Genomic DNA, 210,000 nt, shown 5'->3' with positions numbered 1-210,000 from the left:
ACTGATAATTCTTATAAATTTATTTTTGTTGTTTGTTTGTTTCTCCAAAAAAGGAAACTTCTCTGCTAGCCTTTTCTTTCCTTTTCTCCCAAGGATGCAAAAACTGCATATAAACTGTTGAAAAGTTTTGGGCAGCTGCACGAGTAAAGTAAAAACTTACTCTTGCACTCTGTCTTAAATCATTTAGTTTCATGAAATATCTCCCAGATAAGAGAAACATACATCACATGGTTAGCCAGAAATTATTCTAGAAGTTCATTAAATCTCATCTGGGGAATTTAAATGAACTCAAGTAAGTAAATTAAGTGCTGAGTTAATTAAGTTGTTAATTAGTTAATTAACTGTTATGTTTTTAAGTGATGCCATTATCAAACTGACATAAATTTCGGTTTAATTTCCTATACATAGAAAGTCTTTATGAAACTGTAAAAGCTTGGGGGCTTAATTCTTTCTACAGAGTTTTGCACCAAATGCTAACATATTCATAATAGGGCTTTTATTATTTAGTAGTGAAGGCAGTTTTAAAAATCATTTAACTAATTGCTTTTTAAAACAAATCCTTTTTTCTATCATTTTATCCTGGAATAAAACTTCAGACATGCATAAAAATGAAATAAGATGGTGGAAATTTCATAATGAACAGATGTGTCTAGAAAAATTGCCCTCTTAAAGGATGGCATCTCTGTAGATCGCTACAGAATGTTACACTTCTATGTGTTGACAGCGTGTGGTAGTCTAGTATTTTAAGGGCTACCACTTCGTCATTATTGTTGCAGAAGATTGAAAAGTCCTGAATGTGTCTTATTAAGTCTGGGTACTGTTACTCACTGACAGTTCCCCAGGTGTATGCATCTAAACTTGTTTTGTGCACATACCTTGTGATGGTGGGTATTTGTTTCGCAAATAAGTGATGAGGAAGACTGGATCAGAAAGGAAAAAGAAAAAGACCTTGTTTTGCCTTAAGCTACTCCTGTAGGAAACTGTTGTTACCTGGTTGTAGTTGTGTGCCCAGTTTTCATTAACAAGGGGAAAGGTGAAGCTGAGAAACATAGAGCTAGATAAGGCTGACTTTCTCTCCTCACTTTAGAATACAGAATGAAGGACTAGTCCACAGGTGTCACTGTTGTAGCTAGGCCTGGGATGTTGTGGAGGCCTTGAAGGTTTCTTTTCTGTTAAAAACACACTGCAGTCAGTAATTTTAGTATGAAGAACACGGATTTAACCTCTGTGTTGGAAGTCTCACTTGTTTTTTTCTCATGTGCCTCTACACAGGGCCATTTATAAGTAATTCAAAGGTTGTTCCTAAGTGTTGGAAATACAGCAAAGGATTTGAATTTGACAAGTATATGAATAAGGTTTTAAAGTCACCATCCTGCACAAATCCTCAGTCCTGCCAGTATATTCTATTTTCAATTTATTTTATATCTGGTGATTCTACATTAAGAGATTTTTAAACCCAATGCATTGACAGGAATACATGCCTCTCCATAGCTTAGCATTAGCGTTACACCAGTTCATCAGCTTGCCCGTGTTGCACCATATGGTACTAGCTTGATCAAAAACAATAGTTACATGAACTCTTGACTTGAGTTCCCATGTGTTTTATGTCCAAAACCAGGAAATCATACAAATTATAGCTGGGAAGACATAATAGGTTTATTGCCAAACCAATGCAGATCGTTCCCTAAAGGGTATTTCCGTGTGCTTTCTGCATTCTAATTTAAATGACTCGAGCAACAGATCTCCCTGTTTTGAAGGCTGTTTCAGTTTTGTATAAATTTCACGGTCAAGAAGCTTTTCCCACTTTGCTCACGGTAATCCTACTATCCTTAAATATGCTCCATGTGTAATACTAAATAATTCTTTGAATTTTGACATTTATGGCCTTCATATATTTGGAGATATTTATTATGTCCTAAGCTAGGATAGTAAAATGTATAAACACATAGTATCTTTTTTATGCACTTTCAGTATGCTGCTGATAAGTTGATTATTTCTTCCCCTTCCTCCCCCCCCTTTTTTTTCTTTTTGAATTGCAATTCTGTTAACTGATTGTAATTCTGAAGCTATAGAATTGAATAAATGACCTTACATATCTGAATTGTTTCTAGAAAAACAATTTCTCTCTTTTTGTATGAAGAATCTTCTGCCAATATGATCAAAATACCATATCAGGTTCTGTTTCATTGCATTAAATCACACTTACTGCATTTGATATTGGGTTGAGAACAGGTTTAGGAGGGGCTAGCTTGTCATTACTGCTAACGTTTGTTTGTTTGCTTGTTTGTTTGCTTGTTTGTTTGTTTTGTGGAAACGCAGCAATTTGTGTTGGAGGCTGTGTTTAAAAATAAACATTAAATAAATTTAAAAACTCTTTAAAATATTTTTTGTGATAAGAGTAGCCTGACTAATTAAAGAAAGATGCTTTCGATGATCCAGTATTTTTTACGAAGAAGATAAGATTTATCTTACCTCTCCAAAAATTCTTGGTTATTTTGCGTGATGGTTCTTTCTGGGACAGCTGATAGTCTTGATGCATAAAGTAGAGGAAGTAGAGATCAGATAGCACTCATTCTTCCTGTGGATTCACTCCAGACAACAACACATAATACAACTGTTGTGACTGTGGTCCTGTTTTCAAGTTTGGCAGTAGGTTGACTGGTAAACTCTTGATTCTTTGTTCAGAAAAGTTGTACATACATACACATATAGATGGGTGTACATGCACATATTTGCATGTGTGATACCTATTCCTTGTAGGCAAGTGCACATGGTTCTATATTCTCAGAAAGCAAAAGTTATTTGATGCTGTGTTCTATTTGGGACAGCATTTTTAAGAGTTTTTTTAATAATGTAAACATGCAGCTTTTCTTCACAAGAAAGGTAAAAATGCAAATTGTTAACTTCATGGAATCTTGCGAGTACTTCTAGTTTTGAAAATTTGCAAACTGTGGCACATACATTGCTATTAGTATGAAAGCTATCCAGCTGTTATGCATGCATGTTTGTACTGGAAGCTATTGGGAAAAGACAAATTGCGACAAGATAGCTTTGGCTGCTGTCACTGCAGTCATTCTCATTGTGATGGCTTCTGCTGCACAGGTTCAGAGAAGTGGCTCCATGAAACTGGCGGGTCAGTTCACAGCCAGGTGGTGCCATTGCTGGTTGAAAATGAATAATGTGGAATTAGTCCAAAATCAAATGTCAATATGATTATTAACTTTATATAAGCACTGTAATAACCTTGGTCAGATGTGTTATGTAGGCCTTGTGTAGTAAGCAGTCTTTTATTCTCAAAAGAATGTTGTTCTCTAACCAGGCAGGCTGGGGAATTCCTGAGATCACAATAAATAGGTTGTCCTTTTTTGACATTCTCTTGCATAAAATTGGGAGATTTCATGTTGTCAGGTGAAAAAGGAATAAGCTTTTGTGTATTAATTTTGTGTATTACCAGATTAGGTATCTCTGCCATTCTAAAAAAAGAAAAAAATATCACTTCTGTTTAATTTTTCAGCTGTAGGAATAAGCAGTTTCTTCTCATAGAAATTGTGTCTTCATTGGCAAAGATCTGAAAATGCTAGTGTTTTCAGAATGCTGAGACATAACCGATATGCTGAAAATCTGTTTTCCGTGTTTTCTGTTACAGAATATGTTGTCAGTTTCTCTCAGCTAATGTATATCTAAGTGATTTGATACCCTGTTTTTTTATCTGGCTTTCTCTGTGTTTCTCCAGATTAAAAAGTAGTATATTCTGTCCAGACCATATGTTTCTCTAGATACTGCATTGTAACATTAGGAAAATTCAACTTAAAAAGATTATATTAAGATAATAAAGATATTATATATAATTATATTAAAAGATTATATTAATTCAACAAAAAAAAATATATGAAGACTAGAAATCTGTTTCCTTTCCTGTAGCTGGGCCCAGCTCAGGTGCAGCTTTATTCTCAGAAATTTTCACTGGGCAGGCAATCAATCTTTCTGGCATTAACTTCTTGCATTCCCAGTGTCTGTAGCTCATACTACAAATGTTAAGTACAATGTTAAGACAATGTTAAGTACTGTCAAGAACAGAAGGAAAGACAGAAAGACAAAAGGAACTTATAATTTCTGTACTTTTGAGCAGTCAACATGCTGGTTATCTGTGAGTTCATACAAATTTTTAGGTGCTGTACAACCATCAGTTAATGGGAGGAATGACTGAGTTTTATTTCAAGTGAATACAGTGCTTCAGCACTCTGGGTGTCTTACAATTTTATGACCTGACAGAAATCCATTCTCCAGCTTTCTTAAAGAATAATGTAATTCTCTGTAAATTTTAAATTGCTGCTTAAAGAACATTATAATTGTTTCTGTACTATGTATCTTTTCCCCTAAAAGCTGCCATTTCTGAATCATAAATTAGCCTGCCATGAATATCCGTAGGCTCTCTGTCAACTTATTTGGACAGCCAGATAAGTAGGTGAAAAAATGACAGGAAAAAGATGAGTACCTGCTGCTGGATGTACAAATTAGTGACTGTTTAAAACTGACTTCAGAAAATTCTCTTTAAGCAACATACAGGGTTTCCTTAGAAACAAATCTGGTATAGAACAGGATGTGATCTGAGCTAAGCTTTCTAGAGTAGCATGTGTGTGTCTCTTTTTTTTTCTTTGTTGATATAAAATAAATCAGCATGTGTAAATCTCTGCCGATTTTTGATGATGCTTTACTGTGCTTCTGTGGCATGCAGCAAAATTGCCTGCTGTAAATGTAGCTTCTAGAGATGTAATAAGCCTGGGTGACTGTTTTCCAAGGTAAACGACTGCAGACAAATGATATACACACATTGGTGTAGGAGTCTAAGGTCAGGGGTGGGGGAAGAGGAAGAATAAAATTTGTAGAATGGCAGCATATATAATATATATAAAGTTAAAAAATTGCCAAAACAATTTCAAAAAGTAATAACATTGTCCTTTTAAACATCAAAGTGTTAAGCATCCAAAATATTGAGAATAAAATAAACCATTGATTTTATGTATTTGTTTAAACTGAGACATTTGGTACCATGTTGTTTATGTGTATCAGAAAAGATAAGTAGTAGAGCAGATAGAAGTGCAGCTTTTAAAGAACATTTGGTTTTATATGTGTCATTTCACATCTCCTAATAGCTCTGAGAGAAAATCCACGCACACACACACACAAAAGTTGTTATTGTTGTTATTATTGTTGTTGTTACTGGTATTGTTATTATTTTATCTATTTATTCATCTGTTTCTCAAAGGCTTCAGTCCACATCACATCTACTTCTGAGTAACTTTCTTTTGCTACGGTGCAGCTCTGTAACCAAGCAGTAGAGGGCATTCCTTCTTCAGGAGATGGCATTAGTTTCTTCAAAAGACTAGTGTTTTATTTAGCAGGTCCTCGGGTCCTTTTTGTTTTTAGAAGTAGCCCATTCACATGTAGATGATGGAGACAGGATAAAAGGATAAAGTCTTTCCTGAAATTTGCAATATGCTCCTTACGGTTGAAAAAACAGTTGCTAAAATGGTAAATATTTTTATTACTTCATAGAGTATTTTTGAATATATGAGTTTATATAACAAATTCACACAGCAAAATTTTTAATAAACATAATTATCTTAATGCATTGTTGGATATAGATCTAAAACTGAGTTGTTTCAGTTGGGTATGGTTAGTCAATAACCATAAACAAAGCATTTTAATAGTACTTACAGCACAGTGTTCATGTTGACAGAAGCACCTGCCTCATAGTATGAGCATGTTCAGAAGGAATTTGTGGGGCCTATATTAAAATTCCAGAAGGTATATCTATATTTTTACAGTCTTAATCCATCCCTGTTATTAAATTAAATGAAATTTAGTGTGATACCCATGCCCTCTTCCTCTTCCATCTGGAAAATGCCTTCTCCTATAGGGAAAATGAATACTGGGGGCTGACTCACTGATAACTCACTAACTTTAACACCCAGTTCCCTATCTCCTTTCCAATGTTAGGACATTCTCTCCTTTGTTCTGCTTTCCCCTGAAGACTGTGCAGTCAGATCCCCACCTTGATGAGCTGTAGGGCTGCACCTCCAGAGAGACAGGGTGATTGGCAGTAGCTGTGGATGGCCTTTCTGGCTCTGCTGCGTGCTGCTCTCACTGAAGAGCTGACTACACATTGGCTACTTCGGGAGTTCTTAAAATGTTCCTTTGTTATGGGACAATTGAAAGATATATATATATTTCCTTTTTAAATTGTGGTGACAATGGCTTCTGAATGTGGGTATTTGGTGTAGGTAGATCTGCCACAGGCATGGATAGAGGCAGGTCTGTTGTATTCCATATTTCATTTAAGATGTCTGTCATAGTGAGTGTAGCACCATCTATGTTGCTGGTTTGTGCAAAATTGCAGGTGAGGCATGGAATGATACAGACAACAAATACCTTCCTATGTATGTGCTTAGCATCATAAAGAAAAATACATTTGCTGTCAGAGTTTATAATATTTACACTTCTAAATTAGGGCTGTATATTGTAACTTTATTTGCAATGTTGCATCTGAACATGTGAAAATAGAACTCATTCCGATGACATTGACCTACTGATTCACACCTTCTATTTTATAATCAACATCAACAGTGGTCATCAGCAGTGCATAGCCTAACCATATATTAAAAAGAAATGCTAGGGTTGAGTTATATTTGAGAAATTTGTAGGAGGAAGCCTGAAGAGACAAACAACAGAACAGGATCTGATAAACTGTTCCTTGGTTTGATGATTTCATTTGATGGTTGGTGAGTTATCTTTTTATTTTTTCACCAATTTCTATTTGGAAACAAACCAATGGTTACAATTTTGTGTAATAATCTTATTACAGTCTTCTGAGAATGACATTTTCAGGCTGTATTTCAGGATTTTTTTCTAACTGTGGTAGAAGAAGTTTTTTTGTTGGTATCTGTTTGCCTCCTCCCTCCTCCCTGCCCCTTCACCCTCCCTACTCTGGAGACATTAAACATTAATAAGTACAAAATAGCAATCAGCTATGAATGAGAGAAAAAGCTTTTGTTTCCTGGAAAAGGGAGAGCCCAACAGGTGGTGTCTCTGCAGCTGGCTATTACAAACCTTCAGAATAGTTACTGAAGATGGAAAACTCCTTTCTGTGTCACCAACCAACTGATTCACATAACATTTTCTGGCTGCTTTCTTATTAAATAAACTGTTCTTCCTTGTGTAACCTTGAAGCATTCAGGAATCTGATTGTGCAGAACAACACTTCTTATCTCTAAGGATGGCTGTGGGCAGAAGTGAATTTGGGCACATCCAGACTACAATTTTGTGTGAAAGAACAAAATAATACTAAAAGGGATACATCATGACTGTCTGCAACTGAGGAACTGTAAAGATGGCTTTGGGGATAGAAACTTTATTATCTGCTACTTTGCAGGAATGGGTTTGCAAAGAGAATATCAAAGAATTTCTACTTCACCGTGACAGTACAGTAGTGGGAATGAAGGTTATTTCCAGCTGAAAACTGGTGTTTGTGGAGAAGGCTTATTGGTTTTGAGCTGGAAAAGCACTTTCTGGTCACCTGTGGTAAGCCAGTCTAATGTTTACTGCTTTCCCCTCTGTTCTTCTTTCCCATTTCTCTGTGCTGGCTTTGAGGGTGTTGAGCTCTGTGCTGAGCAGGATCCAAACCAGCAAATACTAAGGTATTAGTCTTTAGCAAAGCAAACAAACACACAAACACTTGTTTGTTTCTTTGTTTTTAATGAGGAGGGGTAATTGTGATTAAAGTTGTTTCAATGAAGAGTGCAATAAGCAGTTCCGGTGCAAAGGAAGGCGATAGGAGTGCAGAATGAGTGTTGGTGAGATGGGAGAGAGCAGGACCTCTGTGTAAAGTGAAGAGCTAGCGGACAGGTCATCTGTCACGGGCAACTTTCCCCCTCTGACTCGCCGTCTGGAGTACGGATTGTTAGGCTCCTTCCTGTGTCTTCTATCCCAGATAGTAAAGCGGGAAAAGCTGAAGTAGCATGGAAAGGTCGTTAGACCAGCTACTGCATTTGATGAGCTACAGGTGAATTAGATGAAGGAATACAAATATTTATGGATCTTGGCAAGTTCTGGTGCCCTGTTGCTCAGCACTAGCAGTTTTGTACTTGAATGAAAACAATTTGCAGATAGCTTTCCCTGTGGAAGGACTCCTAGGTCAATATGATATTAAGTAATAAATCACTGGGATTTTTAAGTACTTGCACTTTTGGATTTGTGCACAGAAGGGAGAATTTAATTTGAAGATTGGTCCGTGAAAGCTAGTGGATTGCACTTGTTAAGCTCAAAAGCCAGAAAAGCAGTCTGGGATGAGGAGGTAATTTAATGCAAGTGTCTTGGGTTCTGCGTGTTCTGCTTCAAACACTGACCTGTCTTCAGTCTCAATTGCAACATACTGCTTTTTCCTTTGAAGTAGGAAGATTGAAACCTTAACTGTACGTTTGGTTGCTTCACCAGTAACCTTAGCACTTCGTAGAATCAAACGTTTAGGTGGAAAATATTTAACAGAATTAATAATGAAATGGAAAATTCTCTGAATAAAATACTCCCAAGTCTGCTGTTAATGGTTTATCTTTTTGATTAGGAATGTTCTTTTATGACAGTAGGTCTCAGCAGAAATGGAAAAGAATGGAAATCAGATTGCATACACCACAAAATACATAGAGTGGTTGTCTTTGGACTCAAAAGGCAGTAGGATCTTGAACCTGGAAAAAAAAAAAAAAAAAAAAGTGCTATGCTGAAATAATGTTAACTCTCCTGAATGTTAACCCACAAGAAAATCTCTGTTGTTGTCATAAGTAGTGTATTCTACATTATATATATATATATATTATTTATTTATTTATTTATTAAAAGAAAAAATGGTGCTGGCAAGCTTAGAACATTTGGTTTAAATATTAAACATCAAAGTGCACCATGAATTTTTAATAAGTCAATTAACAAAGAAATATCTCCATTTGTTTCTGTGCAAATGTGAGGGTAGTGCAAGGAGTTCAGTAGGCAGAATGTCAGTTGCAGTGAAAACGGACAGTGTTATAAAGCAAATCTGTAGCTCTCATAAACATTATTAAATCCAAATAATACTTTGAAGAAAAGAAAGGCGTGGGCTTTTTAAAACATAATTTTAGGAAATGCTTGGAAGATACAAGCTTTAAGGTTTTAAAAGTTCAGTAAAGGAAATTAGTGTGACAACTTAATCAAAATTTGAAACAGTCTTATTTCTCTTATTTCTGGGCACAACCTACCTCACTGAGTTGCAGGACAGTGTATGAACGTGACATTCCAGGAATCAGCGGTTTCAGACTTGTGGTACTGTGGCAGGTGAAGGCAATCAAAAGGCCTTAAAATGTAAGAACACATCTCTTTCTCTTGTAAACATAGAACATGTCAAGAAAAATAACAAATTCCTCTTCCTTCCTTCCTTCCTTCCTTCCTTCCTTCCTTCCTTCCTTCCTTCCTTCCTTCCTTCCTTCCTTCCTTCCTTCCTTCCTTCCTTCCTTCCTTCCTTCCTTCCTTCCTTCCTTCCTTCCTTCCTTCCTTCCCTTCCAAACTGTGAAATTCAAGAGGTAGGAATGCATTCCATCTCATCCATAGAATGATTATTTGTTTCAGCAGTCCATGTCACAGCTTCAACTGAATCCCCTGCTGCTTTTCAGCATCTGAGATGAAATGTGGGACTAATGCAGTTTAGGTTTCCCCATTCTTTCTGTTGGTGGTTTTCTGCTACAGAGGCAGGAAAGACTTATCCCATCACTAAATCCCAGCTCAAAATGAACTGTTACATTCACTGTTTTTGTATGTACTCTGAACATGAGACTACCTTATTCCTACTGTCAAAACATGTTTGTGGTGGTTTATAACCATTTTTCTGGTGTCTTCTAGTCTTAGCTTTGAACCCTTTTGTTCCCACTTTGTCTCAAGTACATACATGTATGTATACTCTCCACCTGTCCCAATGCCCTCTGAAAGCATCCCTCAAAATAAAAAGAACAATATGACTTTTAGGCTTAACTTTTTGGAGGCAATGGGACATTAACAACATTAATCAGCATAGCAGAATGATGCTGGAGTGTTTCCCTTCGTGAACACCCTGCATGAAATAGCCCTGAGAACAAGCTGTTCCATTTTGCTATTAGAGCACTGCTTTTTCTGGCACTTAATACCTCACTGAACTTCATTGTTATTTTACAAGACTAAAATTGCCATGGTTCTGCTATATTAAAGCCATAAACTTAAGTGGAGGTCTTTGCGCTGTTCTTTTCTCCCCAAAGCAGTCAGTCTCTGACTTATTTCTCTCTGCACTCCTATCAGTCTGCTATTCATTATTTATGTAGCACTTCCATTTACACAGGAGGTCTACAGTGTTTACAATAAGATCTCAACAGATGCAGAGACAAGATCTTTCAAGTTTTCACGTTTTAATCAAGTTAGCTTAAAGCACGCAAGAATTGCTGCTGTGGCCTCCTGTTGTAAATCTGTGTAAAGTTTGCAGAACCTAACTAGATGATTTTTGTGTGTTTGTGTGTGTGTGTGTTTGTGGTGTCTATGCGAAGAAAAGGCTTTCCATTTCTTGTTCCTTCCTTTCAGTTCCTGCTATTGAAATACAAATGAAACTAAGTGCCTGGCTAAAATGTTCTAAAAAAGTCACCGTGATTTAAATGGCTGATCATTTCCTGTTATGTTCATAGTCATGGCTGGAAGAGATTCTGGCAGAAATCAGTAGCATACCTCCTGTTAGTGTCCAATTGTATATCATAGCTGAAACTACAACATGCTACTAATATAACCAATGAAACACAGAAGTGGAATGCAAATAAAGGCATTCTGTAATCAGGTAAATACTCTTAATGTAGCTTTCTATCCATGTAAAATTATCCATGAGCTGGCTGCTGTTTTCTCAGATTTCTGCAGCTGACTTTATTTAATACCATAGTTTTTTATTGTATTTTCTTTTACCCTAGCTGTTCACAAAATAGGCTTTCTGTTACAATTTATTTGGAGAAGTTGCTGAGCGTCAAACTCAGAAACTGATTTTTTTTCTATCAGAGGTTACTAGATACAGTGATATCAATAACCATGCAAGTTCTTTCTCTGAACATGTAAGTATTCTTCAAAGAAAATGCTAGAGTGCATATTCCTCTGCCTGTGTGGGGAGCTCTTGATGTACATCTTTAATTCGAATTCATTCTTACAGCATTTTGTCCCTGGTAAATCAGGTCTCCCTATATGAACAACTCTTACTGGCCTAACTTTCCTGGATGTTTGTCTGTGTTTTTCTTAACCTCTGGAAATCTGTCAGTACCTATTTTTTGTAGGTTTGTCCTGGCTTTCTGGTTGAAAAGTATCTTTAATATCCAATTCGTCTGACTATATCTCAGGTCTGTAAATCTCAGCTATGTATCAGCTGTAGACACATTTGATAATTTCACATGCAAGTTTTTGAAAATTTGCTGCAAGTTCAGGTACAAAGAGGTCAAAGTGAATTAATTCCAGAAATTTAAATTAATATGGGGGACATTTTTTTTTTCCTCCTCCATCACAATCTTTGTCATTTGAAACCTTGGATCAGAATTTAACTTTGATCACTTTTATTAATTAATCCACGGGTATTCACGGGAGAATCCCATCAAGCTGTCTGTATGTTTTAAACCGCCATGTGGGGTCTGCTGCAGTGGGAAGCAATAGAGAAACAGCATGTCCTTTAGCAGAGGAGGTGATGATTCCTTCAGGCTTCTTCTCCTAGTGCATTCCCTGAACAAATTCTTTTACTGGTATCAGTTGCTAGATAACTGAAATGAATGTGTTTGTCATCTATTTTACATGGTCTTGGATCATTTGTATGTATATGTGTGGCATATAGATGTATGTATGGATCATATGAACACACATAAATGTACATGTATATATGTGGCATTACTAGTTCTACAGACTTTTGAGATCTTGAGGACAAAACCATGAATATAGTATAGTATGAATAGTATGAATATAGTATAGTATGAATATAGTATTGAATCATTCCAAAATACCAACATTGCTATTTTTCTTATATTTGAAAGGGTGGAGGAGCTCAGCCAAGTAGCTTACAAAACTCAGATAAGAAGTACTATATGATTTTACAGTGGAAATTCTAGTTATTGCTGTTATTACTGTTATTATTATATTATATTAAAAATATATATATTAGATGGGTATTCTGACATCATTTCCCTGACTGGATGAGTCTTTTTAAATAAAAGGCAAAAGGTAACATTGTTAAACAGAATATTGGATATCAAGGCCCTGGTTCAACTAACGTATGAAGATGTTCCCAACTTAATGTGTAATGTGTTAATGTGTATGCTTACTTAAATGTTAGTGTATTTGTACACTTGTGAGATTTGGGCCCTAGAAGGGATTTCAAATAATACTGGTTCTCATGTATTAAAGTTAATGTAACGAGGGGAAATAAACTTTTCTCACAGTTCAATACAGGGTAAAAAGGGCTAACATGTTAGACTTTTTATTTATTTATTTATTTATTTTCTTTCTTTTTTTTTTTTTTTCCAGACTACTGCTATCTATGATACCAGTTGGAGAGACAAATTAAAATATGTTAAATTAAGATTGATGCTTGGCGGTTAAGTCAGAAATATTTCTGAATAGCTACAATTTACAGAAATAACACCTGTAAGCTAAGATATTATTGTAGAGTATAAAAAAAAAAAAAAAAAAAAAGAATTAAAACACGGAATAAGACATTAGCTTTGGAGTTCTAAAGGTGCTTCAAAGCCCTAGGCAATTTATTTTTAATTGGCTCTCCAAGGTAGAAAACAATACTATATAGAGACATCCCTTAACATATTGTCCTTCATCCCTACCTTGGACTTACTATCTGAAGGAGAGCTAGAGGAGAAGTAGAAATACAGTCTAGCTAAGAAAGTGGAAGATCAGTTGCCCAGCAAGCAAATAATTGCTGGGTGTCTTGAGAATTTGCTGTAAAAATCAATACTGTATTCTTTGTTCCATACTATGTCCTATTTGAAGCAAATAATGTTAATTCAGAAATTGTTCTTAGAAATCAGAAATACTTGCTGATATTGTTGCAAATAAGAACAGTTTCAGAGAGGGTCTGCCCTTCATAAAATTATTAATATGACTAATAGTTTGCTATCTTTCAGATTACGGTTACTTTCCTGTAAGAAGTTTCTGTACTCTAAGCAATCAGGAAGCATGAAGGTGAGTCTATAGATGTTCAACTCCCTGAAAGCCATGTTCTAAGAGTTATGTTACAGTGGTTCTGCTTGCAGAAGCTCTGGGCTGTAAAACAAAATCCCATTTTTCTGCCTGTAATAACACAGTTCAAATATCTGTGCCCCACAGTGTTCCCATACATTCTGGAGAGACAGAGTCTTTTTAAGAACCATAGCAACTATACCAATGTATAACTGGATGAACTAAGTTATGCTACTTACTGCCAAAAGAACGGATTCCAAAGGGAAGCCTACAAGTTGCATACAGAGAGATAGAATCACAATACAAATACGGGAGGCAAATTTTAGTACTAAATAGTGTCATGCAAATATAAACCTACAGATACAAGTGGTAGAACACTGCTAACAGGTAAAACTGTATGAGTAACTGTAAATTTGGGGACACCGTGAAAAAGATACCATATGAACTAGAAAGCCATTCTGAAGTATACTTATGACTAGTACCCAATAGTAAGTTTTAGGTTAATTCCAAATGCAAGAAGAGTGGCTGCCATGAAGCACTGTGATGCATGTGATCTCAGTTGAAAATGAGTGTTCAGTTATTCCCTTCCTCATAGCTCTATAGAATAGAGCTATGTACTGGTGGATTAGATCATTTTTAAGGTTGAAGAAGAAATGAAGACAAGGAGGAAATCTTGATCCAGCTGATTGTGATGAGTTACCTTGTTGACTTTAGAAGACACAGTTCTTAATTTTTATATAAAAAAATAGAATAAAGGAATCAGCACCGAGGAAGCACTGCTATTCTGCACAGTGACTTAATTCACCTTCAGGTGGTATAGTATAATTATTTTCTTATCAGGATGAAAGAAATATGATATTGAAAATCAGTTTTCCTCTTTAAAGAAAAAAAAAAAAAGGATATCCATACAGAAATTAATTGACTATCAGATTCAAGAAGTCACAATAAGAGTATATGTATTCGCTCTGCGTATGCTACTTATTCCAAAGATTCCTAGTCCTAACATCCTCATTCCTTGATTAGTCCATTTCTCCCATGCATCTCAATCTGAGAGGTTATTGTTATACAACAGTGCAATTTACCAACAAGATTCTGTTTAGGTTCAGTGTTTTTTTTTTGTTTGTTTGTTTGTTTTTTTCTTTTCTCTCTCTATTTATGACAAGTATTCCCTTTTTAATGCACTTTACTTCTTTTTAATAGTTTTCTCCAGGTTGTAAAGCTTTCTCACATTCCTGATAAAGTGAATGGAGCTGCTCCCTAAGTAAGCAGACTAAGATCACCATTCAGAAATGCCTATTCAGACATATATTTAATAGTTCTGCATATTAAAAATTGTGATTATATTGTGATTATATTGTGATTATGAAGTTATAATCTGTTTATATAAAGTTAGCAAATGAGAACTGCACAATTCTACTCTGTTCTTTCTCTGTAGTTTTGTTATACATAATGGGAGTGATAAACTGGGATGCTGGGAGTAAAGAGGATGCCAAGTACTGTTTTATTCCTTCATAAAATCCCAGAATACATGAGTGCTCATCTCATTCCATTTCCTTTCTTCCTTTAAAAATGTTTCCTCTGAAGTAGGAGGGCAATCTTATCCCATCATAGATGTATACTGACTTTGTAAGCAAATTTTAGTCCTTTTTCTTGTATGTCTGAAATAATATTCTGATAACAACATGTCTGAGTTTTTATTGCTTAGAAGGGGAGATTAAACATAATAAGAGCATCCTGGAGTCTCTACCTCTCTCCTGTAGCAAGTGAGAACCAAAACACAAAGATTATCCAGCAGTCACTTAGGAAGAGAATGAATCGAGGAAAACATGTGAGCAGGAGAGTGCATATAGAAGCACACAGTGATGTTGCTAATAAAGCAAAATTCTGTCCGTGGGAAAATAGCATTAACCACAACTCCATTCATAGCTACAAATTCCTCTTAGACCTGGTGTCTAGATAAAATTTTATATATTTTAAACATTTTATGGTATTTAAAATGTTAATCTTCTCAAACAAGCAATACTTTAGTTTACATATCAGGGTATTAATGATCTCTTTCAACTGTGTAGTTTTCTTTGGAATTCTTGTAGAAAAGAGAATCCAAATTTTAGAATTAGAATTGTGTTTTCTAGAAAAAAAAAAGTAGATACCCATATTAGGTTTTAGTTGATGAAAATTATCATTCTTAATTTGAGAATAGTGGGCTTCATCTACAACGGGCAGAATGATATCCTCTTGTCTTAGCATCTCTGCTTTACAAGTTTTGAAAGTGGCAGTATTGGTTTAATAAATCATGGAATAGATTGTGTTGGAAGGGTTTTTAAAGATATTTAGTTCCAACCCCCTGCCATGGGCAGGGATGCCACGCACTAGATGCCCAGGGTCCCATCTAAACTGGTCCTGAACACCTCCAGGGATGAGGCATTTCTGGGCAACCTATTCCAGTGCCTCACCACCATCTGAGTGAAGAATTTCCCACTAACCTCTAATCCAAATCTCCCCTGTTTTAATTTAAAACCATTCCCCCTTTTTCTGTCATTATCTGACTGAGCAAAATGTTTCTTGTCCATAACACAACATCATGCATCCAAAATCCAAAAAGTGCAAAGATTCACATTTATTCTGTTCGTTCCCTTTGAGACTAGGGATGCTCTTCATTGAAAAAAAAAAAAAAAAAAAGTCATTTCTAGAGCTGCACAGGGAAGCTTCTACAACAGCTGCCTGCACTGTATTTGTACTGTGGGTAAGTATGGGAGTTTGAATAAATATTGTAATTAGGAACATAATAGCACATTTTGATTGCTTTAATAAATAACACCAACATGAATTTTTTCTTACTGGTGACACTAATGATCATTAATGACCAATGCTGTTATCTTTACAGTATGAATTCTTAGCTGAAAAGTGCAAGTTTTTGAATACAACACATGCCATTATTGAAACAGAAAATAAATGCCAAACTTTTGGCATTTATCTCATTATTTTATTATCATAAACTAAGTATGAAATACAAACAGGAATAACAGGAATGGCTCTAAACCTTTTGTTTGCTCGTGTTTTTTTCAAGCAAAAATAATAGGAAGCCACATGCTTCCACACAGATGGATGTCTTACAACAACATCTACTAATTATATGCAGACCTGCTACCTTTGTGTTCCAGGTATCTCAGATATCTAAAGCACACAGAGCAAGTACCAGGAGAGCTTTCTCACCTTCCAGAAGGTATGGTATCCAGTGCTGGTACTACAGGCCTGACATAGCGCAAGAAATACAGGCAGCATGGCAGGGGACTTGTATTAAATGCTGTCTTTAGCTATCTCATTTATATAAAGGGCCATGTGTTCCTTTGGGCTTGGCTTTGAAAGCTATAATGATGGTAGACAATATTTTCCCCTGAATTGTGTGCTACTTTTTGAAGCACCTGCAGACCTTAACAACAGTTTTGGAGGAACAATGTCTATTTTAGATAGTTTTCCTTTGGAAATGGTTACTTGCATGTCTGTTACTTTTTTCCAGCAGGAACTTTTGAAAATATTGAATCAATTTCAACCATATTTGAAATAATTTTTCCATAGATTTAACTTGTGGAGAATAACTGATTAAAGGCTGAAGGTGCGTTTATCTCAATTAAATCCATCCAGAGGACCCTGAGCAGATCATATCAGACATCAAAAGACCTCAAAGACCTCCAGTTTAGACACAAAAATACTGTCCAGAGGCAATAAAGTGGTTCTTGGAAGACACTTTGTTGGTCTGCTGTTCTGTGCTGCTCATGGAGCTATTTGCTTTTTGTGGTATTCCTCCTCTTGAATTTAAAAAGACGTTTGAAACACTAAAATGCATTGTTGTCATTAAATATGCAACATTCTACAAATGAAGTCTTATGGATTCTCTTTGGATAATGCTTTACAGATAGTTTATAAAAGCATGTGGAATGATGTGCATTCTGGCTTCTTTTCATCAGCAAAATCATCCAGCTGTGGACTACTGGAATCACACTTGAAATGTCTGATAGGAATAGAGCACACTGGTGTTAGTCTGTGTCATTGGCTGTGCACTGTTTCTCAGATGGCATGAATAATTAATGGTTTCTTGTAGAACCTGTGTTTGGAAACTTTCTTGCAGCTTTGCCAGAATGTATTGCTCTCCCTTATCTCATCATGTATGGACAATCATAGACTCGTGAAGCAACATCAGCATCTCCAGTTTTCTGCTGTCTTTTGTCAGGTTATCAGTTCATCAGTGAGACAGCTATAATCAATTTGTATGGAGACATTCAGCTCTAGTGTATAAAACAATTCTGTCAGATTACAGGAAGACAGTATATTTGCAATTATATGTTGTAGTCTCTATTAATTAGTCATAATTTCAAATGCTTGCTGGAACACATGAATAAATTTTTCCACTGGTGCATTTGTTGCAGGGTGGAGGCTGATGGAGCATATTTGACACCATTTCTCTTTGTAAACAATTGAAATTCTTCAGATATTGACTGAAGTCCATGTTGACTTGAAAATTTTTCAGGATCTCCATTCTTCTGTAATTGTAGTCGCAATTTTCAATGTCTACACTGAGTTAGTCATATAGAATACATCAACCAATTTAGAATGGGCTTCTGTGGATTCAAAATAATCTGTGGCACTATCTTCAGAAAATGACGACCATGCTTTTTGAATGATCTGCATATTTTCTGTATGTGCTTTGATTGTTATTTCTTTTGTTTGTTTCAGGTAAGAGGCATAGGTATTGTGAGGAAAACAGTATTTAGGTGTTGCCAATGTCTTCTGTTTAACTTTCTGTTTATATGATAATATTGAAAATTACTGAGATTTTTAGCAAAACTTGCTGTTGATATGATGATGTTCAGTACCAGTTTTAGGGCTAAATTAAACTTACTATGACTGTCTTATTTTGCATGCCACACAGTAGTTATTCCTCTAAACTCTTCCAAGCTGACAATATTTGAATTTTACTTAATTTAGTAACAGAGAAACAGTTCATGGCTGAGTGAAATGAGAACACTTGGCTACACACTACTATTTAGGAAGGCCTTTTTATAATAGGATTGGAGGCTATTCTACTAAGAAAGTAGTTTCTAGCTTAAGGGTTATTTTACCTGATACATGACCGACAGCTGTATACTTAGATCAGCTTACTAAGTGACAAGTACTTTTATTCCACTTTGGATTTCAAATAGTAATTAGAATAATATTTAGTGAAATAAGATTCAGAATTAGATTTATTGTCACAGAGCCAAAGTTCTGCTACATTTATGTTCTCTAATTTGAAAATTGGGGAGCATTTTTATTTTTATTTTTATTTTTTTCTGTATTCAAACTAACATTTGCAAGAATGTTCATTTGTGTACTTTTGCTGAGCAAGTCAAAAGTAAGTAATACTGAATCTGCTATATACAATTGATTAACAATAGTCTATAAAGCAGCTGACGTTTTAGTCACTGTTTACACTGCTTTTCTTATAGTTAACTTGGAAATACCTTGTGCTCACTACAGCATAGAATCTGATTCTCAAAGGCCATGATACTTGACTTTAAGTAAATGCTGCTGGGGAGATCTCTCTCTAAGGACTTTGACCCCTGTGCAGAGAAGCAACGAGTATTAATTATTTAAGTCAAGTGTTTTTTGCCCTTTCACCCTATGTTGACAGATAACAGAATTGGAAACGTACTTTCTGCCCAGTTTAAAGAGAACCAATGAATGCCAGTGTAAGGGGAATAAATTTCCTTCTATAAGCTTCCAGTTGAGGAGTAGATAGACAGGAGATTTTGATAAGTGCCTTAACCTGCAAAGCTGAGCACATCTATCAGAATTACTTTTTAAATTTCTTTAACTTGTATTATTAATTTAATACAAGTAGTCTGTATTCAGACTGCACAAGTCAAGCAAAACATTCTGGCTCTAAATAGGTTGATCAGGTAAGGTAAGCAGTTAGGGTTTTATTCACACGGATCATGTTAAGTTGCCTAAAAGGCAACCCCATAGCAGGTTAACTATATAATAACCTGTCTTAGTACTCACTTGGACTGAAATTTGATGAACAACCTAGCAACTCAGTTTCCTCCTAATGGGAGATGATACTGGCTTCCGGCTTCTCACACTCTCTATTTCATGTGTTTTGGTACAAGCTGGACTTCGGGAGGTGACTAAACCTGCAGTGCTATTGTCTGGGCCTGTCAGCATGTACTTTCCCACAATGCAAGCCATTCAATAAGACCTTTTCTGGGATACTTCCAAGTACTTTTTGGGTATTGATTCAGTGGTGCTTTTTTTTTCTTCCCTTTTTTTTTTCTTTGATTTAGTAGTCTGCCTTGGCTCAAAAACATACACTCTAATACCTTACTCTGTTTTCCATGGAGAAACAGAAGAGACAATTATTGTAACACAAGAATTATGTGCTCTTCACAGCTCAGATGAGATTAATGTACTCAGGTTTTGAAAACCTCAGCAAATATTCCTATTAGATCTTTAGGGGTCATATCTTAGTCAGGCATGGCTTCTCCTTTCCCTTTCTCTGTTCTTCAGGAGAAGCAACAGCACTTTTATTTCTATCATAGCATAACAGCAATAGGGACTGCTATAAAGCTTTCACCTTAAAATTTATGATTGGGAATGAAGTAATCAAATAAACAACAGTGATCCCTTGGAGAACATAATTTCCGATTAGTACTTTGTTTACACTGGGCAAACCAACAATCCAACAGGGACACGAGTTCATTCACTCCATTTTCATGTCCAACTTCTCTAAAGAAAAATGAGGCACTCGCAGTTTAGAAGTTTTACACATTGTAGGACTGATGTTCTTCATGTCTGGCAGAGAAGAGTCTTTTGATATTTGCAGTGGTTTCTTTCCATCTTTCTTTACAGGTTAATCAATGTAGCTGAAACAAGTATAACAGTGAAGTATATGTGACACAGGAAAGCATTGTTCCCTTAGGAAGTGAAGATGATTGATACAGATGACTGGATTTCTGGTAACTGAGTACATGCTCTAGTACTAAAAACCATAGGTTAAAAAAAAAAAAAAAAAAAAAAGGAAAAAAAAAAGAGCTTTTAAGGATTTAAATGGAATCATAAGGAAACCCTGAATATAATAAGGCTTGAGTGCCACTGTCAGTGCTTGACAATCTGCTGCTTCTACAAGCAGCTTTGGTCTTTTGGTCTTTTTTTTTTTTTTTAAACATTGGAGAATTATTCCTTCAGTAATTCCTTCATTTTTTATCCGTGCAAGTTATTTTATAATATCCTGTTCTAACTGCATGCTTACAATAGCTAATGGTTGTGTACTGTGCACTTTTTTTTCTCTTCTTTTAAAATGATTACGTAACATTTTAATTCTGAGGGACAGAAACTGTTTATTCCTGTGATCATATAGCAACTCTTGTAATAGGAACCACAAACTTATTTGTCATGAAAATTATTGTTAATATGCTATTCAAATGTTTATCATAAATAGTACTTATCACAGAATCAGAGAATGGATGCGTTTGGAAGGAACCTCTGAAGATCACCTAGTCCAACCCCGCTGCCGAGCAGGATCACCCAGAGCGTGTCACACAGGATGGCATCTAGGTGGGTTTTGAGTATCTCCAGAGAATGAGATTCCATAACCTCTCTGGGCAACCTGTGCTAGCGCTCTGTCACCCTCACAGTAAAGAAGTGCCCCCTTGTATTCATCTGGAACATCCTGTGCTTCAGTTTGTGCCCCTTGCCTCTCATCCTGTCATTGGGCACAACTGAAAAGAGACTGGCTCCATCCTTTCCATCCCCTCCCCTCAGATATTTTATATGCAGTGATGATAGCTCCCCTCACTCCTCTCTTTTCCATGCTAAACAGGCCCAGCTCTCTCAGCCTGTCCTCACATGAGAGGTACTCCATTCCTCTCATCATCTTCATAGCTCTCCTCTTACTCCTTCCAGTAGCTCCATGTCCCTCTTGTACTGGGGAGCCCAGACCTGGACACAACACCCCAGCTGTGGCCTCACCAGGGCTGAGCAGAGGGGGAGGATCACTCCCTTGACCTGCTGGCAACACTCTTCCGAATGCAGCCCAGGATACCGCTGGCCTTCTTGGCCACAAGGGCACATTGCTGAGCCATGGTCAGCCTGCTCTCCACCAGGATCCCCAGTTCCCTCTCTGCAGAGCTGCTCTCCAGCAGGTCAACCCCCCCCCCGTACTGGTGTTTGGGGTTACTCCTCCCTAGGTGCAGGACTCTGCACTTGCCTTTCTCGACCTTCATGAGGTTTGTCTAGGCCGATCCCTGCAGCCTTCCCTCTGAATGGCAGCACGACCCTCTGGGGTACCAGCCACTCCTCCCAGCTTTGTGTCATCAGCAAACACGCTGTGGGTGCACTCCATTCCATTGTCCAGGCTGTTGACAAGTTGAGCAAGACCGGACCCAGTACTGACCCCTAGAGGACACTGATAGCTTCCGACCTCCAACTAGACTCAGAACCACTGAGTACAACCCTCTTGAGTTCCATCAGCCAGCCAATTGTCAATCCACCTCACTGTCCACTCATATAGGCTGCACTTCCTGAACTTATCTATCAGGATGTTTTGGGAGACTGTCAAAAACCTTGCTGAAGCCAAGGTAGACCACATCCACTGCTCTCCTCTCATCTACCCAGCTAGTCCTCCCATCATGGGAGGCTATCAGATTGGTCAAACATGATTTCCCCTTGGTTAATCCATGCTGACTACTCCTGATCACTTTCTTATCCTTTGCATGATTCCAGGATGAGCTGCTCCATCACCCTTCCAGGGATGGAGGTGAGGCTGACTGGCCTGTAGTTGCCTGGGTCCTCCTTCTTGCCATTTTTGAAGACTGGCGTGACACTGGCTTTCTTCCAGTCTTCAGACATCTCTCAACCTGTCAAACATGACGAAGAGTGGTCTAGCAATAATATCATTCAGCTTCCTCAGCACCCATCGATGCATTCCATCAAGGCCATGGACTTGTGGATGTCAAGTTTCCTTAAATGATCTCTGACATGATCCTCCTTGACCAGGGGGAAGTCCTCCTTTCTCTGCACTTTCTCTCTTGTCTCCAGGCTCTGAGATTCCTGAGGGCTTGTCTTACCAGTCAAGACAGAAGCAAAAAGAACTCTACGTTCTATGTATCCTTTGTCACCAGGGCACCCACCCCATTCAGCAGTTAAACCACTGGATAGCTGTGTCATGACAGCTCTCCCAAATTCTTGCTAAATTGTAAGGATGAGCTGTAAAGTTCAGATCTGACTTTTTCTGAGACATGGGTAATTTCTGGTTTTGCTCCTCTCTCTTATGGAGTGAAATCCATCTCTGTTGTATGCTGGGAGAATAAATAAAATGGATATAAACCATAGAAACTATGTAAGACCATAAAAGCCTAAGTGAAACAACCATATGGTTTGGTATTGTATAGTACTTATGAGGGTGTAAGGTTTTACTAAGGTCCTTTTTATGTGATACAAGTTACTTGATTATATGTTACAGATTATCACAGTTTTAGAAGACCCCTTTGCCTAAGGCACTCTCTTTCTTTGTAATCACTGGAGCTACAGGTTTTTTTAGGACACAAAAAATGATACTTCAAAGACATTATGTGTTCCTGCATGCTTCAATAATGGCTGAAATTAAAAACTGAACTTTTTCTTTGCTATGTGAATGGCAAAAGATGCACTTCCAGACCGTGATCTCTCTCAGACGATGTTATTTGTGTTTACATATTCAGAAGCACAAAAAAGGACAAAGCAGAACCCATTGTTCCCAGTCTATCTTCAGCATGTGAAGAGGTATTGTAAATGTGCTAATGAACAAATAGAAATTCAGCATTGTTCAACAAGACTATTTTCTAATAATTCAAATCTCTGAATGAGATATGGAGTAAATTCTCACTTTGGCACATGTACATGATTCCCACTGATTTCAAACGGAATTGTGTTACACACCTCAGGAGAGGAGCACCCCTTAGGAAGAGCTTCTGAAAGACTGTGAATTGATTCTTGGTTAGCTATTCCAGAAAGATGAATGGATAAAATAATTTAGGTCCCAATTCATCTCTAATTTAAGCTTTGGTAAAGCAGAAGTAATTTAGTGGCTGCTAGTGGGGTAGAAAAGTGGAGAATCAGACAGAGGAATTTCTAATTATGAAGCAGATAAAAACACTAGTTCTCTGCTCACGGTTTTGTACAATAGGATGTGAATAATTAATTATACAACACTAAATTCATATAATAATTACTGAGGTAGTTAAGTCATTTAAAATACAGTTGCAAAACACAGATTTTACAGATACTTTCATTTTCCTTTCTCTTACTGACACTAACTGGCAAACACAGTGCTCAGACACATTATGTTTTATTTCAACACAACTGTACGGGGGATATCTTTGGGTTGCCAGCATGTGGATCACAAAGAATCCACAGGGCTCTTCTAAATCTAGTGAAAGACCACTCTATTAGAGAATAAGTATAGATTTACTGACTATGCCCATAATCATATACAGAGACACGCTCAGTGTTGATATGATGCATTAAAATACAAGTTTGCTACCTGTTTAGCAAATTCAGCTTCTTATTCTCCAGTTAGTTGATGTCCAAAGTTTGCCTTCTGTAATCATATTTGTTTTAAATATGTACGCAGCAAAAATGACTAAGGATTATTTCCCCAAACTTCATTTTCCTGCTGTAGTAAACTGGATATTTAAAAAAACAAAACAAAAAAAAGAAAAAAACAAACAAACAAACAAACAAAAACAAACAAACAAACAAAAAAAACACTTCTTTTGCATACTTTCCTGAAGAGAAGTACATATTTGATTCCATTTTCACAGGATCATATTGATTTTTTACTTGGCAAAACATTTTTAGTCAACACCAACTCTGCATCTCAAGTACACTGCAATTCCTGTATTGCAATCTCATTTTTTTTTTTTATTTTATATTTTTCCCAATTTTCAATTGCATTTTCAATTTTACATGACAAATATTGCAAGACTAGTAATCTGTCAGGAGACCTACTCTTCTATAGAGTAATGAGAAAATCCAAATTCAGATAGACTCACTAAGCAATGTGTCTCAGAAAAAAAAAATGTTCCAGTAAATACAGCAAATTATTTTTTTCCCTGTAGAAAACTGTCATTTACAATATTTTGTTTCATGTCATTTACAGAGAGCGTCAGTCCACTCAAATATTTTAATGAAGATTTACCATTCTGTTTTAAATGATGATGATACAGATTAGTTTTTTTCCTACTCTCCAGAACACTTTGCAACAGGAGCATATGACTAGGCAGAGTGGATTGACCATGACAGGCAACTCAGTAATAGGATCTGCAACATATCATGAAAGAATTAACAAATCAAATGGAAGTGAATTACACTCATAAGAAAGAGTTTCTTAATAAGGAAGCAAGAGCTTTTAGCATTTGCGGTAATATCTGCAATGAGGTGTAAAATAATACATGAGAGAAAAAAATCCCAAGTCTTATTCTACTGAATTTATTAATAATTAGCCATTGCTAACTCCACAGTGAGGCACAACTTGATAGGAATAATAAATCAGCATTGTTTGGGGTTTGTCATTTGTGGTTTGTAAAGCAGACACACCATTGAACACTAGCGGTGCGAGAGCTTTGGAGGAAGCTGTGAATCCTGGAATCACTCAGGTTGGAAAAGACCTCTAAGACCACCTGGTCCAGCCTTTAACCTAGCACTGCCAAGTCCACCACTAAATCACATCCCTAAGCACCACACCTACACGTGTGTTGAAGATCTCCAGGGATGGTGACTCCACCACCTCCCTGGGCAGCCTGTTCCGATGCCTCACAGCCCTTTCAGTGAAGAAATTCTTCCTAATGCCCAACCTAGACCTCCCCTGGTGCAACTTGAGGCTGTTTCCCACTTGTTGCTTGGGAGGAGGCTCGTTCCCATCCGCTGCAGCCTCCTTTGAGGTGCATGTGGAGAAAGATGAGGTCTCCCCCGGTCCTTTGCGACTCGACTCGGCTCGGCTCGGCCGGGAGCCGAGACCGGCCGCCAGGTCTACCCAGTAAACTGCACCTCACCCCCCCCCACCCCCCCCCGCTTCCCAAATCGTGGCGCGGCCTGACGTCACCACCCTCGGGGGCGTGGCCTCGGTGGGCGTGGCGGGGTGGGCGTGGCGGCGGGCGTGGCGCCGGCGGGATCGCATCGCATCGCGGCGCGGTGCTGCGGGGCGCGGTGCGGTGCGGTGCGGAGCGGGGCTGCGGGGCTCTGCCCGCCCGCACCATGGAGGAGTTCCTGCAGCGCGCCCGCTGCCAGCTGGTGAGCAGCGGCTACGGGAGACCCCCGGCCTCCCGGTCCGGGTGGGTGGGTGGGTGGGAGGGTGGGCGGGCAGGAGGCTCGCGACCTCAGCGCCGTGCGGGGCGCGTGTTGGGGATGGGGGGCGTCCTGGTCGCTGCTGGCACTGTGATTATTGCTGAATAATGCCGGGGTGCTGCGCTGGGATTGCATGCTTGTTTGCAGGGACTTTGGGACGCATCAAGTTGCGTGGTTGTACGGGGGAAGAATTATTCCAGAAGGCACTGCAACACTGATGTTTCCGTGGTCTGGATGTACAGGACGAGTTTGGATAGCAAGACTTAACGGGAATCCGCAAGGGTGCTTAAAGACCGACTCCATAATTGAGTTTAAGCAGCTGTAGGTAGTTAGTATCGTGTTAGCAGGCGCACAGGTTTATGTGTCCTGTTGTCGGATGACTCTTGGTGGGGCTGTGTGAAGCTGCAGCACGTTTATGCTGTTTGCAGTACCTGATAGTCTGGCCCCAAGGAGCAGGAGCTATTCTCCCCTCTATATGCAGTGCAAAAGTGGTATGTTTTAAAGTCTGGTGTGGTCTCATGCCAGCTTGTTTCTAATTGTGAGGACTGGTACCCGTGCAAAACTCAGTTTCACGGTTGTTACCTTTCATGGGCTGCCTTTACTTCTGCCAGCCATCGCATTTCTAGTAAGTGTACAATTACAGGACAAATTACAGGCTAGTAAGGAAACTCCCCTTGCTGCTAGTCTTACCTTGTAGTTCTTGGGGCCTGGGCCTCCTGTGTTTGCAGAGGTGGGTCCCATCCTCCGTAGAACTTATTGTACGTAACAAAATATACGTAACTAAACTTCATTGTAGATAAGTAGAATATCAGGGCCTTCCCTACTTTATAGCCCTGTTACGCATCTTTGGAGACTGAGCAATTGTAAAACAAAAATCCCATTCTACTATAGCCATCATGCTCTCTATTCAATGTCATGTAAAAGAAAGTTTATTATACCATCTCTGGTTATCATATATATATATATATATATATATATTAAAAGTATTAGAGAATGAAGGCAATTTTTAGAGGAATGATAAAGTAGAAGATAAAATCCCGTGGTGGATCCATTAATATTTAACTATGTTGACATGTGTAAAGGATAAGCATGAACTGTTTATACTTGATCATATGTTGATTGCACGCCAGCTAAATTGTTTTACCATGTCTTTTTAGGAACTTGCAAAGAAAGCGTTTCCCGTACATTTTTATCTAAGCAGCATAAGCCTCAGTAGCCCTGTTAAGAGATACTACATAATGCAGTTATAAATACTTAATACATTTTCCCATTGGTATTTTGTATAATGCAACCTTTGAACTGAAGTTTTGGTTTTGACAAGTTTTCTGCTTGAGTATAATGAAGGTGGCCTCACTTAATATTATTAATAAAAATTGTTTTTCTTATGATAGTAGTCCTCTCTGCACCACAAGTAAACAGCAAGCGCTAAGAACAACTACAAGTATGTACTGCATTAATCTTTCTGAATAGCTGTTGATAATCAGAAAGGAGTTGTATAGAAAACTATAATCAGAAGAAGTCCATAGACAGTAAAAAGTGTTATTTATTTAATTCAGATGGGATGTAGAGAACAATAATTAAATAGCAGCACATCTTATTCCTGCAATGTGCGGCTTTCCAAAGAAATGTAAACATCTCTTTGTATCTCCTGAATTTTGGGAGAAGAATGCCTGTTTTGGAGTAGTCTTCTCTACAGGATGAGCAGTGGGGGGGGTCTTTCTGACCATACTGTCTTCTTGTATGTGTCTGTGCCAAGTGTGGCTGGAATGAAGAAGAGGGATCTGGACATGAGAATGTTCGGTTCAGAAAAAATTTATAAATCTTACAGGTCAATTTCAACTCACTGATTTAGTTTGAATTGCATCCTTCATGCTCCTGTGGTACAGAGTAGCATTCTGCTGCAGAGAAGACTGATGACACTTTTTCCACCCTTTCTTGGTCAAGGCTTTTGTGGGAAATCTTTCTCTGCTGATAGAAGCTAGCAGTAGGCTGGGGCAAAGAAAGGGCTATGTCTAATTTGCTACCAATGTAAGGTAATGCTGCGTGGGTAAATGAGTGGATGGATCAGAACTGATGAGCTGCTGCTGTGTGTCACCCTGCTACTGCAGCCCTACCTGTGGAAGACACTAAAGCCCTGCAATTGTATCTCAGTGGCTGGATGATGCCAGATTTACAAGATTAGTATTTCACACCATGGATAGTCTTATTGGGTTAAACTGATTGCAGTATTCTGACTACATGAGTACTACTCAGCATGAATACAAGAAATTTTTCTTTACTCATAAACAATAGCTACAGACTATGCCAGAAGAAGAAATGCTCCAGACTATGCAGGGGAACCTATTACTGCAAGTGCTTCATCATTCATTTGGCTCTGGCTCCAGCCACAACATTAATCAAGGCTGTTTTTCTACATGGAGCAAATTCTAGCCTAGGAATATGCAACAGAAAGGACTTAAACATTTGTTGTTGTTGTTTTCTAACTTTTCCTCTTAATAGAGAGGAAAATTCTCTACATATTATAAAGTGAAGTCTCCAGTAGGCTTTTCCTTCTCTAAGAGCAATTCATTTTGCTTTTATGACTTTCCATGAAATCACAGAATGTTTTTAGTAATTTTCAATATAGATATTTAAGCTTGCTATGTATAGTCTATGTAAACTCAAGGAGAGAAAAGGTTGGAGAGCAGAACGTGGCAGAATATAAATAGTTGCTGCATTGATGTTTCCAGGTATTTATGGTTCAGTCCTACAAGTTTCTTTGCAGTCTTTCCCAAGTATGGTAGAAATGTGAGAACAACAGAAGCTAAGAGACAACAGGTCCTTCGCAACCAATGTTTTGTCTTGGCTAAAGGAAGATTATGAGCAATAGAATATACGTATATCTGCAGTTCAGGCTTTAAAAGCTAGCTCAAAATTTGTGTCTGAAATAATATGTTAGTCACAGCTACAGCCAGTTGTCTAGGTTTGCTATTTGTTTTTAAAGTCCATTTATGCTTTGGCTTCTCACAGAATCCAAGACAGTGAGTTTTACCTTTTTATCACGTGCCCTGTGTGATAAGGCAAACCCCCTTTTGTTTGTTACACACCATCTGCCTGACAGTTTTAATGGGTGTTCTGTGGTTCTTATGCCTTGAATAAGTACAACTATTTTTTGTTCACTTTCTCTATGACATTTAGTTAAGTATTACCATACCTCTCTTTTCTTCTCCCCAAACATTTCCAAGCTAATGTTTTCTATTGTCTCTTCTTGTGCAAGCACTGACCTACTGCTCTGATCATCCTTGTGGCCTCTCTCTGAAGATTTTGCAATTTTATTAACCCTTTGAAAGTTGTGGAGCCCAGAATTACCTGCAGTATGTAAGGCACAGTAGTATATACATATATACAGTAGCATAATGATGTTTCAGGCTTTTTCCCTTTTCTTAAGAGTTCTTGATAGTCTACTTATTTATTTTACTGTCAGAAAGCAGTTTTCTGATTCTTTCAGAGTATTATCTGCAATGGAGGTGTGATGCCTTTTCTGCTTAGTAATACCTAACTTAAAGCCCATCTGGCTGTGTACCTAAATAAGTTAAAACACAGAGGTGGCTTTGTTTCCTTACATTCTTTATAGTCTGCGCTTTTCAGATGTCATTTTCATTTACTATCTCATTGCCTACTCCCTCAGTGTCATGAGTCCTTTTTGCAGCTCTTGTAAGCAGCTTTAGATTTGACTTTCCTGAATAATGTGGTATAGTGTGCAGCTTTTGTCACCTCATTATTTGTCTGCCTGACCTACTGGAAGTAATATTATTTATTATTTATGGATACAAAGAGCGGCATATCCCATCATACATCCTTGTAGAGAGTCCTTCACAGACATTTTACAGACATTTTCCTTCATTATGGAGAATTGACCTTTCCTGTTTCTGTCCTTTTTTTCTATAACTTTTAGTTCTTTATTAATGCATGGGAGAATCTAACCTCCTCCTCTCCCCCCACCCCCCCGCCTTCTTTGGGGATTTAGTTTCTTTACCAGCCTCTAGGAAGCTTGTCAATAGCATTTCCGTAGAGCTAAGTACAATGCATTGACTACCCTGTTCTTATTTCATGCCTGTTGACTTATTCAAAGAACTTTAAAAGATTTTGTAGAAAAACGTCATGCTTCACAAAATCTTGTTGTCTCTTTCCCAGGATATTATGTTGTTGATCTGTTTGATGGAAGATCAGTCTGTCTCTCTCTGGGTTAGACTGTTTCAGGCACAGCTAATCTCTCAAGTGGGAGAAGAGTGGCTGGTTGTTCAATACATCATTTTGTATAATTCAGTTACAAAAACAAATCAAAAGCCTAAGGTTTCAATGATGTAACTTCACAGTAATTATCAGAATGTTTATCAGAATGTTAAAGGCAATTAAATAGAGAAGTAAAAATTCAGAAATTCTTTCAATAGTAGTTATCTGATGTCAAATACTGTGTGCTGCATGAGTTAGCAAAGTGTGATTGTTTACAAGTATTTCCACATTCCTCAGACAGTTTGCAGTGAAGCTGAACAACTGTGAGAAGCTAAATCAAAGGAGTCTGTCAAGAAAGAAACTGTAAGAATTAAAAACAAAACATACAAACAATAACAACAACAAAACCAGAATTCCCCTTGGAAGATGCTAAAACAATGGCAGGCAGCCAGTGCTTATTCCCTGGCCTTAGGTCTGTGCTCATTGGAGAGCCTAATGCTTCATATGGTGGCTTCAGGGAATCAAAGAGGACAGAAAGAGCCCTGGAAAGGGCTTAATGTGCAGATGATACTGATATACCCACATACTGCAGCAAACTGCTTCAAACTAGCAATTGAAAGATGGCCCTTCCTCTGCAGAGAATAGTAGATTAGCTGGGGAAATAATCTTTCCAAATGCTGTGTCATCTTCAGCAGTTAGCAGTACTTGGATAAAAAAAAAAAAAAAGAGCCAAACAAACTTTAAGTTCTTTTAATCCCTTGCTGCTGTAAGAAAAGAGGCTATAATACCAAACCAATGTTATAGCTGGCAGAATAATACATGGTGCAAACAGAGAATTATGCTCCCAGAAATACTTGCCCAGAAAAAAATTTACTGTGACTGGACATTTTCCAAAGTGAGGGCCAGATCCGTGACCGGGGAGTTGCCCTTCAGAATTCACTAGAAGTCTTCTATGGTACTGCTTTGATGGCTATGAAAAATGAATTCTGTGTTTCTAAGTCAAAGAAGTTAAAAGAACAGTTACTGATGATGGCATGACTTGAACAGATTTATGTGACCGCAGTTTGAAAACAAGCTGAGTCACTTACATGTTTATTCATATTGCCTTTTATCTGCCAATCTGGGGTTTTGTTATCAATGATAGCTAATGCTTGCTTTGAAAATTTTTTTTTTAATTTTTACTGGAATGAAGTGGTGGCTTTATGGGAAGGGAATAACATTATAGAAGTGAATTGGAAGTTATTTTCATAGAAATTGTTAAATCCATCTAAACAAAGACATTTTTTTTAAAAAAAGGCTTTCACGTATTAACTGAAGGAATCAAGTCTAACCCTCTCATGTATCTTCTTTGCATTAGTCCAGCAGCACACAGAGGATTTGACTCCATTTAGCAGGACACTGAATTAAAGATGAATTAAAAAAAAAAAAATTCAAAAAGCTTGATAGAAGCTTAATAACAAGAAAATATTTCCTGAAAATCAGGTATTCTAGCTACAAGAGCAGTCTTCCAAAGAAAGAATAGGAAGCCACTTCTTAAAAGCAAACCAAAATAAACCTTGATTTAGATGAAAACTACTTTAAAATACAGCCTACAGTTGTATGGAAAATAAACTGGATGATTTAATAGCTTTTTACAGTTCTCGTAAAGTCATGCAGACTACAAATACACAGCAGAAATTTTAGAGATGAAAATGCTTTTCCTCATGGATTTTTTTTTTTTGGCATTTGGAGGACAGAAATAATATATATTACTTTTAAACAACATCCTATTTTTCTCAGCTTTTATCCTTTCCTGGTGTAGTAATATCCTCTCATTTGTTACAAACACACATACACAGACATTGGAAGTGGAAGAATAAAGCACATCTTAGTGAATTTTCATTGAAAGTGCTGAAGTACATCAGAACAATCAAGACAAGGCAAAATTCTACCCTGAATAACTTTCTGGGTGTTGAATCATTTGTATAGCTGACATATTATGCTCACTGTTCTGCACAGAGCTAAATCCCAAAGTCATCCAGTGCTCTAAAAGTCAATTTACTAAAGTATTGTGCTACACATATCTGTGTTGCTGTGGTATTAACCAGGATCCAATTTTGCTAGAAGCTAAACAGATACTTTGTAAACATTCAATCTCTCTTTTAAAGAGTCCCTAAAGTTAAGTTGGAAAGCCTGAAGGAGGAAGCAGAGAAATCTGGCAGTAACATGTTGGTAATACGTAGGTGTGATAATGTTCACATATCCTAACCTGTTTGTTAATGTTTTGTCCAACAGCATCTTTGAGTGAGAGTTTGAAAAAGGAAGATGGTAGGGAAATGTGTCTTTTCAGTGTGGGGACAGCATGGGAGGAAGCAAGGTCTGATTCTTCGTTGTTATTGACCAACCGGAGATAGAAATTAAGATTTCATTGTTGAATGGGAGATGGTAGGCGAAGCAAAGGAAGGTTTGTAAAGGTTAGAAAATGTTGGTTAGAGAGTCTACTTAAAGTGGCAGACCTAGGAGAGCTGGGTGGAGAGGCATGCATAGTCAGGGACAATATGGTGGCTCTGGGGAAAGGTGTTTCACAGCAGGTTACTGGGAGCTGCCAGAGTGTCTTTAGTAGAGCAGAAGAGCACTTCTGTGATTAAACCACCAGGTATAGACAGCCTGACTGTCAGCTCTGAGGGGAGACAGGAGAGGTAGATCGGAAAGAAAACCTGCAGGATGTGGCAATAGGCAGGATGGGAGCCAGGGTATGTGTGTGTCTAAACTGATCGTGGCACCAAGGTGGTGGGCCTGGGTGAAGGGCACCACAGTTTTGTTTCTCCCTATATGTTTATGTACATCCTTGTGAGAGAGTGATGGAGAAAAGGGGGAAGGGGTGAAAGCTCTGCTTGAGCCATGCCAAGTTTGAGTTTATGGTGAGGTTCTGGTGTGGACTAAGCGTGGGATTTTGAAAGGGTCAGTCCCTGGTCTGAACCAAAACCCTGCTTGTCATCCTGCAGTTCTGGGGGTGGTCAGATTCAGTGCTTCAGTGACTCGGAAACATTCCGGTTTTGTTCTTTTTCTCCAAAGAAGATGGCCTGGTGCCAGCAGGTCCTTAACAACTGGAATGATATCACTTGCTCTAATGAGATGCTAATAGATTGCAGCATGGTGAGGACGGCGGACTGGCAGTGAGAAGGTTAGGAACAAATCAGAGACAAGTGACATCTTGATGATGTCAGATGGTTCTCCTTCCTTGTCTGTTGTGTCATTTGACAATAAGGGAACACAGTGTAATCGACCTAATAGATCTAATGTGCTGGCCCAGTTCCATTTTGTGCAGTCATAACCTGCTTCTGTAAAATCCCCTCAAGCCTTAATTTATCAGTCATAGGCCTCCTTACGTCAACTACTGTCTAGGGTACAGTGTAATTTTGCAGAATAATTGTTTGATATGACTTACCTGTTTTTTACTCTTTGGAAATTCTGCTAGATCTTGGTAGCAATAATTATATTTATCCCTTTTCATAATTGACACAGTTCTAAATCTGTTTTTAGTCTTCTGTGCAGAAGTGGCTACATGTACAGCACATGACACAGACTAGCCAAGTTAGCTGTTGAACCAGCCTTTGACTGAGTGACAGACCATCACACTGGAGTGACCTTTTCCCTAATGGTTAATCTTATTGTACAATGATTACATTGTGATACAGAACATATGAATTATTGTAGTTAATAAATACTTGTTTGCTTTTTTTTTTTTTTTTTACAAAGTCATGAGCAAAGTTGAGATCTTTCAAGGAAGAAGAAACATCTGAAATGTTTCTTCAGATTCTACCATGACTCACAGAAATTAGTGGAGACACAGAGTCTAGGTGGTGTGGTGGCAGAGAAGGGAGATTCTGCATGGTAAACCTTGTATGCTGTTCAGCAGTCATTGGGTTAGCAGGAAGAGAACTCTTCTTTTTTTAAATTTTTTTTTTTTTTTTTTTTTTGGTGAGAAGCATAATTACTCTGTTTGGAGTGTATTTGACTTTTCAGAGAAGCAGCAACAAATGGTAAACTTTAGAACACTTGGAGGCCTAAATATAGACAGTTGGCAAGTGATCAGTTGACTGCTTCAGCAGACTTTACTTAACAAAGGTTTTAACACTCAAAGTCATTTGCAGGCATGGCAGGATTACAGCTGAGTCAGAAGGAACACAATGATAGGTTAACTTGTTAGAAAAGTACACTTCTGTTTTTTGGTAGTGCGTGTATGCTGTCCACAGAAACTTTGTGTTTATTTAACTAGTTTTCTCACACGTAAATCTATTTGAGACTTTATCTTGAGCGTTTTTATACCCAGAAGACCAAATGGCCTTATGTGGTTTCAGAGTGTGTTGTGCATTTGAGGTTTATGTCTGTATGAAATTTGGAAAGGTTAGCCTGATAGGTTTCTATATGTTATTCTTATACATTTGAGATAGATAGTCCTACCAAGTTGAAAGAACATGAATGATTTTTAAAAACACTGTTTCACTTCTGACGTGTCTGTTTTGGTATTAGTTTTTCTGTTGCCTCGAGTTTTTTGATCTTCTAGTGCACCAAGCATAAAAATGAAAAATATCCATCCAGTTGAAAGAAATGTAGTGAAGAAAACAAAGCAAATTCCTTATTTTCTCTTCCTTGTCTCCCCTCCCCCCCCTCTTTTTTTTTTTTTTCTTTTTGGTACAGATTGACTTAGCTATCCTTTTTTAACTTTGTTGGAGCAATAGCTGAAATAGTAGTTACGGTAATGTTTTCATTAGCAAAAATATTGTAATTCAAGTTTACCACATTCACAGACTTTTTTTTTTTTTTTTTTTTTCCCTGAGGGTCTAGACACACAAACTCATAAAACCAGTTAGATTCCAGAGAGTTGCACAAAACTGTTCCATCCTTTGAGAATTTGATGTACTAGAACTTCAGCATTGGCAGTTTTAGGAAGAAAAAGAAAAGGCAGTGGCATCATTTGTTTTTTGGAAGTTTGACATAACTATGGAAACAGCACTAAAGCATTCATTCCAGATATGAGAGAGTAGTGCAGCTTGGAGTTCTAGTCTTTCATCTCCAGAGACATGGACTCATATCCTGTTTTAGATCACATGTGAAAATGAGTTAAGTGATCTAATCTTAGAAGCTATTTGTTCACCTCTCAAAATCACTGCACAGTTTTCAATTGACAACTCTTTTTGCAGCTTGTAATGCAAGTGGTAGCATTTCTAAGCTCAAGTCTGAAGTATTTTGGTTGATCTGTTTTACAAAGTTTGCAGAACAGCTATTAGAGCCTGTCTCAGTTGTTGAACCTTTCCTTAAAACAAAACAAAAACCCCATCAACTTAACAGCTCCTCCTGCTTTGTGAGAATCGGGCCAGTTACAGTCTCATCATTTGAAAAAAAAAAAATACAGTTTCTAAATAAAATACAAATTACGGTTAATAAAGAAAATGAATTGTTCTAAAGAAATATTTTTAGTGAAGCTTAGGTAAGTATGAAGACTGAAGTTGGCTTGACTGAAAATGCTGAGATCTTGATTTTTGGAAATAGAAGTTAAAGTATGTGACTTACTTGTTATGGAAATAGTTTATATGTTATTTCTGTATTCTATATCTGTGTCCATATAAAATAATTCAAATGTTTCTCTTTACCAAAATGTCTGTGGTGGCACAAACCATTGTTTAAGAAAACTTTGGGGCTTTTTATTGAATTTCTTCTTTTGGTTTGTTTTCTTGTAGAACTTGCGGAACTTATTTGAGACTATATTCTGGCCTTGCAACTTTTCTTTTAGGGTGGGAATTTAAATTCTTTTCTGTGTTAAAGTGGTCAAAATAAGGAGTAATTGCAATTTTGATAGCATTTAGTTTATACCATAAAAGCAAGAGAGGCTGTTTTCAGTATGCCAAAATCAAACACTGTATTTAAAAATGCTCTATTTTCTTGCTCATGTTTATAGCTGATGAGTTTAAATTGTGCTTTCCTTTTCTCCTCAACTTTGTACCTTTTAGAGACGGAAAAGGAATGAAATACATGTAGTTACTTTTTATTCCCTTTTCCCTCTATTTCCTCTGTTCTTCTCTTTTCTGTCTTATCAGTAGAATATTCAATGGTCAGAACCATAATATTGCAATATGGCCTTGAGGGGTAGGGGCATACATACCAATGTATGTGAAACTAAATTTCACAGTAAATTTCAATAGTGTCACTATGTTGTAGTACAAGTACTTTGTGATTTTCCATAACTGCTTGTAATATTGCACATTGAACATTTGTAATATTGCACATTCCATGCCAACAAATGAAGTAGATCGGTTCTTCTGAGCATTTTACAATGTTTAGGATAGATTGGCCTTTTGGCATATGAACCGTCGGTTTCTCTTCGACCTTACAACTTGCTGTCCGTTGTGAGATAACCAGACAGCTCTTCTTGTCTGCCTGTGAGGTTATTTCTCTTTGCATCTCATTGTGCTGGAAAATAAGCAGGATTCTAAACAAGATGTGAAATGATATTCTAAATTTTTTAGCCCTGCTTAATTACATGTCCTCCACTGTTAACTAAGTGTTTAATCATTTACCTTCTAAGCTAGTTAAATATACATTTCAATTCTTTGCACATCTGTTTTTCACAGCTTAAATTGGTGCTGTTTGATACTGTGGAAAAAGCAACCTAGTTAGTGGCTGTATTAAATAATGATTAAAATCTAGCTTCTTTCCTCCTAAACAGATGATTATTGATATTGAATTAACATTTGTCTAAAAGAGCAACAATGACTCTTTGCTTCCATAAATCAGAAGTGGTTATACAAATAAAGCTCACAGGTTGTCTAGAAACAAGTAATTCTGCTAAAGAAATGCTGGGTTTATGGCAGAAAGCAGGAGGAACCCAGGACTATTTCACAGCATTATTTTGAGCTGTAGCAGCAACCCTGTGGTACAGTAACACAAGTTACAGTTGGAGTTCTTTCCAGTGTTTGTTCTGCCCAATTTGAAATGTTAAAAGGTGATAGAGTAGACAGCATTCAAGACATTGTAAGGTGAAAACACCTCTTAGGCACATAAAAATACCTGTTACTGATTTATTGCATTGTGAGGGCAATGGATGCTCTAAAGAACAGGCTTAAATTTTAATGTTTCCAGTGAAAGTGACTTCATAGATCCTTCAGGTAGGATCCACCAGCAAAAGAAAAGAAGCTGAGATAGAGGAAACTTGAAGGAAGGTGAAGTGACTGAATATGGCTGTACCATCGTATAATCAATCTGTACCATTTTTCACTTAGCCCATATTGTTAAAATAGCACTTTCATCTAGCTTGTGCTCTCACGCTGTCACTTGTGTGCTCAGAGAAGAACAAGCACTCTTTCTCTGTAAGTGGGTTAATGGACGAGGGAGCCCCTGGACAGTGTTCTATGCCTTCAATGCCTAAACCCAGCCACAGTGCAAGGCTGGAGATTTTTTCCTGAAATCCCATTGAACCAGTAGGGGATAACATTGTGTGTGTCCATGCTGATGCATGCGTGTGCTCATATGAATGTTGTTGTGCAGCTTCCAGCAAGTGCAACTGATGTCAAAGTTGGGTGATGCACAAGGATTTAGCATGGTGTATTTTCCACTCATCTCTAGGAAGGCTTCTTCTAAAACATGTTGAGGTGTGCAGCAAAGTTCCTGAGGGGCCAGAGAAGATCTTACAGAATAAGGCTGGTCTGGATGACATCTTTCATAAATATGAGAAATACTGTCCTCTTAGAGAAGTTCACACATCTAAATAAAGGGGGAACTTGACATTCCTTATGCCCTCATTGTCTGCAATAGCTTTTACATTTCTGACAAAACCTGTTTAAGATGTAAGGTACTCTTAACGCTCTATTTTCACTTTGATTTGAAGGAAATTTGAAGGAGAACTTCCAACTCTTCCTTTGAAACTAAATAAATCTGGGAACATAAGTAAGCATATTTTTGCAAGCTTTTTATAAAAATCTTAAATAGGCCTGTTCTTTGATGCAGCCATAATTTGATGTACTCTTACTAGTATTCAGCCTTGAAAATACACATCAGTATGTCATTAACAGATATAATCAGAACATCACAGATTCTTGAGAATGTATTAAAAGTAAACAGACTGTCGTTTTTAACAGGAAACAGAGGCTAAGCTTTGTTCCCCAGAGATGCTGGCAGAATCCACAGCTGCAGTAAACAGAACAGGTGACTGGATGTCACCGACACTGTGCACAGCTATAGCAGAAAGATCATTCATCTTCCAGTTAAAAAGATTTAGCCCTCACAATAAGCTATTCATCTACGACAATCTAGAGAAGCTAAGGAGTGGCATGCTTTCTAATTCAAGCATGCTTGTTTTTTTTCTTTGAGCAACAAGTCATTGTGCTTGTTTTGAGAACCCCTTAACACATTTCTGAATGTTTAGAAAGTAACCCATTATTGTGATAATTGGGTGTGAGTTAGATTGATAGGTGAAAGAGGGAAGAGCATGTTGTGTACACTGAGAGTTAGAAACCACTGCTCTAGTAAGAAGAATAACCAAAAGTGTGAGTAAGAGTAGTTAACACACAGTGCATGGGAATTTTCTAGGGGTTTCTGCATCTTTACAGAATATTTCGGTACTCAGAAGCCTTGTTGTATCCCTGTGCATTAACACCAAATACTGTTTTGAATATGGTTGTGGTCTGACACTTTCAAGCATGGAATAGGTTGGGAGAAATCGTGGAACTTTATTTGGAATAGTTGGTAAGTTAGCAACACAGGCCAAAGCCAAGGACTGAAAACCACAAAAAGGAAAAAGGAGAAGAGTGAGAATTGGAATGATAATATGAAGGATTTATTTACTGAATGCAGAAATATCCTATTTGATTTTTGTTCCTCTCAAGAATCTAAATAACCTGTGAAAGGCTGCCTTGAAAATTTCCTTCTTTCCCTATGCTTGCACACTCTGTCTATAATTTTTAGTTTCTATTGTTAGAGAGAGATTAATTTCAGGATCCCAGCTTTATATAATTGCCAACATTTCTGAGGGCATTTAATTAACGTAAATCAACATGCATAAAGTTTAAAATAGCTCAAACCCACTGAGCTTTAGTAAGTAGGTCTTTTTTCTGGTGAGCCTTTACAAATGCACCTATGGATAGCTGTGCTGGGAGGCCAGAGAGAAATACAAATAAAAGGAGCAAAATGTCATTTGGAAAAATGAGGGTGTTTCCAGGCACAAAGACAGGTGTTTTCCCCTTCTTCTCCTCTTTGTTGGTGGTAGCTTCTGCCACTGCACTGCCTGTAAGAGGAGGGGTTTTCTATTTGTTATGAAGAAGGCTATGCTGAGACACAATGTTATTTCTAATTTTGACAGGTTGTTCTGTCATCCAACACCTAATGCTAAAGTGATCTAGTCTCTGTCATAAAACACCTCTCTTGTAAGTACATCTTTTGAAGCGTCTCTGGAGTACAGGTATCAGCAAGTCTGATTTTAGCTCTTTATCATCTGCTCTTTAATTGCAGAGATTAGAACCAAATCCTTGAATTGGTGTTGCTATCAGTGGGGAGAAAAAAGAAGAGACAGAACAGATATGGGATGTATTCTTTTTATTTACAGCTGGTAGTTTAAATGTGCTCAGTAAGTCAAATGTGATGTCTTCTGTTCCTGTTGTCAGGCCTGCATACCTGTATACCAGGAGAAGGGTGGGAATTGAGTTGTCTTTAGTTAGTTCTGGTTTTACGGTGCTGGTAATGAGGACAACCAGAGCAAACATAGAGGGACTGACCATAGACCTTGCAATCCTTGGGGTGAGAATGGAAAACAGGATCCCTTGCTGTTTGTACACAGCTTCAGTGGGGAATGTTAATTCCTAAGCAATTATGCCTCTTATTGAAAGCTTTATAAACTTATAGGCCAGTAATTCTCTTATATTCTGGAATATTAAATAGTGTCTTGAGGATACACAGACACTCTGTTTCTCTGAGCTTAACCACCTTATGTACCTGAGAATGTCAGAGGTCATACCTCTGGGCACATCTGCATCCATAATTTAACAGTCTTTGCCTTTTGACTTCACAGTAAAACCACTCTTCGTAGAGGTTACAGTAACATCATGTCATCACAAATATGTTAGGTTTGTTTCTTTTCCTCACAGTAATCTATATATCCTCAAAACCACAAAATGTGGGAATATTTTAAAATAGTGAGGGACATTTAGAAATTTAAAGTTAAGTCAATATTTTCAATAATCTGGAGATGGGAGCTTGGCTAAATAATTGTTCATATAGTAAAGTTCAAAGAAAGGACAAAGTATTACTTTTTTTTTTAACCAAGAGCAATAATAAAAAATTAAGTAAATCGCCTTATTTCCACTAACACACCTTAGTGCTCTCTGACACAAGCAAAAATGTTTTGAAGGAAATAGGAGAAACATAGTAACACTCTTCGAGAAAGCTGCTAAACTTCATGCTGTTTCTGCAACTTTGCTTTTATTTGGGGTTCAGGTTGAGCTGTAATTGGTATTAGCATCAGGTCTGTGGTGTTTGGAGAATCAGTTGCACTTAAGTTATATTAAAAAAAAAAAAAAAAAAAAAAAAAGCACTTACAATGCCTGGGAAATCCTTACCATTACAGTTATGCTTAGTTCAGACAGAATTTCTGAAATGTGTTGCTTTCCCCTTCCAGCATTTTCCTCCCTTGTCTTTCAGAGAATATATGTGGAGTCTCTGCTAATTTAATTTTTGGCTACTGGCTGTCATTAGTATCGTTTAGCCAGGATGGATGAAGGACAGGAGTTATATCTGTCTTCTGTGTCCTGAAATTTAGAAAGTATTCAGCATCCCCCGCCCCCCCCCCCCGATCTGATTCTTTTTTTTTTTTTTTTTTTTCCTCTGGGAGTTTCATATTAGTTAAGAGATTGTCATTGAGATTGTCATTTCAATATTTTCTACTATGTTTTTTGAATTTTTTGCTTGTTTGTTTGTTTTTTTATGCTGAAGCATACCTGAAAAGAGAACACCATTCATGAGGAGCAGCTTGGTGTAGACTTATAAACTTTCCCCTTGTCATTACTCATGCTGCTAATATTAAGCACTACTATCACTTTGTATATTAACTGACTTCACTTAACTGCCGGAAATCAAAGTAAAAAGTATCAGTTTCTCTTGCTAATGTTAACTTAAGCATGGTAAGTAGCCCAAATCCTTCACAATATACACTTCATAGCAGAACAGGTATTTTATGCCATGCTTGTGTTAAAGCATGAGTTTCTGTTGCTGTGTGTATATCTTACACACTATTTTTAATGAAACAAATATAAATCAAACTTTCTAATTTTATTTTAATTGGAACATTAAGATACAGTAATTGTTAGCATCATGGTTCCTCAAAGTAACAGCAGTTATTACGATGTATTTTTGTAATGCTGGCTTTAAAATCTCAGGAACGCTGCATTCACATGACTTCAGCATGGGGATGTAGATCTCCTTCGATAGCCTTAATAGACTATTTTTGTCAGTAGACCTCATTGTCAAAATTTGATTCTCATGTATTTCTTTGCCAGTAATAGATGACTCAAATCACAAGGCCTCTGCAGTTTGGTCCTTATATAAATGTAAACAGTTGACTGATCTGTTTGAGTGATCAGATAGTGGGATATCTCAAATCTTTTCTAAGTCAGTATGTTTGTTCAAGATCTGATGTTCTTTTTTAATTCTGAAGTGGAAAGTATATGTTGGTATTTATATGTATGAACTCCATCTAAAGCCAGAGATGAAATGTTCTTATAAGACTGTATAAAAATATTTTGCTGCTATAGCTTATGAGCTCCTCTTTGACTGATCTGGAGAAAAAATACAGTTCTTACTGAGCTGTTAAAAGAAAGGAAAGAATTATGCCCTGCTTCTTTTTAATAGACTTTCCTAATTCCATTAATGCTGAACAGATATCCTTTCAACAGCAATACATGCCCTGCACATGCTTCCCATATAAGGATAGGAAAGCTACTCATAGTTACTCCTCTTGTTTCAGTTTAAAATACTTAGTCTATGTAAAATGCTGCGTAATGGTGTTCCGATCTGCCGAGTTTTATGTAATTAACTAAGCAGAAATCATGAGCTAAAGAAATAGTAGATTGAGAACGAAGAGTGACCTTCCAATGTACTGCCATGAAATCATCAGCAGTTTCTAATTTAAAGTGTATTACCACTGTTCCTGTTCTGACAAGTGTCTGACTGGATGCTTGTCAATACTTCCAAGGGTGACGGATGTTTATTTTTTTAACACCTTGAACACCTGGAGTACAAAAGAATTCTGGTTCAGTTGTTGCAGCATTTTCATAACTAGGAGCACAGAAATTATCTTACTGGTACATACTGAATGCCCATTTGATGGAGTATGTTGTGTTGCTGGTTACTGATGTATGGTTTAATTATGAGCATGCTCTAAATGCCCCATCAGTGCTCTTACACTACGCAAGTAGTAAATGGGTCTGGCTGCTGCATCAGATATTTTGGCTTGCATTGGTCTCTTTCATATACCTATTTTTTTGTCTGTTTTTGTCTATTACTTTAAATTTTATTTATTCATTTAGTTAGATTTAAGAACTTCTTTCTGTGCAAGATGTGGCCTATGACAGTTGTTCTGCTCTCTGATGTTTTTATTATTATTATTTTTTTTTTTGCTTAAGAGTCACTTTGCAAATTTAGAGCTCCATGATTTTATGGATTTAAGATATAAGCCTGAGAGGAAGCAGATTGTTTTTTGATAGCTTACATTTCTCTCGTTACCTTTGAACCCTTTGTTCTCAACTACAGCAGACAGAGAAATCAATGGATGCTGCTTTTTCTAACAGTATCTTCTTCAGTTGAAAACCTAGAGCTTGAAGGTTCAGGAAAATCAAGCAAATCCTTGTGTGGGCTGAAGCTATCAGTATTCTCCATAAATGAAAAGTACATCATACGTACAGTACATCATACATCATCTTTGGAAACTGTCAATTAAAAATTACAGTTGAAATATCAATGTAGTTATTTTGTTTGTCATAATCATATATTTTTCCAAAATATTTGTTGTCTTTTGAATTAGCTAGGGCACATATAGGGTGAATGATGACTTGTTCACCTTGCTGTTAACTGAGAGGATTCTTTTGTACATTCAGCAAAACTGTAAATGAAGAAGTAGAGTCTTGCTTAATCTGTCATTAGTGTCTCTTCACATGTTAGTTTGTCTACTTATTTCTATTATTTCTTCCTTAATAAAATTCTGAAATAATCCATTGTGAAAAGCTTAATCAAAATGGGTGAAATTGAGCCAAACCATAAACAAAATATATCTGTCACAGGTGGGTTCCTTGTTCTTGTATTTTGTTTATGCTTACCCAACTTTTTCAACAGAAATGAATGGTATAACATATCTTAAAAAAAAAAAAAATAAAAAAATAAAAAAATAAAATTTTATAGCTTTGTAATACAGACAAGGCTTCAATTGACTTTTAAATTAGACTTTAAATGATTTTGTCTATTATATTCCATACTTTAAAGCAATAGTTGACATGTTTACCATGAAGATTATCTGTAATAATATTTACTCTCTACTTCTATAGCGTATTTCTATTCTTCGCTATGCAAAATACTTTTTACAAGACAAAATTGAATTGTACCAAATAGTCTTGTCTTTAGTCAATATACTGTTTGCCATTATAGAAGCTCTTGCCTCTGTTTAGGTAGTGTATGGGGTTGATAGATGCAATGACAATCAGCCTATTACTCTATGTGAGAAAGTTTGTTTATTATGTTGCAGTTCTTGACAGCTCTTGGCAGTGCTAGATCATTTACATGATGACCAGTAAAATTAATATCACTTGTTCCTTTGGTTCTGTACTAACTGTCCTAGCTGCTTAGACACACGCATACTCTATGTGAAGGCAGACCAATGTGAAATGGAGCTGAGGTTCAGAGAGGCTGTGATAATCATCACCATACATATTATTTGCAGTGTCATCTGTAAGTTAGTTCAAGATGTCACTGGCACTGTACAAGAGTAGTAAGACATGATCTTCACTTAAAATATGCAATCTCTAGGTTCTTACGTTTTTTAATAAAAAAAAAAAAAAAAGCTTTTTAGTGGGCACTGTGGTGCTCTGTGGAACCTGGGAGTTATTCTGCAGTACAAGAAAGAAGGCAAATGCAGATTTGAGCATCCTCCCTCCTGTAGATATTTCCAGGCTTGCCCCATGCCTGGGAGGCAATGGTGATTCCACTTTCTCATAACTTTTTATTTCCTCTGGAGAATATTTTTCAAAGCTATAGTTATTTCTTCCATTTTTTTTTTACAATTGTCAATTTCATTGTCTAATGCAAGGATTAGATTCAATGGTTCCCTTGATGTACTGTCTTACACTGTACCTTGATGTACTTGTGGAAAGACATTTAAGAGATAAGTGCTTTTGGTTCTTTTTTTTCTTTCCTGAAAATTATTTTATACTTAGCAGTATTTAAATTATTTCCCTGAAATCCAAACATCTCTTTTCAGTTTTTGTCTTTTTCTCATTGAATGCTAGTAGAAGAAAATTGTCAATAAATTAATGCTAGTGTTATATTTCTTCAAATGTGAACATTTGTGGATTTTTTTTTTTTTTGTACAGGAGTGTATTTTTTCTCTTCTGTCTCATTAGCACAAAAACTAACATCAGCACAGCAAAAACGAATGTTTTAGATTGCTACTGTTTATTGCCTTTCAGCACACTTTAATTAAAGTGGCGTTTGTTTGTCCTATATCACCATTCCCTAATCGATGTACTGAGCAAGCACCATGGTGACAAGATAAGTTGCTTTGTTTTGTTCCATATGTCTGTGTTCCAATTTTTCCATAGTTTTAATTGGTTCCCTGCAGAATAACATTTACAAGCATATGGTATGGAAAATGCTGACTGCATTTGTTATCGTATATTTTAGTACATTGGTGGCACTAGATCACTAAGCCTTTAAATGTGATTATGAGGTTATTTAATGCATTCAATAGTGTGCTTAAAATACAGCAAAAATCTGCAATGAGCCAAATGGTATCAAGGAAATATGTTTGAAGTACTTCTTAATGCTTCAAGGATAGATGGGGAAGTCTGAATCAGAAAATACATAGTGTAACATCTATGCTGAAACATACTTTGTCATCTAAGAGCAATTTGAAAAGCTCTGTAGAGGCTTCTTACCATCACAAGAAGAATGTGCAAAGGAATGTGGAATGCAGAAAAGGCAAAATACATGATATGTCAAAGATTATTGACTTCTGAAGAAGTGCACTTGCATTAGCTGATGAAATGAAATGCAGCATTGGCACATGAATCTGATGTGTTTGACTTTGGAGATACCAGCACTACATTTTTACACTGATTCTTCTCTGGCTGAAGACTGTCAATCCAAAAGAGAGCGTGTTGGCAGAGAACCCTGTCTCCTCAGCATGTGTGGAGGTCTAAGATCAACCTGTGCTGGGTTAAGCCTTTTTGGTTGTGCCATGGGGAACACTTGAACGGGTTTGCTTGCTGAAACAAATCCATCAAGCTGTTTTCAGACTGCTCCAAGTAGTTCTCAGTGAGTCACTCTGTTAATGAGCTCTTTGGATTTCATGAGCAGACTGGAAAGTCAGACACAGCCCAAACAATCACAGAAAGAGGAGTGGTCATGGAGTTTTCTGATGTATGAGTTACATTATTTGCATATGGCTACAAAAGACACCATATCCCTTCTGTCCCAAGCCTGAACTCAGCCTAACTTACTTTTATCTAGGATTCTAAACAAATGACTTACCCATTTCTTGTGTTTTTGTGTCATCCATATATGGTGGATGAATCCATGTTCTAAATTTGTTAGCGACTAGGCATGTGCTGAAAAGTGGAAGAATATTAAAATTAATGTGAGAATATGATTATGCATTTTCTGTTGCTCATATGCAAGTTATCTATGGATCTGGTACTAGTACTCTGAGGGTGATTCAAGGATCTATACAGTATGGATATAACCAATTGCTGTGTGAGCATAAAGGTAGTGGTGTCTCAGAATGGGCCGTATGCTTTTTTTTTTTTTTTGTAACATTCCAAGTGAGAAAATAGATTGTTTTGTAAAATCAAGTGAGTTTTATTTTGAACATTGATTTCTTAGCACGTTGTTACTTCGTTAATAAGCACAATGTTGCAAAATAATTTGTAATCTGTGCTCAACTTCTGCAGCAAACCCACCTGACATCTCTCTCACAAAGACACCTGGAATCAAGCTTATTATAATGAGAGAATTCTGTCATGGAAAGAGAAACTGCCAGTGATAAGACTTTTTGAAAAATTATTTTGGGGAATGGTGTTTGCAGCAGGCATAAAGGACAGTAGAGGGGTGCAGTTGACTTGTTTCTGACTTTTAATGGGGAAAAAGAAATAACAACTAAAACAGTAGTGATGTTTAAAAAAAAATAAAGGAACAAAAAAAATGTTTCTTTCTGAGGCAGTCTTCTCAGATAGTGGAGAAAAAGGTGAAAAAATTTTAGAATTATGGCATGTTAAAAATCCATTGAACTATTGAATCTAAAAGCAAAATTGATTGTTACTTTGACCTCCTGATCATCTCTTCCATCTATGATTTTTCTCTCCCAGCTGAATGTGTGCAATGTATCTTAGTAGTCACTGATGAGAAAATGGTCTATGATATTGCTATTAATGTGATCTACCTGAATTACTTAAAATGAAGTTCATGAGGAAGAGAAGAAACAAATTTACACAGATGGCCTAAAACACAATGAAGATGTGAAAATATAACTGCATAATGTTTGTGTGTTAAAGTGCAATACAGTCACAAATCTTATCTATACCACACTGATGAAAATTGAGAAGAAACAGAGGTTGCAAAGTGTTACAAATAAAAACAAACAAACAAAAAAAAAACCTGAAAAGAACAAAGGAAAAACTGTTTGTGTTATTCATATAAACACACAAAATTCAGTCTCATATGTTCACCTATTCAATTTATGCAGGCTGTTGTCTCAGTTCAGGATGTGGTCTTCTCTGTTCAGTTTGGTGCTTGTCACCTGAGTGTTACACTGACCAAGAAAAATGAAGTTCAGCTCCAAAGGCTGTGTGCAGCACGGTGTTCAAGTGCTTCCTAATTTTTGGTAAATATATTGTCATTTTGAAAGTTACATACCTATTGCAGAGAAGTAGCTAAGACTCTTTGTCACTATGAGGTTCAGATGTCAAGTCCATCAGAGGCAGGTGAATGAACTGCATTATTTGAGTTTGAGATCTCATGCCTTTTTTCTCCAGCAGACTTTCTCTTTGCTTCCTACAATTCATTCAACTTCTGCAGGGCATGGCATAGGAAATTATTGCTGCCAGTCACCTTCTGGCACACCACAGAGCGAAGTAAATTAATGTGACAGGAGTACTCATCTCAGGTGAATGTGCTCCTTACTTCTTCACTTCTTTTTGCTGTCTCAGGGGGCACTTTATCCCAAAAGCTCCTGAAGGGGATGAGTGCCATCTAGTTTTGTAAAGTGATAGGCAACTCAATCTCACCTTTGCATGTTAAGTTGGGAAAGAGCAGGAAGAGGAATCATGTAACTTGACCTGAAACTTTAAAGGCATGCTGTGACTGGCTTTAGAAATTAAAGATAACCTGGAATATGATCGGAGTACGTTCTTTTGCAAAGCTGAATTGTGGTATGCTGTGTTGCTGATATGCAGTCACTAGGTAAAAAAACCAATCTTGTGTAGAACACAACTCATTTGCTGTTCAAATTAGCGTAGCATAAAAGGAAGAGGAGAACTTTGATTTTTACTTAAGTAAGCTCTTTGGTAGGGAATCTTATTGACAGGCTGTTGAAGTGCTGCTGAATCAGGCTTAAATAATCATTCTGCTGGAAACATGTTCCCTTCCCATACTAGAGTATATCCTGTTTTTTCTTGGCAGGAAAGGCAATGTGATACCTTTATTGAGTCTAAGGTCATTTGAATAAGTTTTTCCCCTCCTCACCTTGTTAATCTTATAAAACTGTAGGTATCTTTAATTCCCTAAGACAAAGTATATTTAATATCTGTCTGACTTGATGGTGCTTGTTTTATCTTCATATAACAGCAAAACTAGGATCAAAACATGTGCTGGCAAAGTTGTTTCCAAAATGTGTTTGATCATGGGCTTTCCAGTTTGAAAGCCAGGTACTATTGGGTACTACTGTAATTCAGTACAAATGATGTCTTGAAAGCTGTTCCTAAAAATAAAAACTTAAGAAGCAAGAGAATGTGGACATGTAAAGCTTAGAAAACATGACCTTGTTAAACTTCATACCATCAAGTGCTGGATTCTGCACCTGGGATGGAGCAACCGTGGCTGTATTCACAGACTGGGGGATGAGATGCTGGAGAGCAGCCCTGCAGAGAGGGATCTGGGGGTTTTGGTTGACAGCAAGTTGAACGTGAGCCAGCAGCATGCCCTGGCAGCTAAAAGGGACAGCTATACCCTGGGTTGCATCAGGTACTAGGGTCTAGAGGGCAACACATATGAGGAGCAGCTGAGGCCCCTTGGTTTGCTCAGCCCCGAGCAGAGCAGGCTGAGGGGAGGCCTCATGGCGGCCTGCAGCTCCCTCACAAGGGGAGCGGAGGGGCAGGCGCTGAGCTCTGCTCTCTGGGGACAGCGACAGGACCCGAGGGGACGGCATGGAGCTGGGACAGGGGAGGGTCAGGATGGGGGTTAGGGAAAGGGTCTGCACCCAGAGGGGGGGCAGGCACTGGGACAGGCTGCCCAGGGCAGTGGTCACAGCAGTGAGACCACCAGAGTTCAAGAAGTGTTTAGACAATGCTCTCAGACACATGGTCTGATTTTTGGATGGTCGAGTGTGAGGCCAGGAGTTACATCCTTGTGGGTCCCTTCCAATGCAGAATATTTTGTGATTCTATAATGTGTGTTAAGTAAGTCTGAAGATATTTCAAGAAGAGGCAGCGCAGACTTGCAAGCGGACATCTTCATTTTGAATTAGCTTTACAGAATATGGTAGATATTTCCTCTTGGTAGGAATTTGTTGTTTTACAGTGTGGAGTTTGTCTGCAGAATACTAAATCAGAGCTTGTTGGTGATGCAGCAATATTGAGCTGAATTCTCAGCAGCAATAGCTGTCTGTGCCAATTCTTGATTAGAAATGACTGGAAAAGGGCACTCATGTCTTGTGGAGATTCCAGGAATGATTTAGGGTCAGGACTTTCTTCCCTGGCTGGTATACCAGGTAGTTATCCTGCCTCATGTCCATTATAAATTTTGAAGGATTAGTTCCTATGGAATGGTTTGATTCTGGGATACGACACTTTTTAAAATAAACCTATTTAGAGAGTCCTTGACTCTTAAATATGGCATTTAAAGTATTAACTTCAAAAGACCAGAAATGATTGTTTACCAAGGCTACGTTCAACTTCTGTGTATAGTGTAGTTGCCATCAGAGATAGCAGTGCAGGCAAGATGTGGTAAGTTTTGTGTGTCTAGGCTTCAGGTAAGTTGTACATGCAGGAAAACTAAGGTGTGAAGACCTTTTGCTAGTCATTATTCATTGTCTTTAATTATAATTTAAATATCTTTATCTTATTAAATACCAATATCATAACTGACCATCCTTTCCTGAGGGTAGCATTGAATTTTTATGACCCTTCCACTTATTTTTCTCTAAGTCAGTATCTCCCCCACAAAAGAAGATAGTCTAGATTTATACAATTGCCCTTTTGTTTTATTATATTTTATTCTGCCAGTGGGATTGATGTTTCTTGTGAAATCTATTTTTTACATCCATAAGTAAAGCAATGTTATACAATACTGATTCAACAGGTAATGATTAAAATATGGCATGCTTGGTATTTATCTTTTAAATCATGTTCCTTAAGGAAGAATCAATTATATAAATATTACAGTAAGTTGTACACTGTAGTTGATAAGTGTTATTGCAGGGGTAAAGAAATATAATAGTTTTTCTTCTGTTCTCAAAAATAAGAGACAGCAAAAGACTTAAAGGGATGACAGACTTTTTTTTTTTTTCCAGGCCTGTATAAAGCTTTCTTGTGAAGAGGCTTATGAAATATTAAAGTAACTTGAACTTGGCATAAAATACTAAATTGACTTTGTCTAGGCTTAAAGCCATTTCTTTGACAACAGAGAAGGACAATCAACTTAAAAACCCTCAGGCCAATGGAGGTATAATACTGCCTGATATTATGAGGCAAATGCAGGATGTACTCTGAAATGGCTAATGTACCTCTCAGTTGAAGGTACAATTCCGAAGCTACCAAATAGGTACAGATATCCTCTTGTGTAAGCAAAAGAGCCCAACTCTCAGTTGGAATATTGGTCCTTGTATCTGGGCTTTTCCCCATGCATCTCCAGGAAAGCTCAGTATGTTTCTGCAGTATTAGTGCTTTAGCAAAAGGGCTGAAGCAGTTTTCAGAGTTGTGCTTGATACTATACTAGCAGTATAATGCTAGCTGCACTAGACTGTACAGCTTCTTCTTTATTTATATGCTTCTGTTGAGCATCCTTTCAAAGAAATGCTATCCTTGACAGTTACTGCACCATCATCCCATGCAGCAAAATGCAGTGATCTTAGTGCAGTTGAAGGACAGAAGATCCAGTGAGATTTGAGGCAAAAAGAAAATAGTGGCTCAGAAAGCAAAGCTGTGTGTGTGTGAAGAGGAAGGAAAAGAAGAAACTTTTTTTTTTTATATAATTGCCTCGACACAGCAAGCCTGTTTTAGGGGTTCCTGGTAATTCCATAAAAAAATTCCAGGATTTCTTAACTTGCAAGATGGTTTCACCTTCTGTTTTAACCATTTTAACACAGATAAACAGAAGGTAATGTTTTTTTGACTGAGGTAGCGTAATTTGATGAATCACTGTACCAATATATACTAGCCAAAGTTTTTGCAAACCTGATCGCCAACATATGCAGCAGTTTTGAATGAGTCAGCAGTCTGGTGCAGGTAAAAGCCAAAAAGTGATATTTTTGACTACAAATACATAAGGATAGAGTTGCCATGCTGATGTTTGTATGTGATTAAAGACAAAACTGGGGAGGTGCCAGACTTTCTTCACTGTAACAAAGTATCAGAAGTGATCTCTTACAGATTACAGAAATAGCTTAATGCTTGTAAATCACATTTTTTTGAGCATAAGTGAATGTTGATCTGTGCGTGTCTGATTGGAGTGTAGTTATCCTGACTGATACCATCTGAGAATGACACATCATTTCTTTAATTCAGTGTATCCTAGACAGATGATGTTTATGCCTTTTAAAATTTACCTTTAAAAAAAAATGAAGAAAAACCCAGCGATGTTAAGAGATCAGAGGTGTCCTTTATAGTTTAATTTATGAGTTCGCGTTTATCGTTGACCTCTTAAACATTTGAATTCTTAGAGAGGTTGAATGTTCATGGTTCCACTCTGTGGTAGCTGCAGGAATCGCTTCGATCACTTTCCACAGTCTTATTGCAGCTAAGCCTCAGAGTTTACGAATCTAAAGCTTCTCCTGCCTGATTGTGCGCTTCTCTGCTAGTGTCTTTTCTTGGCAAGACAGATCATGTCAGAAATTTTGCTGACCTGGAAGAGGAAGCATTCCATCCATGTGCCTGTGTTTCTCCTAGATGGTTGACGAACAGCAGGCTATGCAAACTAATTATGGCTAAGATGACAGAACAGGAAGCAGTCTTAGAAGCTGAGAGGGTGTACTTTCTGTTATTTAAAAAAAGCATACTGGGATTGTCAAAAGAAGTATGTTATTCCTTGATTTCTTAGGGGGAAAACAAACAAACAAAACCACAACAGTAAATCATGTCACAACAGACATAAGCTTTTGCTAGTTTCGTGTTTGTACCTGAACCATGACCAGCTGTGGAAACTGAGGATACAGCCTCAGAAGAGAGGCTACCAACTTAACAGAGCAAACTTTCCAACACATCTGTCGGAATTGAAGATGTCACCTGAGCTACATAAGGCCATTTCTTGTATATGTTCTTTGAAAACTATCATTTGATGTGAGAGTTGAGGGGGATAGTACATTTTTGTTCCTATTATACAAAGAAGGCAGAATATCTTAGAGAAGAATTGTTTTGTGCAGTATTCTGCTTGTATTATTTCGGATAATTTCATATTTAAGACATGAAGGATGAAAAAGATTTGTTTTGTTTTACCCATAGATGGTGATGTCTTTTTGCAAATAAGAATTAGCTGAGGAAGCAGTGACTTCTACAACTTGGAAGATTCTGAAAATCAAACCGAGGGTTAAAAAAAATTGCTTTCATGGTCCTATGTGCAGAATTGGTAGACAGCACCCATTTATACTAAGATAAATGTCTGCAGTAGTGTTGACTTTTATATCAGTTGCAGTTTGACCAAGCTGATCTTTTACCTGATGTACAGATCTGAGATTGTCCAGTACTGGTTATAACAGTATTAAACCTGCTCTAGCATAACCCTGCAGTTGTCACTAGGCTCTTGATAAAGTATCTGTGCAGTTAGTACAAGAAGGTTTCTTATGTTGAAATAATAGGATGGGGAAGATGCTATCTAGCTATCTGCATAATCTAATAGGATGTGAAAACATTGCCTGTGATTCTGGCATTGGAGGAATACCCAGTTCAAATAATGGAGATACTTGGAGTAGGAAATGTTATCCATGTGAATAGGTTATGTGTGATATGGATGATGCGTGATCTTTTTCTATCACTGAATTATTTTAGTGGTAATCACAGGGGAACAGGGAGGTAGGTAATTCAATATTAATGTGCTGACAGTGGTAAGGGAGAGCATGCACCTGCTTATGTGCTTCCCCATAGGCCTGGTCAGTTTTGCATGTGGCAGCTCTCAAACGCTATGCTCCACTTATGTATTACCTGAACTCCAGGTAGAACTAAGTGGCCAAACTTATTCTAAAATTTCATTAATATCAATTTATTTTATTATTTCTCTTTTATCAATGTGTCTGTCCTACATCATCAGAATATGAAGTACTGACTTTCTTTCATGTTTTGCTCTGGCCAATTTAACCTTAAAATCTGTGAAATACAAATTTGAATGAGCTTCCTTTAATAAGAACACATTTTTATCAAATATGATAAGAATATAAGTTTACTGAGAACAGCTGCTTGATGAACAAAGAGCAAATGATTACTGAGGCTTCTCTTGCCCGCCGTCTAGCAGAAAAAAATAAAAAAATCAAATCCAAATAAGATCATTCACTCATCATAACACAATAGCTGCAGTATTTTAAAGCATGAAAAAAAAGAAGTTAGTATCTAGAAATTAAATTTCCGTTTGTGAAAGGAGAGGGGAAAGTACACACATACACAAATGTGTATATATATTTTTTTCAGTAATTTGGGATAATTTAAGAAATAAAGGAGGGATTTTTATTCTGTATTTAATATAAAACAGCTTGCAGGTTGACTTTGTATTTTAACATTAGTGGAATAGGTTTCCTATTCTATTAGAAAAAGCCCATTTCAGAAACAGTTTGCTGAAAGCCACAAATGAGAGATTAGGGAGTGAAGTAGTGTAGTTTTGTTTAAGTGAACAGATCCTTTCTTAGGGAAAGGTAATGTCATTAAAATAACTGACTGTAACTGATGAAACAAAAAAATATCCTCTCTAGAGAGACGTAAGAAAGCTGATGTGCAACAGAACCCCCTGAACTCCGTCAGAAATTTGTTTTTTCATTCCTTTACCTTTGGGAAAGAGTTTGCAGTAGCTTGTAAGATATCTCTACTGCATACCTGAGTGTTTAAGGCAGAAGTATTCTGGAAGCCAATGGTTGTTCAGAGATGCAGTGTGTTAACAGCCTGTCCAACAAATGCACCCTCTTGCTATTGTCTTACTACTGTCGTATTAAAATCCGAGCTCAAAGGCTGTATCTCAGAGTTCTTGCAAAGCTCTTGAAAACAGGTTGAAGAAATGGCCTGTACTTCTACTGTTTGTTCTGGTTCATTTGTGTTGATGAAATATTGGTTTGCTGGAGTGAAAATATAAAAATCAGTCATTGGATGACGATTTGACCTGTTTGGGTCATAGAGGAGAGGTGGTCTCCAGAGCTTTCTTGCTCTACTATGCTCTCTTCAGAGCAGTGCTTTCCTCATTTCTTCAGATGTAGGCTTCACAAATATTAGTTATTTATTTATTTATGTGAAAGCTTCTTTAATCAGCTGTGAAGACAAAGAAATTTTCCATCTTTGACAGTTCTCACACAACTTTCTGCTGTTCTAGAACTGCAGTGTACCACTATAACAAAGCTACTGCTAACCTGGGAGATGTAAAAATGTGTGCAGATTTCAGTGCTTGGGTGTGCTACATCACGAATCCTAAAGACAACACCAAATTTTTTTTTAATTTTTCAAAACGAAACAGTAATGTGCCTGAAGAATAGGGCTGATTTTCACCACTGAAACTCAGATTGCTGTTGAGTGTCCTTGGCAGTTGTATATGAGATAGTATTTTGTGGAATATGAGCAACAGGAAGCAAATCATTTTATAGGTAGAGAATACGTAGATATAAAAATTTTCAACACATATGATACTGTTCTGTGTTGTTTACACTCACTCCTAGAGGTGAGTGATTTTTTAGATTTAATAATCAATTCGTCAGTTCATTTCCTACTTCATCTAGCCTATATTGTTTGTTTTGAGGAAGCTGAAGAAAAAGACTTCTTCACAGAATGAAAGACTTGTATACACTGAATAATACTTAAAGAAAAAAAAAAAGCTTGAATTCATGAACTTGATTTTCGTTCTTTAGGGTGACAGATTAGTGAGAAATGTATGCTGACAAAGACAGTGTGACAATAAGCACATGAAAGAAAGAAGGAAACAGAGTTTACTGCTGGTGAAGGCATACAGCTTAAATGAACATACCTATTCCAAACACTGTCCTCTCCAGAAAGCTGTCTGTCTTATGTAGTTTATTTCCCAATGAGGAATGGAGAATAGTTGTCCTGGTTTTATTATCCGTAGATATTTTGATGGCAGTGTTCCATACAGTGAAAAGAGAACAGAGTCTCTTCCTTAGATTCAACTAAAGGTAGGATATGACAAAGAGAAGAAAGGTTGGTTTTTAAAAAAAATTGCATGGTTGTAGTTATTGGGGATAATATATTAATTATATCCTTCTATTGAAAGATTAAAATTTAGCTTAATAAAATGCTGAATCCTAATTCAAAATAACAAAAAGTACATCAGCCTTCAGAAAATAACACAAGCAATGTTTGATTACATATATTTGGCTCCAAGCTATCTACTTTAGTGTCAGTCAGATAGGTTTCTTAAATTAAGAAGCATAACTTTGAAATTAACTTTTATTTTAAAATTATAAAAAATACCATGTTTCTGTGCAGCTAGATTGGCATTGTGATGTGTACAAGAGAAAAACATCTTTCACTTTGTGTATTTGTTTACAAAGAAGATAGACACTTCCTTGCAATATTTTTTCTTTTCTGCAGTTGTTGTTTTTCTCTTCCTTGTGTTTGGAAAGCTCCTAATGTTATTAAATGCTGAACAGACTCAGTTCCTGTTGACAGTGAGAACTGGAAGACCTCAGTGATTCATATAGCCTGTCTAGCTTCTGAAGAGTCAACATGAGAGCCTGACTCTTTAGAACTGACTGATCAGTAACTTTGTCTAGTTACTTATTTCAGACAAGCAAAATAGGGGAAGAAAATAGACCTTGATGTGCACAGGGAAAGAAATAGAACTTGATATGTATAGCTTTCTGTATGTATTTCCACTCTTTTTGCGACTGCTTTTCTTATGAGATGTCAGTTGTTTTCAAGGGATTTTTCCACATATACATGATGCTGCTTATCTGCTACTTTGCTGCTAACTGGAGATCTATCAGGTTACTCCTCAGGTTCTGACTTAGGTTTCTTACAAGACCCAAATTTCTTTGGCTTTCTTGGGAGCAATGAAGCCAAGGAAACATGTCTGATCTCACAGTAAGTGCATTCCTTGAGCAAATTGTGGAAAGTGTTCCAACTAAGGACACCAGCTGGATATTTAATGCGTCTTTTGAAGTGTGTTGGTGACTGGGCTTTGTTTTTTCTTTTCATTGTTACTCATTGCAAATGTCTTCTGTTGTGTTACAGAACAGGAGCAAGCACCTGGAGAAAGTCCATGTTGTTCTTGGAAATAAATCCTGTGATTTGGACTCTCTTATTTCTGCTCTGGCCTATGCCTACTTCCTAGACAAGGTAATGGGAAAAACAGAGGGATCTTAACTCACTTGCTACAGCTTACAGATTTCACACTGTTAAGTCGATTAAAACATATCATAAAGACCTTATTCTGGACAATGGCTTTGTCATAATCAGAGGTGAGATGTTTAAAGAGAATCTAAATTTATTTCCATACAAAAATTAATGAGACAATATTAGGTGGTTTATTCAATAGCAGCAAAATATCACCCCTGTGCAATTGCCATCACTTGGTCTAGGTATCAGTTACATTTGATTTAAGCAGTGCACAGATTTTCTGCAGATATTTTCTGTGCTGGAATGGATTACATCCACAAATCTGCAATATAAATTAGAGAGCTTTAGCTGACTGCTTTTATTAGGTTGTTGATTCGTAGGAGTAAAGAGGGATTTTTTTTATTATTTTTTTTACTATTTGTTTTGAAAGTTGCTCTTGTAAGTCCATACTCATTGTGATCATGTTATGCTTAGCATTGTATGTGCATGTTGTAAAGTACAGTTTTAGGAAATGACCTGAAGAATTTGATACCTTAACAATCACAGTCAAATGATATTATATTTAAGATCTCCTCCCCATTTTGTGAGAAGCCTTATTAAATGAAGGGGATGACTTCCAGGCTCTGATTGAACAGGTGATATCCTGCTGAATTCCATACAATCAGGAGTTTATTTAGAGAAGTAAATCATCTTGCCTGAATGTGGATTTTGATAGCTATTCATCCCAACCCCATGTCACAAATGCAAAATCAGTCAAGTTTGAAAGGCAGAGTTAGATTAGATTTATCAAGGCTTTAAGCTGGGCTTCCATGACTTAAAACAGTGTCAATTTGCATTTACAGTATTTTAAGAATGCATTTTTTTTCCTGAAACACTTGTGAGATTTTTAAAAGTGTACATCTTTTTTTTTTTCCTTTCTAGTTTGCAAAACAATTCTGCAGGAGAATTAATTCTGCAGAATTAACAATTCTGCACATAAGAATTAATAATTAAAAAAAAGTGATTTATAAAGAATGAAGTAAAAGGACAAAAAATAAACAGAAAATTTCAAATTGTTTCTAAATGCTCAGTCTGTTAAAACATATCTCTAATAAAAATCAAGTCTCATTTTATTCAGCTCTGACAAATGCACGTATATGTTACAGGTCAGTCCTCCTGACGTTCTTTGCCTACCGGTGTTGAACATACCAAGAAAAGACTTCAGCTACTTCACAGAGACAAGATTTATATTGGAAGAGCTGAATATCCCGGAGTCATTCCACATCTTCCGAGATGAAATCAATTTGCACCAGCTGAATGCTGAAGGGAAATTGTCTTTAACACTTATAAACAGCAACATGCTGACAAGGTATTGCATTTTAGATACAACAAGATGTCTTACTTGGGTTAGAGCTGTTTTGAAAGTTATATTTTACATTTTTTTTCCCGAATTCATATTTACATCACTATGTTAGCACAGAAAAAGAAGGAATTTAAAATACATTTTCTCTCCCATTATGCCCAATACATGTGACGACATAGTTGTTTTTTATTTTTCCATCACTATTGATTTATTTATTTTTTTAATACCTTGTATTTTCACACAGCTTAGACTAGATATTTTAATTTTGTTTAAATAGTCCTGAGGTTTCCTGTGACCGGCAAATAAGAGATGAGATTTTTATCTTTTTCTTAGTTAGCTTTCACTGTGGGAATTAAAGCCCTCATATTGATATGGGGATGGACACAACAATTGCCCATGTTAAGATCCTACTGAAGATAGACAGAAGTTTGAGACATTTACTCTACAGGCAGCATTAGCTTCACGTAAAGCTAAGCACGGAATAGTAGCTGTTACAAATACTACTAGGAACAGATCAGATTCTGCTTTTACATCATCAATAATTTCACAGCCATACAGAGATCATGGAATTCCTTCACAGCTTTTTTCTTAAAATTTCCTCACTGCCAGAGGCTCAGAGTTGCTCTGTGGGAGACCGTATTCTATATACCCGTCCTTAAGAGAGAAACTTTATAAGCCCGTGGTGAGCATAGAGAGCTGCTTTATAGTGGTCTGCCTGTCTTGCCCACAGTGAAGAATGTTATTTGCTTCTAACTCCATTTAGAACCTCATTTAAGATAAATAACATGCTTCCTGTGTGCTATAGCAGAACTATTTGGGAAACAAAAATAAAACAGCCCCATCCTACTCTGAGGTGTTTGTAGACTAGAATAAAAGTATGGCAAATCTGAAATGAGAAATATGTATAAATCTCATATCGATTCTCTAAAAACTGCAGGCAACTTGGTACATTGCTGACTTTCTCAAAGAAGATTATCCATAATATTTGCTTTTTGCTACTGTCCCCTCCTGTGTTTCTTTCTTCTACAGAATTATGACTATTATTTTGTGTTAATAAATGTAGTTTAGCTTTTTTATTACTACTAAAAGCCAGAACACAAAGTGTTTAAATCTAAAATAAAGATCTTTTGCAAATTGCCAAATTATTCAGTGGTGAAATTCCCAAATCTCCCCTTCATAAGGAGTGATATTTTCAATACATGTAGGAATATTTTTTCCAGATTTACCAGATTTAAAGATTTTGATAATAGAAATGTAAACAGTGAAGTCTTACTGATATATCAAGTAATAATACCACTGTGAGCTCTTCATTTTTGAAATTACAGTTTTAGGACTTGATTGTGGCATTTCTTGGCTCCATAGCAGACTTAGGGCAGTGACAGCAGTGTTACAGTCCAGAGGTTTTTTTTAAAGTTTTTGCACTGTTTTGTTGGGTTGTCTCAGTGGCTAGAAAGAAAAATAAACATTTTATTTTTTTTAAATTTGCATGGTAGCGAGGACAAAAGTTTGGAATCAGCTATTGTCAAAGTCATCACTCCAGATGAGCAATGTGATGGCAGCCTGGATTTACAAACGTCTTCTTCCTCTTTAGTAGTAAAAGAGATTCTTCAAGAGGCACCAGAGTTAATCACTCAGCAACTGGCTTATCTCCTCAGAGGTGAGAGATTACTCTTTATATTAAATACTGAAAGGTTTAATGGAGTGTTTCTGAATCTGCTCATGCAGAAAGAGTGTGATCCATTCTTTGGTTAACAATCCCTTTAAAGACCACGGGAAGCTTCATAAAAGAAGCAGGGAGTAAAGAGTTTGTTAAAGAGTAACATTATATTGAATATTAAAAATGTGCATTTAAAAATAGGCATGAGAGGTCTTTGCTGTATCACTAGACAAGAATATTAAATGGAGCTGTCGACACACCAGCTGGGTAGCTGGAAAAGCTGTGCAGTTCTTCAGTTCCAGGGGCTGTGCAGTGCTGGCAGCTCAGAGCTGCCTGTCTGTGGACAGTAATGTGGGTTGGAATCTAATATTTACATGTTAAAGCTTCTCCCGATGGTGGTACCTCTTTGTAAAATAATGTTTTAATGGTATGATGCAAAACTTCTGCTGCTTAAAGGTGCCATAACCAAATCTTCATTACACTCTCCTTATCTTTAGTATCATGTGCCCAGTAGAGTACGGAGGATGGGAATTGAATAATCAGAAGTATTTTCATTTCTGTCTTCATAGTTATCATTTGCATTAGTTTCCTCAGTTTATTTGCTGCAGCAGGATTCTTTCGTATAAAATAAAGCTGGAGTTGGAAAGAACTGAATTCTGTTCTTAAGTTAAGCAATTTTAATGTTATTTAATATTTTTTTAAGATTTTAGGTTTTAATTGACATTTGAATGTTAAATGCCCTTTAAGGAATCAAAGGGAATGTTTAATGAGGATTATGAAATCTTGCCTATACTTTCAGAAGCTAGTGAGGTCTTCCCTTGTCATTGTACTGATCCCTATGATAGCAAATATAACGAACGTGTTCTGAAAAATTACAAAATGTAATCTTGTTTTATGTTTCTGTGAAAGAAGTTCTAACAGGAACACTAAATTTAGCCAGCTTTTAGAGAACCAGCTTTTGGGTAGACCTGTGCGGTGTCAAGAGTTGGACTTGATGATCCTTAAGGGTCCCTTCCAACTCAGGATATTCTATGATTCTATGATAACCTTTCCATGTTAATCAGCTCTAGTAAACCTGCCATGAATTTTTTTTTTAAGATCCAAAATTCTGTTGAGTAGCTGTCCAGGAAATCTAGGCAAATCACCAAGTATAATAATTGATTCTGGAGGCAGAAACAGAAATAGGCTTTTGGGAGTCTCTCAGACTACCTGTTTGGTGGTGGAAAGAGTCAGGAGAGCAGTGCTCTGAATAATCAACAAGAACACGTAAGTAATACATGACTGTAAGCATCCATGTGTTTTGGCTCTCATGTTTGCATCCAAATTAAAATAAAGTGCATTTATCAGACAAATATTGAAAGTGTTTGCATTAGAGGTAACACTTCCAGTTTTAAGGGATATAGTAGCTTTTTGTTTCTTTTGTTTCTCTGTTTTTTAAATCAGAAAGTAAATTTTAATTATTTTATTCAGTAGTGAGTATTTGCAGAATTTGGTGGATAGAGGGGGGCCAGTGTACCTTCTTTTAAACAGAATAACAAGTGATTGGCAAAGCCTAAGTAACTACAGGTCTTCTTACGACTTTGTGCTTTTCTGTTTCTCCCAGTAATACAGTTTGTGTATAGCACACTAAGCAATACAGCAAGTCCTTTTGTGACTCTCCGAAAATAGAAAATGGCTTTGGTACTTAAGGACCTTTCATTCCAAATTTATAAAAGTTACTGAATCCCATTACTGGTTTTGACAGTAAAAAAAAAAAAAAAAAAAAAAAAAAAAAAAAAAAAAAAAAACCATAAAAAATCAATGTATGTAGATGGTAGATGAAACTACAAACTCTGAAAATAAGAGATCAAGTATGACCTGCCCAGGTCCTCTGTATATATTATGTCCTTTTGTCAAAGTCCATGTCCATGAAGTATACCTTTTTGATATTCAGCTTACCTGTGAGCATAGGAAACATCAGGACCATATATCATAGTCTGTAAGGATGGGTGGCTGTTTTAGTACTGATGAATGCATGTGTAGAGGCCGGATGCCTTTCGGTTTAACAGGCAGCCACAATTTCTGTTGGCACTGCATGGGCGTAGAGTCAATGGAGAGGGTCCTGCACTGTTTTTCTGACTTTGTTATGTTACTTCCAAGGGAAATCCATATGATGCTTGTATGTATCAGTTTTGGGGGACTTCTAGAAACAGAGTACCAAAATGGAAGTCAGAGTGGTAAGAATTAGGATTTTGTTTTCTCCAAACAGCTGAGAGATCCCTGACTCTGTGTCTGAGTTGGGATCTCATCTTTCATTTTCTGGCTTTCCAGTGGGTATTTTGCTAGAAGACTTGCAAGATAATACATATATCTCATGTCTCAATAATTACTGTATGGTGGCTGTAACAGTTTCATTTTTTGCCTCTTTTTGGAGGGGGTTTCTTTGTCACAGGCTGTTAGCAATTTGTTGATTTTAGTAATAAAAGCAGACATTAATAGCCTGCATATTTCAACTTTGAACAAACTTCACCTATTCTGTTTAAACAGAAAAATAACAACAGCAATCAAGAAGAAGGGTGTCCATGTGAAACTGAGCATTATTGATCTGGGCAGTTTAATATTAAAGAACTTTTTTTTTTTTTTAGCTGAGTGGTTTCCTGGTATCTTTTTCTCCTCATCAGACATGCTATGAGTTGGTTCTACCCTTGGGCTTTGAATAGAACCTGCTTTGAGAGTCAGAGCATTGTACAGCCATATTTGCCTTAAGTTAGAGCTTGCTCTGTCCCTGGATTTGTGCCAGAAGCAAACAATTATGGAACCTGCCAGAGTCTTGAGCCTGTGTTATTTTATTTCCCCAGAGATGTTTACAAGGGGACTGTTGCCAAACTCCAGATCCATTAAACTGCTGAATCATTACATTTTTTGTAGCAGCCAGCTGGCAAGGATGTGATTCCAAGCACTCACTGTCAGGTACCTTGGGTCAGTGTACTCTAAAAAATGCCTCCTTATGTTTATTTGTATAAAGCCTTGAAGGATGCCACAAGGTACAGACTGCAACATGTAAACAGAGACATTTATGGAAAGAGCATCAGCAATTTTTTTTATAGTGAGTCTCCTTTTGCTAGTAATGAGCTGCATAGTTGAGGTCTTTTTGTGCTCTGTTGGGGCAGTCTGACTTTCAGTAGAGAAGATTAGTTTGTTGTTCTAGCCACCCAGGCTAATGTTAAGAAATGTCCTTTTAAGGACTTCAGAAATGATGCCAATATTTTTTTTTTTTGATGTTATTCTGTCTTGTACGTCAGTCAGATGATTCACATGTTCCCTAATTGGTTCATCCTTAATATACATGTGAGAAACAAGGGAACGTTTTAAACTGCAACAAACACTGCAGTTGTTTGGATAGATATTTTCATGTACAGAAACAGTTGTCTCAAAGGCAACGCTACCCCACTCTGCCCCCAAAATTACATTTCATTCCAGCTTTGTGGCTTTGCTGTTAATTACAATGAAAAGTGCTTGCTTTGGTCTGTTTTATAGCTTTGGTTTAATCTGCAGTGGTTGTTTTTTCATTATTGCGTTTGGTGTTTTTTTTTTTGAGGGCACAGGGGGTGTCAAAGTATACTTTCCATGAGGGACTGTTGCTTTTCCCTGTCTTAAATTTTTCCAGGTCATGGAACAAAACCTCAACAGGCGAAATGCCTATATTTTCATTGTACTGTTTCTTTCAGCCACAAACTTATAATTCAGGAGATGCTTGTGCTGTTCTTAATGTTTTCCCAAAACGACTTCTGCCTTCATTAGACCATGTTTAATATTAATGCACAGCAATTGCTTTTGGCAAAACTAGTGCTTCACTTCCAAACTGCTTTGCAAAAAGAATAAAATGCATATAGTTTTTTAAGAGGGCTAGCCTATTTTCTAGTGACCTCTCCCTAGGAAAAAAAAACATCTGTAATGTAGTATGATGTACGCAAGAAATAATATTGAATCTTGTGTTGCCTATTATATATTTCTTTTTTTTTTCCTGTGCTTGTCAGCAGACAGAGCAGCCTCCATTATGCTTTCAGAAACCCTGAGGGAGTTGCACCAGCACTCAGTAAAGTCTGCAGGAGGTTTCTGAGCCCATGTATCTCTTTTACAGCAGGTACTCACAAGGGACCACATGACTAAATGGACTGACCTTTGGACAAGCAAAAGTACCTCAAGTTAACTGTTTCATTTTTTTTTTAAACTACCTGAAATCTTAACACTCCAAGGGATGCTGAGGATATCTGTGAGAAGTGTGCGCCTTTCTTTCCTGCTGATGAACATAGTATTAAAGAATGAAGAATAAGTGTTGAGCATAGGAATTGCTGACATCTGTGAATTTGAGAAGTCTCCTTTCTGTCCTTTTAGAAAACTTCCTATTAGAAATGTTAACAATTGCAAGTACTACAGTATTGCTGGGATAAACAGCCGGGGAAAAAAAAAAAAGATGATTAAGAACCTTTTTAAGATATCTGCTTATTTTGAGGCATTATTTCAGGCTGACTACATTTCATTCTTGTTTTAAGTGATAAATCCCCAAATTTCTAGGTTTGCTTTGCTATTTGAAGGTGTTGTCCCTGATCAAAATGTGTAAAGAGGTCAACAATGAGATGAGCAGGGAAGGGTCCAGGCTTCCAGGTAGATGCAGAGCACTTCTAAACACATTCTGCTTTTACATCTGTACTGTAATGGTTGTGTCCTGCCAAACCTGAGACCAAATATGAGGCTTTGCCTTACTTTTGAAGAAATGCAGAATTTGTCACAAGTGAAAACAAGAAAAAAAAAGACACAGTTACCTGTAGAAATGCATGATAGCCTGCCCTACCATGTCATAGGGCGTCTTTCCATCTGTTTTGATTGTGAAGTAGATTAAAAAACAATTAAAAATATCCTTTCGTGTGTGTGTGTGTAAGAGAATGAAACTAGTTTTATTGTCATGAGCAACACTCCTGCAACACTATTGCTCCAATGGGAGTGCAGGTAGTTTTTTCATCAGTCTTCCCTCTCAAAGTGAAGGGGTATCAAAGGGCCTGTTGACTATGGCAAATCAACAGATGGTTATAGGGCTGGTGCCATAGACAGGGGTTTGTCTACTTAGACCATGGGACTTGCCTTGAGAAACCTGGTATTGTGGGAGCTACTGGGGACCTGTCATGGGATAATCCACCTGTCATGGGATTGCCAAGCTGGTGAAGAGGGCTTTAAACTAGAGTTGCCAGGGGAGGAGAACCTCAGTCCATCCCACTCCTCCCAGTTTGATGCGAGTGCCAGGGATAGATGCCCAGAGCCTGGGGAAGGGCCATGGGTCAGCAGGAGAGCACCTGAAGGGCAGCACAAGGGAATTCCAGCCAGTGCAGCCAGTGAGTCAGCTTCCTCAGGGGCCCAACTTAAATGTCTCTATGCTGACACAAGTAGCACGGGGAATAAAGAAGAGGAGTTCGAGATGTACGCATGCCTGCAGGGCTTTGTTCTCATTGGCATTACAGAGACGTGGTGGGACAGATGTCTCCCATGACTGGAGTGTTGGAAGGATGCAGGCTGTTTAGGGAGGCCAGGCGAGGGAAGCAAGGAGGGGGGCATCACCCCGTGTGTGAGTGAGCAGCTGGGGTGCATGGAGCTCTGCCTGGGGATGGGTGAGGAGCTGAGAGAGAGCTTGTGGGTCAGGATTCGAGGGAGGGCAGGGACAGGGGACCTTAGAATGAGGGGAGTGTGCTACAGGCCACTTGATCAGGAAGACCAAGCAGACGAGGCCCTCTATAGACAGACAGCAGCAGCCTCATGTTTGCAAGCCTTGGTCCTCAGAGGGGACTTCAGGCACCCTGATAGCTGTTGGAGGGACAGCACAGCAGGGCACAGGCAGTCCAGGAGGGCCCTGGAATGCACTGATGACAACTTCCTTCTGCAAGTGATAGAGGAGCCCACAAGGAGAGGTGCTATGCCAGACCTCATTCTTGCCAATAAGGTGGGTGTGGTGGGGAATGAGAAGCTGAAGGGCAGCCTTGGCTGCAGTGATCATGAAATGGTGCAGTTTTGCATTCAGAGGGCAGCGAGGAGGGGACACAGCAAGCTTGCTGACCTCGACTTCTGGAGAGCAGACTTTGGCCTCTTGAGGGATCTGTGTGGTAGAAGAGTGCCATGGGCCAAAGCCCTGGAGGGAAGAGGGGCCCGAGAAAGCTGGCTAATATTCAAGGATCAGCTCCTCCAAATTTAGGAGCAATGGTTCCCCACAGAGAGGAAGTTGGGCAGAAACACCAGGAGACCTGCATGAGTGAACATGGAGCTCCTGGGCAAACTCAAACAGAAAAAGGAGGCCTGCAGAGAGTGGAAGCAAGGGCAAGAAGCCTGATGGGAATACAGAGAAAATGTCTGAGCAGCCAGGAATCTAGTTAGGAAAGCCAAAGTCCTGTTGCAATAAATTTGGTCAGGAACGTCAAAGGCAACAAGAAAAGCTTCTATTACGTATGTAAGTGATAAAAGGAAGACTGAGAAAATGGTGGTCTCCCTCCAGAAGGAAATGCGAGACCTGGTTACCCAGGATATGGAGAAAGCTGAGGTACTTTTTTTCCTCAGTCTTCACCAGCAAGAGCTCTAGCCACATAGCCCAGATCCCAGAAGGCAAAGGCAAGGACTGGTAGAATGAAGAACCACCCAGTGTAGGAGACCAGGTCTGAGACCATCTAATGAACTTAAAGGTACGCAAATCCGTGGGACTTGATGAGATGCATCCACAGATCCTGAGGGAACTGGTGGATGTAGTTGCTAAGCCACTCTACATTATACTTGAGAAGTTGTGGCAGTCTCATGGAGTTCCCAGTGACTGGGAAAGGGGAAACATAACCTCCATTTTTTAAAAGGGAATAAAGGAAGATCTGGGGAACTACAGACCACTCAGTCTCAGCTCTGTGCCTGGCAAGATCATGGAACAAATCCTCCTGGAATCTGTGCTAAGGCACATGGAAATTAAGCCAACTGGGCTTCACTAAGGGCAGATCGTGCCTGACAGGCACACAGAAAAGTGGTGTAACATTGACTTCAAAAGTTTTGAGCTTGATTTGATGTAGAACTTGCACCTCTCATTTTACTGCATTTTTTTTGGTAAAGGTTTGAAAACACTGTGACTGAAGCGTTGTTAAAAGAGCAGTGCGCAGAAGGTGGTGACTGTGCCCCTCTACTTGGCCCTTGGGAGGCCCCACTTGGAGTACTGTGTCCAGGTTTGGGGCCCTCAGGACAAGAAGGATGTGGATCTGTTAGAGTGGGTCCAGGAGAGGGCCAAAAAGATTATCCAAGGGGCTGGAGCACCTCTCCTATAATGTATGGCTGAGAGAACTGGGGCTGTTCAGCCCACAGAAGAGAAGGCTCCAGGATGACCTCACCACAGCCTATCAATACTTAAAGGGGTCTTCTAAAAAGGAAGGAGAAGGACTCTTTACTTGGGTAAGTAATGATAGGACAAGGGGTTTTAAAGTAAAAGAGGTGAGATTTAGATTAGAGGTTAGAAGGAAAATTTTCACTCAGAGGGTGGTGAGGCACTGGAACAGGTTGCCCAGAGAGGCTGTGGAAGTCCCATCCCTGGAGGTGTTCAAGGCCAGGTTAGATGTGGCCCTGGACAACCTGATCTAATGGGAGGTGTCCCCAGGCCCCCCCTGGCAGGGGGATTAGAACTATATGATTGTTGAGGTCTCTTCCAAACCAGGCCATTCTGTGATTCTGTGAAGCTACATGCAGGTGGACAAGACTGCCCAGTCATGATTATGCTGCTGGGAAGCTGTCCGTGATGTGCTACAGCCTCTCCCTGGCAAGTCGTTGCACAGTGAATTTGAGCATGTGCTGTTGGACAAATACTTTCTGATGGAGTCTTAATTTCCTGCGTGTATTCATGGGCACCCTGCCGTCTGCTCCCAGAGGTTAAAAAAAAAAAAAAAGTGCTTAAAAATCAGAAGATTGTTTTTATTAAAATAATTCATGGAACCTGGTACCTAAGCTGCTATTTATGCAGGTACAGCTCTGTGCTGACTGGGAGTATGCTGTGGGCCATATAACTTGTTTATTGCTCTTCTGAAAATATGGACAAGAATATGTAGCACATGCATTGTTTTCTGATTAGAAGTAGGAACAATGAAGGAATACTGCTACTGAGTAACAGTATTAATATATTAATACAATATTATTAACAATAATACTGAATCATTCAGGGGGTTGCAGATTGGGAAACTTGTTTCTTGTTAAAGGGACAGAAAATTGAGGCTTGCAACTATGTTTAAATTCCTTGGGAGTTTTATATCACTAATATATAATGTATACGTCTATATATCCTGGGCACAAAGTATCAGTTAATTGCCTGGAGACATCTGAAATCTGTTTTCTCTGGAGCCTTGTTATGAGTACCTAAATATACAAATAAAAATAAAACAGTTCTGAAAATCTGTGTTAGTATATTTGATTTTCATTTGGTCTGTATTTATTTAATATTTTTAATGCTATCAAACAGGGCAGAAACATTGTCTTGAACATTTGCTTTTAATACGATTAATTAAAAAGCAAATTATTTTGTAGATATATTTTTTGACTTTTACATAATTAAAAACTAGCTCAAAGGATTTTTAAGTTTAATAGGTGTTGATCCATTTTAAGTTTTTTTTTTTTTTTATGTTCTAGTTCGTGCCTATTTACCAGGAAAACTGTGATTTCAGTAATGTCTGATGTTAGAATCATATCTTTGATATGTATATTTTACTCTCACATGTCCTTTAACACATCATGTCAAATGTATTCCTTAGATTAATATGACAAATAAATATAGCATATTTGAATTATAGGTTTCGTAGGTAAGATACTTAATCCATACAGGATTTGTCTAATAAGTAGTGTGTACTTAGCATAGGAAAACTCTTCTGTGTTGCATGTGCTTCTAGACATTTTGAAGAAATACTTTTCATTATTTTCTATGGTAGTAGTGTAGGAGAAAACCAGATTCATACTGGGTGTTTGGAGAGAACAGAAAAGAGAACAGAAAATATTCGTCTTCTGTTCAAGAACCCTGACCACTGGTGCATTATCGCATGTCAGCTAATGTACATAGATCTATATTTCCTAGTCAGCCTAGTGAGATTGAGGATGGCTATGTCCAAGTTTTTCTTTTTCTCACTTAGCTCTTTTTAAAAACATAAACATTTTGGCTTATAAAAACTATCATATTGTTGTACTGATTTGCTCATTGACCTGGCATGATGCAATGTAATCATACTCTTGTTTGAAATCAATCCCTGTGCACAATACAGTAATAAATAATTTCAATGCTGAATTGTAAGACTTTATTGTCCTTAATTTAGTGTGAGTAATTGGGTGCGAAGGCTGCCCTTGAATTTATTAATAAATGGAATCCCAGTCTTCAGGTAATGAAAATGACTTGAGACCTTCAACTGTGTCAGAAATCGTTCACATTCAGGATGCAGAACATAGTGGTCTGAAAAGACATCAAGCTCACCTTTGTGTTGTAAGAGCATACCAATTTTGAAGAAGTTATGCATTGAACTATGTTTCTCTTAACCTTAAAGGTTAGATAGAGTTAAATAGAGTGCATCATTTTGTTTGGCTGATTGTAGTGTGCTTTTTGTTATATGTTCTTTGACAGGGGTTCAGCTAGTGTCAAATATACTGAAATAACTAAAGTCATGCATGTACCTTGTTGTATTTTGTAGCATACCCTTCTAATGTACTTTTGAAGTTTTATTTGCTATACTCAAGTATGTTTTTAAAATTCTAGGTATAGTTGCCTTTGGAAGCCATCATTTGATACAAACAATGTAGAAGAAGCCATTGTTTTCTAAAAAGCATAATTTTAATATAAACAGTTTTATTTTTGTGTTCAGGTGATAGTATATCTAATTATTTTGGCATTTTGCTTGTGCATTTTATCAGTTCATTGAACTCATCAGTGGGAACAAGTTCCAAAGAAGAAAGGGACGGTGATGGGGTAAACATCCTGGTTTAGGTAGTCCCTCTTCACAGTTTAGAGGAGGCATTGATTTTACTTTTCAACATTTCAGGAAGCATACTCTTCAAGTGCATGTCTTCGGAGTTTGACGGAATCACAGAGCAGCAGGAGAAGGTGCTATCAGTTCTAGAGGAGAAGTTCCCAGGTCTTCCTCCACGAGAGGAAATTATCTCTGTTCTCCAGGAGACTCAGCTTAACCCTCAAGGTAATCCAATTTCCATTTTCAGACACTTTACAAATGCAGTTACCTAACTGTATTTGAATAGTTTGGCTCATTGTGTGTGGTGAGAGTATAGCTTCAGGATGATATGTATCTTCATTGACAGTTACATGTAGTTATATTTAATTTTAAAATAACTAGATTAAAATTCTAATAATGGAATTGCAATTTTTGCTGAGGAACTACAGAACTTCTAAATGATCTTATATTGCTTTTATGGATGACAGAATACTGGCATAGGTAGTCCAGAGAGGCTGTGAAGTCTTCTTCATTGGAGGTCTGTGAAAGCTACCTAGACACGGTCCCAGGCAGCCTGCTCTAGGTGGCTCTGCCTGAGTGTGGGGCTTGGACCAGATGGCCCCCAGAAGTCCCTTCCCACCTCAGCCATTCTGTGACTTACAGATAAAGTAGAAGTTAATTTATTTCACATATTTGCTTTAACAAGCATGTGCTAATCAAGTATTTGTGTTACTGAAGTGGAACGCAGGATAGAGGTATAATCAATGTTTCAGGCCACATGCAGAAACTGTGTTGCAATCCCCTTAGCGTCACGGGAGTGGATTTTATTTTCTGAACCTTCCCAAATTTATCAAGGTTTCAGCTATTAGGGCTAGGGCTCTGTACAGGTGAAGTGACTTTGACTAAGATTAAGGAAACGAGGGAAAACTTTAACTCTTTTATTTTCTTCTGCTAGAAATAACTGAAGATATTTTGATGTTATTTCAGTGATCAAAACTCAGAATGTGTGAAGTTGGTATTTGATCACAGGCTTGTGAAGGGATGCTGAAAGTTGTTGCAATCAGTCAATTTTTTTACTGTCTTTATTAAATGGCATCCACTACCAAGTTGTTTCCAAAGAGCGAGCATTGAATTATGGAGATACTTTCATGTTAGGTATATCAGGCATGAACAGGGTCCCTTTAGACTTGTAGTCTTTATTCGTTCAGGTCAGACCTTCAGCCTGAAATGGGTTCCCAAACTGGTAATTAAGGGCAGAACTTGAGGTGCTATTCCCTTTACTTTTTCTTTCAGTGAGGCTGCAAAATAAGTAATTCAGGGCCGTAAGTCTTTGGATAGTTCCCTGACGTTTCTTGTGACATTAGTCAAGAATTCACAGTTCAGAAGTGAACTATGTGGCCTGGATTGGAGAGGCAGTGAATGTGGCTTTTACTGAACTCTGCTCTCAGTACTGCCAATTTTTGTGGAAGATGATTTAGTAGTGTCATGTACTTGTTTGTACACAAGAAACTAGAGGGTTTATAACTGATGTAGTTTACCCTGCTCATGTGGCATATAAAAACTATTGGCAAGGAGTGTCATGCAGACTGAATCTGTTATGCCTACTTCTCCAAGTTTTGTATTAGGGTAATGTCATGCTTTTTTGTTTCATAGCTGCTGTTTTCTATATACTCTAAGGTACATATTTAACATTGCATACACTTATATGGTGTTTATTAATAAAGTACCGAAGAGTTTCTGAAGTCCATTGAAGACACTGACCTCTGCTGAACATTGTGCCTTACATACCTGTTATTTTAGACCATATTAGGAAAATTTGGCAAAAACGTTCTCAGCTTCATGCAGAAATAATGATTTGTTGGCCTGAGTTCATGAATTCACTTGTTATTTGAGACACACTGGTCTGTAGTCAAACAGAAAGTCTACAGGCTACATAAATATTTTTAAAAGGACAGATTCAAAAACAAAATAAATATATGAACATAAGCCAGTTCATCTTGTCATTGGATTGAATGCAGTACCTGGACTCTATACAAGAACGGTAATGAGATGATTCATTTCTTTGGCTTTAAGTGGGTATTTGGCTTCCTCTGAAAAATCGCTCATGCAAACACATTGTGGATGTTATGCAGCTAAGTTTTATAAGTCTGTGGACACTTTATTTACCACTCGACACTGAAGTAAATAGCTCACATCTTTCTTTGTATAGGTATTTGGCTACTTTCTCAGTTCTCCGGATGGTGTGATACAACTGTGTATCTATACATGAGATACATTTATTATAACAATCTTTAAAGTATTTAAGTCAAATGTCTCCTATTGAAGAAATTTAGTCATATGGATTTTAAATACGTTGTACTTAAATTTATCAACATGTCTGGTTATAGTGTTAAGCAATTCCAATTTTACTCTGTTTTCAGATGATAATGTGCATTTCTGTTTCTGTGGTACATACACATCCCGTTGGTTCATTTACTGTTTGATGTACATAAACCATTGTTGGTATCGATTTGTCAGGAAAACCAGAAAGGCTGAATGATTTTATCTTTACAGAATGTCTTAAAGATTTGCCTCTGAATATTTTAGAAATGCCATAATAATCTACACGTGCTTTTCAGTGTGCTATTTATTCCAGAAATATTTCATATTAGTGGCATAAGGATGGTCTAGGTATATTTTGTCATCAACTAGAATTCAGTTGACCTAGAAAGTAGAAGCGTTCACGCAATTTCACTTCATTGCAGGAGACTTAATTAATTCTTCATCCTTTGTTGTTGCTTTTTAATTCTTCCTTGCTTAAAGAAAACCTCTGGAAATATTATGCATTGAATTATTAATGTTGGTTTTAATGTTCTTATAGGGTGTCCTAAAATATAGAAGGCTCAACATTAAGGCTCAAACTGTATTTTTAATTTGAGTTGCTATATCTGTTCATCTGTGGATACTTGAATGTATTGAAATTCCCTTCTCTTCTAAAACAGGTATAAGCATTGAGGAAGTTATGCTGAAGGATCTCAAGGAAATTTCAGATGGAGAAATCAAAGTAGCAATTAGCACTGTGTACATGACACTGGAGGTAAGAGGAAGCTTAAATAATGTAGCTGGTAAACAGCCCTATTGCATAAAGAAAGAGTTCTTTAAGATTTTGAACCTCATATTTTCTTGTTAGCGAAACTTCTGCTCATATATAATGTAATTACTTTTGAGAGAACCAGTAGCTGTTTGTGATCTCACAATCATTTGTATGCACCTGATTATTACTTGCTGTTGATCTGTTTGGTGTATAAAAACAATGGCACTAGCCAACTGCAGCATTTATGCCAACTGAAGTTGTGAGCGTTCAGTTATACTTAGTAGATAGTTATTACTTTTCACTTAGGTTATGGCATATGGGCATATGATTTATGTATCTGGTCTAATGCTTTCTCAGCTCTTTGACAGGAGAGGGTGTTCTTCATTCCTTCCATGTCTATCTTGAAGTTATGTAATGAATTTTGTCCATTGCTGAATGCATGTGTGGACTGACCTAATCTAAATGAAAATGCTGGTCCAAACAAAGGACCTTGACAGGGCAGAAGTTTGTAGAATTTTGGTTGTTTGGATTAAAACCATAGATTTGTCCTAATGAATTTTCCTGAAATAGCCCAAAATTTTCCTTCTTGACCAATTACAGACATTTTGTAATTGCTACAAGAAAACCTCTGTGGTATGTTCTGCACCATTATTTCAAGATAATTGGTATTATAGATATTAGTGCTAATATACCTGGACCTGAAGTAGACATAAATATTACTGTATGTGACATGCAAATGAAGTTCTCATCGTTTACTTTTTACTTTTAGATTTTAAAAGTTTTTGTTAAAGGATATTTAAAAAATCACGTGAATAGTACTTAATAGTGTATATCCTATGAGGTTTCTTACAGAATGCGTTTTAAGGCATTTTATAAAAAAAATAAGGTGCTTCTGTGGATGAAGAAGTTTCTGGCATAATCCCACTAATTATCCAGAAAATTTTGCTTTTTTATTAAGCTTTCATAGTAAAATATATAAATCAATCTTGCTATCTAAGTAGTGAGATATCCTTAATATGTGATTACGTACTGAAATAAAAATAATTTAATTTTAAAAAATGAAAAAAGTAATCTTATAATACCTCGTGCAGTTCTGCAGCTACTCTGGTGTATTTGTTTCTTAGGGGGTGGGACAAAGCAGTATTTTTGGCCTGGTCATCTTTATTACAAAGACATTTTACAAGTCTCTTTTAAGAGCTTGTTTATGGCACTGAATTTTTTGGCCTTTACTACAGTTAGAGCTGTTTTATAGAGGGTAAGCAGAATCTGTTCTGAAATTCTGAAAGCAGAATCTGTTAGCTTCTCATTGGTAAGCAGGCTTTACCAGCCATGAAGTACACTACTTTGTTAACCATAACTTTGCTCTTCAAAATTATGCTGAGGCTGGGAGGAATGGGGAGGGGGAAGAGTATTGCAGGATAAATCCTAAAAAGAAGAAATTGGATTTTTTTTCACATCCTTAACAATTTATTATTATTATTACTTTTTATTTTACTTTTAATTTTGTTTCATAGACTATGTAGAATACAGACATTGTGCCCCACAAATCTAATGTTTAGCTTTGGCTAAACATGATTGAAGTCATCTTCGCTACTTTACGTACTCGAAGTGATCATAACCTGAAGCTTCTCTTCCATGTGGCAAATTGAATTTGGCAACAATAGGTTTTCATAGTCCTAAAAGCAGGCAAATCTTTCAAAAAACATTCAATGCTGGCTTGCTTTGTTCAAGGAGCTGCAAGATCCAGTGGTCAAGCAAAAAAAGTTTCACAGTTGTCTTTCTTGAGGTGCATCCAACAGCCATTGAAAGGTAGAAACATAGATTTAGTTGCAAGTAAAAAGAACATAGTGATTAGGGTCTTACTGAAGTTAGATGATTTTTAGTCATAACTTGTTAAGCAATTTTATTACTTAATGTTATTTAGCATTTCTGATAGGATTTTTTTCTGGAAGTTATGGGCATCTCTCTTTACATTTTGCTCTCTGTTTTTCTGCTGTGAATATTTTCATCAAAAATATTTATTTATTTATTATTTTTTTTTTTTTAGGTGTAACTGTTTTGTTTTGTTTTTGTTTTTTCCCTAACATTTACAAACTCATACTTGGTTAAAAACAACTGCTAAGTTCATGGTTGGGCTGGAGATCAGTTTTGCATTTATTACGTTACTGCATTTTGTTCAAATGTTATCTAAACTCTCTAATTTACAGCATTTGACTAGCACAAGACTTGCTGTCTGGAAGCCAGGGACAATGTTGTCTGCATCATGGTAAAGAGGTGGCTTGTAAAAACATTCTGCACAAGTTACTTCATCTTATATCTGCAATACACTATGCATAACAGAATTACAAACAAAACTGTCCAGACCCATGTCTCTATTCAGTTTAGATTTCTGTTCTGATATGACCTGAGAATACACAAACTTCAGTGACTTCTGGATTTTCTCAGCAATTATGATGATAATTTGTTTTTTCTCCTCAAAGTGCTCTGCAGACATTACCTGATTAAACACAAAAGAACATGCAGTATAGGCTAGGCTTTGCAGCAGGTATATGTCTGATGTATTTGTTTCTTCAGAAATCTCACATTGTTTTTTAAACCAACAGATCAGTAAAAGCATTTTTCATGAAAGTACTTTCTGTAGGCTCAATTATTTGCTATGATTCAGTGCTCTATCATGTAGCTGATGCTGCTAAGGCCAAGGATGATGATTATATGATTATACTTGGGTAGAGTAAGCTGTTCACAAGTGCACATCTCCTGCTGCATTGGCTATGTATCATGAAGAATGAAAGAGTTATAGCTCAACACTCAAGCTATGATTTCAGTCAGCATGTCACAATAGTAAAGACAGTCAGAGATCAGTTAGTCAGATATTCTAACAAATGTCACACCTGGGTAGCACATTATCAAATGATTTTATGTTTTTCTTATATCAACTTTTCTGGCAAGTTTTACAGATTTTTGTTGAGAGTAAACTGAAAAAAAAATCCCCGTTCTTGGTAGAATGAATGTTCTTTCCAGTCAAATCTTGACCTGAAGCTAAGTCTCTTTTCCTTCTTTTCCACTGATTTTCCTGTATGAGAAAAACAGTATTAGAAAAATGTATTTCCTCAGTTTCCCCACTGTAATTGAAAATCTTAAAATTTATTTCATTAATGTGCCATGTGGCTAAATTATTAATTAAAGCCTGTGTTAGAAATGTTGTGATAAACCCTACTTTTATTAGTAAAGATACACATTTCATATTACCTGTGGGAATGTTTTCTAGGTTCTGTATTTTATAAGGAAGGAAAAGACGGTAACTAATAAATCATCAATTGCAAGTTAATACTTACTAATTACTTAGTGTTATTGCATGTAGGACACATGGAGGCACACTGCTGCACTCAACAGTTTCTCATGAAGGAAGACATAAATGCAAAAATAACAATGCAATTGATCTCAAAGCTTTATTTGTATGTAAATATTAATGAACATTCTGTGATTTAGATCCATTCTTTGTTGGCTCACTAGTTGTCAACTGTATGATTTTTGAGTGTCCTGAAAGGAGAGTCTTTCAACTGTTGAAGGAATAGAAAGTGTTGATGTAAGTAATAAAGTCAGGGAAAGCATTTCATGCAGGGGAGTTTAGTTTTTTATGAGAATCTATGTGAAGCTTTGCATTTTTTTGAGACAACTACTTTTCTATCTGTGCTACCAGGATTTAGGTGGCATTAAAGTCGTAAGTTGAAATCAGACCTGTGTCTCCAGTGACTGGCTGCCAGAGTGTGTATCACTTGGATTTCATATGTATTGTGGATTTTTTTTTTAGATGTGTGACAAAAGACTCAGAGACCAGATCACAGCCATTTTTGTTGCCTTTGCCAGAAAGTTTCCACAAGTCATAATAACGATTACTCATAGGATACTGTAGCAAAATTCAATGCATGCATTACAGTTAATTTCTATTACATTATGTTATACCCTGAGAGTATATTTTGCTTGATCTCTGCTGGAATTCTCTAGGAAATGAGAAATATCATCTCAATGTGACTTTCTGTGAAAGTCATTTTTTTCCTGAGAAATGAATACTTACTTCATAAACTGAACTCTATCCTCTGCTTTCTTAAGTCTACTGCACCAGAATGATGTTCAGGTTTCATGAACATTCGTTTTAGTCGAAATGGCTCACGATGTTGAAGCTTAATAATGCATTTGTTGGACTAGCCCAACCAATAGTCCTTAATCTTCTGCTTCATGAACATTTATTCTAACTACTCACAGAACTTGGAATAAGTTAGGATGATAGAAAAATCAAAATTCCTCCTGGGAGAAGCAAGGCAGGCAGTTGAGAACAGGGCGAAAAGATACCACTTAGTAGTACAAATGATTTGGGAATAGTGTCAAGGGAAAACAAGCTCATGCAACAAGTTTCCTCTTTGTGGTTTTGTCTTTGAGAAACACACAGCAACTGGAACTTGGGAGATTTTTAAATGTTTGGGAGCACAATGGAGCACTTCCCAATAGATAAATAGTCTGATGTCAGAGAGACAATCTGATTTTCAGACTGTTTTGTAGTAGTAGGATGGCTTGCAACAATGCTTCTAATTTGGAGAAGTTTATATGTGTATTACGAAAAGTGATGCTTTTAATACTTCTGTAAAGCAAAGCAAGGATCTCTGTCATAGGTGGTGCATGTCAAACAAGTACTAGGTAGGCTACTGCACCCAGTTAAGCGAGTCTTTAAGATTTGTTTGAAGGTTTGAACCTTTGTTGTCTATCTGTAATGACTGGGCCATAGTTACGTACTTGGAACTTTTTTCTTGTGGTATAAATATAAACATATTTCAAATGAGATCAGATTGGTCCATGAATTTGTTTTTAATGCTAAAAACAAAACAAGAAGAAAACCCCAAGTAAACATGTTAACATTTAATCTTCCAATAATGGAATTGGAAACAAAATTCACAGTAACTTACAATAGCAATGCTGTTTAGAGATATTTTTCTGATGCCTGTTGTGAGAAGTTAGGGTATGTAAAATAAATGATGTATGGAGCTGTAGGAATGCGACTTTTGCAGACTACCTTATGTCTAAGGAACATTAAACATAGGGTTCTCGTTTAGCAAATAAATAACCATTCATTTCAATGGCTGCATAGTCTGGACTTCTGTGCATATTTTTGCAAAGATGAGAAGAGGCCATTAGGGATTTAATATAAAATAAATCGCCAAGGGGTCTTCTTGTAGTCCTAGTCTTTCTGCCACATGGTGTGTCACTAATGTGCATAAATGGGCTTAAATGAATTTGTTATCTGTATTACATTTGCAGTATGTATATATTTATATATTATTTTTTAATTGTGTTTAAAAATAAAACATTAAATACATCATTTCTGAGAGTTGAAAACATACCATTTGTAAATAAATCAACCTTAATTAAGGTCTTAAAATGTCAGTGTGTGAGATCTGCCTGTAGGAAAATGTATAACATACATAGTACACAAGGCTTAAGTATAATTCCATTTGCTTTTTTAGAAGTATTAGGAAGGTTAAGTCATCCCCTTATGGGACTGCATAAAGCAGTCAAACATGCATTACTGTAAATACCACACTCACGTTTAAGCATCAGAATGCATGTTCTGGAGGATGGTGACTCTTGTGTTGATGCCTCAGGTCAGACTAAATACCTCAACTGCAATGAGTATGATCCAAGGTGGGGAGAGTGGAGGCAGACCTGCTGAATTCTCCGTTGCAGTTATTTATTCATTTCAAAAAGTATGAGAGGAAGCTGGTGGGGAAAACCCTAGATTGTTTAAGTGCTTCTTAACTAACTACATGAAATCAAATGACAGCAAAACCAATGTTCATTATCATGATTTCTAGCATTGCTTGTAGTTTTAAAGTCAAGACCAGGAGATGATATGAGGGCGATATGGGATGAAGTTCACCTGCTCAGTGAAATAGTTCTAAACAAAGTAACATAGGCTGTCAGAGAATCAGGCAAGGTGTTTATTGTGGTCCGTCTTGGTGTATGTGTGGGGGGAAAAAGTAAATTTGTAAGATTGGCCAAGACAATTAGATTTATCAGTAAGTCCAACTCAGTCCACGCTTAAAACATTCAATAATAATTTATTCAATAGTCATTTTTGGAAGGTGCGTTTGATTTTCTTCTATACTGCTGTCATAAATCATGTAGTAAAGCAGAAGCATCAGAAGCATTGTTCTTGCAGTAACTTTTAAGAATGTTTGAAGTATACAGTGATATCCATTCTGCAATGATGTGTATGTTGATTTTGAGTTTATTTCAGTGTCTGAAGAAATTGGATAGACTTCATCTGTTAAATTTTGTGTGAATTCTGGTGTAAATTTGGCCTCTGCAATTGTTTATAGCTTTTCCTTTAGTGGCTTTGTTCAATCTTAATTCAGAAGCTAATAAAATAAAATAACTGTGAGAATTATTAAACGGCTAAACATACATGTTAGATTAAAATACTAACATTTACAATGAAATTGTGATTATATTTACAACTGTGTTATTCAAGAAGATAAACTCTATTTTCTTTTACAAATACATTTATGAAATGTATTTTGCTGCATAAGCATAAACTCTTTTATTATACATACTGAATATCTTTATGAAATACAGCTCTAGAATATGCAGTATGTCTCAGCTAAATAAAACAATATCTACAATACCATTATTGGGCTGCATTCCTGACTTCTACAAAGCTGACTAATTTATCATTTGTGTACTCTCCTAGTTCTTGTCAGTAGCATCTCAGCTCAGCTGTTCATGGGGCATAGACATTGACAGCGGGAGGTGCTGTTTTGAGAAATGTTCAGCATAAAATAGTTTTTTGTATGAAATACAATACAGTTTTTCTTATGTTAATTTAAAACGTAACTTAAACATTTAATATTTTGAGATCTGGCCATAATGCGTGAAAATAGGGATTGATAATAGCTAGGGATAACAACAATATACATGTTACAGAAAAGTTAGGTTTGTTTTTCTGCTATCTAGTTTATGATTTTTCTTTGCTTATTGTGTAAGAAAAACTTAATGTAGGAAATTCAACTGTTGATCCAAGATTACAAAATAATTTAAGTTTTAAGTAAAATGACATCTTTTGTGTTTGCTGGTGTTAGTATTACTGCAGAAGGCAGCAGTTATGTCCACAGGATGTCCACAGGAAGTGACGGATCAATAACCAAATGTCTTTCTTGGTGACTGCTTTTGTATTTTTCATTATAAAATTAAAACAAATAAACAAACAAAAACCCTTTAAATCCAGCAATATTTACTGAGAATAGTGACATTTTCGTGCAGAAAAAACAACAGGTTATCTGCTGTCTTAAAATACTCATTTTGTCCCATCTGTTTGGCAAAGCATGTGCATGAACACCTTTTGAACAGGCATTTAAGTGACTATTATCACTCTAAACATTACGATAGCCTGTGTTATTAGCACACGCTGTTGAATTTTGTACCTTCTGCTACGTACCATGAGCCTAATCCTGCAGCAATCGGTCATTTTAAAATGTAGGAACGTTCTGGAATTTTGATTTAGTTAAATCAAGTGCTGTGTAAGTTTATTCAGCTTTTATGTGCTCTGGTTAGATGGTAGCAGGGAAGATCCTTCTTATAACTGTGTGCAGCTGGGTATGCTCTGAAGCTTGCTTGAACTCAAGTGTCTGACTAAAAACTTCAGAATTTATTTATACGGAGATCAAAATGCAGAACATGATTCAAGCTGAAACCCTTCAGTCACTGTCTGAGTACTCAAATTTAGAGTAACTTAAAACACCAGCTGTAATGCTACTGAAGAATGGAAATTTTCTTTCTCTTTAGGGACAGATAAATTTTACTCAGAAAGATCACTGCTTCTGTATACAGAATTATTAATGGCTTCCATGACTCTCTGAATGTATTTTTTATTGTAAAGCTGTTCCATAAATGTTTCTCACCAAAAAATATCCTGTCTCCTGCAACTCTATAGATAGAGTATTGTATAAATTTTATTTTCTCTATTCAAGTGAACACAAAAAATGTGTAACCTACAGGCTCTTTGATGCTAGAAAAGCTGACATTCGTAACTCCTATGTATATCGCAACTATTGCGATGTCTTACTTCTTGAACATTTTTTTTCTATTCTGTGTAGACTATATAAATAGTGTACCAAGTAAAAAAAATGCCTTTGAGGTAATTTTACCCTGCTATGTGGGTAGAGACTTGTATTATGTTTGTCCATAAGAGATTCTTTTTAAGTATAAATGTACTATTTTTTTTTAGTCCTGAAACCAGCCCATTTATGAAATAATTATAATAAGTTAAAGTTGCTAAGCACAATGAATGGAAATTCCAAAAGATGGAATTTATTGACTATGATAATTCTATCCGAGGTCTTAGATTTCTAGGATATTTTTCCTGAAAAGTATCCAGTTTATTTTTTTAATTATTTTTTTCTGAAGAATGATTCTTAGTAATTTGAATCTCAAGATTTTATTTCTCCGTGTTTGTGAACTATGTTTATACGATAACATCATGCTTTGAAAACTTAGCTATGGAGAGAGATTCCTTTCTCATACTAGTATAATTCTAGTGATTTTTTTTTCTTTTATACTAAGCCACAAAGCTCTCATTACTGTTCAGGTTAAAAAAAAAAATAAAAATAGTGGTAGGACTGAATACTTGCTTCCTCTGTGATCAACCCACTCTTAATGGATTAAAATTTCCTACATGTATCTGATAGCTACCCTCCAGGATTCTTTCTGGAACCAATATGAACACAACATTTATGCTGATATAAAACAGGAACAAGTTTATTGAGGCCACTATGCTTATACTAAATGAAAACTATAACAGCTGATAATTTTATCTTCTAAATGAAACCACATTATTTGCATTGTAGAGATGGGGCATTCAGGCATTTAAACAACCCTTTTGTGTTTGGGAGAATGTTACCTTCCATCTTTACGAAAGAAATAATGAATTTGGTACTGGTTTGCGGTTTGTTTGGCTCAAGTCTACCAGGATGATACAGCTAGTACTAGAATCTGGCAGAATTCTGTCTTCCTTGCAGGATAATGTTTCTTCTTTTGCATTAACAACTAAAGCAGTTGAAGAAAAATCTGTCCTACATGGATTATAGCTTTGCCAGCAAAAGCTTAAAGTTAGTATCTATTTATTGCCAGTTTGGGTTCTTTTTGCAGAAGGACAGACCTCACTACTAGGTGTTCTTTAATCTGATTGTTACCTTTTTCTTAGTCACATTTCCAATAAATTTTCAGAAAACTTGCCTCTCCCCTGCCAACAAACAAAACAAACAAACAAAAAACACAGAAAAACACAATGTTATAGACCTAGAAAGGTAAGCATTCCACAGGGAGGCTTCCTGCAGTCTTTACCCCTTTCTTTTCACTACTGCAAGCTCACCAGAATGATCTGCATTCTGGGTCTGGATTGCATGTCCAGAATTGGATTATTTATTTATAGGTTTCATGGATGCCATACATCTACATATGCTGATTATGTTTGTAATTCCAAGTTTTTGTCCTAGACTAGAAATGAAAAAGGTTAGAATAGACTAATTTAGTTCCTGAAATGAGGAACTGTTAGGTCGGCTCTTTGACTCTTAGAACACCATGGATTTAAACTACCTGTGGATTGTTTAATCTAAAGAAGGGTTCAGGGATTAATTTGAATAAATGGCAATTGTACAAATACTGACCGGTAAACTCCTGCAATTGTACTTTAAAACAAAAAATCATAACTGAGCACTAAGTGCTGTCTTTTGTCTGATTTCATCAGGAACAGAATCCTATTCTACTGAAAATGTATTGTTTTGGCCTTAAAAGTTTATCATCTATATATAAATAGCACTAGCATGGTTGTTTCTCAGCATTTGCTATTAAACAAGACTTTCTAAATAAAGGGACTAGAAATAATTCAGAAACGAAAAAGTGATTTTCCTCTCACATCTCTCCGTTGAGTATTTGCCATATGGGTTGCTCAGCATCACACTCTCAGCAGGTCTAATTTATGGTAAACACACAGTGAGTGAACAGAAAAAAAAAGGCAATGAAAATATTAATATTCTCCCCACACCCCCATTTTTGTTTTTTGTTGTTGTGTTGTGTGTTGTTTGTGTTTTTTGTTTGTTTGTTTGTTTTTTGTTTTGTTTTGTAAACTGAGTCGAAACACATTCAGCTTCAGCACGTACAACTGTGGAGTTCCATCTCGTATACGTGTATTTGCCCCTTGGCTGGGAATTTGTGAAGACAGAAATGCTGAGTTTGTCTTGCCATGAGGCTGACTTGTTGGAGCAGCATGTGAGTGATGCCCCTGGCTCCAGCCGGGCCTGCTGCCAGGCCCCCTGGGCCCAGCTCTCTCCATGATGGGCCGCTGGTGAAAGCTTGGCTGCTCTCGCAGTAGCATGAGGCATCCCAGCTTTTTCCTGGGCCTCCGCAGGAGGATCACCAGCTGAGTGAATGAGTGAATGAGTTGATGCTCTGGTCCATTGCTAGAATTTGGAACAGACAATGATGGAGATACACAAAAAAAAAATAATAGTATGGATTTTTTTTTTATTTTATCTTATTTTCTGAGACTTAAAACTGTGGAAATCCCTGGTATCAATATTTTGATGTTCTCATCTCCCAAGATCTCCCAGGATCTTGGGAGATGAGAATATCTCTTGCTGTTGGCATATGTGCTTGCTTTCTCTCTGAGGTTTACCTTCTCTCTCTTGGCACTTTCCTGCCCTAACTTGAACCTCTTAAAACTATGGGAGGAGGAACCTCAGGACCTCTTTGGAACTATGTCAGCCTCACTCCTGAGCATATCAGCCTCACTTCTGAGCATGTCTGAGGTCAGCCAGTCTCCACAAGTAGGCATATATAAGATCTCCAGGCTGCATATTTAAATTTTATATTGTTTCTTGCAGTAGTGTATGATTTCTCTTTGTTCAGACTTTTGAACAGGAGTTAATTGGAATGGGCAGTTTTGTTCCTCTGTTTATTCTTGGGTATTTTATACTCCTCCAGTATGCTGCATTTTGTTGATCTCTGTGAACTAATCTGTAAATACTTGTAGATGAATAAATAGAAAATATTGGTTGTTTTATGGTCTAGTATGAATTCTTCCTTCATGTATATCATTATCCTAATTGTTTACAGTGTTCCAGTCAGTTACACTTACACAGATCCTCTGAGGTAATGGAGTTGTGTTTTTAGTATAAACCAATATTTACTCAGAAGTCAAACTTCAGCCTCACTTCCTGTGGACTTACAGTACTATCAGTGCACCAGTAAAATCCAAAGTGTGATTTTCAAGATGCCCTGGTGGGCAGAACCATGAAAGTAGTCATTTTACTAATTTTTATTTATGTATTTAAATTTCTATGAATATCAGTTATTTCAAGTCAGGTGTCACAGGTGACTATTTTGGGGTCTGTAGACTTTGTGCTTTCACCAGCTTAGACAAACGCCAGTTTACCGTGTCTTCTGTCAGCTGGAATGGTTGGGAGGTTAAAATAAATTAAGGGATGGGGGATCCCCTGTGTACTGTACCCTCAGTTGTTCTGAAGTCATATTCTGAACACACGCAAAATGGCATTGAATCTGCCTGTATTTTTGATCCATTATTAAAGACTCAAAAACCAAGCATATTTTCAAATAGCGTTCTGCACAGCCAGTGATGTGTCTGTGCTTGATGCCATTATTCTTCACAAAATGTGATGATAATGTTATCTGTTAACATAAAAACAAAGTTTGACTCCACAGAAGCAGCTGGAAATGGATAACCACAATATGCTTAAATCTGCTAGGAACGCACTGTTTGACATATACAGCTAAAAGTTCCTCATATTTAGGAATTCTTTTAGGCAAAATACTTGCACTAAGTCTCAGCTGGTGTGCATGTAGGAACATTCACTTCCCAGTGGTAATGTGGAATTTGATTATTATTTTTTTTACCTTTTTGTATATATTTAATGGATTGAAACACTTCAAAGAAAAAAAAATACATACATTTCTGGTCCTAATCTAATTCAAAGGGGTTTTATGGTTCTGATGTTCATGCCTTTTCTCATGTTTTATGTATAGGTAAATGAGAAGGCTATGTCTTGTCCAAGCTAGCGGGGAGCAGAAACAGTCCTTCTCCATGACATCCATGACGATGATCAATAGAGAAATGATAAATGGTTGGGTGGACACTGCAGGTGATTTGAAAAAGATTGGAAAGTGGGTCATGTTAACAGCCTTATGACCCAGCAAGTGGGTCATGTTAAACATGTTAACAGCCTCAAACCTCTTTTGTATTTGCAAGTTGCAGGAGAAGGGTGTAGATACTTCATAAGACTGGGTGTTCCATGCCTGCAGCTCCATTCCAGTTTAAGACTTGTAAACTATGGTTATCATGCTGTAGTGTCTTGTGCGTAGACTCTGGTGATGTTCCTGCATTTGAAGTGGGTGGTGGAAGAAACTGAAAGACGGCTTTCAGTGGTTATGTCTGATCAGAAGGGACACTCTAAGAGTCAGAGAAAAGATACAAAATCATGGTAAAAGAGGAGAATGAGTTAATACGGCACAGAACATAAAGGCATAAAACAATATGCAAGGTATAGGGTATGCTATACACCTTCTCCATGAAGAAATTCTTCCTAATGTCAAATCTAAACCTAAAATGCAGCTTTTCTGTTGCAAGACCATTTCTGTGCATCCTATCACTTGCCACCTGAGAAAAGAGACCAGTACCCTCCTCTCTGCAGGTACCTCCTTTCAGGTAGTTGTTAAGAGTGATGAGGTCTCCCACCAGCCTCCATTTCTGCAGACTAGGAGGAACAACATGGGAGCCATGAGAAATACAGGGTTGTCTCTGCCTACCTCCTGTGTAATGTGTTGTTTTTTGCTACATGAAAAATGAATTAGGCTTACTCTGTTTTGTCTTTAATTACCATTTTCTTTATTCTGATGCAGTATGCTGCTCATTTCTGTCTGTGAGGGTGCATCTAGTTTTCTGACTCAGATCTTTCTTGAGAAATAAAATTCTAACTTTCTGAAAATCAGGCATGTTCAGAGAGCACCTTGTCAAAGTGTTTTTCAAATAAATTGAGAGAGGCTAGGGTTTCTCTGTATGAACTATATCAACGAGAAGGGTCATTGCATTCTTAAGTTTGACTAATATAATTACTGTCGTGCAAACATAAAAATGGGCTCATTTCCAGCTGGCAGTAAAATCCTTTTCCAGAATAGCTTATTCTGTGTATGATTTGGCATAATCTTTGCAAGTTTAAAACTATTGACAGTGCAGGCTTCAGAACTGGAAGAACTATTTGTGGTCAAGGTCAACTGAAAGAAAGGGGCTTTCAGGAGCTGAGTAAAGTAAAATTCTCCATAGGGTGTCCTTGAGGTAAGATACAGTGTAGTGTCCACTGAGGTAAGGTGTAATTTTATGACTATGAATAGTAATGCTGTTATACCCCAGACATAACCTCCTTGGATGGTGCCTATAGTAACATATTTTACTATTTGGGCAAAGCAAAATGAAGATCAAGATTATACAATATGTGACATTAACTGCATAATTCCACAAATCAAAGAAAGATAGATTTAAAAATGTCATGCATGTACAGAACATATTTCGTATTAGGTTTTAGTTGATAGTATTCCATAATCACAGACAGGAAAGTTGAAGCTCTCAGGTGATTTAGTTACAATAAGGAAATACAGAGTTCAGTGGAAAATCACTTATTTAGGGTCAGAAGATAGGAGCTTTGTTTTGCTAAAGAAAAAATTGCATTAGTTTTGCAGTATCTGTATAACGCTGTTTTTTAATGGTAGTTTTAAAGATACCCTACTGGTAAAGCTTTAAAAAAAGGATCTCTTGACCTCATGAAAAAGTTAGTTATTTGGAATGTTAAATGCAATTATATTGACATATGGTGATAATGTGATAAAGCGTAAGGGTTAAAGGTTGAAGGAACCATGGCTTGGCAATTAGCAATGTAAATGAAACATTCATTATCCAGCATGCTGAGAAGTTGATGAACTGTACAATAAATCTGAGCCCAAGTCACTACTGAGATAACTCATTTCAGACATAACAGTATTTATTAGGATCCTGGACATTGTTTTGCATTCTCTGGTGAAATATCTTGCTATATGGAAATACTTTATCCATTAATTTATGGAAATAAGTCAATACTAAAAATTTATAAGGCCTTATGCAATTCTGCAAATAATACCAAATAAAGATGGAAGACACACTGGAAGACATTGCAGCTTATTCTTTCTGGAATGATATTTGATTAGAGGTATTGGCATTTTTCCAATGCATTGGTATTGGTACTTCTCCAATATAAATTACATCCAGTATGTAATTGTGACATAGTAACTTGTTTGAAGCCATTTTTAGTCTTATGAGATACAACAAATTAGAACCTGACCAAGTAAGCGTAGAGCCAAGTAGTCAATGTCTAAGTTCCACTTATACATAAAAGAGTTTTTGGTAATTTTTTTTGGTAAATTTACCAAATTTTGGTAAACATATAGGATGTAGGCTTGTTTGTGAGATGTTGCTGAATATCAACTCAGTATTTATAAGTTCCATGAAGATTGGTATTGAGTGTTATCAGACATCATTACAGTTAACTGTACATGTGCCTCTTTTAGAATAATGCTTAGTACCAATAAAACCAGAGCTAAATTTATTACCTTAAAAGTAGTAGTGCTATATTACCTCCCGTTCATCAGATGAACAGCTAAGTATCATTTCCTGTAAAAGCACAAAGTAGTGCATAATTTGTTCAATAAAAATAACTAGCGATAACTTAAAAGAAACCAACACACACAAATCAGAGCCAGTTTTCATTGAGACGACAGAATATTATGTTCAAGTGACTGGTGGAAAGATTTTATTTTTTTTTGTGTGTGTGTGTGTGTGTTCAAAATGTTTCATAATCATGGTACCAGGTACCATGGTACCAGGGTTTCATAATCATGGTACCACTTTTAAAGACTACCAATTTATTATGGCTATAGCAAGTGGTATATTATAATATTATATTTTCTGCTCCAACTTTTCATCCATTTAGCATTGTTAAACATTTTGCATTATGTTTTATTCTAAATAGATTTCCCACTGTGGAATAGACAAATTTCTTAACAGTAAGAGAAAGTGTTTTAGTGGGTATGTATTAGTAACATAAACTCCAAGGGTGTGCCACATTTTATTAGTTTTTGTGCTACTTCTGTGAAATTTGATTCTTATGAATCACTATGAATCCTGAAAAAACACATAATGATTTATGTATTGTGCCCAAAATTCTCAGTACTCACTTAATCTCCTCCTCTATGAATATTTGATGCATATCATTTTAACTTCAAGGGTATAAGAAACATACAAGGCAACTTCTAAGCAGTGTTGGCTGCTTTTTCTTTTCTTTCCTTTATTTTATTTTTTTTTCTTATTGATTTATTGCACAGCAATCTATCCATACATGAAGTATCCATGGTCTACGTATGAATGTCAGGGTGATTGCTTTTCAGCCTGTGTAGCCTGTCAAATACCTTATGCTGTCCATTTCTTTTTTGAATCCTTCTACTCTTCAAATTCAATTGGAAGTTGTTTGGGTCAGCATGGTATACAAGGTGGAGAAGCAGAATGTGTTGTAAATCCTATAGGAAGCCCCTAACAGTGGCAGGAATTAAAGTTAATACACTGAGTTCTTCAAATAGGAATTCAAACTCAGAAAAGTCTTTCAGCCTTCTTGGAGTAACCTAGCTAATTGAGTATTTTATGTGTCCCCCAGACAGGTTGCTAAACAGCTTTAATTGCAGGAACTGCTTGTTTTCCTCTGTGGTTGTGTCATAGCATGGCTGGACTTTAAACCTAAGTTGTGGGAAACTAACCCTTGAAGTAGAATACTTATTATAAAAGCAGATGCAAGTGCTGTATTGAGCAGAGCTCTGCCAAAATTGAAAATGAAACTGCTAAGTTATTCTAAAATTGTGAGGAAAATGCTATGAATAAAATACATAATAACTCTTAAGTTGTACTTGAAAGAGTCTCTCTTATTGCTTTTGAATTTCTCTAGCTACCTAAATAGCTTTAGCTCCTATGGCTATTGCTGTTTTTTCAGATCACAGTGATATCAACTGGGAGAGTTTTAGGCTTTATATCTTTTACCCAAACTTTTTTTTTAGAGAGACCAAAAATAAATTAGCACGTTCTGTTGCAATCTGTCCTTTTTAGAATATTCCTATTTCATCTATGACATCTCTAATCCAAGTAAATTTGCTGACCCACAGTGTATTTGTACTATTTTGATGAACTGTGTTCTTCTATATTACATTGCATGTATTGTCTTAATTTCTTGGCTACTTACCAGTGAGCTGTACTGGATCAATCTGAACTGAAATATGTAAGCAGTGTATATGTGTATTTATATACTTACAAATATACTATTTTGATTATATATAGATGCACGTGGACACTGTTGAAACATGAAATATTCAGTATATATACACGATATATGTAATATGCAGTCTAACATACATAGGATTTGTTTAAAGAAATTTATTTCCACAAGCTAAGAGTAAACAAAAGTTTTGACCTGAAGTCTGAGTATTGCCTTTTCTAATTTTCAGCTGTTTGCTTTAGGTACTATGCTTTAAGTTTTACTGTTCCTTAAAAAGCTAATAAATTTGAAAAGAAAGCTTAATAGAGAAGATTGGTAAGCTTTCAACTCCTATCAGAGCCATTGTTCAGATTTCATTTGCTTTGTTGTATTTTCAGCTGAGCTTAAAACTTCCTTTTAGACAACCATGGAAAATCCAAGGTCTTTCATTGTGTTAACATGACAGTCCAAGACAAGTAGGCCAAAAGACTGTATAGCCTTTCCTACCTTTCTCATGTAGATACAAATTATGGTGATACCTCAGAATAAGTCTAAGTATTGCAGTGTCTTTGAACAAACCTTCTGGAAAGATCATAGATGAGGCAAAGTAAAAATAAAGCTCTAGGAAGTAGCAAAGCAGGAAAACTAGCAGGAAAACTCCTTTTTTCTCTAGATCTGCAAAGTTCTCAGTTAAAATCAAAGATACTTAGTGACATATTCATAGGTATGAGGCTAGCATGGAAGATATAGGGGTCCACTGGTAAATGGGAAAAATTCCAGTCTTGAAACAACATTTTTTTCTTTTTATTTTTTTATTTTTTTCCCTGGGTAGGCCACTGTAAAGTATCCCTTTGTTCTCAAAGAAGATGAAATTACCTATCAAAAAACAGGCTCTTTCCAGTATGCTAATGTGTAACTAATAATTAGTAAGAGTCAGACTTGAGGTAACCTTGTTATCTTTTGATGCCACCTGGTTTATAAATCAGTTGTGGATAAATGCAAATGATTGGTGCATTTATTTAAGTCTCAATTCATATATAGCTGATCAGAGATAGAAATTACTTGGTCACATTTAGATTGTGCTTTCTAATTGCTTCTCTATTGTCAGCTGCAAGGCTGAAACTAGACCTGCTAAGATAAGCATAAGATAAGAGACCTTAGATATTAGACCACGTGTCTTGGCAAAAAAAAAATAATAAATAAAATAAAATAAAAAAATTGTGGTATTGTTGTTAAGGTATTGAAAGGATTAGGCAGAGAAGGAGGTAGCTTTCCATGTAGATCTTCATGAATGTTGAGGCTCTCCATGGGAAGAAAAAAAGAAAAAGTAAATATTCTTCTTTTAATAAGTTTCCTGATTACTTGAGACAGATAAGTGCCTAAGATAAGACCTCAGAGATTTACCTGCAGAGGTAGAATTTACAGAGCCTGGCTGTAGTTGAAGTTTACTTATAAGCTGATTCCCTGTGGAAACATTTATAGTATGGGTGAAAGGTGCCTTTTGGTAAAGTAGCTTCCTTAACACTACTTGCAAACAGTACCCACTTAACAGGTTATTGATTCATACCCTCCTTACTACATACTAACTCCCTTATCTGCAAACCATTGTGGAAATGACAGCCTTGACTTACAATTTTAGTGGTAGCTTTCTGCTGTGGAAAATTGGAGCCATCTACTGTCCTGAGAGATCATCATTGAAAGTGAAGTGCATGTTTTTTCTGGCTTGTCCTGTATCCTCAAAAATTTTCCAGTGTTTGTTGCTAGTAGGATGTTTGCTAATGATATGGGTGCAAAATTAATTAGGTCTGGATGTTTCTGGAAAAAAAACGTATCCATTAGTACATATACTAAAAAGCATTTTTACAAACTTCAGCATTAACTTTTACTTACAAATTTGTGTTACTTATGCAGCTTGAGAATTATGAAAAAAGCTGATCAAACAGCCATCTGCAAGAGTGCAAGGTCTAAGAAATTCCTTCAATAAAACTAACATTTTTTCTGCTCAGTTCGTAGCTTCTACTTGTTGTTATGTTCTCTTTTTCTTTTTCACCCCAGCCCAAAAAAAAAAAAAAAAAAAAAAAAAAAAAAAGAGCTGTTTATAATAAAGTACAGTTCAATTCTGAATGTGACTCAACAGGAAAAGCATGGCAGGGTCCTAGTTTTCTATTTCTGTTTCTTTCTCATTTCAGATATAATAGAGATTCAAACATATACATGTATGATTGTACCAACAAAAGAAAAAAAAAAAGTGCTTTTATTTTTTTATCTGGCAGCTCTTCAAGTTCAGTTCAAACTTTGGAAGCCTTTCAGGATCTTTTTCCTCTAATGATTCTCCTGCATTTCTGCAGGCTGCATTATGCCACTGTCTGCTGGCCAGTTGCCCTGTTTATGCCCTTGTGATACCTAGCATTATGTTTCAAAACCTTAAACAGGTGTAACTACATGGAACTAAACAAATAATCATATGTCATTTTGAGACACGGAATAGGCTATAATCCAGGCAGCTGTTCCTTGGTTGCGATGAGCTATTCATGTGTAGGGAGACAGAAGAAACATAAAAAGCTTATTTGCTGTTAGAAGTTGAAAAATACACACTAATTTGTTTAGCTTGTAAGGTTCCCTGTCATTTTCATTACTGTGGTAGTTGGTAATGTCTTATGCACGTATACAAACACACCCAATGTGAATAAGGCAGCATTTATGTGTAGGTTGAACCAAATGATTATAAATGAATTGAGGGATGTCTCCTGGGATTGGACATAAAGGTCTTGTAAACTGAAAATTTTATAAACAAACAGCTGTTGGGAAAATACCATTATGCTGTAATAGCTGCTATTAAAATCCATTAGCAATCTTGATGGCCTGTTTGAATTTGATGCATCATTTGCTCTGACAGCATTTCTTTCTAAAGATTTTTGTAAAATATATGTAGATTATGAAAGACAGTGGTAATAGACTAGGAGATTAACACTGATTACACATTGTACTTCAGTGTGCCAATCAAGCTTTGAAGAATGCTGTGTATCCTCCAGTTTAAATGTCAGTGGACTAACAGAAACACATTAACCTGAACAGCTGCAAAGCTTTCTCTGTGACTGTAGCAGAAACACACAGCTCTGATGAGATGAAATGTTTCCAGGTTAAAACCTTAGGCAACAAAATAAATCTTCAGTTGTTACTAAGAGTAATAACTGAATTATTACAACTCTTAATTGATGTCATGCTGTCATTCACCAATTCAAGCACCACACTAGATACCAGATGCCATAGGTTTAATGTATGGTCTGTAGACTGTGCTGCCACCAAAATTACTAAGACTTCTAATGAAATTTTGAAAAATCTATGAGCTAAGAACTATTTAAAAATTCTTGTATTTCAGAAACAGTTTAAGTGTCAGTATCTTATGTAAATTGTCCCTTCAGAAGCAGGTAAGAAAACCCATGGAGTGGAATTTGCCTGTGTCTACGTACAAGGGTAGAGATGCACATAGCCTTATCATGGATGCTGCAAGTGCACCATCTGGTGGATTAGCAAGAATAAAAGACTAAAGCTTGGTGGAAAAATCAGATTTTAAACATCTTTTGATCAAGACTTCTTGTCTGCCCCCTCCCCCCCTTTTTTTTTTGTAATGCTCACACACTGATGTTGTAATGCTTGCTGCTGCACATTCTTTGTTTCCTGTTTCGTCTTGTATCTTCTGTGTTCCAGTGTTTTATTCTATGAATGCAACATAAGTTAACCAGGAATTCTCTACAGTTACTATTCCATTACAAACTCATATGCCAATTTTATGGAGACCCTGCCTCACCTCTTTCTACTAGTTGCTTTGTCAAATCTTTCTCCTCTCCCATATCTGCTTTTTGCCAAGAGGACTGTCAAAGGATGCCATGTCTTTTGCTATTTCCTCTCATCACTCATTTTCTCCTTCCTGGTGGAAGTACAGAGGTGGAGATAAACCACAGACAGAATGAAAGAACAATGCTCTGCCCAAGTGTAGAGCATGCAGCAGAGACATGGTCAGTTGGTTTTGCAAGAGGAAAGTGTCAAAGGGTGAGCACTTTACAGTAAACTGATGTAAGTTGGTGCCCTTGTGTCTTTGTAGATCTGGACCGTTCTCTTATTTTATTTCACAGAAAGGGGGATTAAAATTTTGTTTCTGTTAAGGGTTGTGATAATAGCATCTTCACCAAAAGAGCTGTAGATCTGTGATACCATTGCTTGTTCTGTCTTCCCAGAGCTACAAGAGGCTAAAACTAGAGTAATATTGTAGTTGTGTCATTTAACATGCAAGTTGTTAAAAGATGCTTTACTTTACTACTTACAAGGTACTGCATATTTGTGATAGTGTAGTAAGAGTTCTGGTATATGCCTCTTAGCACTCATCAATGGATGGCTTTGCAACATACAGTGTAGCAGAGGTAAAGCACTTGTGTTATTCCTCCATATGGATTCTTTCATGGTTTAAAGCAAGTCTGGGTGCCATTTGGAGCCCCATTTTTCTCATTCGCATGTTATCATTTTCTAAAATATTTTCAGAAAATAAATGAGGCCTTGAACCATCAGGGCATCAATTTCACTAAAGAAACCGAAGTGAGAGCATTCTAAAACTGAGCTGACAGTATACAAAATCCTTAACTCTGGGCCTCAGTAATAAGGTGCTTGTGCACTTCTTTTTTTTTTACTTCCATAAATGCCTTCACTTCGGTGTCTTTAGTATGTCCTTAAAATGTATTCAGATCTTACTATTAGAAATTTGGCTGCTCTGTGTTTACTTAATTTCCATAAATGTTGAGACAACACAAATTTAACATTTAAAGAATTGTTTTCAAAACCTTGGTCTTAAAGCCACAAATTTTCAAGAGACTATAGTGAAGTTAATGAATAACAATATATAACTTGGTCAATAAGCTGATAAATTTGTTAGAGGAACTTTTGCTTTAGTATTGCTGATACGTACTTCCTTTTTCCTTACTGTGTTAGATGCTTCAGAGATCATGCATGACAGCACTCACAAGGTAGAGGGTAAATAAAGGTTTTTAAGGAACTGCAGCTATGCATAGCATGCCTGTGGTTAATTCAAGCATGTGATGTTACTTTACTATATATTTACTTTGTTGTTAATTTTTTAGTGTGTTAGTTATTGAGTTTGTATTTAAATATATTTATTAACTATACTATCTGGCTCTACAATTTACCTATCCCTTTATTCAGGTAACAAAGTATTGGACATAGACAGATTAGGCTTAAATTAAGATTGTAGTGATTTAACTGCTTCTTATAATTTACAGCCTGTTTTTGTTTGCCAATACCAACAAGACTGGGGGTATTACTCTGTTATTGTTCTTTAGCCAAAAATATATATATATATATATTATATATATATTTTATATAATATATATATATATATTTATAAAAAATATATATTTTTTTCTTCTTACACAGTCTTAGACATCCTTCTAAACATTGAGGGTTCCAGGTAAGTATCAAGTAAAATTTGATCCATATTAAATGTATTTCATCTCCTTTTGTCCCTGAGGGCAAGTGGTTATTAAACTAGATTTACATCCAAGTGCCATCAGAGCTGTGGTCCTGTGTCTGAGTGGTTAACTCTGAGTTGGACTCAGGGCACTGCCTTGCATTGTGCCTCAGTTTTCACTTTAACTCATCTATGGAGAGAGCAATGCATAACTTTGTGAAACATACAACTTGAGTAAAGCACATTTGCTGGAGAGTTATGCTTTGTGTGCCAGTAGTCATCCAAATTCTGTCTCAAACACAGCTTGTATTTTGTTCTCAGAAACTTGAACCATCTAAATGGTAAAGTCTTCTGTCTTAGCTACTGTAAGTGTAAAACAGAGACAAGGGTGCTGCTGCTGAACTACTGCCCAGCATAATCGTGTCTTCTGACAGGCAATGGCAAAGAACTTTATCCTGTTTTTGCTTGGGTTAGTAATGACTCCTTTTATCTCTTCTGAAGGAACTGACTGTTTAACAAATGAGTTGCTAAAGGCATTTTTCTTGCGTAACTGTAAGTGCTTATTAGAAGAATCTTTAGGAAAACTTAAATGATTTACAAAAAAAAAAAAAAAGGAAAACAGAATTGCAATTATTATTTGTAAGCAAACTGGCTTTTTCTTTTTTGGTGGCTAAGTTTGGTGTACAGTATTTGATAACCTCTGTTCAATTCCTAGTTTGTATTTAGGAACTGCCAGTGCAAATGAGATGAAAGCCAATTCCACTGAAAACAGACTGAGCCCTGCTTGTTTCAGTGTGTCTTGAATCAAGATGTTCAGCTTCCCCAGCAATGACATGAACTGAATGAGCATGGAAAATGAGCTACTCTTGCCTCTAGTTGTTCTAGATGAGGGCTACCCAATGAGGCAACATGGGCATTTTGTGGCTAAGCAAGATGCCAGAGATGTTGTTGCAAAACCAACAACCCAAATAATTCAAAATGCATTTCTAAAAAGCGTTTACATAGCAATGAACTTTGACTCTCTTAAAGGACATTTTGTTAAACTTGGATGCCTGAGAAATGTGTAGGAAGCTTATGGGGGGAATTACAGGTACATCGTTGGTTTTTGCCAAAATCCTTTGAAGTCAGTGGGAGGTTTTCCTTTAACTTCTGGTTCTTCACATTCTGAATTGGCTTGTTCTTCCAGGTTTACAGAGTGAACACCTAATGGTAATAATTACTATTTTAATTATTTAATACTCAGAGATCCCAGTTATACAGGAGCATTTCAAAGCAGATCTCGGCTCCCTAAATGTAAACACCTAAGTGAACCGAAAGATAAAGGCAGAATAAAGACTGAGGTGTAATCAAAAACATTTTGCTTTAACAGGAAATGTCAGTTAGAGAAACTTGGGGCAATAGTCTTCTAATCTTTTAAAAAGTTAAAATTAAATTACTTAAGTGGTATCTGTGGTTCTTGCTGAACATGCAATTGCATTAGGAAAGAGAATGAGTTCATGACTGGTACTAGAGGAAGTAAAAAGTAAGTCAGGAATTTCTAGACTGGAGAAAGAAAATGTGCAGGAATAAATAGGCATTAGAAGAATGAATGGAAGAAGTACAGTTTTTGAGAATAATGATTTGAAGTCAAAAGACTAAGAGAGGAGACAAGAAGCTCATTTAGAAAAGCTTCATTTAGAAGATCATTTAGAAAAGCAGAAAAAGAGGTGCCTGAGAGATATACAGAGCTTCAACAATTTTAAAAGGTTGATGAAAAACAAAACTGTAAAAAAATTAAAATGTATTAAAAGGACTAGGTCTGAATCCACAAATTATTCTTTTTATTTATTTATTTAAATAATTATTTTTTATCAGCTGATCATTTTCAAAGTAGGGTTTTTAATGCGGAAAAAAGGTGTGGGTCCTACACAAACCTGGATGCCTGGATATGCCTGCATCAGTAACATCTTGCTAAGTCACTTGCCTGCCTATGTAAATAAAGCGAAATAGCCTTAACAAATAAGTAACAGTGGTTTGTTTGTTCCTATAGTTAGAATGTGAAATGCTTACATGAATTAGCAAAGTAAATGTGATGGAACAAAATCAGTAACTTGGGATATAAAATATAATCTTTGAACAACTTAAAATGTTGTAAGGTTAATTTGCATGGATGGCCTCCATCTGCATGACTACATTGCTGTGTAAGAAGCACTCAGAATGAAGGGAAATACTTCCAAAAGATTTATTTATTTATTTATTTATTTATTCCTCCTGACAAACTAACAATTTCACTTTAAATACCACTCATTTGTTGAGAGTGCCATACTGGAGAAAGAGCTGCAGGTTTCCTTCTACTTCCTATGCACAAATGAGCTTTTTTTTTTCCCCAGTGCAGTGGACCTAAGAAAGAAGGAAGGTGACAGAGGCACAGTGAACTAGAATGCTGCTGGGCATCTCAAGAATGTCAGGTGGAGACATTGGCTCTGTCTGGATTACAGCAGGAAGTCTTGCTGCACTTTTCTCTCCTTTAGCAAGGAGGGGGCAGGGTTGGCTTCCATTGTAGAACAGCAAGCAGTTACTGCCTTCAGGACCAACTATGCTACATTATTCCTAAATATGCTCATGGGTGAGGACCTGATGATTTATTAGCCTGAGTGAAAGTAATTTTCAAAGATTAGGAGGACATGCATGATATATGAAGTAGCTAAAATATAAATGATATAAATACATACTTATTTTTTCAAACTGCCTGTGATGGTATTTATTTACAGTATTGCTAACTTTTTGCTATTGAGACTGTTTTTACACTCTAGTCTTGCTGCCTCCACACAAAAAAGTGTTTGTGAAAGTAAGAGTGGAATCACTCTTTCATTCCGCTATAGGAGCAGCAACTAAAGAGATACAGCACTTTTTGTAAAGACAAAATTATATGCTTATGGAAAAATGGCAACAGAATATCATTGCCATTGTTACAATGAAGTAAGTCTCCATTTCAAATTTAAGCTGCAGGCATTAAAAGCACCCATAAGAATAGCTCAGCATTTTTAAACCATCCTGCCTTGGCATTTTTTTTCCCTTGATTATATCTTCAGGAAGAATTAACATTTTGATACAACATTTGTTCATGGATTTGCAGTGGTTAAATCAATAGTTAATGAGGTTCGTCGTATAATTTGAGCTTCTAGTTTGTTTATGCTAGACCAACTTTATCCATACTCCAAACAAATTATCTCTTATAATCACCAGCCTGAAGATAAATCTCTAAATGTTTTTCTGATGATAGTGCTGTGGTTGGCAGGTGTTAGAAGTGCCTCCCAGGGACAAAGATTGAAGATGGGCTTGTTCTCACAAATCCTTCAGGCGAGGTTGTTTAGCTTTCTATCCTGTCATCTGCAGAGGAGCCTTGTATGGTGCCCTGCTAATGAAATCTAATAGGCAAAGGTCATATATCTTTATGAAGAAAAATGCAACGCTGGTGAGTGATAAATGTGCTCCATGGGGTTCAATGGACGATGCTCAGCAATAAAATCCGTGTTTAAACTGTGTTTCAAACTGCTTGTCATATCTCTATTTTTTGTGCCTTAACTACTTTTTTTTAAAAAAAAAAAAAAAAAAAAAAAACATTTCTCATTACAAGTGATGGAATTAGATAAATACAGAAATAGTTGAATATGTATGCAAAATTGTCTACATAATTAAAGAAATAGGTAGGGACTTTAACTGGGTAATTATTTTTGAGTATTCATAGCATGATGAATAAGATAGCTTACATAAATGTCCATGTCAGTGTTATCCCTAACTATTGAATTTAGTTATAAAACACCTATTGACTAGTGATAGAACCACAGTAGGTAGTGTGAAAGATGTGGAGGTTTAGGTAGATTCTGCAGATAGTTGTAAATCAAAAATTTCTCTGGTAAATGTCAAAAAAAAAAAAAAAGGCAAAAACAAAATATGAGGATATCTATGCAGGTATAAGATTGCAGATAAAACTTTTAAAGAATGCAAGTCAGTCCCTTTAAGAAATTGCTAATCTGAAGTTAGAAGGAATTAAATAAACCAGATATTGTTGAATCACTGCTGTTTTTGGAGAAGTTACCAGTTCATTTGCTATAGTTATACTGCTGAGCTATAAGACAGTTCAATAAATCAACTCAGGCTTGATGGATTCTACAAACCATTGCAATGAGTGCGTGGAAGAGGAAAGAAATCTCTTAGTATTCCCTCTTTGACAAAAGGGTATGCAAAGAGCCTGAATGGATGAATGGTTGATTAATTTTGCCAGAAATTTTCTTGACAGCCAGAAATGTGTTTTTTTGTTACCATGTTTGCATGGGAGTTATTTTGTAAGGTATGAATTATGGCTTATGAATTTACACCTGAGACTTAGCTGGCTAAAATAGACAGTTCATGGTCAGTATGTAGATGCTTGTGATGTTTCTTACGTTTTAAATCATCAGCTCTGGCAAGGCAGCCTTTTGCTTGTTGCCACTTGCTAATCAGTCAACAGTGAAATCAAATATTGTATGTGATTAAATGAACCTTGTAACTGAAGTGGTAGGTTGTGTCTTTTCAGTATTTTTTAATTGATTTACAAGCTGTGGAAAAATCAGATGAGGTAACCTAGCATTAGAAAGCAGAATTATACAAAGGAAAATAAAAAGTATATCCTATGCTTTAACCACATTGCCTGTTGAAAACTAAGACATAAGAATTATTGTTTCCCTTTTTCTTATAAGTTTCTAAGACAAGTAATATATTAGATTGTATATACTGTTCTGTACTTTAGCATAGAGTTTATTCTTCTTCATTTTGTACATATTATGTGCATATTTTTTACAGGTGATGTTTGCTTTTAAGTGTGGTGCATGACCAGATCCCAGAATCCCTTTACCTTTAGACTTTGAATACTTACAACTGTGGTTTCAAAATACAGGACTGCTTTCTGTGCAGTTTGCTTCAGAAAAGCACGTATGTACTTACCTCAGCCTTCAAAATGACCTGGTGGGAATACATTTTACCATAGTGTGAGTGCGTTTACCTGTAGCTTCCTTCATGCAGCAAGTCATATTGCTACAATTACAAGTTTTCTGCTTTATCCCTTTAGCTATATTATGGAGGCTGACTTTTAAAGACCCACTTCAAAACGGAGGTGTCATGTCATTCCCATGCACACTGCAACAGTATTCACACTGTTACATGTGCTTCTTTATACAAATCACTTGATGTTTTTTATCTCATGTAGTAACAGCAGCACCTTCTCAGGACACCTCAGTCCATTCTGATAAGTTTCATTCTTCGAGGGTATGTGCACAGGCACCAGGGAGCCTTTTGAACTGTTGTACATCAGACAGTTAGTTATACTGCCTTGGCAGTCAGGGGAGATTTGTTTTGCTTATTGAATAAGAATTTGTGTTCCTTCAGCTGGTGGTTCCAGTCCTCATTCTTGATAGTGAACCCTGCCGATGGCAGGTGCTCCAGCAGGAAGGAGAATGTTCTAAACTAAAGGGGACATTACAACATTCCTCTGATATACGGATGTCATAATGTGTTGTGATATGTGGAGACGTGGTAACCCAGCAGCTAAATTCAAAATGTGAATAGTGAATTTTCCTCTGAAAATATGGAATAATGGAGCTGAAGCTTGGTTGCTTGCCTGACCAAATTTTAATGTATACATATATTTAACTTAACACAGACATCTTTATAAGTACTAGTAAAACACAGATAAAAATGTGTGAGCCTGAATTTGAATACACAGAATTTGTACTTGTATAAAGTGTGAGGAAAAGCATAGTTGCAATCTTCTTTCCTGAAGAGTGGATCATTGTTAAGACGTACTAGCAAAAAATAGAAGAGTGCTGTAGAAAAGGTAGTCTAGTGGGAAGGAGGCTAAAAACACTTCCCTTGAACAAAGCATGATTATTTGTTTTATTATAGATGAATTCTTTCTTTGCTTTGTTTTTTTTTTTTTTTTTTTTTTTGAGTTGTTCTGCCTTTGATGAAAATGATAGACACTGCAAGAACACAGCTGTCACCTACAGTAAAGGGAGTGAGGTCAAACAGACACCCATGACAAATTCCGCACAGTGTTTCACAGTCCTATACTTCCTGGTTAGATTTATTACCAAGTTAAGCTAAAGATGCCTGAAGTGGAATGTCAGTTGTAACAGGGGACTCTGTTGAACAGCGTAGCACAAGCTCTCAGATGCTTGTTCTCCTGCTGCTTGGTTTGGGACTGATACCTATTTCTCTTTGGAAACTTTGGGCAGCAGCACTGAGAGGAAAGGGCTGGAAACTGACTGCAAAATGAGCCGCTACTTCTGTTCTTCTCAGAAGACTGATAAATACTGGTACGGCAGTGCTGCTATTTAGTATATTGAAATGCACACTAGAAAAATGTGTGCATTGAAATGTGTTTCCTTATAGAAAACATGAATCCTGTATAGTGTGTTTGCACCAGTGGTGTTGATACAAAGAAGGGGTCAAAAAGTGAATACACTTGTCCGTGTTTCTGGTGCAGTCTTACAAGCACTCTACCGTTTATACTATTTTCTGACTTTTACCTGACCTTACCCAAAAACTTTTATAAAAAAAAAAAGAATCTTTTTTGCTTCTTTTTGTTTGCTTGTTTGTTTTTTAAAATTTTATTTTTATTTTAGGCGGGGGCTTCTAGTAATTAGCTGGATTTACAACAAATGGCACACAGACTGTTAGCTCTGCATGTGTGCTATAACATTGGTGTTTACCCTATTATATTGCAATTTAAATATGTCATAAAGTTTTATCAGTGATCACGCAGAAATAAACCGGAATGCAGAAGTACTGACCATGAAATATTAAGAGAATACAGTGTGAAACAGTATGTATTGACTTCTGGATAGTGATAATTGTTTTGATTGTGAAAACTGTAATGGGATACAGTGATACTCCTCATTTATATTTTGTGATGGTTGGGTATTTTTAGCAAATGAGTTGTCAGCAGAAAGGCTTCATTAGACCCATCAGGGTATCTGCCCATGAATAACGAATCCCAAACTATACTGACAGTTTCCTTAAGCCAAAATGATGGAGCACCTCTGACAAAAGCCATATTGTGCTCTCCATGTGAAGAGTGTGAAGAACAAAAGAGACAGTTTGTTCTTAATTTGGTCAGGTTAATATTGACACAGTTAGCTCAGAAGAATCAGAAGTGTGTGTAATATACGTTTACAGTGATCGCTTGGGTAATTGGCTGTTGGCTTCATGAATCAGAAAGTGTAGCAAGGGAGAAATTACAAATTATTTCTGAATATTTCTGAGAGTTTGATTAATTTAGAGGCTTGTACAAGTTTGTCATCATGTTAGCTATTAAATTAAAAAAAGAAGTTGCTGTAATAAAGTTGAGTTTCAGAGAAATAAGTTCCAATGTACAACCTACCTAAAATTTGCATTGTGTTTCCCAGCAAAACTGCATAATAATTGAAAGCAGGTCATGTTCAAAAATGCTTCAAAATCTGCAAATTTCTTAAGCTTTCTCATTCTGTTTAGCTGAATGATTAAAAAAAAGTTTCAGAATGTTCACCATATTTTTATGTTGTAGCACTGTATTTATATGCATTAGACAAGCAAATGCACAAATTTATTACAGATGCTAAGATACTAAATTTCTACAGCATCTATATTGCTATTAACTATATTGCCAGTGGGTATGTAAAATACATTTACTATTATATTCTATTTATTTCAGGTATAGTTCATTTCAAGTAAACCAGCAGTCCATTCTTTGTTATAGGATATTTGGAGGGCATTACAACCAATATATATATGCTGTATATGCTATATATAACTATTATATTATTATAATATTATTATATTATATGCTATATATAACTGCTTATATATGCTGTATCTGCTGTACACTGCAAATATGAGTTAACATTTAAGCCAAGCTATGCTAATAAAGTAAGGAAAAAAAGTATAAAATGTATAACTGGCTGACCTTTGTCCTAGTTTGGCTCCAAACCAGTGCATTTCCTCCTATGCTAGTTCATCAACACATTTTACAATGCTTTTAATTAATTTGGGATGTATCAGCTTAACTGTTAAAATGAATAGCATTTTTTACATTTTTGAAAGAAATGTTTTATCTTCTGTTAGCATTTACAATATATGCAACATTCTGGTTATTTACTTAGGTTAGCAAATTTGTGGAAGAGTCCATATGTCTACTATATCTTTCAATACATAGTCTTTGTTAATTTATAAGATTTTATTGTTTACGGAAATCCATATATTTGAATGAATGAATGATTGTACTGTTTGAATTGTGTCATTGGTATTAATTAAAAAGAGTATATATAATAGATGTTTTAGGGGGTAGGAGTAAACTAAGTTTCAAAAGTTGATTAGTAATATTTGTTAGCACTAGTAAAATTACCTTTGCTTACTTTAAAATTAATGATTGAAATAATATTTTCATTTATAGTCCAGTCAACCAAAAAAATTCATCAGATAGAATGAGGATGCTGTAGGATGTATAATCTGATCTTGTCTTTTTTCATTGCTTAGTCAGCTGCATTTTCCAGCAAATCTTTTTGACCCATTTTTTAACAATGCCTGTTTACCAAGTGTTTCATTTTTAAGTTGTTACTTCATTAAATAACATTACTTCATTAATAGAGGTAACAACTGATGAGAAATATTTATTGTTAATTATTCAAGTTACAATGTTTGGGAAGAAAATAGCAGCTTATGTTCTCAGGTATTATTTGAATGTTAATAAGTGTTTATGCAATAGTGGTGTGAGAAGCTTGTCTCTTCTTCCTGATTCCACAGAATAAATATAGTCGTGGGTTTCATACCTTTGCTGAATAATGACTATTTTGTTAGGAAGTCTTCTGAAGGATAAATTTTGTGAGGTAAAGTTTACAAAATTAATGGATTGGCTGTAATCAGCATCATCTTGTTTGTCCTAGCCTGTGTTTTGACATACCTTAATGACTTTGTATACTGACAAATTACTGACATATATTTGTATACTGACATGTTACTGCTAATTTGATGTCACTGTAAAACATACCTAACATCCGAAAATAATCTGAATGTTTCATTTAAAGACGTGGTGTATAGCAGTAGCATACATGTAGCTAAACCCTTTCCCATGCTGCTCTGAGCAGTCTCTTATCACTTGATAGTGTTTTGCACCAGGCGGCACCGCTCTGTCTTGATCCCAGTAAGAAAGACGTGCAGACTCTGTAAGGTATCTTTTAAAATACTATGTGCTAGAGCTAATACTACAGGGAGGGAACATTACAGATAAACTTATGTCCCTTTGGTTGCTTGGAACCGTGACGGGTGTAACATCAAACAGGCTCTGACCCATTACAGCACACTGGGCAGACCCTGACTACAGGATAGATTTCCCCCTTTTGGTCAGTTGAGGTATTAAAAGTTTGTTTGTTTGTATGTTTGTTTGTTTTCAAGGAAGTAAGTCCATTCGTTGTTTCTACTGTCAAACAGAAAGGATGTTCTCACGAGAACTCCATGCTTCTCTGTTAGATAAAGGCAAGGTCACATGGATGGTGCAGTCACTAGTACTGAGTGGGAGCTGCCTGCAGGGTCCTCTCTTATAGTTAGATGGTGGAGCTTATTCAGCGTCCAACGACAATGTACAGCACAGCACAGCCGGAGGGCCACGTTGTATGTGCTGCATGCATAGCTCAGGCCTGTGCCTTTTCAGATTATCTCTTTAACCTTTAACGAGTCTCCCAATCAGGAGCACTACAGGTAGCACAGCTGGCTACTTCACCACTTCTGACTAATTGTTCTTTGCTGGCTGTCAGCCTCAGCACTTGTTCTAGCATCCTTGGTCTGTATTTTTCAACAGCGTAAGACAAAGCCAACTCCTTTCTTCCAGCATGTGAACAAGAGAGTTAACTTACATGGCATTAAATTGTTGCTTTCTAGTTTTATTATACTGATTTACGGAGGTGCATTTTGAGAATATCCATGTATTATTTGTTCTTATTAAAACAGATATTTTTAGTATGGATGACCATTAGACATTTTTCATGCTGACAGTGCTCGTAGATTTCTTAAATGCTGGTGGTGGTCTTTGTTCTGCACAGATTCTGGGTTCTGAAAAGTTCATGAATATGGTTAACATTGCTTCTGTTTGTAGTTCCACGTTATGCCCGACTATAGTAGTTGCTGTGAATATAATGTCTGTGATCAAATATTTTCAAAATAATTACTTTACCTGAGGTAATGAATTACCTGAGAATAGGGATTTATTCTCAGGTAATAAATAAGATTTATCCCTATATATAGGGATCTTGACATGGCCCTATTTTTAATATTTTTTAATATAATATAAATATATTAAATAAATATATAAATATATAAATATAAATATATAAAAATATAAATATAAATATATATTTATATATATATAAATAAATATAATATAAAAATAATATTATTTTTAATAGGGCCATGTCAAGATCTCCTTTATTCTGTCAGAAATGAATGCAAATTAAGGTTAGGATGAGTATAGATGCAATATAGAAGCTATAGCATCATGAGGCTTGAAGGCTAGATGTTTTTTAGACTGATCATTTATCTACCTTATGTACAGTCATAAAACACTGTACAGACTAGATCCACAATTGGACCATGTCCTTCCCTTTGACCTCCCATCAGCTTGAATTGGCTGTGAGTGAGCAGCTGAGATAAGGAGTTACTGAGGATCTTATATATATTAAGGAGGATCTTCAGATAGTTTTTAATCTGTTCTAGTTCAAATTTTTTATTCCAACAGTTCATAAGTATTCCAACTGGAATAACTAAAGTCACTTTCCCATGCTTAAGCATGTTTTGGGACTTTTTCGAATATACCCAGTACCTGAGCCTTCAAAAAATGTTACCAATTTGGACATTCAAACTTTATTCCTCATAATTCTTCACTGTATTTCCCTATTCAGGTTTCATATCTGAATGTCCGCCAATAAACTGATAGCTGACTTCTGCTTGTGCCGTAATCTGCATGAATCTCACATAAAGCGAATTGTGAAGTGCTATACAAACATCAAAGCAGAACTTCATTACTAATGTAGGCAAGAATCTACTTCCAAAGCATTTGACAAATAGATTGTTTTAAGTTCAACTTACAGGGAGGGAGACACATTTTGTGGACATATCTGAGCAGATTAATGAATAGTATTTGTATATATCTTACCAAAACAGTAATTTATCAGGTAGGAGACAGATGCAAGGGAATAACATGCCAATCTGCATATACAGTTGTTTTGTGTTTATGATGAACTGCTGTTTATTCAGGACTAGTGTAGCTTGGCAGCATCAGAACAACTATAGCATATGACATTGTGCTTAGCTTGAAGTTGACAAAAAATTTCTCAAATACAAACAGAAGCATAATGGCAAAAATAAAATTTCTGAGAATGTTTTCATTTTCAGTTCTCTGAAGTGATGACTGAAGAGGGATATTTGCACTTTGTGCATTATATCCTCTGCTCAGAAAGAGAGATGTATGGTTTATATTGCAAAATCTAGATAATTCTACATTGCACTAGTCTAAGTGGAATTCTCTTGCCAGTTACAGCAACTGAGGTATGCTAACGTTTCTTGATATTTTCATTACAGATTTGTATGGGATGAGCTAGGAAAATACACTGACGTTTCTTTACGTTTTTTACCATATTTCAGGACTGTGCATTACACAGGAGTCTCCTTGGTGAGCTGAAAGCATTCATAGATAAATATGGGGTTGATGTACTTGTCATTTTGGCCAACTCTGTGTCAGATGAGGAGCGAATGAAACGGCAAATTGCAGTATACTCGGAAAACTTAGAGCTAGGCAATCAAGTAAGTACCTGGAAAAAGAATCTAAAAATGTTTTTCCTGAAAACGTATTTTTTAAACTAGTTAATGGTGAAGTGTTGGATAATTAAGTGGAGCTAAGAAGTAACTACATTTGTCTGGTAACTGAGTAGTTATTTGAAATGTCTGTATTATTTACATGACGCAAAATGAATGATTGTAGTATTTATGATTATTTCAGACCAGCCTAATAAAAATACTGAATAGTCACAAGAAATACAATAAGACAGAATATTTTTCAGCTTAGTTAAAACAGGATGATCTTTTTTACTGGTTTTGTCTTGTTTTTCTATTGTGACCTACACAATCGGATCTTTGACAGTGGGTCAAACATATTGTAAATGGTAATGACCAGAACTCATGTCAGTGTATTTTATTGATAAATAATTTAAGTTCTGAAATGAACTCAAATTATTTCTAGAATGTTAGTTTATCCAGTCAGATGCAGTCCATTTTATTTCCCATATATTTATTCCCAAACTGAGGAATTCATTCCAGCGGCAACTTCTTGTACCATATTCTTGGTCTTAAAAACTCAGAAATCTTAAGGCAATAACTAAACATTTATTTGGATTTTTGGATTTTTTTTATTTATTTTTTTTTTTTTTACTAATGAGAAGTGAACTTGAAAGTCAAATACTACCATTTCAAGTAAACATTCTGACCAGTTACATAACACGTATTTTGTATTAAAAAAAAAATTAATATTTCATCTATTTAGGGTTCATAAAAAGGCTGTTGTAGTTAAATGGCAAAGAAATAGGATAACATAAATAGATAGGTATGATTGTTGCACAGTGAAGTAAACAACACTGTGCCCTGGTACCTATGATTGCAATGGCATTTGAAACATCCTATTTTTCAACAGATTTGCTGCGAATTAGAAGAATGTCAGAACCCTTGTTTGGAGTTGGATCCTCTAGAATGTGGATGTGACCAAATTCTTATTTATCATCAAGAAAATTCTTTGGTGACCTGTGATCAAATTTTTCTTCTCATTAAGGAAGTCATAAATAGAAGACAACCGGAAATGGTATCAAACAGTAGAACTTCTTCTACTGAAGCTGTAGCTGGGAGTGCTCCACTTTCACAAGGATCTTCTGGTATCATGGAGTTATATGGTTCTGATGTAGAACCACAGCCCAGTTCTGCCAATTTTATAGAAAATCCTCAAGATCTAAATGGATCCATACAAGCCCATGTTGACCTTAATGTAGATCTTGTGAGTCCAGACAGTGGGTTGGCTACTATTAGAAGCAGCCGGTCTTCCAAAGAGAGCTCTGTTTTCCTTAGTGATGACAGCCCCGTTGGAGAAGGTGGTGCTTCCCATCATAGTCTTCTGCCTGGCTTTGATTCCTACAGCCCTATTCCTGAAGGAGTAATAGCAGAAGAACAAAAACCTCAATCTAGAGACAACAGCGACAACTTTGACCTTTTCAATTTTGATCTAGCACCTGTGGTTACAGCTCCATCTGAGTCATCTTCTCGTTCTGTTGACTGTTCTCCAGCAGATGACTATTTCCTTAATAGTGATTCATCAGAAGGACAACAACTCACTGTGCAGAAAGAACTTGATGAGGCAAACCTTTTAGAAAGTGATACAGCAAACTATTCAACTGACTTACTTATTACAGCAAATGAGGAAGACAATTTAGCTGAATTTGATGAGAATCCAGGAGAAATGTGTGAAAAAACTTCAAGTTTGATCAACTTAGTTGAAGGTGATTCTTCCTCACCAGAAATGTTGAAATCTTCTGATTCAAGAATTCCACCAACTCCTATGAACAGTCTAGTAGAAACTTCACCATTAGATAATGGGCAGCCTTTGTTTTTCCCACAAGATGTCATTAAAAAAATTAATGAAATAGATGGCACAAAGTATTCTCAGTCTCGTGTTAGATATGGAAGCTGGTGGGATGGGTTTGACCTAGAGTCCCGAAATGCAGATACATGGAGTTCAAGTGAGCAGGAATCTGTATTTCATAGCCCTGTCTTATGGAAGGATTGTAACACAAGTCCATTGCTACGAGAACATGTTGACAGAAGAGCATCAGATTCTGTATTCCTCCAAAAGCAGCCAAAGCAAATGGAATACATGAGACCAGGTCTCTGGGATAATCAGTTTAAAAAAGACAATCAGAAACAGGAGAACAAAGAGGAAAACAGTGAAGATTTGTGTTTGCAAGCTATGTCTTTAGAGGAGACAGAGCAAGAACCAGAAAGTTTTACTGACCCATGGAGGGTCAGTCAGCCTACACCTGTGATGTCAGATGCATGGTGTAGTGGTGAAGGGAAAGTTAGTCAGCTAGCTGGAGACTCTTACGAAGCCTGGATTAAATTTGATGCAGAAGACATTGCTAGATCCCCTGAAAATTTATGGAACATGCCAAAACTGGATACGGAAAAAAAATCAGTGAATGTTCCTGAGGAATGGGCCATATCAAAAACCAGTTTATCAGATTCTTCAGAGATCACAGCAGACAATGAGACTGAAAATCCACCTGTCCAGGTATCTCCAGAAGCCTGGGATAAAGAAAGATATTATTCATTAGAAGAATATGGAATATCTGAAAATACTAATTCTGGTATCAACAATATGCAAAATAATTCCAGATTACAAACAGAGAAAAACACTCTGTTAGGTGACGCTAAACATAGACCAAAACAATTTGAAAATATAGAGGCCTGGAATATATATGATAAAAACATCAGGAAAGAAGTATCAGAAATAGTGGTGCCATGGGATGATACTTTCTCATATAAACGCTCAGATCTTAGTTCATCAAACATAGGTGAAGATTTAGTTGTTTCACCACCAGACACCAGTTACTCAACATCTGATTCATATATATCACCTACATATGTGGAAGATGAAGGAGAAAATGAGGACAAAGATTTTGACCAAGCAACAGTTACTGATAAATTCATAAACCCAAATTTGGTTGAACCAAAAGCACTTGAGAAACCAAATAATGAACCATTATCTCCTAGAAATATGCCTTTTTCAAGCCTTATGGACACAGACATCTGGAACACACCCCTAAATAATGTTGCCCAGTTACAAGAAAGAAATTCTGAAAATACTGCTCTTTCTACCTCTGCTAAGCCTTTGCTTAATTCAGAACAGGCAACTAATCAGTATTTTTCAACTGAGATTTATAACAATGGAAATAACTTCTCTGTATCTGAAAACAGAAGAGTACCACCACTATACAATCAAACAGTGAATGACTTATCACCACCACAGAATGAATTAAATACTGGACAGACTTCAGCTGGAAACGTAGAAACAGTGACCAGTGTTCTTGTAGAAGACATAGATACATCTATGCCAACTTCAGATGCTGGGGATAGTTTGGCTCAGAAAACATGTGACATCGGAAGTGAAATAGTGCATAAGGAGGCACTAGAGAATACTGGTGGTGATAATGAAAAGCTGGATAGCCAGCATTCAGAGCAGCAGCTGAACTCATGGAGTTTACAAAGTGAACAGGATTGTGAGGAAGGCTGGGACAATGTCATTGTCATCTCTCAGGAAGGGGAAGAGAAATACATGAGAGCAGATGACACAAATGGAAAGCAAACTATTACTGACATTTGTAACGAACCTGTACAAAATGACAGTGAATTTTCATGTAATGCGGATTCAGAAGAAAACAGGTCAACTTCTGAAGTTCTCAGCTCCCTAGAAAAAATGAGGCGTAGTGTTAGTCTAGAAGACTTAGTCACAGAGAATGAATCATTTTCCAATCAAATGAATCTAATCAGTCATGAAGAGAAGAGAGAATTGTTGCAGAATGATGCTGAGTCTTCTTTAAGTGTTGCTGAGGAAAACAGGAATTATGAATCTTTAGGTGACTCCATTCCACAAAACTATAGTTATAGTGAAACAACTCAGCCACTTAGTGAGAAGTATGAAAAGGAGACTACAGTTACAGAGGATGCAATACGTCCTGAGATGGAAGGTATCTCTGAAAATTCTCATAAGGGTAGTGATAATCTGGAAAATAATTCTTCTAAAATGCCTGGAAAATCAGGCATCTGGAGTGACTCTGGAAAGACAGTTTGTGACTTAGCCACATCGATTCCTTTGATGAATGAACCACCAGAAGCCCTGGAAGAAGTGAGAGACAGCTTACATAACATGGTTCCTAGCCGTACAGACATTTCTGAGTTAATATCTTTTGAAAATAGCTCAGAACTAAGCAGTGCTCATGAAAATGTTCTCATAGTTGAGTCTCCAGAAATTAACTGTCAGCAGAGTCCTTCTGCTGAATATGTCAGTGTTCCTGACATCACAGATATGTCTATGGTGGAAAATTTATTTTCACACGAAATAGCTTCAAGGACAAATGAAAATTCTGAAAATTTAGAATCTGCTAATAACCTTTGCAGAGAGCTTTGTGTAACACTTAATGACAGTTTTCCCAAAATCGCTTGGAATTTACAGCAGTGTGAAGATTTGAAATCTTCTGCAACAAATTCTGAGGCAAGTGAAGTCCATGAAATGGCAAACACCACAAGCAGTGTTTCAAAGGATATACAGATCAAAAGTTATTTGGAAGAAGATAATGTATGGAGTGGTTCAATAAATGATTATACACACTCAAGTGGAACAAGTCCTGATTTAAGTGATGCATCTGTGAATGTGTGGGGAGACCTTCCAGTTGCCAGTCATCACAAAGAAAGTAGAGATACGTGGGATATTAGAAGTGATAAAAATCTTGAGGATGCCTGTAAAAGCAAAGAAATTGGGAATGAATTTCAAGAGGGATTTGAAACGAGTGCTGAACAGAACAAAGTTCCTAAAAGCTTAGATTTTTGGAATGCCCATGTAGATGATGATACTGTATCTTCTTTATCAAGTCCTGAAATAAATGAGGATTCAGAGAATTCAGAGGCATGTCCAGAATTAATGAACGAAGATTCCACTTCTGAAAACAAAGCATCTGAAATTGGAGAGGATTATGCACAATCCAGTGCAAGAAGTCCTGAAAAAAATGAAGACGATTTAAATGCAAAAACTGAAGTGGGGGAGGAGATCCAGACAGACATCTTAAATGAAACAATTAAAGCTAGGAATGTATCACAGGAGAACTTGACTATAATGAAGTATAATGAGAATTCTGAATGTTTAGATCACTGGGAAACACTTCAGAACAAAGATGAAGTGAGTATTTTCAGTGAGAAAATGGGTAGCACAGAAAACTCACATTTGTATCAAATGAATGAAGATACCACAACGACTTCAATGACTTTTGCTGTTGGTGATAAGGAAGGCTATTCTTCAGAAGCTGCAGATACGTGGAGTATGTCACTAGAAGCTGATTTAAGAACTGATCCAAAATCCACTGTAGGAACATTTGATTTTCCACATGATAGCTCAGAATGGTGGAATTCACCAACTTGTGAAGAAAAGCCTGTGGAAGACCAGTATTCTTTTTCAAGTCAGTCTGTAAACGAACAATTAACAAACAGTAAGGAAGAGTCCTGCAGGTCACCTTCACAAGATGAAGAACTAACAGAAGCACATTTCACTGGAACAGATAATGATAGAAATCAGCCTCCCCACCTTTACTGTGATGGAGGAGAAAATGAAAAACTAATACATCCTATGAATATTTCTGATAGTCAAGTGAATCAAGACATTGTAGAGTTCAAACAATTTGATCCTTTCATAGTAGATAAAGAAGAAAGGGTCTTGAAAGAGCAAATGTCTCCTGCAGATGAGGGAAATCAACTGACTTCACAGAATCCTTTTTCAGATTATCAACAGGGTATGTCAAGTACAGCAGTTCAAGAAAACACAGTTCTTGATCTACCAAAAGACAACGAGAGAAATGCAAGTCTCATTCCTCAAGAACAACAGCCAGACACCTGTGAAACATTAGAAGTGCACACCCCCCAGCCAGACGCTTTCCTTGTAGAAGACTTATCTTTTGAAATGACAGAGAAGTCCAGTCCAGGATGGAGTGTATTGGTTCCCCAAACTGCTGTTATCCCAGATATTTTACAAGATAACACACAAGAAAGTAATCAGTTGTTTTCAGTGGAACCTGACCTGTGGACTAATGCTGAGCAGCTTGTCACTTTGAAATCAGATAGTGAAAATCCTGATCTGTTAAGTCATTGTGATCAAGACAATAGTTCCGAGGCATCAAGCAGTCCAGATGTGTGCCAAGAGCATGAAGCTAAGCATTCCTCTATCCCATCTCCTCAAATTAGCGTGGAGCCTGAAGCTGAAGATAGTCAGCTGATTCACACACAGTCAAGTATGTGTGAAGATGCAGATGTTGATTCAAAGTGTCAGTTCATAATGCAGAAGGTAAAGGCAGAGTCTGAAAGTAACGGTCCCCAAGACTATGATCTGGGAAAGGATGATGAATCCTATCAGTTAGGCTCTTCCAATACTCAGGAGCCTTCAGAATTTGCAATTCTGAAATGTGATCTACAAAACAAAGTTGTTACTGAGCCGGTTGACTCAGTTGAAATCCCCAGTGAAGTTTTAGGAGCAACATCCTTAGATCTGGAAGACACATTCCATGGAAGTTATACCCCTGCAAGCGATCAAGGAACACCACCTGATTCAGCTCAAATAGTGACCTTCCAAACACATTTTGTTCCCATGGATTTCAGTCCACCTGATAGGGCAGAACAAAGCCTACAAGAAACGAGTGCTTTGGCCGAAGCTGGAATATATTCTGATATTGACCATACGACAATAACGGGTGATGAGCTGGATGTACCAGAAGAACGTGTGGATGGATCTGAGACAGGGGTAGAACATAACATCCTTAACACATCAGTCACTAGTACCCCAGTGAGCACATGTGGTGAAATTAACATATTGGAACTAGCAGGCAGTGAAACAGTAGACAGGGAATCAAGTGATACACAGATATTCTTTCCCAAATCCTTTCTGCATGGTGATAATGAAGACCATGAATCTGATTCAAATAATCAACTGGTTGATGACATAGTGAAAGAAAATGAAGATGTAATTGAGAATGATGTTCCTGTGTTTAAGGCAGCGTCCAGTGATCCATCACCAGCAACATGCACTCCACCATCCTATGTGTCTTTTGATGCCGAACTCTCCAGCAGCAGAGAGTATAACAAGGATGAGCTCTTGTTACAGCAGCCATTTTGTGACAGCGTTTCTTTGGAAAAGCCTTTACCACTGCTTACCCCTTCAGAAGCTGCTGAAGGCTTCCTAATGATCAAAGACAACAGCATCAAAGATCAGGTATCCGACACATCAACAGAGGCTCTTCAGGAGAATTACACGTCAGTACCTTCACTCTTAGAGCCTGAAGTAACTCTAGGAGATTCTGAGATTCTGGAAGGAAAATCTGAACCAAAAACAACTGATCTCGACTCACCGCCAGGTGGAGATAAAGAATCACCTGATGGTAAGAAAACCTGCACTCTTTCCAGAGCAAGTTCATAGGACAAAGAAAGGGAAATGTCTGGAGAATTACTGCTGAATGTTGAGGCTTTGAGTGAAGTTTGAAATTTGTGTCCCCCCGATGTACAAAGCTCATTAACTGGAGAACACCTCTAGCATCACACTTCTAGACAGATTTAGACCCTTTAAACATTGCAGTAGGGACGTCATTTCTGTTGTTCATACAGGATCTACAGGACACTGAATCATTTGTCCCTTAGCAGTGATTATGGTGTTAATGTATAATCTTTAACAATAATAATGATGATGATGTTATAAAATTCAAGTACACATTAACAGAGGCTCTCAAAGCAAACTGAGAAGAGCTCTCTTACAATATCGATTTAAAGAAATCATGATGACTAAAATAATAATTCAAAAACTAAAAAGAGTTTCTGTTTGCCTTTCATTTTAGAAGCTGGCACTGACTCCCTGCTTTGTAGGGAGAAGAAGCTGAGAAATTCCTCTGAGAGCCCTGAACTGGAAAGTACGGAAAGTAAGGAAGATGTGAGGATACAAGTGTACAGAGATCCAGCTTCACTGGATATGGATTACATCCTTGTTACTGAGGAAGAAAATGTACCTTCAGAAAAGGATATGCTTGAAACGAAAGAAAGTGATTTTGCATTTCAAGAGGCTAATGTAGCTGAACAAACAGAATTGCATGAACGCATTTCACCAGGCTCCTTGGATACCTTTCAGCCAATCTCCATAATAAACAAAAAGGAAGACCAGTCTGTTTGTGAGACTGAATGGGACTTAGACGAGAAAAGATCTTCTGTTGTGCCCCAAAAAGTGGATGATGAAAGGAGATCACAGGAAAGCTGTGGGCAAGATGAGGGCTGGATTATATTGGGCCAGAATGAAGTTAGTGATGTATCACCTGCAGAAATTTCTGCCGAGTCAGAGGTGCCAAAAACCGGGTCTGGACATTCTGGCAAAGAACTGGAAGCTGCCATCGTGCAGGAATTGATTCTTGACACTCAAGCAGAATCTCAGGTAGAAATTTCTTTTCCAAAAGCATTTGAATATGAGGGCTGCTCTCCCTTGGATGGTCTGTCTACTGAGGACGAGAGTATGAACATCACAAGAATACATGCTTTTGTGTTGCAGGTGGCTGGTGGTGATGCCCAGTCAGAAGCAAACTCTCAACAGAGTCTCGAAAATAACACAACAACAGAGCAAGAAATTAAAGAAGAAACAGTGTTTCTCAACACTGAAAGAAAACTGAGTCAAGAATCGGGGTAAGGAAAAAATTACCCATTTCCTTTCAAAAGTCTTCTGTTTACTCATTGTCAATGTTATTAAAGTGTATAAGATTACAAATATGTGGTAGGACTTTCAAGTTTGAAATACTACTTTTATTTATGTTGTTTAAGTATCTCTATATTCCTCCCTGGATTAAAACAGAATCTTGATTCTTGGTCTCTTGAATAAGAGTCAAGATAGGACTGTCTTGTAATGCAGGAAGATAGTAATGCCACTTCCTTGGCAGAAATAAATCCATCTTCATTAATGAAGTCTCACAGACTTCATAATCTGCCTTTAAATCTTACGATACAGGTAGAATATATTTGTGACTCCCTTCAAGTGGACATGCAGCCTCTGTGTAGGTAGAATCTGTCACCAGACAGAGAAGGAGATGACCCTGGCTCTGGACTCCATGCGCTGTAGTGCTTTGATGCTTCCGCTGTTGCCTTCTCGTCTTTTACAGCCAGGAGGTTGTAACAGCTACTGTACACTTACAGGGTAGCCACAGAGATGCAAGTGTGGAAGTTTGATCTCCGTGGCATCTTCCAGTTTTACAGAGAGGAACCTGGCAGGGTGTTTATATAGTGAAATTCTTGTGAACAGGAAAAGAAACTTCCTGGTACAAATAAAACTGAGGGGTGTAACTTCTTCATATGTGTTTCTCCTTTTGAGCTGAACTTACCTAAAAGAACATATGTGGTATGAAACATGCTCTTCTTGTGAAATGTAAGACTGATTTTTTTAAAAGTTTCTCCTAAGGACTTCAATGTAGACGATATATCACCTTCACTGCTGCTATTACCAGGTTTTAATTGACTTGCAATTTATTTTAAACCGTATTTTTTTGTACTTTCACTATTTGTCAATTTTAGCTGTACACCTTTTCCCCTTAAAGTTCACATGCCTGTCTATGACAGTACAACCCTGACAACAACATGTACCAATAGTCTGATAGAAAAACACGGCTTTTTACTAACACTGAAATAGCAGTTCAAGTCCTATTAATATTTCCAAAATGAAGAGTTCAATGGTTGTGGCTTATCTTCCCTCACACTTGTTAAAATACCTCCTCTCTAAACATTTTCACACATTTTTCAAAGAGCATGCTGTTAGCACGAGATCAGACACTGTTAAAGCTGAGCTGTTTTTAATACACAGTAAGCTCTGGCTTAATTCTAAACATAACCTTCATTTTCAGAAACCCTGAAATACAACAACGTTATTTGCAGGCTTAAATTTAAGCATCTGGATAGGACTTTACGCTGTTTTGACAGAAAGTATTCTGGGTTATATACTTTACTCCCCAACTCTGTCTCTGTCTGAAATTGCCAGTTTCTAGGCAGACAGTACTGAGGAGAATATGTGACGAGAGGGGCTTGGTTTCTGTGAAGCAGTGACAAGTTTTCTTGATGCAAGTTAGCATTGACTGCCCTCAGGAAAAAGGCAAGTCGTAAGTGTCAGCAGGAGATGAGTACCACCCAATTCTGGACTGTCCAAAGTAAACTAAATGCTGAGTGCTTGACCTCAAAACTATCAAAAATGAACTAGTTGGCACAACATTTCCATTCCACCCCATCCATCAAATTTATAACTTCTATTCTGGAAGGAAAAAAAAAATCTATTTTCTACAAATAGAAAAATTTGGAAGAAGCAAAACTACCAAAATCCCCAAGCAGTTGTTTGGAATTCACATTAATGTATGGAAAAGTGGCTTGAGATTTACGTTACCTAAGAAAACTAACATGCTTTGACTTTGGGTTGGTCTTCTTGTTAGGAATAGCCCACATGCTAGAAGGCCCTCTCCATTTGCTTTGTAGGCTTTCTCTGGGAGTTTGTCAAAAGCAACTCATTCAATGAGTAAAACTTTGTTTGTTTGTTTGGTTTTTGACATAATTTCTAGTGAAAATCTTTAAATCAATAACTTCTTATTACCTCTGCTCACAATAAATACTGAACAGGATAGGAAATAGGAGGGGTTGTTTAGCGGTACTGGCTTAAGGCAGGCTTGCAAAGCTCACATGAACAAATCAGCTGTCAAATCCTTTGTCTCCCATAAAAATAAAAAAAAATTAAAAAAAATTAAACACAGCCAGATGCAGACCCTGCTTAAGTCACGCTAATTACATGCAGGCAATATCCCAGGGCTTGAGTTGCCATACTTACATGCCAGTGATGCTAACGTTCCAGAGATGAAAAAGAAAACCAGTCCAGGTGCTTGCTTTTAAATGATTTTTACGAACCAATACAATGGAGTTGAGAAAACTTGAAAGCATTAAGATTCCTTGTGAGACACTTCAAAATAGACCCTGATTTTCAAACTTATACCGGCACTACAAAAAACACCTCTATGGCCATGGATTTATAATTTTTTTTTTTCATTCTTTTGCTATGGGTTGCTGGAGCTACTCTGAGAAGTGCTCTGCTGTTGCTTAGGAATTTCTGTTTATCTCCAGAGTAAAAACTTGAATCTTTTACTACAATAGTAGTTTGCATTGACATTTCAGATGCAGAACATTCATTATTATTAGTGCTTAGTATATTCCCTTAGACTGATTCTTGAAATAAAGTAAAAAAAATAAAATAAAAATGGACCATATTAACAACTATTAAGTGTGTTTTCAGGTAAATGCCTGGTGGGATATGATGCATCGCACAAGGAAGGAACACAGCAATCCTTGGTCTAGAAAGCCTGGGGAAACTTCCCTTTGGGGATTTTTTGTTATCTGAATCAACAGTGACTGTTGTATGTACCAAATGTATTTTCAGTGGCTATTTCTGTCCTTAATGGTAATTAAGTTGAAGCCCAGGGAAGGAAAGAAAAGGAAAGAAGTCATTCAGCATCTGCATTAACAAGCAATTATGGAAGCACAAACCGTTAAAATCTATTTTACTTTGGGTTTGTGTTTTGTTGTTAGATGTTTTGAGTTGGTAAGTTACAAGCTCTAATTGAAGTATTCTGCACCATTAATATTATTCAAAATATTCCTCTCTTCATACCTAATAGAGACTTCATACCTAATAAAAATTGCTTTATGGTGCAGTTTTCCACTCAGCTTCCCCTGTGATTTGTAGTTGATGTTCAATAAACTTAAAATAAGCAGATATGTTTCAGTGTTTGGGTAATAACTTTTTAGGTAGTGGCAGAGACACATGTAGATGTTCCTACTGATGCCCATAGCATGATTAAAGCCATGGAGGCTTTAATCCCTTTGAAACCAAAGAAGACACACAAAGAAATATTGTAGTAGTGTACTAAAAACATGGAAATAATTAATTCTGGATTTTTCATTAAACCTCTTACACAAACAACCGAAGAAACAGCAACTGATGTAGAAGCATGTAATTAGAAACACGTTTTAGAAACATCTTTAGAAACACAAGTTCCTTCTTAAAGTAAGTACACCTCAGTGGTGCAGCTTGCAAGTCTGAAATTAATCAGCCTTCTTGGCCAGCAAAGCTTAAAACAATGTGATACAGTAGAACTGTCAGCCCTGTGGGAGGTTGTGTCACTAGTGTTGTCATGTGAGAGAAGAAACTCCCTTTTCTCTTTGTATCACCATAGAGTTTCTGGACAACCTAATGGTGCTCGTTATCAGGCTCTGATTCTGCCAAAGATCTACATCTCTGAAGCAGACTTTTGGTAGAACTGAACCAAAGTCTGAGAGTTAGAGATATGTCCTTCTGCCTAACTTCTTGTACTTCTGAAAGGCCATTATTTTGACTCAGCAGGTTCTTTGATACTTCACTGAATGTGACTCGTGCTTTGACTGAATATTTCTAAGCTTATGCTTAATTAAGTCTGCTTTGGATCAGAAAATTTAGGATCCTTTATCTGAAGGTCCAGCTGTATAGCTGTGCCCTGAGCACAGATTACATTCTCTGATCATTTTTGTTGTTGTTGTTGTTAAATAGTTTTGCTTTATGCAATTACATTTGAATTCAGGGACCAGAACCTGTAACACCCTTCTCTGTGACTATACCCCTAAAAGTGACTTTGTCACTTTAATCACAAGATCTTTCTGTAGTGCATCCTGTGCACTACACAGGGAAGCTTTCCTTATGGCCTGCTGGTTGTTGTTTCATACCCCTTGGGGGTTGTATAGAAAGTAGGTACGTTATTTGTAGGCATGTACTTCACCTTCATATCCTTAAATATGGCTCAAACACAGTATCTCTCAAGAAAAAATGTACGTGTTATTTGTATTGAAACAGATGATGGGGGCATCCCAACTAACTGATTACTGAATTGGTAGTCCAAATTTTATGGAGTTACAGAGTTCATTTACTCAAAAACTGTCTTCTAAGCCCCTTTCTGCATCTACAGTTTATTCACATGTCACAGTTTAGGTAAAACTGAAGTTCTTGCTTGCTGAACTGAAGTAGGTGCTGAAGTAAGTTGCTTGAGTAGTGGAATAAGGGTCATGAGGGAATAAAGGATGCAGTTTGCTATGTGTGTTTTTTTTCACTCATCCAGAAAGTGTCTGTCATTTTGGCTATAAAAATTGACTGTTATGAAAAGTGAATTACATTTTTGAAGCAGTAAGTGTAAAGAAGGAGAATGAAGAAGTGTGTTAAAGACTTGGTGTCTACTGATCACTGCCCCTTTCATTCCATTGTCAACTATAACAGATCTCCAGGGTGTCCAACTGAGCTTTAAGAAAGTCTGTAACATGGTGGTAAAGCTCTTCCCTCCTGTTCTGTTCCTCCGCTTGGGGGGAAAAAAAAAAAAAAGGCAGCAGGAAGAGAAGTATGAGGATGTTTGCTAGTGTTAGAGCACCGAAGAGAGGATATAAATCTGTCTCACCAGAAATAGTAAACAGCAGGGGGTTATTTGGCCTCATGAAAAAGTACAAAAAGATTTGATAACACATTATTAATGTCAATCTTTCTAGAAAGAAAACAGCTTTTCTTTATGGCTTTCCATATGTGAGCAGCCAAGAGTGACTAAATTTAGAAAGGAAGAATTCATGCAGCATTATACAAATGTTGGGTATGCAGGATAACATACTTCACTGCTGCTGCTACTGGAGGTGAGCCAAGAATAAAATTTATGAGGACTGAAGGTAATTTTCTCCCTTATAGAAGACTAGCCTGTCTTACATAACTGTGTGAAGCTAGGTGCTGACGCAGTAGTGGAGAGCCAGAGGGAGAATGCCATGCTAGCTTTTACATATCTGCACATTTCGCACATCGTGTGATTGTGTATACCAGATCATTCCTGCTCTTGTCTTCACTTTAGGAAAGGATTCTAATTCTTTCCTTAGTAGGAAAAGTTAGAAAGAGCTGAGGGAAGCACTGTGAAGTGATGTATTAGCTTGAGGAGATAGTGAGAGCAGTAGAGATAAGGGCATTGAAGTTTGGAAGGTTTGGGGGAGACTGTGGAAAATCAGTGGCAAAACTGAGTGGCAAAAAATAAAGAATTTCGTTGAACAACTGCCAAGATTTATTTAATCCACTAACAACAACAACAACAAAATATTTTCCTCCTGATGTTTGATGTTCACAAAGAAGCAGGAATCACTCTTTTCTGCTTGCTTGCATAACAAATTTTTGGAACAGTTACTTCTCCCAGTGCCTATGTCCAAAATAGCTCACTGTAACCATTGCTGTGCCCAGTACTGTAAGCAAGCCCTAGTTTGCTTCTTGTTTGAATGGGCAACACAATCTGCTATATTTCAGAAGCTAAAAGAATTGAAAATCTGTTGTAAATTTAAGAGGCCGCGTTCTGCAAAGTAACCTTTACTTCCCTTTGGATGAATGTTTCTTTTTTTTTCCCTGCATGCCAGTCTTTCACTCCTATCATTGTTTATTAATTGGCCAAATACACTGAAAAGCAATTCCAGGCACTCTGGGGACCAGACCTGCAGCTTCAGTGGTGCTTCCATCTCCTGATGACCTCTACAATGGTGGACTTGAAATAGGTGTTGAATTCAGGTCTCCCACTTGTCAGTACAATGTGTGACAATTCACTAAACACGAGGAGCATGCTCTAAAGGTTAAAAATAAACATGCAAAGAAAGAAGCAACAACTGAGAAGATTGCTTGTAGTCAGGTCCACATAAATGAAAGTTAATGCCTTGTAACAAAAGTAAAAAAACTGTATGAAACTAAACAAAAGTTTTGACTGGCATGATCAAGAACTCATTAGGATTGCTGGCTCAGAACTTGAGATTTCAATGGTCATCCAAGTTGACCATTCCCACCTAAAGATGGGAAGCTATACAACTGACGTATTTTACACTGTTATTTATTGTGGTAATCTAATTAGTGTAGTAACATACATTGCATACTAGAAGTTATATGTCATACATTGTACTTTGTAAGGATGTTGCTTTTGTGAAAATGAAAGAGTCACTGGGACAGATTCAGATCAGAGAACTTTCTGACAGTATAGGTATTAAATTAACTGAAATATATTTTTTTCTAACAATCTATTTTTATGTCAGCAAATCTCACTATCAAGCTTTTATTTTAATTGATGAACGTAATAACATATGCTGTTCATGCATGTGTTTTCATAACACCATTTCTTTCCCTATACTTGATTTGGCCTATGAAGTCATGACAACCATCTTTTTTGTTATCAATTTTGGGGTGATACAGTATTTTCCATCACCATCTGGAGGTTGAAAATTAATTAAAACTAAAAACCCAGTTTTCCATTGCAGAGCCAGCTGTTAAACAATAGCAGAAGCCAATATGGTGATGATCCCATTTTTGTAAAGACAGTATTAATATTTACATGCCAAATACCAAGTAGTTTAAAAATCTTTTAACCTTTTAAGAGGACAACACTGTAGTATTAGACAAACAATTTAAAAAAGGAAGAAAAAGCTATTTACTATTACTCACTTGAGATCATGAGATTTTACTTAAATTGTGAGACTGGGCTTTCTTAAGATATGCTTTCTTAAGCCAAAAAGACCTGGACTATGTGTGTATGGTTTAGTGGCCACATCAAAAACTACTCTGCTATTCAAAGCCCTACATTTTTCTGAAATCACTATATTCCAACCTTTGTGATCAGTGACAAGATTCCAGCCTGAAGCATTAGTGGGCTTTCAAACTTAACCCTGTTGATGCAAGACCTGACTTTGACAGTGAGCCCCAGTGAATTTTATGGGTCTCAGCAAAGACTCCTAAAGTCTCAAAGACGATCTGTGTCATTCTGAGCACACAGGATAAAGGCTGCAGCTTCTACCATATTGCCAGTTTCGTAGCAGTCATTCAGCTAATGATTTCTATTGTACAGAAATACCTTATAGCTATACTTCCTGTATACAGCTTCCCAGTGTCTGCACTTATAATCTCCAATTAAAAATTGTCCACTTGAAAAAGTGCTTAAAAGTATTCCCATCTTTAGGAATGTTTGTTAGTTAGGTGGCAGTAGTATGAAAGATCACATTTCTGCATCAGTGTCATCTTTAAAAAGAATATTTTCATGTTGTTGATGGTTTTTGTGTTTCTTTAAATGCTTGGTGTTCGTCTGTTGTTCTTTAAAAGAGTGACTGGGGACTGATTTACCAGGACGTACTGCAGTATACTAGGAAAAGTTTTTCTGTAGGATTACTAATACCATGATGATCAAGGTGGGAACCATTGAATTTTTGTTCATGCTGTGCTGTAGGTGTATGTGGAGCTGTACTGACAAAAGAAGATATGGTTAGGTTTTTGTTTGTGTTTGGTTGCTTATGGCCTAGAAATATGAGGTGAAAACATGTCCAATTCTCATTTAGGTCATCTTCAAGAAGGGGTTTCATAGTGTGAAGGGACAAACTAGCTGAAGGTTAAGCAGTCTAGGGCCTCTTGCCTTTCTAATTTACCCCCACTGAGCAGTAAGGGAACCAGATTGAAAGCTGCTTTCCATTCAGAAAAAACAACTGGCATTTCTAAGGGCCATACCCCCAGCAGGCTTTCATAAAAGGAGGCTGTGGGACTGCACAGCATGGAACAAATGTCCTTCCTTCAAGCAGACCCCTAAGAAACACAGTCATGATCACAGGCTACAAGCATTGCTTCTTGGTGCTGATACAGTTTTGTCTTCCCAGTATTCACCCTGCTTTGTGAGTTGTGTTTAAAAAGAAAAAAAGATTTGCATATGCATTTCCACAGCTGAGTTGCAAACTGAACAAATTATGTAAAGCATGTTTGAATATGCATGTGCTCTATAACCATCGATGCAAACAGAAATGAGGGCTGAGATGGGCTGAATCCATAAGAACTTTGGCACACTATCTCTCATCACAGGCTTTCCTCAGGCTCCGAAATGAAACAGTGGGGAGCTTTTCACTGCAGCCGGCTGACTCGCTGTGTAAAAGTTTGGAGATGCTGTGACAAAGCTCTGCCGGGAACGCAAAAAAATAAATAAATAAAAATAAAAAATTCACGGCTAAAGCATTGTTCTGTGCTTGTCTCAGCGTTCCCTTAACCCAAGCCCCGTAGCTGCTGGTTCATACAGCAGGCTATCTGAAGGCAGGTGATCACCCGTATTTAGCAGTACCACTAGTCACATGACAAGAAAATGGTGGAAGATCTGTATTCCTAGTAAACTGCTACAGAAAGAGGGATGCTGAAGTGCAGCAATAAAGCATCTTCACTGTTTTCCCAGTAGAAAGGCCTCTTCAAGTCTCTAGAAGGTAAGCATCTCTTTACACTGAGAGGCTGATACGCAGGTTTTCCGATTAGCGACTCTATTGTTGCAGTTACTTCAGACAGAAAAAGGGGAAATGTTTCTTAGCAGGATGCAAAACACCCTGGACCTCATTACCGAAAATCAGGCAGCTGTATTTTAATTCTGTTGCAGCTCTTTCTGAGAGAAGCTTGCATCAGTTCAGCGGGATTTCTTTTGTCTGAGCGCGGACACGGTATTTGTAATTAGGGAACAAAACTTCACTGTACAGTAACCTAGCACTTTAGATTATTTTCAGCTTGTTTGCCTGGCTCTGAAGATATGGTGGGAAAAAAATGAATGTTGGGCTTTGTCACTGGATAACTTGCTTTCTAGGCTGTGTAATTACTGGCATAGCAATTGTTTGTGATAGCTCTTATTGTGTACTACTTGACAGTGGTATTGTTTTCTTTTTTTTTTTTTTTGCTATCAACTGAAGTGTATGATTTTTGTTTTTATTTGCAATAGCCTTTTATATTGTTCCAAGAGCAAAGACTTTAATCTTGGAAGGCTACGTGACCAAGGATGCAGCGATAATCTCAGTGTTAAGAGGACTGAAAAAATACTGCAGAAGTTGTTTTGTACAGGCACTGTTTTTGTTTAAATCTAACAAAAAGAGCTTGATTTGGCTCCATTCAGTCATTTGTATTTCCATTCATGAGGAAGGAATGACAATATCTTTCAGTTTTAAGTGTGATAAACGGACAAATTATTGTGATGTACAGGGGGCACTGAAAATTTTCAGAATGTCTAAATATCACTACTTAAACCAACATGCAAGGAAATGCATGTAGGGTTGGTAGGCACATTTAGCATTGCAAGTGAATAAGGGGCAGGCAGAGATGTCATCTGTGGTCTTATCTTTATTAATATGCTTGGGAAGCAGAGCTATGTCGAGAAAGGGAGAATGCACACAGCTCCAGCAGCACTGTCAGGAGGCATTAAGGCAGCTGCAGGGAGCGGGAGGAAATGACACACAAATTCTTACCCTGCCAAAATAGTTCTCCAGGGCTTCTGTATTCCCCCACCTATTCTCTCTTGGGGGACAGGGGAATGCTGGGGTCTAAAATAGCCTCTTTATTCCTGACTTAAATGAGTCCATCCATTATTTGTCCCTGTGTAAACCTGGACATTGCTGTAGAAAGTTTGTGTAATTAGAGACGAGCCTAGCATTGGCATATATTCACTGCTTAAAAAAACTTAAACTTAAAAAAAAAATAACAAGCAGGCTGTTGTGTTTGTTTTTTGTTTGTTTGTTTGTTTTGTTTTGTGATGTTCCCATAATATTCAGCAGTAATAAGAAAACAGTGTTATCTAACAGTTATGTTGCATGTATGGAAAGAGAGGCGAAAAAACAATGCTAAAGTACAGTCTTAGCATTCAGATAAAATACATAGTGCACAGACTTATGAAGAAATAATATATATGTGAGAATGTGATTCTGTCAGCACTTGTAAGCTATTTGTATCACTGTAGTGTCCTCAATATTAGGCCCTGTACAAATACTGAGGAAAACATGGTGCTACAGGAGCAGAATACAAGACTGAGGTAGAGAAGAAGAATTAGTGTAAAAGACCAATCACACAACAGTTTTCTTAGTTTACCGGCTTTTTTTTTTTTCCTTTGGATACTGAAAGAAGTGGTTTAGCAGCTATGGAAATTTATGAATTAACTCACTCAGTTATTTCTAATTAATTCTTAGCATATAGTGTAGGCTCTATAGCCACTGCAGGCTGTGAAAACTGGACAGCAGAAGGCTTATTTCCTGCTGCCAGGTGAAAGCTGACACTGTCCTACAAGAACAAGATCACTCTCCTTAGCAGAAAATACTGGCAGCAAACTCTGAAGAGCTGGATGTGATGGACAACTGCCCAGCAGGGTACACCTTTTCCAGATTGCCTAAAGTACCAGACCATGTAGCTAGCCTTGCCCTTCCGTCTGCCGAGCTAAAATGTATGAGGAGTGCCTTGTGGGGAAAGTGGGGAGCTGTATTTTCTCACCTCATTCCTGTGCATTACTTCTTCAGTCTGGCATTTCTTTTTGCACACTCAATGCATTTTTGCTCTGTCTGACAACCATGTCTCTCCCACAGGTAGGCTGGTTTTTAACTTTCTGCTGTTTCTGGGACCCTTGCAACTCAGCAGAAGGAAAGATTTGTTTCTGAAGATAACTGGTGGCTTTCTGTTTCCCTCACACTCCTTAGCACAAGTTTTTTTTGACGTACCTGCTGCAGGGCCTGACCGCTGTCCTTGCTGTAAGCACCTCCTGCCAGATAAAGTAGTCTGCAGGGCTGCTGCCTTTGGTGCTGGTTTTACTGCTTCAGCAGAACTTATATGCCATGATTAGGTGTCTCCTCTGGCTCATGGCTGGGCTTTTCCTCTGTTTTTTCCCAGAAGAATAAGGAATGAAGAAGCAAGTAGGACCAGAGAAAAAGCATTACAAAGAGAGGAAAAAGTAGAAATCATACCTCGTTAAAATGTTTTTGTATCTTTTCAGATCTATCAGTATATTATAAATTGTGCGAAGGCTAGGCTTGAAATTGAGGGAGTGCTAGCAAAATCCTAACATGTTAATAAACAGACTGATAAAAGTGCCGTGAATCTGTATATATTAATGTTAAGTGAGTTCTTACAGTTAGCAGCTCTGAAAATTGTCCCTAAACATGTTTTATCATGTGAGCGTGACAGGACTCATCTGTCATAGCATCATTTGTTCAAACACTTGATTCTGGCCATTTGTATTTGTAAAAAGGATAATCATCATTATACATGTTGGCATTCATACATTGAGGGAAACAAGTTCATTGAGCAATGCAGAAGTTGACAATACTACAGAAAAGCAAAGTAGATAAGAGGAAATAGCCACTAAGTTGACAAGTTAGTTCAGTTGCAGAACTAATGGTTATTACTAATGATTAAGGGAAATCAGAGGCATCCCAACATGTCTTAATCTGAGAGTACAAGTGTTTAATAAGTAGACTGCAGTAATGGTTGGAGGGGGACTTCTCAAAACTCCACTGAAGAATCTCAGTAGGGCTTAAAATTTAGTGCTTCCTAAAGATTTTCTGCTTCTGATTCTGCAACATCCACCCTGTTACCTACTCTCAAACAATTAGCATATATCCTGGAAGTGCAGATGGCTGCACTGGGTATAGAATGCATGCTGCTTTTTTAAGTGCTGTTCATGTGCCAATTGCATTAGTTGGAACTGCAGGTATTCTGAGGAGTGCTTTAGACAGCACGATTTGGCAGGAAAATGGTCCCTGTGAACTGCACGTGCTGGAAGGAAAGCTGGTTTTAGAGTGAGGAATACATAACCTAAAACGGAGTTTTATGAAGGAATAATTAATTATTCAGTGTAAGTGGGTGTTGGGAAACAGATCCTAAACATGCAGCTAGGATTAATGTTTTAATAATTTAAAAATATATATGTAATTTTCAAACAACATACATTTTCAGGTTACACTTCAAGACAATCTGTTGTAAAAGAACCTTGACTCCACCTTTCTCTGCTGGTATTACCGTCTTACAGTGTATTTGTAGCATTTGTTCAATGGTAGTTGTTGATTAACAGATCATTTAGATATTATTTGTAGAATATTAACAACATGTATTAAACGCAGAGGCGAGAGATCAGATCAGTTTAAACAAGCCTTCTAAATGATAATGTTACTCTGAACCCATATAGCTCCTTGACAGACATTCTGATCTTCCAGAATCAATGGAGGAGCACCCATCACACAGGCTCTCCAACTTCGTTGTCAATTCCAGTAATTTTCTGCTCTCTCAGTTAAGCTGAGCACATAACAGAGGAGAGATGCTGGTCCAAAGACAAGACCATATGGCAATATGTGAATGCAATACCAAAGCAGAGCAGGTAGATATAAAGTGGCACATTATTTCCACCTTGAAATTTGTTATTCTCTATCTATTTTACATGTTTTTGCAAACAAAATACTGTATTAAGAGAATATGGTTAAAAAGGTGAAATTAGGAAATGCCCAGCAGGCTCTGCACTGCATAGTAAAAGGCAGCATTGGAGATGGTGCTATTTCATGGCTACAGGCAGCTAACGCTGCCCACAGTTGTTTTCTCTTTCTGCCTGTGCTACCGGGTTAGTGCAGGGTGGTGCAGGGTAGATGATTAGTCACCAGGTGCTTGAACTGCACGTGTCCTTCTTTTCTGACACCTGTCTGATTTATTCTTTCCGAGGATGCCAAAGTGAAGCCACTGGGCCCTGACTGTGCCAATCTTTTTCAGGGTCAGCTAGTCTTGAGGATGTGTACTGGCATACAGCAGATGTTATAAAATACTCCACATTCAGAAAATTAAAAAAAAAAAAAAAAAAAAAAAAAAAAAAGAGTTTGTTAGGCATCATATTTTAGGAGCTGCCAATAAATGACACTTTCAAAGTTATTTTATGTGTTTCACTTCTGTAATAATGAATTATTCCTCTAACTCATAAATCTGCTGTCCAGAGTAAAGTTAAATAATGTTTGGAAATGCATAATGCTCAGGTGATTAGCACCTCTGAAAAGCCCTCGAAAGGACTGATCATCCCACTTTTAGAGCACTGTTTGAACAGTGCACAGTAAATAATGCTTAGGCATGCATAAAGTACAGCATAAGATACCAAATAGTTATTCTCTGGGTTGCACTGTCTTTCATATGGCATCCTATGACCTGCTGTTGACAAACACCCAGGAAGGGACTTCTGGGGGCTCTGAGATTACCTGCAGGTATTGCCAGCCTGGCTTGCATTCCTAAAACCCCATGTCAACAGGACATCCAGGTTTGGAATTTAAATAAATGCTCATTTTTCCTCATTCTGCATGGAGATTCTTTTTTATTTCATCTGGCTGGAAGTCACAGATAATTAAAGAAACCTGGAGCCCTGGATTCCTTTCATAAGCATCCCTGATCTATGAGCATGTTTGTAAGGTTGCTGAAATAGCCTAGTGAATTGCTTTATCACTCACCTATTTGTTTAGATTTGTCCTTCTGTGGCTCCCTGCATCTATCCCTGGATTTGCCTGCTTCTCTTGTGTTGTAGCACAGGGAGGGAGCTGGCAAGGAGTCAGAACAGACAGCCTGTGGCTGCCTCGCAGCAGTGAAAGCAGCAGCGTGTGCTTAAGAACAGCAGCTTTTATATTTTAACAGGCTTAAATTGATAAGAGCAGATGGGACAGACTACTATTCTGAGTGGCTACCTGAAAAAAATCAAGACTTATGGTACTGAGCTAAGACAGGAAGCAAAGAACAAAATGGATAGATGAACAGTCACTAAAAAATAGTTATTTGGGGGCTAGAAAATGTTTTAAAAATGTTTTACATTTTAAAAAATATTCATTGACCCAATTTCAGAATTTTATCATGTTTCAGTAACATATAGAAATGAAAACAAACTAAATCTTTTGGCAAGAAGACAGCATTTTCCTGCACCAAACATATTACTTCTTACAGACATGCCTAGCTTTTTTTTTTTTTTTTTTTTTTCCAACGTCAGCATCCAACGTTGATGCTGAAAATGGAGCAAAAAATTGGCATATGGAAAGGATCAACTAACAGCACAATCAGTTAAAAGAAGCTTTAAATCTGAAGAGCAAAGCATAAAAAACTAGGGAGTCATGACCTTGACTAATTTTTGGTACTAATAAAGTACCAAAGAATAAACTAATGGTTTATTCTGTGGCTATTGAGAAAGTGAATGACTTGTTTCTCTGTAAAATGGGAATATTAGCATGTGTTTATCTACTGTGCAGGAGCATGAAAATGATTAGCTGCCATTTGCACAGATGCCTTTGATTAATAAAGCTTTTAGCTTAAACAAGACAGCACAGATAATTTTGGGGGTTTTGTTTTGCATCTAGAAGCAAGAATAAAGTCTTGTGCTAGGTATAAATTCCAGCACTCAAACAATAGGCTTTTCCTGAACTATTTTGTGTTTAAGAGGTACCAAATAAATAGCAACAGAAAAACAGTTACTTTAGTATTCTAACATATGGTTGCTAAATGCAGCTCTCGGGAGGTTATAAAATTAATTATTTTTTATAAGTAACCTGTATACAATATAATTATTTTACACAGCTGTGAGTAAAATAATTTTTTTTTCCTGGTCTCAGATTTTCTGGAGTGGATTCCTTGCAATATATTCCAATATGTAGGTGTTGTTGAAGCAGTCTCTGATTGATACAGACTGAATTCTGCAGTCCGTGTCACTTTCATTTGCTGCATACTCCACTATAGTTTAGGGATCATAAATTTTGCTGAGCCTAAAAATTCACACTGCAGTCTCCTTTATCAGTGAAGAGACAACTGTAGAAATTTTTGTCTATTGTCTGGAAATTTATAGCAAAGAACTAGTTTTAAGGAGTAATTTTGAAGGATGGTTTTAATGGATGCATTGGTTAGTATATTTCTTCTCTTACTGCACAGTCCAGCTGGTTGTTTGGTACTAATATTCATAGCATCTTTCTCTGTTGCTTCCTGTATATTTTTGTTATTTTTTTTGCAGACTACACCCCATATTTTATCAGTTTTTGTTTTTCAATGTTATATAATCACACTTTATTTCCTATGCTATCTCATTTTGTCTATAGGAACAGCTGTTAAAGATGTCCAAAAATTCTCTAATGTTGCTTGCAGAACGTTTCTATCCATCCTCAATGGATGATAAGTATCAAAATGCAAGTACATGCAAATTATTTTAGGATTTGTTAATAATCCATTAGCAATAAAAGTCTCTGAAATAGCACGTTGCAGTTGTATAGAGCTTATGGCGTTGTTTTTATAAGCAGAAGAACTATCCTCTTATTAAAAAATGGGACAGAGTGACTATATATTTTTTGTTGTAGTTTTGAGTTCTGTAACTGAGCACTCCAAGAGAGAGAAGTATTTTCAGAGAATAGGTACTTGCTGTTATTTTAAAACACAGTATATAACATATGGAAGATGTATTATTTGGTTATAAAAGCAAAACAGTTTTTGTTCTAAAAAGGAAATAATGCATCAAGTGTTTATTAGTGGTAATGGCATGGATTTTGCTGTTATTTTATGTGTGATGAGGCCGTGTTGGAGCAGCTACAACGATGGATGACAGCAAAACACCTCTTGTAAGTTAGCTAGGTATCTGTTGAGATGCATTGGATGCATGTAAATGTAGGAGTACTCTGTTCAGCAGCACACAACTGTAATCTGGACAGGAATATAGCAATTAAGAAAACACTTCTTCTCAGTACATCTTTGACGTAAATTCCCATTTGTGGAGTGCTTAAAGATTTGCTGTCGGCTCCACCTTAGAGGCTTCCTGTTCTTTCTGAGCATGGAAGAATAGTGTTATCAGCTTGTCCTGGAGTGGTTAGGCATCCTGCTGGTGGAGCAGCCTAAATGCTGCAGCAGGTTGCCATTAACACCAGCTTACACAAGGCTCTGCATGCTCTGGCCATGGCCTGGCAAGACGCTGACCCCTGCTAACACCTTCAGTCCTGAGGGTGCTTCCCAGGGGAGCCCTGCTGAGAGCCAGTTGACAGGCGTTGCTGGATAAAAGCCAATGTTGTGGGATTTTTTACACCTTTCACAGAAAATACTTGATTGTCACGTCCAGTCCCTCAAGATGACCTTTCTCCTTTTGTGGTCCTGGTGTTTGTTACGGAGCTGGGGCCAGGGGGCCCAGCGAGAGTCACTTTGTGCTGGGTATGCTCTGCAAAAGCAACTCGGGGAAGAGGTGGAGTTCCCTAACTGCGTTCTTGTCCCTAAAATTTCACAGTTTGTACATTCTTCCTCCAAATAGCTCGATTTTCTGCTGCAAATCACTGAGACAATGGGCTATAAGCAAGACTTTTACTTCATCCGAGAGCAGGGTGTACCTGCGTAACGTGGAATTTGAGAAGATGAAAAAAGCCAGATGTCTGGTCTCTGAATAACCTTTTCACTATACTTCATTTCCCCTCCTCCCATTTAGTTTCAAAAACAAGCATGTAGTAATATGAGTTAAGGTGATTTCATCTCTGTCATTCCTTTTACTAATCCTGCTTTGGAAACTTTATAAAAGCCTTCAATATCTTATGAAAATGTAAAAGTATTGCTGTGTATAGAGGGAACAGCATAGAACAAACATAACTTACTTGATTAGAAAAAGTGTTTTGCAGGCTTCATGTCAGATTAAAACTTTTGTATTGGTGAGCCTAGAAGTCTGGAAAAATGTGTAACACTGAAAGTCTGACTGGGTTGTGGTAGATTGGAGTGGAGGAAGTGTCTTTCACTTTAAAAAGGTTGGATTAATGTTGCTCTCTCTTGCAGATTGCAGGTGTTCATTCAGAGCAATACATTGGAGAGTTTAAATAGTTTTACACTAAAGAATTTAACTTCTTGATGTGTGCTGCAGCACATCTTGGGATACTGGTGATATATCACGTATGACATAAGGGTGAGGCAGCACAGCCCATAGGGATTATGACATATTGCTGTGAATATTCAGAGCTGCTCTTTCCAAAAGAGCAGAATGCTGCTATATCTAGAAAAGTCAGGGAGGAAAGCTCTTATTCTGAGAAAAACTGACTGGAGAGGACACTAAGAAGTATTTAAAGATTTATTGAAATGCAGGAATGCCAGGTTCAAGAAAAAGTAAGGGAAGGATTTCAGCCTCCGGTCTCTGTTGCTCTGTTGTGTCCCCCTACTCCCAACCAAGAATTTGGCATCTTGCTCTGAAGCATCTTTGAGAAATAGGTTTTCTTTTAGCTACTTCTGAACAGCTATGTAGACCTGAGTTATCAAAGCAAATATGCAGTAACTTGATTCCCAGTGCAGCTGATCCTTAAATGACTGGTCTGTGTGTAACATAAAAGAAGTCATTTATGACACAAAAAGCTTATTTTACTTTGACCTCAGTTCCGAGTGAAAGAGCTTTTTTTTTTTCTTTTTTTTCTTTTTTTTTTTTTTTAATCAGTCAACTAAATCATACCTGATTAGAATGGAGCTTTCTGAAGTAGCTTAATTTACTTCTTCAACAAGGAACATTCACTGGAAGGGGGGAGAAGTGTTTTCTTTTTCTAATACTTTTGGCCATATCATCCACGGCATCAATTGCACCTGTATGAAAGGCAAGGAGTTTTGTAAACCAGAATTTGGAGATTATGTGAAGTAGTCCATGGGAAAAGAAAAAGGAGATAGCTGCTTGATTTAAGTTTCTATAGTCCATCCTTCATTACTAGATTTCCTCCCGAGAGCTGTTGAGACCTGGTGCTCTCTCAGTTTATGCACAGCCAGAAATTCTTCTGCAAGGCATTGAGTTACTCAGCATAACATGCTCACAAAATCTGTCAGGAAACAGGCAGCTATGTCTGTAGAAAACAAACTTCATCCATATCTTGCTCATTCTCACACTGATGAGGAGTCTGAAGAACACCACCAGAGACATACGTTGAGGTACAGTGTAACAGAAGACATGCCCTCTGTTGACTAAACCTGCTATCTAAAGCCACCAGATTTGAAAGATGTCTGTATTGCCTATTAATTTCTGGCTGAATAAATGTTGAGGCTTTTTTTTAAACATGAACTTTGTCTGAACATAGAACATGCACATCTGGTAAGGAATCTTTTAATGTTACGTTAATGCAGAAGGGGTCTAGGAAAATGTGACTTACTCCAAAACAGCTTTTCTCTTACTTCTCTGAGAAGTCTGTTGACTATTTATTTGGTAGTAAACACGTTCTTGCTTCCCAGATCAAATATCCCAATAAGAATGATATAGACTATTGACTTTATGTTAATGGCACGTCGTTTCTAAAGTTAGAGGCTCTCAGACAGATTCTCATGCTGTTTACATGGAATGCCTAAGCGAGGGATATTCTTTGAATATTTTGCCTGTAGCAGTAGCTGTACTTCAGTAGAAATTCAAATCAAAGAATATTAAACATATTTATCAAAAGATAAATATCTTTTTATTCCCTAGAAATGTACTGTTCTTGTGAGCACATCAGTAACATAAAATGTCTGGTTTTAACTCAGCTGTAGTGGTCCAATTGAAAGCAGAAAAAACATTTGAAAATTATGTTGTGAAAGTGTAAGAGATTCCACAGAAAACAGCAATGGCTGCTCCAAGCACTTACACTGTGGCCAAGATGCCACAGGGAGAAAAGTAGTTTCCCAGCAATCCAAGAAATGTTATGAATTATCCTAATTTATCCCAGGCATTACTAAAATTCTAGGCAACTCATAAAATTCTGAGTGAATTGTGGGACATTGCTTTGTCAACTTACATAGTCGGTTTCTGTAGGCATAGCATATATAAAATTCATCCATGATCTTATCGTACAGAGGAGATGTACGGTATTCTTAATTTCACTCAAACATTTTTACAGGCTTATTGCAGAGAATATCACCTCTTTTTAATACAAGAAGTCAAAAAATTCACTGTCCTTCTGTAATTTGCTCTTCACACAACTTGAAAGAAGAGCATTTCACTTAAAATCAGTACCTGCAATGATTTCTGAAGCTTGTTCAGTAAGGAATTATCTTTTGGTGTGATGAGGGTATAAGGTAATTTTATAAATGAATGGTTTGTATGTTAATGTCAAAACCCCCTTCAGTCCAGCCAAAATATTCACCCTTGACCACCTGTAAATCATAATCTGAGTATTCCTGAGCTGATACAATTTGGGAAATTTTCTTATTTGTTACAGTTAGTAAGCTTAATAAAGCCCAAGATAAAATCTTAATCTGAATTTAAAATGGATTAGAAGTATTCATTGTTTCCTTACGCCTTTTCCACCACTATGATTTCTTACCTTATCCAGCTGTTACTGACAGTTCTTGGCATTAGAATTTAGATTTGTCTCTGCTGAGTTTAGAAGAATAAATTATACTTCACTACACATATTTTACTACAGATTGAACAGACACCAAAAGGATCCAAAGACTATAACAATTTGTTCACATTTTCTAAGTAAACTGTGGTGGTATTCTGTGTATCAAATTTCTGTACAGCTTCTGAACACAGATAACACTAAAACACAGAAAAAATAAAAAAAAAAAAAAAAAAAAGACATATTACAGACAATTTATGCTATTCATTTTGCTCATGAGCAGGATACTTGGATTAAATTTCTTTACCATTCTATTATATATCCAGAGAGAAAGACTACCACAAGTCTTGTTTGACAGTGATTATACATATTCCGGAATTGGTGTGTTTTGTGGAAATCATTAAGTGGTTAATCTTTGTATATATGAAATATATATCTACAGCAATTGGGGATAAATTAGTAAAACTAGTTAGCAAGATGAATATATGTTAATTTTTATTTAGAAGCAAGGCCTGGTCATGGCTGAGAAGCACAAACATTGTTGACTCTAACCTTATTATGTCTATTATTTGTATGGAAAAAGATGTGAGTTCACTAGTTTGCCTATCTGATTATATGGTATGGGGCTTCGGGTAAAGATCTTCCATAATGTTGAGCACAGTGAAGACTTCAGCTCCTTTAGGCCTACATGCATGCATTTATATTTAAATGTATGCAAAATTAACAAGAAATCACAGAAACTATACTCATACTCTGAAACAGTGATTGGCCAGAAGAGTCCTGTCGGCACATGGTGAAGTAATGAGGGTAGTCCTCTTGGGGAAAGCAAGGGTAGGAGGAAACTGCAAGAGAAACAAGACAAGCCTATTCAGACCCACTCAGCTGAATCATGCAGAGCAGAGTTTAGCTGATGCTGTGGCAGAGAAAAGCACCCACTTTGCTTTCATCACATCTCTGTTAACTGAAGCGTAAAAATTCTATTCTTCAACTTTCATTAAAAAAAAAAAAATAGTTTGGAACAGGAATAGACAAAAAATGCTATAATATAAAACAAATAAAGCTTTTTTGGAGTCACGTTTTAGTGTATATCAAAGCTGTCAAGGGTGACCTTGTAAAAATGTAAATTTTTTTTTCCTATCTGAACCATCCTTCCAGCAAGCATTTTGTAAAATACTTGAATAGACAATTAATATGAAAACAGTTCAAGTCAGTTTACTTTAAGTATTCAAAGACCTTCGTTAAATTTTTTACCACTCAATGCCTTTGTGTCATATGTAGTTACGTCAAATATTATTTCCTAGTATCTTCCTAAAAATGTAGTCTAGATAAGATATTTTGCAACATCTTAGTCTTCAAAAATGTGTGATGTAGTTTTTTTCTTCACTTTTGTGCTTCCTGTATGCTTTCAATGCAGGACATCAACTTCTTCAGGATTACAAAATGACTGATTTGGGTCAAAATTGCTTTCAAGTACGAATGATATTAAAAGAATGAAAAAACCCCTCATGATCTGAATTTTGCTATACAGTAACTATATGTACAGCGATGGAAATATAATCATAAAACTCTTGCTGTGATGTGCAGTTTGCAAAGAGTAGCTGAAGCTTCCCGCAACGATGTGTTCTGTTTGCCAGATGACAAAAGACCAGCTTCATTTGTGTAGATTGAGAAGCATTGCTGTTTGCCAGCCTGTTATTATTCACTGCTATGTCTTGATCCAAATAAAAGTTGCTGTGTGAGACCTATAGTCTCCAAAGACTCTATAGACATGAGTAAGTAAGTGGTAAGGACTGCATAATGGAATTACAGCAGCTGTGTTTAACTCCCACTTATATTAATTTGGTATCAGACTTCTAAACTGGTTTGGTAGAGGAAAAGTACTGTTCCATATGAGATCACACAACTTATACTGAGATTGTAGCCAACTTGTGAATCTCTTCAAGGTTTTGATTTATGTTTTATTTCTTAGGTTGGTGCAAGAGAATGTAGGAATGGACATCCCCTTTGCTGAGGGTGTATTGAGCCCTGTTTCTACGGAGATGAGACCCGGTAAGAGAAGCTCTTACTTCTTACCTTAATTATATCTTAGTCCCTTGGAATTTAATTATGTGGCAATAAGGGTGTTTCTGTGGTGGTAATAAAGTAAAATAAAATAAAATAAAGTAAAATAAAATAATAAAATGTCATTACAGTGTTAAAAAAGAAAAATTGTTAAGTTTGTTTTATTTAGTCAATTTTCTTCTTCACTTAACAAATGATAATTGCCAATATTTCCTCTTATGCATTATTGTCATTGCTTGTTTAGTTCTTATGATGTTTAAGTAATCGTTATTATTTATCTTATATTTGACTACTGTCTAAGTGAACTAAGAACACCTTGAACTGTGGCACTTAATGCAGTGGCAAGGGACAGAGCCATACCTAACTTTTATTTTATTTAAGACTACTCTTAGTTAAGGCTGATTATGAGACTCAGAGGTATCTTTATTTCTGTTACTGTATTGGATACAATACTGTCTTGGTCAAGACTAAAGACATAGCTCCTACCTGCAAATCAGCACCGCTTGGGTAGCAGCAAGTGCATAACAAAACAGAGACTTAGGGGGAATCTTCACTCACATTATTTTTCCCGGATTCAACAGAGCATTTGTTCATAACTCATGATTTGTATATTGCTCTTTAAATTCTTAAACCCTGTGGATCAGACTTTGCATGAAGCTTTATTTTTGGCTGACGATTGTAAAAAGAGTGAATCTGAATGTTATGCAATTCAAGTGCTCCCAGCTACATCTGCCATTTCTGTGGAAACTTGTTTTATTTTTTTAAACATTAATGTGAGATATTTCTGTTTTATATTAGATGGTCTTAAATGGCTTGTTGTTACTGTAATTGGTTGATCCCAGTATGTTTGCTAGTGATTCTTAAATAGGTGGGAGACAAACTGTATGCTTAGGAAATGAAATTATTTTTTTATTACTCTTCTTTCAGAACCTCCAAATTCTCTTGATCTTAATGGTTCCCATCCCAGAAGGATAAAGCTTACTGCTCCAAATATCAATCTCTCTTTGGACCAGAGTGAAGGTTCTGTGCTTTCTGATGATAATTTGGACACACCAGATGAAATTGACATCAATGTAGATGACCTTGACACTCCTGATGAAGCAGACTCTTTTGAGTACACTGGGCAAGGTAGCTTTCTAGACTGGAGCTTTCTAAACTGTAGATTTACAGTTCATCTCTGATTTTTTATTTGCTGTTTACATGATTGGTTTCATGTCTGTCAGGCTATCAATATGGTTTAATGCGTTTGAGATTAATGTTAGGTATCCAGATATTTTTTTCTGCTATTTTTAACCTTTCTCCCCCTGTGTAAAGTAATACATTTCTACTTATGCAGAGTGCAGAAAAAAAATAGTACAGTGAAATAAAATAAGAAGAGCAACCTGGATAGAATTTAACTCCTTTCTTTGTCCATTTCTAATCATAGGACTTGTATGAAAAGAGTCTTTCAGTAAAGAAAAAGCAGTTGCTGTCTGTTGTAAGGGAACACTAGACCTAACTGCACTTTCAATGACCAGCTCTATATTGTACTTACATCTTTTTTGTTTGGAGATACAACGTTGTGTGAAATATATTGGCTGAATTGGAAAATCTCATCCCAAAGTCTCTCTTGTCATGGTATCTCCAGATTTTGCTGTGAAGTTTACCAGAATATTAATATTCTGAAGTTCAGGCACTATCTATGCCGTAATCATTTCTTTGGATGATTGGAAAACACCCAACTGGGTTTTGCACCCATTCACTCTGTACAAAAGCTGCACCAAAGAGCTTGCAGTGTGTAAATGAAATAGACACAGCATGGTAAGAAAGGTCTTTTGTTAGTAAGAAAGATCTTTTTCTATTCCCATGTATGGTTGGAAACCTGAGACATGTAAGGTGTGTGCACGGCATGATAAAGCTAGCTCATGTAATGGAGCAACAAGATTTGTTCCACCAATTTAAATATGCTTTCTCAGCAGGGCCAGCTGTGCAGTATAGATACACCCTGAAATACGAAACTGGTCTTGTTTTACTTAGGAAGAGCCACAGACACTCCATTCTTCTTTCTCATACTAATCTCAAGACAATAATTTTTTCTCATGTGGCATAAAAGTGTCTTGTACTGCCTTACTTTACTTACCCTCATGGTGCACGGAATAGGGTGATAACATCCACTCGTGCTAGTACCTGAAGAACCACATGGGAACTGTATTCACTAATGTAAATACCTGAAGATCATAAGCATTTTTCAATCTGAACAGAGAGAAACTTTAAAAAGGGTTACATTTAAATTGAGTTTTCCCTTGCATTTAAATTCTTTGTTGCTAGTGAGGTCACTATAATTTAAAACACTGTATGCTCTTTTGAGCATGCAGGAACAGTTGCATTGGTTTAAGTGATATTGCTAAAGAGGCATTGCTGTGCACTCAGTCATGCATAAGCGTCTCTAATGTCACTTCTCATTAGAAGGCTGATTTCCTTATGGGTAGATGCAGAGCATAGTGATGAGCTGCTAGATGGTTGGAATATTATGTACCAAAGGTTTAATCTAACACACACACGCGCGTACTTTTAGATAGTTGTGACCACTGCATGAGAGCAAAAATCTCTGTCTGCCATGGAACAGATTTTGCCTTTAAGCAAAAACCCTAAAGTAAGTAAATTCAACTCTGCTGATTTTGGTGGCAGTTATATTTATGGCAAGCATTTGTCCTCAGATTTGTTGTTGTTTTCTAAATGTAATGATTGGTGACATTTTTACAGATATATACTTTGATTTTAGACATACTTAATTGGCAAAACATCATACAATTACATGAGCCTGCAGATAGTAGAAAAGGCAAAAATAGTCACAATTTATCAAAATAAGCTGACAACGTGAGTAGACATATATAGGATGGATCTGATAGCTATCATTATAGTCGTAAGAACTAGGGAAGAATGGTTTATGTGCATGGTTAACAGCCTTTGTACTTTTGTCACCCTTCTGTTACCAGCATGTGCTGTGCTGTTACCAGCATAAATAATCTCCCACAGCTCAGTGGTTCTGTGGTGTTGTGCCAAACCCAAGTAAGTACTGAGAAGACATTGCTGTTGAAACCGTAGAGAGCAATGAATTTTTAGCTTCTCATCCTCAGACTGCTAATGGTCCATTTAAACTGAAAGTCGACTGAGAAAAGTAAGACTGTTGTCACAACTCAGGAGGTCATGTCACTGGGAAAGTGATGGCTGTGTAAAACACGAAATGTTGAAACCCTGTAGTGTAGAAGAATGATGAAAAGAAGAGTCAGTACAACTGCAATGTGCAAGAAACCAGATGAGAGTAGAAATACCAATGTCTTAAACTAGCACCTGACTTATTTAGGGATTGGTCAATAGCAGTTTCACAGTTATTGTTTGTTTGTTGTCACTGATACCCTCCATTTAAGTATTCTCTTTCAAAACCTGCTCTTGTTTCTTAACTGAGCTTTTCATGATTTTTACATTAGGTGACTTAAAGTTGCATTTCCAAACAGTTTGTGCAAATAGATGAAGGTCTGCCCCCAAATCAAATTACTATTTATCTACAGATATTTATTTCTCTTCTGAATTTCACACTGGTTCATCTTTCTCTGCAACATCAACACTCCAGGCAGTAAAGCAGAATCCCTTTTTCACAGGGAGATCTAGTACGATGCATGCATGTAGTTTTCTTATTGTTTCCCTTGGTATCTTTACAATATCAACATCATACAGAATTGCATTAAGATATTTTGTATAAGTTTTGTAATTATGGGGTTTATGTATTTTGTAAGATCATTTCCGATATCACTGAATAAGTAATATTTAAAAAGTGAACGCCAAGGATATTATTAAACATCATGAGCATTGCACTGTGAGAAGGCATGAACATATACCTCAGTTCCACAATGTATAACCTACTGAGCAGCAGGTATTAAACCAGTTTTAATTACTATGTTTGAATTAAAAAAAAAATCATGTTTTCAATTTGTTCTTCTTCCCAACCTTATGACTCCTCAAAATCCCTTAATTTGCAGTTCCTAAGGAGAAACGTACTTTGTGGTCACATTATTTGTACATGTGTATGTTTCTTGATCTTCCATTGCTGTTTTCACCATTGATACATTTTTCTTGAACATATTTTTAACTCATTGGCAGATACATCAAGAGGTAAGAGCTGAAACAGAGAATTGTAGAATCATAACTACATTCTTTAAAGATTCCAATAGATGGGAATTTAGTAAGGAATTGGTGATAGGCTTAGCTTTTGTTACATATCAGAGAATCTGCCTCAGAGAAAGTGGCCTTCAAACAGAGTTTACTTCCAGTTAGGGACAAGGAATACAGGACAGATGGCAGATGAAATCCAGACCTCAATATTCCTACTGTATCAGAGCCAATTGCTTACTCTCCAATTCTATCCTTCTCCTTCCTCTTTTATACTTGCTGTGGTCTGATGACACTCATTGTCCACTTAAATGAAAGTAAGAGAAAAAATATTTAGAGCTTTTCCATTAATATATAAAATATACATTTTTATTTTTCAGAAGAGCAGACTGCTGTTAAGGATGCTTCCCAGGAGGAGTCTGAATCAATTCCAGAGTACACTGCCGAGGAGGAGCGAGAGGACAACAGGTTATGGAGAACAGTGGTTATTGGAGAGCAAGAACAAAGAATTGATATGAAAGTTATCGAACCTTACAAAAAGGTTATTTCACATGGAGGTAGGAAAACCTTGAATGCATTTTTTAGATTCATATGAAAATTCATGCTCTATTAAGCATGGTTTATTTCCATTTTAGTTCACTTATCATATTAGCAAAGAGAGAGGGTTTATTTTTCTGCCACAGTTTTAAGCCATGAATTAGCTAACATCATCAAATTACAGAAGCATTATTGTATCTTAGGGTCCATATTAATCATTCTTAGGAAGACACTGTTATGATGTAAGGAGTTTCAAGCTTCTTTTGCAGGAGAATCAATGAGCTACTGGCATAGCACCGAAGCGAGCCATCCTGTTTTCAGTTTGGTCATAGGATGCTAATTCAAAATACAGTTTGAGCATATACTGTCAGCTGAGGGTCCTAAGAAGACTTCAGATGAACCGAAGCCAGTAAGAGGCCTCATAAGAGAGTATTTTCAGAAAAACAACACTTGCATCAGGACAGGTCTTTCCTGTTTGATTAGATGATTAGCCAGTATTTGTTTCACATTTCTCTATTGCTGTTTCTACGCCTGTAAAAGTGATGCTTGACATGGGAAGACTTTGTAACCTTCACTCCCCAGTCCATAATTTCAGCACAGAGCTGAAGTTTTCTTGGAAGATGAAGAGGGCCTGATTTTGATCTTTCTTACACTGGTACTGTCAGTAACTACATGAGTGAAGCAAGTAGTGAGGCCAGACTAAATCAACCTGGTCAGACTTTTCAACCCAGCAGTGAGTACTTTAAATACAAAGCACTTTCAGAAGCAACAAATAAACTAAGATACGTGTGTCAGTAACAATCTGGTTATTGTAGACTAAAACTTCAGATCAAGAAAAAAAATTGTCCTACAGAAAAAAAAATATAAAATTTTATTTTCTAGATTATAGCAAAAGCTTCTTGCATGAAGGGATATGAGGCTCTATGATAGTGGGTGCATAGATTTAAATAATTGAAATGGAAAAAGAAAAAATAATAATTTTCCCTTGGGCTTCCATTTCCCTGGTTATGCTCCTCATTTAATTTTTATGTAAGCTCCTAAAATTTATTTTTCTGCCATTTATAGTTGTCAGCTGAGAGCATTTCACCAGCAACTCTTTTGTTTCTTCACATAATTTGTTAATAACTATCAAATACAATATCAAAGAAAACACTTGAAGTCAGAAAATGAGTAGGAAAATGACCTCAAGTGCTTACTATATTGTCTCTTTTGATCGTCTGCTTCCTATCATTGCTGGAGAATTTATAGTTACGGCATTACTAATACACTTCTGCATAATTTAATTCAAATGGGTAAATATTACTATAGCTACTGAAAGAATAATGTTAAGCAAAACCATTTAAGTGTTTTTTCCTTGGTGTTTCAGGTTTAGATTATCTTTGCATTCCACAAGTTTGTGGGATACAGTTTGCCAGCTGTTAAGTATGGTATTAGGTAAAGATAAATTATTCTAATCCTACATAAATTCAGACGGGTACTTTAGCATCTCAGAGGTAAGATTTGTGTTTATATGAGGATGCTTCTGGCACAGTGCTGCTGATCTATAGCATCATTTAAAGCTAAACCAGTGTTTCCAGTGTATTTGCAGTGTTGAATCTCAATCTGGTAAAAAAGAAGTGTTGTTACATAAATAAAATACTATATTACTTGAGGATGTCATCCTCACATTTCTACATTTACATTAAAAACACCTAGAGGTTAGCCTGCAGATGCCTATATTGTCCAGTGTGCAAAAGGTTTATTCAAAATTAGTGAAGATGTTTAATCCCCCAAGCATTTTCTTGTCAAAACAGCACCATCAGAGATTTATGCATGTCATGACACCTCAGACACGGGTTAGCAAATAGCCATAGATGGCATAATTTAGGAAACAATCATCAGATTTTGAGGCTTTGTTAATGGTATTTATTTATGTTTTGTTTTTTGGTTGGTTGTTTTGTTTTGTTTTGTTTTATGTTGTAAAGTAATCTAGATACATTTGTGGTGGAAACTGTCATGTATATAATTCTGCTAGATGCTGATGTATACATATATATCAGCCTATATGAAAAATGAATACCATTCCATTTTAGTGGGTGGAGAAGTAGCCCGTACTTGGGTATTGCTTGACAGTTTAAGTATTAGTTTCAGTGGCAGACATCTCTTATAGTAACTGTAAAGGATATAGCAATGTAGAGTTTTCCATGGTAGTTTAAGCTATTCGTCTCAGTTCTCAATGTGAAATAATCAGGATACAAATTTAGGTTTCAAATTTAGGTTTCCAGTACTGATAGGCAAATAGACTTCACTGATTCTTTCTGCTTTACCTCACTGTAATACAGTTGAGTAGTTGTGATGAAAAAGGGGGTTCATTTCAGTCCATATGTCTCTGCAATAAGGAGTGAGGTAGCAGGTGTGAATGATCTCATACTGATTTAATATTTGCCTTCAACTTCGGTTTATCCTCTTTTTGAATCAAATTATTAAATTAGGTTGCCAGATCTGACAAGTTATCAAAACATGGATTCTTTGTGCCAGTGGTTTGTTGCAGTTGCTCTTACCAGAAGACAAAACCTTTCTTTGAGCCCTTATTTTGGAAATGCTATCCTTTTTATTTGGAGTAATAACTCTGTAGTAATTCCATGATGCGTACTCCCCGTTTCCCAAGGTAACAAGACCAGATTGGATGGGGTTTTGAGCAAACTGGTCTAGTGGAAGGTGGTGGATGGGGTTTTGATCTGGTTCCTGCCCATGGCAGGGGTTTGGAATTAGATGATCATTAATGTCCCTTCCAACCCAGACCATTCTATGATATTATGATTTATTTCACTTGCTATTTTTTTCAGTATATTTTTTTACAGATTTTTACATGTCTGACATCTCATTTTTTTTTAGATCAGTCAAATCTAAGGTAAAGAACACTGAGTTTCCTTTACCTTAAATTGGATGCTGCTCAGTAACTTAGCCATTGCCAAAGATAAAGAATGAGCATGAACAGTAAGTTTTAGCCTTCCACTGGCCTAATTGGAATTTTTGCCTGAAATCTAATCATATCATAGTGATTAAGAACTGGTATTAAATTCTGTGTTTGTGAAGTGGCAGAGCTCTTCACTGAAGGTATAGAATTTAAATAATTTTAATATATGGGTTGTGAGAAAACTTGACAGCTTGGGTAGTTGTTACAGGTGGGTAAACTCCTGGTGCCAAACTTCTGAGCCAGTTGGGCAAACTGCTTTGTGGCAGCATAATGTAAGTTGTCTTGGAAAATCTTTTAAGGATTTTTTTGGTATAAGGAGGAAAATCCCATCTCTATTTCTAAAGCAAAGGGAAAAAATAATGTCTTATTCTATAATGATTTATTTGAGGATAGGCTAGAGTAGGCTAGATTAATTTAATGTTTTCTCTTTGAAAATGTGTGGGTCTATCTGAGAATAAGGAAATATATCAGAGACTCAGATTAAGTGGTGAGTGTGGGAGGTGGAGTTGTTTTTAATTTGTTTCTTTTCAGAAGGCTAGGACATTCCTTCACAACGATCTCTTCACACCAAGGTGAAGGAGCTGAAAAGAGGAGTTTTGTCCCCCCTCCTTGTGTATATCTGTGCTAGAGAATGCGATGCTACTCTCTGAATTTGAGCTTGAGATCTTTACTGGTTTTCCAAAGTCAGCCATATTTATAACAATAGCTTCATGTTACTGGATCGCAACATGAGTTGGAGTTTTGCCATACCATGCTATGTCATGTGCCTTAACCTGGTTATATCCACATAGTCATTTGGCTTAAATTCGCTCCCTAATCCTGAGTTCTTTTGCCTGTCTGTGTTCTCCAAAAGCAAGGAGAAAGGCACAGCGCGGTATTGCAGAGGACAGTGGACAGACAAATGCTGGGCTGCTGTTGTATGGTGGCTTCTCTAGCTCTGCAAGCCCATCTGTAGATCAGCAAGCCCTTGGATCTTGGGAGCCAGAGGAAGGTTACTATACAGAACTGGAATATCCCTTCCATGCCAGAATCATGGAGGGAGTTTAGACTAATGATGGCAAGCCTCCTGCAGTGTACAAACTCTTCCTCAGTGGATGAGGTCTAGGCTAGCATTCTCAATTTGATGTAGACAAAACAAATAAACACTGTCAGTTTACCCAATTCATTATATTTAGTCAAACCCACCAAATCAAATTCTGCAAGAAGGAAGTCCAGCATGATCCTTCAACAAGCTGCTTTGAAATGCCTTGATATGAAGTAATATGGCTTAAAGCAAGAGACTCCTGACATGCCTCAGAGGCTTACCCACCCCCCACACACCATAAATGGGAAAGCAGTGGTGTTTTTCAGTCCTTTAAGGAACACCTGAGGGCCATGAATGAAGAGCACTTCTGTGCATGTCTTTATGGCTGGCATAGTACTGAGATTAGTCAGCTGTGATTTTTCTCAGCATGGAAGAGCTCATGTGTCTTGAAGCATCCATTTTGTCAGGGATTGTGCATTTTCCAAAGCCACATAAAAATGGATTCCTTGATATAAATGTCTTCTAGCTTTCCTTACTTCATCTAGGTGAGACTCACTTTAGGTGCTGAATGAGAAAGGAGAAGAAAAACTAGTCCCTCAGCTGCTCTCTGGTTCACACATGGATTACATGTGATCCCTGCCTTTCCATCCTTTCCATAAGGAATTCTGTTTTACTCTGCTGCTGGGTACAATACAGGAAATACTGCAAGTATTTGAGTTAGGCTAGCATACTGCTCACTAATATCCAAAAAAAAAAAAAAAAAACCAACAGTGTAAAAGTCCTAAAATCTCTTTAGGAAAGCGCAGCGTGGATGCTGGCATTATCCTGAATTTTGTCAGGAATGTGTTCCTATCTCCTAGGGAAATTCAGGGTTTCCTCCACAAACATTGTCTCCTTCACGGTTAGTTTCTCCCAGCCTCTTTTGAAAGCCTTTCAATCTTCCTCTCAGCATAAACAGCCTTGATCTCCGTGTGTCTCTAGTAGTATTTACATGCAACCATTTCTCCCAAATCTTTATAAATTGCCTCCTAATTGCACGTATCTTTTAAATAAATCCCAGACTTTTATCTGAAATGCAGGAGTACTTTATATGTATTTTGTAACAGAAATCTGTAGGGACTGCAAAAGATTGTGAAGAAGATTGATATTGTATTGATTGATTGATTGGTATTGGACAATTGGAGTATCCACAGTAAATAAATATTTTATACAGAACTTGCAGCAAATAATTTAACTGATCCTTAGGAGCTTTTGAGGTATAGTGTCATGCAGTCATAACTGTCATATCCTGATGCCTTTGGAGCTGCACAAGACAAATGAAACTGGATTGTGAGACCTTGTGAGCACACAAGTGCAATAGAGATGTAACGAACCAGGAGTTCAGATAGAATTGCATTCCTTACAAAGTAGAATGAGGCTTTTTTGCTGGTAAAATGTTTACTCTTAGTTATGCTGAGCATGTTTTCCAGGAATTCAACATAACTCACTATCCTACTTATTACTTGATGATCATTCATTCATTTTCTGTCTTCTTCAGCAGGAGACATTATCTAACTATTCCAGGACTTAGAGATTTCTTTCTAAATTTATCTTGGTAAGAGCCTTTGACAAAAATAAAAATGCGTTTTTGTTTGTTCCACAGGATACTATGGTGATGGTCTGAATGCTATCATTGTGTTTGCTGCATGCTTCTTGCCAGACAGCAGCCGAACTGATTACAACTATGTCATGGAAAATCTTTTCCTGTGAGTGATATGTGAACAATGTGACAGAGTCTTCTCAAAATTGTGTAGTGAGAGATAACCTGTCTTTAATGAAGAGGTAACATGGGTCATTAGAAGGGGAGCAATCTGAAAATAGCAAAATAGCAGTTTTAGATAAACTGCTCAGTGGTGTATTACTGTACTATTCCTTACCCAGTCACCCTCCCAAATTAAGGTGTATTTGACTGTAGTATCTCCATGAAAGATAAGGAATACAGTGTCTTCAGCTTCTTGTACTCACAATCATCCCACTGTTTCACTAGCGATTTCCAGTCCTTACAGAGAGCAATCAGCAGGGCCTGCGACCACCAGACTGCCTTTCACTCTTCATTTTTTATTATACACTGCCATGATACATCATTGTACATGATATTTTTAATATATGCTGTGTCTGTGTTCAGGAGTCACAGGACCATTTTCTGACACTTGTTTGAAAAATACAGGATAAATGGCAGTTGCTGGCACAAACAGTGCAAAGCGTTTTTTTCTGACTCCAGCTGCTTCTGATTCAGTTATAAGTGGTGTCTCTTGGACAGGACACAAATTTGACCAAATAAACCCACATTTATCACAGTGAAATTACTGCTAGTAGCAACTACATTTGGCAGCCAAAAACTGTGAAGGCAGCAACTCCCCCAAGTGCCACCAGCTAGTTCCACTTACAGCTGCTGAAAAATCAATCATTCCGGAGTTCTTTATGCTAATACCCAGTATGTCAGTTCAGCAGCCAGCGGAGGCCTGGCCTTCACCATCTGCAGCTTACAAGGCACAAAACCTTGCAGCAAGAGCCCAGACCCACTCTCTGTAAAACTCCAGTCCTTGAAGATGCCCATGGTGACAGGCAAAGCCTTCAGCGTTGTGTCTACATGTGAAAAATGAGATTGCTTTTGTTCCAGGTCAGACCAACTGCTGGAGTTCGGCTGGTAAAGCCTTTTAAGTCCCCCATGTCGTCTACAGTAACTGATTTACACAAAGCCCAGTGGTTTAGATGGGAAGAGTTACTGCAGAGGTTTTAAGTTAATAGGGCACAAAGCTGAGGGTAACAGTGACTGACATTAAACAGCTGTTCTCTGACATCACCCAAAACCTTTGTTCACAGGTAGAGTTGATGGTAAATGGACTTGGTAGAGAAAGTGTTTTCAAGCCTAAAGAGACTTTTCCACATCACTTGGGGATATTGCCAAAGTCCATTCTATGTCTCAGTCTTTTCCTGGAGTGGTAGTTTAACAGGGAGTTCAGACTGGCTTCAGCTAATTTTAAGGCTGAGATTCTTGATTCTTTTTAACACAACAAGAACCAGAAAACAAAAGTCATATCATCCCCGTCTTTTACATGTAGGCCTATTAGTTGCATTGAAGTAAGAGGGAGCTTGACAGTTTGCAACATACCCAGTAACTGATAGGATTATTTTTTTAATTTTACTGTTCACTATATACAGGGGTCTGGAGAGACATGCAAATTATTAAATATCTTCAGAGTTTTGTTTTGTTTTGTTTTTTTGTGTAGCATGATCCTGATCTAGATCTACCTCTAGTTTGTGATTAACAGCTGCCCTCTTAGATACTCAGTTGCTGCCTATTTTCTGTCCAGTTAAAATGCCACTCTCTTTTGTGAGAACTAGATTTTCTGCTCTTGTTTAAAGAAACTGCATTGTAAGGAATTTAAGGGTCAGATTAGATCATGAGTCATGCACATACACCTGTGAAAGGGGCCATTATGCTCCAGGATAGAGCTGCCTTTTGTAGGTAGAACTCTCAGGCATTCAGTTTTCTAAGGTGTGACTCAGTAATTTTTCACTGTAGTTTTTAGGCAGACATGCCTTGGGGCTGGAAGGCAGAGAGAACAATTTAAACATTCTGGTGATGAAGAGCTCCCAGGTGAGGCAGGGATTACTAAAACTGAGCAAAGCATCCATGTGTATAGTCCTGGCCAAGAATTTAAAGCTACCCTTTCGTTTGACTGACTACCCAGCTTCTTCTAGGTGAATTTGGCCCTGGGGGGGGATAGTCTGTCTTAATGCAGAGCTGAAAAATTTAATGACTGTTTGAAACGTTTTGATCACAAAATGAAGTAATGGCATGGAGTGCACTGTCCCCTTGGAAGGCAGGTTGATAGTCAAGTTCTATTATCTTTGAGGTTCAAAAGATTTATAGCTTGCAGTTACAGATTCAGCAGCAGTAATCTGAAGGTCATAATAATTGTAAAAAAGTATCTTATCCTGACCCTTATTATTTTTGCATTGAACAAACATGATAATTAATAATGAAGACACATTTCTCAACAGTTAGAATTGTGGTTTTCTAGTCATAATTCTAGAGGTAGGTAGTATGAAGACCAGTTCTGAAAGTCTGCTCTTGGTTTAAAAGAAAATAAAACACTGTCTTGCCATAAGACAGTTGGCATGTATCTTGGTTGGCCTTGATACATTCCTAGTTGACTGATTTTTATTGTGTTTTTAAATCAATAATTTAAAATACATACTGACTTCTGTTCTCTTATCAGGTATGTAATCAGTACCTTAGAGCTGATGGTAGCAGAAGACTATATGATTGTATACTTGAATGGAGCAACACCAAGGAGGAGGATGCCTGGACTCGGTTGGATGAAAAAATGTTACCAGATGATTGATCGACGGTGGGTAGTATTTTCCTTTGTGATCCACACCTCTTATTTTAAACATTGTCCATTTCTGTTGCTCCCCTGTATGACAGTGTTCAGTGTATATGATTTTTGTGTATGTTTTGTATTTTCTTACTTTCTTAATAAACTGTTGATTTTCTTTTTCTTAGATTGAGGAAGAATTTGAAATCATTCATAATTGTCCATCCATCATGGTTTATCAGGACAATCCTGGCTGTGACACGACCTTTTATAAGGTATGTAGTGAATACTGGTTTAATGCTATGTCCCTAAGAATACAGAAGCACCCTAAATCAACAGAAATGGCTGTTAATCTCTCACTGATCTGTGCTGGGATGATTTTGACAGTTAAAGTTGACTTCCCTAAAGTGAGTGGGGAAAAAAAAAAGTTGATTTGTGTGGGAATGCAGTTGTGTACAATATGTATATGAAGAATTGGTAAATAAGTTATTCAAAATTGTTTTGTTCTGAGCCTATTTAAAGGCTTGTAGGAAGGGGGTCTATATATGGTGATAGTCCATTGTAAAAAACGATGACTACAGAACAAGATTAAGCTATAGTTCTGGTTTTAAAAGAGTTAGTTGCTGCTCATTCAAGGGGACTGCCCTGAGCTATTTGAAAGTGTAGGAGACCTGGTTCCAAATAAAAGGTTTTCTGCCACCAAAAATACTTTGATTGGTAAAAAACAAAGACATGTTAGATACAGAAGACCTCAAAAATTTTTGAAGAAGATGGACAAGTATACAGCTGGAACACTGAGATCAGGAGAGCACACGGACAGGCATGAGAAAGAGTTGCTTCAAATAAGAGGAGTCGCATCTTGTGTACAGAAGCCACACAGAGAATTACACATGAGAGACAGCAGAGACGTCTACCCCAAGAATACAGATGAGAACGCTGAAAGTGTCTGTCACAAGGTGTGCTGTCCTGACAGGGTAACCGTGGGATGGAGAAGAAAATGACTGCTCGCACTGCTGCTTAATTGCAACAGGCAATCATAACAGCGATTCTTCTTTCACATGTGACAACTTCAATACCAAGTAGAAAGTGACAAATGAAAATACTAGAATAACACAGGAACCAGCACCTGGAATTATCAACAGTAATAACAGGGGATTCAGTTAGATGCAGTTGGTGTCTGAGATGTTTCAGTTGGCTTACTATTTGCTCCAGATAAAAGAGTAGACAGTAAAATCAAATATGCCCCACCTGTTTGAATTCATGAGTCATTTATTTGAGATGGCCCGGAGCAGCCACACATTTTGCACTTCCAAACTGGTGATAAAGTTCACTCTAAACAGTTTGACAAACAAAGTTAACAGTCCATAACTAGATACAATAGAGACCAGTTACAAATCTCCATTTCAGCCAAAAGGTAGATTGAGTCTCAGTCAGAAGCAGAAGAAAGTGAAGTGCAAATGGGAGCTGAAAAAAGGTGTGCAAGGCATAAGGCCAATGTGACTTGGTAAAATCACAGAGTGGTTAAGGCTTGAAGGGAGCTCTGGAGGCCATCTGATCCAACCACCTCTGCTCAAGTAGGACCACCTACAGCAGGTTACCCTGGACCATGTCCTGGCAGTTCTTGAAGATCTCCGCGGAGGGATACTCCACTACCTTTCTGGGAAACCTGTGCCAGTGCACCATCACCCTCACAGTGAAGAAGTTTAGTCAGACCCTCTTGTGTTCCAGTTTGTGTCCATTGTCCAGATCCCCCCCTGAGCCTCCTCTTCTGAAGGCTGAACAGTCCCAGTTCTCTCAGCCCCTCCTCATAAGAGAGGTTATTCAGACTCCTCATCATCCAGCACCTCAAGCACTTGGTCACCATCTGTTGTACTCCTTCCAGTATGTCCATGTCTCTCTCGTACTAGGGGGCCCAGAACTCCACATGAGGCCTCACCAATGGTGAGTAGAGGGGAAGGATCACCTTTTTTGATCTGCTAGTGATACTTTACCTAACGAAGCCAAGAACACCATTAGCCTTCTTAGAGGCAAGGGCATGTTGCTGACTCATTTTGAACTTGGTTTCTATTCATCAACTTGGAAGATGAGTTGAGGATGTAAGAAAGCTGAACCCCTCTCTGAGGACAGAAGAGCAGTGTGAGAGAGATGAGTAAAAAAACTGGAAGGCATAAAAAGAGACAGTTAATTCAGTAAAAATCACTATGTAAGGAGAAAGAAACTTGATTAGACTGAAGTCCAATGTCTATATCATAGTTTGCTAGCCCAGAGCTGTTCACTGAACTACTGACATGTACTGTGGGAATTTTAGAGTAAGAAATGAATTGCTCCCAAGGCAAGGAGAGAAGGTCCCAAGATAGTAAGATAGCTAAGCCACTTAATTTTAATTCTGTTTCAGCTGAGATTGAGGGCAAACCAGTAGGAATCAAGAAACTAAAAGACAGCAAAACGGCAAGGGACAGTCAAGTCACTGAGAGTTTCTCCTCCTCCTCCTCCTCCTCCTCCTCCTCCTCCTCCTCTTACATTTTGGATAAAATGCTAAGAATTATCCATCTGTTACTATGTCTTTCATTGGACAATTATGGGTGATTTCCTCATCTTAAAACATAACCATTGGCATGCTCCACTGTGTGTGCTGAATGACAGTACAAAGAGAAATGAAAGCGGGTGACCTTAACTATTCACAGTACCTTCATGTATTCTTGTTTTAGCTGTCTCACTTTACCTTCATAAGAAGGTATGTATGGTAATGTGAGGGGAAGTAACCTTTTGCTCACAGCTATTTCAGATGCTTCACATTGTCTGGTCATAACCTCAAATCATCAGCGAATAAGAAAATATATATCGTGTTTTACATGGCCTAACACTTAAGAAAATTTATGCTCAATCTGTCACTGTTACTGATGTTGAAAGACTATATAAATGAAACCAGAGCTGGATTTGGATGATTGCTTTATGAGTCAAATGAGAAGGAGAGATTTCACTTAAGCTAATACATATTAAATAATTCAGGTTAAATAAGCGAGTAGTTTATATTTTTAAAGTATGCTTTCTCAACACCCTTAGCCTTTTTCTCAGTGTTCATTTCTCAAACACAATAAATGATCGTTATGCACAGCTGAACTAAACAAGGGAAGTATTTCAGCCACTGCAGTAAGAATAGGCACACACATACCCAATCAGATCTGTACTCATCTAAACAAATGTGGATGTTCAGCTGTATTATGTTTGAGAATCATAGCTAAATATAAATGTTAATTTGTCATGATCACCTTAAGTGAATGTTTTCCATCTTTTCTTTAAATGTATGTGTGCTGCAGAGGATTTGGTTCTTTTTGTAATTTTAATACATCTCCTAACTGCAGAACTAATCTCATTGCCCAGTATGTAGGCATTGCAATTTTATAATACTGTTCTAAATACTGTCATCTAACCTAGCCAAAGAACAAAAAAAAAAAAAAAAAAAAAAAAAAAGTCTAGTCTTGATTTCAGTCTAACTAGGCCTCAGGTATGCATATGGTCAGTCAAACTTAGGAGGAAAGTCAATTGACATATGTTGTTTCTGTGTTTCAGCTCTAAGTTCAGTAGTAAAATACAGTACGTCAACACGTTGGCAGAGCTTCGTGAGATGATTCCAATGGAATACGTGCACATACCGGATAGTATAGTCAAGTAAGTGGTGTAGAGACAGAATGTACTTGGTCTAAGAGAAAGTATTTTCACAAACTAGTAACAGTGTTTCAGCATCTATAAGAAAAATAGAAAACCTCTACCCGTTTCTGTGACAAATGCTTACGTGTTGTTCCACAAAAAAAACTCCACTATTAAACCCTGAAGAAGGAAAACGCTGTATTGATGAAACACAAAGCGCAATAAATATGCAATCCTAGGGGACCCAAAGCTTATAGAAAGAGGAAAGTTTTGTATTGGACCAAATAATACTACTGGTAAAATGAAGACAAGATTTCAGGCTCATAGTCCTTTCATCACGTCTATGCCTATATAATCTGGGTTGGAACAGACTGTTTATTCGCTAACTGTAACTCAGAAAAAAAATAGGAAAGTTTGACCCTTCTACAGTTAGTTATCAGCTTACTTGTGTGCTATGTCTTTGCATAACTTTTACCAATGTTTAAGTAGAAGTGTTAAGTTTTAGCAATACAGAGCTTTGAACTGAAACCATAATTCAGAGATAATCTTGTTCAAAAGACACTGGCAACCCAGATGGGCCATTCATTTTCTTGTTGATCTCTGATGTTTCAAACAAAGCCACTGAAAAACAATGGCTCAGTTCTTGCCTCTTATGTTTAAAGTTTTTCTAAATGCAAGTATTTCTGAAGGAAGGAAGTTAATTTCAATTACTCAACTGAGCTGGCTTTTTTTTTTCAGATATCAAAACAAACTGAAGTGGTATACCTAGACTGAAAACCTTTGAAATCTATTATGGTTTTCATGTTAGTCATTATTACAAAGGTTTGCTGCTGGGGACTGTATTGCTTTTCTTCTTTTTATTAAATATACTAGGTTTTGAACAGGCAAGCGTTCTGTTTTGGTGAGTAAATAGACAAGTATGATTGTATTTTCCTTATGGTTTATCAGTGACTTGGTATGAAGAACACTATTTTGGAGCTGTCACAGATCTCTTCAGCCCAGGCAAGAGTTTTCACACCTGCCTCACAGAGGTGAAAGCAGCATAATGAGCTCTTCATCAGACTGGTGATTGCTCTCATTCTTGAGGTGTCAATCCAGGGAGGAAGTGTGAAGCTCAGGTCTGCACAGCACTTGTAAAAATAGTAAATTATAGTCATGAAATCAGGTGTGAGAGGGACTTTCACTCAAATTTGTTTGGTTTTGTGACTGTCTTAGAAGTGGAGTAAAAAGTAGAAGTACAAGGAAAGTAGAACACAGAGGTCATTGGTCACCTGGTAAGAGATGACCAAGATGTTTTAACATCCCTACAGTTCCTTCAGCCTCCCTCTCTCCCTGATTCCTGTCCTCTCTCTTTTGTTTTCCATAAACAGTTTTAATTGTCCTCTTTAATACAGACCTTAACCTAATACTCCAGTGTATTTCTCTATTTGCATTCCTTGCTGTGTTTCACTGTTACCCTGTCTATAGCAGTGCACGCATCCTGTGTTACACACTTCTTTTCTTCCCTATAAAGTCCATTCACCTCAGAAACCAAAGGTGAAATAATCACAGCACTGGTCTGTGGAGACTAGGATTCAGAGCTTAAGAAATTTTAGCAAACTGCCTGTGTTTTGTCATCAGCAGCCAGATGAGTGATCATGATTTTGCTGAAGACAAAAATCAAAATGTGACAAATGTGCCCATTGGTGGCAAGCTTTATCAAAATGTCATGATGTGATATGAAGTGGGTGTGAACTGAAGGCACTGTGAGTGGTTACTCCCATGCCAAAGGGAGAAGAGCAGAGATGAATTCAGGTGTTAGCTTCCCTTCTGCTTCAGGTTGAGGAGGATTACTGTAACAAAATAATACAAAATGCACCGTTCAGCAGTCTAATTACTCCACCAGCAAGAACAGACATACCACTGTGGTTATGAGGAACCCCACCTGTAGCGAGTATGTGGGTTTATGCCAGGGTTTGGATTGTGTTGTTGTCTGGTAGTTTTTTACTGAAGTGAGATATGATGTGCCTGGTGTATCATATGAACTTGCATGTCTTTTCTCTTCCTTCACCCACTCTTATCTTGTAAGGTATGATGAAGAGAAGTGTATTAAGAGAAGAATGAGGTAAAACTTGCTTTCTAGCCCACGCTACTGCTCATAGCAGACTGAATCTGTGTGACAGCCTTTCACCCACAGGTGACCTCAATAGCTGAATGAGAGAGGCCTTCCAGTGTTGTGGAATCCTACTTTCCCCTTCAAGCTGTTGAGATCAGCCTCCTTTGCAAACAAAACCTACTCAACTGTAAATGTCCTTGATTTGGCCCGGGCTGCAGCTACTTTGATTCTATCTGATAGAGCAATTGAATGCTTTCAGCTCTGTCCACTGGGCATGCCTCAGATCCCTGCTGCTTTTATGTTTCTGCCTCCAAATAATTTTTAAAAGGAGTTGCAAATTAAGATTGGGTTGAGAATAGAAATAAATAATATCATAGTAAACTGAAGAGCCTCAGGGTTTGTGCGTAATACTGGGTACCTATTTTAGAAGCATGTATTCTATTTGTTCTTTGCTTTGCTATTGCTCTGCTTCTCTCTTATGCTCTGCTTGCTTCTTTGTTTCTTTATATCAATAACTTTTACTCATGCAGACTGGATGAAGAGCTGAGGGAAGCTTCAGAAACAGCTAAGTAAGATAGCTTTCAGCTGGATGCTGGCATTATATTTATTTGGTTCACAGGGATGGATTGAATGCAATATGTTTGGTACAACAATCAGTTCATAGTTCTAATTATTGTGTAAGTTTCCACATCTGTGAATTGACTTCCCCTCTCACTGTAAGCAGCCTGCTTTTATACAGCTGGGTCACAGAAAGAAGTAAGCACACTCTTAAAAAAAAAAAAAATTGCTATTTTTTGGCAATGTTCTACAGTCACAGGGAGGATTGAAGTCACTTTTTTACTCCATTACAGTGGTTTATTAAGCATTTTTCTATTTCATCTGCTGTGTCACATGGTTCTAATAATTCTTAGGAGGTTCATATCATTCTTTTTGAAAATGATTTTTTTTTTTACAATTTCCAAAGTTAACAATGGTTATTACATCACATTCTCTGTTAAGGCAAGTAGTAACTTCTTTCTTTCCACTGTTGGTTTGAAGGGCTAGTAGATTAATACTTGTTAATATTGTGTCACCTGTGGTAACTTAATAAATCAGTGTCAGATGATGATCAGGTACTTTAAACTCACAACTGTAATTTGGCTTTAAGATGCTAAGGCAATATGGTGTGAAGTGCCATAAAAATCTTTAACTGGAAGGACACAGTCCTTGATTCTCTAAACTAAACTTAGAGATCATTTATGCTTTGCACTTTTTCCATGCGTCCTTTATACAGGATTCCACAGAAGGGAATCAAGTGTGACGTTTTCCCTGCAATTTTTGTAACCAGAGGGTGTTTTTTTTTTTATTTTTTTTCTGCCTCCTTCCTTTAACTCTTCTTTAACCTATATACTTCAGAATTTTCATCTTTCAACTTCTTTGTAGAATTTTTTATCCTTATTTATGGTACACATTTTTCACAAGCTCTCCTGAGATAAGCTTTTAAAATGACCAAAGAGAAATATCCAAAACACTTGCCAACGTTTTTTGATTCTAACAATTAAATTGCCTCAGAAGCAATAAATTCACATAAGTAGTTATCTGATACCACCTGGACATTTTGTTAAACAAAAGACCCACACAACCCTGAAATGTAATTTCTATCTATTCTATTCAAACATTTTCAAATACATTGGATAATACTGCAATGAAAACTGTGGGGAAAAAAAAACAAAAAACTGTTTTCTTGTTAAGCCTTCAATTTAAAACAGGGCAGGCTGCAGCATAACATGTGAAAGGGGAACTAAACATTCATGTGAGGTACCATTAATTACTGTTATTGTTGGATGTATGAAGTCACTGTAGTGTGTTTTGCTTCCCCAACCTAAAGAAATATCTTAAAAAATTATTATACAAACTAATTGGTGTTGTAGGCACAAAGCTCACTAGATTCCTGTCAACAGCATTTATGTGTTTGTGCAACCAAAGGTACTCACTACAGTTAGTTACTACATCCCCCAAATAAGATTTCATATTTGAAGAGAGAAAGAAAGAAACACAGAAGAAATGTTTACTGCTTCCTCTTTTTTCCTTGTGCCCAGAACTAGCTGCCTCTCAAATGATCCAGAAATCACTTCAGTGGAACAGGAGTAAGAATTTGTGCCTAATACTGTCATTTTCTTTCAACATTATTTCACACCATATTACTAGGAACAGAGACTGGGTAGACTCCATAAAGCTTTCTGGAGAACTAAATGCTCTTTTGTTTATTTTCAGGAACTTGATTCAATACATGCAAGCAGAAAAAACACTGCAGTTGAGATTTTTTCTATTTGCATTGCAGATGTGTGAAGTGTTCTTGACAATTTTCAGAGACAGATACAGTTTTTAGCCTGAGGATCTTCAGGTTATGTGGAAGACTTAAAGAAAAGTTATGTGAAAGACAGAAATCATGCAACATGATCAGAGGGAAGATAATCACATGGGTTTTTCTCAAAGGGTGATAATCTTGCAGTCTCAAAAGACTGTGGTGGTTTTACCGTGCTAGGCAGCTGAACACCACAACTGCTCCCTCACTGTATGGGCTGCTGCAGGGAAAGTTAACATCCCAGCCAGACCCAGTACACTTGCCCTTCTCACCAAGAGGTTTAAAGAGTCTTCTCTTTGACTTCAGCTTCTGGGTTGTCCTTTTGATGCCTTTCTTCTCTTTGCTTTTTCCGCATCTCAGCTTTTTTACATAGTTATTTGCCTAAATAAATTCCAATTTCTTAATTTCTTTCACTTTCAAAGCCAGACTGGTTCCCTTGGAAATGGGAACATGTCTCCTCTGGCATACTGCTCCTCTGTCATGCCGTAACCGAAGCACGCAACCTGCTCTGTTCTCACTGCACATCAGTGAGGATGTTTGTAGCCACAGCATGTCACACGAGCACAAACTGTGTGTTTGCTGGAACAGCATGTCAGGTGGAGTAGCCATTGCAGCAGTCTGTGTACTGTGCCCAGTGTGTACCAGGGAGAAGTGATTGTGGACTTTGCTGTCCCTGCCCACCTGACTGTGACTTAGTAACACACTGGTGTCTCACATGGAAATACTGTTCAGGAAATAGCATTCACCTGACTCTTAGGTAAAAGATCCCATCACGTGAAGTAAGCAAACAAATAACCAGAAGTACATACAGCAAAACAGGTGCATAAACAAAATGGAGCTTTTTTGCCACTTTTTTTTTTTTTTTTTTCAAATAAAGTCATACTTTAGTAAACTACCACAGTGTTACACCTGGTTAGAATTAATAATTAAACTCTTGATTCCTGAGCTGTTGACATAAAATCTCTAAACATTTTTATTTTTTTTTTTTCTCAGATACAGTTTATTCTGTAATGAGTCAATATGAGAACTGTGGTTTTTTTAAAGTATGAGAAGAAAAAATAAATAACCTGTTAAAGACTCTATTTATGGTGTAAACCTTTTGGTGGCTTGAATAAACTTTCTGTTTTTCACAAAAAGACACTGAGCAGCTTATAAAAAGCAATATGAGAAGAAAAATTGTATTTAGCTTAAACAAGTATAGCTGTGACTGAATTAATGTCAATTCCTGACATTTATTTTCTCTGCATAAATATGTATCTTCCTTCGGAAGTGTCAGTAATTTTTCTGTGGTCGTATCACACACTTCTGGTGTAATTTCTTCAGGATTTCCTGTGTAAATATCTCCACAATGATCACAGCAGTTTTACACAGCCGTTTTCTCTGTATGGTTTCTGCTGAAACCTCTCTGGAGTCTGCCCACCTCTTAGGTTGCTCCTGCTGTTGTTTTTTTTTTTTCGTATCTATTGTCATGCTCTTTTGTATACTGTTTTGTTTAACATCTTCCACTACCCCGTGACTTCTAAAAAGGTTTCGCTATAAAATAATCCACTGTGAAGAATTCTGTGTGTTCTATAACTGATAGTGACTTTCAGAGGTCATAAATATTCAAGATGTTTTTTAGTTATGTGTTCCAAGAGGGAAATTGTGTCTTGATGCAATGTTTGGGATGACAACTTCTTATTCTAAAGAATACTTCCAAAGAATTTGATAACTTATTTGCACTAAATGCCAAAACCATACTCATAGAAATATTCTTAGAGGCACCCATGTCTTACCCTACTGTGGTGTCATCCCACCAGTGGATCTTTCCACGGCTGGTGTCCAATGCTACTCAGATTGAAATTGCTGTGCATGTAGTTAATAGGTTTCAAGAAAGCAGCAACATTCTGTATTTTCTACATAAGTGAGGTAGGATCTGTGTAAATTATTTGACACTGATGCATTTAAGTAAATGAGATGCTCAACACTTTGCGGGAGGCCAGGATTGTGGAAATGACTGGCCATGTGTACCATCCCACTAATGTCCTTTCTTTCATATTTTTTTGTTTCTTTTTTAATATATAGCATTGACATGACCCTGAAATAACAAGCATCACTGCCAAACATTTGAAGAAGAGAGTATGCTTGGATTTTCGTCACCCAGACTCCTGTGACCATGGTGTGCAATAGCCAATTTGGTTCATTTTGTTTGTGGTATGACTTTTTTGGTACCATTTTGCAATCTAAGAAGACCAAACGGGCCAATCCTGTTGCCATGGAAACAGCAAAAATTTGGACCTACCTATTTGTTGTTTTCAGAAATAGAGTTTTCATTAGAAACACTATATCATCTAGCATTGGTTTCTGTAAATGTGTGTAATTTCTGTTTAAAATTATATTTTACCAACAGTATGCCTCATGAATGAGTCAATGAGGATGTAGATTTTTGTTTTAGTCCAGTCTTCAGCATATTAACATTATGCATAATTGAATTGTTATTATTACAATAAATGTTAGCTTAGTTGTTTCAAAGAGCAGCAGCAGGCTTATTGTTCAAAAAAAATAATTCTAGAAACAATGCAGGACTTTCCTTAAAGTGTTTGTTTCTGCTGTATGAAAAGTCTTCCCATCTTCATTTAACACTAATAACTTCTTATTTTCTCACAGAAAGGCCTGATACTCTAAAAATAATAATTAGTTATTAAAGACACTTCATAGAGGACAAATGACTAACAAAATAATTTTAATCACTTACTTTTTTCTTTATTTTAAGCATAGCTTTTAGAGAGGTAGCAAATCCTGTAAATTTTTGTCAGATGTTCTAAAAGGCTTTGAATTTAATTATTTTATTATTGTTGTTTTTTAATGCTTTTCTAGTAGTGTTTTTTTTTTAAAAAGTTATGACTCTTTGAATGGCATCCTAACTGAAATCACAAAGGCTAATGCTATGAATATCAAAAAAAAAATGCACTTAGTATTTTCTGCTAACAACTAACGACTGAAAGGTAAATATATAAATTTAAAGTTGGGAATCACAATCATTTGTTAGAAATATATGTCAAAGTATTATTTGAAGTATGCCTAATATGAAAAATAAGTATTACAATGCAGTTTGTTGTCTGTATCATAAAACATATCGGTATAAACATGAAAAGAAGAAAAAAAAAGCAAGTATTTATTGTTTGCTGCTGTCCTGCATACTTCAATGAAAGACTCTGTAGTAAGTTCTGATACTCAAATGGAAAATAACTGCAGTGTCTCAGACCATCTTTTGCAAGATGGTGCAAATTATTACTTGAGTGAATTCTGCTTGTCTGCTTTAAAAAGTCAAGAGTATGACCAATGCTTTCTCTTCCCCCAATGAACGTATTGTGTGCATTTGCCAAACCTGCTGACTCCTCTACCTTGTGGGATGTCCTAATGGAAGTAACAGAATTATGCGCTCTCTGAAATATTATTCCCATCTTCAAGAGATTTTCATGTGCCCTAGAATTACATCTGTGGATTCTCTACTTGTCTGTAAATTAGCAATCCTTAGAAGTTATAATTTTCATTTTATGTATGCACTAACTCCAGTCCCACTTAATTAAACAGAAGACAAGCAAAGTTTGCTTGGGCAATGAAATTTAAGCAAAAGTCAGGACAGCACAAGCCTTGATTTTTCAGTAGGATCTAAACTGAGAGTGAAAATTGTATTTCGTCCTTCATTTAAAAGGTTGATAATTTTGTTCTGTGGTTTGCACATTTCCATTTGTGTCAATTTGTATCTTAAATTTGCAAGAGGAAGTCTGTAGGCAAGGGAGCAAGCATCCATCACTGTGTGCAGTTGCTCAGCTACTGTAATGAAGATTGACAAATTTGTCAGAAAGGCAAGAGGTTGCCAAATGCTTACTTATCTGCCAGCAACAAAACTGAAATATCTGCACATCTATAATCCTTCTCTCTACTGTCAGCTGGTGCATTGTATCTGTCACTCTAGGTAGCCTGTTTTATCACATCTTTCTGTCAGTTCCTCTTAACTTTCACATTCAAGGGAGGGCCTAATCCTGCTGACCATTGTTGCTGCTCTATAACCAGACCTTGTCATCATTAGGATCTGATAGTTTGCACAGTTCTCAGATATTTGAATCTTGGCTTGTGTCTGCCTTATAAAAGTGCTGTCACTTAGAATATTGGGGATATTGCTTTATGTACAAATTAATATTTGTATTAACTTCCAGTTGCTAATTAAGCTAGATCTAGATCAGAAGAGCATTTTATAGCATGAAACCACATCTGTAAACTTGTAGTTCAAGCCACTAGAATGGACAAGTTGACTTGTGTTAGGCTGTATGTGAGAGGAATGTATGCTGAAAGAGAAGTTCACCACAAAGCAGAAGTTCAGCACAAATTTTCATGTCTTTGAGACATAAATGGGTTGGAAGACATTACATACCACTTAACATTGGATGGCAGCCCAGAGGTGAATTTCATTCTAAAGGCTTTGTGTAGAATCACTAAACAGCAAAGCTACATAAGAATTAATTTGATTAACGTTGATAGACTAATAATGGCAGCCTGAGAAGGTAGGAGTTTGTTTAAGCCAGGTGTCACATCACCAGTGTGATGGTGCAAAAATGATTGCAAGAACAAGGTGTGGTTGTCTTTGCTTATTAATATATTTTAAAAAGTTTTTTAATGTTATGATATGGCAGTTATATATCATATTAACAATAATGTATCAATATTAATTAATTAGTAGTTTGTTGAAAAAGGAATATAGTACATGTAATCACAAAGTTATAATCTTTTATATAAAAATTTTTTCTACCATGTATGAGAGTGCTCAGATCAAATACAAATCAATAGTTGCTTTTTTTTTTTTTTTTTTGTTAAAAGACCTATGCTGATTTAAATTATAGATTAAGCAATACAAGGATATCTGATATCATTGTATGCATACATATATATATGAATCAGAAATAAAGAACTTCAATCCATCACTGGAAGTATTTCTTTTCAGTTCCAAGTTTTTTCTTTATTCCCTGGGTGCATGGAAACCCTTGACAGTTTCAATTCACAGTACTTTGCATAGTTATACTATATACACATACATTTTTTTTCCTTTTCATTCATTCTTCTCTACTTGTTCTTTAAAAATCAAAATTTGAGGCAATTCTGTTTCACCTGATGTTACTCTTCACCTTCATGTATATCAGTCCTTCCTTTGCTGATAGTAGGAGTATTGTTCCTGGAAAAAAATACAAGTTGCTGTCTCATTTGTGACTGTACTCTTACCTGAAAATCAAATTCACAGATAGTCTCATTCCACTGTATATGCTAGGCAGAAACCAAAAGCTCTGGGGCAGAAATGCGTTCACTGTGAAACCATCATGAGCAGTTTAACATACTTTTTGACATTGTATTGAAGTTAATCAGAGATGATGGATGCTCAGTCCTCTCATCTACCTGTCGCATATATCATTCTCCCAGTCTACCTAAATTCTCAAACTGGTCAGTTTGCACTGCCATTACTTTAAAGTCTGGGTGACTTTTGGATGGCTGGCCCATAGCATTGGCCACTGAGACATCACGTAAGAGCTAGAACAGGATAACCATGGATTCTTAATTCACCTGCGAGGAACTTTATAAATGCTCTTAGACCTTTTCAGTGCAAAGTCTTTGAAAGATATGAAGATTTATCAAACTTGAGTGTTGATAATTTAGGGCTGAAACTGGATCTCAGAAACAGGCTTCATTACAGCTATCTCATATACAAGAAGTGCTTGTAAATTCAATCTGGCTACTGCTGTTAGAGACAATAAAATGTTTTTACAAATGCACAAACAGGAAAAAGAGGTCTAAGGGGAATCTCCATCCTTTATGGGATGTGAAGGGAAAAGTAATGCCAAGAGATGAGGAAAAGGCTGAGGTACTTAATGACTTCTTTGTCTCAGTCTTCAGCAGAAAGACCAGTTATTCTCTGGGTACCCAGTCTCCTGAGCTGGTAGATAGGGATGGGGAGCAAAATGAAGCCCTCATAATCCACAAGGAAAAGGTTAGCAACCTGCCAAGCTACTTAGACATATGCAAGTCTATGGAGGCAGATGGGATCCACCCAAGGGTACTGAGGGAGCTGGCAGAAGTGCTCAACAAGCTGCTTTCCCTCATTTATCAGCAGTCCTGGCTGTCAGGGGAAGTCCCAGTCAACTGTCAGCTATCAAATGCAATGGCCATTTACAAGAAGGACTGAAAGGAGGATCCAGGAAACTACAGGCCTGTCAGTCTGACTTTGGTGCCAGGGAAGCTTACAAAGCAGATTATCCTGAGTGCCACCATGCAGCATCTACAGGGCAACCAGGTGATCAGGCCCAGTCAGCATAGGTTTATGAAAGGCGAGTCCTGCTTGACGAAACTCATCTCCTATGACAAGGTGACACATTCAGTGAATGAGGGAAAGACTGAAGTCTACCTAGATTTCAGTTAGGCTTTGACACTGTTTCCCACAGCATTCTCCTGGAGAGGCTGACTGCTCAAGGCTTCACTGGGTGAAAACCTGGCTAGGTGGCTGGGCCCAAAGAGTTTTGGTGAATGGAGTTAAATCCAGCTGGAGGCCAATCACTAGTGGAGTCCCCCAGTGCTCAGTACTGCGGCCATTTATCTTTAATATTGCTATCGATGATCTGGATGAGTGGATCAAGGGTACCCCCAGTAAGTTTGCAGGCAACACCAAGTTGGGTGTGAGTGTTGATATGCTTGATGGTAGGAGGGCTGTATGGAGGGATCTGGATAGGCTGGGGTGCTAGGCCAAGGCCAACTGTATGAGGTTGAGCAAGGCCAAGTGCCAGGTCCTGTACTTGGGGCACAACTACCCCACGCAACCCTACAAGCTGGGGGAAGAGTGGCTGGAAAGCTGCCTGGCGGAGAAGGAACGTGGGAGTATTGATCAATAGCTGGCTGAACACAAACCAGCAGTGTGCTCAAGTGGCCAAGAAGGCCAACAGCATCCTGGCTTGTATCAGAAACAGTGTGGCCAGTAGGTCTAGGGAAGTGATTGTCCTTCTGTACTCAGCTCTGGTGAGGCTGCACCTCAAATACTGTGTTCAGTTTTGGGTCCCTCACTACAAGAAGAACATCGATGTGCTGGAGTGTGTCCAGAAAAGGGCAAGAAAGCTGGTGAGGGGTCTAGAGAACAAATTTTAGGAGGAGCAGCTGAGGAAGCTGGCATTGTTTAGCCTGGAGAAAAGAAGGCTCAAGGGAGACTTAATCACGCTCTACAATTACCTTACAGGAAGCTATAGTAAGGTGGGCATTGGTCTCTTCTCCCCAGCACCAAATGATAAGATGAAGAACATGGCCTCAAGTTGCACCAGGGGATGATTCAGTTGGGTATTAGGAAGAATTTCTTCACTGCAAGGGCTGTGAGGCATTGGAACAGGCTGCCCAGGGAAGTGGTTGAGTCACCATCCCTGGAGGTCTTCAAAACACGTGTAGATGTGGTGCTTAGGGACATGGTTTAGTGGTAGACTTGGCAGTGCCAGGTTAAAGGCTGGACCAGATGGTCTTAGAGGTCTTTTCCAACCTAAGTGATTCCATGGTTCTGTGCTGCAAGACTTCAGGAATCTCAGCTTGTGTTTTGTTTTTCATGGTCTTTCTCCAAGTCCTTCTAATACAATTTAATTACAATTTAAATATTGTGTTATCAGTTAACCTCTGGTGTGTGGTAACGTGGGATCTGTTTATACCCTAAACCTCACAGATGACATTGGCAAATCTTACTATTGTTATAACTGTAGCTATGACAAGTGTAAGTGCTTCCCAGTGTAGCTGTGAAAGTTCTGGGTCATCATAATCCCATCAGTCAGTGTTGTCAGAGTTCTTTTTTTTTTTTCTCTGCCTTCTGTGTGCCTCACCACCTTGCAATCATATCTTCCAGTAATTTAGCTTGTGTTTTCAGAGTGCTAATTAATGGCTTTCAGCCCTGGCAACACTGGTGCAATATGCACAACTATTTACATATACAAGGTAAGTAGTAACACAGAAACCTTATTCTCAAAAATCATGCTGATAATAAACTGTCAATATCTTTCTGTTCTCCAGTAGTCCCTAAGTAGTCCATGTTTTTAACACTTAGAGCATTTTAACATTTTTCTCAAGAAAAATGCAGCTCCCTCACGAGGGGAGCGGAGGGGCAGGTGCTGAGCTCTGCTCTCTGGGGACAGCGACAGGACCCGAGGGAACGGCATGGAGCTGGGACAGGGGAGGGTCAGGCTGGGGGTTAGGGAAAGGGTCTGCACCCAGAGGGGGGTCGGGCACTGGGACAGGCTGCCCAGGGCAGTGGTCATGGCACTGAGCTGCTGGAGTTCAAGAAGCCTTTGGACAATGCTCTCAGACATGGAGTCTGATTTTTGGGTGGTCCTGTGTGGAGCCAGGAATTAGACTCGGTGATCCCTGTGGGTCCCTTCCAACTCAGGATATTCTGTGATTCTGTGATTCCATCGAGAGAAACCTGGACAAGCTGGAGGAATGGTCTGACAAGAACCTCGAGAAGTTCAACAAGAAGTGCAAAGAGCTGCACCTGGGGAAGAACAGCTGTAGGTGCTGGGAGCTACCCAGCCTAGCAGAAAATGGCCTGGGAGTCCTGGTGGACACCAACTTGAACATGGTGTTCTGACCGTGAGCAGTTGTTTAGGAAAAGTCTGCAAGACCACCAGGTCCTCATTATGCTTCTATTTATTTATTTATTTATTTTATTTTATTTTATTTTATTTTATTTTAAACTGCTGCAAGCTTGTTATTCAATGTTGGTGATTTTGACTTTGTACAATTTTGGAGTCAGTAGCTATTATTGGATGGCCCTTTGCCTTATTTCCATCTCATAAAGCCTAGGCTACTGTTGTTTTTCCTTTGTTTGAAGCATATGTTTGCTCTGTTGGCAAGTTATCGCATGTAATATTGTGTATGTGATTTGCTGTAACCCTTTTGCCACTATCCTGATGTTAGGTTGCAGGGTCTTCCACTGTTCCTGTCAGATTGCAGGCCCAATGGTCTTGACAAAAAAAGCAGTCTCTGATTTTACTGCTATGAAAATTGTCCTGGGTGTTGTCTCTTAGAAATGGTACTCTGTGCTATCAGTCCAGGCTGTTCTTTTAACCCTTCTGCTCTTCCTCCCAGTGCTTTGACATATACATTTCCTTTCATGCTATGTTTGAACCAATTACCTGATTTGCTGTGTTGCAAATTTCTGCAGTTTTACAGGACAAAGAGCTTCAGTTATTCTGTACTTGGTAAATTAGGGAAGTACTATTGCCAAAGCTGTCTGGACTCATCACTGTGTCTTAGAATAACTACAGAATACTGAAAGGAAATAATTCAATTCAATTCAATTCAATTCATTATTTTATTTTATTTTGTTTTGTTTTAATGATGCAATAAAGTATTTCATATTTTTCAAATGTAAATACAGAGTTCAAAAATAGTTCCATAATGTTATGAGTCCCATGGTAGTTTGTAAGATATTGAATTAAATGACAATCTCACATTTTTAAAGTTACTTTAGTCCTCTTGATTGATCAGATGATTTAGATTTGAAATGTAAATGCTTTTAATGAAGGCAAGTAAAACTTTACCATTTTCTCTGAGATAAATGTACAGTGGTTGTGTTGGTTTTTTTTAGATCCAACTGATTTTTCTTTATATATATATATTTTTGTTTGTTTGTTTGTTTGTTTGTTTTGCCCTTTGAAGAGTTTGGGCTGGCAAAATTGCAGCCTCAAATGTTTAAGCTTTTTAATGTTGAGGGCTTATGACAGTGCTGGCAGTGTATTTTGTAAGAAATACAAAATCTACAAAGATGGATTTTCAGGTTGGTAATTTTTGACTATTAGAAGTACACCTCAGTTTTCTACTAGTACCTCTATTGGGAAAACAAAACAGGTCTCAGGTAGTGTTAGCTGTATCATCATATTTTGTCATCATTATCTGTAGAGATGACTCAAGCCATCTGCAGAAGAGTCAGAAAATTCACTGTTGTGCTCCTCATTCACTGTCCTTTTCCTCAAATCATAAAACTCCTCATCATAGTGTTCACATTGCAAAATGCAGCTACCATGCAGGTAGATGGTGACAATTATCTAAATGTTTACAAAGCTTTAAAGTAAGGGCCTAAGTTCACCAGGGAGTTCATAAATCCCTCTACTATATGGGGAACTCACTGAGGGCTTTAGACAACAGCATCATTACAGTAAGCATTTAATTTTTTCTAATCCTTTCTTTGATGCAGACTTGCCCTTTAATGCAGCCTTTTCCCCTTCGGCTTACGTTCTGTGCTTGAATGCTTTGAAGTTGGCAACAGTAAACATTTATGACTTAGGTGTTTTGTTTGAGCCTGTTTTGATTTCTAGACAACTGCTACTGGTCTGCCATCCAGCTGGTTGATCTTTCTTGGTTCCTGTTATGTTTTTATTTCATTTTCACATGTCTTGCCATGTGCCAGATACCACCATCATCTTCTCATTTTTTCCAAGTAGCTTTCTGCAAGTGAAGAAACAAACAAAGAAAAAGAAAAAAAAAAAAAAGTATAAAAGACAGCATTTCACTTTCTAGATCTGGAATTTAAAAATAATAATTGCCTTCATGGACTATAGCATCATTTAATTTTCATTTTAAAATTGCTTCTTGGTATATAACAATATCTAGCAAAGAGAAAATTATTACCTATTTTACTTGTAGGCACTGCTCTGCATGATTCTGCCTATGCTCAAGGCAAGGTCAAAGAATGGGGCTGTGAAGATAAAACGTTGGCTGATACGGTTTGCATTGTTCTTGGTTTACAGTTCTGCAGTCCTTGTCACAACAAAACTCAGTACAGAATATAAACTCTTACACAGAGAGATTAAATAGCTAATGACTCAAAACCAGTGAAGACTCTGTAATAATTTTGTGCTTGTTTTTTAACATTTTTATTTTTCCTAGAAAGATTCACCGATTTAAGGAAAAATGATTGCTTGCTGCTTGCATAGTCCGGCTTCTCTGAATGGCTGCTTTAGTGACATTCTGGGTTTGTCAGCTCAAAGGCAGCTTTGAGCTTTGCTGGCCTGAGCTCTGCCAAATTTGAGAGCACAAAATGACATGCTGCCTGAGGCTGCTACCTCTTTTTTTCTTACTTTTTGCTGTCCTCAACTTATGGTAACCCTATTAAACACAGCTTTATGGAAGTAAGGTAAAAGGCGTCTCAAGGATTATAACACAAATCAGTACATTTAAACGTGCAGTCAAGAACAGGCTTTTTGCTGGCTCTTTGCTGGCTGTTTCTGTAGTTCTAATTATTGTTAGAGAAAAACATGTGACTGATTCTACAAGTACACTTGCAATTTCTTCATTTTACTCCATTATGGAAATTCCAGTGTCTGATCTTTCAGGCAAGACAGGAATAACAATCCAAAATTGTGTTTTGTTGTTGTTTTGAAGACTATTAATTTGGTTAATTTTTAAAGAAAGGAGTTCTACTAAGCATTTCATAAATACTATTAGAAAAAAATATATATTGTGCTAAGACTGCCATACATTACTGTTATTAGCAAGATACTTGTTTGCTCAAGTGGACTAAGATTTTGGTCCTAAAGCCAGCATTGTTTTGGGCATGAGAAGACACAATGCAATGCCATCACTGAAGTTTCCATCATGTCTGGATTATAAGGTTATAAGGAGGGATGACTTGTGAAGGAATGACTTTTGAAACAAATATTTCTGTGTCATAAACAAGTAATATGAATCCACTATAAATGCAGTTTATAGATTATATTTAAATGCCTACAGATATATAGACCCAGGGCTCCCCCCCCTACCATTAGCTAGTAACCTACCAACAGTCTTGGAAGTAAATGTCAATTTCAGAGGATGAAGTTTCTTTTGTGTTTGATGTGACTAACTGTAACTTCTGTGGTGAGCTACTTCAGAAAAAACATGCACTGTATTTGCTCATACTGTATCTAGTGTAACAGAAAATGTATTAAACTCTAAGGTTGTCAAGCCTCACTGTTCAAAGCAATAAAATCAGGTGAAAAAATAAAAAGCATAAGCTCTCCTTCTGGTATTATCTGTTCAGCCAAGACAGAACTTATTTAAAAAAAAAAAAAAAAAAAAACAGTTAAAAGAAACTTCAAAATGAGAACCTCCTCCCCTCACTTCTCTAGTATGTACTTCAATACACAGCAAGCAAAGCAGCCTCCAGCAATAGCAAGAAAGAAATCCACAGAGTACTTCCCACACTGCTCCCTGAGGCCTGAAATGTAAAACAGCCTCCCTCTGTGAGAAAGTGACTAAATGCAGTCTCTGTAAGATAGACCTGTGTTAAGCCATCATGAGTGTAAAACTTCATCTCTGTCTTCATGTCTTTGGAGTGTGAATAGTGTTGCATTAAACAGTCAACCTAAAAAACACAAAGAATATTAATGTGATATCTGGGCTTTTTAAAAGAAAAAAATAAAAATAAGAAAGAAAGAAAGAAAGAAAGAAAGAAAGAAAGAAAGAAAGAAAGAAAGAAAGAAAGAAAGAAAGAAAGAAAGAAAGAAAGAAAGAAAGAAAGAAAGAAAGAAAGAAAGAAAGAAAGAAAGAAAGAAAGAAGGAAGGAAGGAAGGAAGGAAGGAAGGAAGGAAGGAAGGAAGGAAGGAAGGAAGGAAGGAAGGAAGGAAGGAAGGAAGGAAGGAAGGAAGGAAGGAAGGAAGGAAGGAAGGAAGGAAGGAAGGAAGGAAGGAAGGGAAGGAAGGAAGGAAGGAAGGAAGGAAGGAAGGAAGGAAGGAAGGAAGGAAAAAGAAAGAAAGGAATAAAAGGAACACAGCCAAATGATCAGGTTAAGAAAGGGAAAGAAAGAACAGATCAGATAAATGACCAGGCAAAGTTAACATAATAGGTAGTTTTCCACTTGGGCTTCCAGCCTTCTTCCAAAGGTTCTCCTGGGGGAGAGCTCCTAAAATATAGCAGGCTCTGTTTGCCTAGCAGTCTTGACTCAAGAGAAGTACAAGTGAGCTCTGTTCCAAATGTTCTTTTCTCCTCCTATAAAGAAATGATCAAATCCCAGGAAACACGTACTTTTGTCTGACCTTCAGTAAGTCAGTACTGGGGAATGCTGAATGAACTTAAAATTAAAAAAAAAAAAAAAAAAAAAAAAAAAGACAAGATAATCCCCTATTTCCCAGTGACTTGAAATGGAATAATCATGAATCAGAATACATCATAAGAGTGACTAAGGAAACTAATGAAATATAGAAAGGAAAGAGCAAGATCTAATATGAGTTCATATGGAAAACAATGTCTCACACAGGAAAACAGCTTCAGGAGAGCAACAGCACAGGAGATGAACTATGTCAAAGAGGATGAACAGAGACCAGAAATGCAATGTAAAGTGAATAAATGTTAATTGCCACGGAAGAGAATTCCTATGATATTTAATGAGTCAACAGCACTGCTCAGTGGAGAAGCTGACATCTCCTGAAGGTGTCCCAGTGGTGTAGAGTTTAAAGGTATACAGCAATGAAAGATCTCAAGTTGTCCATTTACCCTCTTCCTACCCTATCACCATTGGAATAGGGAAGAAAATCAGTGTGGGGCAAGCAAATAGATTTAACACTGTGCAGATCTGGGGAGCAAGCACCAAAATCAATGAGACCTCACTGTTCCACTAAAGCTGGTCTGACACTCTTTAACTAGAATAATTGGGTTTGACAGTTTTACAGGAATTCTGTCACCAATACGACCATGCTTCCTGAACACTGACCAATCCTAGAAACCAGCAAAGTAACTCTATTCAAGTGGTCATTACATTCCCAGGTGGTTCCTGACTTCTGCTACCATTTTCTCTGAAAATAGTTTACCTTGGAATACTTTTTTTTTCTTTGTTTTTCAGTTGCTGGGGATTTGGAATCTCTGTTCTGTCTGTCAGTCTGAAAGAATCTTTGAGAAGCGTCTCTCATTCGCAGCCTCTTACTTTTCTTGTTCATGTCTCAGAAGATCAAATTCCATCTGATTTTAATAAGCATAACTTTAGCCTACCAGTCCTCACTTAAGGCAACTTTTTATTGGGGTATTCTGTCTTATATGGAGTAGCAATCATTTACACAGTCATTTAAATGCTAATGGTGTTAGTAGACATCTCTAGTTTGACAAGGGAGGATTTTTAGTCAAGTTCAGTACAGGGTACAGGGTGCTTTCTCACTTGCTGGAATTGCAAAGTGAGTAAAAATGGATGAGAATAGCAAAATGAACTCCAAAAAGCAATATGGTCACCAATTCAGCCTGCTTATTTTCTAGATCTCTTCTAACACATCCTGGAAAGAATAAGGTACTTTGCTCTTTTTTTCCAAAGCTAAATCAGGGACAAACCAGGGTGAAGTACTCAGAATACCTCTCTTGAGGCTGTCTAGAAACATATTTCATTTTCCACTGTGAATTCAGCAGCTGCACTTCCCACAAAGCTAGTACTCTACTACCCTTTGTTTTGAGTAGAAACCATGAGAACAGGATGAGATAAAATGAAGAGTAGGGCTTTTTTTTTTTTTTTCTTCACTCTTTTTTCTCATCTGGTTACATGCTTTTGATTTTGTTTCTGGTTTGATAAGCCTGAAAAGATAATATATATATATATATATTTTTTTTTATTCTGACTATCCCGCAGTATGAGCTGTTACTTCTGTATTACCATTCAGTAGTATATATATATATAAGTATATGTTGGATCCAAGCTTGGAGGAAACATCTGTAACTTTTGTTCTGTTGTCTAATGCTGGTTTTTAGTTGTTAGTTCCAGGGATACAAGAGTTAAAAGAGCAACAGGTCTAAATTGCTCCCATGTAACACAAATAGATTGTTTTCTAGTGTGAGGATAGCACCAGTGAGTTGAGAATCTTGTCTTTTTGAAGTTACAACATCAAATCCTGTCATGAGGAAACAGGTAATATGAAACTCTTGACATATGAATATTATTCAGATTCCTCTGATTCACTTGAGTGTGTTCCAGTATTTAGGTACCCGGGGGAAAAAAAAAAGTTGTAACCTATATGTAATTCTGACTCCTAGCCCCTGTTGTAACTTCTCAGGACTTATTTGCACATTTAGTTCACACACTAAACCTTTATGTTATTCCAGAGTGATTTCCATATGTATAGCCTTCTCCTTCGTTGTGATAATACCATTCTTTATAAATAGCTCAAGAGTGGGTTGGTTAAACCTCAGGTCAGCACAAAGTACTAGCTGCTGACAGAATGGCTCCAAGGTGTAGCTACAGGACAGCACAACTGCTGTGACATGAGCTCTCCTGTGTCTTCCCACACATCTTTTCCCTCCTGTTGAAAAAGAGCAGACAACATAGTCCAGAGTGACTTGGTAAAGACTTCAGCATCTGAGCATCTGACTGTGCATGTACAGCAGGGCTTGTAATTTTGGATCTTGTTCCAAGAAGTCCAAACAAAGTGAAGTGCAATGCAGACTTGATAAAATAGCAGTAAAATTGCTCTGCAGCTGCTCTTACTGATAGCTGGTATGCTCTGCAGGAGAAAATTATACAACTCTTTAGGTAAACTGGGGGGGAGGAATTTAAAAAAATAAAATAATAAAAAAAAAAGTCTGAGTTTTTAGTTCAAACTTCATTTCAGTAGTAATTCACCATCTGGAAACACACCATCTCGCTGCTGCTTCCTGTATCTGTAGGAAGCATCACTGCACTTGCTCAAGTGGAACTATGATTTTTTTTTCCATGTGGTCTATCAATATACATTTTCCTTTCTTCACACTTACTTGTACTTGCTGTATTTGCAGAGGTGTAGTTAGTCTATCTCTCCTTGCAGCAAGGGTACTTGAGCTACTCCCTTGATCACATTTGTCCTTTCTTTAATGCTGGCATCAAGATGTCATTCACCACCGCACTTTGCAATGTCATTTGTTTATGTCCATTTCATCCATAAGGAGCACCACACAATAACAGCAATTAGAAACTATATTTCATAGACCTAATTATAGCTATTGTAGACTATTGAACCATGAAAAGAGTAGACAGAGAATGCAGATGAATAAAGATACTGGCACAGCATTATTGTATGATTTGTGGTGTGAAACGTTTTCTCCCCTTTCTCACATACACTGAAGGCCCTTGCTCAGACACAGTTTTATTGTAATATATGCTTTGTTCCTCCACGGATTAGTTTTCAAAAATTAATTTCAAACAGGAATCAGGATAATAATTTTTGTTTGTTCATTTGTTTTTCTTTCTTTCTTTCTCAGTGGGAATTGTAGGCAGATTTAATATACAAAGGGGAAAAAACCTCTAGAGGGGAATCACACCTCCACACATCCAGACCTGCCCATCTGGTGTTGACTCATGGAAAACTGACTCTTCAATCAGTAAGACTGTAAAGTAGATTTGTTTATTCAGTGCTGGGCAGCACAGGGGGTAGTCCTACTGAAGTTGTATGCATCCTAAAGTGGCAACTTGCTTTGCTTCTATGCAGTCTTCATCCTCACGGCCCTCAGCACCCACCCAGAACACACTGCACAAGCACAGATGGGAGGAGTTTATGGAAATGACTTGTTGGACCTAATTTTAATACTAAGTGGGGACAGGTTATGAATATGTATAGGCACACTGAGAATATTCACACTGCATAGAAGCAAAGCAAGTTGCCACTTTAGGACGCACATGACTTTGGTGGGACTACCCCCAGTGCAGAATAAACTTACCTACTGTACAATCTTACTGATCGTTGAGTCAGTTTTCCACGAGTCAATGGTGGCTACAACACCTTCTTCATTACAATGGGAGGGCAGTGTGGAGGACTCTTTTTCCAGAATCAGATATGTTTTACTTAATATTGTAATAGGATATTGGGATAAGGTCTAATTGAGGCATGTTCGCTGCATGGATGAGAAGTAAGAATGCTTAAATAAAGAAAACAAAATATGACTAATAGCTCTGCTGTTAGTTAATATATGTTCTGAGTTAATATATATTTATTAGTTAATTTATGTTCTTGCATTTTCATTAAATACTGTTCATAGAGTGAAAATGCAAACTTAAGTGTTTGTTTGTTTGGTTTTACCCTCTTTTGGGACCTCAGTAAATAAAATGTTGAGGTTATTCCTCTCTGTACAGAATAGTTGCATCTGAACTGGGGTGAAGAACTAGTGTCTCATTTCAGAGCTGACTCACTGAGCTGGTAGACAAAGCTGTGCTGGGTAAGCTTTACAATCAAAGAGAATAGCTCCTTGAGCAGTAGGTTATAACTGCTTACCTAAAGACAGATAAAGACATGCAAGAGTATGAGAGAGAAAATTTTGAATAATGCAATGTTGCTTTTACCTAGGACTTTGTTATTGTAAATTGCTGACTCTCTTTGGTGCCTGGACATTTTGTCTCCATTAAAGAAAGGCAAATAAGGAAGTAAACATAAGTAGCCCTGACAACACCTGATAGAGAGAAAGGAGGAGAAGAGAGCAAACAAGTCCAATTGCTTGATAAAGAAGGAGCAAACCAGAAAATATTTTTACTTGATTAAAAAAAAAAAAAAAGAAAGAAAGAAAAAAGAAAGAAAAAAAAAAAAAGAAAGAAAGAAAAAAAAAAAGAAAAAGAAAAAAAAAGAAGAAAATAAAAGAAAAAGGAAAAAAGAAAAAAGAAGAAAAAAAGTTCTGATTATTTAAATGTCCATCTTGAGTTCAATATTCAATACATATGTTTCAGTTACTGTGAGTCTCCAGTGTGTTTCTCTGTGTTTTGTTTTTTCTTTTTTTAAATAAGCTCTGTCCAAGAAGTTCAACTAAATTCAGCATTGCTTTGCAGAAGTCTAAAGTGCCCCTACTCAATGCCTTTGCTTTGTGCTTGAAAAGTAGCTCCTGGTGGGAAACACAAGCATGTAGTCATCAGTCACTGTCTGCATGTAGTGACTGCAGTCATCAGCAGGCAGATCCATCTCAGGGAGATGTCGCTGCCAGCTTTTCCAAGATACTCAGGAATCGGAAATTGGAGGCCTGGGGGGAATCCAAAACACAAGTCAGTCCTTTGGTGATGCAGGTCGCAAAGCTGAGATTTTCCTCTCTACATGAACCAGAAAGGTGAAGGCCTGACCACACCTATCTGCTGGTAGCTTCTTCAAATAGACATAGATCACAGTTTAAAAATAAATACTTGTATTGAAGAAACTATTCATGTTCTTCAGGACACAAGGGCACATATTTCACTGCATGCCTGTGAATGTGCTGTATTTGGCCCTCAAGACCCTGCAGTGGCTCAGACAGCCAGAATCATCGCTTTATGCTGCTCACAATTCACAGGCAGCAAAACATGCTGCCCCACACCACTGCACTGTGCAATCCATGTCTGGATATTTATGCCTCCCAAGGAAGCCAGCAGAAAGACAGTTGCTGAGAGAAGCATTTCTTCTGAGCACCTTCTTCACCAGCTGCCAGCTGCCTCCGGCAGCTGCCCTCCCACCGCTACCACACTGAGCTCTCCTCTAGCCTTCTGCATGCTCCAGAAACCTTTTCCTGTCTGGGTTACCCTTCTCCTCCTTCCCTTTTGCATTTCCGAGCTTCTATGTAACAGGTTGTTACTACTTGCATAGGTAAAAAATAGTGCAGAACCAGTACCCCTCCACCCACATTCTCTGGCTATTCTAATAGTAATGCAATAATCCAGTGCAACTGTAGCTAAATCTAGAAAAGACTGCTTTTACCTGTTACTGTGATGCTCTTTGAGGAGAAAACTGCTACCAGACAGAAACTAGTTCTGAACATGTCTGGATGGTACAGGATTAGTCTGCTACCTGACAAATTATTATTGCAATGCTACAAATGAAAGATGATGCTTTCTTACACACCTTTGTTTGCAGTGTTACTTGCTATCTATCAACTGTAGTGTTTAGCTCAGGAAATCATTCTAATAAAACTAACCAAGCTCGTTTCAGTTTGCAGTTTTGCTGAACTGTATTTCTATCTGGAGTACTGGGACAAGCAGGCCATTATGAGGTGGGGAAAATACAGTGAGTAACAAATCTGTGGTAGCTACTGGCAACACCGTTGAATTCAGACTCTTTGGCTCAGTTTCTCCAGCTGTATAAATCCCCCAGGAAAAGTCTGGTTTGCAATTTTTTCTGCCCTTCCCTAATGAGACTTTTCTTAGTTTCATCTCAATAGCAACTATGTAGTTTTGCAGTTATTCTGTGTGTTGCCTTCCCTTTTACTTTCTTATCCTTCCTGTTTAATGGTCTTTCGTGGGTTTTTCGGTTCTTCAACTCTGGGGAAGGTAAGGTGGGAAGAACAGGCCCCAAACACCCTGGCAGTACTCAGCCTGTGAAGACCTCAATGTTTTACAAACATCAGGTGTAATGTTGTTAAAAGACCTTTCTATAGGTTTTTAGTTATTCTAAGTGAAAGGTATACTTAACACAGTGGTGTAGCAAATGCAACAGCACACCTCAAGCCAGAACATTACAAACAGAGCTGTACAAAGGGCTTACAACATCAGACCAACTGGAAAGCCTGTCCCCTAGCCTCAGCCTCAGACCTTCATTCTGTCCATCCTCCTCTTTTCCTTGAGGTAACACTCTTAGTAATTTGAGAGGGGGAGTAGAGGCAGCAAATAAAATTAAGAAACTGAAGAAGGCTTTTGAAAATGCTTATCATTTTTCTTACCAATATGCTTGTGTATGTGCTTGATGGAGCTTGAAGGCAGCAGTGCTCCCTCCCATCACAGCCATGTGCTCCGGTCTGTAGCAGCTGCTCACCCACCTCGCTGTGACCTGTGAGCAAAGCTGAGCCAGGTAACACTGCCCTGCTCTTGCGCCACCTCAGCTGTGGTACGGGGAAACAAACGTGCAGTATCTCAAGTTGCTTTCTCATTTGAATACTGACTTTAGTGTCTTTTAAAGAAGAACTGCTTAGCTGAAACAGCATACTCAGAGTTTATTAGCTGAAAGGTGAATCATTGTTGTGTTTTCCTTCTAGTCCTGCTAAAACCCTCTAACAGTTTACTCATTATTATTTTTATTATTAATCCTCCACTTCAGACATGAGGATGTGGCACTTTATTGTTGATACTAGTTGAATTAACATGCCTAAAAGTGTTTTGCAAGTATTTTTACTCCTGGTAAGTGGGTAATACCCTAAGAAGTAGTGAAAGTTAATATGTAGATACTCATCTTGACAAAAACTTTCCAGAGTGAGTCAATGCAAATGTGTACAGCTAAGAGCAACCAGTTAGGCTTTCCTATTTCCTAAAATGTTAATGCTTATGCTGGTGAGCAGCATCTGTCTGTTTGAATGCTAATATGGGGCTTTGCTTCATGTATTACATTGGTTATATTTTCGGTTTTGTTTCTTGTTTGTGATGTTGGCCAAATAATGAATGAAGCTTCATCTGTTACCACAGCGGTCATGAATTTGATTTCATTAGTACTGAAATGGTCAGCTTAAACCTTTTGAAGGTTCCTGAATATAAGTGAATACATGTGAAAATTTAAATGTAGATACGGAGTTTGATGTATACATTTTGGAAAGTTATAGCTGTGTTTTTGTTCTTTGGTGTTAATTGGGGCTTGGTTTATGTAGTGTCAGAACAAATCAATGTAGATCGGGAATTTTGCAAAGTTACAAGAGATTTATTTATTTATTTATATGCTAACCAGTGTAAAAAGGTTCATGCAGATTACGTGAGCGAAGGTGCCATGTACTGGCAGAGCATTGCCATCCTCATGCTATGATGCAGCATAAATTAGTTTTAAAAAATCAGCAGTGTTGTAAAAGGCACACACTTTGGCTCCTGGCTTGCCTGTGTCAGGAGAGTGAGAGCACTGCATCCTGCTCATTAGCACAGAGGCAACCTCAGCTGGCTTACTTATCTGGGAACCTCCCTCCAGAAGGCCTTGGTGTGCAATTGTTTCCACACATGTGAAAGAGTTTTCTCTTCGGAGATTTGTTGTCTTCTGTTTGCTGTTCTGTTAACCAAACTTAGAAAGTATGTTTTCAAATTGGCAGATACAATTGCTTTTGAACTCCTCTTTCGTTGTCCTCACACCCGATCAGTATGCAGTATTAATCCCAAATTAGCAGAAGCTTTTGCTTCAGAATAGGCATAGTGACTGCCTAATAGGAGAGTTCAGTTCTAGTAAAAGTGCCTAATATTAACTTGGCTGAATATCAGTTTCAGCCACTGCAGCGTCAACCTGAGAATAAAAGCCTCATTCACTCAGATGGTCTTATTTATTAGCCTCTTAAAAGTTTCCATGAGTATGCAATCAGGACTTTTCAACAGAACTGCTATTTTTCTTCAGTTTTACTCCTGCTCATATTTATTTAGAGAGGAGGAAAGTCGGTGTCATTAGTCAGGTCCCTGTAATTGTTTTGCTTGGAATGATCACTTGCAGATAAAAGTGAATAGAGGTGACTTTAGGACCAAAACGCAGTGAGATGGAATACTCTTTACATTCAACAAATTCCCTTCAGATGGATACAGACATGACAGGGCTGGGCTAGAGCTTCAGATGTGGTACTTGTGGTCAGGGTACTTATGAATATTAGCATATTTAGAAGGAAAGATGCATTCCTCCAAAGCTGATTGATGCCATGAAAGCAGACAAGAAACACTGGTGAGAGCCTCCTGCTCTGTGTGATGTGTGTTTCCTGAGGGCTATCTGCTCTGGTGGAGCTGTCTCGCTGTGGAGTACGGTATACTTCCATGATACCATGATCCTTTTTCATCCTGTGGGGATGAGGCACAGAGAATTTGTATTTTACTAAAGACAAGCAGAAAGTAAAGTTGACTACATGTTTTTTTTTTTCACCATTCAACCATTGGTTCATATTGGTTTCACTCACCCACTTCCTTGAAGCACTCACAATTGCAGCATGTGGCAAGTTTGCCAGGCAGCACCCAGAATTAGCTTAGCACAATGTCATGCTGGAAACAAGCACGGCCTGATGACTCTGGCAGGATGCCAAAATGGCTAAAAAAGATACAGTTGGTACCTGATTTTACTTTGACTAATCCTTTGCAGGGGAAATGTTCTGTAATAAAGACATATTTTCCCTTAGGGGAGTTACAGTTCATTGAGAATAGACCTGACAAAATAATGGGCAGCCTAGAGCTTAAACATGAGAGTAAAAAAAGGTATCCAGGAAAGTGTCTGCATAGATACAAGTTCAATTATCAAGAAATCAAGGAAAATAAGCTTCAAAAAGAGTCTCTGCAGTCTCAGCCAGTAACCCACAGAACTGGGATTGTTCATGATATATCCCCATCCTTGAAGAGCACTTGCCTCTTGTTTACTGTAACTGTGGCAGAAGTAGTTCCTACCTGTTATAAAAACCAAACCAAACCAAAACAAACAAACAAACAAAAAAAAACTCATTCTTTGCATATTTGAAACCGGCACTGTAATATGTTTTGTTGTTTGCAATTAATTTTAAAGCCCATTTGAGGCTGGCTGGGTTATACTGCATTAGGCTGATTTGGGGCAGACTCCAAATACTGTTCAATTTCACATCTAGGTTCAGTTGTACTCGTCCCTGGGCACTGGTGCTGCTGCTCCTACCTTGACTTCTGGAGAAGCATCCATGCTTTTCCTGCTGTTTCTGGCAGGCTGTGTCTTTCTAGGCAGATGGAGATGGTTGGGTAACTGGAGGTCATCCGATGTTTTGTGGCTGTCTGCCACGTTGTACAGTGCTACTGTAGAATAACCTTTTGTATATGTGTCTGCATTTTCTTCCTTTAGTATACAGAAAAAACTCATCTTGTAATCAGGCCAATAAAGTAAATTACAGTGACTTGCAATTTAACAGCTGGAAAAACCCAGGTACCCTGTTACTGTCCTGCAGCCAGCAACATTCAAGAAACATTAACTGAATTGCCTAAACAAGGGGTGCAATCTATTAAAGATGTCTGGTACTGAGACTGAGCTTATCATTAAATCAAATTATTTTTCCATAGTAATATATATCATTTTAGGCCCAAAGAAAAAAAAAAAAAATCACCATAGAAAGACAGCAATTGCTTCACAAGAAATCAGATCAATAAAGTGTCTAAGAACACATACACATATTCTTAGCATTCTCCTATCGCTCTTAAGAAAGATAAATGTAAATGTTGGTTAACAAATGTAAAAAGCTACTACAAAGGCAGGGAAGTTAAAACAAAATTACTGACCTTTCCGGTGCTGGTAGAGCATCTGTGGAACTGGAATTTCCTGATATGTGGGCTTGCATCAAACTGAAACTTACCAAACATCAGTTTTTTTGTTATTGCTGTTGTTTTGTTTGTTACATTTCCAAAATGTTATCTCACATGATTACCATAAACTTCTAAAATATATATATATATAAATGTAAATCAATTCTTGACTTTCTTTTCCGATCTCTGCACTCCTGTGAGCCTGAAACAAACGTGTTATGCTCTGCACCAAATTAGTAGCCAGCTGACCAGCCAAGAAACACAGTTGTATCTCAGCTTTCATTAATGAGGTTAAAGGTTGGAATTTGTTTGGACAGATTTTTTTCTGCATATATGTAAATCAGTAGTATACCACAGGACTTGCTGCAGAGGTTGTTTCCATTTAAAATGAGAACACCAATAGGAAAAAAAATATTTTAAAATGTGTTCAAAAAACTTAGCGTGGGATTGATTTCAAGAAAGGGAGCTCTGGGATAAATCTTGAAAGGTGCTAAATGAAAATGAAGGTTAACTACCTCAAGGAAAACTGACATATATATATATATATATATATATATATATATATATATATATATATATATATATGTATATATATATATATATATTTAATACAGAGCTCTTTTTGACCATTCTTTTATCAAGGCAGTTTTTGCTGCACAGAAATTTCTACTGATGACAGAATCGCAGGTGCAAAGTCATGGAATAATTAAGTTAGAAATAAGAAAAATTTATTGCTAGTTTGGTTTTAGCTAACAAAGTTACACATCATGAATGCCCTTGATTTGTTTATTTTTAATTTAATTAGTTCTATAACACTCATCATTATTTTCTGCCATCATGTTCAGTTCTGCCCCCTGTTTTTTTAATATGAATAATTTTCTGTTTATGGACTGAGCAAACCCTGGAGAATGCAAAGAGTTCTCTCACCTTCTGTTCTGCTAGCCAGCTGGAGCCAGTGGAGGTATTGATCTCTGCAGGACACCTCTGCAGGTATCTTTCTTTACCCAGGATTTATAAATAAGATTGCGATTACCTAATGTACCAGCAGAGGAGAAGAGGGCAATCCTTACTCTGTTCAGTCTGCTTCTATGAGTACAAGATCCAGTGGTAAGCCTAGAAGGTCTTTGAACAAGTCATCAGTCATCATAACAAATTACAAGTGAGTAATGTATATGACTTGAATTATAGGCACCAAACTTCCCAAAGGTGTTGCAACTGCTGGTCTGACTTCCCATCATTTATTACCAGATGGAAGGAGAGAGGGAGCCAGCAAAAAAACAAATGTACAACTCAGTGAAAAGATGAAATTAATCCATGTAGTGTTCTCTGAGGCTGACAGCCTGTCCTTGCAAAGACAAGCAGGAAGTAGAAGCAGAACCGAAGCCCTGCTGAAGCAAGTGAGGTTAAAACTTGCACTACAGTATCATCTAGGAGACCAGGCTGGCATAAAGCCAGTGCAATGCACTATAGCCAGTCACTGTGACTTTTGGAAACAAAAATGGCATGTCAGGTGGACTCAGCAGTCCTAATGAGGTGGCAGGTGAGACGGTGTCTGAGAGCAGTTTGTTCCAGACAGCTTGTTCCTGCATTCAGCACAAGGCTAATAAATGAAGAACAGAGAGTTGTGCAAGGAAAATGTGTTTGACTAAAGTCAATTGCACTTGATTCAAAGTAAACAAGGGAAAAAAGACTTGGCATGCTGGTGTTTTCAGGACAGTGTTTCTCCAGAGGACCATCAGTCTAACCCTGACTTAGATGCACAGATGATGTTCCCAAGTGAAGCACAGTGCAGGCACTTTGTTGTTGGATGAGCCCCAAACTCCAGCCTGTTTCTTTCCACAACCTATCTCAGAAGGAAAGCCCACCACTCAGTTGCTGTGTAAATCTACCCAAGGCTGAGCTGCTTGATCTATTGATCGATTACTTGAGTCCAACCAGGAGTCAGATACAGGGGAGACATGTAAATCCCCAGGGATGGAGCTGATAGAGGCTTTATTTTATATTGATGCAGGTGAATCCTCTTGATATGCAAACTTCAATGTCTGCTCTGTGAACAGGATATTCACCTACAAATGTCCTTATTAAGCTTTGAGCATTCAGCTTTGTACGTGACGATCACTGGTATTTGAAAAACCATGTCCTGTACAATGTAATGGAACCTCTGTTATCACAAAAGTGGTGGTGTGTGTGGTTTTTCGTGTTTTTTTTTTTTTTTTTTTTTTTTTTTAAATGCTGTGTTTTTACACAGGTATGCAGCTAACTAAACACATATATACATTACTTTACTGGCTCTTCCACTTCTCTGCCATGAAAATAGTAGCACTATTTGATTATTTAGTTTATGATAATAGTGTATATAAAAAGCTTTCATCTAACAGTGTATGATTTTTTAAAATAGCTCCATAAGGAACTACAGTGAATGAAGGCATTATACAGTATTAATTGTGCTTAGGTGAAAGCGAGAAAAATGAATTATTACATTTTCAAATGCTCAACATGTGATGCTATATGATCTTGGGAGAGGACTGGGACAAAGACAAAACAAAGGAGTTTAAAAATATTTGGTGGTGGGAGAATAGAGGTGGGGTAGCTGGGTCCTGTTAGCTAAAAGGCTTCAATTTAAAGATTGCCTGATACTGTTAGGCACATGCTATATTTGGCTATGTTAAAAATCAGTCAGCCTCCAGCCTTCACTCTTACTCACTTGACAATTAACTTCTTTGCTAAAGAAATATTCTGCGGTTTTAGTGTTTCTTTATATGTAGTAACAGGACTGAAAATAAATATTGTGCTATTTCTGTGGTAATGCTACTGCTAAATGTGACTAGCCTAGATGAAGACAGGCTAGATTTCGATACGTAAAATAAAATATGCCCTTGGTGTATCAGTTTGCCAGCAGTAGCTGGCTGTACCAATCCCTGCTGCTGTCAACCTTTTCCATTGCCCATGAACACAAACCATTATAAAAGTTACAGCAGTTCTCAAGATAGCTAAGATTCTCTGATTCTTAAGTCCAGCAAGCTGTGTCTCTTTATTCAGAGTGGAGGCAGGGGCAGTAGGTCATAACCATCACACCAAGGGAGATGCAGCATCATAGTGGAAAAAAAAAGGGGAGCACCTTGAGCACTCACCCCAGTACACACCTCCCTTGGCCAAGTCATGGTAGGTGCCAGACATCCCTGTCCACTTGCCACTCCTCGGGCTGCCATGCGACAAGGTCTCCACATGTTTCATCAGTTTTCACCAGTGGCCCCAGGTGTCTGCCACCAGTCTGGTGAAGGTCAAAGTGCTGGGGAGCAGCCTGGACACCCAAAGCTGCCTGAGGCTGACAGATACCTGCAGGTCTGATGAGAAGGCAAGCAGCGTGTTGCCCATCACCATGACTGTGTCCCTGTCCTGCTTGGCTATGGCAGAATGCATTTTCTTGCCTATAAAGGAAGGGCTTCTGACAGTCAGACCTCTTGCATTTGTTGATGATGGTATTGTGCTCTCATAATTCATCAATATTGGTCTGACATCTTAAGATCATCTGGTTGCTGAGGATACATTGAGTAATTGTAGAATCATGGAATCACAGAATAGTTTGGGTACAAAGAAACCTTAAATATCGCCTGATTCCAATGCCCCTGCCATGGGCAGGGACACCTCCCACTAGGCCAGGCTGTTCAAAGCCCCATCCAGCTTGGCCTTGAGCACCTACAGGGATGGGACATCCACAGCTTCTCTGGGCAGCCTGTGCCAGTGCCTCACCACTCTTTAAGAGAAAAAGTTCTTCCTAATGTCTAATCTAAACCTACCCTATTTTAGTTTAAACCTCTTGCCCTATCACTACATCCCCTGACAAGGAGTCCCTCCCCAGCTTTCCTGTAGGCCTCCTTTAGATACTGGAAGGCCACTGTAAGGTCTCCCTCAAACCTTCTCTTCTCCAGGCTGAAAAAGCTCAAGTCTTTCCATCTCTTCATATGAGAGCTGTTCCAGCACTCTGGTCATTTTTGCGGCCCTAAGATGACTTGCTTGCAGTATAAGCACATAATGTAGTTTGTTCTCTGTTTAGTGTGTATGAAGTGTTTGAAACATTTTCTAATAATACTTGTAGTGACAGTACTACTCATGACAAAATGTCTGGATTACAGTATCTCATAAGTCACTATAGTAAGCAGGGTGTGGACTCCTAGAGAAAAGAAAACAACCCTCACTGTCTGGTAATAATAAGCCTAAAAACTCAATTTGTAATACATCTAGGCCTAAAGACTTGCCTACAAAATCTAGATAAAAATATGTTATATGACAGTTACTAGATGGCTTCCTGCTATGATTTAGGCAAGGTTGTGATGTACTGCAGGGAAACACTAGGATATGATTGCATGTAGGGGAAAGAGTTCTGTCTCGTTTTTTAAGGTGATGAATGATGTGTGCTGCTTTAACTTCCTTTCTTTCAACTTTCAGAAGGAAATGAGCATCCTGTTCAGCACTCTTCTATTCATGGCATTATCTCAACCTTCTTTGTTTAGGCAAATTCAAGGATAAAGGCATTAGTATGTTGACCTAACTTTCTACAAAAAAAAAAAAAAAAAAAAAAAAAAAGATTTTCCTAAACTGTTGCTCGATTTTTTATTTATTTTTTTGTTTTTAATGTAAGGTAGAAACTTAACTTTCCACCAGGGTCAAAAAGCCCTAGGATTCCCTGTAAAAGAGATTTAATTACATTGACTGTCAAATCTTCTGGTGCTGCCTGACATCATTTACACCAAATGCAAATGTACTCTCTTGCAGGCTGAAGATTATGTTCATTATTCTTGACTGCAAAGGTTTTAGCTTTACTTTGTTCTCATTTTATTACTGGTTGCAGTTCTTAGCTCCTAATAGTAATACTCATTTGGGTTTATGTTTTGCACAAGGAGGTGCTGCTCCATTGAGACTGCAGAGGGAAGACACTGTAAGGTATCATGCAGAGTGTTGTTAATTAGAGGTAACACTAAGAGAGTAGCACAGGTAATCTTGCATCCCATTAGATGCTGGGAACCCCATCTATCCATCATTTCTTCTGTTGAAACAGAGGGGCCTTCTGCTGAGAACTTCTTGTTGTCCTGTTAAGGACAAGGCTCTGTCACCAGCACCCAGTGAGAGCAGGCTGCAGGCTCCTCCGGTACATGGAGCTGGTGAAATTAGTGCCATGGCCGTGGGGTGTGTGCAGCACAGCACAGCTGGGAATCCACTGTGGATGTGCAGCACAGCACTGCACAGCACAGGTCTGTGCATACTCAGGTTAACTTCATCACAGATTCCTTGATGCAGGATGGTCTTCTGGTCAGGACCAATACAGCTCCTGCTGTCAGAAATAGTGTGGCCAGCAGGGCTAGGGAAGTGATTGTCCCTCTGTACTCAGCTCTGGTGAGGCTGCACCTCAAATACTGTGTTCAGTTTTGGGTCCCTCACTACAAGAAGGATATGGAGATGCAGCAGCATGTCTAAAGAAGCGCAATGATGCTGGTGAGGGGTCTAGAGAACAAGTCTTAGGAGGAGCAGCTGAGGAAGCTGGCATTGTTTAGCCTGGAGAAAAGAAGGCTCAAGGGAGACATTATCATGTTCTACAATTACCTTACAAGAAGCTGTAGCAAGGTGGGCATTGGTCTCTTCTCCCCAGCACCAAATGATAAGATGAAGAAAATGGCTCTAAGTTGCACCAGGGGATGATTCAGTTGGGTATTAGGAAGAATTTCTTCACTGCAAGGGCTGTGAGGCATTGGAACAGGCTGCCCAGGGAAGTGGTTGAGTCACCATCCCTGGAGGTCTTCAAAACACGTGTAGATGTGGTGCTTAGGGACGTGGTTTAGTGGTAGACTTGGCAGTGCCAGGTTAAAGGCTGGACCAGGTGATCTTAGAGGTCTTTTTCAACCTAAGTGATTCCATGGTTCTGTGCTGCAAGACTTCAGGAATCTCAGCTTGTGTTTTGGTTTTCATGGTCTTTCTCCAAGTTCTCCCAATACAATTTAATTACAATTTAAATATTGTGTTATCAGTTAACCTCTGGTGTGTGGTAATGTGGGATCTGTTTATACCCTAAACCTCACAGACTGAAATGGCTTGTCTTACTCTTGCTATGACAGCATAGCTGGGAAAGCTCTGGGTCATCATAATCCCATCAGTCAGTATTGTCAAAGTTCATTTTTTTTCTCTGCCTTACCTTCTATGTGCCTCACCACCTGGCAATTTATATTTTCCAGTAATTTAGCTTATGTTTTCAGAGTGCTAATTAATGGCTTTCAGCTCTGGGAAAGACGTTCTTTTATTTTTAACTCCAGCAAGCTATTTTTTGAATGATTGTATGATTTTATGTTTCTAGTTCCAAACTATTTAATTCTACATTATTTTCTCTTTTTATGTTTGTCATTGTAACAAAATAGACTCTTCAACTCACTTGCCTTTCATGCTTTGCCCTGTAATTTTTGTGATGTTGATTCTTTGGAAAAGGTGGTCAGTCTTCCCATTTGTTTATACAATAACTGCCACAGTAGGATATTTGGATAAAGTTACAATGAAGTCAATAAACCATTGATATTTTGCTGCTTTTCATTTCCTGTAGACAAGTTAATCTTTAACTCTAACAGCAGACATACTGTGGCTTTTTTTTTTTTTTTTTTTTTTTTTTTTTTCCAGTGCATGTTTACTGAGTGAACGACTGCACCTGGACTGCATTCTCTTTTAGAATGGATCCACCACATTTTCTTCTCTGTTCTACTGCATTTCTAAGGTTTACGTGGGCTTCCCTTGCCACTTGACTTTTTGCATGAGCCCTCTTTTAATGTGCTGTAGAGCAGCGAAACTGCATCACCAACCCTCTCATCTGCCCAGCAGCTGCAGTCCTTATGGCAGGAATAATGGAGGATAATAATAAAGGATCAAATGGGCTCTGAAGCTCTGAAGCCAGGATCTGCAGTGGAACTGCAGGACTGGAGTTGATTCAGTGAAAAAAGGTGCCAAAGACCTCTTGAAAAATACTTAAGTATTACTTGACAGCATTTTATCCAACAGTCTAATCCTTTTCAGCAGCTTGCCACTCAGCACTCAGAATGACATTTTTTGAATAAACCTGCCATTTTCTTTAATAAAGGCAGAGACTCTTCCATCTGACAACAGACAAGAAGTTTAAAAGGCAGAATAGTGTTGTGGTTTTCTTTTTTTCTTTTTTTTTCTTTTTTTTTTCTTTTTCTTTTTTCTTTTTCTGTTTCTTTTTTTTTTTCTTTTTCCTTTTTTCCTTTTTTCTTTTTCTTTTTTTTTTTCTTTTTTTTCTTTTTTCTTTTTCTCTCTGGCTGAAGCTCTTTTGTGTAAGAATTTTGAAGTTGATAGCTTTTCTTTCTGAAACTCTGCAGAATCCAGGGTACTGTAGCTTTTAATGCTTTGTTGTGTTTTGCTTCGTTGCGTTTTCCTGACTTCTGCCTGGCATTTTTCAGATGTCAGTTTTTGAGACTTGCCATCAGCCTGAGCCACCCCCAGCCTGGTAGCCTGCATTTCATACTGGTTTGTACCACAGCCTTAGAGAGAGACACAACAAACCTGACATCAGACAAATATCAGAGCAGTACTTCCTCCTTTGCTCTTACAAAGTGTGGACAGCATGCAATATCTGCACAGAGCTCAGCAGACATCAGTGCAGACGTACATGTTGGACTGCATTTACAGACAGCACTTACAGTGTTTTTCCAGAGGGGCTTTGAAAGTATGTGTCTGAGACCTGCAAGTCTTTGGCTTTTGGTACTGAAACTGATCCCCTGCTTGGAGCTGATGTGCCAGGCTCCATAGAAAGCACGAACAGAAGGCACAGGGAGAGATCAGCTGCACAGGGCTGGCCAAGGCACGAGTGTGGAGAAGAGCTTGTCTTTAACCAGCTCATCTCTACAGAGCTGGTGACTTCTTCGGAGAAGGGATCAAATTCCTGTGCAGACAGATATGTATTCCCCATTCACTTACAGACAGAGGGCACGTGGGTTCTTTTATAAACTGGGGGCATGTGGCTCTTCTAAGATGGAGAGGAAGGAAGGGAAGGGGAGCTTTTTCTGTGTGCCTACAGCAGATTGTGTAGACTTAAAAATGAACAAGGCACTGAGCTGTACAGCATGGGCCAGGCCAGGTGGAAGGAAATACATAGATTTACATCTTCAGGTAAAGAATAAGTGTTCAAAGACGAGAGATTGATGGAGAAGATACCTCTTAATTTATATCCCCATGGCAGGGATATCATTTTGGGCAGAACTATCCACGTTCAAACATCAGATGCTTTTTTGTGCTTTTGCCAGCCTTGGCTGGCAACATGAAATACAAAATGTATTATGTAGTCTACTGCCACTTAAGTGGTACTACATATGGGAAATAAAATTGGAACTGGTGCTGTTACTTGAAAAAAAATCATTCCGTGGCTACTTTGTGTTGCTGATATTTTTCCTTCCATTACTCTTGCCAACAAATGACACAGAGCACTCTGCAGAATGTGAAATCATTTTGGTGGAATGATTTTTCCTTTTTTTTTTTTTTTTTTTTCCAGCAATTAGAGAGTGGCACTCAGCAAACTTTAACCAAATACTGCCTTCTGCCAAAAAGCATTTATACTACTGTAACCCCAATGCCTACATATAAAGAGTAACACTTCCATTGAGATATTCTGATCTACTAATTCTAAGAAAAGCTTTCACATGGGATTGTTAGACTATATATTAACGACCAAGTTCCCATCAAAGGTCTGCATAATGTGGTTTCTCAATCTAAAGTGTCCCAAGTACCTGCTCCTGCCCAAAGAGATGATCACCAGCTACCCACTCACACACACACATGCATACACCTAACCTTTTTTACAATAGGATTTTAAAGGATCATGCAAGCTAAGCGATACAGAACTTCTTAGCCAAGAGGCAGCATGCATGGAAATAATCACACAAAACAGATTTGCTTTCCTGCAGTTTGTCAGTATAGCTATCTTTACAACAACTTTTACATGGACAAAAGCCACATATCTTCTTAGACCCATACAAAAGAGAAGATTGACCTGATTCCCCTTCATGTCTGAAAGATGACCTGGACCAGCATAACCTGCTTTCCTCCTGACTGCACTCCATGAAGGAGTGGGAAACATCTCTTACCATCCCAGTGTTCTATCGCACAAATTAATTAGTCTGTGGCATCCCTTGAGAATGTGAACAGAGGCCAGTGTTGGCCACAACAGTACTGCACCATTTCCCAGCCTATTATTATTATTATTAATTATTATTATTATATTTATTTTATTATTACTATTTTCAGCTTCAGCTGCACTAGTTGATCCTCTGAAATACAACTGCCAGTAATGGGCAGGTATCTTTACATTATGTGCAGTATGCAGCCTGCCCATCTCAGCCTGTAATCCTGCTATTAATGTAAGCTAACTTTTAACCAGCTTTAATTGCAGGCAGATGTGGCTGGCTCCTGTGAAGAGAATAGTAATTTAGAAATAATGCAGGAGTCCCCCCAGGACATAGATGGCACAGCTTCTCTGGGCAGCCTGTTCCACTACTTAGTTATCCTGGCAGGGAGGCTTTGCCCCTTCTCTCCATCTGGAAACTGCCCTGTTTCTGTTTGTGGCCACCACTGGCAAAGGGCCTGGCATCTGGTACCCCCTCAGAGGCACAGGAGATACCTCCAAGCTGCCTTTCTCCAGCCTAGCTCCTGACGGCTCTCCTCACAGGGTTCTATTGAAGCCTTATTTATGCACATCCAGACCAATAACATCTATTTCCCATTCTCATCCACAAATACCGTCATTTTATCACAGAAGATTATCCAGTCAGTCAGACACGACTTAGCCTAGGTAAATCCTTACTGACTGTTTTCAGTCACTGTCTTCTCCCTTGTGTCCTTGCTCATGCACAAGAGTTCATGCTCCATCCATGATTTTCCCAGGGACCAAAGATGACACCAACCAGCCTGCAGTTCCCCAAGTTGTTCCTTTACCCTTTTATTGAAGATGGGGACAACGTTCGCTTTTCTCCAGTTACTGGGGGCCTCCTCTCACCACCACGACCTACTACAGCTGATGGAGACTGGCCTCGTGAGGATGTCAGCCAGCTCCCTCAGCACTCGTGGGTGCAGCACAACATGTCCCACGGGTGTGGATAAGTCAAGGGCCCACATGGAAAGCACCAAAAATACCTCAGCTTCTGTCATTGAATCATCCCCTCCACCATCCAGCAGCTGGTTCAACTCTGCTGTCTGAAAGTGGCTTGTGACTAGTGCTGAACCACTAACTGTAGTGTCTTAGACAGAGCTATGTGAAGTATTTTGATATGTTGAGTGTCATTCTGTTCCACCATAACTGTCATTTTCCACCATTTGCTACTTTTAACATGTTTTTAATTTTTTGAGAGACTGTTCCAGCCTGTGTCATTCATCTTCAGTTTGATGAAAGGCCCCCTTGTGAAGGATTTTCCCTCTCATTTAAAAAAAAAAATTCCATATGTGGCTATTTTTAATGCTAGAAAAAAGCTTAGTTGGTGGAAGTTTGTCATAGCTTCATGCAAATTAACTGAAGTATATGGATTACACAGCTGAGCTGCCAGTCTAGCAGATATAATATTTGCTGAGTGCTCTTCAGGCTATTGGTAAAAATTCATGCTTTGAAACTCAAGAAAGGTGGAAGCCTGCTGTACTGACTGCAGGTCTGATACGTTCATGAGTAAAAGCAACATGACTTCAATAACAAAATCTAGTAGTATATAGTTCAATACTATTTTAGTTAGACTTGAAAAATACTGAGTTTGTGTGGGCTTTGAGGGTTTGTGGATTGCATCCCCATGAAGATAGACCAGAGAAATTTAGAAACTGCTGTTCTTTCCCAGAGTGTTTATTTTGAAAATGCTAATGCCAACTGAACCTGACAGATGCAACTGAGAGTTTCATTTAAAATAAAACCACAGATCATTTTAATTATTCTCTTCCAAATAAATGGCAGCCATAAAAAAGCTATTATTTTTAAGACAGTTTCAGATTCTGAATTTACAAAAAAAAAATAATAATCTAAGAAATAGCTCACAAACAAATAGCTACCAAAGTCATAACTGAAATACATGATATAATCCATTCTTTAGGTCCCACGGTCTCTTCACCAGCTAGGTTTCAATACCATTTCTACATAGGAACTGAAGCCTGAAGAAATGAAGAAACTGAAGAAATGAAGAAATGATTCTGCTCTTTCTTTCTCTAAATGAATGAGCGTGCCTGTCAGTTGTACAACAGCGCAGAAGTGACTGTGCTCAGTTTAAAACATTTCTGTTTGTTTGCTTCTTACGTAAGCTCCAGTTGAACCTAAGAAATATGTTCTGAGCATTATGTTAAAATAATGAAAACTATTTCTAAATTATGAAATTTAATCTACATTCATGGCTTAGATTGCTTTTTTATCAGGAATGTCAGGTCATTACTTTTACACTTAATTTATCAAAATTGTAAATGTGATATATGTAGTAGTTTGTGTTTTCAATTGTAATTAATAGAGGAAAAAAAGTATGTTTTTAAAAATTTTGCTGATTAGGAAGTGCCTAGAAAGATTTTAGCTGCTGAGAGAAACCTTTCATTTTCCTTGTGTATCTGAATACTATAATCCCTGTGTCATTTTAAAAGTTTTTTGCAGGCTCAGTGTAGACTGAAGGATAAATTTGGACAGATAATCAACTTCTGGATTCTCCTGACTGTATGTGGGTTAAAGGGTACCTTGCATCCTATCCTCAGTCCAAGTGGGAAGCTGGGGTTAAAAAAAGGCTGCCTTCAGGAATAAAGTGACTAAGTGGTGTTCCACAGACTAACTGAAGTTGGTTTTACTGTAACTTCACTTCTCCTTGTACCTTGGCCACCTGAAGTAAAGTTTAAGCAGGTCTGCTGTTTTTACTGTCAGATTTGCCTGTTCTTCCCAGCAGGTCATGTCAGAAGAACAAAAGCAGTCAGGAGACTAGACCGTGAACCAAGGAGGCAGGAATGGGACAAGTCTTGTTTGCTAAGAGAAAGACCACAAGACTGGAAGTGATGGAGGCAGGCCTTCTTTTTTTCTGTGCACTCAGATGCAGTGGTTAAGCAGGCAGGAGAGATATAAAAAGCAGAAAAGGCAAAATGCTTAATTAGTTCTTGAATCCTCCTGGGAGGACAAAACAAAGTTTCTTTCTGGTTCTTCCTGTTTTTGGTCATCTGAAGGGAAGTGCTTCTGAAGGTCCGTGGCCAGAGGGAGCAGGCATGGAAGGGAGGGCATTATCTCTGTTACTAATCACCATGTTTTCTTATCTTTATAGCAGAGCAGCAATTCAATTTAAATTTAGGAAGTGGGCAGCAGGCCTGCTGCTTGTGTTTTATTTCCTGGCAGATGTCCTTAAAGAAGACATACGTGACTTGTGCAGTCTGGATTTTATTTATTTATTTATTTATTTATTTATTCTGAACTCTAAATTTCATTGCTGTCTAGTTGCTTTGAAGAAGTTGTGAATCCTGCAGTCAACAGTTGCTAATTGTTATGGGGCCATGTGCACAAATGAGAGAGAAAGTGATTTTGGTCTGAGCACCCCAAAGTAGGTTCATCTGGAGCTTGCTATGATGCAAGGCTTACAAGTGTGTGATATCTGCCCTAGACTTGAAAATGCATAAGAGATGGCTGGGATTTAACTCCAAGTTAAGGAGGACAGCATTTCAGCTCCTGTTTGTGGAGGTGGTATTACAACATCAACCTGATAATCTAGTTTTAAGACCTAATTAATGTTTAGCTTCCTGGCATGGGTAGCATGCCTAATTATAATCAGCCTGTTATTAAACATGATTAAGAATGTTACCTACAGAGAGGTGGTGGGAAGTCTTCTAGTATTAGTCTTCCATACTAAACTAATTACACAACAACATTGGGAAATCTCTTTCCAGCACCACAAATGCAATTCACGTAAGCGGTGCCAAAATACACTAAGGACTCACTTATAACCACTGATGACATCAAGCTGAGTGGTGAGGTTGATATGAGAGAAGGAAGTGATGCCATCCAAAGAGATTTGGACAGGCTGGAGAAGTGGGCCCACATGAACCAAATGAGGTTCAACAAGACCAAATGCAGGGTTCTGCGCCTGGGTCGGGTCAATCGCGGACATGAGCATTGACTGGAAGAACTCACCGAGAGCAGCCCTGCAGAGAAGGACCTGGGGGTTCTGGTGGATGGAAAGCTCAACATGAGCCAGCAGTGTGTGCCTGCAGCCCAGACGGCCAACTGTGTCCTGGGCTGCATCAGCAGAGGGGTGGGCAGCAGGTGGAGGGAGGTGATTGTGCCCCTCTGCTCTGCCCTTGTGAGGCCCCACCTGGAGTGCTGCATCCCGGGCTGGGCCCCCACCACAAGAAGGATGTGGGGCTGTTAGAGTGGGCCCAGAGGAGGGCCACAAAGATGATCAAGGGGCTGGAGCACCTCTCCTATGGAGAGAGCACCTCTTCTAGGCTGAGAGAGCTGGGGACGTTCAGCCTGGAGAAGAGAAGGCTCCAGGGTAACCTTATTGCAGATTTTCAGTACTTAAAGGGGGCTTACGGAAAGGATGGAGAAGGACTCTTTATTTGGGTAGATAATGATAGGACATGAGGGAATGGTTTTAAACTAAAAGGGGAGATTTAGATTAGAGGTTAGAAAGAAATTTTTCACTCAGAGGGTGGTGAGACCCTGGCACAGGCTGCCCTGAGAAGCTATGGATGCCCCATCCCTGCAGGTGTTCAAGACCAGGTTAGACGAGGCCCTGAGCAACCTGTTCTAGTGGGTGGCACCCCTGCCCATGGCAGGGGGGTTGGAACTGGGTCATCCTTGAGGTCCCTTCCAATCCAGGCCATTCTATGGTTCATGATTCTATGACTGATGCTAAACCACAAACTTCACTTTCCCTTCCTATGATAGACCAGTTAGTAAGAGAGACTTGGAAGCCATATGGTAACTTCAGTTCCTGACCCTGATGTGTAGCAAAGAAAAGGTGATTGGAAAGAAAGAAGAAAAAAAACAAAAGAGAGAGAGAGAGAGATACAAGGTTTACAAGGTTTTGATTCAGAAAAACTAATTTCTGTATTGTTAGTGAAGACTTTAATAATTAAACTTTGCTAATCAATTTCCGAAATACTGCATGTTTAAATGAGACAAGGATAAGGTCGGGTACCTGAAAAACAAATAAACAAACAAAACAAAAAAGGTAAGTAAGATTAATACAATTACATGGCACAAAGTAAAATTTTACCACTTGTCTGGGACTAGAGCTCCCAGTGGAACAGTTTGAATATCCTGTAGTGGAGCACTTTAAATAGATTTTTAACAGATGGCATCTGCTCAGGGCCCTTCCTGACACTATATTTGAGTATTTTTTTGGTATCTTTTCCTTACACAACTTGGATTTGGGGGAAAAAATCTATTTTTTAGATACTTTGGCTTGGCTTTTAGGATTTTGTAATGTTCTTAACTTTTTGTTGTCTTGACTTTTAGTATTTGGTTGTATTCTTAATTTTTTATTGTCAAGTTCTGTTATAGTTATAGAAGACTAAACTAAACTAAAATGGCTGCTAGGAGATCCTAGAAGAAACCACCCATGTGTAGGACTCCATCAGCAAAGCTCAGCTTCAGAGCCACAGAATTTAAAAGAGGGCATTGAACAAAATATTTCCCTGGCCAAAGATGCTGTAACTTAAGGCAAGGCAAATAAGGAACACTATAATGTAAATTCTCAGGGACCATTTGAGGTTATTACACAATCCAGAAAAGGGGTAGGTGTGTGGGTGAGGGGGTGGAGGGTGGGGGGAGAGTGGGAACAAAAACGAACAAGGAAACAAACAAGAAACCTCTTATTTCTGTGCATAGTAAGAAACTGTTCAATCAAAAAATAATAATAATTGAAAAACTCGACACAAACAAGAAAAATAACTTGATAAATCATGTTAGTATAGATTCTTGGAAAGTGAGTAATGGTGTTTGGAAAAGGTTGAGTGAATGATTTGAGAGAAACAACATAACCTAAAGGGCATAGCATTTTTCTGTCTGCCATCTACAGCACCTGAAAGGCTCCTTGTCTGTCAAAAGCAGGTTACTATTACATTACTACATTGCAGTCTAAGGCAGTAAAAGGACGATTAAGGAAACATATATTGGAAAGAAGATAATTTGAAAATTATGAAAACTGGTCTACTGTGTTACTGAACCATTAAGCTGAGAAAGAATGGTATTGTCAACTCATGGAAAGCCATTTTACATAATACAATTTCCCCTGTTATAACTGATTGAAGAGGTGGTCACTGCAATATTAGAACTTCTGTGTATTTTACAAGAAATACACAAATAAAAATTTTAAAAGTAAATGAAGCTATAATTAAATACAATCAAATATTGCAACAGAACTTAAATTATGTTTGTTATTTTTATGGCTGCCATTCAGAGCTTGCAATAGCACTGAACCTGGAGGAAGGGATTATGTCCTTTCCAGCACAGTACTAGGATGGGGGGAGCAGACAGAGCCTCTTCATTCATTTTTATTTTCTAATGCATAGACATTATAGCCAGGGTGCCTATTGTTAGTTGTGCCACTTAAAAATGCAGCAAGTCAGGGCAATCTGTATGGCTAGCTTAATCGTAACCATAGTGTTCAGCCTGTTTTTGCTGTGCTAGCTAGGAAGCAGAGAGCCAAACATCCTTCCTGTCAAATAATCGAACGTAAAGCAGGAAGGAGGTTTTAGATGAAAGCATAAGTACTTAGGTTTCTGGGATAAAATCAAACGTTGAACTCAAAGGCTTTCAGACTAGTGACTGCTAGACACAGGATGCTTGGTTACCACAATTACTTGCTTGCATCTGTGAACCAAACAAATTATTATTGGGGCCATTCAAAGTGCTTATGTGTAAGTACGTGGGGGGAGAGGAAGAGAGGGTTTTTTCCTTTTTTTTTTTTTTTTTTAGAACTGAACAAGAGCTGTGCCTCCAATGCACTAAACTGTTTTGAAAAATTCTACTATGGAAAATTAAAAGACAAGTTACGGGAAGTTGAGAAGGACATGCATTTCTTCAACTACTTTTTCTCTGGATACTCTTTTATTCCCAGAACTGGTTAGCTGGACTAAGAAACTAAACCAGAAACTAAACCATCCTTGAAAGATGGAAAAAAAAGGGGCTGCGGGGGGAAGGAGAGGTAAGGTTATTTAGCAGACAATGGAAACCAACTTCCTTCATAGCTGCCCAAAGGCTGATATTATCACAGTTGCAAGGGCTACTGTGAGCTGGGTGGATGCAGCAGGGATTGGAGGATACAAGTACCACAATCACAGCCTTGATTTTAACTTTAGTGCCCTGTACAGCTCCAAAACCTAGCTTTAGTCCTTGTGCAGGTATCTGCATTGCCTTCTTCCCTCAAATGGAACCTGAAGCCAATTGAAGAAAACCTGCATTTTTCTTGCATTAAGCACTACTGTATTCAGGATCAATGGGTGGAAGGTCGATGTAGTCACAAAGCTTTTAATTTTTAGCTATTGCTATCACTAAAGATGATCAAGTCCAGAGTCTTTAGCACAGCATCGAGGTCAGCTGGTCGCCGCACCGTTTCGGTTAAGCATCTTCTTTCATGCTCAGTCAAGCCAGTACCACAATTTTACTCCTGTCTTCTAAACATCTTGTAGAAAACTGAGATCAGTTTTGAAGTACCAACTGCTAATGTCAATAAGGAATACAGCCTAGGTTTCATTTATATTTTGTTGGTGCCACAAAGTTGTTTGACTTTGGAATGGAGATTATTTTGGGTAAATTTCCTGGTAGTGATTTCAGTGAAATCCTAACATAAGCTAGATTGCTTTCTCTGCTCATTAAAAGTAGCTAGGGTGCCTTTAACTTATGCGTTGTTAAAATACTTTTAATTGATCTATTAATTTCCTCTTATACATTCAGTACTTAAGAGATGATTTTTCTTTTCATTAAATTCCCTTCCTACACCATTTAAAATCTACTAGACTGGGGCTTCTCTTCTACAACTGTTTTGGGGTGCTTTTTGGGTAGTTTATGTTCCCTGGAAGAAAAAGAAATTACTCTGTATTATATGGAGAATATGTGCTAAACACAGAGCTCTTCTTGTATTTTTCCTCCCATACAGAGGAGACCACACCATGATTGTACACAGGGTCTCTCTTGACTCTATCTTAACAGTAACACTTGGAGCACCAAAGCAACTAGCATCTTTACCATCTACAGTACCATTATCGTTAGCAGACAGGCATTCATAGTATTATACAAATGAATAAGTACAAAGCATGCTGCAACAGGTAGGCAAAGGGGCTGATGCTGCAGCTGTCTAGACGGTTTCAAGCAATTGAGTCTGTGCAGAGAACTTTATTATCACTTTTTCATCATTTTTGAACCAACAGCTGTGGTATTATAGAAGCTATTTACATAGTTTGTCTTTAGGTAAAAATTCTTAAAAGCAAACAGTTGCATTTTTGCTGTAACCTAACATCCTGGCATTTCCCATTATTACCTAAGTTAAGGAATCTCCTTGTTATAGCTTGTGCAAAGGTGGTAGAGCACGGTCGTCCGCTAGAGCATTCTTGTAGAAAAGCCAAAGGGTGGGGAAGACAATCTAGGGTATTCCCCTTCTCTGCTTCTGCTCCCAGGCCTTAATTACATGTTTATACACCAGGTGAGATTCTCTGAAGACTCCCTAAACAGCTTTCAGGTGGTTTTGAAGGTGGGGGGTTGGCAAGAGGCCCCATTTTAGATTAAATATCTTGCCTCCTTAAAAGCTTGCATGATCAACAGTAAGCAGTTCATAATGCTCACGTCTCATTGGGGCAGATCTTAGAAGAAACTTATGACAATCCACCTTTGTGAGAAACGTTTACTGCCTTCACAGCAACAGTCCAAGAAACACAAATAAAGGGGGGAAAAAACAAACAAACAAACAAACAAAACAGTCTATTTTGCTAGTGTCAATAATGAATATCAGAAATAAGATAGGATACATAACAAATCAGGATTACTATGAAAAGAATTAATATCATTCCTCATGCAGTCCTGATTCCTCATCACCATGCTTTTGTATTGTTTGCAGTACCTGTGCCACATTGCAGAAGCTAGATCAAGCAGATCTAGCTAGATCTGAAACAAAATTCATCCATACATGTATTTCCCCCTTTCCTTTCTACTAAAAGATGCAATAAGTAAGTAAGAAACAGCAGCACATGTTAAATTCAAACAAGCATGGATGCCTGAATGAATGGATAGGGGAAAGGCAAGACTTGTCTCTGCTGCAGCATCAGTTGTGTATGGCAATATACAGTAAAGTCATCTTAGGTCTTCATGGTTAGGATTTTCTGGCATTGCATTTTAGGACTTTAACTGTAGGAAGAGACAGTATCATTTAGAAAAATAACTTTATTTTTGTGTACTTAGTGTTAAAAGTATCTGGATTGAAAGTTGAGCCTGACAGAAACCAGAAATCCACAGTTCCATCAGTAATATTTAGACATTGCTGCAATTCTTCTTTTAAGTTTTTGAGAAACTTGAGTCATTTTGGATTCAAAAGTAAGACTTGTGACACAGTAAGTATTAAGTTACAAGTCTAACTCTCATCAGGCACAAAAATGAAGTTTCCCTGAGATGATATAACGAGGAACTAGTATATAAACTTCATATCACATTATCAGGGAAGGCTTAAGAGTACAAAAGCAAGATTTTGCTACAAAAATAGGAATACAAGTCCTTAATACTCCATGCTGAAGATGAAGTTTCCAGGAGGATTAAGAATTACATATTGCAGAACTGCAGCAATCACATTTAAGTTAAATGATGACACTTGGCTTTGGTATATCCCCTTTTGTTTACTTTTCAAATCAATTCCCATGTTAATTTCCTGAGATCTTCCAGCACTCAATACGAACTTTGTACAGTCCCACTGCTTCTTCCCCATTTTTTCTCTTCATTTTTCTTTTCCAGATAGCATTATATTCACGGGAAAAAATAAAAAAAAAATCAGAAATAACCATGAAAAAAATTCATTTTCCAGGCCTTCAAACAAGTTGTTTAGCCAAAGGAAGCCCATTAATCACACCATAACACGTATTTATATAATAAATATCTGAAATAGTCAGGCTTCCAAAAACTGCCATCTTTGATTTTGAACCCAAGTTCCAACACTCAAGGTGTAACACAAGGCGTCCTCATCTTCAGAGGTATATCTTCGCTCCAACTTGTCCATGGACCAGGCAAGGCCTTGTCACCACCATACCATCGTGGTGATAACCATCATAGCCATTCATCAGCACCACCACCACCAGTGTTGCATGTTAAAGTAGTATATAAGTTGTACTGTATATTATTTGTACTTATGTTTCATGACTGGAGAGTGCAGTATTTCAGTTCTTTTGCAGATACAAAGCTTTGTGTCGTAAATATTCTTCCAAACATTTCACTGCAAAAGGGTCAACATCAGTATCAAACTTATTAGCAAAGAAGTGGTGGTTTCGCAGCATCCATTTCAGATCTCCTACCCCGAACACACAGACAGACCGAACATGAACTCCGCTGCATGGTGGGTAAGGTGCACCTTTAGACACATCTCCTTCAAAGTACTGCCACTTGACAAACCTGGCCAGTGCATTCATATCGGAAACATCGTACTTGTCACTAGAAGAAACAGCACCGGGGACTTCAGGGATTCTCTGAATCGTTGCCCACAGGTATTCATCAGGGCTGTAAGTGTCTTTTGCCCACTCAATAAATTTGAGGATTTTGCTGCTTTCTAATATATGTTCTACAAATCTTCTGCTAACTACAAAATAGGCACTACCAGAAAAAATTGGAGTACTGAGAGGTGGCAGTTGTTTGTCTATACCTGTGTTCTTTACCTTACCATCAATAATCTCATAGTGTTTTTTCCACCTTACTTCTTTATAAACAGGCATTTTTTCTGTCTCCAAGCTGTTTTCACCTTTAAGGGCTTTCAGTTTCTCTACTATTTCCTGGTTGGTCTTTATAGGGAAGTCCATGCCACAGAGGTTTATTAGGTATTTCCAGTTTGAACTTCTTCTGTAGAGATCTTTCATGCAATTAATATCTGCCTGCACCCTGCTCCATGAAGCATATACAACACTCTCTAGCTGGCTGGAAATAAAGACATTATCAAAACACGAAACTATTCCCTTCACAGCAGTAAAAAAGGATTCTGGAGACTTTCTGTCTACATGAATGCAGTAAAAATTCTGAGGAGCATAGATAGATCTTAGAAGTCTATCAAGCATCTCGATTTTGTGATAAACCACTATTGAGTAAGCAATTGGAAATTCTGCTTCTTCATTGCTGAGAGGTTCCATAATGTATTTCCTCATCTTAGTGAAAGAGGCACAGTCTGCTGTCATGTTAATATAGTCATTGGCTGTCAGTTTGGGGCGTTTCTTAAATGATATTGATAATGTCTCAAGCTTCACCTTTTGAATTTCTTCTATATCACCCTCTATTATCCTGGTGCAGTTAATATTGCCAATAGGGTCTTCCTTAGTCAGCTCTAGATGTCTCCGATTTAAGAAGTTTGGTTTCTGGTTAACTTTCAAAACTGAAACAACTACTAAAATCAGAGTTAGACCCAAGAAAAGCCTGAAGCATGAGTTGTGGCAAAACCGTAGTTTCCTTTTCAGCATTTCAAATACCAGGTGGCTTTGTAGGGCTAAGAAAATTTGTCCTCCTCTCTGCTCATATCAGCCTCAACAACTTCAGAAGAAACAGTTTGTGTTTCTCAGAAACTTGGTGCATTTGTCAGCAAGATGGAAGGAAAACTCCTAAAATGAAATAAAATATAGCTGTCATTGCAGTTACTTAAGAGTTTCTTAAAAAAATTAATGGATAATAATGACTTTGCTATTTACTGACTGGGAAAAAAAAAAAAAGTGAATACTTCAGACAAAAATATTCTATTGAAAATTAGAAGTTAATGAATAAAATTAGTGTATTTTTTCAAGAAAAATATTGGGACAGGAAACATAGCTTTTGTGAGCTATTTCCAATCTTCTGTCAGCTGAACTACTACGACTACAAACTCAAGTTCAGTAAGACAGCAGAGCACGTTCAGCTGCATCTGACAAAGCCAAGGTAAGTCAGATACGTTTCTGACAAGCAAGTATTTGATGTTAACTCATCTTCAGAATGTGACAAGAATGTTTTATACACATGTTAGCAGTGACATAAGTTTAATTACAGTTTTAACGTACCACTCACTTCCTAGATACTATTCACAATTCATCTTCTTACTGGGGAAGCAGTCCCTGAAGACTTCCTAGATTTTTACATGAGATGCAGTCTCTTCAACATCCTGCAGATGATCTTAGAAACACTATCCAGAAAGGGCTGATGAAAAAGGAAAAAAGAAATTAGCATAGCATGGTTCCTCAGCTTGCAGAGTTCTGAAAACAGCTGTGACTGAATTGCTGAAGTACCTCTTCAAGGTAAAAAGGCAGTAGTTATGATCCATCTTTAAAGCTGATTAGTGTTAAATCTCTACAAAATGCAGAAATCTAAGAGCACAGCAGTGTTGTGTTACCATCATTTAGACACATTTTTTAAAAAAAAAAAACTATTCAGCAGTTGCTTTTTATGTGGAAACATGCTGCAAGGGTGAGTTGCAACCCAGATGCTACATTATTTTTGTTAGTTCTGCTTCTGTTTTTTTGTTGTTGTTGTTGTTGTTTTGTTTTTTCCATATTCTGTTTGCAGAGTGCTGAAATGCCTTTGTTCTGTTTCAGCACTCTGTGAAGGGTTTGTCCCAAAGTCATGTGCCTGCTATAGTTCTAGCTGTTGAGAGCACTGCAGTCTACAACCAGATTGAAGAACTAGATGTCCTTTTTGTACTACCTCATACATATAAAATAATGAAGAATATGATGTTCTTAAACAATTTACACTGCTGCTCAAGCAGTTATGCTTACATATTCATTATCTGAATAATTCAGCACAGATCTGAATTTCAAACCAAGCTCTAGTTGTGAAAAACAATATAATTTATAGTGAATCTCTTCCAACATTTTAATCTTTAAATTAAAAGGTTTGTGAAATATTTAAGTCTTTGAGAGAGCTACAGCTCCTTTCATTTTTATTACTTTCAAGAAAATTTTAGTGCTTTGAGTAACTTTTTGACTCCAAGCAATTGTTTCCCAAAATAATTAGTAAGAACATTTGTTTAAGGAAGATTGTGCTATATTCTCCTCTGGGTTTTGCTGTTTCAGCGTAAGATTTTATTTTCCCCTCTTTTCTTTAAGCTACCTCAGTATCATTTTAGCTTGTAGCTTGCATCCTATTCTTCATACATTGTGGCTCTTAACTTGCAAAACCCAATATATGTGTGTGTAAAAAACTGCGATGTGGCATTGCAGAGCTTTTTGACAGCAGTGGTGCCATTGGGACGCACTATGCTTTTTGTCCACCACTATGCCCGCAGCACTGCAAATGGACCAGGGGAACTCCTCAGTCACTACTTTTAGATTGTGCTGTAGCATCAAACACAAAGACATAACTTAGAGCAAGTTTTAACGTGCTTTACAACTTACCACACACTTCGTTACGTGACATCCTGCCAGTTCTGACTAATAAATCTGATCCAATAAATTGCCATGATATATGAAATAAAAGAAAGATAAAAGAAGAATAGCAGCTATGTGATAGTCTCCATAGCCTCTATCAAGTATATATTTCCATAGAACGTAGTTTGTGATATGGGTTAACTTTAAACTACGCTTTTCTGCTTACTAACCACATCTGAACAAGGATTTTTGCTAAAGTTAATATGTAATTCAAACATACTTACATTTGTGAATTTTTAGCTGTCAGAAACTGGAACCCTTTTCTTTAGGACAAGAGTTAGCATTTCTACTTTATCATATTCTCAGTTTATATAGAAGCATGAGCACTGAGGAACAACGTGCACTGTAAGAGAATTGCCACCCATTTCTTGTTCTCTGTGATTCAGGGAGACAGAGCCTTAACTGAAAGCTACCATTGAGACCTTCACTTGCTATGACCTCCAAAGACTAAGTTTGCTAAGAAGTCCTTCTTAGTCTGCTTTTAGTGGAAGACTTAGATAAATACAGGGTAAATAATCTGTTTCAGAAATGTCACCTATAGCTAGCTGGTTGTTTTGAGCTCAAAATAAGTAGAACTTTTATTTCCTTTATACCAAAAATAGAAATATGTAAACATTTACAGGTTACAAGGCACTTATCTTTATGTATTTTTTCCCCGCAGTCAATTCCTCTCACTGACATACCAATTCCACTGAGCAGTCTTAACCATAAGCTGCTTTGTTTATGTTTGGAATTCCTTTCTAGATGTACTAGAACTTGGCCATACCCCCATTCTTTGCAAACACTGACCTTCACAGAGTTAGGAAAGATTTTCTATTTTTTGCAGAAAATATAGCTCTTTCTGTTTTAGAAAGATTTATGAGCCTAACATGGCTCATAACAGCAAAGCTTTTGCCATCTTCTTCTCAAATTCTTGATAGCTTCAGTGTTAACGGACACAGCTTTGTACTTGGGAGAGCAGGAAGGAGGTCTGCACAGCCACCGACAAAAAAAAAAAGACTTCATGCACATGCCTTGGACTTCATGCCTTGGACCTGCTCTCAGCTGAGGCTTGGTCTCAGAAGTTATGTACTTGACTCATTTCCATCCTCCACTGCTTCCTCCTCATTACAGCTGTGTTTTTGATGCAGCAGTCATTCAAAGGGGAAATGCACAGCAGTTCCTGGTATTTGGAAGAGTTGGTAAAAAGGTTTTGTTACCTGCCTGCTTCCCTCTTTCCTGACAGAATTGTTCTTAAATGCTGTATAGAAACCATAAAGTAGACTAAACAGAAAGCACAAGGTCCCTTCAACCTGATTTCTCCTACAGACTACCACTGGACATTTAAATAGGCCTTTTGGGAAGGATTACTGTACCAAGTTAAAATCTCCTGTTCTAACATCTGTTCTGTGTCAGAGGTAAAATAACTTGGATCACCTGCATCTTAATTTATTCATCTATGAAGCAAGTATTCATTACCTTTATGTTCATATCATTATGTTTGGGAGACATTTTGATAAAAGTCAGATATAATTTTCATATTACTGTAAAGGTGCTGTAAAATAGCTGGGTTTTGTTAGCATCATGTTTACCTGGTTACTTTATAAACTTGTTTTACCCTACATGCTCAGTGGTAAACGTGAGCCACATTATTGACTTGAATGAGTCAGGAAGAGACAGTATGGGTATTTGTGCTAAAGGACTAAACTAGGAACGAAATTAGTCAAGGAAAGGCTGCAGCCACAGACAAGAGGGAGTAGCACCCTCTTAGCCCAGCTCTGCCTGTGACTTCAGATTAGTGTGGCTTCATCCATCCTTAAAAACAAATACAAAATTCCACAAGAAATATAAGCTTTCAATAATACTAATTAAAGAAAACATCTTTTACAAGATTATAGCACAGCTCCAAGGGAGACTGAATTTCATTTGGATGTTTTATGCAGACTGGCTGGACTATAACAGGTAACAGCAGTACTGTTACCATCACCACAGAACAGCTTGGGTTGGAAGGGCCCTTACAGACCACCCAGTTCCAACCCCCTGCCATGGGCAGGGATGCCACCCACTAGATCAGGTGTGCCAGGGCCCCATCCAGTAAGCTGCATTACACTCACACCAGTCAAGGGGACTCTTATGATGGTGCAGAGGAAGCATGGTGCTGCTACGCTGACCTGCCAGGAGCCATGGCAGAGGCCCATGAGCCTGAGCCCAGCTGTGCAGAGCCCACCCCTTCGGACGCAGTTCCATGGTGGGATTCGTCCAACACATGGCATGCTGCTGCTGTAAGGAGCAGTATCGCTCCCATCCCTCCCAGCCACACATCCCCAGCACCTCCTTTCAGTGTGGGAGCAGGCCTGGCCCCGGGGAAGTCCCCTGTCTGCTGGTAGGACGCTGAGGGCCTTGATAGCCCCAGCCTGCTCCCACCCCAGGAACATGTGAACAGGGAGGGATGGAGGAGAATGGTGCCTCCTCCTTCAGCAGCAGCACGCTTGATTAAAACCAACTCAAGCTTATCATGAAACTGAATCCTTAAAGCAGGGGTGAGGATCATCAAGGAGGAACAAAGGCAAAACAGTACAGTGGATCTGGACAAGGGAATTTGGAAAAGCCTTGCTTGATGGGAAGGCTTCAGAGACCTAGCAGATCACCACGCCCTAGTCCAGCAAACTCAGCCTCCACGTTTTAGGTTCTTGTTTGGACTGATACGGCTGAGAGTAGGAGGTGTGTCTTTTCCTTAACTAGGTTAAAAGCAAGAGCTGCCTCTAATCAGTTTCGCATCTGGGTAGTATCGCTCTCTGGGAGAATTCATTCTGCCCAAATTACAGTGCCTCAACTTCTTCCTTCCTCCTTCTTCCAACAGCAGTTATATGTGAAGAGTTAGCAACATGCAAAACATGGGTCAGTGGAACAAGCCCCCTCAAACAATTAGCATAAGCATTTGTGGCTTGTGGCTTTGCTAAACAATTCCTACTTCTCCTTTGTCACAGGGACCCCTTTCTCAACACTCATGTAAAATGCATAACCCTCATCTGTCCTGTCTAAAGTAGTTCAGAAAACAAAGTGAAACCATAGGCTAAGTATACATATTTTTTTCCAAGATATTACCGTAACTTTTTATGGTAAGTATCTTTTTCTATTATTATTATTTTAGAAAAAGCAGTTAGGACTTGCTGTTAATTGGTACACAGACCCATCTCTTGAAAAGATGATATAGGGCTGGTGGCCCAGGGACCAAAAAACACATAAGGTCAAATGCCTTTTGATTTTGGCACTCCAGTCCTTCCTCACACCAGTGGAGAAACTGTTGAAGCAAGATGTAAAACACCAATTCAGCAATGAAACAGGACGGCTGTGGCCTCCAAAATACACCATGGGCCAGTATCAGCACCAGAAGCTCAGAAGTGGTTAGGCAGAAAGTAAGAAAGTACTTTGGGGTACTTAGGCAGCCTGTACATCTTGCAGAAGTGTGACAGAAAGGCAGGAAGGAGCTAAAGCCCAGCAGCACCACGGAGGCTGGCAGGAGGACAAAAACAGCTAAGAAATGTATGCATGGTCTCCTTGGTCTTGCATGCCTGGCCAGAAGGTTTCAGTGTCACTGCTCCCTCGGGCTGTCGAGCTAAGGTGCCCATAGGTCCTTCCCTTCACTTTTTCTCCTCTAAAAGAGCACCAGAGGAACTAGATGAAAGTGTTTCTCTACACCTGTTGTAGCTTCTGTGACTTTTGGTATACAGCTGAAGGAGAGAGATCCCAGCAGCACAAACATTAACATGTGCCTTAAGTTTACATCCACAGACATGTTAGCTTTTAGTCAAAACTTTACATCACATATTTGAAACCTTTCTGGCAGTTGCAATAAAATCCTACGCACACTTATGAGAACTTGTTGGTTTTTTATTTTTATGGAAACCTATTGAAAAAATGCTGAGTGGAAAATGTAGTACAGAATATACCCATTTCTGAAGTACTGGCTGGGATGGGCCACAAGACAAGTAATCCTTTCGATGGGTGGGGAGTGAGAGTCAGAACTGACTTATTTTCACAGTTTTTTTGCCTTTGGGGCTGGGGAAGGAGATATAAGAAGGCTTCAGCTGGCCCTCAGAATAGCAAGTGAGCTGGCGTCGTCCCAGATTCTTGCTCTTCATTTTCCCCATTCACAAATTCCACCTGAGGTATCAAACTTTTCCTCCAACACTTCAGCAGAAGGACCTCCACTGATGGTGGATTTGCTGAAAAATCTTTGAGTTTTCCTAGGGCATATCCAATGTGCTTCAAAGCATACGTGTCCTGCAAGCAGTTTTCACAATTGACTTGCTTCCATTTAGGCTCAGCTATGCAGAACATTCATTCTGAGGAGAAAGTAATTTTTAAAGCCATAAACTGCTTGCATAAACACCAACATGCATAAGCACAAGGATGGAATGCGTGTGGATGTGGGGTTTTCTGAAAAGATGTACTACACACAGTAGGGTCACATGTACTCAACATTTCCATGATACTATCTTAGAAGTAGCTATGCCTGTAACCGAATGAAAGCAGTCATGTTTGTTCCACTTGTCTTCTGTCTTACGAAACCAAGCACAGCAGCACAAGCAGAGTATTTGGGCTACCATTAGACTGTACGGGGCTAAGACACAAATTCTGAAAGTCATGCCCAGAGCAGCAGGGCTGCATGTGGATGCTCACTGATAACACTCTGCAAGAGTGCAGGGCTTTACCTTCGGAGATGGTTATAAAACAGGCAAAGGAAAACAAAGGCAGTTATTTTCTTTAGAAAGAAATAACACATTTCTAGTGACTTGTTAGCTTAGAAGGCAGCTTTAAACAAAACACCACTGCTACACCTACCACTACATGGACACTGAATGATAGGAGTGACTAGAACTAGGTAGGCAATGAAAGAGTATAATTTTTGGTAGCCCTTCTATTGATTTGTCAGCTACATCTTCCTCACAACAGAGTTTAAAGTCTGATTCCCACTTGCATTAGAATCTTTTCTTAAAGGTCCCACAGGAAGAGCTAAATTAGTAAGAAATTTCAGCTGAACAAAGGGAAGTCATTGCTACAAAGCCATTTAGTGACCATCGCCTATATCAAGGAGTCTGAGACTCAGTACTGAAGGAAAGTTTTACCTCAAGCTAGCTGACACAGAAAGTACACTCACAAATCCCAAAGTAAACAAACAAATAAAACATGCCAAAAAAAACATACATTTAAAGTATGATTGACTGGTTTAACAGTAGAACAGTTGAGTTGCCTTGCGTTCCTCAGGTTTATCTGTGTGCATTGGCTACTTTTACGTAAAATGCATATGCTTTTTTTTTTTTCTTTTTTTCACAGTACTCTAATGCAGGAGCTGTAATTTCCTCTGGAACAGAGCAGGCTCTGCACTCCTGCTGCCCACCTACACTGTTTGCTAATCACTCCCTTGTGATAATGTCGTGTTTTAGAAGGGGACAAACTGGCAGGCCCCTTAGCAGGGAAGGTAATGTCACCTGTAAAACCAAACCTGAATCTAATGGGGGAGGGAAGAGGCTGTCAAACTCTTGAGTACTTTGATCCCTCTTCAAGCAAAACATTTCGATTACTGGTCTGAGGAGACTTTCTTCGCCCTTTTTTGAAGGCAGTGTAGGTATGCCCACAGTTATATTTCTTTAGTGAGCTAAAGGACAAATAGTACCAGCAGCAACAACCTCCTCAGAAAATATGAGATCTCTTACAGCACTAACATGGATCAGCATCATGCTCCAGTGCACAGGTTTAGCTCTATTGTGCAAGTCAATAAAACAGTTTTTTCTATTTTTAATCTACAGCTTAAGAGGTACTATATGTTTTGTTGTTTTTTTCTCCCACTGTTCACTTCAAATGAGCACGAAACAAGTTTCATCTGATCTGCAAGACAATGCCACATGAAAATATAGTTCAAAAATGTGACTTTTTATTGCCTAAGATACACTACCTAGAAAATAGTTTCCATTGCAAAATGCACAAAAAGACAAAATACATGCTATAATTTAGAGTGCTCTGTCAGGATCTTATGAACCAAAGTAAGTGGAGAACTTTGGGATTATGTCAGAATTCAAACAAAGACCAGGAGGAGACTATTAAAAAATAAATAAATAAATAAATAAATAAAATCTTTCCATAAGACTAGCAATAGGTTTTCCATTGTAGCAATGAATATGGAAAGCAGGGTTTTTCTCAGCACATCACTGTGCTCTCAACACAGCAGACTGTAAATCTTCAGCATGTATGTTCCCCAGTGCATTTCACAGAAGTGTAGAAAAAGAGAACAGACTTGGCAAAGATGTTCATGTTTTTTAAGCAACTTTTGGCTTTTACAGCTCCAGGAAATAGGTATTACCCCAGACATTTCAGATTCGTAGGGAAAAGACTAATGTTGCTGCTTTATATTTACTGTGGGGAGAGCAGTGAATCACAGAGGTGAGAAAAAATGTATTTTCTCTTGTACACACCTACTTTCAAAAGCCTTGTTTCACTGTAACTGAGCTCCCGCCTGACATAAAAATATCATGTTATTTTTTCTCAATAAATTTCAAGTTGAAGTGGATAGACTGAAACGATAGTCTTGTCCCCTCTTCTCACACTGCCATTTCTGCCTCCCAAGGCCTGTCATTCTTGCCAGCTCTGAGGTCACCTAACTCATATTCCATTAAAAAAGAAATTTAAAATTGCAGGCTCCAAAACGGCAATTCCCTGCTGCTACCACTCCCCCTCTTTCCCACAAAGAAGTCTACTTTTCTGAGCAATACTGAAAGGGGGCAAAGTGCCAGAGCTTCCTGTCAGGCTTCTGAGTCCTCCCTCCCACCCAACCTGGGTCGCGGAAAACTATTTACAACTTTCTAAACAGCTTTGCTGTTCTGAAAAAGGAGGTTTCTTTGGGGTTTTCCCAGTTCTAGCGAATTTAATACAAGAAGAAAAGCCACACCTCAGGTCTGTGATTCCTCAGGAGGATGGGGTGTCTGTCCCGTGCACGCTGCTCTCACTAACAGGTTTCAGACCCATTCAACACCCTGCGCCCAGCAGCCTACTCCGGATGCCCAGCATCCCATGGAGGGGCCAGCCCTGCACACACTGCCACGGGATGGGGTGCCAGGGGAGTTGGAAAAAAATAGAGGGGAGAAGGAAA

At 37.6% G+C, this 210,000-nt stretch overlaps 2 protein-coding genes and 1 long non-coding RNA gene across 10 annotated transcripts in view; 1 reads left to right on the top strand and 2 right to left on the bottom strand.

Annotated features, from left to right (window-relative positions):
- Positions 1-25,389: 25,389 nt before the first annotated feature.
- PRUNE2 (prune homolog 2 with BCH domain) lies at positions 25,390-162,075 on the top strand. 6 transcript variants are annotated; one of them, XM_068666290.1, is made up of 21 exons: positions 25,390-25,551; positions 55,911-56,015; positions 57,161-57,363; positions 58,851-59,014; positions 69,067-69,219; positions 71,955-72,049; positions 105,590-105,748; positions 106,632-113,175; positions 113,626-114,209; positions 114,324-114,454; positions 135,900-135,979; positions 136,919-137,119; positions 140,518-140,694; positions 146,297-146,399; positions 148,920-149,051; positions 149,207-149,293; positions 152,589-152,687; positions 154,735-154,770; positions 155,292-155,330; positions 156,840-156,887; positions 159,170-162,075. In XM_068666290.1, exons 1-21 carry the CDS (start codon positions 25,516-25,518, stop codon positions 159,189-159,191), a joined length of 9,198 nt encoding a protein of 3,065 aa, XP_068522391.1. In that variant the 5' UTR covers positions 25,390-25,515; the 3' UTR covers positions 159,192-162,075. The 6 variants fall into 6 exon arrangements, with proteins under 6 accessions (XP_068522391.1, XP_068522394.1, XP_068522392.1 ...); XM_068666293.1 differs by lacking the exon at positions 136,919-137,119; XM_068666291.1 differs by lacking the exon at positions 154,735-154,770.
- A 4,696-nt stretch (positions 162,076-166,771) lies between these two features.
- LOC137847782 (uncharacterized) lies at positions 166,772-180,813 on the bottom strand. Its single transcript, XR_011091069.1, has 5 exons — positions 179,635-180,813; positions 176,738-179,046; positions 169,410-169,493; positions 167,780-167,846; positions 166,772-167,596 (listed from the first exon to the last, which is right to left on the bottom strand). It is a non-coding gene; the product is annotated as an uncharacterized lncRNA (long non-coding RNA).
- A 17,850-nt stretch (positions 180,814-198,663) lies between these two features.
- The window catches only part of GCNT1 (glucosaminyl (N-acetyl) transferase 1), an 11,972-nt gene continuing 635 nt past the window's right edge, over positions 198,664-210,000 (bottom strand). The window contains exons 1-3 of one of the 3 annotated variants that reach the window (XM_068667033.1): positions 209,800-210,000; positions 201,510-201,645; positions 198,664-201,080 (exon numbers count right to left, since the gene is read on the bottom strand). The exon at positions 209,800-210,000 is cut by the window's right edge and continues 420 nt beyond it. In XM_068667033.1, the coding sequence (XP_068523134.1) occupies positions 199,662-200,942 (1,281 nt within the window). In that variant the 5' untranslated portion in view covers positions 200,943-201,080; positions 201,510-201,645; positions 209,800-210,000 and the 3' untranslated portion in view covers positions 198,664-199,661. The remainder of the gene's footprint in view (positions 201,081-201,509; positions 201,646-209,799) is intronic. The other 2 variants (XM_068667032.1, XM_068667034.1) reach the window with 2 other exon arrangements.

The sequence above is a fragment of the Anas acuta genome, chromosome Z (assembly GCF_963932015.1).
Source record: "Anas acuta chromosome Z, bAnaAcu1.1, whole genome shotgun sequence".
NCBI classification, from domain to species: domain Eukaryota; kingdom Metazoa; phylum Chordata; class Aves; order Anseriformes; family Anatidae; genus Anas; species Anas acuta.
Note: the sequence above shows the minus strand (reverse complement) of the source record. Positions and strands in the feature narration are given on the sequence as shown.

Coding starts and splice junctions, on each gene's coding strand:
- PRUNE2 (XM_068666287.1), top strand. CDS start 25,516: ATGGAGGAGTTCCTGCAGCGCGCCCGCTGCCAGCTG. Junction 114,455..135,899: donor AAACTGAGTCAAGAATCGGG/GTAAGGAAAAAA, acceptor TTTATTTCTTAG/GTTGGTGCAAGAGAATGTAG. Junction 156,888..159,169: donor ATCACTTCAGTGGAACAGGA/GTAAGAATTTGT, acceptor TTTAATATATAG/CATTGACATGACCCTGAAAT.